The sequence below is a fragment of the Myotis myotis genome, unplaced genomic scaffold (assembly GCF_014108235.1).
Source record: "Myotis myotis isolate mMyoMyo1 unplaced genomic scaffold, mMyoMyo1.p scaffold_m19_p_19, whole genome shotgun sequence".
NCBI classification, from domain to species: Eukaryota; Metazoa; Chordata; class Mammalia; order Chiroptera; family Vespertilionidae; genus Myotis; species Myotis myotis.
Genome location: NW_023416323.1, coordinates 17,852,689 through 18,080,586, shown reverse-complemented (window position 1 = coordinate 18,080,586; position 227,898 = coordinate 17,852,689). Strand labels below are relative to the sequence as shown.

Genomic DNA, 227,898 nt, shown 5'->3' with positions numbered 1-227,898 from the left:
ATCTTGTTGGTTCACAGAATCCCCTGGGAAAACTTGGTGGCAAAATCCGTGGAACATAAAATTCACCATTTTAAAATGGACATTCAGTAGCATTCAGTACATTTGCAATGTTGTGCAACCACCACCACTATCCAGTTCCAAAACATCATCTTTCCCAGAGGAAACCCCATACCCGTAGCTATTCTCCTCGTCACCCCCTCCCCCAGCCCTAAGCAACCACAGGTATGCCTGTCCTCATAGATGGGCTCACACACTGTGTGGTCTTTTGTGTCTGGCTCCTTGGACTTAGCATAATGTTTTTAAACTGGTCCATCTGACAGGTGAGCAGACGCAGTGCAAATGGTTGCTGGGCAGGTTCACCCATGGCAGGGACCATTCCCGCCCCCTCAGGCTCCTCGTGCACAGGGCTTGTTCCTGTAAGAGCACAAGATGGACAAGTGCACGTACAGGGAAGGTCTCAGACCTGCGTGTCCCCGGCACTGGGTGGGGCTGAGGGGGTGCAGCACCTTCAAGCTCCTGCAGTCAGAGCCCCTCCTAACTTTCCAGGGAGAGAGTGGTTAGTGGTGAGTCCTGGGGCCCAACCTCACACCTGGCCCCTCTTGGTGCCCAGGGCCCCCACGGCCTATCTATGATTGCTATGGGTTGGTCGTTTTTTTGTGTGTGTTTAAGATACAATTGTTCACTAGGACAATGAGAGTACACGCCAGAAGAAAAGGTTCCCTGAAGCAGAGAGGTGGCGTGGCCCAGGCCCACAGCCTTCAAGTACATCTGTCACCAAGATCTACCATTGACAGGGGCTGACATAACTGAGCGCTGGTGTGCCAGCACGTGGCTGTAGCGTGGCACAGGGCCTGATCAGTGAAGGCCCACGAGCAGGAAGTGGCCGGGCTGGAACTGGACCCAGGGCCAGAGCCGCAGTCAACACCTGTGCCCGCACGGTAACATCCTCTCTAGAACACTCCTCCCAGGTGGGCCAGGTATCCCATGGCAACCTCCTGACAAGGCCTTTCTCCTTGGGCAGTGCTCCCATGACTCTACTCTGTCCCAAGACCCCCTGTCCAGCCATCCTCCCAATGTCACTGTCCCTAAAATGAGGCAGACACGGACGTCATGCAGATGCCAGCCGGAGGGACAGAGGTGGGCACTCAGGCTCTGTGCCAGTCCTGCCTGCACTGCTCACTGTGGATTCTGGAAGGTACTGATACCAGCTGTCGCTTCCTCTGTGAATGGCGCCAGTGATGCCTCCTCGCCCGTGTTGGCGTACGTGTACTGCACGCAGCGCAGTGAGTCTGGCTCCCAGCTCCTAGCAGTGCCGGACAGGGCAGGAGCCGCCTTCGTTTTGTTACACATCACACTGCTGCCCGTCCCAGGCACCCCTTCCTTTGCCCCAGGGCTTCAGGACTGCACAGAGCTGCTCTTTTCTCAAAGACCAACCAGCCTTTACGTGTTGCCACTGAACTTCACCCTGTGAGATTATCCCTCGTGCAGGTTCCCTTCTTGGAGCTGCAGTAACCACAGGTCCCTAAAAATCTTGGTATCGTAACAACTCTCTTCTGTTCTTGACTTAGCCTTACTGCCTGGGAGTCTGTGCTTGTCCTGACCTGTCCTCACCTGTTCCAACTACATGGCCCTACAAATATGCACCGAGACAAATACGCCATGAGTGTGCTCACTCCTGGGGTTTGACAGGACCACCTCATCTAAAGAGCAGGACCCGTCTCTGCTGTGAGCAAGTAGGGCAGTGAGCGGCCTCAGCTCAGGGAAGGGGGGAGGCAGGAGAGCCAGTCCCGAAGGCAAGTGACACATGTAGACATACACCTCGGGCAGGAACAGGGGGCACCCCGGGTCCAAGCACCATCATTTGGAGGTGAGGCATCCAAGTTCGAGAGAGACTGGTGAGCCGGAGGCTGCAGCCAGCAGGGACTACCAACTCAGTGCTGCATGGGGACTAGAACTTCAGTCCACAGTCACCCCGCTCTGGTGTTTGGATAACTGTACAACAGAGATGGAGAAGCTTTGCCTAGTTTACACAAAACTTTCTCTAATTTATCATTTGCCAACATTAAAACGGGAGGTTTCACAGATTTCAGGCTTCTCCAGGAAACTCAAGACGTGCTGTCCTTGAGACAGGGCCTGGCGCTCCAGCCTGTACCAGCCCTGCGACCTACTGCTTTACACTGGGGCCATGTCCTCACTCCCCGGTGGGACAAGGAAGGGCTGTGACCCTGGCTGTGGAGGGTAGGCAGGGGGACCAGAGGCTCCGTAGCAAATAGCGTGCAAGCCCTTGTTTTGACATGTGGGAGTGACACTCAGATCCGCAGCCCATCTCTAAGGGCAGCACGCTGTAGTCTTCAGGGTGCTTGGGATGGGAAAGCTTTGTGGGGCCCTCGGCAATTTCTCCAAAGCCTCAAACCAACAGCAGCCACAGAGTGCACTTAAAAGTGCAAGGTCACCAACATGACCTGCTAAGGAGAACCCATCACAGGAGCTGAGCCTGAATGGTTGCTCCCTCATCCCTGGGCCTTTTTCCCCCAGAATCTCAACAGCACCCTGATCCCACATGGCCTCTACCACCTCCTTTCCAGTCCATCTGTCCCCACCTGTGATGGGAAGGCTGATGTTCAGCCAGTCGACACACAGACTGGTCAGGCAGGGATTAAAAACAGGTTGCCTTAGACTGGTTTCTTAGAAATGACACCTAGTTGATAAAATGGACTTTATCAAAATGAAAAAAATTTTATGCCTCAAATGATACCATCAGGAAAGTGAACAAAACAGACAGAATGAGAGAAAAGATCTGCAGTCATGTGTCTTTGGTAAGAGACTTGTATCTAGAAAATATACAGAACTCTTACAAGTCACTAATAAAAGAGCAGCCCAATAAAAGAATGGGCAAAGGCTCTGAATAGACATTTCTCCAAAGAAGATATGCAAATGGCCAGGAAGCACATGAAAAGATGCTCAATATCATTAGTCTTTAGAAAAATGCCAATCAAAACCACAATGAGATACCACCTCACACACCAGGATGGCTAGAATAAAAAAGTTGGACAGTGACAAGTGTTGGTGAGGATGTGGAGAAACTGGAACCTTCACCCACTCTGGTGAAAATGTAAAAAGAGGCAGCCGCTTTGGAAACAGAGAGTTCGGCAATTCCTCAGAAACACAGACATAGGAGCTACATGATTTTACTCCATCTACCTAACAAAAATGAAAACTTACGTCCACACAAAAACTTGTACACAAATACTCAGAGAAAGTGTTCCTCACAATAGCCAAGAAGTGGAAACAACTCAAATGTCCATCAGCTGAGAAATGGATAAACAAAACGAGGTCTATCCATTCAATGGAATATTATTCTGCCATGAAAAGGAACAATGTATTGACTTGCTCTCATGAGTCTTGAAAACATGCTAAGTGAAAGAAGCCAGTCACAAAAGCTATATGTTGTATGGTTCCATTTATATGCAATGTTCAGAACAGGCAAGTCCATAGACAGCAAATTAGTGGTTGCCATGGGCTTTGGGGGAGGGAATAGAGGTTGACTGCTAACAGGGTTTTTTTTGGGAGTGATGAAAATATTCTAGAATAGTGGGGGTGATGGTTGCATGACCTTGTGGATATACTAAAAACTACTGAACTGTAAAAACTCCTTTAAAAGGGAGACTTTTATAGTACATGAGTTACATTCAACAAAAATTAACAGGCTAATATAGAACCCATTCCAGGCTATCATCCAAGAGAAATGGGACAGGAGAAAACAGAGCCCGTGACACAATCCCTTTTAGCTTCATACAGGTAATGCATATTTATTGAAAATTTTCTTCACCGACAATGGTGAAATCAAGACCCCAAATTACAAAACATGATGGCAGTTGAGACTTATAAAAATAAAGCGAAGGTCTATGTTTCACAGATCTGTGCAATTGCCTTCAAATCTCAGTCTGTCCTTTCATCAAAAAGGAGCTCACGGAATCTGTTATTCCTCATGATGGAATAGTAAAAAACTGCATTCCATTGGCAAAAAAAATAGCTTTGTTTCCAAATAGCACAAGTCTTTAAAGTGACTTTTTCCCAACAATAAATATAGAAAATAGCCATAATGCGCATATCTTAGCTTGGTCAGAGTTGTGTCGTTGTCTAACAGTATATCCTCCCTCTCGGGCTGGAGACCCCGGCCCGCCTTTGATGTCTTCCAAGTCTTTGGTGCAGCGGCTGGATGAAGTCCCCGTCCTGAGGGACCCTGGCCTGGGACACACGGAGAGGTACACGAGCCTCCGGCATCACAAGGGGAAGCCTGTGTAGAACAGCCTCTCGGACCCTTGCAGCCAAGACTAAGGCCCTGTAAGCAGGCAGCCCCTCGAGAAACGTCCCAGCTCCGCCTGCCCACCAAGACTGCCAGGAAAGGCTCTCTCTGGCTCTCACAGTCAGTAGTCTGACGTCATCACACAGACGGGGTCTTTGGTGGGTGAACCTGCTGCATGAGCTGTGGGCGCTTCACCCTGGGTTTCCTCCGCTTCGGCCTGCTTTTGGCCTTGTTGATTTGTACCACAAAGAAAGCCAGGACCACCATGGCTCCCAGGAAGGCAAAGACGGGAATGGTCTGGCCCACCTCCTGGTTGTAGCGGCCAGGCATGATCCCTGCAAGGGGACAGCAGTGAATGATCAGTAACACCACAACCTCTTCTCCCACGAGAGGCAGGCTCATCAGGAACAAATGCTAACTAATTTCATTAGCTGGGCTTGCAGGGCAAACATAATTTTTAAACCTTAGCTAAAGTAACCCAGGGCATTAACAGAGAATGAATCAAAGCAACCTGCAGGTGCGTTCTCAGATTGGCAGCTTCTAAGTGTGGGTGTGGGTGTGCGTGTGCATGCCTATGTCCGGGGGCGGGGCGGGTACAGTGAGGTCTGTGCTCACCTCAGACAGAGACCAGGACTGGCCTTTCTCCTGTCATAGGCACCCTACAGTAGGGTTGCCCAAAGCTGCTTTTTGTTCAAAAACAACAGAAGATGGATAAGTATGGATGCTGGGGAGGAGAGAGGGTGCTTCCTTCCTAGCTGAGTGGAAGGAAGAGAGAGGAGGCCAGGCAGGAAGTTAAGAATGGCTGGCTGTGCCCCAGCCTCCTGGGAAAGCCTTGCACAGATGGGACACGTGGTCAGAAACTAAGAGTGGCCACTGGAGAACCCTTGCTTTACAGTCAGAATGACTCTGTAACTCAGGAATGCTGGGGTTCAAAATGACTGTCTTCTGTGCATCCCAGGACCTGCAGGCAAGGCCCTCGGAGGCTTGGCATCACCACACAAAGCTCCCAGGGTTGAACTGAATGGGCTGTGGTGCCCCTTTCAGATCCCCAGAATTTCTGGCCAATTATGGAACCAGAAGAAACCCCGCTTGGGAGATGTAAACCCTTTCCAGAGTGAGAGTGCCGCCTGCTCACTGCTGAGTGACTTGGTACCAACTGTCCCAGGTAAGGGAGAACCTGTCCCAGACAGACCAGTCAGGCCAGTCAGGCCAAAGCCATTCTCTGTAGTGGGTACACTAGATGTCACTTAGGGTGAGGGGACAAAATCAGATCAGACCCAGTGAGGTCTGACCCAGGTGGGGTAGGGCAGAGAATTGGTGGAGACCTCTGGGCTGAGGGCTCAGGGGCCAGGGTGGCTATAGCTGCTGGCTTAGACAAAAAAACAGCTGATGACAGGCATCTCCTGCGGTATATTTTGTTTGTAGAACTTAAATAAGAATCTGCAAGTTACTCTGTTGGAAAAATTTAAAGTGTAATACTGAAGTGTATTAAAAGAAGTGTAATAAAAGAAATTCAAATCCGAAAATCCACGGTCGAGTTTTCCGAGAGAGAGGACAGTGTGGTGCTCTTAGGCCTGCTTATGGCCTTCCTGATTCATACCACCAGAGCTTTCAAGAAGGCAAAGATGGGAGCCATCCAGCCCACCGCGGGGAGGAAGAGCCTTTGAACCATTGCAGTGTGACTTAGCACAGTAAGGAAGCACCTGAGAACTGACCTCCAGGAATGTCCCAGGCACCACTTTCTCCGGGAGACAAGGGCCTCACTTGAGGGCGATTCGATCGAAAGTTGGGTAATACCACTTTGTCCAGGTCAATGGAGAGTAGCTTCTGATGTTTCCAAAGATTACTTCAGGAAAATGGATTAAAACAAAATAAAAATAAGCAACTGTACTCCCCCAGGAAGCTTACCCAATACCTAAGAAACAGAAAATTATTTAAAGAGAAATTTGAAATGATGTCCATCTACATCAACCTCAATGCAACTGCGTAACAGCTGTAGTGACAACTTCCAGGTTGAGACAGAAATGTCAAGATCAAGTCCACACCCATGAGGTTTTCATATCTGAGCAGGGAGCGTTTCTGCTGGGTTTATAACACTGCAGCCTGGGGAATTCAGAGCACTGGGAGGGGAAGCACCATGTTAACCTCTGAAAGGTGCTTGCAGGCGGCAGGAGCTCAACCAGGGCTTTGTGGCCACAGGCAGGACTACAGGCACCTGGGGGTCTCTGCCAGAGACACTGGAGGCGGGAGCTATTTTCAAGTGAATGCAAACCAACAGCAAAGGTGGCTACACTGGTGCTGGAGCCAGACTGTCTCTCCTTTCAAGGGCGCCATCATCAGGAGGGAGAGTAAGGCAGACACAGGAACCCAGGAGTTGAGAGAGGCGAATGGGGAGAGCACCTGCCTGGCCCCTGGAGGACAGTGAGGGAAGGAAACACGGGCTGTGAAATGTGTTGGATTCGTTACCGCAGCGCTACTATTAATTCTGAGATCAGAAGGACGTGTTCAGGCCAATACAACTTAGACCTGAAGAACAGAGAGGCCGACATGCTGCCAAGAGCAGTGGAGAGCTGGGGAGGACACCCAGATGTAAGAGCAAAGAGTGCAAACAGAAAAATGTGACGACTGTTCTGGCCAATGTGAGGGACAGAATTCAATATGCTCGCGAATTATGAATTCCTGCTTTTCTGCTTCTTATTCATTCCCTTACTTCGGCCAAGTAAAAGCAAAGATGTTCAGTTCTATCAGCAATCAAGGTGAGGTCAGCAGGAAGCTGCAGACACTAGGTCTGTGGAGAGGATTTCTGTATAGGAAAGAGATAAACTACTATCGTGTACTTCCTCCTGGGCGGCTGCCTGGAAAATGCCAATGAGTATTACAACCTTTCTACGTTGTGTGATTTAACTTTTCACTTCAGGCTCTATGAGTCTGAAAATTAAACTGACAGTGTTAAATTATAGAATCAATGACATTTAAGCTTTATGACTCTGTAGCTGAATATATATGGGACTGTATTTTAATTCTCATAGGTGACATCCTGTTCTGGAATTTAATTATCTGGTGATGGCACTTTATAGTTATGCAACTGTGGTAACAGTACATGACGGTACCATTGAGAATTTTACAGTGTTCTGATGCAGGGAGTTCCCAGTGGGTGTGACACTCATGTCACTGCTCTAAGAACCCCTATGCTCAGCAAAGACACTGAGAAAAAGAGCATATGTTTCAGAGACGGACCTGAAACGGGCACTCGGCACTGACGATGGACCCTGGGCCTTCCCAGGGCTCTGGGCGGCTGTCTGACATTATCCACCTCTCTTCAGAGACTCAATGCAGGTCTAGGTCTCTGAGGACTGAGACTAATATTCAACAAGACGTGAAATGTGAGCTAAAGGTGAAGCCTTGTGAGTGTGTGTGGAAGGAATTCCTGAGCGCGATGGTGAAAACCACATTCTAGGAGCTGCACATTATCGGCACCCTTGATGGGCCAGGTTGGCGTTGATGGACGGGCAGAGACCAAGGGTGTTGTTAACCGTTTCTCAGAGCCCTGACCAGCATCATGAAGAATAACTGGGTGTTGGGAACTTTAGCCGACAACGACTGTCCAATGAGGATGAATTGCTGATCACAGCTGGAATTAAAGTCTGGTCAGAAAGCTAGATAATGGTGCGTTATAAATAGATGACATGTAAAAATGGAATCTTTTCAGAATATTTTAAATGACGGGGTGCTAACTAAAATGGAAAAGTACTCAGTAATTACAGCTTCAGAAGGAAAACTGCTGATGGGAACACAAGGTGATGATGCTATCATGCCACTGTTTTCTATGGAGCATGTTTAACAAGGACAGATGGTCAGTGAGTGCTGAACCCAGTGCTGCTGCTCCTGACAGCAGGAGAGCAGAGGCGGCTCCGAGGCCTTGTGCAGGCCTCCTCCTTTTGGTAGCTTGGAGCACAGATGGTGGTCCTCTGTCCCCTGCCACATGCCCCCTAGCCACACTGACATCTGTATACACTGAGATCCAAGCAAAGTGGGCAGCCTGGTGGGTGAGAGAAGGCAGAAGCCTCCCTAGAGGGAGAAGCTGCCTGAAGGCTGTAGGGGAGCTCCAGCCGCCAATGTGCGTGCGGTGTGCTGCCTGTCAGGGGAAGGCGGTTTCTCACAGCACCACTCAAAGGAGAGGGAGGGGGAGACTACCCCATGTCCTGTGCCCGGGACATGGGCCCCCTTTTCACTGTGCCAGGATCCTCAGTCAGGAAAATCCCCGTTCTCCTTGACAGAGCAGGATACTGTCCATGGATAACTCAAACTGGCTTCCGAAAAGAAATGATGCAAATTAGAAGGTCAAGTTCGATAGTAAGATAGAGAAGCAGGCAGATCAATGTCTGTGCATCACACACAGAAGTGTACCCACATGACCCTGTTGTGGTAGGAGGTCACCTGTACCAGGCACAGGAGAAAGGCACAGACGCACATTCAGCCAAGCTACAACCAAGGACCGGATCTACCCCTAGCAGTCCCAGCCCCTTGGGCATGACAAAAGAAAGGACCCGTCTGTATTTCAGAATCAACATTGCAAAAAAGGAGGACTCAACCCCTGGACCCCAAACCCAGAGCTTCTGTTCAAGTTAAATCACTATTGGATCGCCGAAACCGGTTTGGCTCAGTGGATAGAGCGTCGGCTTGTGGACTGAAAGGTCCCAGGTTCGATTCCGGTCAAGGGCATGTACCTGGGTTGCGGGCACATCTCCAGTAGGAGATGTGCAGGAGGCAGCTGATCGATGTTTCTCTCTCATCGATGTTTCTAACTCTCTATCCCTCTCCCTTCCTCTCTGTAAAGAATCAATAAAATATATTTTAAAAAAAAAATCACTATTGGATCACAGCTTTTAGAGCAAGAATCAACCAAACCTAAGGAAATGCTAATTACCCAAAGTACTTCTTTATGCAGAATACCACCAGAGAGCACAATTCTAAAGGTCACTAATTTAAATAACCACCACAAAGCAACAAGCTAGAAGATTTGACAAAAATGCCAGTAAAATTCCATTCTCTTATTTTAATAAAGGTGATGAATCACAAACGCTGCAGAAGGGGTGGAAAAGCACAGGAAGACACTAACCTGGGAGCCGTCTCATTTAAAGGCTGTGGCTTGGCCCACGACAGGTGTGGGCAGGCGGGCAGAGCCCGAGGCTCCGGGCCCCCCAAACGGGCCTCCAGGACCTTGGAATACCGGTGCAGGTGGTTCCCTGGGCAGCGTCAACCGACAGCAGGAACCGATCGATGTTATGAAAGTGCCAGGGGAAAAATGAAGCTTCATTACTTATCTGTCTGCTTTCCTGCCAACGTGCCCACTGGGTGCTCTGTTAACCTGTCTTCCAGGTGCTTCAGAAGTAAGACCTGACTGGGCCACCGGTGATGTGTGCTCATTGCTGAAGGGGAGTAAACAGAACAGCCGTTCCCTTTAAAGTGGCCACGCGGTAGGCTTGCAGTGGCTGAGCAACCTTACTGACTGTAATTACATGTACCAGGCAAACTTGAGGAATCTAACTTACAGATACTCTTCATAGGAAATTCTTTCCCTTTTGAAGTATTTAATTTTCAGGCCAAAAAAATCTGCATCTTCAAAGTTCAGAACTACTTTTATCTGTGCTGTCCAATACTGTAGCTACTGGCTATATATGGCTATTGAGCAACTGAAATGGGGTGTTACATATTTACATAATACTGTGGTGTACTAGGCTAAAGTATTTTATTAAAGTGAATTTCACCTGTTTCCTTTTACCTTTTTAATGTGGCCACTGGGAAATTCAGAATTACGCCTGTGGCTCACACTGCACTTCTGTGGACAGCGCTGCGAGGATCACAACATTCGGGCCATGAGAGCATGCAGATCAGCCCTGCCTGCTGTACACCACGCGGGCGAGGCCGCAGGTCCCACAGAACCTTCTCTTCAGGCTCCACTGCATAACCACTGGTGGCCTCGAGCAGTTACTTGAATTCCCTCAGCTCCTGTTTCTTCATTGGTGAACTGGAAAGAATACTATCTATTTTCACAGGGTTCTGAGAGGACCCAGTGAGGGAATCTGTAAAGCACCCCAGGCCCGGTGCCTGCTACCTGGTGAGAGCTCAAAAACACTGGCTGTAGCCCGACTGGCGTGGCTCAGTGGTTGACCGTCAACCTATGAACCAGGAGGTCACAGTTTGATTCCTGGTTAGGACACAGGCCTGGGTTGTGGGCTCGATCCCCAGTGTGGGGCGTGTAGGAGGCAGCCGATCAATGATTCTCTCTCATCATTGGATATTCTCTCTCTCTCTCTCTCTCTCTCTCTCTCTCTCTCTCTCTCTCTCTCTCCTCCCTTCCTCTCTGAAATCAATAAAAAACAAAACAAAACAACAAAAAAAACGTTGGCTGTTCCTCCCTGGGGAGGAGCCAGGATCTTGGTCTGCAAGAGTGGGATGATAAACATCCACTTGGAGCACTGTGAGGACCTAGGAGTGAGCATGGGAAAGCACATGGCACCTGAGGCCCTCAGTCCATGGCCATTCAGTTCACAGGAAAATGACGCTGTCCCCAGGTTAGAGCCACTGGCCCCTATTCTGTCCACAGTTGCTAAGAAAAACAACCAGAGGCACCCCTGACTGGCTCCATTTTCTGGCAGGCATGACTATTTGCTGAAACAGCCTGAGCCAAGCTTCACCCAATCCCCCCACACCGAGCACCTGTCAGCCCACTCACCTTCCATCCTCTCTGGAGGGGTCGAGCCCACCCCGCTGGGAGGGCGCTGCCGGTTCCCAGAATGACTGAGGCTGGGAGGTGTCACCCCATACGACGTGTACTGAAGGAGCGCATCCAGGAGCCAAAAGCAGTCTGTGGGTTCAACAAGCATGCTGCTTAGGAATTAGATTTTTTAAAAATGAATTTCTACAGGAAAATAAAAGCCCTCAAAATGAGGGGGTAGGGAACGAGAGGGGAGAAGATTAGATCAGAATAAACCCTATACTTGAGAAACGTGCATTCTCCATGGTCAGCGCCAGCCACAGGGGACAGCAAGAAACATGACCTGGCCGTGGGCTTCACGCCTGCCCCAGGGCTCAGGCAGGGCAGCAACAATGGGCACTGGCTGGACAAACTATTAGAGCACCACTGGGCTCCGGGCCCCTCACGACCAGGCAGAACACAGCTCATTCAGGGATGGCGAGACCACCTGACACCTACTAAGAGAAGAACCACCCAGAGTTTGGGCTCCAGGCAAGAAGAGAGGGGAGTAAGGTGCTGAAACTTCTGTCAATGCCTGAAGGCTGTCCTGGGGAAGGACCCTGATTGTGAGGGCAGAGCCGGGACCACAGGGACGTGAGTTTAGAGACTGCACTCTGAGTCAGTGGGCCCAAACCACCAAGTTTAAAAGCAGAAAATGCTCAGTGATCCTGGGAGATACCACAGGGAGTCTAGGTGCTGGGCTGTGACCCATACTTCCATCCCAGAGCCATGTGGATGGCCTCTTTCTATCCGGAGACTGAGATACCGCTGTTGCTATTCCTGGGATCACCACTTCCACACCGAACTCCCCACAGCAACCACTCCAAATCCCATCAACACCAGCCTGACCAGACGAGACTCCTGAGATGACCCACCCAGGAAGCCCTTCTCCCACTGCCAGCGCTTCTGGTGGAGTGAGCAAAGCCCCGAGGGCCCTCTACGCTCCCTTCTGAAGTTTAAAGACCAGGACAGTTCTCCCAGGCACTGCAAATTTTAATGAAGAGTCATACTAGGAGATTTCAGGTCTTAGAAAAGATCTCTGTGGAAATAAAACATTAATCTTCTTTTAACTGTGACTCTAATCTTCACTTTTGATTTTAACAAGACCAATCTGATTCTAAGGATTTACATAAAATGCTAAGAATTTAGTCAACTTCAATTTTAAGTCAGAGTAGAAGTGCACCATACAACTCCAACTTCATGCCCTCGTGGCCTCATTCCTCCCGGCTAAGCCTGCTCACTGCTCACCAGTGTGACAGTGTAACTCCTCGCCCGCACCTCCGCCCAGTTCTTCAGTTAGAAAATTAGGCTTTAACCCCGGTTTTGTCACCATCCCACCAGGCAAAAAGATATAACATAGTCACCATTTCACTTCCTCCTTTACAAAAAGAGAAAAATAAACTGTGTTCAAGCTCGAAACCCCCAAATTTGGAGGATGCATAGAGAGATGCTGAAAAAGAGGAGGGTCACTAAGGATTATTCCCTGCCTCTCTGCCCTCAAACCCCATCCCCACTAATGAACCCAATGCTCCTCACTGGTGAAGACGCATAACAGCCAAAATGACCTGGTCTCGAGGAGAACCAAGTGCTGGCCCTCCAGGAAAAGTGGGTCCGATCGGAGAGGGGCACCTGCATGGCAGTGCCATTAACGTACAGACCCCAGAGGGGGAGCCGGCAGGGCAGACCAGGTAAGCCAACAAAGGGTCTCTCCACTGAACTCAGTGGTCTTGGCACCTGCTGGACCCAGGACCATGGACATGGAGGGGAAGGCAGTGGAGGCAGTAAATGAATGTCATTTTGCTTATTAAATGCACCCAGACTTATATACTTATTAAAATAGTCCAAGCAATCAAAGCAGCAGGAACTTCCCCAACTGCACCCGGCTCTCATGAGTAGGTTTCTGTTAATTTAGCAGCATCTCATCCGTGCTTTTCCAGGGACAAAGGAGAGAAAGGATTTGAATGTCAAAGTCATGAAGCACAATCTACTTTTCAGCCACACCACCAAATCTCACCCTTCTGTCGGTGACTGTCATCTAAGCAATTGGAGTCTCCGTACAAGACAATCCGGCCTCCGCCCTCAACTGGAATCTGATAAAGCCCCAAAATGGGGACGTTTTCAACAACTGCTGTTTCCTGTTTTAAAACCTCCAATCCTGAAACAACACAACAAAAACAGCAATGAAAAAATGTATTGAGGAATAAATTGTTTTCCAGTTGCCATTTAACTTGACATGTGACAAAGAAATCACTGCAAAACCCACTCTTCAATCACAGCAGTGCGAACTTACAGCATAGAAAAACAAGGCCTCAAGTGCCACTAATTTGGGTTTTAGCAAAATTCACTTATATGTGTATATATGCAGGATGTCCCCAAAAATGTATACACATTTTTGAATAATTATTAATTCCAATGAGCTAAATCTGAAAAGAAACAAACATTGGAATTAATAATTATTCAAAGTGTGTATACATTTTTGGGGATACCCTATATATCCATATCCATCCTCTTTCATTTTCACTTGAAATGGTGGTAATAGTATTTGCAATTTGAAAGGTTTCACTTTTCCCTTTTTATATTAAAAGCACAAACTTTCGTCCTGTCTTATCATGCCGAAAGGCTTATGTCCTTGGACCACATCCACTCGGGGCAGCTGGCCAGGCGGTTATAGATACATCTACAGACATTGTCAGATACTGATATCCAGTTTCATGTCTTACTATTGAAAGCTAGGACAAACATAACTAATTAAAAAATATATGCCCACAATATTTTAAATTTAGATTTAAGATATTTGTTATATTAATCCATAAATACAAATGTTCTAGAGCAGAGCCTTCTTATCTCCGTTTGTGCCAAACAGATGGCACAATTTACAATGTTTAATGAATCAAAAAGTCAAAAATGCATAAAATGCCACAGGCAGCAACTGACAGTGACATCATCGCATAATCTAGGAGTCTCTAGCCCTGAAGCAAACACGTTCCCTAGCACTAGATGACGCACATCTTCATCAAAAGCCAGTATTTACCATGTTGGTAACATTGAAAATGTCTGTGGCTATAAAAGCGCAGCATTTCCTGCTCTATGTGTAATTCCACTAGGAACTGAGTGGGAGACAGCAAGGTGTTCTTGGTGGAGAGGGAGACAGCACAATACAACAGATGAGACGGGGGGTGCCTACTGTGTGGCCTCTGGTTTTCACACAGTTTGTTTCTCACAATAAGATCCTTTGTGATCCAGCATAACCCAGATATTCAAATTTCTTTTGTGTCCAAAAGATCACTCAGCTTAAAGCCTGTGTGAAGATAAAAATCCCCTTAAAAAGAATTTCAAGGTAATTTTTATTTTCAGGCCACCAGAACCCCAAAATGAAGTACATACCCTTAAATCTACTTTTGATTCCTCTCCCAACAAAACAAGGCACTAGCAGCGGCCAAAAGACCACTGCTGTCACCCCTGTTTGACCCCTACCAGAAATGACATGGCTCTGTGAGAAGCTGATTTCAGAAAGAATCACTAACCCATGATAAATTGTGCCAAGTGACTGGGAGACATGATTATTTATGTGCTTAAAGTTAAAATATAACCCTATGAACACAGACCTATTGATTGACCTTGCCTGGATGAAGGGAAAAAGCCCTTCCAGGTAATACAAAAATGAACTTTACCTTGCAGTTGCAAATAAGATGAGAAATACTCCCTGCCTTCTCATCATTTTCAACTAATGAAACTGTTTCTAACTTCCAATTACAGAAAATGGCAAACTTTACAATGAAGGGGTTTTCCATTCTGGAATTTAAAAAAATATCAACTTGCATAAGAAAATGAATCCTTCGTGTAAATTTCCAGAAGCCTGTCCTGTTGGGCACAGAAGAGTCTCAAACTCTTGGCCGAGGTGAGAGAGACGGGAGCGTGGGGCTGCAGGAAGACTGCCCTACACCAGGGCAAGTGGATGGCTTCCCACCTTTGGGAAGATCAAGGCAGTCCAGGTTGTTCTGGCTCCTCTCTGCTCCCCAGGTATGCTCAGGGCACTAACACAGTGTCTCAGATACTACAGCGAGGGGAACTGCAGCATTTGCCTTCTTCAGTGATGCCTGGCTACAATTAAAGAAAAAAAACTGAACACCCCCCCACCCCCCGCAATGGGCAAGGAGACACCTGATTGATGGTGTTGCTCTTACATCAATCAGGGGCAAAGCAGACGTACAGTCCTTAGTTCATCCTTGCTTGATGTTTGTGTCGGTGGCCAGAGCTGCTTTATGCCTAAGGCACATAAAATTATAATTCCTAGGTCTTGGAGGGGAAAAGATCAGAAACAATGGTATCATAATAAGAACTTATTTATATTAACTGAGACTTAGGAGGGGGATGTAGTTTTAAAGTTTGTGGAGATGTTGTGATTATTCTAGTAACTTCTAGATAACAGTATATCGGTAATTCTAACACAACTCCATTAAGAGTGAAGATACCACCTAATAGCTTTTGTGGACATGAACATATGTCATTCTGCACATAAAACTGGATGCTATGAGAATAATAAATGGGTCACAACTGGTGTTCAGAAAATTGGGTGGGGGTCTAGTATGATAATATTGGAATTATTTCAGAGGGCAGTTACTGTGAATCATGTATTCTCAGGAGCCAGAATGTGTTCACATCCTGAGTCTCTGCCATTTAACTCTCACTGTGGCCTTAGATGCATTTACCCTGCCTGTTCTCGCCTGAAAAGTGAGTTTTAATGATAGTGCATATGAGTTGTTGGAAAAAAATAAAACATGAGAAGCACATAAAATGGGGCCTGGCACAGTGTAGCTAATATACATGAGCATTTACCTTTTTCTGGGTTCAGGAAAACAAACAAACAAACAAACAAACAAACAAAACTGAAAAGGAAGACCTTTTTCTCCTTCAAATTCTTAAGGGAATTGTAAGAGAAGACCCTGCAATTAATATTCTTTACCTTCACACAGTTAAAAACATCAAACATGGTCAACATTTTTCTAAATTTCAGTAATCTGGCAATCATGGGAACAGAACACTTTATAAATTGTAACACAAATTTTAAGCAACTTTAAAGGTAGTTTTAAAGAATATCTACAAATATTCAACAGCCCCTCTCCTAAGGGAAATTCAATTTATTTTGTAGTGGTCAGTATACACATATATCCAAATAATCAGCAAGAGGCTATTTTATATCTTTGCATCTCCCAGAGCCACTACCCAGAAGTCTTGCTTAAAGTAGTTACCACACAAAATAATAAATTATAAAAACAAAACAAAACTGCTAATGGGTATGTGGATTTCTCTTCGGGGTGATGAAAATATTCTGGAAGTAGATAGTGGTGATGAATGCACAACTGTGTGAATACACTAAAAATCACTGAATTGCACACTTTAAAAGGTTTAAGTTATATGCAATAAAACTATTAATTAAAATAAAAAGAGAAAGAAGGAAACCAAAGAGCATGTGAACAGCATTCCTTACCTTGGTCTTTAAAAGTGTGTGTTATCACTATGCCATCTTCTGGAAATTTAGCGATGCTGCACCCTGATGCATAATACACTAGAAAACAGTTGTTCAAAGTTATGAGAACATAGAAACATGGAACATTTTATCAACAGCTATTCATTTACCTAAAATGCATTCTTTAGACATTATATGTTTTCTAAAATTGTTTTTAATCTTAGGAGAGGAGCGGCTATTATTGCCTGGTCATACTTAAACTAAAAGGAATGACCTTAAAATTGAACTGAAAAACAAAATACTATTAATATAAAGTTTCTGAATAGATTTCAGAAGTCAGAGTTGTCATAGACTTGAAACAACTAAGTCAGGATGAGCAGAACAGTAACCATAGTGCTCAACATATTGTTCTAGCCCAGCTGGTGTACTTAGTGGTTGAGCATTGACCCATGAACCAGGAGGTCAAGGTTTGATTCCTGGTCAGGGCATGTGCCTAGGTTGTGGGCTTGATCCCCAGTGGGGTGCATGCAGGAGGCATCCGATCAATGATTCTCTCTCAACACTGATGTTTCTATCTCTCCTTCTCTCTGAAATAAATAAAAAACGTTAAAAAAAAAAAAAGATAATGTTCTAGAAACTAGCTCCCAAAACTAATCTATGGGGAAATGTCTTACATGAGATTTGCAAAGTTATGTCATAAACAGAATCGTATAAATAATCAGGAACCTATGAGGTATTCCCTATTTGGGAAAATACAGGATATAGAGCACCTTAAAGGTGGCACTAAAACTAGAGATGCTTGCATAAAATATTTTCATGTTGAACATTTGGGCAGAACTAGAGTAGCTAACACCCTGCTTTCCAGATGTCCTCTGGGAAGACACTTAAGCATTCTCTCCACAGAGCCTCCCTGCTTCAGGAATCACACCACCTCTCCGAAACGTAGGCTCTCCTAGAATAATATGCCCTATGAAAATACAAACACAGAACCTTACTGTCATGGCTCGCCAGGGTAAAATCCCCTTCGTACAGGCCATCGCTGAACCCCATATTCCAGACAGACAGAAGTTCATTCAGAGCTGGGATGTTGGCTCCCCCAGTGTCCGGCATCCACCACTGCCTGTGAAAGGACAAGGAGGCGCCAAGAAGGAAGGAACTGAAACACTGTACACACTTACTCTCCTCACAACAAAACTGAACTTGCCAGATCCAGCCCAGCCCCATGAGGCTGCAGCTGAAACTATGCTGGGTGTGAGCAATACTATTACATAAATGCTCCAGCCAGTGTGCAGAGGACATTTACTTCATAAAATGCAGTCCACATGACATAAAGGCACTGCACATAAAGCCCAGACCTCGAGGGGTTTGTGAAGGAAAAGAGATGAGAAGCTTATTAAGTTCATCACAGACTGAAGAAAAAAAAAATTCAAACTTTATTACAGGAATGACATATTCATAATACTTTGGGAATCTTTGATTAATAACTAACTTACAAGGTGTTTTAAAATAATAGGTGCTTTGGTGCATTTAAATTCGTACAGATTCAGTACCAGAGCAATAGAAGAATGGAAAAGAACTAAACAGAAATTTAAAGCTCAAGTATCTATGATCAACAAGGAACAACGAAGCCTTTAAATTAGTACCTGGAATCAATGAGCATTTTACTGACTTTACAAGCAGCTTTCAGGAACATTGCTACTATGTGAAGAGAAAGCTTTCTCTAACCAACTGTCTGAACCTGCCTCTGACATCTGAAAAGACCACGAATGGGCCAAAAGGCACTTTAAGTATTTGCTAAGTAGAACTTAATTCCCCAAAAGTAAAATTTCTTATCCAAATACAACTCCTATCAGTACCTCGTGTTTTCATCATAAAACTTGACTTTTCTCATAACAGACGTGTTGTACCAATCACTGAAGACAATGATCGAAAGGCCATTGTCCACGTCCCGCCGCAGTTTGGCAACCTCCTCGGGGAAGTACTCCTCTTCACTGTCCACCATGAGCAAAGTTCCTGAGGGACAAAATGCCAAGCTCTAAGAAATTTCACCTCTGGACGACAGGATGTCACTGTTTCAGAAACACAGTAGTTTACTGGCATCCATGCCGCAAGTTACTGGCTTCTAACATTTTGGTTTGCAGCCCCGAACCACTTTGGAAGAGGGCGAAAAAGAAAGGATCATGGCCCTGCGGTACACAGACACCAGCTAGCAGTGGCCTCTGTTTCATCTGTGACGTCCAACACAAAGGTATTTCCCTTACTGCAGAGGAAGCCAAATACAGTGCTAGAGCTTCTTTTAATTAAAAAATAAATAAAATAATAAAAGTGCATTCTGACAGCATCGCATTTTAGCTGAACGTGACCACCATCACCACTAAGTAGGAATGTGCACCGCTCTGCTTGGTGCCTCCACTGGGACCAGGAGACCCCACACATGCTCCCTTTGCTGGCCTCTCATTGAAACCATAATTTGCCTTTCAAACGTTTCACAAACACCCCACAGAGAGGAAAGAACACCTGGCTAAGCACCCCGTTGTTGCTCACCATATTGGTTAGCGTCAAAGCACGTGAAGGGGGAGCCGAGGACTTCAACAAAGTAGCCCATGCTTCTCAAGTGTTGGTACATGTCCCTGAAATTGGTGTGGATGTGGTCGCCATTCCTGAAAAACAGCAAGCCCCAGCACTAAAATGATCACTCTCTCCCTGTCATAAAGGTAGCCACAGGTTAATTCCTGAACCCCGTCGCCTCTGCAGGAGCACAGCTCCATCCCCAGCAGAAGTAATAGGAAATCGTGCTCAAGGCACAGGCATAAAGGGATAAAACAACAAGAAGAAATGCACTGCCCAGCCGGCGTAGCGCAGAGGTTGAGCATCAACCCAGGAACCAAGAGGCCGCTGGTTCGATTCCCAGTCAGGGCACGTGCCCAGGTTGGGGGCTTGATCCCCTCTGGGGGATGTGTAGGAGGCAGCTGATCAATGACGTTTCTCTCTCATCACTGATGTTCCTAACTCTCTCTCCCTCTCCCTTCCTCTCTGAAATTAATAAAAATATATTTAAAAAGAAATGCACTGAGGTATCACTTTAGCTGTGGCATACATGTGAATGGTCAGCAACCACCAGCATTTGACAAATTCGGCATGGGAACGCAGACATGCTGGGCCACGCCACACAGGGCAAATGAAAAGACGGTGACAAACAGTTAATCTTACATCACTACTACTGCTTACCTTTCCATCCTTCATCCTCCTCAATGTGCTCATTTTCCTACTGTGTACTCCGTCAGCTGCCTACCCAAATGCCCCAAGAAACACCCAGGGTCATTCTACCTCCCACCCTCCCTCCTCACAGCCTCTTCAGCAGGGCGGAACCCATGTGTTCCTCTCCAGGCCCAAGGCCATTGCCCTGGTCTATCAACTTCTCCTCATTTCTTTCTACTTGCCTCTGGTCTGAGCCCCTCCAATCTACCTTCCAGAGACATCTTTATAAAGAGCAGCACTGACCTTATGTGGGAACTATGCCAGATCCCCGGATTGTCAGGCCAATGGGCGCACAGAGGCCTTGTTATCAATACACCAGAATGGCCAAAGGCTGCTCTGGGCGTGTGCCTAAATGGGATGTTGAAGGGCTCTGAGACTGAGAATCCTAATCAGGCCAAGATACCATGAGCAGGTGCAAGGACACATGGTACACTGTGCCCTTCAGTAGCCATATGATTAATGTAACTATTTGCATGAAGCCTTCTTTGTCTAAATAGTGTAAAAGTAGGTTACCGACCAGCTAGTTGGCTGGAGTATGTGAAGAAGTCTGCTACAGAGAGCAGCTGGGCAGGGGAGACGGAAGCTGCTGAGCCAGAGAGCTTAGGTACTGCTACGATGCAAGGCAGTGGAGTCTAGGGCATCATGCGGCTGCTCAGATGCTAGCTGTGGGTACACAGAGTGATGCTACTTTATAGAAAAGATATGTATCAATCAGCTGGTGTCCGGCTGCCTTTTGCATAGACTTTGCTATGAGGACTGTCTTGTCTGATGGCTATGTGGCCATTGGCTCCTGCAATAAAGACTCATTCTTATACACTCACAACTTCTCATGGCTTCTCTGTCTGCCCCGCACTGGGACTTGACCTGTCTCTCTGACACTTGGCAAGCAGAGGTAAAGAAGGAACTTGAACTAAGTTCCCAACAGTTAGCACAGTGGGCAGGGTTCAAGGAAGAACCAGCCTGGCATAGTTGGGAAGAATTTAGAAGAATACATGGAACTCAAAGTCACTCGGAGCTCGTGCAGGCCTCTGGCTATGCTCTGATACCTTGTAAGTGTCTTCCTCAAATCTTTCAATCATTGTTGCTCACCATTTTCAGGGTCAGCCCAGCTATCCCGGAGGGGCTGTGAGGGAGCACGGCCTGGAGGCCTGAGGAGGACACATCAGGAAGTCTGGCACCTGAAGAAGTATGAATAGGCAGCTATGGGAGTTTTAAGCAAACCGTGATAGAATTTATGTTTTTAGGTGACCAGGGCTGCTGAGTGGGATTTAAGGGAGCAAGAATGGTAGCAGTCACTCCTCAGGAGGTGATGGATGGTGTCCAGGCGAGAGGATGACCTGAACAAGAGTGGGAGCAGAGGTGGCGGCCAGACAGGGCAGGAGCCAGGGCATGTCTGGAAAGAGGACTAACAGGATTTGCTGAATGATTCAACAGAAGGGGAAGAGAGCAATTAAGGATGAGTTCAAGGTTTTTTACTGCACAGCTGTGCAGGTCTGAAGGGAGATTCACAGGATGCCCTAAAGTCTGAGGGTCAAGGAAGTCAGGCTCAGAGGAGTGACGTCTGCTTCCCGCAGGGACAGCGACCTCTAGTCCTGCTGGGGAAGGGCTGGGGGGTGATGAGGGTCGCGTCTGGTGGCTGCTTACCAGTCCAAAGGGTCATTCTTCATTCTCAGATTATCCCTGGGGAAGTAGCCGGGCGGATAGCGGAGGTTGTGGTACTGGTCCCAGAGAACTCTCTTGCTTCGAGGAGGAGCAGGAATTATCTTCACCTTAATTGGGAGCTTCACTGTTGAAGTTTGTTCTGCACCATTTTTTGACTGAAAAAAATAAATTTAAAGTGCCCCTTTTGCTCAGAAGAAACTTTCAGGTTTGGGGGTTTATTTAACAAGTAGATTCTATTTATCATTTTAACCCTAACAATTTGAATACAAGAATTTCTAATAACAAATGTAGAAAGGAACCTTCATGTATCACAATTAATTCAAGACCTTGAGTTTGAGACTTAAAATTTAAATCACCTTGTTTCTGAAGCTACACAGGATTAACCCTATATTCCCTTTCAGAGAACACACATTTTCTATAATCATTCTGAGCTTGAAATTTGGCATGAAATAGTCCTATCTGCTGTTGCCCAGCAACAGAATTGAAGGCACCATCACTCATTATTGAGCGCTGCGGTACAGGCTCTGGAATCACTGATCATGGCCTTCAAGCCTAATCACACCAACTGTGCTTCCAATCTGAGCCCATCGGCACCGAGCCTGCGCCCCCTTCCTGGCAGGCGAAGGTGAAAGGTTAAGAAACACAAGCCCCTCTCTGCACGCACTTACTTCCACCTCTGCTGGGGAAGCTACGGTGATCATGACGTGCCCCTGCGCAATGCCTTCCCAGGACGCCGCTTTCTTGGTGACAGAAATGGAAATGGCCAGGTAGCCTGACCAAGGCCATAACACCGAAGAGTAAGAGAAAGCCACTTCGATGTTGTCTCCATTCTGCGGTAAATAGGGCTGCCAGTCAGGCTGTAGGAGAAAAACAAGCCAAGGCTAAGGTAAAGTGCTCAATTCCTAAGTTATCTACAGCAGTTTTTGAGAAATGCTTCATATTTTAAATAAGGCAAATGACATTTGTGTACAGACACTAAGCAACGTGTACCGAAGTCGCCCATGGGCTGCCTAGAACATCGTCCACGAGACATGAATAGAATCCATTATTTCTGACAGCCTCCAATTTTAAAGAGAATTTTCCCCCAACCTTAAAAAAAATAAGGGACACATATTTCTGTTAGATAAAAGTTGACGTACAGATGTAGTGAATTTAAATAAATTAAAACTCTCAGGTTGGAGGTTAGACCCTGATTAGTTGTATGCTTAAAGAATCACATCAGCCCTAGCTGGTTTAGCTCAGTGGATAGAGCGTCAGCCTCCGGACTGAAGGGTCCCGGGTTCAATTCCGGTCAAGGGCACATGCCCAGGTAGCAGACTTGATCCCCAGTAGGGGATGGGCAGGAGGCAGCCAATCAATGATTCTCTCTCATCATTGATGTTTCTTTCTCTCCCTCTCCCTTCCTCTCTGAAATCAATAAAAAAAACAACGTATTTTTAAAAAAGAATCACATTAAAGGAACCAAATAATAAAATGACATAGATGCAAACTGTCCCCAAATTCTGAAGCCAATGATTGGGGAGGTGGAAGTTTATGGGACTCCCAGAGGAAGAGCTGGCTTGCTGTCAGAATGTCTGCCCCTTTAGTCTCTTCCAGGTATGAGGAAAGTGAAAAGGGAAGCATGATAGAGACCATCTGGAAGAAACATAAATGAGCTCTAACATCCTAATATTTCAAAATTTCAAACTAACCTAAATTACTCATTTCCCTCACAAGCCAGATAGTAACAATACTCCCCAAATGAGTCAGCATATTAAAAAAAAGATCTGAAAAAGGAGAAAAATATTTATAGGGTACAGCATGCAAATAGTGAGGAAGGAAAGGAATTTTTAATAAATGCTTTTGAGATGACTGGTTAGCAATTGAGAAAATATTTAATTTTCATCTACCTCTTATATCACATATCAAATTAACACAGATTTAAAAGCTACACATTTGCCCTAACCGGTTTGGCTCAGTGGATAGAGCATCGGCCTGCGGACTCAAGGGTCCCAGGTTCGATTCCGGTCAAGGGCATTTACCTTGGTTACGAGCACATCCCCAGTGGGGAGTGTGCAGGAGGCAGCTGATCGATATTTCTCTCTCATTGATGTTTCTAACTCTCTATCCCTCTCCCTTCCTCTCTGTAAAAAATCAATAAAATATATTAAAAAAATAATAATAAAAAAATAAAAGCTACACATTTAACAAGGATTAAAGTCAGTAGAAAACAAAATTAAAATTTTTAATTATATCTGTGGAGACATGTTTCTAATGTTTGAAACAAAATAACAAAAGATCAAAATTCAACTGCATGGAAATGTGAAACATTTACAAAACTTCCATCCCAAAATAAAAACCACCACTCACATTAAAAAGAAAATTTAAACAATAATTTGTGTAACTTTTTGCATAAAATACAACAGTGGTTAATTTCTCTATGATATGAAGGTCTTCTTGCTCAAATGGATAGGGAAAACCTAAATTCCAGTACAAAAATGGGCCAAAGCAATAAAAAAGCTAATTCGCACAAGAAAAAATAGAATTAGCATTTTCCAGGTTTATTACCTGGAGATATTCACCTCACAAATTTAAAGTTAAAAGATGAACCACCTAGAAACAAACCAAATGTCCATTAAACAAAATGTGATCCATCCATACAATGGACTATTATTCAGCCATAAAAAGGAGTGATGCATTGATACATGCTGCCACACCAATGAACCTTAAAGGCATCATGCCAGGTGAAAGACCAGTCACAAAAGACCACATATTGTCAGATGCCATTTAAATAAACTATCTAGAATAGGTAAACCCAAAGAGACAGAAAGGGTATTAGTGGTTGCCAGGGGCCAGAGGGAAGGAGAATGGGGAGTTACTGCAAACAGATGTTTCTTTTTGGGGTGATAAAAATGTTTTAGAATTATATAGTAGTGATAACTGCATTACTACTTGTGAATACACTAAAAACTGAATTGCGCAATTTAAAAGGGTAAATTTTATACTATGCAAATTTTATCTCATTTAAAAAAAATCTCATGGAATTTTAAAAAAGTACCACCCGCTCTGACTGGTTTGGCTCAGTGGATAGAGCGTCGGCCTGTGGACTGAAAGGTCCCAGGTTCGATTCCGGTCAAGGGCATGTACCTTGGTTGCGGGCACATCTCCAGTAGGGGGTGTGCAGGAGGCAGCTGATCGATATTTCTCTCTCATCGATGTTTCTGACTCTCTATCTCTCTCCCTTCCTCTCTGTAAGAAATCAATAAAATATATTAAAAAAAAAAAAAGTACCACCCAGTGTGGACATGGTGGAGACAGCGCCCTCTACAGTCTGAGATGATGTAACTCCTCTTGGAAAGAATTTGGTAGTATGTACCAAGAGCCATAATAACGTCCATGCCCTCTGGATTCCAACCCAGGGAGTTTACATTAAGGAAATAATTCAGAAGAAAGGGAAATCACATATACAAAGACATTCAATGAAATGCTTATATTGGAAAACCACCTATTTTTTTGTTCATGCAAGGGGAAATAGTAAGCAAATTATGACTTCACAGTTCTATGCAGTATTAAACAGCCACTATAAAGTACATGGGTACCTATATGCATTTTTTAATGTTTTCAACATAATGAAAACTGAAAAAAAAAGGACTAAATTTTTGCCAAGTGCACAATGATAACAAAAAATATGTATTTCAGATAAAAGCTGGAAAAGAGTATTAAAAAAAAAAAATAGTGGCTATGACCACTATGCTGTGCACCTGAAACTATTACAAAATAATACTGAATGTAAATGGTAATTGAAAAACAAATAAACCAGCTGGTATGCAAAATTTTTAAAAATGCCTATGTTACTGTGCTGGGGCTGAAAGTTATTTATCTGTTCTCTTTCCCTATCCTTTACTGCTGTGATAATGTTTATGCAGTAAGTATAAAAAATGATAAAAACAAAATTCAAAAAAGACCATACTTTCTAGACCTTAAGGCCCATTCGTGCTCATTCTCACAAGTGAGCCTTTAATTATAGGTGGGAAATAAAGATAAAGGATCATATGTCGATTCAGAAGCTAAACTTAAGATGCCAAAGTAAAAAAATAGCAAATGGGTTTTACTAATTTATCCCTGACTTACGTATAGAAGACTTAGGGAAATGAATTACTGCTTCCAATGCCCTGGCCCTCGACAGGAGGAGAGAACCTTTCCTGTTTGATTTTCAGGAGAAAACGCTAAGGCACAAAGGTCTGGGCCAGGTCCAAGCTCACTACAAGCCAGAGAGCAATTTCACCTTGTCTACAATTCTTCCTGTGACACCCATGCCATTGAGGATCGTGACATTGACGATGGTCGGCATTCCTCCATAATAGATGGGCTGGGAGCAGTAGGGCCACATGTAGGGACACTCAGTCAGATCAATGTAGCTGGGGCTCAAGCTGAAACAAAGAATACGGTATTAGAGTAGGGCATGTTAGAAAACAACACTGAAGCGACACACTGTGTAGGAAGAGGCGACAAGGCCCTTAGAAAGGCCTCAGCAGGCATCTGGGAACTTGGCTTTGAAATGCTCCCTGCACTGAGCAGGCCTCTGGGCCAGCTTGCCCAGACTGTCTGCACAAACAACGGATGGAGCAGAACACTTTCTTCCTTCTGCAAGTCTGGAACTTCAGTGGCAGTGGCTGTGGCTGGCAGCCCTGGTGAATGCGTTGGACTCAGATTCTCACATCACTGGGGCAAAGATGAACTTTTAAATAAATGCAGCTGTGATAAATGGGTGGTCACTTGGCAAAAGATAAAATTAGATTCATACCTCACACCACACACAAGAATAAACACCAATGGATCACACCACACACAATGGATCAGGGAATCTCAAGTAAATAAAAGAAAGCAAACAAGTATTAAAAGAAAACCTGGGTGAATTCTCTTTCATCCCAGTGCAGAAAAAGGCTTCCTGTGACTCAAAATCCAAGGACAACAACAACAGACTAATAAAGTTGGCTATTTTAAAAAATAAAACTGCCTGGCAAAACACTTCACACAAAATCAAAAGACAATCGACAAACTGTAAAACATCTGCAAATATATATCACCAACAAATGGTTACTAACCTTAATGTATAAAAACCCCATAACAACTGAGGGATAAAACCTCCCAAGAAAAAAGGGGAAAGTGAACACATACTTAACAAGAAAAATATAAATATGGCTGTTAACTATAGACAAAAGAGTTCAAATTCACTCATAATTAGAGAAGACATGGAAATTACAACAATATTGAGAGACCATTTCTCACTGATCAGGTTGGCAGAAAGTAACCAGCATGACACACGTGCTGCTGAGGCTCTGGGGAAACAGGCGCTCATGCCTCGCTGTGGAATTCACACAGACACAACCCTCTGGAGGGGAATGAGTGACACCTCACAAAGCTCCTTGACCCAGCAATCCCACTTGCAGGCATTTTCTCCGAAAACACAACCTTCAACAAAGCTAAAATACTAGACACAAGGTTATTCAAAGCAATAACTTGTAACTGCAAAATACTGGGAACAATTTAAATGCCCAAATATAAATAAGTGGGTGAATAAACAATGGTATATCCACACTGTGCAGCTGTAAAAAGACAATCTCTATAAATTAATACAGAGCGATTTCCAGGCGCTGTTAAGTGACAAAAACAAAGTGCAAAAGAATATTTGTAGTAATGCTCTTCTTCCTGTAAGAAAGGGTGGGCAAAAGTAGGTTTATAGTTGTGAGTGTGCAAAACAGTCTATTCCTACATTATTTATTAACTAGAGGCCCGGTGCATGAAATTCGTGCATGGGGGTGGGGGTGGGGGTTGTCCCCTCAGCCCAGCCTGCACCCTCTCTAATCCGGGACCCCTCAGGGGACATCCCTCTCACAATCCTGGACCGCTGGCTCCTAATTGCTCACCTGACTTGTCAGCTTGGTTGCCCCTAACTGCCCCCACTTTTGGCCTGATCGCCCCTCACTGCCTCTGCATGCCGGCCTGATCACCCTTAACCCCTCTGCCTGCCTGCCTGCCTGCCTGCCTGATCACCCCTAACCCCTCTGCCTGCCTGCCTAAATGCCCCTAACCCCTTTGCCTGCCTGCCTGATCACCACCCCTAACCCCTCTGCCTGCCTGCCCACCCCTAACCTCTCTGCCTGCCTGCCTGATTGCCCCTAACCCCTCTGCCTGCCTGCCTGATTGCCCCTAACTGCTCTCCCCTGCCGGCCTGATCACCCCAAACTGCTCTCCCCTGCCAGCCTGATCGCTCCTAACTGCTCTCCCCTGCCGGCCTGATCGCCCCTAACCACCTCTGCCTCGGCCCCCGCCACTGTGGCTTTGTCCAGAAGACATCTGGTCTATCTGGTCTAATTAGCATATTACCCTTTTATTAGCATAGACTAGAGGCCCAGTGCACAAAAATTTGTGCACTCGGGGGGAGGGGGGGTCCCTCAGCCTGGCCTGTGCCCTCTCGCAGTCTGGGACCCCTCGGGAGATAACGACCTGCTGGCTTAGGCCTGCTCCCAGGTGGCAGAGGGCAGGCCTAATCCCTAGGTGCAGCCCCTGGTCGGACTCAGAGCAGGGCCGATTGGGGAATTGGGGCGCCGCCCCCTGTCATGCACAGAGCAGGGCGGATTGGGAGGTTGCGATGCCACCCTCAGTCACACTCAGGGTAGGGCCGATTTGGGGGTTGAGGCACCGACCCCTGTCACACTCAAAGCAGGGTCGATGGGGAGGTTGCGGCACCACCCCGTCACGCACAGAGCAGGGCCGATCAGGGGGTTGGGGAGCTCCCCCCTGTCACCCACAGAGCAGGGCCGATCAGGGGGTTGGGGAGCCACCACTGTCACACTCAGGGCAGGGCCGATGGGGAGGTTATGGCTCTACCCCATCACACACAGAGCAGGGCCCATGGGGTGGGGGGGTTGGGGCGCCGCACCCTGTCACACACAGAGCTGCAGGGCGATCAGGAGGTTGGGGAGCTCCCCCCTATCAGGCACAGAGCAGGGCCGATCAGGGGGTTGGGGCGCCTTCCCCTGTCAGGAACAGAGCAGGGCCAATAGGGAGGTTGTGGCCCCGCCCCCTGTCACACACAGAGCCGCAGGGCGATCAGGGGGTTTGGGCGCTGCCCCCTGTCATACTGATCCCAGTGCCGGGAGACCTCGCAGCTCCGCTGATCCCGGTGCTGGGAGGCATATTACCCTTTTACTATATAGAATACAGGCCTGGTGCACGGGTGGGGGCCGGCTGGTTTGCCCTGAAGGGTGTCCTGGATCAGGGTGGGGGTCCCCACTGGGGTGCCTGGCCAGCCTGGATGAGGGGATGATGGCTGTTTGCAGCTGGTCACACACCCTTCAGGGTGGGGGTCCCGACTGGGGTGCCTGGCCAGTCTGGGTGAGGGGCTGAGGGCTTTTTTCAGGCTGGGACTGAAGCTCCCAACCGCTCCTTTCTTTCTTTCTTTTTTTTTTATTCTGAGCCAGCTTTAGCTCTGAGGCTCCAGCTCTTAGGCCTCCGCTCCTGAAAGCAGGTATCTGGTTTGTTTTGGTTCTATAATCGAAACTTTGTATCAGCTCCAGGTCTGAGATCCCTGCTAGCTGAAAGCTGGTTTCTGGGGTTTTGTTTAGCTTCTATTTTTTGTAACTATGTTTCAAACTGCCAGCTCAGAGGCCTGCAACGGCAGGCGGGGAACGTTGGAGTCCTCCGTCACTGAAGCAAGCAAGCCTCATGTTAGTTTCAAGCTGCCTGGCTGCCGGCCCCCATCTTGGCTGACAGTTAATTTGCATATCTCGCTGATTAGCCAATGGGAAGGGTAGCGGTCATACACCAATTACCATGTTTCTCTTTTATTAGATAGGATGTTAACATTAGGGAGAGTTGGGTGAAGGATTTATGGATCCTCGTATACTATTATTGGAACTTTGTTGTAAATCTAAAATCATCTTAAAATAAAAAGTAACATTTCTTTACCAATAACACATAACCTCAAGCTAATCATGAAAAAGTATCAGATAAACTCACATTAAGAGACTGTCTATAAAATAAGTAACTGCACTCCCAAAGGAGTCAGAGTCATGAATGACCAAACTGTTAGAGGCCAGAGGAAACCAAGGAGACACGACCACTAAATGCAATGTGGGGTACAAAGAACACAAGAGAAAACCAGTGAACTGTGAACAAAGCCTGCAGGTTAATGACTGGACAGGATCAGTGCTCATTTGTTAGTTTTACTAGTTAAATTATGGTCATCTAAGATGTTGGCATTAGAGGAAGCTGAGCAAATAGTATATGAGAACTCTGTATACTATTTTTGCAAATTTCTATAAACCTATGATTATTTCAAAAAAAAGTTTTAATAGAAAACCATTATTTCAAACCATTCATATTAAAAATAACAGAACAGCCCTGGCTGGTGTTACAGTGGTTAGAGTGTTGGCCCACGCACCGAGAAGGGTTGCAGGTTTGCTCCCCAACCCTCGTCAGGGTGCATGCAGGAGACAACCAATCAATGTGTCTCTCTCACATCAATGTTTCTTCAATGTCTCTCTCTCTCTCCCTGCCACATTCTCTGAAAAAAAAATCCTCATACATCAAATACATATATATGTATACATATAATCAATCAATCAATCAATCAATCAATCAGAACATCAGGAAGTGGACAGCAGTTCAAGTTCTGCCAGCTGACACCGAGTAGAAGGGGCCGAGTGAAGCTCTCCATGGGCTCTAAGTGTTGTACGTGGTTCCAGTTTGGAGGCTAGCATTTAGTGTAGAGGGAAAAACACCCTCAGGACCTAGTGAGAAGAAAGGCCTATTCGAAAATTAAACATACTGACCTTGCCTGTGGTTTGTAACTGTTGAGGATTTGATAGGCTCTGAGGAGATCCAGCTTGCCATGGCCTTGCTCAAACATATTGACCCCAGGAAGTCTCCGGGCTGATGCAATCAGGGCCTGCTTCATACTGGCTGGATTCACCAGTTCACGTTTCTGGACTGTGCTGAGGGGGAAAATCATGTATTTTCTCATAAAAGAGTGAAAATCTGATTACTTCTAATTTGCAAATGTGCAAATGTGACCTCCAATCTTGTTCTGTCTATAATGAAAGTTTCTTTGGTAGGACCCATGCTAAGCTGAGGATACTGTGTGATCATTTCTGCAACAGACTTGGGAGTGACCAGTTATTAGTCTTCCACATGGCCTGTGAGAGCAGTGACTCATGAGGCTAGTACCTGTTTATACTAAATGGATCAGAAAAACATATTTTTCCTACTAAGTCAACCTTACAAATTATAGAAGGCAAGACTAGGTAAGAGGTAGTGGCTCCTCAGGGGAAGCCAGGAGGAAGAGGAAAGCTGGGAAAATTAAAGGAAAACATACAGGTCCTAGAAAGGGAAGTTAATGCTGGATGGGCAAGAAGCGCGGCAACTGAGGGAAGCCCACTGCCTCCATAGCGAGACCCTGCCTTTTTGTTTTGGAAGCCACTATGTGATGCATCACTCTGGAGGATAAAACCTGATAGGAACATGCAGACCGGAGACCACCTTGAGAGTTTCATCATCAGGATGCATCTGGACACACTGAAACTCAGCTCTATAGGCTAGAAACTTAGTGACACCTAAGAAGCATCAACCTCTTAAGAATGCTGGCACTAAGACATTCATTGTTGTACACCTATGTATTATATCACAAGTGAATTTTAACTTCTAAGTGTAGGTAAGCAAAAAAGAAAAACTTACTCTAGTTCCTAAATCTTTTTATATGGTGGTTGGTTTGGGAGTGTAAGCAGGTTTTTCTAACAGGTTTAGAGAGGAAATCTGACTTAATGAGAAGAGGACATAAAGTAGGACCGATTCTCAACAACAATAAAAGAACTGCTAAAAGCTAAGCTACAGGTCAACAACCTTCCCCTCTTCCTGCTGACAGAGCAAGACCAAAGGTTAGGCTCTCGTTCTTCACGGAGCACCGGAGGCCGGAGCACCAGGAGGCCGGAAGCTGAGGAAGCGCTTCCTTGTTGCTCAGTATCTGTTCTGAGCTATTAGTCAGGCCATAAAAAATATTCCTGAACTGTCACAGTGGCATTTTCATCTGCTGCAGGGAGATGAGGGAAGTGAAAGCCTTCCTTGACGCTGAAAATATCTGCACTCAGAGATGCCACTGGAAATGGAAAACACATCCTCCTCACCTCCCCACTCATTTGACAGGAGGGGGATTTGACAGACTGAACAGTGGAGCTCAGAACCACGTTCCTATTAACCATCATGGCAAGTGGGAGCCGTACGCTAATACTTTTTGTTTCATAATCAACAAGAGTAGAAACAAGAGCCCTAGCTAGCGAGTCCAGAAGCCCAAGGGAGCCAGGTAACTCCACAGTTGGCATGCCCTTCCCTCTTCTTTCACTGTATGTAACACGAGGGTGAGAAAAACAACTAGAAGAGAAAGAGAACATTTCCAACAGGCATGTGGTTACTTTCCAAGACTACTCTCACCAATGTCAACAATCTCAAGAATTTGGCTCTGAACTCTAAGGGAAGAATGGGAAAAGGAAGAAAGAGATAAAGACCTACTTTTATGAAGGTTATTAATAAAACACATCTCTAGCATTAGAAGCTAAAATCAACATAAATTTACTTGCTTTTAAAGAGAATTTTAAATATAAAAACATTTACTATCATTTGCCTGTTTTAATTTAATTTTAAAATTAACAGAGTATAACTTTGAAAACTGTAGAGTGTTGTGTTATTGCAACACAAAAGCTCAACTAAAACCTCACCTAGATAAAGTTGTTTCTTTGGAGGGGGCGGGGGTGAAGGTGGAGAGGTAAAATACAAAATAAGTACTAGCTCCTAAGACATCTTCTTATAATTTTGAGAGTAAGCGTATCCGACTAAGTCAGAGCACGTGAGCATCAATTCTAGTCAATTATCTTTGAGAACTTCCAGTTTCATTAACTACAAAATGAAGGGTCGATCATTAAGCTCCATTCCAACCATAGATGGGATTCAACAAGACAAAGAGAATGAGTCAATTACACAGAGAATCTTGTCTCTCCCAAAGGAGTGGTGACTGCCAGTCCCACTGCCTGGTTTGACAGCTCCTTAGCTAACAGAGAACATTAAAAAGTGAATCCCCCAGGAAATGGAGGATATGGCATGAAAATACTTTACTTTTTGATCCTTGCCTGATATACACACTTGTTTGGATACAACAAGTACAGATGTAGCACAAAAATGGTATAAAAGCAAACAAAATGGGGACACTGTACTTTCCTCTCAATTTTGCCATGAACCTAAAACTGCTCTTAAAAAAAAGTCTTCAAAAAACAAAAACAAAACCAGACCTCAAACATAAAAAAGTAACAGGCATTATGTCCTTATGTATTGCTTTACGGTTTAGCATTTACATAGTGTTCCTACATATATGCCCACTAACTCATAAGAATCCTCCCTCAAAGAATAAATCCTGACCTCTTTTGTGGAGATGAAGAAACAGATGGAGCAAGGTCACATGATATGCTCTAAAATTCTAAGTTGGTGGCAAGCAAGACTCAGCTGGTCTGCTGGCACCACCTTCTCTTTGCTAGGCAACACTCACCTTACTAGCAAGGTGACGGCGCCGGCAACCACCGGAGAAGCCACGCTGGTCCCGGAAAGGGCCCGACAGCCCCCTTTCATACCGGAGCCCCTCACTCCAGCACCATAGGTGACAATATCAGGTTTCACACGGCCATAGCCTCCTGGTAGCTCCTAGAAATAAAAGGAGGTTGATTTCTACCACAGCACACACACTGGCACACAGAACAGAAACAGGGTTACTTAAATGGAGTGTAACCTCAGTAAGATACTGGTTTTAGAATGAAATTCACTGCAATACAGAAAACAAGCTTAAATGATAATATAGAAAATACAATTATTTTTGGAGTATTTTATAATAACCAGGGTAATAGGAATGTCATAGAGCAATTACAAAGTGAATTTTTTTTTTTTTAATATATTTTATTGATTTTTTACAGAGAGGAAGGGAGAGAGATAGAGAGTTAGAAACATTGATGAGGGAGAAACATCGATCAGCTGCCTCCTGAACATCCCCCACTGGGGATGTGCCCGCAACCAAGGTACATGCCCTTGACCGGAATCGAACCTGGGACCCTTCAGTCCGCAGGCTGATGCTCCATCCACTGAGCCAAACCGGTTTCGGCTACAAAGTGAATTTTTAAAATTTTGTTAGCATGCAAAACTGGAAACTGAAAACTGATTTATCGCTAAATAACTTAAAAATTAGAAATATCTTAGAAAAATCAGACAATTAATACTAAAAATGAAGAAAAATTTTCTTTGTAAGAAAAATGTACATAATATAACTGAAGATTTTAATCTTCCACCAGAGGGGAAAGAAACAACCATTCAGAATGATAAATGTAACTGTATGAGTAACAGATAAGTTTTTAACGGAATACCCTGAAATTTCATGGAAATTGAGGCAAAATGAGAATTACCATAGGATCTTATATTCTGTAGAAAGAAGCAATCCAACTGAAGTGAAAATACCTTTCAGGGCGGTCAAACATAAATGGACTTGCATCCAGCTATGGGACCCTGTGTAAAGACACCTTCAACTACAGCCCTGTAAGTAAGTGTCTCAGGAACATTTCTAAGGGCATGGCAATGCATTATAATTGCATGAAAGCACTTCCGAGGGAGCCAGAAAGACATCAATTGGTGAAGGTGTTGTTTCCAAGTATTTAGCCATACAAAGAAAGTGCTGAGGGAGTATAGGTGAATGAATATGAAACATATCCCTGGGACTGACTATCTCAGGGTGGGCTCTACCCAACTGGCGACAACTGAACATCAAGGAGGCATCCAAGTGCACATGGCATGGACCCACTGTGGGGCCAACTGAAAATGGTGCCAGGAGAGGCGATGTTATAGAGGGAGAAGGCTATCCCATAGAGTGGCGCCAGGGCGGACAAGGCCACCATGTTCTCAGGAGGCTGCGAGTCTTTTCTGGGACTTCCCAAGACCTCAAAGCTTGGCACCCTTGAGTTAGAGCACCCAGAGTGATGTGACCCTGAAGACCCTGCGGGGCAGGCAAGAGTGCCTATCGCTGCCTGAGGGAGCATCTAACATTGACTCCACCGCTGTTCTGATGGGTAAAGGAGGACAAATTAGATGCATGATTAAACCCAGAGTAAATGAATTAATTAACTTGTTGGAGTTATTTCCATTTTGTCCAGCTAAATACAATTACTTCTGCGTTAGCAGAGTTGATATTAAATTCTTCTCACTGGCTTCTCTTGCTTCTTAAGGCCAAAAAAATCATCTCACCTAGCACCAAGGAAGACTGCTCACCTTCCTACTACTTAGGACAAGTGGGCATGAGTCCAGTTGACCTACAAAGTGAGTCACTCAGAAATAGGTAAAACTGAAGGGGAACCAGGAAACACCACTCAGAACCTGTCCCTGACTGTTCACTATAGTCAAGTGGCAGGCCAGATCAACAGGGCCAGATATCTTGTCCTCACAGCCGGCAAGTACCCACAGACCTGGCTATGCCATCCATGCACGTGAGGGTTGGGCTGACAAGCTTTTCTATCTGTGCACTTACAAATACACCCAAAGGCTCTGAGACAAACGGTTCCTTTAGGCACATGAAAAAAAGCCTACCCAGGTAGTCATTCCCCTTGAAGAGAAGCGGGCGATGTTATCCTCAAAGTCAATGCCACCTACTCCAATCACATCCATTTGATCAGCAGGGTTATTCAGAGTGCTAAATGGAGGCACAAAAACACAAGGAAAGAAAAATAATTTTAAGTGAATAATTCAAATAAAGGCAAACCCTCCCAGAAAAATCTAAGACGGTATTAGGCTCTTCTGTGTCAAGACACGCTGCTGGGATGGACTGCAGGTACTTACAGCTGTCCTGTAGAAGGCCAGGCTCACTGCCACCCTCACACTGACCACCCTTTCTTCCTTTTCCTCCCTGTCAACGTATCATACTTCGGTCCAAGACTTTCTTCTTTCTTCACTACCTCTGGCTTGAAGGAATCCCCCTTCTCTAACTTCACAAGATTTAACACTATGATAATTCATCACCTACTTATACATTCTCACATCCCTTTCAAATTGTTCCAAGAGCATTCATCCTGCCTCCCCAGTTAGATCCCACATTCCTCTGGGAAGGAGCTGTAATCACACATTTGCATCTGCCACGGTCAGGAAGTTAGTTTTCAACTGATCGTTTGCAGGGTATTCCCCTTTCCTCACTGGGAATTGTGGAAATGATAACCATTACTCCATAATCTTGAGCTCCTCAAAGGAAAGAAGCAGAGAAAAAACCATGTAATTCTTTTCCATACCTCAAGTGTACTAGATCTGCAAAGAAATTATAGTGAAATTGATAACGACAAAAATGTTTAAACTATAAAATCAAGATATAAATCAGGATGCAGCTAAACTATTTGAAAATATAAAACAACCATTTATGAAAATGCATTTCCGAGCTTTATCTATTTGGTAGTTCTGCTACCAAAAAAACAAACTCTGACAATTCAATAACCAAAACTGATTCCAGTGGCTTCACTGAAACTAGTAGCAAGATTTTAGAGCGTGTGCTTTTGACCAGTTATTTAAACCACACTGAATCAACCCTGGCACTGGCTTTTAGCCCACTGGCCAATGACATGCTATCAAGTGGTTGTTCAGAGGCACCAACAGTGATATTTTACTGTCTGATGCTAAAAATTTATAAATTTCTATGAAATCAAGGAGCAGAGCTTAGAAGTCACTGACAAAACTTCCCACTGTAGTTGATGCAAAAAAAGCCACCCTCTGACCCTCCCTATACCTGTCAATCCCTATAATACTTAGTGTGCTTTAAAGAAGGGGAAGCTGCAGCTGCAGACCCCTGCACCGTGAAGTTTAAGTGTCAAGGGTGCAGGACCCTGAGAGAGCTCACAGCAAGGGGACCTGGAGATGCGAGCATCATTTGCAGTGACTGGCAGCTCAATGCCTGCAATAAGTGACCCAGCAATTTGCGTACAATACCGTCATCGAACTACCCGATGCCCAAGCAGTAAGCCAGAACCGCACAAGCTGTGCCATCCTGCTTACATGCCATTCCCATCACTGCAAAGCAGCTGGCAGGTCCGGATCTGTGCAGCTCTACGGGCAGACACAAAGAACGACACGGTGCCCTCCTCTCCAGGGTTCTTCTCTAATACCCTGGAAACGAACAACTCTTTGATTACAAGCTACTGAGTGCGTGTGACTGCCCAGAGAAGCCACAGGATTTCAGAAGAGCGATTCGTGTATGGCGAAGCAGTCAGAATGGCATGTGGAGGAGCTGGGAGCCCACAGGTGTGAACAGAAGGAAGGCAAGCTAGGAAGGGCGGCAGCAGGAACAGGTGATGGAGACTGGAAAAAACATGGTCTCTAGGGAGACCCAGGAGGAGACTGGAGCTGAGGAAGGTGTACACACAGTAATGGAAAATAAAGCTGAGCCCACAACTTCAGGTGACAATGGCGAACTATGGCAGAGAGCCACAACGGGCCCACCACCTGTTCTTGTAAGTAAAGTTTTACTGCAACACAACCACAACCTTTCATTTACACATTCCAAGGCTGCCTTCACACTACAAGGGCCACACCACATGCCCACAAAGCCTAAGTATTAATTATCTGATCCTTTACAGAAAAAGTTTGGCGACTGCAGCCTAGAATGCTGAGGACCTTGAAAATCAAGAAGAAAAATTCTGATTTGATTAGGCAATAATCCACTGAAAAATCTGGAAAAAGAAAACTGCCATGAATTTTAACAGTAGAAACACACAAAAAAGGAAGAAAAAGAAGAGCCACTACGTACAGAGGCCCAGCATTTGTGGTACTTTCCCCATCTAATTTCATCCTCCATACCACCTACATGGGCGGGTGTCATGCCCTTCTGTGACAGGTGAGGAGTCTGAGGCTCAAAGACTGAAGGTCCCATAGCCTACGAGGGGCAGGTGGGACTAGTCTGGCTCACACCTGCACTCTTTCCACAACCCACGTCACCCATGCAGCAAGAGCTGGGGTGGGAACAGGCTGAAAGGCAGGAAGACCGGCTACGACCCCACTTCATAACCAATGACTCTGAACTGGTAAGGGCTGGCTTCGGGGGGAGACATCAGAAATGGGAGAAGGAGCAAAGTTGAGAAACATTTGAAAGGAAAAAAGAAAACTTGATGAGATTACTTAGAAATTAGTGTTTTCCATGGTAGAACTATAGTTATGCCACCTATGATTTAAATATTGCTGATGACACAGAAAAATCCAATATCCTGGACACTTTACAAGAAGATCACTGACTAAAGAACTACTGGGTCAGAAACATGACTGCCAATATGCATGGTTTTGGGCCTATAAAAACATTAATTTCACATATTCAGCCTAACCCTATGCCCTGAACCCCTTGCATAAGCTCAGCCAGTCCTCAAAGCCACCTGCTCTCCCAGCAGCTCTCCCAGGGATGTGGCTGCGAGGCAGTGAGTGAGTGTTTCTGAGGTCCAGGCACACATCCTCACTGTGTGCACCATAGACACACACGCATTCGGGAGGGAACACATTCATTCGTCTCTACTTCTACCAGGTTATGACACACTAAGGGCAGACACTGTATTTTCTTTGCCCTTTGTGGTGACCTCACTCTTTGTCACTGCACGGAACCACACACATCTTAGTACCCAATAAAAGAGGGTGACAAATCCTATTGCAAAAGAATTTCAGCACAAGAAATTATTTATATACATTACTGAGAGAATAAATATTGGAGCAGCAGATAAAAATAAGACTGGGATCTCTAAATCAAAGTTTTCTGCTTGTGATTCAGTGACTAATGTTCTGTGTCTCATGCTGCTTCGGTTCACCACGCCAGCACAGCACAAAGGGACGTTTCTGTGATACTGTTCTCTCTGCTTTCCCTATCTGATCCCTCTTGTCAACCTCAAGAGCACCACCAACTGTGTTTATTATGCTGTTTAAATGTTAGTTTTGTTTATTCCTTATCTTTCCTAGAGAGGCAGGCCTCTCATCTATCTACCTCCTCACCCCTGTGCCTCCTACAGAGTGGGTCTCCATAAATACTGCAAAATCCTTTCACTTTCTAACAGATTGACTTTCCTGATTTTGAAGAAAAAAATAAAATAAAAACATTAGGCCTCCAAGTTTCTATTTATAACAAAGTAAAAGAGAAATTAAACAGAAACAAGACTGGCCTTGAGTCGATAACTACTGAAGCAAGTAGTAGGAACCTGAGGGTCTTTATGCAGCCTGCTTTTTTGGTATGCTGAAATTTTCCATATGCAATTTTAGATAGTTATAAACAAGTATAAATACAAAAACAGACAGACAACAGTTTTTCAGTTATTTTGGGGGGAGGGAGGGCCACCTCTAAATTCATCCCTATTGGAGATACTTACCCATAAAGAGGCCCATCATTGCCGATAGCAGAAACCATGATTACGTTGTTAGCTGTTAATTCCCACACCTACAAAATTAGCAAGCATTTATTTACGAAAGAACACCACTTTTAAACAATCAATGGATAACTATCAAAAAATAACCACAACTTTGAAAATTAGTCCTAAGAAATGTACCACTGAAAATGTACCACTACATGGTACTAGTGACTAGACCCTTATAGGCATGAATGTGTTTGATAACTGGTATGTTAGCAAGAATAAAAGCCAGGACACAGGGCTACGCAGCACATGGACCAGACACTGGCTTTCCAGGCATGGTCAGAAAACATGAGTTATGTGTTTACAAGTACATGAGAAGGAGTCAACAAGACACCATGTCCTACTATCTAATGCAAGTCACTAACCCTCAAGTCATCACCCATCTGTCCTTACTAGGCAGGCACCTTGTGGGTGGCAAACCAGCAGCACAGGAGGGATGAAGCATTCAGAGTTGGGCTTGTGAAGGGAGCCATCACCAAGTGCAGTGATATGACCAACCTTGTCGACAAAGGGATGGTCCATGAAGTCAGGGCCGCCGATGCTGAGGTTGAGCACGTCGATCTTCTTTAAGATGGCGTAGTTGAAGGCATCCAGGAACCAGGATGTGTAGGACACCTGGATAATGTTAAGACAGTCTTTCAGGTGTTTCAGTGAAAGTGTCAAAGTGTACAACAGAGTTTTTAATTTTAAGGGTAAAGTATAAACTCTTAGCAGCATGAAGTATTAACTTAAATTGCAGAAATAAACCCCAAGAATAAATAATGTTCCGCAATGTAGACTTCTACATCCAGAAACTCTAAGACTTCATCAAGAGAGCATGTTCTGAGGGCACCTACCTCTCCAGGTCTAAGGTACAGCTTCTTACCTTCAAGTATACCTCCTGAGGCAAAATCCCAAACTTTTAACTGCCCCTCTTACAAAACGATTGATCCTAAGACACTTGTATTAAGTCAAGTTTATTAAACTGAATAATTTAATGTATTTGTCTAATAATCTTTATTGCTAAATAGGTTGAAGGATAAATGGCATCAATAGAAGTTATTTCATAGAACTATTTATCTGATGTTCAATTCCTCCTAGTTCCCTGACAGAAGTTAAATTACTTTGTGTATCACCATTTAGGTGTTCCTATAAAATACAAAATTAAACTTACAATAAAATGAGTGTAATAATTAAGTATCATGTTTTCTAAAGGCTTTTGAAAATAAGACTACATATTTGTATTTGCTTGAATATGCAAAAGAAATTCTAGGAGGAGGGGTATAAGAAATTAAGAAATCCTCACATGAGAGATGGGGAAGAAAGGGGCACCTGCTGGATGGGGACAGGGTTGGGAGAATTACCCTGCATTGCCTTTTACACAAATATATAAAACTATGTATCACCTAACAGAAATTAAACGTTAAAAATAAATACTAGAACCCTCTCCCTTTCCTAGAAATCGTTTCCAAATGAAGAGTAAGGGAAAAGGCTCGTAAGTCCACACTGCTCAACATGATGCCAAATGCTGGGCTACACAGGTGACCCTCAGGGTCACATCCAGTAGAGGTGAAAACATACAAATGTGATTATTCTCTCATGCAGAAAGTACTAGAAATGTGCCCAAGATGCGGTGGCACAGGAGCCGTAGGCAGGCCCAAAGGAGAGGAAGAAACGGGCAGTCAAGGAATCCCTATGCACAAGTACCCCGAAGCAGGGTCTTCAGGGTTCCAGTGAGGCCATGAAGGGGTGGTGCAGAAGGGCAAAGCCATCCAAAGGGACAGCAGAAAGACAGCATGGCTCATGTGGAACATCTGCAGCAGCTCAGCTTGCTGATGTGTGTACATTTAAACCAGCATGTATTTTCTAGTTTTAATTTTTTACCTTTTAATATCAATTCTTTACATTTCAGGGGTCCTCAACACTTACCTGGTTGTTGGTAAAGACCCTGAAAATATGAAGTTCGGCATCTGGAGCAAATCCCTGGCATTCCCTCATGCTGGCTATCACACCTGCCACAAAAGTGCCGTGGCCCAGCCCTGTTGCCCATAAAAAAAGAAAAGTCGAATAAAAAAGAAAGAATAAAGGGGAAAAAAGTCATAAAATTGCTGGTAACGTGTGCCAACATGCAACATTTCAAACCAATTCAAACAGGCTCATTCTCCAAGTCCTTGTGTAGAACCTCTGTCTCTCGGTACTGTCTTCCACTCAGAGGCCGCACCGTACCTGTCTCACTTCTGGATCTAGACAGTCCCGCTCTCTCCCCAACAGAAAGCTTCTCTGCCACCAGGCACCCCTCTCTCTCCTCAAATATCAACTCCCAACATCCTAAGACATTTAGAAAAGTTCCCACTAAATGGCAGTAACAACTTGAGTTTGTCTGAATAACTACTGCACACAAACTGTTTAATCACTGACACTCAGACAAAATACTTAACTGCTAAAATGGGGGGTGGGAGCCCTGCACGAAGCCTACGTGACCAGAAAAAGCCTCACGCATGCTCTCACCACTGTGTGGCCACCTACCATCGTCCAGCGTTCGCTCGTTGGTCCAGTTGGTTCTCTCCTTCACATTTTTGAAGTGGGGATGCTTCTCACTTAGGCCAGTGTCAAAAACAGCAACCCTTACGTTAGCACCTTATCCCAAAAAGAAAGCAAGCACAATCAGGTTTGAGAAATCATCATTTTGAATTTGTCTATAACACACATCCCTCCTTGTGACCCATGGAGAGCATGGCATGAAGGGCCAAAGTTGGCCTAGAGTGCACAAGGTAGGGTAGATGCACCAGGGGTCCTGGCTGGGGAACACCACCATCTGCTGCTAAACAAGACTTGAGGATAAACAAACAAATCTCGCTGGACACGCAACTGTCACCAGTGCTCAGGAATGAACCACCTCTCCCACTCCTCCTCCGATGATGGATTTCCCCTTGCGGTAATTCCCTCCAAGTGTGCATCCCCTCGTCTCTCTAGAGAGGCACTCACAAAGCACACACCTCTAGGAGCAGGGGAACTAGCCTGACTCTTGACAAGGACAGTGACTTATTCACTGCCGCTCATTCATGAGAACAAACTCTGCAGAGAGGAGCTGTGAACATGCAGGGGTAATCCTATTTCAAGAAAAAAACACGTTTTTATAATAATGAGTCTATTTCAGATACTAGCCAAAAGCCATCTGCACCAATGTGAAGTAATAGATGCTATCAAATCAAGAAATTCTAGAAAACATGTAGGAAAAAAAAAGGTAATTCTATTGTTTAACTGCTAACAGCTGTAATGAAAGCAATGTCTTTCTGGAATGAAAGTTGTGTTTATGTATCAATACTACCTTAAATGATCAGTTATCGTGAGATAACCATCAAAATGCATTACTTTTCAAAAAGGCACACATAAAATTGGAAACCATGTGGTTTGGGGAATAAAAAATGTGTTTCTGAAGATTAGAGAATTTGTCTTGTGAAGGAGTTTTCACCTTCAAAAGATAAAATCAAGCAAATATAATCATTTTAATAAAATGTCAGCCCACCAGGTATTAAAAGTTTAAGGGTCTCAGGCATTCTAAAAGGCAGGAGGCTGAGGAAATCAGAGGAGAGGTAAGGGTCTCCAAGTCTAAGAGATATGGGGAAAGACACCTAGCAAACTGTGATGTGCTGGGGGCTAGGGAAATGGGCTTACATTTAAAAGTTAGGGTCCAAACCTTCACATTAGTTGAAATAGAAATTTTCTGCCATGATGAATCAGTAAGAAAAAAAAATCTTGTTGGACATAAAGGATGTGAGTTTCTTTCATAGGATATGGTCATTATTATTGTTTCCTGTTCTGAAATAAATGATCAAGTGCAACCGCCAATTACTTAGCCATTCTGCACACGGGGCACCACACTGGAGTGATAAACTCATTTTCATGAAATTGTACAAATCATGAAAGGTAACTATCTTAAATCTCATCTCTTTCCCTGAGAGATTATAGAACTTAGCTGAACACCAGTCAGCTCTAACAGCGGGCAGTGTTGTGTTTGTTCACGGATCTATCATGAGAAAAGAAATGCTTCGCAATCTACTCCATCTAACCTCAGAAATGGTACAGAAAAATAAGACACACAAAGTGAATAGAATCAAACAATTATAAAAGTAACAGCAACAGATGCCCAGCACAACAGGAGTCAAAGATGAGGGGCAGCTCAACAAATAATGAGATGCATAGGTGCATGAGGCCACCTGGATTCTACGCTAGGCACTCGAGAGGGGGGCCTCCTGGACACCAGACCCTACCCTGCTTCCAGGTTCACGGCACACACCTGTATATCCCATCTGCCAAAGCACGTCTGCCTGCAGTGTCTGGGCAACCTGGCGTGGGATGGCTCTCAGCAACCGTCGACTCGAATGTCTTCCAGTAGCATGCCAGAACCCAGAGCCCAGGGAGAGACTGGCTCTTCGCAGGGGACGGGATGACTGCCACTTCTGGCTCCATCGGGTTTCATTACAGGGCACTGTGGGGTCAGCTAGAGCCAAGAAAGGAAATGACATACTTGTCAGAGAGAACAATCATTCTAAACAGCAATGATTACCTTCTGAAATCCTCTTTGAAGGAAAATGGGATTCTCTCCCTTTGCTAGAAGGGTTTTCTCAATGCAGTTATATTTATAGCCTCTTATTGGCCATCATTTGGTTCCCAAATAATTTTTTTACCTAAAATTTTCTAACCAATGTAAGGCAGAAAGATTGATAAAATAATCAATTTTTAAGCAATAAAGTTAATTGTGATACTAAAACTGAAGATTTTTCAACAGCAACTTGTTCTCGCTGAACCAGAAAAAGGGGGAAAGTTGAAGAGAACGGCCACTACTCAACTGTGAAGTTTTACAGCACTTGATTTCTGGGACAGGAAAAAGCCATGTTACCTCATTACACACATCTCTGGCCAAACATCAATAGGAACTTCTTCCATCTGTATATTTCTCGATATTGTCAGAATGCTTACCTACTGGAATGCTACCTTTCGAAAAGCAAAGAACTATGAAGGAGTCAGGCGCATTTCTGAGGGTGATGGAACTAAATCATATCTTGATTTTGTTGCTGGTACCTGACTGTACACAATCATCAAAACTTGCCAAATTGTTAACTAAGAAGCAGGGACTTTATTATCTGTAAATACTTAATTTTTTAATGCTATAATGAAGGAAAAAATGTACTTCAACCCAGTCTTCAGAAGAGCAAATCTATAATACTCCTGAAGTTCTGTTTCTAAAGCAAATTACTATCATTTTTATCCTGGTCTTACCAGGCTACACCCAAGAAAGTATAGGAGAACTGGAAAAATATATAGTTTTGTCAATCTCACTAAGTAATTATTTGCACAGTCCAACTGCAATTATTCTGTACTAAACTTCCTATGTTGATTCTGTTCTTTAAGTCAACAGCACAGGACAAAACTGGAGGTACTCACTGAAGAATAATATTTAGAACAAGGGAGGGGCCTGTTCTGTTTTATGTTAAGTACTGAATTCAGTCTGGCTTTACTCTTTGAGAGCAATTTAGAAAAACTGAAAAATATTCAAAGGAAAGCAATTCAAATGATGAGGGACTTGAAATCATGTCATATGAGTAAGTGTTGAAGGAACTGGAGATATTATCCTGGAGAGAGGCAATTCTCAAGAGGAGATACCATGAATCTCTTTAAAATACATCTTTTAAGTTCTATCTGGTGGAAAACAGGTTAGCTCTGTCTTAGGGCCCATGGGATAGAGCAGGGATGAGATCCAGAGTAAGACAGGTGTCAGCCTAAAATAAAGCAAAGCCTTCTAACAACAGAGCCACCGGAATAATTAACATTTAATGTATCCTTACAATACCTAAAACCTGCTGAGGTCTGTTCACATCCACTATTGCATTTCATCTTCATAAGAACCCTATGAGGTAGGTAGTATTATGTCCTACTTTTAGGATGAGAAAGGTTGAAACTTAAAGAAAAACTGGTCACTGCACAAAGTCACGCATAGCACTAAGAGAGTGGGCCCATGGGGAAGTGAATTTTCTCCTAAGTCAAGGATAGTCAAGAACAGTAATAGACAGCCACGGTGGAGAGGCTATAAAGAAGCCTAACCAACACATTCTATGATTACTGTGCTAAAAGTAGGCATTCCCATGTTTCCTAAAATATTCCGAAGCATGTTAAGATAAAAAAGAAACAACATACAATATTTAGCTAATTGTACAAGGTTTGATTTGTTTTTATCTTCCTGGATTGTTTTGAGGCTATTGCTTTTTAAAGAGAAAAAGCACCACAAACATCTGGACTAATAGAAAGAGCCCTGAGGAAGTCAGACACCTGAGACTGGGCTGTGGCTGGTCAGACTATGCAAATAAGTTAGCCTGCTCTCCCCTGTGCGTTTTTTTAAAACTCAGAGGCTCTCAGGCCTATTATATGACAAAGGAACAAAAGCAAAGTTTCATTTATTTTTCCTCCCAATGAAAGAAACAATATAGAACTAGACATTTGTTACTTCAGTTTATAACAGTTAGGAAAAACACACACCTTTCCTTTGCTAATACACACACTTTCAAAAATATTATGTAATAAACAGGCAATTAATCTTTGAGGATAAACTCTATCTTGACAAGCCCAAGTTGTAAAGGTGTAGGAAAGAATAAGCCCTCAAACTGAAAAGGAAATAACTGAATTATTTCCATCTTCACACCTGCACAACCTAGGACTGAAATAACCCAGCTGAGGCAGGATCGTGCATGGTCAGGAGGCTCTGAGAAAAACAAATGAAACCAAGGAAAATTTTGCGAGATACCATGAAAGAGATGAAAACATACTGACAGAAGCAACATGCAAGCAAGGAGGAGACTCAAAGGCAGGGGTCCTCAAACTACGGCCCGCGGGCCACATGCAAATACAAATATTGTATTTGTTCCCATTTTGTTTTTTTACTTCAAAATAAGATATGTGCAGTGTGCATAGGAATTTGTTCATAGTTTTTTTTTAAACTATAGTCCGGCCCTCCAACGGTCTGAGGGACAGTGAACTGGCCCCCTGTTTAAAAAGTTTAAGGATCCCTGCTCAAAAGCAGCAACTTTCATTTCAGAGTGTGAAGGGACATCTCGGCCTCAACGTGTGAAGACTGAGACAAAACCTAGGTGAAAATCACTCCCAACAGAAACAAAAATCACTATCATCCTCTATTGTAAACTGATTTTTTTCCCTACCAGAACAACATGAAAGCCTCTTTTTTGTTTTTTAAATTCCTGCCAAGAAAATGTTCACAATTGAGGAAACTGGATAAGATGACATGGGTGTGCACTGTACTATTTTTCAACTATTCTACCAGTTCAGTTTTCAAAATAAATTCAAGGGTGGGGTATGAGGGAGGTGGAGCACAACATGGGCGAATATGTACATTCTCTCTCTAAATCCAAGTGAAACAGAAATTGATACACATTAGCCTGGATCTCAGTACTCACGCTCTGTGTACTTGAGGGAACGAAAGACTTTCCGTTGGGGTGTTACCCGTTTGATGTTTGGATGATCTTCAAGTGTTAACAGCCCCGCTCTCTGTTTTTCTTTTATCTGAATCACCTCAAAATCACTAGGGTAGTCACTGGATGGATTATTTCGAGGAATAATTCTCCAATTGTTTATTTCACTGCTCTTCAGGGCACTTGAAATAAATGAATTTCTAGCTTTGGCTGTAAAGTATCCATTGAAAGCCACAATATATTCTGAAATCAATGACCACAAATAAAAATAAGAATTTATGTACATATATAACATAAGATTATATCTAATCTAAAATGTCCCTGGTAAAAGAAAACTTATATATTTTAAAACCCACAGTGAAAAGAGCAGTAAACAAAAAGACTGGTTTAAATGTTCTGGACAGCAGTTTCCAGAACTTTATATTAAAATAATGTGTATGAATCCCCTGATCACAGACTACATTACTCAAAATCAGATACCTGTGCTATCTTTTTAAAAAGCAAATACTAACAGAAGTTTGAATATACAGCAAAGAAATACATGTAAGTTTTTCAAACAAGCAAAAGGAGCCCAGAGAAGTGAAGGTTCAATTTTATTTTACTGAAAACAGTAACAAAATTTGGAGATTATATAAGACTATTTGCTAGTTATCACATCTGCTCACTTGTACTTCAGTACATTAAACATTTGGCACCTCCAAATTCCCAACCCTCACCAGCTACAATGGCATCTGTTCCATGGAATCAAGGTTTAGGAAAAGAATTCAGAACGTCAATTTCCTTGCTTCATATAAGCTAACTACATTGGGGAAAGAAACTTCAGCAGAGTGAATATAATACCCAAGTGTTATGCACTCACCCCACCTGAACTTTATTGTGCAAAGAGTGGGATTTTTTTTTCATAAAAGCTAATGTTTAAAGTAAGTTTGAAACAAAAAGCATAGAAGGAGTCCCTAACATTTAAAAGAATAGCATGCCTAGCTGGTGTGGCTCAGTGGTTTAGCAACAACCTATGAACCAGGAGCTCATGGTGTGATTCCTAGTCAGGGCACATGCCCAGGCTGCGGGCTCGATGCCCAGTGTGGGGCGTGGAGGAGGCAGCTGATCAATGATTCTCTCTCATTATTGATGTTTCTCTCTCTCTCTCCCTCTCCTTTCCTCTCTGAAATCAATAAAAAAAATATTAAAAAGAATATCATTACCAGATTCCACAACTGTTGAGGAGAATTCCACCTTCAACGTCAGGTGGGAACAGCCAGGACATGGGGCCTTTTCAAAAGATCTCTTTTCCAGTCTGTCACCCAGATGTTTCTTCCCACAGAGCAAAACCACTAGCAGAAGCAGCCAGATGTTGACAAGCTTCATGGTCATAAGTGAATATGGTCATAAAATCGCATAAATTCAAATCACACTTTTTTCTTCCTTGATTATAAGTTAATTTTTGTTTCAGCTAAAAGCTGAAACATTACTGATCAGCCATTTTACAGTCTTGTCCAATGTAAATAAAAGTTAAATTTCATGGCCTTTTGTGATTTGGCCTGAAAAGAGGCTTTCATTTCTTTCTTCGTTTCTTCTCCATCTTGGACATTAGGCTTCTGTCATTCTAGCCCAGACAACTGAGTCCTACACTCCATTGGCACCACAGAACCAAAGTCCAAGGGGATGAGCAATCACTCTGTGAGCCAATCTACAAAACAAAACAAGCATAGAGACATTAGTAGCACACTGACAGACTAGTTAGGATTTAGTTACAGGTGCAATTTAGATAAGAGGGTCAGAAAGATATCCCCATTATAAGGCAAGATAAATGTATGACACAATCACAAAACACATTATTTCACTTTTAGTTACTTCTCATCTCTTTCAATTTCAAAATAAGAAAGGATAAAATAAGTGAGGAAAATGAAGAAAATTAAGGATAAGAAATAACAACAGGAATATTAAGCATATTGGCCCTGATCATCCTGGCAACCAAAGAGAAGCGGAATCACAATACTTTGCTTATCATGTTTTATTTTGCTTCTTTTTAAGATTCTGTATTTTCCTATCATTTGCAACTCTTCAGGCATTTTCCCAATCAACACTTTAAATTCGCCATAAATTTCAGTAATTTCTCAGGCAAAAACTTGGTATACACCCTTACTTTCTAGTGTAAAATTAATATCTAAGAACAAACTAATTTTCATTCAAGTCATGTACTTAATATCTTCTTTGAGACACTGTGCTTTAAAAGTACTCAAGTTACACTTCTTCAAATTTTGAAATATTTTTCTGCTAATTCTATGAAAGGAGGATTGAAGGGTTTTTACTATCATTTAATTTATTTTACCTAATGCCTCAAATTAAAGAAATTTAACCTGCTAAATATGTTATAGAACCAGATTATCTCTTCATGAGAAGTAATATGAGAGGACAGTTTGTGAAGTAGGCTGTTGCCAAAGAAAATGTTATGTGAGTGATAAATTACATATACCTTTCAAAATATCTGAATGGTTAAAAAAAAAAAAAAAAAAAAGATCATTCTTCACAATGAAAAAAAGAGCAGCAGTAAAAAACAATGCTGGCTGTGGCACGCCCAGAAAAATCAGTTGCATCGATCACACCAGAAACATAAATAACCCAGCAAGGGGAAGACAGATGAATGAGACAAGACACGCCTTCTGTTGTCACTTGAAGACTTAGGACAAGGAGTTAGCTCCCTTTCAAGAGAGGTCTGTCAAGCTGTTAACCCATCTTCTATCAGACACTGTTGCTATTGAGTAACAAGGAGTTTGTAGTTTCTGGGACTATCCATATGTGCTTCTATAAACAGGAAAACACTGAGCAAGGGGCAAGAGTCTAAAGAATTTTGATAAGGTCAATAATTAGTACTTTCATTGCTGTAATAACAAATGATCCTGAAAAGTTCTATCTCTGAAACTAAAGACTAAGCTTGGTGACAAGGAGCTCATCAGACAGACATGAAACTTTAAAAGTTATTTCCATATCAACAGTTAGAACAACGAGTATACCAACCACGAGAACAAAGAAATTAAGAACAGACAAGAATAGAAAGACCAAAGAAAGAAACAGGGGATACCAAAAGCCACTCTAAAAAGTTTCATAGTAATATGCCTGGGAGTGAGCCCCAACTGTTTTTGTTTATATTAGACTAGTGGCCTGGTACACAGATTCATGCACATTGAAAGGAAATTAATTAGAAGAAATATTTTAATATCGCTACTCGCCCTTTCTCTATAATAGAAGTGTCAGAGATGAAAGAAAATTAGTAAAATGTATATGAAAATAATATATAAATTGATTAATAAACAACAACATGATATAACAAGGACATGATATAAACACAAAAACATGATATAAAAACCTTGATAAAAACAATGACTGATAAATTGATTAAACTTATTCTAGTATCTCCCTGTATACCACATTAAGAGTAAAAACACTTTCAGAGTGCTTGACTAATTTCCCTTCTGATGAAGTACTTACAACTTTAACATGCTCTTTGAACTCGAGAGAAAGCAACATATAACTGACCATGTCCAAAAACAGGTTCAGGTAGGAATATTCCTACTCTGTCTAGAGTTTGTCCTTGTGATTTATTAATAGTCATCGCAAATGCTAGCATCACGGAAAACTGTCTTTGAATTAATTTAAATGGGAGGCCAGTGTCAGATGGGGACACCAGTTTCTTTTGGCTTCCGATGTACGTTGTGCCTAGTTGGTCTTCAGACATATTCTGTCCACGCCACCACTTTCTTTCAGCTTCAGAATGTCAACAAAAACAACCAAATTCACAATCAACAATGATAGATCGAAACACATGCGTGCGGTTGGCGTGAGAGCTTTATATGTATTGTGCATGCGCAAGTCAACGTTTATTTTTAAATTGCTAGTGAGCGTCATATGTACTGGCCAGTTGGACGGACGGACGGATGGTCGGTCACTTAGCCTTTTATATATATAGCGATGGAGTATCACAGAATATAACTACATGGAGCATATGGTTCACCTAATTATAGTATTACTGGTCAAAGAAACTAAAGCTAATAATCATTGGTGATGAGTGTTCATGTCATATTAAATTACCTTATAGTTAAAAGATTTAAATGGATCTCTCACTTAAATAAACAAATCTGTTAAAACTCTTCTGCCTCAAGCTAAAGAATGTATGACATATTTGGGCTATATATAACACAAATATTAATTAGTGATACTAAAATCAAGTCTTAGACCTAACTGTGTCAGATGCACTGTTATTAAATCTGTTTCCCCCAAATTCAATGCAGCCTTATGCAGAAGAGATGGCTGATGTTCTCTTACAACTGAGGCAGGAGCCTGACTTTAAAAAATGTCTAAGGCAACGGTTTTCAACCTGTGGGTTGTGACCCCTTTGGCGGTCAAACGACCCTTTCACAGGGGTTGCCTAAGACCATCCTGCATATCAGATATTTACATTACCATTCATAACAGTAGCAGCATTACAGTTATGAAGTAGCAACGAAAATAATTTTATGGTTGGGTCACAACATGAGGAACAGTATTTAAAGGGCCAGAAGGTTGAGAACCACTGGCTAAGACAATCAGTTCTCTCCCAAATAGAAAACAAAACTTTTTAGGCTTTTGGAAAATAGGACATTGTAATAGCATAAGACATTCTACCTTAATTTACTAGTATTCAGTCAATCATACAAGTTTATAGAGTGTTAAGCAAGTTTAAGACACCGCCAGGTATTGCAGAATAAACAAGTATTGTTAGTAAGTGAAGGACACAGTCCTCCAGGTGTGACCCAGCAAATAGGCCAACCATAACCGCAAGCTAAACATGGCATAGGAAAGTCAAGTGTCAAAGCTGAAGCACACGGGGAGTGCCAGGGACACTGGATTGAGGTTCTTCCTGGTGTAGAGGAGGCTTCTGCTGATGAAGTGGATGGCAGCTGGCTCCGATGGAAGCTGAGCTGGTAGGGCTGGAAGTAGGGAAATAAGGAGGGGCAAGGGGCATCCTGAGCAGAGCTGCATCACAGGAGAGGAAAACACAGGCCACACACAGAATCAACAGGTCATCTGTGTGAGGGGGGAGGCAATGAGATGCCAGTCTGGAGAAGCTGGAAGATGAGGGGCAAGGACCTCAAGCAGGTATGAAGTCCGAGCCAGAACATCCAGCAAACAACTGGAAATATAGACCCTCTCCATCCAATGGGGGTGAACTGGCAAAGATAAACAGAGCCAGGTGGGACTGCTGAGCAATTTTGTTCACTCATCCAACTCATTTACTGAGCAACTCTGAGGAGCCGGGAACTGTTCCAGACAGTAGGAACAGAGCAGAAAACACAACAAACAGAAACATCTGACCTCATGGAGCTGACCTTCTATTGTAGGGAGATGGGCAATATACAAGATAATTAAAACATACAGTACTAAGCTAGTGATAAATACTGTACTATATTTTAAAGGAGAAAAAAGAAAGAAGGGGCTATGACAGTATGACATGTCAGGGGAGGGGCTGAACTTTTAGACAGAGTGCTCCAGAAACCTCTGAGCCACTGATGGAAGCGGGAAGCTCATCAAGCCCTGGGAGAAAGAGAACTGCAGGCACCGGGGAAAGCAAGTGCAAAGCCCGGGGGCAAGGAACATGCCCAACTTGTGTAAAGAAAGGCAAAGAGGCCAGTGTGGTTGGAGCAGTGAAGGAAGGGCACTCAGAAGATGAGACGATTTGACAGGCAGGCAGACTACAGAGGGCCTCGTGGGTCAGAGAAAGGCCTGTTTTCACCATGAATGGGAAGGGAACACATGATCAGAGCAGGAAAGTGACACAGGCAGGAGCAGGGAACCAACTGGCAGATGCCTGTAAAGATGGTTGCTTGGGCCAGGGTGGGGCAGGAGAGGTGATGAAGGTGGTCACATTACAGATGTGACAGCAAAGTTGACAGAATCTGCTGACAACCAGATGTGGCAGGTGTGCAAGTGAGGAGCTAAGGACAAGACCAAGGCCTCTTGCCCCTAACTGAACCTGAGATGGAGAAGGCTGCAGGAAAGCTGGTTTGGGAAACACTAGTAGGAGGTGAGTTCCGAACATGTGAAAATTTAGGAGCATTAGAGTTGAGGCCATGACTTAGGGCAGAAGGGAACAGGGAGGTAAAAAAAATTCAGTGAAAAAAACTTTCTATATGAAGAGTGGTCAAATGAAAGAGACCACTGGTTTAGTCACTGCCCCAAAGGGCCACACTAGTGAAGGCCAGCCTACTCTAGTCTCCAAACCCACCGGGCTGGAAGGAAGATAGCCTCAAGTAGAAAAACCTTATGGGATAAATGATATAATTGGGAATGACAGGGACAAAGATACACCTGTTTTGTTTGGATCTGGCTGACCTGCTTATGTATGTTAAAGGTGAACTAAAATCTGGGTTTTAAGAAGACACTCTCTTCAAAGAACTATAGATCATAAGTTATGAAAGATACCAAGGTTTCTATGGTCTCCCAATCCCAGAATAAGAGGGCTTCAAAATTTAAATATACTTTGAGGAAAACAAAAAACACCACCAGGGAGCAAGAGGCACTGGCACTAGGGTTGCAACACGGGCCACTTACAACCAACATCTGTGTCTTTGCCTGTTTGTTTTAAAGATGGCCAGTCCCCACTGACTCCTCTACTGGGCCTTTAAAAGCACAGACTGCACTTTCCCATATCTAAAGCACCTATTCACATGTGTCTATGATGGATCCTTCCTGGATCTCATATATAATGCAAACCTGGTGAGCACTCTCCCCAAGGCAGGCTCCAAATAAGGAGCAACAAGTATTAAGATAAGCACAGAGTATATAAACAGAGACACACACATATACACACATGGGGGGGGGGGAGACACTCTTTAAAAAAGACTTCTAACTTTTCCTTTTCTTCCCTTTCTGAATAATTCAGCTGAGGACAAGAAGGCTGGCACTGGTGGGAGTGCCACAGTGGCCCGGTGTGGGAAAATGGAGTCTAAGAGGATCAGAAAGGTGCGTGTGGCGGAGAGGCACCTGGTAAGGGTTGTCAGAGCCTGAATGGGGTGATGGCAACAACAAAAGGAAATTGATTTGACCAAATAAATATTTTACAGGTAGTGGGAGGCAGCTTTCTGTCAAAGAATGAAGTCACAAATATGAAAAGGAGTGAAACTTGAATGAACCATGCAGGATCAGACTAAAACTGGAAGCACTGGTCTGAACTCAAGGTCTTCAATATATAGACAGATGTAGAAACAAACATATGCAAATGTGTGTACACACACATACATTTCCTAGCTTTGTCTCCTGAAAGGACACTGGGGCAGTGACATCCCAATAGGAGAGAGCCTACCAAGTGCCCAGCACTGGTCTTCTAAACACCATCCTCACTAAAAGAAACCAGGCTCTCTGGAGGAGGACCTAGTACCAGACTAGGCGGGTTAAGAACGGATGAGTCTGGAACATTTTATTCTTGCAGAAAGGAAGAAAGTGCTCAAAGAATTATGGGGATGTGTCAATAGGATACAGAAGCCAGCTTGGGATAATCTGAGCATCAAAATAAATAATGAATGTAACAGATCCTAACCCACTGAGTAAAACAGGAAAACCCGAGTCCACAATGACATATATTAATAAAATAAATTGAAAATTTAAAGAATGGGATATTCAAATAAACTCGGAATGCCTCCCAACAAAACTGATTTACAAGGGAAAAAAGAGTAAGTTTATGTGGAGAAGCTTCATCAAGTTAACCAGCAATGGGACACAAGGAACAGGGGCCACTGAGCAGATGTGCTCAAGAGCCCTGTGGCCAAATATGCACAACCTCAATCAGAACCCACACCAAGGGACAGTCTTCAAAGTAACTGGCCTAGAATATTCATAAGTACCAAGGTAATGAAAGCCAAGGAATGGCTTAGATATGGCTCCAGATTGAAGGAAACTCAAGAAACATGACCCCTAACTACAACTCAAGACTCAGAAATGGGCCCCTTTGCTGTATGGACATTATTGGAACAAATAGCAAAATCTGAATGGGGCCTGCCTATGACTGGATAGCAGTGCTGTATCAAGACTAATTTCCTGCCCTGTCAGCTTGGCTCAGTGGTTAAGCGTCAACCCATGAACCAGAAGGTCACAGTTAGATTACTGGTCAGGGCACATACTGGGTTGTAGACTCGATCCCCAGTAGGAGGCAGTGGATGGATGATTCTCTCTTATCACTGATGTTTCTATCTCTCTTTCCCTCTCTCTTAAATGAATAAAAACATTTTAAAAAGACTAATTTCCTGATTTTGAAGGCTGTGTTATGATCATGTAAGGAGGTCCAAGCAATCGAAGGAAATGCCCACTGAAATATGTGGGGATAATGGGCACCAGGCCTGCAACTTACTTTCAAATGGTTCAAAGAGAAAAGGTTTTTTTTAATACTGTCCTTGGAACCTTTACATTGTTTACAAAATATGCAAAGAAGTAAGTTCTATATTTAGTCTCAGGTGCTAGAAATGCACTGAGAAGGGTGGAAGTACCGAATTTTAAAATGTGGGGAGTACACTTACAAACTTCTTATAAGTGCACTCCCCACATTTCTGGTTAGACTCACTGTGTGCATAACCAGACCATACACCATGTCAAAGAGATTAACACACACACATCAACCGTTACACTGAATGATATCCTAACAGATGGAATTGAGCTAGTCAAAGTGAAATTAAAAGTATTTCTCAATCTAAGGAATTGAGAGAACTCCTGAAAAGATCCATTATAAATTTCTGTTAAAGTTAACCTCAATGTTTCTATAATCCTATATAATAAAAGCCTAATATGCTAAGTGTTCAAATGTTCATTTGACCGTTTGACCAGTCACTATGACATGCACTGACCACCAGGGGGCAGATGCTCCGACTGGTAGGTTAGCTTGCTGCTGGGGTCCAGCGGGTCAGGACCGGGCGAGAGGAGCCCTGGGGCCCTTCTATGGTCCCTCCCCCACCCCCATTGTGCACCAGTGGGGTCCCTCAGCCTGGCCTGCGGAGGATTGTGCTGAAACTGGCTCTCCAACATCCCCTGAGGGGTCCAGGCTTGTGAGAGCTCACAGGCCAGGCCGAGGGACCCCACAGGAGCACAAATCCATGCACCGGGCCTCTAGTTTACATTATAAAACTCTAGTAACATTCTGACAGACATAAATTGAGACACTCAGTATAAAATATAATCATGTTTAAGAATTCAACCCAATAAAATGAGTACTCTCATATGTTGCTACTGAATGTAAAAAAAGTTCTTACCAACTTTTAGAATATCTTGCCAATGTGTATTTAAAAGCCTTGAAGATGAATGTAAAAAATACTGGTCTAATAAATCCAGTAATAACAATAAAAAGGAATACTTACTGAGCTTTTCTAAGTAATTTGCATGTATTAACTCATTTAATTCTCACAACAACCTGTTACTACCCTCATTCTCAGATGAGAAAACTGAGGCCCAAGGTAGCTCAAAAACTTGCCTAGAGTCTCATGGCCAGTGAGTGCGAAAGCAGGGCTGGGAACTAGGAATATCTGGCTTCAGAGCCCACACTCTTAAGAGGTAGGCTACACTGCTCTTCTAAAATCTCCCTTAGAAATTCATTCCCTGTATGTGTGAATCTGAAAGCATACAATGATTTATGTCCAAGGATTACAACTGGGGGAAATTAGAGACATCTAAAAGTATAATAGGGGACTAGCTAAATAATTATGGTTCATCCATATTATAGAACTAGAGGTCTGGTGCACGAAAATCATGCACAGGAAGGGGAGTGTGGGGGGGAAAGGTTCCCTCAGCCCGGCCTGCGCCCTCTCGCAGTCCGGGACCCCTCGGGGGATGTCCACCTGCCAACTTAGGCCCGATCCCCTCGTGAGCCACATGCAGCTCTTTGGCCCCTTGAGTGTGGCTCTTCCACAAAATACCACGTGGGGGTGCGCACGTACAGTGTGACTGACTTTGTAGCCCATGTGCAGAAGCTGGTATTTTGTGGACGAGCCACACTCAAGGGGCCAAAGAGCCACATGTGGCTCGCGAGCCACAGTTTGCCGACCACTGCCCTTGGGAATCGGGCCTAAGCTGGCAGTCAGACATCCCTCTTGCAGTCCAGGACCCCTAGCTCCTTACCACCCACCTACAGTGGAGGCGGGAGAGGCTCCCACCACACAGCTGCGCTGGCCAGCCATGAGCCCAGCTTCTGGCTGAGCGGCGCTCCCCCTGTGGGAGCGCACTGACTACCAGGGGGCAGCTCCTGCATTGAGCGTCTGCCCCATGGTGGTCAGTGTGCATCACAGTGACCAGTCATTCTGCCCTTCGGTCGATTTGCATATTAGGATTTTATTATATAGGATGTTATGCAGCAATTCCCAATTATGTTCCTTAATTATATTCCTTTGGAAAGCTGAATAATGATCCCCCAAAGATGTCCTTATCTTCATCCCCAGGACCTGTAAATGTTATTTTATATGACCAAAGGGAGTTTGCTGGTATAATGAAACAAAGAATCTTTAGATGGGGAGATGAACCTGGATTATCCAGGTGGGTCCAATGTAATTACAAGAGTCTTCATAAGAGGGAGGCAGGAGCTCTGAGCTGGCAGTAGATGTGATGATGAATGAGGCTGAAGTAATCAGAGGAAGAAGTTAGGAGCCAAGGAATGCAGGCGCCTCCAGAAACTGAAAAAGGGATGAAGCCCTGCTGACATCTTGACTTTATCCCAGTGAGACTGACTTAGAACTACTAACCTCCAGAACTGTAAGATACTAAATTTGCGTTGTTTTAAGACACTAAGTCGGTAGAAATTTGTTATAGCAGCAAAAGGAAACTAATATATTTTCCAAAGAATATGGGGAAATACTCATGAAACATTAAATAAAACAGCTCATGTACAATGTGATCCACACTTTAATTTTTATATACGTATCTATGTGCACAGGAAAAAAGAATATGGAAAAGGGTCTACCAAAGTGGTAACACAGGTTCTACATTTCAATGGTATGATACAGGTAGTTATTTTCTCCTTAAATTCTATTCATTCATATTTTTACAAAGAGAGTATGTTACACATTTATAATTAAATAAAACATATATTACTTACTGGCAAATACCTTATAAACCTCTTAAAGTAGAGGTTTATAAGGTAAATATTATCTAGAAAAGTATTTTCTGATAAGACAGTGGCACAAAGATTCAAAATATTTACATTTTAATTTTATATGTAATATGTAAAGCTTAAAAGGGATCTATCTCCTAGGAATTGTTTACTAAAAGCTGTGTCTCCCTCTTAAAGGAAAGCTAAGCTTTTAGCTAGTTCATTCTGAACGGGCTTACCATCTGTAGTATCACTTACTCGTAGGGTCTAATTAGGGCTGTTACTGGATCTACCAAGTGTATATTGGATTTAATATCTATCAGTTCTTTATATAGAAGACTTGGTTACCTTTCCATGCAAAGGTAAACTCTAAAAGATGGTATTTACATAATTATGGGCTTCCATAATTAAGTTATAATTATGCCTCTAATACAGGTATAATCAAAATATATTGGACATCAAACACTGAATGCAAACAAACCAGTTAAAATAATACATGCCAAGAATGAGACTTAATGATATATTTTAAAAGGGAGACAAAGTAGAGGAAATGCATTACTTGGACAAGCAATTGATCTTGCTGACAGCTAGCACTGCATGAAACTCTGAGATCCTTCTACTCTGCGTTAAAAAAGAATATGGCTAAGATTATAATTCTGGGTATAGGTAAAGTACATCTGAAATTATTTATTTACAAATAATTAAAAAACAATTCAGATGAGAGGAAATTACTTGTATCACCCAATAGTCATCTAAGTATGCAGATATACCTTGCTTTTTAATAAATCTTTACTGAAATAACTCCAGAGAAAATGGAATTATGTTTAGGCCACGAAAGGGTACCATTCAGTTCAATTAAAATGTAGCTGTAAAAATACCACTTTTGTAACTAACTGTATAGTTGGCTGTATTAGCATTGTTTAATAAGCTAGCATTTAAGTGATGCCAGACCATACTGTCTTTAAAAAGGTGTTTTTACACCTGGTTGAACTGGTTCCTCCTAGCACAGTCTGTCCATTGGTAAGGGGGAGAGGGGAAGAACACATAATTCAGCCCAGAGTCAATAGTGCCCAAGTTTAAAAATCCTGGTCTACCCCGTCTTTATTGCCTAGTCTTTCACACATGTTGCTCCCGTGTCCTATTCTCTTTATCCTTCATTCCTCTAGTACTGGCTAGCCGCATATGAGGCACCCCCAAACTCAGTACTTTCCTCATTTTACTTTAAACTCATTTCCTTAAACAAAAAGACATTGTCAAGATTAGTAAATCTAGCTAACAGATTTCTGCAGCACATCAAAACTGACGAGGAAAACAGAGAAGAAAAAATCAACTTAAGTGGCTCTTAACCACCTCCTCAGGCAAAACACTGTAAGAGACCAAGGTCCCCTACCCAAACACCAAATAAAGGTCTAGCTCTAGCTTCACATTCTTAATATTGCAAGTCACCAAGAGTTGGAGTTGTCAAGCCTTTCCAACAAAATATACCCAATGTCTCAACTCTCTCCTACTGCAAAGAGGTAGCTGCAAGTCCCCCCGCCCCCAAACCCTGCTTAAAGCACGAATGGGAGTCATGTGCAGTTCACCTAAGTCTTCAGCCCTCCTAGTTCTTGTTACTTGAATTATTTGTGCCACAAAAATAAAGAGGCAGCAGGCAAGAACGACCTACAACCAGAATGATAGAAAATGAAATAAAAAAACATGTGAATTTGAAGGGAATGCTAAACACCTCTTGACTGGAAGAGAACCCATAGGTGCCTCAAAGCTCTTCAAGCACTCAATTAGAATTTTTTTCATAGATACAAGCAACTCTTGATCAGATAACAGTTGCTTGGGGAATGCAATGGAGAGAACCAGTAGGCAGGAGTCACGCCCCCCCCCACCCCCATCCCCACACACCCCTTCCAATGAAGGCCTCTGGCCATGTGCATCATACACAGGAACATGAAATAAAATTTTATTTGCAAAAGGTGTTCTGTATGAATGAATAAACAAAATGTTTTATATCCATAAAAAAGAATATTACTGTGCCATAAAAAGGAATGGTGACACAAGCTACAATATGGATGAACCTTGAAAATACACTAAATTAAAGAAGCTGGACACAAGGTATGATACCACCTGAATCAATTAAATATTTGGAAAAGAAAAATCTAGAGCAGTAGTTCTAAACCTTCCTAATGCCGGGACCCTTTAATACAGTTCCTCATGTTGTGGTGACCCCCAACCATAAAATTATTTTCGTTGCTACTTCATAACTGTAATTTTGCTACTGTTATGAATCGTCATGTAAATATCTGATATGCAGGATGTATTTTCATTGCTACAAGTTGAACATAATTAAAGCATAGTGATTAATCACAAAAACAATATGTAATTATATATGTGTTTTCTGATGGTCTTAGGCGTTCGACCCCCAAAGGGGTCGCGACCCACAAGTTGAGAACCGCTGCTCTAGAGAAACAGAAAGATTAGTGGTGATCTGGGGCTCAAGTTAGAAATGAGTAGTGATCTTTTTGGGGTGATAGAAATGTCCTAAAAATGGACTGTGGTTATGATTACACAACTCAATATTTTATTTTTTTTAAAAAAAATCAATGAAAAAAATATCAATGAATCAGTACCTTAAAACTGGTGAATTTGGCAGCATGTAAATTTTACTTTAACAAAACTCTTACATTAAAAGATAAAAAATGTTTGGAAGAATCACTGTTCCCCAGGCCCCTCGTTTTTACACATTTACAGAATGAGACCTTTAAGTCAGAGAGCTACTTACTAGCACAGTTCAGACTGAACGACCAGAGGAAACTAAATGCTCCGGAGTTCAGCTCGGATCTTATATCACTCTATCTCACTTGGAAGTTTCTTAAGGTAAATGTAAGTATTGAACCTAATTTGCATACACAAACAGGCCAAGATTCTCAGTGGCTCTAACAAAAACAAGGGGTAAACACCTTAATAAAAATGATGTTGATCTGTAACAGTCACAGGAAGCACATCATGACAAGGCATGGCCAGACCTGAAGATCCGACAGGTCTGGAAGGCATCCTGGTTCCGAGTAAACCCACGAACCTCGGGGCCCCCCTGCCCAGAGCTTCTTACACTGCCCGTCTGAAAATCAGCGGAGCAGGGTGCACAGAGAGCGCGGCAAAGCTCTGCGGTCTCTGAAAACCTGACAGCGGAACCCTCTGGAGTATACCTAGCACTCCGGGGATGTCCGGAGGCTGAGGGTCAGAGCCCGGCATATTGTTTCCCTCCGTTAAAGCTTATTTCACATAAAGGAAATGAAATTGGGCCAGCTACCACACCGGGTAAACACGCAGAAAAGGCCGGGCAGGGACAACAGCCGTTTAAGTCCAGGCGGGGTCTGGCGAGCGGAGGGGGCTGCTCATTTCCTACCGCCAAGCACGCTGTGGAGCCGGTGCGTTTAAATGCCCGGCTGTACCGCACGCCCCAGGCCCGCGCCCCACAACCCGGGTCCTCTCCCCGCGGGTCCAGGGTCGCAGGGAGGCCCCAGCCACCGCCAGAGCATACCCCCATCCTCGGGGCCTCGGGCGCGAGGAGCACCTCAGCACGCGCCGACAGCCGCGCAGATCGGGAGATGCGGTGACTCGGGGAGCGGGCCTCCCGACGTACCTGCTGCTGCCTCACACTCGGGTCCGGAGGGCCCGGGATGACGGCTCCTCCGCGGCGAACACACCTCGAGTCTCCATTCGGGGCTGTTTACTCTCAACTCTCGCGAGAATACGCCATGGGACGGGGAGACCGACGGCAGAGAACACCCGCCCCGCCGGCTGTGCGTACCCTGCGTGAGGCCTGCGTGCGCACTCCGGACGCCGAGGGCCGCAGGGTCTGGGCCGGAAGACGAACGACAGTCTCGCGACGTTTGCGGCCCTGGGGAAAGGGGCGGGGCTGCAGGCCGTTGGTCTTGCTCTGCCCTAGTAGCGGCACCTGTGCTGGGATGCGCTGGGCTTTGGGGCCAGGACCTTAGGGAACAGGCACAGGCACGAAAGCAGCCACGCTGGCCCTTGTCCTGCGGTCAAACCTGACGGATCGGGCCCCGTGGCCAGCATTTGCTATAAACGCCTGAAGCTGTATCCAGCGCTCTCCTCCTGGGGCCTGTAGGTGTCCGGGTCCAGAGCCAGGCCCGGCGGCACCAACTCCGCAAACTCCCACCCGTTCACCGACATGGCAGCGGGCGGAGCGGTCACCCGTGAGTCAGTTACCTGTCTCCCTCCCACCCCGACAGGCGGAACCCCTGCCCCAAATCTTGTCTGCTCCACTCCGGGCTCCTTTCCGCCCTGCCTGGACCAATAATACCAAGTGTTACCCCCTTCAAAGAAACAAATATCAAAAGTTTGCCTCCCCCCACAAAATGCGTGGGTGATTTCAATACTGGGGATCACAGGCTGTTTTCTGTAGAAATGCTAAAGTGGCCCACACTTTGCTTGGGCACAATTGGGGAACAGAAAACATACGTTAGGTGATGCTAATGAAAAATGATGTGCTATGTAGTCAGATAAAACTGCTTATGTCTTGCTTGAACTTTCCACCGCAGCATGATAATGCTGCATAGGACCAAGATGACCAGAAATGTCACAGCACTTCATCTTCCCTTTAACAAACTCGTTTAATATAGGGGATACAGAACCACCTGCTAGCGTTGTGATCTTGGGCAAGTTGTACTTGTTCTTTATACCTGACCTTCCTACTCCCCCCACCCCCCAAAAAAGATATTAATACCTACCTCATAGGAGGGTTAAATAAAACAAAGCTGGAGTCATAACATGTCCAGTAAACAGTGGTGGTTACAGACCAATCCACACCTGGTGAAACAGTCCCCACCCCCCATTCCCCCGTTTTGAAATCCTCAAAGTTAAGCAGAACTCCCAGCTGCCATGATTAATGCACTTGATCTTAAACTTAACTCTTCTAATTTGGGGTAAATTGATTTTGGCCAGGGTTCTTTTAAGGGCCCTTTGTCACTGTACCATTGAATGCATAGCCCAAGTGTCAGGGGCTAAGGTAGGCTAGTGCATTGCAAACATCCTTGTCATGTGACAGTGAAGCCCAAAAACAGGGAAGTGAAGAATGCTGCCAGCTCCTTGGAACCCTGCAAACTGAAGGGGACTCGGACATGAGACAGATGGCTGAGAAATCCACCAAGAAAGGCGGAGAACCACAGCATCCTGGTCTCCCGGTTTTCCACCACTCCAGGTTCTAACGTCCTAAACCCATGCTTCATGTGTGTAATAAAGCACTCGAAATTCCGTGGAAGGCAAATCTTTATTTAAACTAAATGCTATTTTAGAGAATAACAGCTTAGCCAATACTGAGACAGACACACGGTGAGACTGGTCTTTGTTTCGGAGGGCACGCAATGTCAAAGACAGAGGACACCACCTAAACCCTCTGGTTCCCAAATGTGACAAGATTTTAAGTAACTTGAGGTTAAAACAAAACAAAAACACTCCTCAATAGAGCTGTCTCTCCTTGCTGTCTTCCTGTCCTCCCCACTCTTTCTTGAACTCACTACAATCTCCCTTTCATCCCCACCAATCGATCTCCATGTTGCCAAAGTCAGTGATTAAAACCAACCTTCATCTTACCTTATCAGAAGAATGAGATGAAGAAACCAACCTAATATTTTCAAAAGACATGCATATGTACAATTTCCTTGCCTAATTACCTGCTCTTATTGAATTGCATCCATAAATTAAGTTCATAAATTAAGTTTTTACAATTTTTAAGTAATTGTTTCTATAGGGAAAAAAATGTATCCCTCATTCCAGACAATCCATTCACAAATATATGGAGCAAAACCTCTTCCAAAGGAAGAAGCAACCACTTTCATTGTTAAATTTTCAGTTCACAGATTGTTTCAAAGGTTATTTCCCCCATTCTTAGTAAGAAAATCCATCTAGGTCCGGCCAGTATGGCTCAGTGGTAGAGTGCTGACCTAGGAACCAGGAGGTCATGATTCAATTCCTGGTTGGGACACATGCCTGGGTGGTGGGCTCAACCCCCAGTGTGGGGTGCAGGAGGCAGCTGATCAATGATTCTCTCTCATCATTGATGTTTTTATCTCTTGTCTCCCTCTCCCTTCCTCTCTGAAATAAATAAAAATATTTTTTTTTAAAAAGAAGAAAAAAAAAAAAGAAACCCCATCTACAGTGGTCCAATTATTACTCTAAAATGAGCTCTGGGAAAAAATGTTTTATGAAACATAAAACCTAAGGAAGATTCTTGGTTTTGATCTTTCACTAACTTTGAACCAATAAGCTTATTTACATACGTCCTGCCAAGCAAAGAATTTTTAAAACATCACTGACATGGTTTATTTATTCTCATCATGTAACAATGATTCAATATCTAATCTACAAATATAAGACGTTGCTGTACCACATAACACAGGTATAAATATGGTACTTTTTACATTACATTGCTGCTGCTTATTACATGTCAAAGTTCAGGTCAATGCGGCAGGACATCAAATTTTTTCTAGTCTTAATGACCATAATTGTTGGGTGAGGGAAAATGTCAAATGTAACCAAATAAAGGCTCTAAACTAACTCCATCAATACCTTTAGTTATGTAGTGCCATTAGTGTGTATGTTTTCACATCTGAATGTCTTCCTCTTATGTGATGAAGGCATGATCTATAAGTGGAAGAGCTTTTGAACTGAGTCCAAGTCACATCTGAAAATACTGAAGCAATGTCACTGGCAAAACTGTGAGTGTAACATGAAAGCATGCTTAGACCTACTCATAATGGAACATCATCTCAGGAAACAATTCCATAAAAGTCCTGATTTCAAAAATTTACTAGCTTCTGCATCAGTGTCCCAATATTAAACTCCAAATTTTTACTTTGCACACACTGTCATATCCATACAGTGATTTACAACTGTCAAGCACTACATATGTGGTCCTCAAAATGTTTGGCTTTATAGGACCTGAACCAAAAACATTTCACAGTAGCTTTCAATGCTAACCCATACTGTGGGGGGCTATGCATAATTATCTTCACACCAATAAAACTATTCACTATAATGCATAAAGTAATTACAGGAACCAAGAATGAGCTTCTAACTTATTTCAACAGATACAATACATATCACACACATTTGTCCAGATTTTAACTACTAATTTCATAAATACTTGATGTTTACACCAATAATGCTACTGGAATTAAATAATATTACATAGAAAAGTGTATGAAAACCAGATATAACAAGCTCTATGGGGCTAAATTTTAGTTATAAAATGGGTCATAGGCTAAGAAATCACTACTTATCCACAATAATTATAAATCAACAGATTACTGACAGTCAGTCATTACACATCCAAATCTAGGAATGAATTAATTCCATGGTAGGTTAAAAAAACAGATGGTGTAAGTAATATTATACTTGGCAAGCCAATAGCACAAAATTGGGTAAGATTGTTTAGTATAAAGAGAAATAATCTAGAACTTTAATACCCTGTAAGGTTCCACATTAAACCAGCTTAACAAAAAAAAAATTTTTTAGTAACTTACCCATAAAGTTACCCAGATACACACATCCATAAACATATGGTTCTCTAATGAAATATCAGTTAAAAGCAGCATTTTCATATACAGATAGACAACTAGAGCTACACAATATTAACACACACAGATTTCTACTGCTGATCATACCAGCCATCTTATAAAATAACACTTTTAAATAGTCTTTCCTGATGAACATTTGAAAACCAATACTATAATTCACCTACTGACATAATTAACCTTAAAAAAACCATCTGAAATTTTAAGAGGTCACAACTCATGTTATATTTCAGTACCAGATTGCTGTAACTCCTAGAACAACATAAACCACACAACTTTTGAACAATTTAGGGGGAAAAGCATTGAAATTTAAGTTTCCTCAATCAGTTCTTGTACCTCAGTCATTATTAACTCTGTGCCATTCATTTGGCCCTTGAGTGTTTCCACAACATTCTCTACAAGTATTATGTTTGCTTTGCAAATGATGAGCCAACAATATGCTAAGTCATCAGTAACAAAAGAAAATACAGAAGATAAATGTGTTCTTCCAAATGTCAGAATACTGTAGGTTCCCATGACTTGGCAAAGCGTCCCAAACCATCATCCAGTTTCAGGGTTTGCAGGATAAGGCCTCCTTACGTAAAGAACGATTGAGAATATTTGCTCCCCACACCCAGAGCCATTCAGGCATGTACTGTGCAAAAAGAAACTAAAAATGGAAGAGAAAAATGTTAAAAGATTAGAACCCAAAGCCACTGACACTGAAATGTACAGATCAGCATCTTATTTAATCCAACAAATATCACTGATCACTTTAAATACTAAAAAGGAAAAAGACTACAGGTGCTACTGTACTTAGCACCTTATTAGCATAAGTCCATATGTTAGACCTATAGGAATAGAAACATGATCACCACCCATCCATCCCCTTTCTCTAATAAGGAGGGACACACCTACATGCAATAATAGGATTCCATCATTACTTGATAAGAATAGTGTGTTAATTTGCTTAAGAATTATAAACTCCAGAAGGAAAAGCAGCTGTAATAGATAAACGTTAGTGCTATGTGAGCAAACAGGTTTGAGAGGCAGAATGGAGCCAAGTTAAATAAGAAAACTGAATAAAAAACACTAGGACCCTAGTACACTGTCTTGAGATGTGATGAGGATGGTTTGGGGATCCAGGGAGTCCAGCTGATGTTCTGCTACCAGGTTCTCAACCAGGCCCATTTTGCTCCCTCTCCCCCAAGGTTATAAGATTACTGGTTGTCACAACTGGAGTGGTGGTGCTACTGGCATCCAGTGGGCAGACGTCAAGGATGGGCTGAACATCCTATAACGCATAGGACAGCTCCACAACAATTATCCAACCCCAAATGCCAATAGTGCTGAGGTAGAGAAACCCTGCACTATAGTGGCACATTTGTCAGTATAGACGTTATACTGCGTGAAAGTTCTAACACTTTGCATATTAAGAAAGGGAAATGGGCAGACCCCCAGCAAGTGTTGAAATTCTAGTCTAAGTTACTCTGCAGCTCCAGGGAACCACACCAAATAAGGAGGGGGTCCCAGTGTGGTGAACTGCAGGAAGACAGTCGGGAACCACAGCTGCTCACAGCAGATTCCACAGAAGCTCCAAACCACCACCTCAGAGACAGGAGCCCAGTATTTGGCCTGGAGCCATGGGTAACTTTCTGGGGGAAGGACTAAGGTCTCTTTGGACTTCTTTAAACAGCTAGGATTTCATGGAGGGAAATGCTTGGATATTCCTCCTTGGAGCTGCTGTCCTAAAGTAAAAGATTCTGAATCCATGGAGATGAAAGAAGTCAACTTTTGGTCCCGGAGGAGGACCCAGTAAGTAGTGTCGCAAACACACAGGCACATGAGGCAGACTAGATAACTGGATCCCCCTTCAAAGTACATTTTTCTTCAATCTTTATTCAATGGAGAAAGAATCAGCATCTAAAAATCTGCTTGTGTTCAATGTCCATCCATGACCACTGTCTATTGCAGGGGACCAGCATCAAGGTGTTTTTCACAGTTTCCTAAGGTGCTGCACTTGGAGATGTCACTGGCTCATCTTGTCTAGCTCATCCCAATGAGGTTTTTAGCTTCCTGGGAAGCAGGTGGAAAGAGCTTGGTGGAGAGAGCTAATGGAAGAGAAGGGGAGAATTGCATCCCCTGGGTACTGACAGACAGACGAAAGGGGCTGACTCGTCGCCTATTTCGAGAACAACGGTCACAGGAAAGAATGCCAAGTCTCTGGCACTCCAAACTGCAGAGGAGGGCCACAGTGAAGAGGAGGGTGCGAGTGTGAGTGTGTCTACAAGAGAGAGGAGGGGTGGATTTCGGGTTCTGTAAGGCTTTGTGCATGCTCAGGACTCCTGACCACTCTGTCCAGGCCTAAGAGTGGAGCTGGTCCTCCTCTTACCGTTGTCAGCCTGGCTCCTGGACCCTCACCCACATCTCAATATGCAGCCCAAGGGGCTTCTCATTTCCACGGAGCTCCACCACTCCCTCCATGCCACGTGTTCTCTTCCCAACAGCAACACACAGCGTGTGTGTGAACAAAGACATCCAAAGTAGGTAGAAATTCAGAAAGGACCATGAGCCAGTCGGAGAGCTCAGATTCTCCCACTCTACTCCCCTTTCCCCGGCGCTTTCCTGTCACCTGGAACACAGTCTCCATGTTCATAGGCAAGAAACTCATTGCTCACGTTGTCAAATGAATTGTTTTTTCAGCCACACACATACCAGCATGTTTCTGGCCTTTATGTCAAGGATCACAAACAGAAAGCTATAAAGGAAAGGCCCTCCTTTTTCTGTCCGGCTTACTATGTGTTCCAAAGTTGACAATCGAATATTGCCTAATGCCACTTCCGGAAATAAGAAATGCTCCCAAACCAACATTAATAACTAGTGAACAATGAAAACAAATACATTTGACTCCTTTCTAGCTGTTTTTAAAGTCCAAATCATTTTTTTTAAGTTTTTGCTTGCAAATCTTTATTAAGACAACTAACATAATACACATAAGATGCAATTGCTACATTATATGAGAGAAAGCAAAGATGTCATGGTTGTGAGTCAGTTCTAACTGCTCCTGTTCAGAAATGCTGTTTCACAGGCATGTAAGGAAATGAAGACATGTGTAAGGAAGGCTGAGGCAGGGGTCAGGGGTGAGAAAACCTGCTCCCTAACCTCTGTGTAAGCCTGTCAAACATAACCTCTGTTCACACAAACTCAGAAATGTTCTCTGTGAAATTACCTTTGATGCCCTCTTTGAAGTGGCTTCAAGGTGGGTAACAGATGCACATGAATGTGCTGAGTGCTGCTAGAGAAAAGCCGCATAGCTGAAGGCACCATCGATTCTAAGGCCCGCCATCACTCAGGCCTCCTCTCTGCTCAGCCATCCACTGATGGGTCCCCAGGCACCTCACTCCCCTTTCTTCACAATTACTATTTCAAACCTCACTCTCTCAGCCTCGCACTCCCTCCACCTCACCCTCATCTCACAGGAGCCATCAGACCGGGTTTCTCAACTTCTAAGTGGACTCCCAGCCTCTCCTCTCTCCTCCTTCACTTTCTAGTTGTTTCCAAAATTCACATCACTTCCCCTCTACTTGTGCTTTCAGCCTTACTCCCCCACTTCCAGGAATCAACAGCTTTCTCGTCTCTACGCTCTTTCTTCTCCACTTACCCAATTCCTCCAGCATTAAATTACAGTCAAGTCACTGCTGATTTGCATAGATTAAATAGCAACCAGAATTCCTTCCTTTGGACCCAATCCACTGTCTGTAGAGCCTTATATCCCCTCCCCCCCAAAAATACATGTTTATTGATTTTAGAGAGAGGGCTAGAGAGATAGAAATATCAATAATGAGAATCATTGATTCGCCCCCTACTGGGCATCAAGCCCACAACCTGGGCATGTGCTCTGACTGGGAATTGATACAGTGACCTCTTGGTTCATAGGCTGACGATCAACCACTGAGCCACACCAGCCAGGCTACAGCCTTATAATCTTGAGCACACTGTCTCCATATCCCCATCTTCTCTATAGTCACCTACCCACTGTAATGCAGCTGCTCCCTAAAATGCCTCCAAAACTGCTTTCATCGAGGATTTCCAAGATTCTAAACCCAACAGACATATGTTGGTCCTTATGCTATGGGCCAGATGGCACCATGTGACACTGATGACTATGCCTTCCACCTGAAAACTATCTCTAACCCTCACATCCATATTCCACTCTCCTCCTCTCCTACTGACCTCACTGGCTGCCCTTCTCAGTCCACCTTCCCTGGAATGCTGGAGTTCCCTGAGTCTCTGACCAGGCCATCTTTTCTCCTCTACACACTCTCCTTGGATAGTATCACCAACCCCACAGCGTATCATCCAGCTAAACACTGATGACCAGTAAGCCTATAACTCCGTACAAACTCTCACCTGAGCTCCCGACCTATGCAGCTGCCGACTCCACTTCTAACTATTTCCCAGACCCTCCAAATCCAGCATGTGTAAAACTCGTATTGTTTCTCCAAAGCCTGACCTCTTCCTCTCATGCTACCTGAGTAAGTGGCACCACTGAGGTTCTGGAACCAAAAACCTGAGAATGTGTTTCTTCCTTTCCTTCAACCCCTCCTGTTCAATCTCTCGCCTATCTTGTCAAGAAATACAGTCAGCCCATCATTCTTATTTAATTAATAACATATAAGACTAACTGGAATAAACAGCACAAAACAAAACTTTTCACAGTATGTTTAGCATATCAAACTTCACACAGTAAATTTTTTATAAGCTAAAGACAGAAATTGAAACCTTGACAAAATTTAGATCTTTGCAATCTGAGAAAAATGGAGTCAGAGAAAATAATTATAAAAGCAAAGCCACACTCTAGCCGGTTTGGCTCAGTGGACAGAGCATTGACCTGAGGACTGAAGGGTCCCGGTTTCGATTCTGGTCAAGGTCACATGCCCAGGTTGCTGATTCGATCCCCGGTAGGGGGTGTGCAGGAGGCACCCGATCAATGATTCTCTCTCGTCACTGATGTTTCTCTCTCCTCTCACTTCCTCTCTGAAATCAATAAAAATATATTTTAAGAGAAAAAAAAAAAAGAAAAAGTCACGACAACAAAAGCTACCAGAGAAAACTGCTATGGACAAAACAGCTACTAATGAATCAAATATCTGTTGTAAAACTGAAAAAAAAAAATTTAATAATGTTGAAAATAATTTGAGTAAAATAAAAATGAAAGTAGAAAAAAGTGGAAAATTTTAAGTTTTCTATAGAAAACTATTCTAGGAATTAAATTAGCTTAATAGGATTTCTTGACAGAAAAATATATCTACATTCTCCAGAAAAGCCCATCAATGTGAATAAAGTATAACTGCAATTAAAATGTGAGTGTTTTATAAATGCAGTCAAAATACCTACTGCATCTAAACACCTTCTTTATTATATCTTCATTTCTCAGGAAACTTCATGGTCAGTGGCTTGGAAAATTATTTTAGGTTTCTCTGCTTTTCTCCAGTAATTAAGGACCTGGAAATAACCACTTAAAGAAAACTGTTTCTTATTAAAAAAAAAACTTATAGCCAAAACTTTTGAGAAAAGTACAAATTTACTCTTGATTTACTTATCTATTTATTTGGTCTTGGTAAAGCTGATAATCTTTATTAAAGAGTTCCCCAAATATCTGCTGATAATTTAAGAAAATTCTACATATTAAAGAAAAAAGAATTCTAAACTAGGGTACATCTATTTATTATGCCAGATAAAGAGACAGGTGTCTATTATAATAAATCATTATGAGTTCTCTAATACTTAGAATCAAATTTTCAAATATTTAACAAAGTTATTCTTTAAAATACTAAAGACCCAAATCTTTGTCATGCCTGAAGAATAAACTAAAAAAATAATAATTCTATGCTTCTTAAACAAATGAGTCCAAGAATATACTGAGATTACTGAGATGTGACAACTGTGTTACATGAAATAGACCTTTGTGACTTTGTCTTTTGATCATATTGCTGACTTAGAGGTACCCACTCAAGCATTACTAGAATGTTTGCATTTTTAAATTCTCATCTAAATTCTTAGTATTTTATATGGCTACCATCTACTTATATTAAAGGAGCACCTTTCATCTCTTAGGTGTCAAGTAGGTTAAACTTTTGAATGCTCTAAATAATCCCACGAAAGAAAATCTAGTGACTTAACCAGAACCATTAACAGTATCAGGTTTGGAGCCAGATCTTTGAGCATTAGGTCAACTGTCTTCAGGCGTGGGCCACTTCCTAAAAATAAACCCTTACTTTTTTTGCTGAGGAAGAAAAAAAGTGTCAGGTTTAAGAATCAGAATTAGCAATTCTCATCTTTCAGCCGGAGGCTTCAGTCAGATTCCCATGTATCATTTAGGAAGGTTTAGGATTGCATTAACCTAATTACAAAAGTGAAGGCATACTGTTACCTGGATAGAATGGGACCAATATCCTGTGGTCCTTTTCGAAATGCCAAGGGTAGAAACGGCATGATGTGCGTATACTTTTGGTGAAGGCACCAACCACGGGCACTTGTGCAGAAAACTGCCAGGGGCAGTCATGTGGGTAGCCACGCAGAATGGGATTAGACTCTGCACAAAGATTCCTTTAGAAGCATATTCATACTGTAATGCTCTGCTGAAGTGGTCTAAATAAGCCTGTTAAAAAGGAGCAGAGGGAAAGACTTTTAATTTTTTGGAACTTGGAAGAAAATTCAGGAGAAAATGAGGCTTGCTTATAATCATTTCAGGAAAAAAAAATACAGCATTAGCAAACATGAGTTGTTGACAAAGAGCTCAACAGATTGGGCCAAACCATTGTAATAAATGTCCTATTGCATTGAGATCTCATTTCCAATCAGGAATACATTACCTTCGAAGCAGAAAAGGCAGCCAGCTGGGGAGTTGGTTTGCAGCAGGAGCCAGAAGAGATAGTGACAACAGCGCCTTTCTTTCTCTCCACCATCCCCGGTAACACTATGTGGACCATCAAACTAGCCGCAGCAATGTTTACATTTATGATGTCCCAGAGTTTGTCCTCGGAGACCTGAGTAAAATACTGAGGGTAGGGATAAAACACGCCCACATTATTTACCAAGATGCCAATGTCTTTGTCTTTCAAGGCTTCTCGAATCGGGTCGTAGATCTCACGGCCGTTGCTGAAATCTGCCACTATAATATCGGTCTCCACTTTGTAGGTGTCAGCGATGTCTTCAGCAACCATCTGCAACTTCTCTCGGTTCCGACTAATCAGGATAATATTGAGGCCACGGCTTGCTAACTCTTCTGCGTAGGCTCTTCCAATCCCATCTGTTGCACCTACAATACAACCAGGAACAGTGAGCACACTCATTTCGTGGTGAGATCTTTAAAATATCCTATTTAGCATTTCTGCTTACTCAGAGAAAGACTCACACTAGAAGTAAAGCAAGTTCTAATACTGATCAGTCAAGAACAATGTCATAATATGAAAATGCATATTATGTATCAAACACTCTCCCAGACACCCTGACAGGTAGATGAAAAGTTATTTTCCATTCACCAAGTTGATGAGACACAGTAGGAAACTGTTTTCAAACATATATCTGGCTTGAATAAGTGCCAGGAAATGATAAATTACAATGATAGTTAAAACAAGAGAAATGATAAATTACAATGATATTTAAAACAAGGAAAGCTTTTCTGAACGTGGTGACAGTTTGTAAGGACAATTTCAAAACAAAGAGCAAAAAGGAAAGCAAGGAGTAGGAAGGTGGGGCTGGAGCAACACTGGGAATAAGAGAGAGCAGAATAAGGACAAAAATCAAAGGAAGATTCTTCCAAGGTGATGGCAGTAAGAAAATGCGAACATAATAAAAAATAATAAGTTTTTTTTTAAATCAGCAAGTTCCCATAAAATTTAATAACTCCTTGAATAATATACCCAACTTAAAACACAAACAGGAGATTTTAGATTAGACAAGGATTGAAATCCCATTTCTTACCACTCACGACTGCCCATCTTCCATACTGCTTGATCAGATCTGCTCTGCTCACCAGGCGAGGGACAAAGTGCAGCCTGATCAGGCTGTAAAAGTCACAGATGACGGTGATGCTTTTTCTGGCTGTATACCAGGCTCCCACCAAGGCTAGAGCTTCCACATAGCAATTACACGACCTGGCGATTTCCCTATACAAGAGGTAGAAGCTGTCAACGGCAGCCATGGCAGCCTGCAGGGAAGGGAAACAGAGGAGTTCTGTGCTTAGTAAGTTAAAGGAACATGCACAGTCTGAGTGAAGAAAAAGAGCTGAGGACATCAGGACTGAATAATTTTGCATTCAAATAACAGTAATAGTTCAAATCCATGTTGCCCATGGATCCAGGCAAGTTATGATCTCATTAACATTTGTAGTTTATAAGCTTCTTCTCTTCCAAGGAGATTAGTCAACACAACTACTAAGAGTTACCAAATTCCTACTAAAATTCAGGCACTGTGCTACATGTTGTGGATACAGAGATAAACACAATATGCTCTGTACCCTAAAAAAGCTTCAAGCTCAGTATGATGACATGCCCAGACTTTAACTCATATAACAGATGAGAAGGACATTTATTTCTTTGCTTTATTCATAATCAGCAGGTGCAGAGAGCCTACTGCCCATGTAGACACGAAGAAGAAGAAATAGAAGTAAAATTAAGACATGGCCTTGGCTGCAAAAAGTTTATAATCCAGGTGAGGCAAAACTAAGCTTTAATAAACTTTTACATAAATAATATCCAAAAATGTATATTTGAAAAGAAATACTCCCCAAACTTAAAGAAGTGGTTTTCTCAAATGAAAATGGCTGTAACGGATGGAGGAGTGCTTACTCCATCTTACCAGGTGAACTTGTATACCAGGTGAATTTGTATACCATTATCTTTGACCCTTTATGTTTGAGGAAAGAGAAGTCCAATATAACTCTTATAAGTATCCACATAGCAAACATTTATAGCACACCTACTATATTCCATGTACTGTGACAGATGCTAAGGACTCAAAGATGAGTTAAATAATTGTAGCTAGGAGAAGAGACAGACATTTAACAAAACAGTTTTAAATGCCGTATGAACTGGTGTACATATGCCTGCAATTGGAGACAACCTGAAGAGGTAGACAAAGGCAGGCATGACCAAGGTTGATGAACTTCATCCTATACTCGACCTGGGGAGCCACTGATCCAACTGCACTATCAATGAGGGACAAAATATCAAACAGACTAGAATAGACTACAATGAAATTACAGAGAACTCAGATATACACAAATACAAGAATACAGCATATACTAATACAAGATATATTAATATATCTATAATAATAAAAGCATAATATGCAAATTGACCAAACAGCCGTCTGGACATCCTTCCAGACAACCTTCCGGGCGAAGCCAGGGCTGCAGCCAAGGGATCCAGGCAGCTGCCCCAGCTGTGAGGGAGGGATCGAGGTAGCCACTGCGGCTGCGAAGGCCTACTCTTGCACAAATTTCCTCTATCGGGCCTCTAGTATTATATAAAAGAAAACTGATTTTAAGCCAGTTTAATCTGAGTTTAATCTCCTTTATAGAAATCCCATTGAAATAGAAAAAGCAAATCCTGAAACTAAGAAAATACCCAAAAATAGCAGCACAACTTGCCATAAGTATAAGGAAGAATGAGTGAATTCCCTCCCTTTTTATTACAATGTGAGCTCAACCCAAGTTCTCAACTAAGCAGGAGAAAATAACCACAAATAGAATGTGTTTATATAAGAACTAGAGGCCCAGTGCACAAAATTCGTGCACTTGGGGGAGGGGGTCCCTCAGCCAGAGTGCAAGAGGGCGCAGGCCAGGACAAGGGACCCCACCAGTGCATGATAGGGGCCGGGGATGGATGCAGGAGGTTGGCTAGCCAGGGAGGGACCAAGGAAGAGCTCTAGGGCATGTCTGGCCCATCTTGCTCAGTCCCCGATTGGCCGGACTCCAGCAGCAAGCTAACCTAGCGGTCGGAGCATCTGCCCCCTGGTGGTCAGTGCACGTCACAGCAAGGGGTTGAGCATCCTTAGCATATCATTAGCATATTACGCTTTGATTGGTTGAATGGCTGACCAGACAACCAGACACTAAGCATATCAGGCTTTTATTATATAGGATGACACTGTATTGTGATTAAAAGGCACATAAAATAGTTTAAAATTATTGAATATACCTTAGAACACATGTTGAATATTTACATTTCTAGTCCAAATTACAAACCAATAGAATATACAAAGGAAATATGACAGAAAACTGAAGAAATAGATAAGCAGGGGTTTCTTAAATGGCCCACAATAAGGATATAATCTCTTATCAAATAAAGAGATTTATTTGTCAAAACGAATCAAATACTAGGCCATGAATTGCAAAAATTAAATGCAAAAAAAATAATCACTTGTACGCAATAGTGCTTTTCAAACAAAATGTAATAAAATTAGAAATAATAAAGCTATGACAAAAAACTATATACTTGGAATATTAAATCTTTTCTTCTAAATAACAGGTGGGCATATATCTAAGATGTTAAAACAATGTTTCCAGTGAGAAATTAAATACCACATATCAAGATCGAATGGGTTACAACCAAAGCAATACGTGTGGGAAAGGTAATTGTACAAAGCGTATATAACAAGGTTCTAACTAAAAAGGAGGAGGTCTGATACACCTCATGCAATGACCTCATACTAATGGGAAACTGAATTTCTTCCCCCAAAATACAATTTATTTTTTCAAGAATTTGAAAGATGCCTGACTACAAAGAAGTTTCCCAATTTTTATGCTCTACTCATTAACAACTCCGACTTTCCTCTTACCTCCTCCTCCAGTTCTGGGCCTTCTGAAGGCTCAGTCTCTTCTTAAGGCCAATCTGCGAACAAAAACTAACACAAAACAAATTCCTTTCTTTTGCCCTCATAGCTCAGCAGGGAAAACTTTATATAAAACTAATATCAACGATTTTTAAAATTAAGGAAATGCAAAAATTCTTATGCCATGAATCCATGTGTGTGTATACAGAAAAATATTTCCTCATCTAAGAATAAGGAAGGCCAAAAGCGTCTGTCTGATGAAAGGCTCGGTTGGAATGGCAACCAGCTCCCGCACCGTGTTTCTTAAGGAACATTCATCAAATGGGACAAACCTGCTCAATAGCTTGCAGTGGTTCTCAACCTGTGGGTCGTGACCCCTTTGGGGGTCGAACGACTCTTTCACAGGGGTCGCTTAAGACCATCGGAAAACACATACATAATTACATATTGTTTTTGTGATTAATCACTATGCTTTAATTCTGTTCAATTTGTAACAATGAAATTGGGGGTCACCACAACATGAGGAACTGTATTAAAGGGTCGCGGCATTAGGAAGGTTGAGAACCACTGGCTTAGAGAGAGAGGGCGCTCTGCACAGACACCAGGAGCTCAGGACACAATATGCAGGAAGAGGCCAGCCGCCCAGGAAAGGAGGCAGACACGGCCGTCCTCTCTCCCTCTCCCCCTGGTGTCCACCTGGGCTTCCCCTGGGCCTTGTCTTTCCCTCTGCAAACCACCTTCCTGTGATCCACCTGCAGAGCACCTGAACTTCCACACAACTGCAGCCACCTGGCCTCTCTATTTCACATTCCTGGCAGAGAGTCTGGCTGGCCCGCCTGAGCTCAGGTATCCGGCACTTGGCTAATCAGCTGGCAGAGGTGGCAGGGAGGACGTGTCCTGCGGTATCTGGAAGAGCCCCTTCTAGCCTGTGAGTGGGGCAGGTGCTGTAAGAACGCGGAAATGAAAAGAAACTCTGGTACACCTTTCCCCTCTCCTTCCACCCCAGACACTGCGTTATAACCGTTCTGTTTGTGAACTACACCCAGGAGGCCGAGTTCCTCTAAGGCGGAGGCCAAATCTTACTCCTCTGTTTCTCCAGCACCTTCCACAGCCCCTGGCCCAGAGCAGGAGCTCAACACATGTTTATGGCATTAGACTTTACTACCCAGCCTCAGCTCAGCTCCCAGGCTGTTTTTCCATCTGGCTCTCCGTCTCCACACACCATCTTGTTCCCCAACTGTGGAGGGCACCACCAAACAAACTCCTCTGATCCTTACAGAAAGAAAAACCTCATGTGCAAAATCCACCAGGGACCCCCTGCTGAGGTCCAGCAGGAGAGACGCACGGAGTTGAGAACAGCAGTGTCAAGGGGCTTCAACCCCAGGTTGGCCCTGCTTCTCAACTCTACCTATTCGCATTATAGCGCCACCATAGACAAATACCTTAAACATCTATTATCATTGTTGTATTTTTTTAAAATCACAGAGAATCAGAGGGCTGACAGCATTCTAGGTCTGGTCTTCAGTCCTGAGGTACAGGAAGGCAACTTGATCATTCCCCAGAGCATAGCTCAAATTGGAAAGATCTGACTCACACCAACCAAATTCACAGAAGACCAATAAATTCAAACACCAACGTATTTATGAATAATAGACGATAGACGCCTAGACACACAATCACTGATCTATAGGAAAGTCTATGTGGAATCAAACTACCAGAACAACAATGAAGAAAACTACGTGTGGGGTGCTGAGGACCCGTCCAAGTAAGCCAGGAGTCCCTGCCGCCCTGTGTACACAGAATTCATTGAAAGATGAACAAAGTGATTCAATGACACGTGGCGAGGGTGCTGCTGAAGAAGGTGTAAGCCTCTCCTGGACAGAGAGGAGGCAAGGCCCGGCACTGTGAAAGATCCAGCCGGCCAGGAAACAGTGACAAGTTCAACGTGCTTATAGCACAGGATGTGCACCTGGGACTAGCAAGGGGGGTGGGAGGGGGACCAGATGGTGAAATGCCTCTACGCCAAATGGAAGTGTTTGGCCTTGCTCTTTGAGTAAGTCCCTTAGGCCAAAGGAAGGAGCTGCTTGGGTGTGCTGTGGAGTTTGCTGGCAGCAGTGGAGGGGCTGCAGTAGTGTGGGCAGGAAGTGAAGATGAGGCAAGGCTGGATTGAGAGCACGTGCCTTTGTGACTGACTCCTTGCTGCTCCTCAGACACACCATTTCCTACATTTGTTCACACCTTGATAGACCATAAATGGAAAATAACAGGAAATTATAAATTCCTTATATTCATACCCTCACTCTTCTTCCCCACCCTTAAGTACATGATGGAAAATAATGTCTTTTTAATAAAAGAAAAAATCAGGACTTCCCCCAAAGCCACTAAATTCCAGGAAAGCTCATGGAAACAGTTTTAAAGGAGTGTATGACACATTTAAGTCTAGAAGCCAATCAAGAAATGCACAGCTGCATTTAACTTGCTTTGGGGTTTGACTAGTTAATTTCTCTGTGGATAGGTATTTGTCTACAACTTTGAGAAATCTGTTACTTAGAAAGCAATACTAAATCACAGGAAAATTCTGGTCCCTTTACAACCTGCCTTAAAAGTTATTATAAAGCTTTGTTTTCTTATTTCTACAGAAAACTAAAACATCAAGTGAGAAACTGTAAAATATTAAGGAAAATAGTGAGCAGGAAAACAGTAATTCAGAATGGCCCCAAAACAGGAAAAGAAGGGCAATTCTGTTAGCTGTCAGGCATTTTTTACTTGGATAAGGCGATATTCACCAGGGTTAGTTCATCACACACTTAAGGGCCTCCAGGTAAACTATGGACTTTGGGTGATAATGTTGATTGTAGATGTTTATCTTTGGTAAAAAGGTGGCATTCTCACCCTAGCCTGTTTGGCTCAATGGTTGGAGCATCGGCCCATGGACTGAAGGGTCCGGGGTTTGATTACGGTTGGGGGCATGTACCTCGGTTGTAGGCTCGATCCCGTCCAGGGGTGTGCCAAAGGCAACTGGTCGATGTGTCTCTCTCACATGGATGTTTCTCTGTCTTTCCGTTACACTTTTGCAACTATAAAAGTGTCATGGGAAAATTATGGCCAAAACTCCAAGGAGTGAAGTCACCTCCTCAAAGCACAACTGCCGTGGCCTGTAACATTAGCCCGACCTACAGTTTAGCTGACTCAACTCAGCAATGAAAGGGCAATCGAATCCACTACAGGCACACCTTGGAGATATTGTGGGTTTGGGTCCACCATATGCCAGGAATGAAGAATTCTGGGAAAAGTGACCTGGCTGAGACACAGACATCGCCAGGCTATCCAAAGGAATGACACCTGGGGAGGATGGTAAAGGAACATAAGACAGATTGGCCAAAATGTTCCAAAGAAAATAAAGCAAGTATCATGGGAAGAAGACAAAGCAGCACCCGCAAGGTGTTGTGGTCCTCTGAATAACGGCCCTCAAGATGCCCAGTCTAATGCTCAAACCTCGTAAACAAGCCACCTTATGTAGCAAAGGGGACTCTGCAGGTGTGATTAAGTCAAGGATCTTGAGATGGGGAGATGATCCTGGATTATCTGTGTGGGTCTAATGTGATCACACTTATCCTTATTAAAAGGAGGAAGAACGGTTAGAGTCAGAGGAGATGTGACCAAAAGCAGAAGTCAGAGAGGCAGAGAGAGAAAGATTGATTTAAAGATGCTGGCTGCAGGATTTGAAGATGGAGAGAGGGGTCACAGGTCAAGGAATGCAGGCACCTCTAGAGCCTGGCAAAGGCAAGGAAATGATTCTTTGACGTTAGCCACATCAAAGTGACTTCAGACTTCTGACTCCAGAACTGTAAGAGAACAAATCTGTGTTGTTCTAAGCCACTAAGTGTGTGGTTATCTGTTACAGTGCCATACGATGGATGGATGGATGGACGAAAAGACGGATGGACGGTCAGTCTAATTTTTAGGAGCATAGAGACAAGCTGAAAATCCTGCAATACCCTTTAACGCAAAACCTTCAAGGGTATTCAGGAACCAGAAAGCAGCCTCGGAGATTCCTATGGTCTTCAATGACTCGGGTAGACCTGAGGTGGTCCTCGCCATGCTCATCAGCAGCCGGTACTGTAAAACTTTCCAGTAAGGCTGCAGGGCTTGGACTTTATTTTCATTAACATTTTGTATAGGAATCTTACTTCCTTCACACAGAGTCTGAATCTGCCTTGCTCTCAGCACTCAAATCCTATCAGTCCTTCTAAGAACAGCTCAAGTCCCCTTCCTTCTCCCCAGTTGAATCCTAGCACTCACTGACGAGCACCGATGACCCCCCAGGCCCTGAGGGTAAACCGGAGGCCCACACGTGTCTTTCCTTTCCTTCCTAGCTCCCCGCAGGAACCCCACCTCTGAGTGTCTTGTCTGTCTCACCCACACGGCACTTACCCCACTGCTCTGCATTCTACTTAACTTGTCTCTATCTTGGTTCCCCAACTAGAGTACAGGACTTTGGAGAACAGGAAATGTTAACTAAAATTAACTTTTCTGTAATTTAGAAAAATTGAAAAATACACACAAAAGTTGTAAAACATATTATGCACAGTTCAAAGAATAAAACAAAACTCCCATATAGTCATCCTACTTCACAAATAAAGCCAGTCTTAGAAGCCCCATCTGCTTCTGCCCTGATCATATATCCCCTCCCACCATCCTGGGGGGTGGGGATGGGGGTGGGGGGACCGACCACTTGCCTAAATTCCGACATAATCATTGCCAAGTTGTTGTTATTAATAGTTGTACTATTACCCCAGCACGGATTCGATTCTGAAATAATTGTATTCAGTTCTGCCTGGTTTTGAACTTTATATAAAGGAGTCACACTGCATGTATTCTTTGGAGACTTGTTTCTTTCACTCAGTATTGTTTTCAAGATTCATCCTGGGGTTGTTGGTTACCCTTTCACGGCCGCACACTATCTCACGGTACAAACACATTCTATTCATCTATCCATTCTATTGCTGTTGGGCATTTGGGTTGTTTCGCTGGTTTTTACTTTACAATTGTAAGCAGAGGTGCCATGGACATGTTTATGCACATCTCCTGAGCACATGTGTAAGTTTCTCGAAGAGATAAGCCTAAGAGTCAAATTGCTAGGCCATAAGCCATCCAGTATTCAAGGAGACACTGCCCAAGTGGCTGAACGTTCTGCACACCCACCAACAGCAAGTTCACACCGCCTCTTCCTCAAAGGCTGCAATGTCCAACAGTTCACCTTCTGCCCACAGGGTGTTGTGAAATGAGATCTCATATGGTCTTAATTTACATTTCCTGATTACTAACAAGGTTGACTGGCGTTCTTCTAGTGTTTATGTGCTATTTTCTCATCTATGAAATGCCTATTCCTTGCTTTTGCCTTATTTCTATTATGTTGTCTTTTTGTTTCAGAATTATAAGAATTCTTTCTATATTCTAGTTACCAGTTCTCTGTATGTTTTGTCTCTTTGTAGTGCATGCAATAAATGGAATGTCTTAATTTTAATGTTGTCAAATGTATCAGTCTTTTTTCTGTACTGTTTGTGCTTCTGTTTGACTTCAGAAATCCTGTCTTAGCCCCGGGTTATAAAGATATTTTCCTATATTATTTTCTAAATGCTTTCACAGTTTTGTTCTTCCGATTTAAGTCTGTAATCCTCCTGCAGCTTTGTGAAGGTGTGAAGCTGGGGTCAGACCCATCTTTAATATTCCTCCTCAGGACCTGGCATGGTGCTATTATACAATATTTAATAAATACTGCCTTACATTAAAAGCTCAAATTTCATTCTTGAGGAGAAAAAATCTTAAGAAGTTTCTCAAACTTTGTGTCAGCACTGTGACAAGTTATTGTTGGTGTATCATGACTTTTTGGAATTTCCTTACCTTCCTTTGCCAATTGTTAGTAGACCACTAAACTGAATTAATGGGAAGCTAAGTAGAAGCTGGGTTAAGTGCTCATTCAAGATCCAATACTCCTCAGTGTCAGGTTTCCGCTTGTGAAGTAGGAATTAAAATGATAGCAGCTATTCCTAGGTGTGTACCAAAGATACCTAAAAACTTATGCTCACACAAAACTTGCAGAGCCACGTTCACAGCAGCACTATTCACTGTAACTAAAAAGTGAAAACAACCCAAATGTCCATCAACAGATGAATGGCTAAAGGAAATGTGGTCTGTACACACAATGGATAAGAGAATGAAGGACTGACACATGCTACAACCTGGGCAAACCTTTCCAATATTATGCTGAGTGGAAGAAGCCAGACAGAAAAGGCCAAATACTACGATTCCATTTATATGAAATGTTCAGAACAGGCAAATCCACAGAGACAGAAAGCTTAGGGTTGCCAGGGGACAGTGAAGTGGAAAATAGGGAGTGCCCACTAATGGGGTGCAATTTCTTTGAGGGATGGGAATGTTCTAGAATTAAATAGTGGTGATGGTTGCACACTGAATATGCTTCTATGAAAAGTATACTTACTTTTAAATGGCTAAAATGGTAAATCTTACGCTATTAACTTTTATCTCAATTAAAAAACAATACCATGCCCCCCTAGACGATTATTGTAGAGATTAAAACCACAAACAACTGAAGACTCTCTGGATTTGAATCGGGGTTCCCAAGCTGGGTGTCTTGGGTGAAGGTGAAGTTACTTTACCTCTGAGCTTTTCTGACATCACCTATAAACATGGGATAATAGTTCCTGCCTAATATTATAACGAGAATTAAATAAGGTCATACACATAAACCACTTAGAACAGTGACGGAGACACAAGTGATCAATAAGCTTTAGCGATTAGCCACTATAATTAAGTGTTTAATGTTAGCTATTGGCTACTTGTGGTGCTCAGGGTTAAAACTGAGAGTGAGGCCTGGCCAGTGTGGCTCAGTGGTTGAGCATGGGCCTATGAACCAGGAGGTCCTGGCTGGATTCCTGGTCAGAGCTCATGCCCAGGTTGCGGGCTCGATTCTCAGTAGGAGCGTGCAGGAGGCAGCCGATCAATGCTTCTCACCACTGATGTTTCTTTCTTTCTCTCTCTCTCTCTCTTCCTCTCTGAAATCAATTAAAATAAATTATAAAAAAAACCTGAGAGCTGGCTTTATGCAAAAAGACTAAGTGCTTTATTCCTGTCGGCTCACTTTTTCTCTCATCAACCATATAAGGCAGTGTTATAATCACCCCCAGTTTACAGATGGGAAAACTGAAGCTTACAGAGGTAAAGAGACATACCAGGAGCTCTCAGCTAAGAATGGGGCGGTGGGGATTCAGATCAAGGTCTATGAAAGTCCAGAACCCTGGCTGGCTGGCGGCCCCACTGTGAGACCCCCAGGTGGGCATCCTGCTGGCATCACCAGGCTGCAGGGTTGGCTGGGCTGTGTCGGGGCTGCACGTTCCTTTGGGCAGGGGCAGCCTCACTGGTCTCCAGAACCCCACTCCCCAGCAGCAGTCAGGGTCCAGCAGGCCTGAGCAAAGGACCACCGCTCTGGAACTGGTGGTGGCCTTTCTTGGAGCGCTACCTTATTTTGAATTACTTCTCAGAACAAAGACCACAAATCCCACTCAAACCAAGTCCTTTGGTAATGAGAATAAAGAAGCACGTACAAAGGGGATGATTTTTCAGAGCTGCGTGGGGAGCAACCGTGTCACGGTCTGGGGGAGAGGGGGTGCCCAGCGCTTGAGGTGGGTGGGGCCCTAGATTTGCGTGGGGGTGGGAGGTGGGAGTGGGGGTGGAGGTGGGAAAGGACGGGCCCAGCAGAGAGGGACCTCTGGGGTGCAACGCCGGCGTGGAGTTGGGGAAGGGCGCTGTGGGGCTGAGGACACGGGTCTGGAGGCAGAGGTGCTGGGGCGAAGGTTTAAGGTCCGCGAGGGACGAAGGGGCCCGAGGTGCGGGCGACGCGCAAGAGCACGGGTCCCGGGGGGCGTGGTGGGGCGCGGAGGGAGAAGAGGGCCAAGGCCCCGCAGGCGTCCAGGGGCACTAGGCGGATCTGGGGTACGGACGCTAGCGCGGTGGTGGTGGGGGGGGGGGTTAGAGGGGGTTGCGGTACCTGCACAGGTGGCGCAGTCTCCGAGCCTCTCCCACCAGACCCGCGTGAACTCCGCCCCCGTCACAGCCGCCGCAGCTGCCGCCGGCCGCGCTCCCACGTGACCCGCGCCGGCGCCGGAGGGGCGGGGCAGAGCCGTCCGGAGGTCCGCCCTAGGCGTCCGGGTGCGCGGGTCCGTCCGAGTGCGCATGTGCAGCGGTTGCCGTGGAGACCAAGGAAGCGTTGGGCTGCCAACGACGCGGGCGCGAGTGCAGGTGGGGAAGGAAAGCCGGACCTCTCTGGTCCAGCTGGGGCCGTAGCGACCCGGCCAAACGGGGTGCCCATTGCTACGGGGTGTTCGGTGTTTCCGGAATAGACATGCACCCCGAGGTCTTGGAGCCCACGGCGGACGAGGAAGAGAAACAGGACTGCACGCAGGAACCGGGTGTGGTGCCTGGCGTGGAGGAGTCTGCGGGTGACCACGGGAACGCAGGCCAAGGGAGCCGCAAGGAAGGTGCTGACCGCCGCCCCAGGGAGGCGAGGGGGGCGACGGGCTGCGCCCAACACCACATACCTGATCTTCACAGCCAGCAATAACAATAATAATAATAATAGCGGCCCACACTTATTAAAGGATGCGCGCCAAGGGTTCGCTGCATTTGAGCCATACACCCGCCCTCTGCGATAGGCACTCCTCTCCCCATTTCATACAGATGAGGAAAACTGAGGTTATAGAACTTGCTTCAAACAGATTACCCTCAGCCAGAATAACAGAATAGACTCAGGCAACAATCTGACGCCAGAGCCCAAGACCTTACCCAACACACCATTCTCTCCCCACCTAACTTTTTTTGTTTTGAATGTATCCCTTCTTTGCTATCGCCATTTAAGATCAAAAGATGCCAGAGCAGGACATCTTAATTGAACTCACAGTGTCCATGCCAGTGCCTGACTCATGATAGAACGAGTGAACGAAGAGCTGACGGTTCTGGGGTTAGCAGGTGACTCCTTGCCAGTTTCCCAGAATGGGCATAGAAAACAGGCTTCAGCCTCTGCTCTCTCTTGGCTTGGGGCCCTAAGGAAAACCTGTTAGTGACTAGATAAAGAGACTACTTGATTTATGTTTCTTTTTTCCAATTAGCAATAATCGCGTCTCAGATAAACCTCATTGGCTACGATACTGCCACTGCACAAAGCTTGTTTCATTTTTTGAACCCAGTCAACAAATATATCTTGAGCATCAACTGTCCAGGCAAGCCCTATACAAGGAGCTGTTGGAAAGCCATGTTGCTCTATGGCAAGCAGCTCACACTCGGTTCAGATTGCAGCTCTGCAACTGGCCAGCTTTATGGCTCTTGGCCCAGATCTTAATCTCTCTGTGGAGCAGTCTCCTCATCTGCAAGCAGGGATATTATTACAGGGATAATTATAGAGTTTCTGTTATACAGTGGGCCATTAATAAGTCATAGCTCTTGTTATTAATATAATCAAGCAATTATGTATTCTTTATTTCACAAACCTTTATCTGGTGTTTTATTGTGGCTGAGCATTATATGCAGTGGGAAATGGGGAAGTGTGAGACCCAGTCCCATGCATGGAGAGAAGATCCTCATTCAATAGACTTCATAAACACACAGCGACCCTTAAGATTAAGTGTATTTGAATGGGCCAATTTTGATGAGCCTTTAAAAATATTAAGTGCCCATTTGAATGTGCTCATTTCCACTATTTTTGTTACTCTTTATGTTTTTTCTTTTGAGAACTTTTTAAAAAGAACAGAGAACATTATACCAGTACTCTGTTGTATTGGTATTACCACTCATGTATTACCACTAAGAACTGAAAATGATTAATATTTTTATCAATTCACTTGAAGTCTTTTTAAATTAAAAAAAAATAAAACATCTCCGATAGTTTTCTTTTTAAAAATATATTTTTATTGATTTCAGAGAGGAAGGGAGAGAAAGAGAAAGAGATAGAAACATCAATGATGAGAGAGAATCATTGATTGACTGCCTCCTGCACGCCTCATACTGGGGATTGAGCCCGAAACCCAGGTATATGCCCTGACTGGGAATCGAACCGGTGACCTCTTGGTTCCTGGGTCGATGCTCAACTGCTGAGCCACACCCAGCTGGGCTCAGACAATTTTCATTAAATCCATTGAGGTGACATTGTTTAATAAGATCATATAGGCTTCAAGTGAACAATTCTATAATACATGATCTATACATTGCATTGTGTGCCCACCACCCAAAGTCAAATCATCTTCTGTCATCATATATTTCAGATTGACATCCCCAGCCCCTAATCCTAGTCCCATTTCTTTCTCCCCTTCTCCAGAATTTTGTATGGATTCCTTAATTTAATCAATCTCTCTCTCTCTCTTTCTCTCTCTCTCTCTCTCTCTTTCTCTCTCTCTCGCTCTCTCTCTCTCTCCCCTCCCTCCCTCCCTCCCTGTACTGTGTGTGTGTGTGTGTGTGTGTGTGTGTGTAATGTTCTCAATGTATAGCATTGGTTTTGTGTTTTTAATTTTTTATATAGGTGGTATTCTGTGCTTATTATTAAACTTGGTTTTTTTTTCATTCCACAGATGTTTCTGAGAATTAAGCCATACTAGTGATATAACTAACTCCAGTGCATTCTTTGCAAGGCAGAATAGTAATCCATTGTTTTATTTTAACTAGTCCCTATGGATGGACATTTGCACTGTTAACAGTTTGGGGCTGTTACAAATAATGCAGAAATGAATATCTTTGTACATGTCTCCCTGTGCATCTGTACAAGAGCTTTTACCGAGGACCTACCTAGAAGCGAAAATTCCACAGCCCTTGAAGATTGTTATACATGTAATGAGTACTAGTGTTCCATACTATAAGCAGACAGTTATTACTGACGTTGAAATTGGGAGAACTTTTAAATACATTTCTTGATCTCCATAGACCCAATCTCTTAATTGTACAGAAATCAATGATCCTAAGGAAACATGTGACACATCTGACACATCCTACAAAAGTGAGCAGAAACAAAGCGGTGACAGCAGGTTGGACGGTTGCTTAGCACACCAAAGAAATGACAAGGAAGATCAAGGCCCCAGGTATGTGGGGGTGGTGCTGTCATTTACAGCACACAGTTACCAAGTAAGAGAGATGGTATAATCACCCCATTGTACAGGTAAGAAAATGAGGCTCAGCCCTGGTCCATGTTGCTCAGTGGTTAGAACGTTGACCCGTGCACTGAAGGGCCTCAGGTTTGATTCCTGGTCATGGGCACGTACCTGGGTTGCAGGTTTGATCCCTGGTCCCTGGGCGGGGTGCATGCGGGTGGTAACCAATTGATGTGTCTCTCTCACAGCGATTTCTCTCTCGCTGTAGCTCCTGCTCTCACTCTCTTCCTCCCTCACTCCCTACCTTCCTCCCTTCCTTCCACTCTCTCTAAAAAAAAAGAAAAAATCAATGGGAAAAAATATCCTTGGGTGAGGATTAGAAAAAGAAGAAAGAAAATGAGACTCGTGGCGATTAAATGCACAATGTCTGTAGTGCTGGAGACAGGATGGCCGGCCTCTGTGGCACAACTAACCACGATCTATCAAACTTTAATGCCAGACCTGGAGAGAGAAACATCAGTAGTTACGGATGACACGATATTAAAAGTATTTTTATTAGAGCACATGTTTCAACTTTTAAGAATGCTGAAAGTAATATTAGATGAGGCCTTGAAAGCTATACAAAAGAAAACCCCAAAGAACATAAAATAGCTATCAGGCATTCAGGATGTCGTGGATTTGGGGGAAGGAATGGATGTGATAAACAATTTTTGGAATATATTTCAGAGCTGAAAAACTCAAATAAATTGCTTGTTCGTGTTTCCCATTTAACAGAATGACTAAACACTTCCTGCAGAAACTCTGCAAGCAACACAAGCTGTATATCACCCCAGCGTTGAATGATACGCTGTATTTACACTTTAAAGGTGAGGCTCTGGGAGAGGCAGAGAGATGCTGGTGGCATAACAATTACTTGCAGGGATCATCTGGTGTTCTCAAATTACATTTCAGTAGAAATTTCAGAGAGTTCAGTGGAGATTTTTGGAAAAGCAATAATATTTCTTTGAAGAAAAAATCCTACCTTAGCGTTTATAAAGGGGCCACTGGTTCTATGGATACAAAGGAAACACATGGATATCTTCTAAGTTTTCCAAAGACTTAATAATTTTTCAAGCCGGAAGCTAGTTGTAAATGCTTTGGGTTTGGGAGAGATATGTTGTGCAGGATCGAAGACTGGCACAGAAAACAAAGGGTGAGGGTTGGGGGGTGCCTCTCAGAATGGAGACGTATAACTAGAGGCATCCCCAAGGGCTCAGGGCTGGTTCCAGTATCTTAATATAAACTTAACTTTGGGTTCAGAGACAGGGATATTCCTTGCATTGATCAAGAGTGATAACTCCCAGGCAGGGCTGAATTGGGGATGGCCCACCTGCCTCATCAGACCTCCGTGTTATTAAGTAAATGTGCTGAGGGCTTCCTGTGGGCCTGGCGTTGCTCAGTTCTAGAGACACACAGAGATGATAGGCAGAGGTGTCTTTGGTGTCCCGGGGGATGGTGCAGCCACTGTGAGGAGTGCTGGGCCAGGGAGGTTGACGGAGGCCCGTGCAGCACAAATGCCTTTACAGTTTGGAACAGCTCCCAGCTAGTTTCCTCGCCTCCACATTGTCCTCCTGCCCCAAAACTCTCTGCTTAGGGGGGCAGATCCCAGGGGACCAATATTTAAGAGGAAGGGCCAGCACCGGTTTGGCTCAGTGGATAGAGCGTCGGCCTGCGGACTGAAGGGTCCCAGGTTTGATTCCGGTCAAGGGCATGTACCTTGGTTGCGGGCACATCCCCAGTAGGGAGTGTGCAGGAGGCAGCTGGTCGATGTTTCTCTCTCATCGATGTTTCTAACTCTCTATCCCTCTCCCTTCCTCTCTGTAAAAAAATCAATAAAATATATTTAAAAATAAAAAAAAGAGGAGGGAAGAAGAAGGGGATCCAGTAGGTTAGACCAAGTAGAAGGAGTCAGAGAGGTAGAAAGTTGGGGAGAGATGTGCCCATGTTAACAACTTATCCCCAAACTTAGCAACTTCAATTCCTCATCTCACATGTTTCCGGGGGCCAGGAATCTGGGAATGACTTAGCTGGGCGGTTCTGGCTCACTCTCTCAGGAGGTTACACTCCAGCTGTCTACAGTTTGTTTTGCTAATCTTCAGTTTGGCTCATCAAACTGAAAAATGAATTAAAACAAGACCCACAGTTGGCACTAGCTTCAGGCTTAGCACATCCTGGTGCTCACAGTGAGTCTTCACGAGGTTCTCTCTCTCCTTTGCTTGGCCCTGCTTCCCTCTGACTCATTTCGGGCAAGTCATCCCTCACCTGCACCCACTCCCAGCCATGAAGGTGGCTGCTGCACTGCTCGGCTCCCCTTGCCAAGCCGGCCCCCTCCAACATAAAGACTGCCTTTTCCCAACGGAGCCAGCCACACTCCCCAGGATTCATCTATGTTGGCCCCATGTGTCTAAGCTTGACCGGCCCAGAATGAATCATCACGACTCTGAGAGTCAGGGGGTGGTGACAAAGAGGGACGTTCCCCAAAGCAAAGGAGCAGTACTGTCCCTAAAGGAAGGAGGTGTGGGTGCTAGGCAGGGAGGCACAAACAAGGGCGACTCCTGCGTCCCTTGTGTGCATGGAGGAGCTTAACGGCGAAACCCCCTTCTCGCTAGGTTTCGATCGCATCGAGAACTTGGAAGAGTACACGGGGCTGCGCTGTCTCTGGCTGGAGTCCAACGGAATACAGAAAATCGAGAACCTGGAGGCCCAGACCGAACTGCGTTGCCTCTTCTTGCAAGTGAACTTGCTTCATAAAATCGAGAACCTCGAACCCCTGCAGAAACTGGATGCCCTGAACCTCAGCAACAATTACATCAAGACCATTGAAAACCTCTGTGAGCACGCCCCACGCCGGGCCTTTCTCAATGCCATTATGTCCACCGCGTTCCCTGGGGGCGGTTCTAAAATGGTCTGCTCTGGGCAGGAAACCTTTTCGTGCCACCGTTGTTTACTTCTGCTGACCTCGCCTTCCAGCCTGTCTGCCAGCCCTGAACACGCTGCAGATAGCCCACAATCACCTGGAGACGGTGGAAGACGTCCGGCACCTGAAGGAGTGCCTGAAGCTCTGCGTCCTTGATCTTTCCCACAATCGGCTGAGTGACCCAGAGATCCTGAGCATCCTGGAGAGCATGCCTGATTTGGTAAAACACACAAACCTGGCACACGTTCATGTTCTTTAGATGTTAAATCTCTTCTCCTCTCCCTTCTTCCCTCCCTCCCTCCCCTTCTTCTCTCTCTCCTTTCACCCTCTTTTTTTTTTTTTTTTTTACTATTTTTATTGATTGATTTCAGAGAGGAAGGGAGAGGGAGAAAGAGATAGAAACATCAATGATGAGAGAAAATCATCGATCCGCTGCCTCCTGCACACCCCACACTGGGCATCGAGCCCACAACCAAGGCATGTGCCCAGGATGGAGCCAAGACCTCCTGGTTCATAGGTTGATCCTCAAACACTGAACCACGCTGGTCGGGCCACATTCTTTCCCTCTCTGTGTTTTTAGCCGGAGCATCTTAAACGCCAGAAGCTATGTCATTTCACCCACAAATATTTTAGTGTGTATCTCTAACAGATAAGGACTTTTTTTTTTTTTTTTAGCACAAAGTACTGTTATTATATCTAAAATAATGTAGTAACTACATTTAAAATGCAGACCATGTTCAGTTTTTCCCATTTGTCTCAAGAATGCATTTTGACCATTGAGTTGTTCAAATCCAAACCAGAACTATGCATCACGTTTGGATTATTTGTATCTCAAATCTCCCGATTTCTCACTGTTTCCCTTCCCTGTTTCCCCCACCCCCACCCCCACCCCCATTACTCTGTCAAAGAAACCAGGTCCTTCCCCTGGCATGGGCCACATTCTGGACTTGGTTGATTGCATCTCGTGGTGTTGTTTAACATGTACTGCTGTGCCCAGTATTTCTTGGAGAATGATAATGGAGCCAGAGGCGTCATCATATCCAGATTCAATATTTAACTTTGGGTGTGCTGTTGCATCGCATCATGGGGCATGTAATTTCTGATGGCTTCTCTTTTTGTAATTTTAATATTGAGTAATGGGTTCATGTATTGTCAGCCTGACCGAGCCATTATATAGTCCCCATTGTTCTTTCTCCTGATTATCTTAGCTGCCACTGATGGGCATTGCCTGGATGCTCTATTTCATCAGGAGTCACGTGATGGCCATTTTCTACTTATTCCTTCTGCCTTTATCATTAGCTGGAATGCTTCTACAAAGAAGAACCTTCCCTCATCAACTAGTGGTTCCCTAACACTGTACAGTTCATACAGAAAAGGAGGGAAAGTGTCTGCTTCTTTTTTATTTATTGACTGATTTTCAGAGAAGTGAGTCAGGAACCTGGCAACCATTAATGGTGACAATGAAGGGTTTTTCTTTTTCAGTATCCTTATGAACTCAGGGACTTACACATACAGCATTTGATATGATTTAACCCTGGCTATCATTTTCATTTTGGATGCTCAAATGGTCCCATCTTCCGGCCCATGACAACCTGACCAGGTAGCACCTGTGTCCTTTTGACTCAACCTCAGTGGCCTTTGATGGCTTCATTGCTTTTGGGGGTGTATGGGTTGCCATGTGTACGAGGAGAAATATTTAAAATAGCACCGGAAGGCCTCAAGCTCACTGCTTACTGCTGAGGGCATTGATAAGTCTGGAAAAAGGGAGTCAATTAAAAGAAAAATAGCTCAGGAATCATTACAGAGGAGACTGTTAAAAAGAACTAGTTTAGAATCACTAGCACATGGTGTTAATATGAAGCGGTATAACATTATAATATCTTTTTCTCGCTTAGCTGCCATGACAGATTATCGTGGACTTGGGGGCTTAAACAACTGAAATTTATTTTCTCATAATTTTAGAGGTTGGAAGTCCAAGATCAAGGTGTCAGCAGGGTTAGTTTCATTCTGAGGCCTCTCTCTTTGGTGTCTCCTCTCCTCTGTGTGTGTCTGTGTTCCAGTCTCCTCTTTTTATAAGGACACCAGTCGTATTGGATGAGGACCATCACTGTGGCCGCATTTCATCGTAATTGACCTCTTGAAAGGCCCTATCTCCAAATACAGTCACGTTCTAAGGTCCCGGGGGTTAGGACTTCAATATATGATGCCCATAAGAAAAGCAGTCTGCCTTATAGCGTGTGCTACGATTGGTGTAGAATACCTGCACCCCATGCAGCTAGAGCATACGGCGCCCACCACCCCAGCCCCACAAGGAGAGGTCGCTTGGAATATGACAAGAACGTGAAGGCAGTATGAGAATGAAGTTGGGGAAAGGCTAAACTAACTAGTCAGCAATGTATTTGCTTTCTCCAACAAAACCCACTTTAGCTGTGAAAAATATTTCATCAGTTTAAGCCATTTTAAATGTTCACTCACACGTCTCCTTACCTATTTGCCTTCTTTGAGTTTCATGGCGGAAGAGGAGGGGCCAGCCTTTAAGGATGGGGACGGCATGCTGTCACCGCACATCTTTCTCTTTCGTGGCCCCAACATGACCTCCAGGAGACCTGTAGGCCTGGCGAGCAAGGTCCTCGCGGTCAATCAGTGGGCACTTCCCATCCGGTCCCCTTATTCACTGCTCCTTACCTGTCTAGCTGCTGTGTACTTTTCTTAAAATGGGCCCTGGCTGGGAAGGAGAAAAACAGTCAATTAGACTGAGATCAATTTCAATCGAAGAGATTGTGTAAGCAAAGCTAATGTAATCACCGCTCTTGGAAAGGGGCTCAGGAAACGTTTTATAGGATTGTTCTGGAAGGACACCAAGACTGAGGATCTGAAGTTCGAGAAAAGAAAGGGCCGCCCATTCCGATGGCACAACAACAATGACACCCTCTGGCTTCGCTAATACAGTCAGCAGGACATGATGTTGGCACTTCCTTTTTGTTCATTCTTAGAGCACGGCCCATATACAATATTAAAACCACATCCATTTTTTAGCAATTAATTTGGTTCTGCGTGTTTGCTTACAGCGTGTCCTGAATTTGATGGGAAACCCAGTTATTAAGAACATCCCTAACTATCGAAGGACAGTCACTATTCGACTAAAACACTTAACATTCCTGGATGACAGACCAGTTTTTCCAAAGGACAGGTAAGGAGGAGAAAAGCCTGGTGATCACATGTGAATATGTAATAGTTACACATACTTATTAAACTTTTTAAAAATTCTGATTTTTGAGCATTTTCACCCATCATTAAATTCCTTGGGAATAGGTTTAATGGTTACATAATCATTTATAATAGAAAATTCTCTATTTTTGAGCCTTTATTCATAGGTTTTTAAAAAATAATCCTTTGATAAATATAGCACTGTATAAGTCTACATATAAGTTGCATATAAGTCTCTGGCCTCATTGCTGATTATTTCCTCAGGTTGGAATTCAAGGAGTTGTATTATTGGATCAAAGAATGTGGTCTGAGCCTTTTTAAAGGTGCTTATATTTTTAAAAAACTTTAAAAAATATATATTTATTGATTTCAGAGAGGAAGGGAGAAGGAGAGAGAGATAGACACATCAATGATGAGAGAGAATCATTGATTGGCTGCCTCCTGCACAACCCCTAATGGGGATTGAGCCCGCAACCCAAGCATGTGCCCTTGGCTGGAATCAAACCTGGGACCCTTCAGTCCACAGGCTGACACTCTATCCACTGAGCCAAGCCGGCCAGGGCAAAGGTGCTTATATTTTTTAACTAGAGGCCCGGTGCACGAAATTTGTGCATGGGTAGGGTCCCTAGCCCTGGCAGGCGATCAGGGCTGATTAGGTTCCCTGCCTCCTCACCTCCTCCTTCCATTGCCATCATGTGCCATCACTGTGCAGTTCCGCCCCCCCCCCAACTCCCCACCTCCTCCTTCCCACACCCCCTTAGTGCCCTGCCACTGCTACTGGTCACCCGCTATGTTTCACACCGCCCCCTGGTGGTCAGCACACATCATAGCAAGTGATTGAACTCCTGTTCTCCCTGTCGAACTCCTGTGGGGACACTTTGCATATTAGCCATATATATGTGTATATATATATATATATATATATATATATATATATATATATATATAGTTTTCTAGAAAGTTTGTAACAATTTATAGCATTACCAGACATTGCCATGTGAAGGAAATCTTTGCCAGGTGAATTGATGAGTGAAGATGGTGTCTCCTTTTAAATTTGTATGTTTAGATAACTGATGAGGTTGGTTACATTTACCATCTTGGTCAGACACTGATGTTGCCTCCTCTAGGAGTATTGCACTCATGGCTTCCTCCCAGTTTCCTTTGTTCTGGGAGGGATTTTTCTTATTAATTCATAAGAGCTCTTTTTATATGAAGAACAATAAATTCAGGACTGCCATGTAGATCGTCACCACTGTTATCTGTGCTTTTAACTGAGATCAGTTAAAAGTGAAAACAGGATATGAGACAAACCTTCACAGTGAGATCCATCCCCCTGTACAGTGCAGCACGACTCCAGTGCCGGAGTCAGACTCATCTGTGTTTGAGTCCTAAGGCCACCACTCACTAGCTGGTCCTGTTGGGCACTTGCTCTTCTCTCTGCCTGGGACACGCACCACAGGTGCTGGCAGGTGCCTGCTGACCTGTGATCTTATTAAAATCTCCCATGACCCACCACCCTGTCTAATAGCACATTTGCTCTGGGAGTCTCTTCCGCCTGGTTTCTTTCCTTAGGACGCAACAGCCTTTAACGTGCTGGTTCCCTTGTTAAGGGTCTATCTTTCCCCATACAAGGGCAGCTCTAGTAAATTCGCACAGTCACCACCACCACCACCACCACCACCACAATTGATTCCAGAATATTTTCACGCCCCTAAAAAGGAACCCTTATTCATTAGCAGTCACGCCCCATTCCCCGTCTCCCAGCTCTAGGCAATCACAAATCTACTTTCCATTCCTGTAGACTTGCCTATTCTGGACATTTCCTGTAAATGGAATCGTACACTGTGTGGCCTTTTTTGATTGGCTTTGTTCACATAGCCTAACGTTTTCAAGGTTCACCCACATGTAGCAGGTGTCATTCATTCATTCCAAAGTAGTATTGCAAGATAACATTCTGTGTGGATGTGCCACCGTGTACATACCCATCAGTCAATGGACATGTGGGTCGTTTCCAATTTTTGGCTCTTGTGACTAGTGCTGCTATGGATTTTTGTGTACAGGATTGTGCGGACATTTGTTTTCAACTCATTTGAGTAAACACGTGCTGGGTTATATGTAAACTGCGTGTAGCACCATGATTTCCAAACTGGCTTCCCAAGGGGCTGCCCCACCTTGCATTCCCACCAGCAGTGAATGAGAGCAGCTGTTGCTCCCATCCTCGCCAGCATTTGGTGCTGACAGTGTTTTGGGTTTTAGCTATTGTAATAGGTGTGTGGTGGTATCTCCTTTCAATTTGTATTTCTCTAATCTCATATGATATGGAACAGCTTTTCATATGCTTATTTGTCATCTATATATCTTTTTTTGGTGAGGTGTCCAGATCTTTAGGCCCGCCCCCCCTTTTTTTTAAGTTTCACAGTTTAATAGTTCTTTGTATGTTTTGGATACAAGTCATTATTCCATTATATTTCTTGCAAATATTTTCTCCCAGTCAGTGTTTTATCTTCTCTTTCTTTTAACCTTTGCCAATTGTTATTTATGTAGTGATTGATTTAAATCCTCTCCCAAGGTTATGTTTTTTTATTGATTTTACAGAGACAGGAAGGGAGGGAGGGGGAGGGGAAGGGGGAGGGGGGGAGAGAGAAAAAGAGAGAGAGCGAGAGAGAGACATCAATGTGAGAGAGAAACATCAATTGGTTGCCTCCCATATGTGCCCTGATTGGGAATCGAACCCACCACCTTTTGGTGCATGGGACAATGCTCCCACCAACTGAGCCACACCAACCAAGGCACATTTGCCCATTTTAAAATTGTGTTATCCTTGTATTAATGAGTTGTAAGTTTCTTTATATATTCTAGCTACAAGTCCCTATCCGGTATATGATTCGCAAATACCTTCTCATGTTCCGTGGGTGGTGGTTTCACTTTATTTGTGGTATTCTTTACATTACAAACATTTTAATGTTGATGGAGACCAACCTCTCTATGTTTTCTTTTGTCCATTGTGCTTTGGTGTCACATCTAGAAGGCTGGCAAACCATTCGACTTTGAAGATTAAAGTGTCCATATGTTAACTTCTGTCACATGTCCTACGTGGCTTTGGTTTGACTTTGGGGAAAATAAGCAAGTTTGGCGCGACAGTGTTCTGAATTTGCCCTGAACCTATGAAAATTCACACCTCACTGATTTCCGCTTCCTTTCCAATCCTCTAAACAGAGCTTGCGCAGAGGCCTGGGCTAGGGGCGGGTACGCGGCCGAGAAAGAGGAGAGGCAGCAGTGGGAGGACCAGGAACGGAAGAAGATCACGGACAGCATCGAAGCCTTGGCGAGGATCAAGCGGCGGGCTGAGGAGAGGAAGCGGCAGGTGGAGAGCCAAGGGAAAGGTATGCGTCCACACGGAGCTCTGCTTACGTTGGAAATCCATGCCGCACAACTCGCAGTCTTTCATCGCTGGGATTCGGGGCGGGGGGTGGGGGGGGGCGGGGGGTTTAGGCCATTTACCCACAGACCTGCTGATCCATCTGCACTTGCTCTCCCCCTCCTGCCTGGGGCGGTGAAAACCCCCAACATTCAGGTGCAGTTTCAAACCCCTTTTAGTGACTAAAACTCAATTTGTTAAACCAGCCCGTTTTCCAAATTAAATGATGTATTGGTTTTCTGTGACTGCCATAACGGATGACCACAAATTTAGGGCCCTACCCAACACAGATTTATTATCTTACCAGAGTTCCGAAAGTCTCAAGTCCGACATGGGTCTCAACGGGGCAAAAACCAAGGTGTCAGGGCAGAGCCCCTGCTGGAGGCTGCAGGGCGGCTCTGTTTCCTTGTCTTTTCCAGCTCCTGGAGCCGCCGGCATGGGCTGGCTCACGGCCCCTTGCTCCATCGTCACAGCCTCCTGTCTCTCTAGCTCTGACATTCCCGCCTCCCTCTTTTTAGGCTCCTCGTGATGACATTGGACCCGCCTGGGTAACTCTAGGATGGTCTCCCATCCCTAATCACATCTGCAAAGTCCCTTTTGCCCTGTGAGGTTACATAGTCTCAGATTCTAGGATTAGGACGTGGACCTCTTTGTGGGGCCATTATTATTCCGTCATAAATGCATAATATGACCTCATATCAAAACAATATGGTATTGTGCTTAATTTCTCCACCTGGTGTCATTAACAGCAGTAAAGTCAGCCAGCATATATACGGAGGCACAGTCCGTGCCCTTTATGCCTTGTTTCAATCAGAGGGTGATGGTCATCTTGATTTTTTAATTGTTATTAGATTTTTCATTGCTACTATTGCCCCTTTGAGTCCGACACTTTTCTGCACATAGAAAGGGCTCTCTGCCCACTGGGTGGGGGAGCATTTATAAATAAATGGGTTTCTGCACACCAACCTCAGGTGCGGCACACTCACTCATGCACGCGTGGAATGAGCACGCAGACAGGGTGCAGATCCCAGTGGAGGGAGAGGATATGATTCTGCCTCCGCCAAGGAGCCTCCAGTTTCCCTGGGGGGCACGGAGGAGTGCCAGCACCCAGGTCTGGAACGAAATTGTAAATTGGGAAATCACATAAGGTTAGCTGGGCTGGGGAAGGTCCTATCATGAAGGACCTGAAAACCAGCCTTAACATGGCAGGTGACAGGAAGTCACGGGCTATGAAGATGTCTGTCATGGAAGCCTTGTTAGGGCGTGAGCTTGGTGGCGGGGTTGTAGGATAAGTGCAGAGAGCTGCAGCCCCAGTGTTGGTCAGAGACCTCTGTGGAAATCACCTTTTTAAAAACGGAGTTGAAATTCACATAACATCAAATTAACCATTTAAAAAATTTTTATTGATTGATGAGAGAGAGAGAGAGAGAGAGAGAGAGAGAGAGAGAGAGAGATCCATTTATTGTTCCACTTATTTATGCATTTATTGGTTGATTCTTGTATGTGCCCTGACCGGAGATTGAACCTGCAACCTTGGCGTGTCAGGACAACACTCTTAACCAACTGAGTAATCCAGTCAGGGCCAAAATTAACCATTTAAAAAATGGCATTTAGTGCATTCACAATGTTGCACAAACAGCTCCTCTATCTAGTTCGAGAACATTTTCTTCACCGCAGAATAAAACCCTGAACCCATTAGAAGTGATTCCTACTCCCCGCTCCCCCAGCCCCTGACAACCACCAATCTTTCCAGGCATTTCATATACAGTGGGGCCTTGACTTACGAGTGTCCCGACTAACGAGTTTTTTGAGATACCAGCTCGGCCGATTTTTTGCATTGAGTTGATAGAGTAATTTGAGTTAACGAGCTCCTTAACGAGCTCGGTCTCGGAACGAATTAAACTCGTAAGTCAAGGCCCCACTGTACATGAAACCATACAGTATGTAGCCTTTTGCACCTGGCTTCTTTCACTGAGCAGGATGTTTCTGAGGTTCCTGCACATTGTGGCGTGATCAGTGCTACATTCCTTTTTATGGCTTCACCTTGACCATTCAATTCTGTCCGTTTTGAAGGGTGGCTGCACTGCCTCCCTGTGGCACAGATCGTTTCCCTCTGTGCTGGATGACTATGAAAGCTGCTAGACCTGTGAAAGATTCAGGACCACCCTATTCCTGGCGTGGCTGGGCCAGGCAGGCGTGGGAAATGTTCTTGGCCCCCACAGACTCTTTTCTAAGATGTTGGATCCTCTCCCTGCCTTGCCTTCACACTCGCTCCCATTTCAAGACTCTATCCACTCCCAGGTTTGGTGTAAACGAGCCCCCCTCTCTGTCCCACCCAACCTACTGCCCCTAGTCCAGGACTCAGAGCCCCCTGCCCACCACACCAAATGCCCCCGGCCAGCATTTGGTGGAGGTTTTTTTTTTTTTTTAAATATATTTTATTGATTTTTTACAGAGAGGAAGGGAGAGGGACAGAGAGCTAGAAACATCGATGAGAGAGAAACATCGATCAGCTGCCTCCTGCACATCTCCCACTGGGGATGTGCCCGCAACCCAGGCACATGCCCTTGACCGGAATTGAACCTGGGACCTCTCAGTCCGCAAGCCGACGCTCTATCCACTGAGCCAAACCGGCCTTGGCTGGTGGAGGTTTTTAATGAGTGAGTGAGTCCTGGCTGTGTCCCGGCCCAGCCCTTGCGCAAGCCTGCGGGATCCTGGGGATGGTGCTCAGAGCCCCTTAATGAGTAAGAGCCCCTTCCTTGGCCTATGCCCAGTAGAAAAGCAAGAGTCTCCATGTATGTTTCTAAATGGCATGTATTGTTTTTCACGTAATTACAAAGTGTGAGTACGCTACATGAAGAAAAGCACAGGAACAACAGAATCTCAGCAAGAATCACTCAGTACTTAGTGTGGGTAGTTCCTGGCTTTCCCCCAGGCATGTAACATATGTGCTTTATAAAAAATGGCATAATTATATTGCTTTCTGCCTACTCTTTTGAATTAGCATAATACATTTTCCATAAAATATATTTTCTCCTACAGTATGTTTTTTTTTTCTTTTCTCAACTTTTTATTTAGATTTATTTTTATTTTCAGAAAAGCTTAAAGAATAGTAAAATGAACAGCTATGTTGTATCTTTCGGTCAGATGGTTTTTAACATTTACACACACACACACACACACACACACACTTTTCTGTTCTGATGAACCAGTTGAAAGTAAAGGCAGCAAAGTGGCCCTTAAATCCATGTACTTCCGCGTGCATCTCCTAAGAACCTCCTGCACTATCTCCTTAATGGCTGTGTCCTGTTCCATTAGATGGCTGAGCTAAGTGATGTCTCTCACAGACACCCAGACTGTCTATTCAGCAATCATACAGAGGAATGAACACCCTTGCAGGCAGTTCTCTACTGGTCCCTGACGGTTCCCTGGGCTCACTCTCAGCAGTTCACTGCATGTCCCCAGGAGACGTGCAGACACCCTGTCCTCCCAGCACATTTCCCAGTTCACCTTTGGACTTCTTTTGTCCAGGGGAGGTGCCAGAGCCAGACAAGAATGAGAACGTGGATGTCAATGAGAAGGGGAAGGAAGAGCCTCATGAGGATGGAGAAAGGCAGCAGAAAATGGAGCTGTTTGTCAAGGAAAGCTTTGAGGCCAAGGATGAGCTCTTCCCAGAAAAGGCGAATGTGTTAGAGGAGCTGCCTGCAGATGTCAACACAGAGATTGAAGACCAGGACCCAGAAGGGGTGTTCCCAGCCGAGGCCCCCGAGCCAGCAACCCTTGGCGCTACCTGGGAAGGTAATGTTGTTATAGGCACCAGAAACACCAGAAAAGATGTTATCAGACGGCCCTGAGTCAAAGGGAGAGGGCTGTCCCCTCCTCCGTTCTTGTCATGCTCATGAGAAAGAATTCAAGAGAGTGACAGACAGCAGCACGGCAGTAAAGCAAGCTAATGTATTAATGAAGCAAAGCAAGCAAATGTATTAAAGAAGCAAGGCAAGAAAATTCATCAAAATACACCTGGCATAAAACACAGGTGGGCACTCAGCTAATCTGAGTGTAAACTTGGTGGGGGTTCAGGGGTTTTATACCCTTGTGTCGAAAGGTTTCAGGGTTCCTCTGCTGGATATCTTGGGCACAGACTAGATTTCAAGGTCCCCCTTTTACTTTGTTGTGACTTTTCCCAGAATTTATGAGAACACCTGGCAAGTCCTGAGACTGCTCACTTCTTCGTTCAGTGAGTGAGATAAGTGTCTCCCCCCCCCCCCGCCCCCCCCGCCCCCGCCCTTAGCAGTTCCAGAGTGATTTAAGCTATGTCTTCTCTGGTTAGGGAGGATAGGTATTAACCATTTATTCTCATGTCCTTAGTTGAGGATGATAAGGTCTTGCTGCAAGCTGGCTGCAAGCTGCCCAAACTGTTTGGCCTTGTTTAATTTTCTTGCCTCAGTTTCCCTGTTCCACTTGTCCAGGAATTTTCCTAGCTTCTTGCTATCCCATTACAATGTGACCAGAACAACCCAAATGCCAGCTCAGGGCAGCACTCCCAGAATCGCAGTCTCTGCGTCATGCATCTGTGGGATCAGAGCAGGTTTCCACTCTGGCTGCTGTTTCTATAAGATAAAGTACACACATTGTCTCGTTATCTACAGCAGTGCTGCTCATAGACACATAACAGGAGCCATGACTACAGTTTCTAGTAGTCACATTAGACAAAGTAAAAAGAAATGGACGAAACACTAACAATATAGCTTACTGAACCCATTATATCTAAGATACAGTAATTTAAACCAATATAAGATCATTTATGAGATACCTTACATTTGGGGAGCACTAGGTCTTCAAATCCAATATGTTTTTGACACTGACACAGCACATCGTAATTCAAATGCGAACTTTTCAACAGTTACAGTGAAAGGAAGTCCTACTAAAAGAAGGGAGTTGTTTTATACTGCTCCAGCTTTTAAATTTAATTAAAAGTAAAAACAAATAAAATGTAAAATACAGTTTCTCAGGAGTACTGGCCACATTTCAAGCACGCAGTAGCCATATGCTCTGGCTACATAGTGTGTGATGCAGGTCTAGGGAAAGGAACCCCTGGCAGGTTCTAGCCAAGATCCCCGGGTCCTTCCGACCAACAAATAAACCCAACACTCGTCTGGGATGCCACCCTATCGCTGTGGTGTCAGTAAGGGTGAGCCAGACCTGGAACTTGTCCAGGCCACAGGGCCTCGGGGGACGGGTCATTCTGTCCCCAGCCTGTGCAGTATTTGAGGTCTGTTTGGGGACTTTAGCTGGTCTGGCCCAGAATAGAAGTTCCCCCAAAGCAAAGCCCCCTACTGTCTGGGAGAGGTGTAGAAGAACTGCAGATTTAGGTGTTGTCATACACATGCTCCTGTCTCATCACGGCCTGGCCTGTGATTTTTCACAGTGAAACTGTGCCTAGCCTAGCAGCAGAGCGAAGCCAGCCTTGGCCTCAATGAACAAAGGATATATTTCAAAAGCAGTGGGTTAACTGCCGCATCTGTAATTGACAGCTGCTGTTAAGACAAACGCCAGTTCTATATTTATCCAGCATGCATGGGCACTCAGTCCAGGCCACAGCTTCACAGGCCGGCTTGGTTAGCCTTCTCAAAACCTGAGGAGCCAGGTGCTGTTATCATACCTGCATTTGTTGGAGCTGGAAACTGAGGCTCAGAGAGGTGAAATAACTTGCTCCAAGTTGCAAAGCAAGGAAATGGTGGCGCCATGTTGTGGGCCTGGGTCATCCACGGCAGCCGCCACGGAGCCCTCTGCCTGCTTCCTGGTTTCATCCTAACCTGGCGTCCCAAAGTGGCTCTTTGAATCAAGCTGGACATAGCTAGTGCTCAGGTGGACACCTTGGACCTGTGTGTAATGAGAAAGTTGGGCCATTATTCTTTAATGTAATAACCGAAACCATGAGATTGATGAGAAAGCAGAGAGCAGGGCCCAAGAATATAGCCTTAGGGAGCTTGAAAATTGGCCCCTGGAGGAGGAAGAGGAGCCCCACCTGGATTCCATGTTTATTCCCAGGCAATCTTGAGACCATGGAACAGGTCTCCCTAACCCTTGTGCAGTGGGCGGGGCGTGTGCCCTGAGGGACAGGCAGTCCAAGAGGGTGGTGGGTTCAGCCCTTTCAGACAGGGCTATGGAACTTGCCTCTCCAGCTTGCCTCTTCTCTAGCTCCCCAGGTGGCCTCTGATGCTATTGCCTTTCTCACTGCCCATCAATCACGCCTTTTCCAAGGTTCCTGTGTGTGTATTCTGCATTGCTTCCTGGCTGGCACTTCCATGTCATCGCGTCATCTCCAGGCTCCAGCAGGGGGCAGCTCTCTTCCTTTCCCTTCTCTTTCCTAGACATAACCCTCTCCTAATCTGGGGATTCTCACAGCTTCGGTCACAGGGGCTGGCCTTTCAGACCAAGGTTTTGTCTTTCCTCTGCTCTTGGAATCCACCTTGACCTTAGCCTTGTCGCTCTGACTGCTGCGTATTGTTGTTCCTTAGAATCAGCTCCCCAGATTGTGGCCACGGAGAACGCTTTGGGTACAGAGCCTGTTGGGCATGAAGATTTGGAAACCATCACGCTGAAGACTGAGGAGAAGCTCTTCATCGCTGTATGTAAATAGTTGCCTGTGGAGATAAGTATCTGTTTTACAGCCAGCGAAACAGGTGATCAGATACAAACCCTTTGAAATTCCCACTCCCCTAAGTGTGGTCCTTGGACTGGCAGGCTTAGCACCCCCTGGGAGCTGGTTAGAATGCAGACTCCCAGGCCCCACCCAGATCTACTGATTTGAATCTGCATTTTATTCTTTTAAATATATTTTATTGATTTTTTACAGAGAGGAAGGGAGAGAGAGAGCTAGAAACATCGATGAGAGAGAAACATCGATCAGCTGCCTCCTGCACATCTCCCACTGGGGATGTGCCCACAACCCAGATACATGCCCCTGACCGGAATCGAACCTGGGACCCTTCAATCCGCAGGCCGGACGCTCCATCCACTGAGCCAAACCGGTTTCGGCTGAATCTGCATTTTAAAAAGATCTCCCCCAGGGGGTTCACACATTGCACATTCAAGACTGAGAAGCGCTGGCCCAAATGATTTCCCTGGAACTACATCTACAAAACTCTTGATTTCCCCCCCCCCCCCAAAGAAGTTACACTGCTAGGCCGTTCAGTCCAGCTAGCCTTATACATAGTGGCTGAGAAAGTTACATTTATCATCAGAGCCTCTAAGCTCCTTGGACAGCTGCCCGGCAAGTGGCTGATGCCATCTTCCCTTCCAGCTTCCTGATGTGGCTGGTTGTCCAGTGTCCGATCCCCTGATGCCTGTTCGGTGAGGGGCAGCCTGACCTTCTGAATATCTCAGCCTCATGAACCCTCTCCTTCCTGAAGCTCTGCTTTGATAAGTCTCAAATGCTTTGGCCCAAGGAATGAGCACCATGAAAACGTCCACATTTTGTCACACCCCCCAGGAACGGGAGTGTGGTGGGGCAAGCAGTGAGGAGGCATTTCTCGAGCCTTTAGCCTCACACTTAGTGGGCAGCTGGTGCTCACTCTGCTCACCTGGAAGGACAGCCTGCTTCTCTGCCCATGAGTGAGCTTTAAGCCCCTGGCCACAACTTTGCCCCCTGCCCATTCTCTTGATACATTTCTAAACTGTGTTTCATTTCTAACTGCACAGTTGCATGTGGCTTAATAAGACAAACTGAGTGGGTTTCTAGTTTTCTGGGCCTATGTATACTAAGAAACAAAACTGGGTGATTAACCTCTAGCATGTGAGAACCAATTGTATACAAGGCAACTAATAGCTAACACTTATTATTCTTACCATTTATCTGGTACTGTTCTAAATACATCTTGTATTGATTGCTTTACCCTTCCAAAAACCCTGAGAGATAGGTACTATTCTCATCCCTATTGTTCAGATGAGGAAATTGAGGAACAGAGAGGTTAAGCAACCTGCCCATGGCTACACAGCTAGGCAACAGTAGAGGAGAATACCAACCCAGGCAGTCTGGCTCCAGAGTTCAGGAATGTAACACACGGTGCTGCCTGCCTCACATGCTGGAGCAGTTGCTAGAGATAAAGACACCGCAAACACAAAAGCTCTTCTAGTTTGGGGGAGGTCCAAAATATACTCATTTTACAGCACAGAGCCCTGAGGCTAATTTGTACATAGAAGGTGCACTTGGTTTGGGCTCCATCATGTCCTCCCAGATGACCTGGCTGTATCTCTACTGACAAAGCCAAGTGAAGAAAGATGTGGAAATTCTTCAAACATGCCACACCTTGCAAATCGCATTCATTGATCAGGTCCAAATACTTGAAGTAGCCACACGTGTGTGTTTTGTGAGCGTGCACGGGGCTGCCTGAGGGGTTGGCCATTCCCCACTGCCCCTCCATGCTTTGCTTGCACCTGCCCAGGTTCACTGCGCTGTGTGGCTGCACCTGCCTCACCTACCAGCGTTCAGAGTGTGTGCCCTCCTGGTGACACGGGCTCATTTGCTCTTTCAGGACCTACCCGACTTGGAAGATGTTGATACAGGCGAAACTCTGGAAGACAAGGACAAGGTTATAACACAGGTTTTCCCCAAATCAGCATAAGCCCACTTTCCCTTCCAGTCTTGCCATGTACAAAGCATATCACTTTAATTTGAAAGTAAGATGCTTTTTGTGCTTGAATCATTGCACACCTGCTATATTTTCACCTTTCAAAAGGAAATGCAGCTCTTGGCCGTTGCCCCCCTCACTCCCCTTCTTTAAGGTTTTATGATTAACCACTGGGGTTTTCTTAAACATATTTTATTACTGATCTTTAATAACTATGTGCTCCCTGACATTTTTCTGCTCTTCTGATGTACTTATATGTCCGTCTTATATAGCACGACTACAGCAATACAGAGAGAGTAGGAAAGGAGAAGCGGGGGGCGAGGGGGGGGGGGGGGAGCGGGGGGGGCGGGGGGAGTGTGTGAGGCACAATGGGGCGATCTCCCAATCTGACCTGACCCTCCTCCCTCCAGCATTACTGAGAGCCTGTGTGTGCCAGGCCCGGGCCCACAAGAGAGGAAAGGAAGGATAAGACAGAATTTGTGCAGGACCTTGTCACTGAGGAAGGGACCAGACATGAAACCACAGTTACCATGGGGCAAGACCTCCAGGGGGCTAAGTCTGGGTGGTGGGGTTAGGTGTGTCAGAGGCCAAGACTCAGAGATGAGCCCATTCAGGGCCCCGGCAGGGTGTGGGTGTAGCCAGAACAGAGTGAGCAGTGTGGAGACCCACCAGAGGGTGAGAAAGAAATGTGGACATGGTTGTAGAGCTCACCATGACTTGGGGGCTCAAAATAGCTGGCTAAGGGTGTCCATCCCGAGGCCCAACTTTCCAAGGGGCAGGGCTCTGCTCCCGTGGCCCTTTCCTGTATGTGGCAACCGAATATTTTGTGCTGGATGAAAGTGGAATTAGCACTGTGCATTTCAGAGTGATTCCAGTGACAGCAGAAATGTTCAAAGGCATCTTTTTTAAAAAAACAGATGTGCTTTCCAAAGATCACAACCATCTCGGGCTTGAGTGACGACAGTGATCCTGAGCTGGACGACACCTCCCTTGCGGTGCTGGAGAGCACGTCCACACACCCCCTTTCCAACATATTCGCAATCTCCAAGGACACCGCCAGGAAGGCTGAGGCGCCCTATACGCACATATTTAAAGCAGCAGCCGAGAGGGACTTGGAGACCCAAAGCGGGGACACCACGTGCCCACGCCCGCTGATTCAGGAGCTCGACGACGACGAGCCTTTGGACCAACCACCGACACCCCCAACCTGCAAAGGGGACGCCCCACCACCCCCTTCCAGTGAGGGGTACGATGACCTACCTTCGGCCTCTCCTCCAGGTAATGCTGTCCTACTCTCAAGGCATTCCCAGGCGGGTGGCATCTCCGGGCTACTTAGGGGCATGCAGGTCTTGGCAGTCAGGTTCAGCAGGTGTAGACGGGGCTGGGGAGCCTGCTTTCACCCCTTTCCTTGCCATCCCAATCCTCAGCCTTTCCAGACCAAGGCTTCTAAGGGAAGGGGGAGACCGGTGACACCACAGCTGCGAGTGTGGGGATGCAGGCCTGTGGCCCCTCCACGGTGAAGGTCCAGAATCGGGCAGGATGGGTGAGACAGTGCTGGGCGGGGAGGTTGTCCAGGCAGGGACAGTGGTGAGCAGCTGGCTGGGTGGGACAGATGAAGCCACAATCTGACATATTAGCCTGGCCTGGTGATGGGACCCGAGCCTGTGACCAGGGAGATGCAGCTGTGGGGTTGCTGGCTAGTGCTTACTGATCACAAGCAAACTGGTGGGTATGTATTCACCAACTGCAGTGGGAACACAAACCTAGACAATTCCTGCCCTTCCTCAACACACTCAAGGGCCAGGTTTCTCTCGGGACGCCTGCTTGCGTGGCTGACTCTAGGCCTGCCTGCGGGAAAAATGAGGGGGTGGCCATACTCCTTTCCCAGGAACACTGAGCCACCTTTCCTCTTAGGAAACAGCATTGAAAAGGAGGTGCAGTCTGAGACGCAGCCTGAGGAGCCCACAGTGCTTGAGGACCCCGCAGTGCGCGAGGCGGGAGCAGACCTGGAAGACATTGAATTTGGCTTGGACTGAACCCCCAGGAGGCCCCTCTGCCTTTGCACTAACAGGGAGCCAGCAGCGAGGTGCAGGTCACCCCCTGGGCCGGGCTCCCTTCCTTCTCCAATTCCCGAAAGTGCTCTGGGGCCTGGGCTGCGGCGTGTCCTGTCGCATGACTCATCCCTCCCATGCTCTCCCCCTGCAGTGTCGGGCAGCACTGTGTTCCTTGTTCTCAAAGCACAGCCCATTTCCCCCGTTACTTGTGGTATAAATTGTACAACCGTCAATGTCTCATTTGAACGTTATAAACATTTGAGTATTCCCGTGAGGTAATGTGTTGTCAAATTATTTAATATCTGTGCCAGTCACGTGAGCCATTTCATCAGACACCCTGAGATAAGGCCATTCCTCTCGCCACGTGTGATTGATCTGGAGCAGATCCGGCGTCCTGTGCAGTTTCAGGTGGGTGTTTTCCTCACCGGACAGCACCATCTCCCACCAGCTACAGAGCTTTGGGGAAATGAACTTTATGCATTAGACATCAAAAGCAACGTAAGTGCCCTAACCAGTTTGGCTCAGTGGAGAGAGCATCGGCCTGCGGATTGAAAGGTCCCAGGTTCGAGGCATGGTCAAGGGCCTGTACCTTGGTTGTGGGCACATCCCCAGTAGGAGGTGTGCAGGAGGCAGCTGATTGATGTTTCTAACTCTATCCCTCTCCCTTCCTCTCTGTAAAAAATCAGTAAAATATATTTTTAAAACAGCAACGTAAGTGAATACCTCCAAGTCCTAGAAACTATCATTCAAAACCATGCTCAGGCGACAAATTTATTCAATCCCTAAAGATGGGTCCAAAGTGTCTCCTCTAAAACATCAGCTCCTGGGAGAAACTGTACCACACACAACCGAGCCCACAGCAGCTGCCCACACCCACCGACCACCAGGCACCAGCAGCTCCTCAGTGTCTCGTTTCACTGTCCCGACCACGGCGAGGAGCTGACTAGGGGACACGGGACACAGCCTGCATGAGGTGGAGCCAAGGGCCTGACTAGAGTCCTCGCGTCAAGCACAGTGCTGCCTCCTGACGACAGACCCTCAGGACAGGACTGCTGGGGCTGCCAACTCGCCTCTGGAAGTATCTTCAGGAAAAGGAGAAACTACAGTTTTGTTGCTCCTATTCCTCCTACTTGGCTCCAAATCACGTTTGGACGCCTCCCATCACAGTGGCCCTCAGGACGCAGGTCTGTACCCTGAGACTGTTCCTTCTCCACTCCCTAAGTTCCAGCCATAGAAGGCACAGCTGGTCCGGGACCAGGGGCTCCCCAGAGGTGGGGGAGCAGCTTCCCGGGCCCTCAGAAGCCCATGCGCGGCTTCTTCCGGTGTGGCTGAGAGCCAGAGAGGACACGCACCTGCTGCCTGGAGGGGGTGGCCCAGATGCTGGAGGTCTGGGAGGAGGGCGCAGTGGCACCTTCCGGGGTGTCCCTGTGGGGTGGCAGCTCAGCTGTGCAGTCCCGGAGGGTCCGCTGTCTGGAGGGGGTGGCCCGGGTACTGGAGGTCTGGGAGAGGGACGCGGAGGCACTTTCTGGAGTGTTCCTTTGAAGAGGTAGCTTGGCCATATAGTCCCGAAGGGTCTGCTGCCGCTCTGAGGGGATACCCTGGGCCCACAGATCCTGGGTCAGCTCCTGGGAGGGCAAGGTCACTGGGGACCGAGGCCTTGACACAGGGGACGTCCAGTCTGGGCTGTGAGGGGGGCTGGTGGCACCTGAGAGGTCCAGGTGGCCGCTGAGCGAGGAGAAGGTATTGGACAGCTGCATCCGCCGCTTGTGCCGCTTCGGCTGCCTCCCGGGCCCCGAGGTCCTGTCCTGCTGCTGCTCCCACCAGGCAGCCATCGGGCCTTCCCAGGCTGCCTCCAATCGCTCACTGAGTTCATCCTTGGGGCCCGGCTCGGGCCCCGGCGGTGGCTCTGCTGTGGGAAGCGAGCCCAGGTCCCTCTGCTGCAGGAGCCGCCCTTGGGCCATGGCCGCCCGGAGACTCTCTGGCACTTTCCCTTCAACCTTCTGCTGCTCCTTGAAGCTCAGCAGACAGCGGTGGGAAAAGGTGGGTGCGGCCCACACAGGGGGAGCCGGTGGCACCTCCAGTAGGGCCTTCAGCCACCTGCGGCAGCAAGCAGTGGCCTGGGGGCTCCAGGAAGCCGTGGGGACATGGCAGTTGGGCCCGGAGTCAGTGGGAGGCCTGGGGTCTTCCCGGAGGTGGAGGCGCTGGTGGAAAACATCTCCAGCCGCTGAGAGTTGGAAGAGCGACAGGACTGGTGTGGAGGAAGAAGATAGGATGGTGGCGGCCAGACCTGAAGACAGAAATGACAGTGAGTCCAAGGCTGGCAGGGGTGCAGCCCCCCAAACTCACTCCCTCAGCCCAGCACACCTATGGTTGGCGCTTGTAGACGTTCCTGCAGCTGCCACTGACTCCTGGGCTCCAGCAGAGGGAATGCGGAGAGGGAGTCACTCCTGGAGGGGAGAGACTGGGGGTGCCCTGCCAGCCGGGGTGTGGAGGCCCCCTCCCCTGGAAGAAGGACAGGCAGCTGAGGTCCTGTCCAGGCTCCAGCCCTGCCCATCTTCCACGTGCCTCCTGCCCTCACTGGACCTCACCTGTGATGTGCAGCAGCTGCAGCTGCCCGCCCTGGCCTCCGAGGAGCAGCGGCCTCGCACAGCCAGGGCGGGGTGGAGGCAGCAGCTGGGCCAGCAGGGGAGCCGAGGGGAGGCTGTGGTCCCACTTCAGCACGGGCACCAACGGGAGGCGTTCATCCATCAGGTAGAGTGAGAACTGGAGGCCCGAGCAGAAACGAGACGGAAAGGACATAGAACTGAGATGGAGAAGAGGGTCTGATGTGGCCCCATGTGGCTCTCAGGATGAGTGCAAACCCCCAAGTGGTCATGCACTGTGCCTGGCCCTGACCACCTCTCCACCTTCATGTGCCCAGACCCACACAGGAGCATTTCCCAAGTGGGCAGCACCATCTTTCATCCTGATGGCACAGCTGGGAGAAGGGAGCTCAGGAGAGGTGTGGATAGAAACCCACCCAGCTTTCACTCAGCCTTCTCCTGACCTACCAGACCCTGGAACCTATGCTTGACACACCTACTAATGCCCTGTGTGTCTGTGTGTGTGGAGGAGGGCGGGGGGGGGGGGGGCACGTAGTGTGGTGGGGGCCAGACCCTCGGGAACCCTCAGACCTCCTTCCCTTTCCTGAGCACACGGGTAAGTGTCCAGTGTTGCAAAGACTGCTCTCCACTCCATGCCTTTCCTTCTCACCTGGCCCATCTCCACCAGCACCTCAAAGCCCTGCTCAGTTGTCACCCCCGGCAGGCTGTACCCACCCGCTAGTTAGCATGTTTCAGCCAGAGACTCATTAGGGTTTCGTGATTCTTATTTCACCTGCAGTTAGCTGTCCTAGGACCCTCTCTAGGGGCTGGCTGAGACAGTGCACAAGGGACAGGAGGGGGAAAGTGGCACTCACCTGGGTACAAATGAGATGGAGTGTGGGCTGCAGAGAACTAGGGACGCACTCCCCCAGGTACTGGGTTAGCAGGACACGTTCCCCTTTCTGGCATGATGCTTCTGCACCCACACGGAAAAGCAGCAAACCACAGCCTGGCGGGCCCTGGGGAGAAAGCCAGGTCAGCCCTCCCACAGTCAGAGGTTTGGGGCACCTCCAGTCTATTGGATTCCCTGGCCCTGCTGCTTTTCATGCCCTGGGAGGCCCCATGCTAGCCCCCACCCCATGGATCTGCCCTATCCCACTGCTGAGCCTGGGACAATCCCCCAGCCCTCACCTGAGTGTCGATAATTTTCACTCCAGTGCGGTCACCCACAGTCAGAACCCGAGGGTGGGCGGTGAAGTCTGCCCAACGCCAAGGAGACGGGTCCCGAAACACAAGGGTCTCAGGATCCTTGTAGATTTGCTGAAGCCTTGGGGAGACATGGGTGGGGAGATGAGCAGATGGGGTTGGGAGCAGATGTGGGGCAACCTGGCCCTGGGTCCAGGACATATTGTGTGCGAAGTATGGGTTGCAGTTCAGGGGGAGCTGTGTGTGGGGTGGAAGGTTTTTGGGGAACGGGACATTACCCGTCATGGGGTGTCCACAGACAGACGGCTCCTGAACGGCTGCAGACAACCAGCTCCCCGGGCAGGTGAGGGCTACAGGGCATAAGTGTGATTAGTGCTATGCCACCCCCTTCTCCCATGCCTATCTCTTTGCCAACCAGCCCAATTCAGCCCCTACCTGAGGTTGATCCCCGTGGCCCCCTTCTCAACCTTTAGCACCTGGAGCGGGGCTGGCCGCCCCTGCCTGCTGACCTTCCACAGGGCACAGTGGTAGTCAGAACGGACAGCCAGCAGAGCTGAGGAGGGATGGAGAGGGTCAGGGTCAGGCAGCAGGTCAGCGGGCAGGGAAGTAGCTAAGGGTCTTACATTCTCCCTGCACGGCGCAGGTCACCACCTGCCGGACAGGTCCCCGGAGCTGAATGTGGCCGGGGTTCCCAAGGGTCCGAGGGTCACTGCCTGGAGTCAGACGCACCTCTTGGAAATCTGGGCCTCACGCTAAGGATAAGTGCTATGAGCTTGGGTCACTGTAGGGCCCCCCAACTCCTTGCCCTTCCCCTGGACCATGCCAAGAGCGCCTCCTCCACTAGAGGGAGCTGGCTGGGATCCTGCCCAGCAAGAAAGGATACACAGCTTGTCCAAGGCACCTCCTGCAGGGTAGACCAGCTGCCTGATCCGGGGCGTCCTTCCGGGCAGCCAGGCCAGTGCGCCTCCGGTGAAAGCATCGTCTAGGAGCAGCTGCTCCCACCGCATCGCCAGCTCCTCATATAGCAGCTCTCCCAGGAGGTTCGACACTGACTTGCCCAGGATCGGGTCCCCGAGGATGGAGAACCGGCGCTGTCGGTGGCTGAAGTAAGCCCAGGGACACCTGGGGACAAGAGGATGGCAGGAGGATCAGGCTGTAGCAGCAATGAGGAGGACGGGGTACCATCCCCAGAGAAGTCAGGTGCAGTAGACACATTTTTAATCTAACCTAGAATTTCTTCCTATAGGAACCAACCCACCCTATTACCGTGCCCCGGCCACTCGAGTACTCCATCACCCCAGCAATAGTGATTGGCTCACAGATGGGCACGACAGCCAAGCCAACCAGCAACACCCTTCCTGGGACATCTAAGGGTGCCTCAGGAAAAGTCACTGGCTCTTTCCTTGGAATCATAAGCCATCTTGCTGCACTTGGAAACTGCCTAGGAATTAAGCCAGGCAGAGGCAAGTGGATGAGAAAATAAAGAGACAAAGCCCTGTTTCAAACATTATTTAAAACTTTGGACGCAGCCATGCCTGCAGCCCATGAATTTAAATTCCCATATCCCCTAAGGCTAGTGGAATTGGGAGTTTTGTATGAGTATCATGGCTCATGACTGCATAGGTTGGGGAGCAATTGTGATGGAGACTTGGATCCATCCATGTCTAGTACCTTCCACATCCCCACCACCAGCTAGGTCTACCCACCCCATCCTTTCTCACTAGCCACTTGCCCCCAGGGCTGGTGTCCACCGAGGTCCTCAAGTATCCTCTTCACACTGACCACTGTCTTCTTCTTAGAGTAGCTCTGCATGGAAAGGCCTTGTCAAGCTTGCACCTTAGGGCTCCCCCTGATGTGAGATGTGAAATGGGAGCCCCTCTCCTGGCCGACCAGGGTTACTCACCCGTGCTCCCTCCAGTTTGAAATTCTCCAGCATCAGCTTCCCCAGGGAGGCAAAGGCTATGTCACCATGGTCCCATAGGAACCGGCTGAACTGAGGGAGGAGAGGACACCAAGTCATTAAGCACAGCTCCAGCTACACAGCACTGTCCACTGTGGGGCCACTCACCTGTTCAGTAACGTCCAGCACAGCCTGGGGCTGTCTCCGGAACTTGGGAGCTCCCCGGAAAAGCAGATCCTGGGCAGTCAGGCCAGGGTCCCAGGGATCTGAGAGAAGAGTAAGGTTGGGGAAGGGGTCAGTCCTGGGGACTGGGAAGAGCCTAGAAGTGGGGCCACGTGTCCCAGGTGACTGGAGATACCCAAGGACCCTGGAGGTGGAGGGCATTAGCAGGGAGAGGGAAGGCCTCAGGGAGGAGGGAGGAATGGAGAACAGAAGCAACAGGGGAGCAGCTTGGGAGAGGGCCCCCAAGGACCAAAATCCTTACCTGGACCAGGAGGCAGCAAAGGAAGGGGTCCAGGGGTGTCCGGCTCCCAGAGCAGGCCCTTGGCCAAGTGCGGAACCCCATTCTGCGGAAATGCGACCATGACAACATAGCAGTGAGTGCACTCCCAGGACAGGCACTGTCGCCAGCACTTGTCTTTTATTAACACATCCAGTCCTCATAAAGAGCCTGCTGAGCTGGTACGATGGCCATCACCGCTTTACAGATGAAGAAATGGAGGCACAGGCCTTGTCCCAGGCCTTGCTGAGAGGGTGGCATCTGGCACAGCCTGACAGCCAGTAAAGAGAAGGGCTGGGTGTGAACCCAGAAAGCCTGACTACAGTCTGCCTTTGACCTCCAGGCTGCACTGGCTCTCAGAGGAGCTCCCTGCACCATTACTGGCTGACCTGAATCCTATCTGGTTCTCATTTCCACTCAGGACATCTCATGGACTTAGTTCGGACACCCGCAGGCCACCCCATTCCCCACTGCAGGGCTGGGGATGGCTCAGCTCAAATACACAGGGGATGGAAGAGTTGACAAGCCTTGACCAGGAATCAAACCGGCAACCTTTAGGTGCACGAGACGATGCCCAACCAACTGATCCACACTGGTCAGGGTGCCTAGTGGTTTTAATATAATACTTATTATCTGGCAATAGGATACCAGGTAATAAGTGCTATTATTTGACTTAAGCCCTTCCTCATCGAGAAAGTCTCACTGGACCCGCCCTAGGCCCCCACAATCCCTTAATTTTCATACCCACTTGCTTCTGCCTGGAGTGAGCCTTGGCCAGCCTGTCTCCAAGTAGCAGCCAGGTGGTTTAGGCTTCCAGGGAAAGAGCTGCTGTCCTGTCCTTCCTGTCCCAGAAGGTCTCCCTTCCCCTCCCTGCCTCATCCCCACTGTGCTGTCTCAGTGTATTTTTGGTTTCGCTCAAAGCTATTATCACACTTTGTAACGACTTTGTCCTGTGGACTGCTCACTTGTCTCTTCCCACTCAATCCAACCCTAAGTTCCACTGGGGCAGGGAGAACATCCGACTTATTCATGTTGGACTCCCAGGGCCTAATGGGGTATCTGGCACATTGTAGGGGCTGTTCAATGAGTATTTGTTGAGCAAAGAGGGGAAGGAGAGTCTGGGGAGAGAGGTAGGAAAGAGCAAGCCGACAGCTCCTGCTCAGTAAACCCTCTGCAGATGGCAGGTCATCCCATGGACCCCAGAGGAGGGGATTCTGGCTCAGCCTGAGTCTTGCTGACCACTCTATACTCCTGCCAACTGGTGTAAGTGCTAGAAAACAGGCCAAGTGAAGGCACCCACCCGGAGCCGCCAGGCTCTCCCGCCTCCTCACCTTGGAGTTCTGGGGCAGGGACTCTGGCAGAGTCAGGGCATCTCTCCAGCTGCACATGAAGGACGTATCAGGCACATCGCTCAGACCAAGGGGGCCGGTCATAAACAACGTGGGGCGGAGGGAGCTGGGGAAGTCCATCCTGGAAGACACTGGCCTTCTCAAAGGCCTGAATCTGACTGACGGCCTCCAGGGTTCCTGGGAGAGTGAGTGAAAAGGTTGCCAGTTTGATTCCTGGTCAAGGGCACATGCCTGGGTTGCGGGCTTAATCCCTGGTCGGGGGCATGCAGGAGGCAGCTCTCACATTATCGATGTTTCTCTCCCTCCCCCTTCCTCTCGTTAAAAATCAATAAACTATTCTTTAAAAAATAAAACCAACTAATCAACCATGAGGGAGGGGATGGCAATGGGCCAAGGGTGTGATTTTAGCCATGGTAGCTAGGAAAAGCCTTGTTAAGAGGGTGGCATTTGGCACAGCCTGCACAAAATGAGGGAGAGAACCTCAACTAGGAAGACGGTTCCTGGCAGAATAAATAGCAAGTGCAAAAGTCCTGGGGCAGGAAGTGTTTGAGAAATAACTAGGAGGCCATAGAATGAACAAGAAGAGTGGTAGGGGAGGAAGTCAGACAGGCGGTGAGAAGTCAACTTCTATCATTGCTGTCAGGTTTTATAATTACATATTTGTAGACTACTCATGCCCTATACGTACTCAATCTATACTCTTACTACTAACTCAAGTTCCCCAAAGCCAGGGACTGAGACTTATTTCTCTGTCAAACACAGTTCCTTCCAGAAAATGTACTATGTGTTGAATAAAAATAAACTTAGTCAAAGAGCTATGCTTAAATACAAAATGCTCTAGAAGTATAAGTAGCCACGTCATCCCTCTTTTTTAAATTAACATCTATATTAATAAAAGGGAAATATGCTTAGACCAGACGTCTTCTTCTGGACAAAGCCATGGTGGCGGGGGCCGAGGCAGAGGTGGTTAGGGGCGACCAGGCCGGCAGGGGGCAGTTAGGGGGTGGCCAGGCCGGCAGGGGGGCAGTTAGGGGCCAGCGGTCCTGGATTGTGAAAGGGATGTCCCTCGAGGGGTCCCAGATTGGAGACGGTGCAGGCCGGGCTGAGGGACCCCCTCCCCCATGCACGAATTTCGTGCACCGGGCCTCTAGTAAAAAATAATAGCAGTGCTCCCTTACTGACTACAAATATCTGCCAGACATGGCACTACATATTTTATTCTTGTATTTGCCCTATTTTGGAGTTCAGGAAACTGAGGCTCAGGAAAGAGCCACTTGCCTGAGGCCAACAGCTTGATCCCCCAACCGATTCGAAGTTCAGGTTCTGCATCACTACTCTCAGGTGCATCCAAAAGCAAACACTAGCCATGGGGTCTTAGTAAGGACAGACCTTTCCCCTTGCAACTGCCACTGCATTTTATCAGTTTATCCTGTAAGCTCTGTGCAACCATGTATCCATGTATCCTCATGACCATGCAAAATACCCGTCACAGTAAATACTTGTCAAATGAATGAATATGTCTCTCTGGCATGTCAGCCTCACTCTAATTGTGGCTTATATGTATCCTCTTATCTCTTCCACTCGACTGCAAGCTCTCTGAGGGCCAGAACCGTATCGGATTCATTCCTGAGTTACTGGAGCCTGGCTGCTGCTGTCATTCTCTTTTCCAAACCCAGAGCGCGCAGTGGCAGGAACCAAAGATGTGCTCAGTGAGTCCTTGTAAAAATAAAAAACACTGGCTTCCATAGGACTGACTGTACCAACCGCAAGTTAAGGAGCAACCAAGCCTCCGGGGGGATGGCTGCACCCCTGACAATCCAGCACACACACCAAGCCTCTAGCTCGTCTCTGGTTCCGGGCTCGTCACACCGCCCTCCTCTCGGTTCTCCCTCACCAGGCTTTTCACCTCGGGGCCTCTGCACACTCTCTCTCTGCTCCGAATGAGTGCCAGGCCCTTCCCACCCACCTACACAACCCTATTCACCCTTAGGTTTCAGGTCAGGAAGCCTCTCCCGGTTCCCCCAACCCTACCCTCCCGCAACCCTGCATGCTCCCCCCGGAACACGCTGGCTATGGGCAACTGCACATTTAAAGATGAGGCTGCTTGATTAAAAGCTGCTCCCACAGTCCCCATGGGAAAGGGACCTACTTAGCCCCAGCGCCTTGGCATCTGCTACCTGGCAGCAATCAGTACAAGTGAGCTGCGGGAACCAATCCAGGAATAAACGAACGAGAGGAGCAAGGGGCCTAACCGCTTCAAACAAGCCCAGGCGGTCGGAGGGCGTCGGGGAGCCCACGACTCAGAAAAGCCCCCGGACGAGGCAGCCTCGCTTCCCCACCTCACCGCGGCTCGCAGGTCCCTTCAGACTCCAAGGCCGCATCGCTGCCCCGCGGGACGCGGCAAAAACGGGGCCCGTCGCAGGGGATGGGTGAGGGGATCCGGACGGCCCCTCCTCTCACAGCCCTACTCGGCCGGGCCTCCCCACCCGCCTCTCCCCCTCCTCCTCCCCCTCCTCCTCCTCCAGGCCGGCGCTGTCTACCGGCTGCAGCCACGCTTTCCGCCTGTAGGGCGCAGAGCTGGAGGCTCATAACCCACCCTGCAGGAGTCGGCTGACTCGTCCCGAAGCCGCACCGCTCCCGGCGGCGGACCCGCGCGGAGGGACCGAGCTCTCCGGACCCCTCTCCCTGCCGTCCCGGCGGCGCGCGCACTCACGTGGCCCAGACCTCGCCGTGCTCGTCGGGGAAATGGGCTTCCACGTGACGCTCGCCCGAGCCTCGTGACACAAAGGAGCCCAAAAGCGGCACCGTTGCTCGGGCAACCTTCTCAGAATGAGTCTCACAGCAGCTCTGAATGGTCTTCCGGGCCGGGCCGGAAGCGCTCCCTTCGAGGCAGAAAGTCCCGCCTCCCAACCTGGCCCCACGAGCGCCCTAGAGCGCCACCTCCCGGGCGGAGGGGGAATGGCGTGCCGGCAGTGCCCTGGGCAGTAGAAATACCTAATCTTAAATCCCAATAGTGAAAGCCATTCCACCTCTGCTTAACTGACCTCCTCTTCCTCAGGATTCTTGTGAGTATTAAGTTAGTTCACTCAAAAAACACTAAGCACCTACTATGAGCCAGGCACTGGATTACTCCGTAGGAATCTTAATGATTGTCCTTATACCCTATGAAGCAGGCTTTAGGGAAGTCATTTGGAGTCAATGGAATAAGCTCAGTCTGCATCTCCATGGTTTTGGTGAAAATGTAGTGGAAGGATATTTAAACTTGTGACTAAAAATGTTTTTGACATATAGTTTTTCAAAAATTTGCAGGTATGTATACAAAAATATTGAAGGCTATTTTTATTAGTTTCCTTTTGCTTCTGTAACAAATTACCACAAGTTTAGTGGCTTAAAACAATACAGTACTGTACAGTTCTGGAGGTCAGAAGCCTGAAATGGGTCTCACTGGGCTAAAATCAAGGTGTCAGCATGGCTGTGTTCCTTGCTGGAGGCTCCAGGGTAGAATCTGTTCTTTTGCCTTTTCCAGCTTCTGCACGCTGCCTGCATTCCTTGGTTCATAGCCCCCATCCATCTTCAAAGCCAGCAATGGCCAGTTGAGGCTTTTTCATGATGCCATCTCTGATTTGGACTCTTATGTCTCCTTCTCCCCATTTAAGGACGCTGGTGATTACATTGGACCTACCCAGATAATTGAATAATTTCTTTCTCTTAAACTCAGCCTATTAGAAACCTTAATTCCATCTGCAAGCTTAATCCCCCCTTGCTATATAATATAACGTTTATAGGCTGTGGGGATCAGGCCCTGGACATCTTTGAGGAACCAGTATTTTGCTTACCATTCATATAAGATACCCATCCAGCTTCTGCACTGGGAGGCCCAATCCATTTCTTCCCTTTCTCCTTTTCTTTCTCTAAACAAGCTGTTATGTCTCCTTCTGTTACTTATATATACTTAACATGCAAAAGTGCACAAGTCTTAAGTATACAGCTCATTGAGTTTTTACATACATAATAAACCCACGTAACCACCACCCAGCTCAAGATAGAGAGCATTTCCACTACTACAGAAAATTCCCTGGGGCCATGCCCCAGTCAATAGCCCCTTCAAGAAGTGACCTCGATTCTGACTTTTATCACCATAGATTAATTTTGTTTCAAGAAATTAATATAAATACAATCATGCAGAAGTTATTCTTTTTTAGTCTGGCTTTTTTTTTTTTTTTCATTCAACATGCCAATGAGATTTACCCAAGTCTGGCATACAATGATATTTTGTTTCTTTTTTTTTTTTTTTTTAATTACTGCCATTGTATGAATATATTGCCATTCATTCAATTTCCCATTGGTGATGTTCCTGGGTTTGGAAACTGTTCAAATCTTTTTGGGTAGCCATTATTCCATTTCTGAATATCTGCTGTGCTGGTGTCCTATCTCCTAGGCCTAATTCTTCACTCTGAACCCCATCTCCAAACCAGAATTGTTCTTCCTGGTACCAATCTCTTCTGCCTCCAAGCTAGGAGCTTGAATCTACCCAGCCCCCCACCTCTGCTCTCCCCAAGTCATACATTCCTGGTTCCACCAGGAACTGTTTCTCATATGCCCCAGTAGCCACACGGCCACAATCCACAATTCTGTTAGCACTGTCAGTCCCAAAGGTAGCAATCCACAGTAACAATGAGACAAGTCTTACAGACTGTGAACCGAGTTATCGGTACTGTTTTCCCATTCACTGGGGCCTGTAAGACTCAGTTAAATTTTTGGCTCCTTTCAAGCAATGGTGTTGCAACATAGCAGGCCGTATGTAAATTGTCTTCATCCCTAATTGCACCTTATTTTTGTTATTTCTCCTTCACCCCTAATCCCTCATCTTAAAGGATTACTGCCTATGGCATTTTTATGAGCCAACTCAAAATCCCTTTTGCAGGGAAAAAGGGTAAGGTACCAAATGTTTAATTTTGGCCAGAGAACACTTAGGTACGGTTGGCTTTAGGAAGGCGTACAGTTCACAGTTTAAAAATGTAGATCCTAGCTCTAGCCAGTTTGGCTCAGTGGATAGAGCGTCAGCCTGCGGACTGAAGAGTCCTGGGTCTGATTGCCATCAAAGGCACATGCCCCGGTTGGTCGGGCTTGATCCCCATTGGGGGGCTTGTGGGAGGCAGCTGGTCTCTCTCCTTCTCCCTTCCTCTCTGAGATCAATAAAAATATATAAACATAAAATAAAAATGTACATTCTAAAGATGCCCCAGGACTGCTTCAGTTGAGAACACCTTCATTTATCTGACGAGGACCTCCAGGCTCAGCTAAGTGGCTCAGGACGGGCTGCTGTGATGGCTTTGGTTTCAGGACATTCTTGCACAGAAGCCAGGTGGACGCTGGACTGGGGAGTGGGGGCAGGTCCACCCCAGAGCACAGCGCCCCCAGACCCCGCCCCCAAGCTCTGCCCGGAAGTGGAACCCACCCAGGCCACGACTGTCCAGGAGACTGGCCACCCTATGGTTGGGAGCATTGTCCGCCTCAGCTCTGCGGGCTCCCATTGGCCAGCAGCAGGCGGCTGAGCTCGCCACGCACGCGCACTGCACGCTGCACCGCGTGCTCCCCAGGTGGGAGGCGCCTGGCTCGTGTAAAAGGGCACGAGCGGCACAGTCGGCCCGCTGTCCCCTCCGGTCCTCGCGTCCGGCCATGGCCTCCCCGGCCAGCACGGCACCAGGCGCCGATGATGGTGGCCGCAGGAAGCTCCGCCTGGCAGCTTCATTGCAGATCAGCCCCAGGCGCCCTTCCTCCAGCCGGGGCCAGGACTCCTGGGAGCCGCCGCCTGTCCCCGGCATGGAGGACCATGAGGGGGGTGGGCAGGCCCCTGCGGAGGTCGGTGGGCCCTTAGGGAGGGCCGGAGCCGGAGGACTGGGCACAGCTCAGGCCCCGGAAGACGCGGGGGGACAGATGGGAAGTTTCCCGAGGGTCTCTATCCCCCCTGCGGGGCTCGCTGGGGACTTAACGAAGGCGGCCAGACAGCTGGGCCTGCAGCTCAGAGACCTGCCGCCTGGCCAGGCCGTGGCCTTGCTCACACAGTACGCGGCCAACCTGGGAGTCTCCCTGATCTTCCGAGAGGACCAGACGGCAGGTGAGGCCCGGCGGCCTGGGAGGGCAGCAGGTCCCAGGGCAACTCCAGATGAAGCAAGGGGAACCTTGAGCGGGGCCTGAGCCTGGGACCTGAGACAGAACCCTGATCCCCACCCCCCCACCCTACCCCCTCCACCTTCCACCCCCCACCTTCACACACGGCTGTGAGCAGCATGGTGCGAGGACCACCAGCTACATTGAACATCTAACTGGCAGGTCTGGAGGTGATTTGAATATCCTGTTCTCTATAACACTGACACCTCATTTTTAATAACGATTGTGGCCAGACTTGTTTACTACTGTGCTGGCTGCTGTGTGCTGGTTTTCTGATGCCAGCCTTCCTTCTGCATCTCCCAGATGCATTCCTGATGCCCTTTTAAAGCAGGTGAATCTGAGGCTAGTGAGCAGTGCTGAGAGGGGGTTCTCCTTTAAAACAGCAGTCCTTTTGGGAAACAGCGAAGCAGCAAGTACCAGCAGCTACCATGAACTGACATAAGTTTATGCCCTTTAACCAAGTGATCCCAGTTCTAGGATTTTCGTGTCTCTTTTGTGTCATAAGTAACACCTGAAACGATAGTGTTTGCTAGTTGAAACTTTCCAACGTAGGAGAACTGGAGCCACGTGTCTGCGGAAAGGCAGCGGGTGCTCTGTGCTCAGGGCCATCATCCTGAGAGCAGCGCGGCCCTGGATTTGGGTCCTGGCACACGGCCTGCCCCTTGTAAAACGGGGTCTTACAGGCTTACTCAGAGGGGCTGGTGAGCATCCTCTGTGTGATGATGGCCCAGAACACAAAGGCACGCAGGAGTCGCAGCCTGTCTCCTGGGTGGCCACCCAGGGTGTCCGATGTCAGAGCTGCGGCTCAGGTGGGGTAGAGGTTGTGGCCCCCCCAGAAAGGGCCCCGGATAGACATGAAGTGCAGGGCACCACTTCACAGCCGCCTCCTTCCCTAGACCCCTGCTTCCCCTTCTCTGTGTGTGCGGAACTGGATGGGGTGGCCTGCCCCGTGGGCATTGCCAACAGCAAGAAGGAGGCCAAGCAGCAGGCAGCTCTCTCTGCCCTCAACTACATCCAGAGCCAGCTGGAGGGCCCAGGTAAGGGGTCAAGTAACCGGGTGACGGAGCCCCAGCTGGGGGTGGGGGCTGAAACCCTGTGTGCATGCGCATGTGTGTGGGTAAGCTGGGTTGCTGCGGAGGCCATCTGGGCATTAGGACCAGGCCAGTAGGGAGCTGGGGAGGGGCACATGAACTGATCCTTGCACTAATGTCCTTTGAGGCCTGCCCATCCTGGGGGCAGGGCCTGCTAGAGGGGCAGCCAGGAATTGGTTTCAGGAAGATGACCCCAACCAACAATGGAACCTCTTGGCTTCCTGAGGGACAAAGGAGAAGAGGGCGGACCCCGGCACCCATGGCGACCCATCCCCTTGTCTCTCTTCCAGAGTCCCCAAAGGCCCCCAGCAAGCCTTCAACACCCAGCGATCTGAGTGTAGGTAGGTGGGCCCCTGTTGACCTGACCCCTGTGGCGAGGGGAGGGGCACGGCCTGTGGGGCTCCCACCTCTGCCCTCTCCCCCATGTGCAGAGAACATCCTGACCCACGAGCAGCGCTGCGCAGCTGTGGTCAGCGCTGGCTTTGACCGCCTGGTGAATGAGACCTCACCATACTGGGCCTGTAAGGGGACTGTGGCTGCTGTCATCCTGGAGAAAGGTAGGGGTTGCCCTGCCACCCCCCGCCCCCTGCCACCTCAGGCCCCATGGGCTCTTGCCTTGCTTAGGCCCGACAGTCTCTGCTTTTTCCTTGCAGAGGTCCCGGGGGCCAGGAGCCACACCAAGGAGATCTACAAGCTGGTGGCACTGGGTACAGGCAGCAGCAGCTGCGCTGGCTGGTTGGAGTTCTCAGGCCGGCAGCTCCACGACTGCCATGGCCTGGTCATCGCCCGCCGGGCCCTGCTGAGGTGAAGGGTGGGCCAGGGGGACCCCTGGCAGAGGCCCCAATCAGGAGCGGCATCTCCCAGCTGCGCCTTTACCTGTCTCTTCCAGATTCTTGTATCGGCAGCTCTTGCTGGCGACAAAGGGTGGTCCCAAGGGCAGGGAGCAGTCTGTGCTGACCCCCCAGCCCGGGCCTGGGTTCCCCTTTGTCCTCAAGCCCCGGATCTTCATACACTTCTACATCAGCAATACCCCCAAGGGAGCTGCTCATGACATCTAGTATGTGGAGCCCCCGTGGGGTCCCTTGGGGTAATGGGTTGGGAAGGGCAGTGTTGGGTGGGGTCAGAAGAGCAGTCCTGACTCTAGTGTCCAATGTCCTGTTTCCTCCCCTGCCTCTGCAGCCTCCCCCCACCGCCAACGCCGCCGCCAGGGTCCTTTGAGAGCGGCCTGCTGCACAGCGCCCCCTTCCGCCTGCAGGCCCACATCCGAGGGGAGCTGAAGCCTGTGTGCTACATGTCCTCCACGGTCCGGGACACCCATGTGGGTTGCCTCTCAGCCAGCGACAAGCTGTCACGCTGGACCATGCTGGGGGTGGGTGGCGCCCTTTTGGCCCACTTCCTGCCTCCCCTCTATGCCACCAGCCTAGTCCTGGGTGAGGACCCTGAGGGGCCTGAGGGTGGAAGGTGGGCTCTGGGAGGGCTCTGAGAGAGGGTGGTGACTCAGACCTTGTCTGTCCTCCTGCTTCCACAGCTGACCCCTGTCATGACCCCCCCACTCTGAGCAGTGCCATCCATACCCGGCCCAACCTGGACAGGGTCTCGGGGTCATGCCTGCCACCTCCATATACCCGTTCCATGCTACACCTGTTTGCGGGCCCCCCTGTGGCTCCTTTGAACCCCACCTCCAACACCTGCCATGACCTGAGCCTCAACTGGAGCCTGGGGGACCCTGATATCGAGGTTGTGGATGTGACTACCGGACGTGTGAAAGCTGAGTGAGAAGGGCCTGTGGGGGGATGAAGAGGCCTGGTGGGGAGGGATCCCCATCCCCCTGCCGTGGGATAAGAGCACACATCTAGTTACAGGTTGGGTTCTAATCCCAACGCAGCCTCTTGCAGCAGTGTGACCATGTGGGGCTTCCGTCACCCACCCTGTGCCACCCCCTGACACCCCTGAGATTGTCATCACATGAACGATGGTGTGAGGGCCACGGTGCAGACCTGCTAGTTCAGTCCATCATTTCCCTCCTCTGACCTCACGTCCTTTCTCTGCACCTCCAGTGCTGTCCGTGGGCCTCCCTCCCGCCTCTGCAAGGCAGCCTTTCTCCGGGCCTTCCGCCAGGCTGCCCAAGCTCTCGGCAAGTCCCACCTCCTGGCCTTGAAGACCTATGAAGAGGCTAAGGTCAGCTCCTTCCCTTTCCTCCAGCCCTCTTTCTCCTGCACCCCTAGCAAGCACCCTCTCTCCACCCCTCTCATCTCCCACCCTAGGCTAGGCCCTACCAGGAAGCACGCCAGCAGCTGTCCCTCCTCCTGGAACAGCAGGGCCTGGGGGCTTGGCCGTCGAAGTCATTGGTGGGCAAATTCAGGAATTGAAACAGACTTCCGGTGGCGAGGTCCTGAGCTGAGCTGGACACCACTGGAGGAATGCTATTTCTGGGGGAGGGGGGTGGTTGGGGGAGAATGGTGGGTGCACAGCGTGAAGTTGGATTGGAGGGAGGGGCCTGCCTGGTATGGCGGAGCGGTGGGGACGGCTGCAGATTTGGGCTTGAATAAAGACGCTCTTTCTTGAATAAAGAAGCTGTTTCTGGTCCTCCCATGTGTTGTTGGCTGTTTTGGTAGGAGGGGTAGCCTGAGGTCCTTTTATTTGTGAAGAGAGAAGCCCATGGGATCCCCTCCTCACAGAACTGCTTTTTCGCTGCACCAGCCGTGGCTTGGGGAGGCTGAGGCTGTGCCGTGTTGGTCCAGACTGTTGGCAGAGGTGTGGGAGCATATCCTCTTCAGGTGTGATGGAGGCTGCACCCTCCCTCCCTTTCCCAGGGCTCCACCTGGGACAAGTGGCAGAGAAGGGCGGTGCCTACTCTTGGGTCCCCCTGCGTCTGATGGAGCCAGCCTCCTGGGTGTGAGCACCCGTGTTGAAGGGTGCTTGCATGGTGTGGGCATTAGTCCCCAGTCAGGAGGGGGCGCGGAGCCCTGGGCAGAGAGCAGCCCCAGTCCCTGCCCTTAAGGTCCTCTGGGTTTCTGCAAGTGGGTAGGGCCTGGAGCCCTGCGGTGTCCTGGAGTGAAGAGTGTCCCCCCCGATTCGTGTTTACTTGAAACCGGTATAAGTGAGCTGACTTAGAAACAAGGTTTTTGCAGGTGTAATTAGTTAAGATGAGGTCATACTGGATTAGGGTGGGCCCTGAATCCAATGACGGGGGCCCTTAGAAGAGGAGACCCACAGACACACGGACGGCCATGTGAAGAGGGAGGCAGAGATGGAAGTGATGCTGTTAAAAGCCAAGGAATGCCTGGAGACACAGGAAGCGGGGGCTGAGGCATGGAATGGCTTTTCCTCGGCACCAGACGTAACCAGCCCTTCCAGCACTTTGACTTCAGACTTCTGGCCTCCAGAGCTGTGGGAAAATAAATGTCTTGTTTGAAAGCACCCAGATTGCGGTACCTTGTATGGCAGCTCTGGGAAGCGAAGCCTCCCGCCAACTCTGTACGGTATCTGCATTTCACAGGTGAGGAAACGCACCCGACAGGTGGAGCTGCAGTTCCCGAGCAGGCATCTACTTCCAGCTCTCAGTCCCAGTCACTGCTGGGCTGCTGCTGGATTTGCTTCTGTGACCTTGGACAAAACTCCAGCCTCTTTTATAAAACGAGAACTGGATGCTGGTTCCTAAAGTTGCCTCCTAGCCTTGATGTCTCACTTTTGCTCTTTCCTGACCAGAGGTGGGAGATGCAGAGGGTGAGGAAGTGGCTGGTGGGAGGGCACGAGAGGGGAGTTCAAGCCGAGGAGCAAGACGGGTGTTGGGGAGTGTGCGTGTGCAAAGGCCTGGAGGAGGAGCAGAGGGAGGGAAGTTTGAACCAGAAGGGAGGGCCTCAAAAGCCAGGTGAGCACTGATTTTCTGTTTGAGCAAACAGCTATTTACTATTTACTGTTTAAAACAACTTCTAAGGCCAACCTTGAAATGATGTTTCTTGTGGTTATGTTTTTTGGGATGGAGAGGATTTTTAAAACTCCCAAGCCTATTGATTAGCTCATTTATTACACATTATTTTCCCCAGGAGATAATTTAAGTTGATTTACTTTTTGTGCTGCAAGGGTGACTACAACCTAATCTAGAAATATAACAGCCATTCAAACTGCACTTTTATGCAATGAGCCTTTTGATACTCATTAATCACCTAATCACTGGGTAAACAAGTTTTTCAAAATGACATAAACTCTGCTGTGTTCTGCCAAGGAAGTTATATTTGTCCCCACTTTGCATAAATCTGCCCGTCCGTTCCTTTCCTCCCCAGACAGTCCCCATTACACAAAATTCGCCCAGTTCCCTTGACTCAGCTTATTTCCTCCTGCAGAGTGATGAGGAGCAGTGCTTTTGACGTGGAGAGTCTGTGAGCGTCTCCTTGGCCTGATCCCCTCTGGGTGAAGTGTTGCCAACACTGGCATATTTAAATCAAGAGGAGATGCAACCTGGCTGGGCACGACTCAAATGCTGCTTCCTCCAGGGAGCCTGTGCCAACACTCCCCTGTTCTGTTCCCTGCAGCTCTGAGCCCTGGCGATCTCTCCTGGACCTTGGGCACCTGCTGCACCATGCAGTCCCTCACCCTCTGCATCTCCCACCTCTGGTCAGGAAAGAGCAAAAGTGAGACATTTGCAAAGTGCCAGAGTAAATATCTCCAGCTTGAAGTCTTTAACAGCCTCTGTTGCATGACTCTGCTCTTCCATTGCAGCCCAAAAGCTCCATAGGCAATATCCGCATGAATGGGCCTGGCTGTGTTTCAGTAAAACTTCCCTTACAACACAGGCTCCGGGCTGGATGTGGCTCACTAACCCTGCCTTCGGGCTTTGAGTATTCCTTGAGTCTGTATGCAACTTGCAGGAGGGAGAGCATAGAGGATCATGCAGGGGGTGTTTCCACATTCCCAGACCAGAACTTCGGCCCTGCCTCCCCTACCTGCAGGGAGACTGGAAGGGGAACCAGACGTTGGCAAATCCATTGCAACCTCAGAAGCCTGTTCAAATTCGGCTTCCACGTATGGTTACTCCCACTCTGCCCCCTTCCTCCTAGGACTTACCTGTTTATTTCCTTCTTGACTTATTTGTGGTCTGCCTTCATATCTCCCTCCTCCCATCCCCCTCACAGCAAAGGTGAGTTATGACCATCGCACATTCTCCATGTGACATCTAGAGCAGGCTGTCTGGGGCCGGGCCTGGCCCTGTGCAGCCTCAGCCAAGGTAGTTAGCATCTGTCTTGCTAACTACTGTCTCCTTGAGCTAGAACAAGGTCTGGCACATGGCAGGCACTTAAGAAATACTGCCCCAGAACCCAACAGCTGCCCCTCCTGACTTCTGACTTGGCGGTGGCGCTGGGATAGGAGACCCCTGACCCCTGACCCCTGCCACCCCTCATTCGGGGGATCCTCTCACCTCCTCCCACATCCCAAGGTCAGCCCAGCAGGCCTTGCGATTAGACCTGCCCCAATACACCAGAGAGGCCACAACATCACTTTTTTCTTTTTTTTTAAAATATATTTTATTGATTTTTTTTACAGAGAGGAAGGGAGAGGGATAGAGAGTTAGAAACATCGATGAGAGAGAAACATCGATCAGCTGTTCAGCTGCCTCCTGCACACTCCCTACTGGGCATGTGCCCGCAACCAAGGTACATGCCCTTGACCAGAATCAAACCTGGGACCCTTGAGTCCGCAGGCCGATGCTCTATCCACTGAGCCAAACCGGTCAGGGCCAACATCACTTCTTAATATTGTTTAATGTTCTCTTGGTGTCGGGGAGTGGGGGGGGGGGGGGGGGCGTTCCAGCAGATTAGTTAGGCAGGTGCCTGGTGAAACTGAACTTTCCAGGGGATCTTATTCCAAGCTGGTCATTGGCAGAGTACCAGGCAAGCCTTCGGAACAGCAAGATTGGCTAATTTTAGCTCAGGGCGCCCAAATTTGTTCCCTTTTCCTCGGCTCCATCCCCCTTACAGCAAAGGTGAATGACAGTCACACATTCTCCATGTGACATCTAGAGCAGGCTGCACTGAGGCAAGGCCTGGCTCTGTGCAGCCTCAGCCAAGGTTGCTTCAGACAACTGAGGAGCCACAGGGCCCGCGAGGCAGCCTGCGGTGTCCTTGGTTTCATTCTCTTTTTTTTAACCGACATTGTGTTCCTGGAGGTGCCCCTTGGGTAGGTGTCAAATGCTGGATGAGTCCTGGCTTTGCCACCCCTGGCTGTGTGACTTGCCACATTAAGTCCCCTCCCTGGGCCTCTGTGTCCACAACAGCAAAATGGGCAGATTGGGTCTGGTGACCCTAACGGCACGTTTAGCTGCTCTAAGAATCAATGAGGCAGGCATTCCGGAGCTGGCAGGGTCCCCTTCTGGTGGCAGGTGGAAAGAGGTCACCTGCTCTGAGTCTCAGGGACTAGCTCACCTACGAGGCAGACACTCTCTTCTCACAGAGGCAGCCTGAGGTGATCTGCGCACACCTGGCCTTCAGTCAGGCTCTGTCTGGCCTGCACAGGAGCAGAAGTTGATTGTGTTTCTTATTTGAATACCAGCTCTCCCTCCCTTTCTCGCTCTCCATTCCCTGCCAGAATCTCCTGGGGTTACCTCCTAAATAAAGGGCTCATCTGTCGTTGGAGAAAGCATGGTGTCCCCGGTTGTGATACCCAGAGAGGGACACGACCTCACGAATGCAGCGCCTGTCCGGGAATGCGTAGCCTCGATCCAAGCACGAGGAGACATGGAGCAATTCTATACAAAGGAGGGTGTCTATGCGTCCAAAATCTCAACGTCATCTACGTCAAAGAAAGGCTGGGGATGGGTTTAGATCACAGGAGACTAAAGAGACAGGACAAGTAAATGCAGTATCCGACCCTACGCTGGACCCTGTCCTACGGGAAAAGGCTAGCGAGGATATTATTAGATAAGCTGACACAATTGGAACAGACGGTAAATTAGATTAAACTATTGCATCCAAGTTAAATGTGCTGACGTGGATGACTGCACTTGTTTTACAAGAGAATCTCCTGAGGATCGGGCTTTCCTGGGCTCTCCGTCTTATAATGAAGGGCCTGGTTCACTTCAGAGCTTCCTATCCTTTCATTTTGAGGGGGAATCATGCATTCCTTTGAGAATCGATGAAATCTCTGGACACTGCACTTTGAGACAACGTAACATACACATTCTTTGTTGCGGGCCATCTCCAGAGGTCACAGAACCTCACGGGAACTCTCAGCTAAGAAGCCTGGGGCGGGTGTCTGTGGATAGGCCTTCAGTTACCATGTCCTAACGTTCTGAAAGCAAAGGGCATGACGCAGTCAACTTACTCTCACGTGGTCCAGAAAAGCATGCCCTGCATGTATAATAAAAAATAGAGAGCAAATGATAAAGCAAATGAGGCAACATGTTTCAAAAAGATGTGTATTCAAGTGTTCTTTGTACTATTTTTGTTCTTGCAACGTTTTTGTGTGTGTGAGTTTAACATCTTTTTCCAAATAAGATGTTAAAAAATCACTTGCCTGCCTGGCCAGTGTGGGTCCATGGTTGAGTGTCAAGTTATGAACTAGGTCACAGTTCAATTCCTTGTCAGGGCACATGCCCCGGGTTGCAGGCTGGATCCCAGTAGGGGGCGTGCAGGAGGCAGCCCATCAATGATTCTCTCTCATCATTGATGTTTCTGTCCCTCTCTCCCTCTTTCTTCCTCTCTGAAATCAATAAAAATATTTTTTGAAAATCACTTGCCTGGTACCTAAATATCATTCAATAAGTGGTGCCCATTATTAGCATTTCAATATGAGGATGAGGAGGCAGGGAGTTTAATGGTGAGAAGGGCAGGCAGCTGAAGCAGGAACAGCCATGCAACCAGGTGCTGAGGGGCATGGGGTCAGGGTGGGGTGAGGGGCTCAGGTGGGGTGGGTAGCAACATGGCAGGCAGCTGTTTTACAGAGATGTCAGCGAGCTATTTAAAGTTCAACGACTCACTGATTTTTGCTAAGGGAGCAATTCTATGGACATTGGTGGCCATGGTCTGTTTTTCCTGACCTTTCTCCTTGTTCTTACCTGCCCCTCCATGGTATAAAATGTTGCAATGAACTGTACTTCCCAGAATCATAGACTGTCCATGCTGAGAGGGCCTTTAACCACCATCTCATCCACCCTTTTCATGGGATCAATTTCCAGGTCCACCATTATACAATGAAGGAAGGGTGAGAGTTGGTACCCAAGATACCCCAAGACAACCCTATCTACTCTGCTCAGGAAAGCATAGCAGAGTGTTGTTATAATCTTGTCTTGACTATTTTCTTTGAGGGTTTGGGTACAGTGTCATAGGAGCCTCAGAGCTGCAGCATGATATACTACAAAGAGTGTCCCGCTGGGAACCAGGAGACTTGGCCTAACTCAGTGGTCGGCAAACTGCGGCTCGCGAGCCACATGTGGCTCTTTGGCCCCTTGAGTGTGGCTCTTCCACAAAATACCAACTTCTGTGCATGGGCCACAAAGTTTCAGTCGCACTGTACGTGCGTGCCCGCATGTGGTATTTTGTGGAAGAGCCACACTCAAGGGGCCAAAGAGCCACATGTGGCTTGCGAGTCGCAGTTTGCCAACCATGGGCCTAACTAAATGAACTGGCTAAGTGGCCTTGGGCAGGTGGCTTTTTCTCTCTGAGCCTTTGTCTCTCCATCTTAAAATGTAAGAGGTGATCTACTTAAGAACTTTTTTATTCTTTTTGTGGGATCATGGATTCCTTTGAGGATCTGACTAAATCAATGGACCCTATTTCAAAGCTGTGCACTTTGAAATGCATAATCTCCAGAGGTCCACGGATCCTCTCATGGAAACTCTCTGCTCAGAATGTCTTCTGACAGGACTTCCAGTTACCAATTTCTCAAGTCCCTAAAGCCGTCAAAATAGAGTCAGTGGGTAGAGCCCCCTTGCATTGCATTGAAGAATTAACCCATCCATTCCCAAGTCACTCTTTAGGCTCAACTCTGGCCAGAGAGATGTTGAAAAAACATTTTAAAGTTATCTCTTAGAGATGTATCAATGCAACATGAAAATGGCTTGAAGTAAAGGCCATCTGCTCTTTGCCTACAGCTGGCAAATTTCTCCCTTTGGTTACAGTCACACCCATTGGCCTCAGATAAAAGAAGGCCTTCTGGGAATTACAAGACTCCTTCCAGCCAATAGGGGTAAAGAAACTGCCTAGCAACTCGCTTGTCATCCCTACGACATCCAATCAGCATGAAGGAAAGCCTGCTCCAGGAGGCTAGACTAGCCCCCAGAACATTACTGGGAGAAAAAACAGACCATTTAATTAAGCCCCACATATAAGCAATTGATTCCAATTTTCCACTTCTGATTTAGTAAATAATGTCCACTGGGTGTGTAAACTATAGAACCTCGTAATGTTGGTGATGAGCTCACCTATTTTTCTTTCAGTCCCTGCACATTTTTGTTAAGATACCTGATATGAAAAAAAAATGCCTGGTACGTGGCACAGAGGAAAATGGAGATGCCTGGTGGAAGCCAGTCCCAGTGATAGGCAGAGCTGGAACGGGAAGTAGCCAAGTCGCTCATGGGAGGTGCCATTGAGATCTCTCCCAGGTGTGCTTTGCTGGGAAACAATAGATTAGATGCCAGGATTTTCATCACCGTGTTCCATGAATAACTCACAGGAGGTGGGCCCTCTCATCTCACCCGAATTACTCAATTGTTCTCTGTTCCAAACCGGTTTTCCCACATCCCATCCGATCATCATCATCCACTTCTGCAGTCCACTCACATCACTTCTTCCTTCTGCATTTCCAACATCTCCTTTCCACTTACCCAAACTTCCAAATCCCCTGCCATTTCCAACATCTCCTTTCCATTTACCCAAACGTCCAAATCCCCTGCACAGCACCCACAGCCCACCCCACCTTCCCAGCTTTGTCTCCCAAACATCCCTCCAAACTCAACCCTTCCTGTGTCTCTGTGAAGAACCTCCGTGAGCCCAATGCTAAGAATTCATTGCTCTTTCCTCTCTGGTCTCACTCAGCGTGCACTGCTTTTATCTCGAATGACTTGGTCCTACATCTGCCTCCTAACTGCAAGTAAAGGGCCAAATTTGTTAGAGAATGAATGGATAAATAAATAGATACATTTAAATATAAGCCGAGGATGCCTGTCCTCTGGCATCAAGGGCTTGGCCCAGGGGGCGGTGAGGGGCAGATCCTAAGGCTGCCCTTGTTTCCACGCCGTGTCCCTGGTGGCTTAGCAGAGGGTGGAAAGCCTAGGTCCCCACAGTGCTGGGGGAACCAGCAGCAGGAACAGACCTCTCAAGGGACAATGCAGAGCCCCACAAGAGTTCGCCTTCAAGGCCAAGGACTGGATAGTTGGAGAATGTCCCACCAGAAGTCCAGTTGGCCAAGGAGGTCCTGCTGTGCTGGCAAGTGGGACTCCTGCCCAGGTCCCAGGCAACCCAGGAAGTATGGCAGGCTGCAGCCACGGTGCCATTTAACACGGAGAACGCAGAAAGGCCAGTCTGTCCTCTTGGATAAGAGCTTCCAGAGCCGGGGGAAGGTGGCTACACCAGGAAACCATTGGTAGCCGTGAGCAGAAGAACTGTTTGCAGTGACTGGACCCTCCACTCCAGTTCCTGGCGCTGGGGTGGCCAGGAAAGAGGGTCTTTGGGGATGGATGGACGGGACTCTGTAGGCTCAGTTCACAGGAGTCTGGACCCCATCGTGGGATGCTGGAGACTGCTGGGAAGGAAATGAGAATGGAGACTGACTTAACCTAGCAACACTAGGTGTGCTGAGGGAGGGGCAGCGAGAGGAGAAAAGACAAGACCTGGATAAGGTCAGTCTGGATTGTGGTGGCCCGGAGGCTCAGGAATCACAACCACCCCAATTTTGGCCTTGAGCCCCTCTTAGCTTCAGGAGCTGCCCCCGAGCTCTGCAAACGTACCACCATATGGTCGATGGCTGCTGTTCTCCAGCCCATGCCAGCCGAGGCCCATGGAAGGAAGTCCTGGATTGAGGTCCTGGCCTGTTCATGGGGGTTTTGAGCTAAATGTATTTGATGGGAGTGTTGGGTCCCTCCAGGATCAGGTCGTCCACATCACTCAGGAGCTCGCGCTCACTGGCTGTGGCGGCATTTTGCAGGTGGCGGAGGCGGGCCTGGAGCTGCTCTTGCTCCTTCTTGAGCTCCAGGTAGGAGTGCGAGAAGGTGTGGAAGATGGACGTGGCTGGGAAGGCCATGATGAGGATCCCACTCAGGATGCTGCTGAGGGCCACCACCTGGCCGGGCACGCTGCGCGGGACCATGTCTCCGTAGCCCACCGTCGTCATGGAGATGATGGCCCACCAGTAGGAGGCCGGGATGCTGGTGAACTCCAGGACCCGCCCGGACTCGTTCTCGGCCACGTAGACCAGAGGGGAGAAGAGGGTGATGGCCACACAGAGGAAGAGGAGGAGCAGGCCGAACTCGCGCGTGCAGCGGCGCACGGTGAGGCCCAGCGTCTGCAGCCCCAGCGAGTGGCGCGCCAGGCGCATCACGTAGAGGATGCGCAGCGCCCGCAGCACGCGCAGCAGCAGCCCCACCTTCTCCAGGTAGAAGCTCCCGCCAGGCCGCTCGTCGTCCTCCTGGGGCTCCTCGGACACCACCAGGGACACGTAGTAGGGCGAGAGGGCCAGGATGTCGATGATGTTCAAGGGCCCTTGGAAGAACCGGCACTTGTTGCGGGCCTGGACAAAGCGCAGGCAGAACTCCAGGGAAAACCACGCCACGCAGATGGTCTCCACGATGAAGATGTAGTAGCACTTCTGAGAGCACTCGCCCTGGAGAGGCGACAGAACGCAGGGTAGAGCGCGGCAACAGCGCGGGAAATGGGGGAAGTGACCATGCCGAAGGGCGACGCCATATGTCTGTATGGACAGCAATAGCCATAGAGGTATATGGAATATTGATACAGATACCGATTCCACATATAGATTCTACATATTAAATATACTCTATGTAGTCTATATGTACTATATACTCTCTCTTTATTCTTCGTTCTTGTTGTTAATTCTCACCCAAAGGTTTTCCACTGCTTTTTTAGAGAGAGTGGAAGAGAGAGGGAAAGACAGAGAGAAATATCAATGTGAGAGAAACGCATTGATTGGTTACCTCCTAAACGAGCCTGACCAGGGCCTGGGCCGGGGAGGAGCCTGCAACTGAGGTGCATGCCCTTGACTGGAATCGAACCCAGGAGACTTCAGTCCGCAGGTCGATGCTCTATCCACTGAGCAAAAGTATCTGTGTATCTCAGTTGAGCTGTGCTGTAGACTCTTAGTTGTCCACCAAAGCCCCCTTTTTACACAGTTATCAAGTTGTGGCTGGGTGTGTGGCTGCTCGGCTGGATCAGAGTCTATCTTTCCAATCCCCCTTGCAGCTGGGTGTTGCCACAGAACTAAGCCCCCACCTGTGGAGTGTGAACAGAAGTGAGGCATGCCACCTCTGGTTCCTGAACTTAAGATGTTGGTGTGAATTCCTGCACACGCTTTCTGCCTGTGAGCCAGGACAACCCATTTGGCCCTGCAACCCAGCTTGGAACCAGTAGATTGGACCAATGCCCCAGGGAGGATGGAGCACCAGGGCTGGCAAAAAAAAATCTGGGTCTCCTAATGAGAGCTGCCCACTCACCTTGATCCCTCTCTGTGAGAGAAATCAACTTCTATTCTGTTTAAAGCCATTCTATCTTGGGGCCTCTTTGTTATAGCAGCCAACCTTCACCTTTCTCTGTATAAGCCCCTCTTATGCACCAGACATGTGCACAATGCTGTCACTTAAGCCCCACAGTGATGCTGTGAGCAGGCAGCACAACCTTATTTTATGGCCCAGGACATGGTTCTGAGCAGGGAAATGACTCACTTACATAGTAGATTGTCTCTCAGCCCCTACACTCTATTTTGTAACTCCTTTGCCTGCCATCCCTCATTCATTCATCCAACAATAATGTCTAAAGGGTTCACCTTGTGCCAGGCCCTGAGCTAGTCTCTTGGTGGGGTAAAGTACTAGGGAAGCAGATGTTGTTTCTGGAGGGTTGGGGCTATGGGGCAGAGAGGGCTCCCACATCCCTAGAATGGCCCTGGTGACATGGATTGCAACTGTTCACACAATTGTCTAGGAGATCCCAGCTAGGTGGGGGCTGTTGTGGATTCATTGTTGTGCCATTCACACTCCCTACCTCTGGCTTCTAACAGAGTCCCACCAGCCCCTCTGCTACTCAAAGTGTGGTCCTCCAACCAGAAACATCCCCTCCCCTGGGAGCTCGTTAGAAACACAGAATCTTGGGCCCGTCTCCATCCCTGAGGAGTCAGAATCTGCATTTTAACAAGACCCCGAAGTGATTTGTATGCACATTAAATTTGGTCCCGCTCAGTGGTTCCTAACCTGGGCTGCAGAGCAGAATACCTGGGGAGCTTTGAAAAGAATCCTGACGTCTGGGCTGGGACCTCAGAGATTCTGTAATTGGTCTAGGTTTGAGCCTGAGCAGTAGAATTTTCCAGTAGCCCCACAGACGATTCTAATGTGAAGCCAGAGTTGAGAGCCTGACTCTAAATTATATATATTTCTGATGGATGAGTAAATGAATGACAAAGCCAGCTGCCTGAATGGAAAAGCAAAATGTTGACAACCATAGTTTTCTTTGGATTAAAAAGCTCTGAAGTGGAAAAAGAAATTATTTCCAGTGCTTGGGCCCACAGGAATACTAAATTGAAATGTCCTTTATGTCTGGCCGCTGGAGAAAGAAAAACAGGCTGGTCTGTTCTGATCTTTGTCTGCCTGTCCAAGGCTCGGCAACTTTCTCTTGACTTGTGTCTGGTCTACTGAAGGGGTGGGAGGTGGTGGGAATGCTGTTGAGGGTGTGGGATCCAGAGTGTCTGTGACCAGGTTCAAATCCCTCACTTCCGCTTACTCCGGCGTGTCATATAGTCCCTCTGGACTTGCAGTTCTCTGCCCCAGGAGTTGTGATGAATGGAAATGAAGCGTGTAAAGCAGGTAGCAGGCTGTGGCACCTGCAGACACACGATACTATCTTTGTGAGATGAGTGACTGGGCGCAGACATAGCCTGCCTGGTCAGTTGAAGGTAACCATATCCTCCTCCTGTTGCTGGATTCTGCGGGAACCTGAGGACATTCTCAAACATATTGGGAGGTCTTTGCCATGACTGCCCAGTTTCTTTAGGATCCTAGAGGGCACAGGAGTTGAGGATCCTGATTCATCAATCCTACTACAAATTTGCTGTGTGACCAAACAGCAGTCACTGCCCCTCTCTGTGCTCCAGTTTCCAATGAAGAGGTTGGAACAGAATCAGTATTTACCAAAGCTGAATTAGAACGCCCTGCATCAGAATCCCCAGGGTGCTTGTTACAAATGCAGGTTCTTAGGGCCCCATCACAAAAGCAAAACCCTGGGTTGGGGTCCAGGAAGCTGAATTTCGGCAAAACCCGCTGTTGACTCAGAGGCACCTGGATGTTTTTCAGACTCTGGGCCAGATTCTCCCTACAAGGCCTCTTCCGTCGCTGACAGTCTGGGATTTTTCCTTCTGGCTTAAGAGCCCGCGGCAGCTGGCAATAACTAAATGTTCCAGGCCAGTGACCCAAAGCTCAGGAAGGTGACTCTGAGAAGGCTCCGTGGGTCCTCTCTCTGCCCCCGGTGCTGGCGTTTGGCTATTCAGGGCACGCACCAGCCACTTCCTCCCTGCGGCCTGGCCCTGCCGTGCTGGCCACCTCCCCGCACTGCAGCAAGCGCTCGCTCTGCCCAGTCACCCCCTGCATTGCGCTCTGCTCTGCATCCTTAAACCAACCTTCCAGCCCTGGTCCCAGAGAAACGCCCAGTTAGCAGCCAGCGGAGGGGCAGCAGGGATTTGTGAGGCTCCAGCTCAGGAAATTATTCCCAGGCTGGTCAATATTTGAAGAAAAAATAGACAGAAAGGAAATAAAATGTTACTTTTTCTTTCTGAGGAAGTTTCCATTGTGGTTTTTATTTTTACAATAAATATTTAATTGATTTTTAGAAAGGGAGAGTGGGAGAGGGAGAGAGAGAGAAACGTCGATGTGAGAGCAAAACATCAATCGGCTGCCTCCGGGGATCGAGCCCGAAACCCAGGCATATGCCCTGACCAGGAATGGACCTGGCAACCATTCAGTGTCTGGGACGACACCCAACCAGCGGAGCCACACCGGCCAGGGCTCTGGCTGTCTTTCGGAGGTGAGGCGAACAACTCATTCTGGATTGCCCAGAACTTTCTGGATTTGAGCGCGGAAAGTCCCAGGTCACCAGAACCCCCTCAGTCCTGGGCAAACCAAAATGGCTGGTCACCCTCTTGGAGGGTCTTGCCACCAGCAGGAGTGAGGTGTGCTCTGAAGGAGAACGTGAGTGAAGGAGAACGTGAGTCGGCCTGAGAAGGCTGGAGGTGTGAGCGATGCAACCACGGGGGCGAATCTCACAGACAGGATGTAGGGCAAGACAAGCCAGATGTATGTCTCCATTTACGTGAAGTTCAAGGACAGGCAGAACTCATCTAGGGCGGGCAACATCACCCAAACAGTAGCTGCCTCTGGGTGGGTAGCGATTGACTGTGAAGGAACATGAGAGAATTTTCTGGGGGTGATGGGGCCATTCAATTGTTAAGCTGTACAGCTAAATACATTGTGCTTTTTAATGCATATATATTTTACTTATAAAACTGTAAAATAATAACATGAATGATAGTAAGCAACTGGGAGTAGGGAGGGGATGGAGAGAAAAAGAACAAGAGTGGCGATGTGTTGCTGGTCAGTGTGGCTCAGTGGTTGAACATCAACTTATGAACCAGGAGGTCAGTTAGATTCCCAGCCAGGGCATATGCCCAGGTTGCAGGCACGGTCCCCAGTAGTGGGTGTGCAGAGGCAGCCAATCAATGATTCTCTCTCATCATTGATGTTTCTCTCTTTCCCTTTCCCTTCCTCTCTCTGAAATCAATCAAAACATTTTTTTTTTAAAGAAAAGAATGGCAGATGTGGACAATTGTGGAAGCTGAGTTATGGATACTTGGGTGCATTATATTATTCTGTTTACTTTGCAAATGCCTAAAATTTCCCATCATGAAAAGTTTTAAAAAACCCAAACTGGGTCAGAAATCAAAACTACAATGAGACACTTACCACTCCACACTTGGTAGGATGGCTAGGATTCTAAAGACAAAATATAACAAGTATTGGAGAGGATGGAGAAAGTAGAACCCCAAACATTGCTGGTGGGAATGTAAAATGGTACGGCTGCTGTGGAAAACAGATTGGTGTTTCCTCAAAAGGTTAAGCATGCATTTGCTATCTGGCCCAGCCATTCCACTCCTAGGTATATACTGGGAGGAACTGAAAAGAGGCATCCACACCAAAACTTGTACCTGAACATCCATAGCAGCATTATCCATAACAACCCCAAAGTGGAAACAACCTAAAGGCCCGTCAACAAAAGAATGAATAAACAACATTTGGTGTAATTCATGCAACGGAATATTATTCAGCCATAAAAAAGGACGAAGTGCTGATCATGCTTTAACCTGGAGGAACCTTGAAACCCTCATGCTCAGTGTAAGAAGCCAGACACAAAAGGCCAGATATTGGTTGTATGGTTCTATTCATAGGAAATGTCCAGAAAAGGCAAATCCATGGCGACAGAAAGTATGTTCATGGTTGCCGGGGCCTGGAGGGTGGGAGGGCAGGGAATAGCTGGTTGCCTGCAGAGATCCTTTTTGGGGTGATGAAAATGTCCTGAAATGAGATAGTGATGATGATTGCACAACTGTATACTAAAACCCACTGATTGCACTTGAAAGGGATGACTATTATAGGATGTGAATTTAATTTAATAAAAAAGAAACCAGGGTCAGTCCTGGGTGAGGAGGCAGTAGGCAGGGGTCCTTCGGCCTTGCCCTGATTTCTTGGCTCCAGAGCCGAACTGCGCTGAAGGACTCCGGGGTCAGAGGGTGGGCAGGGTTTTCTGAGGGCAAAGCCACTGTCCCTGAGGCCCATCTGGGCAGGCTGCCCGGCAGACTGCCACAGGATCAGTGAGGGCCAGTTCTAGAAGTTCCATCTGGGAGGGACTCAGCTGAATTCTTGACCTTGTAGCTTTCCCCTCGCCCTCTGCCTCTCACGGCGGTGCCTGCCAGCTCCCCTGGGGAGCATGGCCCGATTCAGGCAGTTCCCACCTCCTCTTTAGCTCAGTGCTGGTCCCACAGCTCCATCCACAGCTCAGACCTCCCTCCCTCCTGCCTGTGATCACCACCCCCCTTTTGCCTCTGGCCCCCGGGCCTCAAGTCTGGGCTGATTCCTCGGACACTTTCCTGGGCCCGGCTGTGCTGATTCATTCCTCTCCCTGGCTTCCCCCTTCCTCTTTGCCATCTCTTGCCTCCTTTACAAGCCTTCCAGAACACTCTTCTTACTCTCCCTTTGCCTCAAGCCAAAACCCCCCTCCCCAGGTCCTCCCCATCCCCTGTATTCCCTCCTCCCAGCTGCCCCCACTCCCCAGCCCTGGGAAGGGGCTCTGGGAGTGCGGGGAGCTAAGCAGATGGGGACTGGGGACTGGGCACCCGAGGGGAGAGCATGAGTAGGCAGGAGCAGCAGCAAGAACTACAGACTCAGGAAAGGTGGGCCCCGTCCAGGAAACGGAGACACTCAACAGGGAGAAGACAGAGAGCAGCAGCTGTTATGGAGCTGGGGAGGAGAAGCAGGCTCCAGCGCGAGGCTTTTTATTAAAAGGCGGGAGGTAGGCATTGCAGCCCCAAAGTTGAGCTGCACCCACAGGAGGAGGGCACTGGCCGTATTCCCAATGGAACTGGCAGGCATCGCTGTGAGAGACAGAGGGGGAGGGGGAGGCTCCAAGGTCACGAACTGGGCCCAGAATCCCTCCCAGAAGGAACCTCTAGAACCGGCCCTCGCTGACCCTGCAGCAGTCTCGCAGCTGCCCTTGGGAACGTGGCCAGATTCGGCCACTTCTCACTCCTCTTCAGCTCAGTGCTGGTCCCACAGCTCCACCAGCAGCTCAGGCCTCCCTCCCTCCCTCCTTCTGCCTGTGATCCCCCCCCCCCCCACCCCCCGTGCCTCTGGGCAGCCTGCTGCAGGTTCACTGGGTCCCCAGTAGTTCCACCTGGCCTTTTAAAACATCTCTGTGCCTCCTTCCCCAGCCCTGCACCTTAGCAAGAGGCCTGAGCCACAGCACAGGATGTGAGGGCCAGTGAGAAGCAGAGCCCCCCCCGGCCGCACCCTAAGCCCCACCTGGGATCTGGGACCCAGGGCACTGAGCACAGCTGCGATCCGGTGTGTGCACCAAGCAAACCTCAGGGACAGGAGCGGAATCCAAGGTGGGAGGAGGAATGAGCAAAGGCTGCCAGGCAGGTAGAGAGAGCAGGTGTGTCCCCAGCACACTGTGTCCCCAGCACAGAGTGGGCCCTCAGGGAAGATCTACGATTGCATGAAGGATGACGACGGCCACTGGAAACAGAAGATATTTGAGTCAACTGGCCGCTGACTTTGCCGCCACCCTCTGGGCTCCATGGAGCTGGGAGAGAAGTTGATGAGCAGGTGGAAGGGGTGTGAGCTGAGTCCCAAACGGTGGGCAAAAACAGTGGGGTTCGCTCTGTGCCAGCACAGGATAAATAGGATAGTCCAATCCCACCACCACCCTCTGGTAGGTGTTACTGTTAGCCACTCTGATAGGTGAGGAAACAGAGGGACTCATCCAAGGGCAGAGCCAGGGCGCGGCCGAGCTGGGATGTGAACCCAGGACTAGCAACAGAGACCCGGCTCCTTCGCATGATGAGGTCCTCTCTGTCTGCAGCTGTTGGGATGTCTCAGCAACAGCAAAGAGGAAGAAAGAGGTCGAAAGAGGAGGAACGAGTGTTCGGCTGCAGCTGACAGTGGCCTTCAGCTCCCCCAGAGGGAGGGAAAGTGCTCTGACCAGCAGACTGCCCCGTGTCGAGGGCCGAGGCCACGTGGAAGGGCGCTCAGTGAATGGCAGAGTTGACCGTCTTTGCAGAGGTCATGGGCAGAGGGAAGGAAAGAACCTGGGAAGCTGCAGCATTCATCACCAAATGGAAGGACAAGCAAACCGTGACGTAGCAGTGAAGTATTATTCAGCTACAAAAAGGAGTGAGGTACTGACATGCTACATGTTATGCTAAGGGAATGAAGCCAGAGACAAAAGGCCACAAATTACATGATTCTGTGTAAATGAAATGTCTGGAATAGGGAAATCCATGGAGACAGAAAGCAGATTAGTGGTTGCCAAGGGCTGGGGTGTGGTGGGGGTGCGGTAGAGGGCTGGGGACTACAGGCAGAGCGGCCCAGCGTTGGAAGCCGGTTTTAGAGCCAAGTGGAGGTGATGCAAGTCCAGTTCTGCCACATACTGTGACCTCAAGAAAGTGACCAAACTTCCCTGAACCTCAGTTTCCTCATCTGTAAAATGGGGGCAGCCATGTATCCACTTTCCAAAGCTGCCGCAAGGACTCAGTTTGTTCTGTTAAACGCCAGCCTCATGAGGGGTGACTAATAAGCATCGTTCTTTCATCCCTTCAGAGATGAGCTCCCGGGGGAACCCAGCAAGGTCTGAATGCTTCCAGAGGTGCTTAGGCACTTGGCTTGGTCCTTTCCGTCTATACTGCCTCCTCCCTCCTCCATTTGCAATTTGGGGCACAGACCTTTTACCCCAACTGCTCAGTTGTCTCTAAGGCAGCGGTTCTCAACCTGTGGGTCGCGACCCCTTTGGCGGTCGAACGACCCTTTCACAGGGGTCGCCTAAGACCATCCTGCATATCAGATATTTACATTACGATTCATAACAGTAGCAACATTACAGTTCTTAAGTAGCAACGAAAATAATTTTATGGTTGGGTCACAACATGAGGAACTGTATTTAAAGGGCCAGAAGGTTGAGAACCACTGCTCTAAGGGATGTTGCTGGGAGAAGTTAAAAGAGAAGGGAAAAGGAAGACTGCTTTCTTCGGGTGTCTCTAACTCTCCATCCAACCCAGCGTTATACTTTTCGAGCCTGATGGGGGGCGGTTCTGTGGGTCATAGCCAGGTGGCATTCATTCATCTGAGCGGGCGGTACTGGGGCCCCTGGGAGCCGCTGGGGCCCCGTGCCTCCCTGCACAGCCTGTCCCCAGGAGCGGCCTGCCAGCATGGCCAGCACCGGCAGTCGGTTCACTGAATTGCTGCGTTCAGACTGACATCCTTGGGGGCAAAAATGAAAAACCAGGATCGTGTGGCAGGGAGAGAACATCATCTTTTTATGTAAATGTAGGAACCTAAGAGCCCTGTCCTCAGCGTTCTGGCTCTCTGAATTGTTGTTATCAAAACAGGGAAACAGGCACACTTATTTTGAGGGCCGCACCTCCCAGCCTCTCCTGGGGTAGCACATAGAAAGGTGGCTCCCAAGGTGACACCCTCTTACCGGGAGCAGAAATGGCAGCCTGATCGCTCAGCGTGGGCTTGGGGCTGCCTGGTTCTGCGGCCTCTCGCCCACCTCTCATTTGATTTTCCGAGTTTCCATTAAACTCAGCTTGGGTTCATAGCCTGGGTAATTTTCAAAGCAGCAGGCTTTGAAAAGACCTTGTCCCCCTGCACTGTCTAAATCCTGGCCCCTGCACCCGTTAAGAGGAACAGGCTGGTGGAAATCCTGGGCCCCTCTTCAGCTACTGGGATCAAGGGCACCCTCTGGGAATGGGGGACAAAGGCCAGTTATCTTGTACTAATTTTCTCACTGCAGTGTCCACGTGTAAATATTTCTGCGAACGGGCAGGATCTTAAATCACATGATATCGTGCTGAAGAATGAAAAAATGCCTACGATTGGGGGGAAGGGGAGCTGTTAGAAAGTCGAACGTTTTGGTTGGTTTTCTTTAGGACTAAACATGTATAAGTTGGATAAGATACATTTTATTAAACAAATAATTGCTGAGAGCCTACTCTGTGTGAGGGACCGGCTAGTTCTCCATCTAAGTCTTTTCTATCGGGAAAGTTCTCTGATCCTACCATATTGCCGTGGAATATATCTTTAAGGGAAGGGAACTTACACTGACTAACAATAGTTATGAGTCATATATAGGCTGCACTGTCTATGTATGTGTTTCCTTTATGGGCTCCCTCCATCTACTATCATGTAAGCTCTGTAAGTTAGGGTGATGGGGAGCCATGGAGGAGTATAGAGCTGGGCGGGAGCAACATTTTAAATTAGGAATCAACCCAGGTCTCAGTCTGAAGCTCTCCAATACCTTCCCAACAACATGTCAGATTCTTATCTCATTTCTCAGACCATCTGACCCCCTGGGGGGCTTGGAATCCCCATAGCTCCTGGAAAGAGAGTGCAGGAGTAGGTAAGAACATTTTTTTTTTGCTCTGGCCTCCTGGGGCAGACACAAAAGTTAGCTCGTCTCCCAGTTCCCCACTCAGTAAGAATGACTCTCGCTCGGGCGTGAAGTAAGAAGCAGGAAAACTGAGGGCCGAGTATCTCTACCGCCATTGGCATATTTACTCTGCAGCTTTGAGCCAGCTAAGTGCCCCGTGCCTCAGCTTTTTCACCTGAAAATGCAGTTGGGATGCCCACGGAATGATGGCTCAAGGAGGCAGGCGTGTGTGGCGTGGCATAGTGCATGGCACAGAATAGCTGCTCAGTAAATCCATGAGAGCCTTGAATGTGTAAAACTTCACAGCAACGTTACCCATTTTATGGAGAAGGAACCTGAGGCTGAGAGAAATGAAGCAGTTTGCTAGTGATCACAGAGTCAGGAGCCGTGAGAACAGGGGTGGCTTTGCAGGGCCACCCCATGACTTCGTGGCCCAAGGTACTTTGGCCGTCGTGGGCCTCTTCCTCCAAAAAATACATTAAAGATTCTCCTTTACAACCGCGCTGGCCTAAAAATGAATATGCCCATGATAATATTCATTTTCCCCTTATTTTCAGAGACATTACAAAGCTTTCACGAGCCCTAAGTCTCGTGGGCCCCTGGGCACGGTGCCTGAAGGAGAAACGGACCCCGCTCAGAAGCCACTCACCTTGTCCTCCTCGGCCCTCATGTCGGGCATGGTGCTGACACACAGGCTGACCGCTGTGGTGGCCACGAAGAGGATGGACAGACAAGCAAAGACCTTCCCGGGCAGCCCCGACTGCGGGTTCTCCACCATCTCCCGCAGCCAGCTCATGCAGAGCCCGCAGCGCGAGGTGTCCACGGCCGGGCCGCAGGCCTCCTGCTCGCGCTGCAGGGACTCCTCCCTGCGCAGCTCAGCCAGCTCCTCCAGCTTCTTCAGCAGCTTCCGCAGGCAGCACTTCTCCAGGTGCGCCTCCTCGATGCCCCAGTAGGTCAGCTCCTCCTGGAAGGACAGCACGCACATCTCCCGCAGGAGGGCCAGCTTGCCGGCCGCCAGGAAGCTCACGATCATCCCGAAGGCGCTGGGGCTCCTGTCGAAGAAGAACTCCTGGTTGTCCTCGTCGTAGTCGTCGCAGAGCTGCGCGATCTCCTCCTGGTTCCGGCAGAACTTCAGCTTGCTCAGGCGGCTCAGGGGAAACTCGTCCAGCGTGCTCCAGGGGAGCACGTACCTCCTGCCCCCGACGTTCACCAGGATCTCCTTCTTCAGGTCGGCCGTCGGGGAGGCGTCCAGCGCGCCCACCTTCCGGGCCCTGCAGTAGTAAAGGCCCTTGATGGACGGCGGCTCCACGGAGCCAGGCAAGAGCTGACTCAAAGGGCTGCAGGAGCTGGAGTGATGGTGTTGGGGCTGCAGGCCCCTGACTCTGGAAGTGATGGGCATCGCTGTAGATGTCCTGGCGCCCAGAGGGGCAAGAACAAAAAAGCGAGAGAAATTAGTCAGGAGGCAGAGCCCTAGTTGTTACAGACATTTTCTCATGCTTACTTTCCTGCCACGGTGTCTGCATTTCTCATTCTTTTCATCTTCCATCTAACACCGGCTTATTGGGTTCACTTGGGATCTTTTAGTGCACAAAAGGAGACAATGCCATTCCTTCCTGGGGAAGCATATATTTATCTCTCAGAAAAATCTCCCTGGAAGACACATTACACCGACTGGGACTTGTCCTGAGCTGGACAAGTCAGAACTGTGCCACTTCTAGGCTGTGTGCTCCCGGGCAGGCGCCTTAACCTCTCTGATCTTAGCACCGTTCATTCCATGACAAAACTTGTATCAACCTTGCAAGGTACAGTGGGTAAAAATAGAGCTGAAGTGTGTAAGAGGTTCTCAAGTTCACTGCCAGGTTCTGACCCCTCATGGACTGCCACCACAGGTGGACTACTCAGCCACTCTAAGCCCTTGGCTTCCTCCATGCAGCCAGGGGAGTTTGAGTGCCCACCTCAGGGGGCATGATGAGGGTTGCATGCAGTAACATACAGAAAGTGTATATTAAGAACAGTTCTAAGACCAACTAAAGGACTTGTATGCATGCATATAAGCATAACCAATGGACATAAGACACTGGGGGATAGGGGAGGCTAGGGGACTGTCTAGGGCGGGGGGATAAAATGAACACATATGTAATACCCTTTGTAATACTTTAAGCAATAAAAAAACACACAAAAAAACAGTTCTAGATGCTTCTGACAAGCCAGGCACCTTGCACATGCTTCCCTATATGAACTCATCTCAACAACCCCATGACGTCAGCATTAATGTTTCCATTTTACATATGAAGAAACAGAGGCACAGAGGGTGTGGGAGAGGGAATGTGACCACGGTTAACGTTGCATCTGACTCTCAGGAGAAGCTCTACAATGTCGCCTTATCCCTCTCGTCTGCCTTCTCATTTGGAGGCCTGTACACTCCATGATGGTGCTCCTCCATGTATGTTGGGTGCTTGTCTCAGCTACTCTTGTCGTGTGACCTTGAGCCAGTTACTCCCCCTCTCTGGGCCTCGGTCTTGTCATCTGCAAAATGAGGGGGCCCCTAATGCGCTCTCCACTTCAGACCTACGTGGGGCACCTGATTTAGAACAGAGTTTTAGATTTAGCCCACGCCTTTGTAAAATCACCCCCATCATCATGATTCTCAGCATCCTGCAACCATTCCCTACGTGTTTCATTGCATCTATAGCCTTACATTCCAGGATGCACTCCAATCAAGAGAAACACTCGGCCGCTGAATGGAAATAAAAGTTCCTCTCCATTTCAGAGCCAGTTGGATGCCGGCAGGCAGCGAAGAGTTGAATCACAGCCTATGCACTTCACACGTGCTCCCCACACCACATGAGGTTACTCTGCATGCATTACTTCCTTCACAACATACGGCCAGAGGAAGACGAGCAGCCTGCAGAGAGAAGAGCATTCTGAAACCCGGGGAGCCCTTCCCAAGCCGTTTCCTTTTCCTGTTGCAAAAACCAGGACCCAGAGAGCTGAGGTGACTCACCCAAGGTCACACGACGAATCGAAACCCAACCCAGGACTCTGTCTCTCAACCGGGGGCTCTTTCCAGAACCCCCCAAAACTGCACTGTCTGCATTCACGGCACAACCCCAACTTTGCAATCCCCTGCCCCCCGAAGCAGCCGGCACACAGAGCTCCTTCCAGAACAGGGGAAAGGTGGTCACTCGAGCAGCACTTTGGCCAAGGATGTGTCAATGTCCCGTCAACGCCCACCCCTGCAGCAAACAATAACTTCTTCCCCCAAAGTTTAACTCACCCTCCTGTCTCAGGGAGCCGGCTCCCAGCTGTTTCTCTGTCCAGCAAGAGTAGCCCATGTCTCGATGTCCCGGGAAGAGACAGGCTCGGGATGGAAATGAAGGGAAAGAAAAGAAAATCCCAAACACGGCAGTTTCTGGCAGAGTTAGTTTCCAATCTTCTTCCCTTGTCTCTTCCAGAAACCCGAAGTCCGTTCATTCTGCATCTTTCTCTCCGGCAGCTGCAGAACAACCCTGGGGGCGTGGGGTGGGGGTTTTAAGAGGACACAGAAGCCCCTCTCCCCAGGAGAGGTAAAAGTCTGAGGGGTTCATGCTGTGGGGGAGCTGGTCCAGCTGTCCTGCTTCAGCTGCGGGCTCTGCACTCCGGGTCCCACCGGACAGCCAGTGTGGTCCTGCAAGGGGTGGGGGTGGAGAATGGGAAGGGCTTAGAATAATCTCTCCATCAGCCAGGCAGCAGGCTGGAGCAGCAGCAGCCGCTGCTCTGCCAACCGCCTGGAAAGCTAGGAGAGCTGTCCTCCCGCCCCTCCAAGGAGGAGCATAACTCGGAAGAAGCAGAGGACAACTTGGGGCAAAGGCATCTGCGGCTACCTGTCCCTGGCACCTGGAGGCTCCTTGCGGGGGGAGGGGGCGGGGGGTGCCGATGATGGGCAGGTGCTCAGCTAGAAGCTGCAGGGGGAACTTTTTGCGGCTTTGACCCAGCCCAGGTCTGGGACCGGTTCAGAGAAGCCCAGCCTCCCACCGCTGGGAGTTCAGGAGGATGTACGATGGGCCAGGAAGAGGTGTGAGCCTGGAATCACATACACCTGTATCCCTGGCTCCAATGTGAATGGCTGGGTGACTTTGGGCAGGTGACTTAATGCCTCTGAGCCTCATTTTCTTGTTTGCAAAAAGTATGAGAATGAGAGGGGTTTGGGGAGGGTCGCCACAGAAGCACGGAGCAGGCCCCTCTGTGAGTTTGGCTGGTGTGGTCGTGGTAGGGAGGAAGAGGAATGGTTTCTAGGGTCTGGGCCCTAGCCTCGGCTCTGCACCACTTTGCTGTGTGTCCTTGGTCAGTCACTGTCCTTTTCTGGGCCTCAGTTTTCTCACTGGTCAAGTGAGGACAGTCAAAGAAGTGATGGATGAAATTGCAAAACCATCTTCTCATGTAGGTGCTCAATGTACATTGGCTCCTCTTAATTTTCTTAAGAGGTTCTGAGGCCCAGACTCTTGGCTTCCAAAGGTAAGTTATCATGATTAGCTTTGCTTTGCTGACAGGGTCTGGAGGCCTAGGGAAAAGGCCTGCTCAAGGTCACCTTGCTGGTTGGAATCTGTACTTAAAGAGACTTTGAGTTCTGATGCAAGGATCTGGGAGGAAATTCTGAGCTTGAGCCTTCCACAGTCTCCTGGAGAGGGTAATAGGAGCTGCCGGCCTCAGTGGGCAACCTGTGACCTGGGATATGGGGACAAATCCACACATGATCAGAGAAGCTGATCGAATAGAGGTGGTCTTGGGCAGAGGTTCCTTGAAACCTGAGGGTTCTGCAACAATCCTATCTGATAAAGAAGGAATATGCTAATTGACCCTCACACTGTTGCAAAGATGGTGGCACCCACAGCCAATAAGGAGGGAATATGCTAATTGACTGCCACGCCCTCAAAGAAGGTGGTGCCCACAGCCATGAGATGGTGGTGCCCAGTCCCCTCAGCCCCACCGGGGTAGCAGGCACAGGGCAAGGCCAAGCCCGCCCCTGGCCTTGCCCCACACCTGCCTCCGGAGTCCCCCAGTCCCCTCATCCCCCCCCAGCTGCCCAGGGCCAGCCCGAGACACAGAAAAGCCTCAGATGGTGGCTGCCCAGCTGCCCAGCTGCCCAGGGCTGCCCGAGGCTCAGGTAACCAGGGCCGGCCGAGGCTTGTGCTGCCGGTGGTGGCAGCAGCAGACGTGTGATGGGGGTGTCGCCTTCCCCTGATCGCCGGGTCGCCTCCCGCCCCTGAGGGCTCCGAGACTATGAGAGGAGACAGGCCGGGCTGAGGGATGCCACTCCAGTGCATGAATTTTCATGCATCGGACCTCTAGTGATTGAAGAACTGGAATGGAGGATGACAAAAGGGAGGAAACAGGGATGAGACTCCCTGCCTCACTATGTCGGCTCCACTCTGATCAGTTTCCCATAGTAGGTCCATCAGTGTAACCCAAATACTAGTAAATGCTGTGGCCCAGGCTCCACACTCAGCCCCTTCACAGACCTCAGGGCACCTGTTAGTAAGGGAGCCGCTATCTCTCCTTCCCCTGACTCCCCAATTTTCTCAGACCCCACAGCTGTTAAAACATTGACCAGACTCCAAAATGATCTTTCCAGCTCATGCTGTTCCCCACCCGTCTCTGTCCTCCACCTTTCTCAGCTCTTTATTGTTTATCTCGACTTACCCTCTGGCTAAATCGCCTCCAACCTGTCCCCCTGCTCTTTGGATCTGGAGTGCATGGGCTCAAATCAAGAATTTACCACTTCCCGGCTGGGTGACCTTCAGCAAATTTCTTAACCTTTCTGTGTCTCAATTCCCTCATTTGTGAAATGAAGATGATAGAATGTACCTATTGATTTGTTATGAGTATTGACCATTTAAATCAATTTGTATTTATAAGGTGCTTAGAAGAGTGTCTGGGATGAAGCAAGTCCCGATTAATTGCTTGCTGTTATTATGAATATTCATTATAACAAATGTAAGTCACACAAGAAAGATTTTGTTTGAAGAAAGGAGTTTGCTGTTTTTTTTTAAAAAAAGTGTTTTAAGCCCCTGATAAACTCACAGAGGAACTGAGACCCAGAGGAGGGTGAAGAATTGTTTGAGCTCTCATGGCCAGTCAATGGCAGGGCCAGGCTCAGGCAGGACTCACAGTCCAGTGGTCTTTCCCCAGCCCCAGTGCCTTCTATTAGCTCTGTCACTTTGCCCAGTTGTAGTACCTGGTGTCTAGACCCATCGGCCCCTGACCCAAGCGTTCACTGAGTCCTTCCACAGGGTTTGGTAAAGTTCCAGTCACCTGTAAGCATAAGGCCACTGCCTTCTTGTGCTCCTCCCTTTGGTCTGCACTTGACCTCATCTAACCAGGAAAGGAGCCCAGCCTCGGGCCCTTTCCAGCATCCTGGGAGCCCGGGATACAGGCCAGCCCGGCCAGCCCAGCCTTGCTTTCTTCTGAAGGACTGTTGCTTGCCATGCATTCCTGATAAAGGGCTGGGCCACAGTGACCACGTATGCGTTTCCGAAGGCTGCTGTAACAACACCCACGCATGTATCATATTGCAGTTCTGGAGGGCAGGAGTCCAAAATGGGTCTTACGGGGCTAAGTGTTTTAAAGGCTGCGTTCTTCTTACGGAGGCTCTAGTGCAGAACCCATTTCCAGCTCTTAGGGGCATTCACATTCTTTGGCTTGTGGCTGCATTACTCTAACTTCTGCTTCTGTCCCCACCTCCTTCTCTGACCCCCTTGCCTCTCTCTTATAAGAACCCTTGTGATTACATTGAGCCCCTGGATAACCCAGGATAATCTCTGAATTGCAAAATCCTTAATTTAATCACATCTGCAAAGTTCCTTTGCGATGTCAGTGATATTTCTAGGTCCCAGAGATGAAGATTTGGACATTTTTTTTTTTTAGCCTAGTGAGATCCATTTTAGTCTCCAGAACTGTAAAATAATAACTTTGTGCTGTTTTAAGCTAGTGTGTGATATTTATTATGGCAGCAATACAAGTTATGACTGGGTGTGGGGCAGGCAGGTCACACATCAACCATCAGAGATGCTTGCAATTTGTTGAGGAGAAGGTCCTGCCTTGCCTATATAGTCAGGCCTCCCAACACCTGCTCCTAGAAGTTGGGATCCGTCCACGCGTCCAGCAAACATTTATTGCGCATCCACTGGCTGTGGCTGTTGCTCACTGGCTGTGTGACCTTGGGCAAGTCGCCCTTCCTCCGTTTGCCTCAGGAACAATGGGGGTAATGATAGTCCTATTATAAGGGGTAAATGAGTTACTGCATGGAAAGCACTGATGTCAGTGCCTGGCACCTGGTGAATGCTCAATTAGAAGTTACTATTTTAAAAAATAAAATAGAATAAATTACTATTTTCATCATTACTGTCATTTATTATTATAGGAGCTCAAGTCTCCTGGTAACAGAGATGAGAAGAGCTGGAGTAGGTCCCAGGCTGCCGTGAGTGAGTAGAGGAGGCAGTAAATGATGGTGTGCTGTTAAATGACAACAGTTGGCTTTCTCGGGGGAAAAAAGTCCTGATTACAGTGTTTGCCAATTACTGTGGTGTAAATACTCCTACCACAACCAGTTTTGTGCTAACAACATAACATCCCTGAATGATGAGCAGGGAAGAGATGCCAATGATTGGCTCTTGCAAGCCTGTGCCAGGCACCTGCATATATTACTGCACACTACGGAGGCCAGGGCAACGCTCCCCAAGGCAGGACCCTGGGTAAACCCTGGTGTGTGAGTAGTGGGTACGTGAAGCAAGGAGCAGAGATGCAGATGGGAATAAAAAATGATGGGCTTCTCTACCTTGCTAAGAACTGTGGACTTTACACTGGTCTGGGAGAGCCACTGGTGATTAAAGCTGTAGTTCTCCACCCTGGAACCTTCTAGCATCACCCTGGGAGCTTTTTTTTAAAAAAAAAACCTCTAATGACTGGGCCGCATTTAGATAAATGAAATTAGATTTGGGGTTTGGGGACCCACACATAGGATTGCTTTGAAATTTCCCCAGGTGATTCTAACATGCAGCCGAGATTGGCAATGGGTGTTTGGAGTCAGGAGTGACGTGACCAGGTATGCATTTTCCAGAGCTCACTTTAGCTCATTCAGACATTGCTGGAGGCAGTGGCAGTTGGCACAACCCTTTCAAAGGGCCATTTGGCACTATTGATCCACATATGATATGATATGCAGATGCCCCTGGTCACAATCACGTCTAGGAATTTATCCTGCAGACATGCGTGTGCGTGTGCATAGACATACTAGTATGTATAAAGATATTAATTGCAGCATTGTTTGTGGTAGCAGCAGATTGGAAATGACTGAAATATGGTTGAATAAAGGCTGTTCGTAAAGGCGATAGAAAACTGCAGCTGTTAAGAAGGAGAGGGAGTCTGTACATACTGATGCAGAAGGGCCAGCAAGATGCATGAAGTGCAAGGTGCGGAGCAGATCACACCAAATGAGCTGGTTTGTGTAAAAATAGACGGGAGGTATGTGTGTGTGTGTGTGTGGGGGGGCGGTGCATAAAATATTCATTTCTGGAAAATGTGTAAAAAACTAGACACTATGGCTCCCTCTGGGGAGGGAAACTGAGGAGTTTGGGAAGGGGTAAAAGGGAGAGGGAAATTTCCTTTTCTCTATCATTTTATATTGTTTAATTAAAAAAAACTGGGGCATGTATTGATTCAAAACTTTTTAAAAGTTAAATTAAAAGGCATTCTGGTGCCAGTGCAGAGGAGGAGCCAGCCTTGAAGGGAGAGATGATTTATCAGACCTGGCTGAAGGTGATATGGGCGTGGAGAAGGCAGTGGTTTGGGGGGTGCTGGGGAGGATGGGAATGAAGTCGAATAGACAGAAGGAATCACATGGAAGGTCTAGACAAGCGATTCTCAACCTGTGGGTCGCGACCCCTTTGGCTGTTGAACGACCCTTTCCCAGGGGTCGCCTAAGACCATCCTGCATATCAGATATTTACATTATGATTCATAACAGTAGCAACATTACAGTTATGAAGTAGCAACGAAAATAATTCTATGGTTGGGTCACAACATGAGGGACTGTATGTAAAGGGCCAGAAGGTTGAGAACCGCTGTGCTAGACAAACAGCGTTGGTGGACCCTGCCCTGCCTTTAGTGTTTCAGACTTAACCACATCCCTTCAGGGAGATTTGGTTAGCGGCCAAGGCCACAGACTCCACGGGAATGACCTGACCACAGTCCTTGGGCCCCTGGGGTCATTTAACATGAACTCATTGGGGAAACCGAGGCAGCTCAGTAATTTTTATTATGGATTGAAAGTAAAAGCACACTTGGATCACTTACCACCGAGAGTCTTAAAGTCAAGGTGCCTCCAGGAGCCAGGCAGATGATGCAAAGTAGACTGGTGGGGGTTGTGGCAAAATGGGGAACCCAAACCCCTGACTCACAAAGGTGGAATGTGGGTCCAATGTTGTGGCCTCTTTACATTTTGAAAAAAGAGCTGTGCTCCTGTTTTTATGCTAAATCTCTCAAATTCTAAACGCTGCCAGCTAACTCAGAAATTTATAAAGCACCATAGGGCTGAACATGTGCATATTTGATGACCCAGCAATTCCGCTCCTAGAAATGTGCACACATATGCACCAGAAGGCACAGTCAGAAGGCTGGCCATAGCACTGTTTCCTAACAGCCACATATTGGAATGGTAAACAAATTGCGTACCTTCACACAATGGAATATTATTCAGCAGTGAGAATACATACACTACAACCATTGGCAACAACATAGAAGAATCTCATAATCATGTTGAGTGAAAGAAGCCAGATATAAAAGGGCAGATAGGTGATTCCATTGATGTACAACTCAAAAGCAGGCAAAACTAATCTATAGAGATAAAAGGCAGGAAAAACGATGATTTTGGGGGGTGCACAGTGAGTTCTGGGGCTGGTTGTGTTGTCTGATCTATTTCATGTGGAGGCTGACTACCCAGTGTGCTGAATTTGTGGAAGTGACATGTACTTTAGTATGTGTGTTGTATTTAAAACTTTAAAGCGGTTTTTATTGTGCTGTTTTAAGCAATGAATGCCATGGAGGTCCAAATAAGATGGATCCGAGGTCCGGATTCAGTCTTGGGCTCCCAGTTATGATAAGTTAACCCAGCGAATGGCTTTGGAGTGGCCAGGCTTTCAAAGCTGCTCCAGTCTGGAGCCTCCATTTTTTATTTTTTTTTATTTTTGTGTGTGTCAGATACCACTGAAGCCTGAAGTTACACTCAGCGCTGTGTCTCTACCTGGACCGTGGCCCCCTCTTTCCTCCCGCACTCCCTCTTGGAAGCCCGAGGACAGAGGCAGGTCAGAGGTGAAGCTTTGCCCTACCATCTCCCATTTCCTTTCTACCTTCCTTTTCTGGGGGAGAAGATGGTTGGATCACTCACAGGTGCTTCAGCTTTCGGATAAAAAATACGCTCAATATGTAATTATCCCCCGTGAAAGAGGCAAGTCCTTCTGAAAGCGAGTCTGTTCCCGGGGCAGCTCGCAGAGGCTGTGAGCTGTCAGGGCCGCCGCCGCTGCCAAGGGGGGCCGTGTGTGTGAACGGCTGGCAGCCGAGCTCTGGAAGCGGCGTCCCTTTATTGGAGGAGGGGTCACCTTCCAAGGAGACCAGCATTTTATATGCCGATGGGGGATGACAGAGTGGAACACACACTGGGGTCTCAGCTGCCCCCACCCCCAAGGTGCCTGTAGCTTTTTAGTCTGACTTTTAAAAAAATATATTTTTATTGAAACATCAATCGGCTGCCTCCTGCATGCCCCCTACTGGGGATCGAGCCCCGAAACCCTTGACTGAGAATCAACCCGGCAACCTTTTGGTGCAGGAGACGATGCTCAAACAACTGAACCACACCAGCCAGAGCTATCATACAGTTTTTTAAACAAGAAGAAAAATGACAAGATCAGTAAGATGAATATCTCTGTTCACTGCCTAGGCTCATAATTACTAGCATTTTGTCATATTGACTTTATACATGAATATACATATTTTTTTCTGAAACATATCAGTAAACTGCAGACACTGACAATTCTTCAGCAAGGACATCCAGGAAAACAAATATAATTCTCTATATAACCACAAAACCATTATCACATATAATATAATTAACAATAATTCCCTAATATCCTCTAATACCCAGCCCATAATAAAATTTTCCTGTCTCCAAAATGTCTTTTAAAGTTGTTTTTCAAAAAACCAAGGTCCAAATAAGGACGACATAGGACAGTAATGGCGAACCTTTTGAACTTGGCGTGCCAGCATTTTGAACTTAACTCTGGTGCCGGTCACATATAGAAATTTTTTGATATTTGCAACCATAGTAAAACAAAGACTTATATGTTTGATATTTATTTTATATATTTAAATGCCATTTAACAAAGAAAAATCAACCAACAAAATGTGTTTTTAAAATGTCTTTATTGATTAAGGTATTACATATGTGTCCTCATCCCCCCATCACTCCCCCCCCAACCCTCCCCCCTACTCATGCCCTTACCCCCTGTTGTCTGTGTCCATTGGTTAGGCTTATATGCATGCCATCATGGACATAGGACATTTGGTGACTATGTTTCTTTACTCTCCAACAGCTCTCTGCCGCCGCCCAGCACCTTCTCTCTGCACCTCCACTCCATGGCACTGACTTACAAAGCGATCAGGGCAGCTGTCTTACAGACCGTCCTCCTTCTAGATGTATCCCGTTGTTCCCAGGCCCCCCTCTCTCCCCTCTATTTCTGGAAATTAGGTCTAAAGTATTGAATGCACTCAAATTAAACAGTCTGGACAAGGTTGCTTCTTAGTGGGGGTGCTGGGGGCTCACGATGCTTGGTTGTGCTCAGGGTAGGACACTGAGATGCATGCTGGGTTATGGTGGCCACAGCAGGTGTCGTGTTAAGCAGGGGTGAGGAACCTTTTTTCTGCCAAGGGCCATTTGGATATTTATAACATCACTCGAGGGCCATACAAAATTATCAACTTCGAAACTAGCCTGCCAAATTTGGTCAAACATTTTATTAAAGATCAACCAAAGGACTTGTATGCATGCATATAAGCCTAACCAATGGACACAGACAACAGGGGGTAAGGGCATGAGTAGGGGGGAGGGTTGGGGAGGGAGTGATGGGGGGATGAGGACACATATGTAATACCTTAATCAATAAAGACATTTTAAAAACACATTTAATTAACTCACCCCTAACGCCTTGGGAGGTTCAGACCAAATGATTTCTTGGGCCTTACACAGCCCCTCGGGCTGGACTTTCCCCATCACTTCCCAATTAGCAAGTATGAGTAGGAGTTTGAGCAGCACAACACGGACAAAGGCACTGGGGACTAAGCGGAGCGCAGGGGTGAGAGCTGAAGTGTCCAGGCTGGGGCACATCTGGTCAGTAAGGGAAGGCTATGGTGACCCCAAGATTTCTGGCTCATGTGGCAGAGCAGAGAGAGGGCAGTAGCCTAAATGGAAAGCAAGGGGGGAGGAGAGGTTTGGGGAAAGAGGGTGCCACCCGCGGCAGGTATTTGGGACTCTGAGTCTGGAGCCCAGAGAAGAGCTCACGCGTGAGTCTCTTTATTATTTTTCACTGAATTTAATGGGGTGACGCTGGTTCATATAATTATGTAGGTTTCAGGTGTACCGTATGTCCTTGCAATGCCACGCTGCTGCCCTGACTCACAGGCCTGCCCGGGAGTTATTTATATCCAGGTCTCTAAGGAGTTGTGCTTTTGTGCGATTCATTTGACTCTTCATTAGGGCCCGGATTCTGAAGTGAGCATGTTGCCTTGCAAATTCGTGGCTGGTGCAGACGAATAGAATGTCTGGGAGGAAAGACACGGTATAGTTTTGCTGCCCTGCAGAGCACTCACCAGGTTTGTGCCTCCCCCAGTGATCTTACCCGGCTCCCTTTGGTGCCTGTAAACACGGGGTCCTCAGGGCTTCTCGGACCAGCTTCCCCATCCTGTCGGCTCCCTCATTAGGGAGCACACAGTAGGTTTTCACCTGTGTTCATCCCATATTGGAAGCAAGGCCTTTTGTAAAACTTTGAAAATTGTATTTTGATGCCTTATCCAAGCTAAACATGCCCCCTAGAGACCCAGGCAGGGAAGTCAGTGGTACTGTCGGTATCTTTGGGGGATTTTTTGTTTCAAGATTCATGCTGTGTCTCCAACCCCTGAGCTCAGCTCAAAGCCTGTTAAGGTCAGTCCCCATTCCCAGGAACCAAATTCTGTTCCAGGAATCTGTTGCTATGAAACAAACCATCCCGAACTTAGTGGCATAAAATAAGGACCACTTATTATGAATGGAAAAAAAGAAGACTCGTGGACTCTGTGGGACAGGAATTTGAGCAGGGGACAGCGAGGAGCGTGTGTGGCCGCTCCGTGATGTCCGGGGTCTCTGCTGGAAGACCCAGAAGCTGGGTGGCCACTTCCAAGATGGTCTCTTCAGTCACTCAGTCACTGTCCGGCACCTTGGCAGGAATGGTGGGAGGCTGGGCTCAATGGGCCAGTTGGCCAGAGCGCCTCTAGCTGGCCCCTCCAGCATGGTGGCCTGAGCAGGTGGGTGGACTTAGAACACAGTGCCCATGTGGGAGTTGGGTGGTCCTTTATGACTCAGCCTCAGAAGCCACCTGGCGTCCCTTCTGCTGCCCGCCATTGGTCAAAGCAGTCAGAGGCCTGCCTGTGATACTCAAAGCGGGGAGACACAGCCCCACCTCTCAGTGGGAAGTGTCAGAGAGTTTGGGGTCACGTTAAGCTGCAACTACTCCTTTGCCATTCCCTTCCTCTTTGGCCATTTCTGATGATTTATAACAACCCACATCTTTTTAAAAAACATATATTTTTAATGATTTCAGAGAGGAAGGGAGAGGGAGAGAGAGATAGAAACATCAATGATGAGAGAGAATCATCGATTGGCTGCCTCCTGCACACCCCCCACTGGGGATCGAGCCCACAGCCCGAGCATGTGCCCTTGACTGGATCGGACCTGGGACCCTCCAGTCCACAGGCCAACAGTCTATCCACTGAGCCAAACCAGCTAGGGCAACAACCCATATCTTAAAAACCATGAGGTTTTGTCAGAACCAGGGGAAGAGCAGACCTTCAAATTCAATCTTTGCCTCCAGTTCCAACCATCATCTTTGGGATTTTCATCCAGTCATCATATCTTCTTTTTCTTGGTTCCTCCACTCTTGGGGGTGGAGCTTCCAATAGCATATGCCCAGGGAATAAACACAACAGGAAGTATGCCTGTTGACGTGAGAGAATGTTCGTGCTATATTTGGTCAGTGAAGAAAGCAAAGGAAAAACAGCAGGGAGGGATATCTGTGAAGGGGCTAAGGGGTTGCCCCTGAATGGAAGGTCTGAGACCTGAGTTCTATTTTGTTGTTGTATGTATATCTTTTTTCTCTTTTATATACAAAGCTCAGGTATCATGTGGAGATTAAGCTTGGAGGCTCTGGAGTCAGTCAGAGATGTCAGTTCTTTCAGTGTCTAGCTTTGTAATCTTGGCCTCTCTGAAACTCAGTTTCCTCATCTGTAAAATGGGGCTAATAATAGGCCAATAGTACCCACCTCAAAAATAGGATTGTTGTAAGGATTAAATAAAACAATGCATGTAAGACACTTAGCATAGTATTCAACATAAAGCAAGCAGTCAAGGTTAGGGGTTAGTCTTAGTGGTATTATTAATAACGTTAAAAAATTATTGTTTCTAATATTCTGATAATAGCATCGAGAGAGAGAGAGAGAGAGAGAGAGAGAGAAAGAGAGAGAGAGAGAGAGAGAGAGAGAGAGATCAGGAATATAAACCCAGTTTTATTGCTAGAAAAATCTCATAATTTGCTTTCACACCTTTTAAAAGCTGTTTGTTCCAGATATGTTCTGCCTTTATGAAAGTTTTGAAAATCTAGGGCAGTGATTTCCTTAGAGGGGAGCGAGAAGGTCACCAGGAAAGTGTGCTGTCCTATAGATCTCCAGTCTTCTAGTGTAAGCATTTAATCAGGCGAGACTGAGAAGCAAAAAGCAATAGAATAATTGACCTGATTTTTTTTTAATGCAGAAGCTTCGTCCTCTGCTGGAACTCAAAAACATTCGTTATCCTAAAAGAAAATGTGTGACTTGTTTTGCTGTCAGCAGAACTTTTGTTTTTGGTGCTCAACACCTTTCTAGCTAAAAAAATAGGAAGGGCAGACAGGACTGTCCACTGTGTATTTAGAGCAATGCGGATGAGGGAACAGTGGAGAAGTGGGGCGATGGCCTTGTCATCGCAGCCAGAGTGAAGGCCCAGGAGCTGGCAGCGCTGTGTCGTGGGGGCAGGGCTGCCCTGGGCTGAGGTGGGCTCCAATCTCACTCGGCTGCAGGGTGTAAGGTGGGGCCAGAGCGGGAAGTTTGTCAGTTATGCTCCTGACATAAAGGCTGGCATGGGATGGGCAGACAGGAAGCATTGGACGGATGGATAAATAGGGGAATTGTATGGAACGGGAGACACTTTCCTGACCTCCGATCTCCTGGGGACTGTGCTGGAAGCTATGACCAGAACCCCAAGGAAAGGACACAATGTGTTCACTTTTTTGCATTCGATGGAGGGCTTACCTGGGCAATGGCCAGACTATTTATCAATGACTTACCATCTCTCACTTGGGGTGAGAGAACATAAGATTTGCTTTTTTTCCAAATAATTTCCCCCATTTTCTAAATCTCCTACAGTGAACATGTGTTGTTTTCATTTATTTGTATGAAATGTATGTCTATGTAAAAAGATTCCAAATGCGCACTCTCCTCAACACAGAATTGCCGTTTCCATCTAGTCATGCATATTGTTCAACATCTTTCATAGTAAATGCTTGAGGGCTTGCTGTATTCTTTTCATCAGGACCTCAGTTAGCCCTCCCGACAACTGAGATGGGGGCTCTTATATTGTCTCCCCCCCTCTTCCTATTGTCTTTTTACAGATGAGGAAACAGAAGCTCAGAGAGGTTAATCAACTTGTCCAAGGTCACACAGCAGTGAGGGAAGGGTGTGGGTCAAACACCCGAGTCCATGCCTTAAACACTCTCCTGTACATCTTTGTAAATATAATGTAACAAAATTAATTTGAAAATATATTTCTGTGATCTATACGGTGAATTTAGTTTTCTTTTTTTTTAATGAGCAAAGGTGCAGAGGACCTAACAACTTCTGTTTCCTGTGGCTGAAAAGATGGCAGAAGTGAGACCACTGGCCCAGAGGGGCCTTCTGAAACCTGCTGGGAATCAGGCTTTTTTTTAAAAAAAAGAGGGCAAGATTTCTTTGTTTTGCTTTATTCGTTAACCCTCACCCAAGGGGACCTGGGCTTTTATGGTCACCATGGAAAACACAGGCCTGGTGGATCAGAAGGATTCCCGTGCAGAATATATGCTAAGTATGGAAATAAACATACTGTGGGCTTTGGGGGAGGGATGGCCTTCTCTCCCTGGCACACCAGGCTGCCCTTTGTCACCGTGAGGCCCATGTCAGAGTAACGCTCCAGGCCCTCCTTTGCCCGTTTGCCGTATCAGCCCCGGTGCACTTGGTGGCCCCTAAACAAAGCACATGTCACAGAGTGTCCTTGGGCAGGGCTCTCACTGTGGCAACGCAAGTGGTGAAGAAAGGATAGTAACCTCTAGCGAGGTGTGCACGCCGCCCGCTTGGCCACGACCCTGCTGGCCTGGCTGAGTTCTGCTCCAACTGCTCAAGTGTGAGAGGAGGCTAAAGGCACGTCCTTAAGTCTCAGACCCCAGTGCCCAGCCTGCCCTGCCTTTGTCATTAGGAACTTCTTTCCAGAGGGTCACAATCATGCTGATACCTACGGGCTCTATTCTTCAAGCTGTGAGGGCAGAATCTAATTTCTCTGTAGCCGGAGTTTAATTGCTTTCTGTTGTACCACCTTACTCTGACTGCAGGTGTAGCGGTCTTTGAAGATTAAAATATGAAAAGAAATTAATTATTTAAAGAAAGGCATTTGAACTTGAGACAGAATAAATGTAGATTAAAATCCAGGAGGTCCAAATTGTTAGGTACTGGTGGCATGGTCTTCACTCTAGGAAAGGCTAATAGCAAAGCCTAACACGTTCTAACTTACAAACGCGCACCATGTGTTTCACGCTTACTTGATTGGGCAGGTCTCTGATACGGGTGTATCACTCTAATCTCACAGATAAGGACACCAAGGCCCAGAGAGGTTGAGTGCCTAGCCCAGGGACACACAGCTTCAAAAAAAAACAGAGCAGGAATGAGCCCAAGTTCAAAGTCTATGACTTTTAAGTCCACTATTCCTCTGGGTCTGGTTCGATAGAATTGATATATTTGTTCATGTAGAAAGAGTTCCATGAGGCTCTCTGTGACTCTGGTTTGTTCTATTAACAATGTCATGATTTGAGGCTGAGAAACAACCATTTGCAAATGTATTTAGAAAGAAAAATAAGCCCATTGTGTCAATGGGGATACTTAAGCTATCAGAAATTACACAGAACATTCATTATTGCTTTGGGCAGCGTGCGGGCTATTCGTTATTGAATCCATTGATGATGACAGCACTATAACGAGGCAATTGAATAGGTTTCCACAGCCTGATTCTGATCCTTGTGTATGCGGAGAAGCCAGATTTCCATTTGAGGGCGATATCATCAAGCCTGATTGTCTTCCCAGCTCACAGTTATTAAACGCCTGGGGTTGATGTAATTTTAGAGGATGAGATGGTAAGTGTCGCTTAATGGGTAGAGTTTGCAATTGTGGTTAAGCACAGGGTAATTGGAGAGACCCCAGCTCAGCCTCCTCCAAGCGGAGTGACTTTCGGCATAACGTCTCTCTTCTTGCTCCGGCACCTTGTCATCCCAGCGGGAAAAGAGTAGTGTCTCCAACGTAGCAGTGTGGTTGGTATGGTCTGCTGGGTGCCTCCTGGGTTCCTAACAAGCAATCAGTAAAGCATCCACTGACAGTACTATTGCAAAGAGTAGTGGCTTGGGTGGACGTGTGCATTTTAAGGCCATGAGAATGGCTAGAAAGAAGAAATGGGACCAGAGACCTCATTTCTTGTTTCAATGCATCTCTTTGATGACTTGGAAATCCTGGGTAAGTTGTTTAATTTCTTTGAGACTCAGTTTCCCCATCTATAAAACAGGCTTAACCTAGATTATCTGTAAACTTCTCATTTGAATAAGCAGCAACTTTCAACCTTTTCCATCTCATGGCACATATAAACTAAACACTAAAATTCTGCGGCACACCAACAGTATTTTTTTTTTTTTTTTTTTTTTGCCAATTTGAAAAAAACAACAACAACAGGTCTAATTTTGATTCATTCACACTGGATGGCTATTGTTGTATTGGCTGTTGTCATATTTTTTGTTTGACATTCTAAGGGAAAAGAGGTCAGTGCCCCTGACTAAATAGGCAGGTATTGCATGTTTTAAAGATTCTTGTGGCCACCGGGTGAAAATCGCTGCTATGAGACATTCTTAGAGTCTGTCATTCTTTTTCCATCTCACACAGATGGCAAAACCTCACCGGTGGGGAAGGCACTGGTTGGCTGGGTGGGAATGGAAAGCAATAGGGATTGGTGGGGATTGTGATGAACTGAGCTGCGTTTGAAGGGGTCCCCAGTACTCAGGAATGGCTGGTAACTGCTCCACACGGCCAGCTTTCCCTGTATCTTCAGGAGGAGCTGGAAATATAGATTTTCATACGTTGCCATTTTAAAATGTTAGCAGCTAATATAAATATATATTAGAGAAATATGCTAATTAACTGGGACACCTTAACGGGTCGACCGGACAGGAGACAGCGTCGGGGGGTGGGGTGGCAGGGGCTTCCACGTGCCTGCGCTGAGGGAGGGCCTGACCAGCAGTGGCCACAGCTGCTTCAAGGGCTGGAGAAGGAGGGAGGGCCGGACCGGAGGGTGGGCGGCGCTGTGCGATTTCGAATCGTGCGCTGGGCTCCTAGTTAAAAATAAAATTGCCTGAGTGTCAGATTCAGACATGGTCTGCTTTTGTGGCCTCTGAACCAGCCATATCGACAGGTCAGCATCACTCCCGGGTGAGTTCACCCTGAGGACTGGGTGAACATTGTTTTATTTTAACATTTCCTTTTAACACTAAGATCCATATCCTAGTAGTTTTGATAGCACCAAGGAGGAGATGGCAAAAGTCCCTATTCTGAAAGTGATTTTATATGTTTTTATAGCTCCCTGTGCTCAACTAGTTAATCACATCATCCTGCAGGGCCCTCGGCCAGGCAACTGAAAGGCCCTGCTGCCCCTAAATCTTTCTCAGACACCTGAACCCCACCATTTGGGCTGGAGGCTCCACCCTCCTGGGACCAAGGCATAAAATGTACCATTTTAACCACTTTAAGTGTACAGCTTTGTAGCACTAAGTACATTAACATCATTGCGCTACCGTCACCCTCATCCATTTCCAGACTTTTTTCACTTGTAAGACGGAAACTCTGTCCCCATTAAGTAACTTCTCATTTCTCCCTCCTCCCAGCCCCTGGCAATCGCCATTCCATTTTCTGTCTCTATGAATTTGACCAGCCTAAGTATCTCATGTGAGTGGAATCATACAGTATTTGTCTTTTCGTGACTGACTTATTTCACTTAGCTCCATGCCCTCAAGTTTATTTGTGTTGCAGCACGTGTTCGAATTTCCTTCCTTTTTAAGGCTGAATAGCGGTCTATCATGTGTATAGACCACATTGTATTTATCCATTCATTCATCAATGGACAGTCGGATTGCTTCTACCCTTGAGGCTATTGTAAATAAGCTGCTATGAACATGGGCATGTAAATATCAGTTTGTGTTCTTGCTTTTAGTTCTCTTGGTATATACCCAGAGGTGGAATTGTTGGGACATATGGTAATTCTATTTTGAATTTTTGAGGAATATCCATACTGTTTTCCATAGCAGCTTCAACATTTTCACCTTATTTCTAGCAATGCACAAGGTTCCAATTTTTCTGATTGGTCCCATCTTCGCCAATACCTGTTACTTTCTGTTTTTTGCTTTTGTAATGCGTGTAATGGGGTTTTTTTAGGACTCAAATAAGGCGAAGAGGGAGATAACATAAGGGACGTGCAATATATGAAGGAGTCCTTGAGAGGAAGCGGTGTAAGCCACTCCGTCACACACAGCTGCGCTGTCCAATAAATGCAACTAAAATTCCACTTCCTCTATTGCACCAGCGAATTACAAGTGCTCAGTAGCCACATGCCGTGGCAGGTGGCTGCCATATTGAACAGTGCAGATCTAGAACATTCCATCATGACAAAGGGTTGCATAAGACAATGCTGCTAGGGAGTTTACAAAATGCATGCACACAAATGTATCTCACTTTGATATCTGAGACTCCAATGTTGGCCCTAGAGGCCTAGAGGGCACAGTGAATTGATTTGTCGTTCAGCCTCTGGGTGGCAGAATTGAAAGCAGAGTTCCCCAGATTCCTGGGCCAGTGTCCCATCCCATGTTCCCTTCCTCTCACCACAGGTACATAAGGAACATGAAGGGCAGGTGGTGGGTGGGAGTGGATGGTGGGAATTGATTATAAAGGGTTCCAGCTCACAGCATTCCCCAGAATTCCCTTTAAAGATGAGTCGTGTGTTTATTTCCTGTGCGCTCTGCTAATATTTCTTGCCTTGTGGTTTATTAAAAGTAATGGGCCAGATGCTCTAAGGGTTATCTCACCCTCGTTGCCTGGTGGCTGACAGCCTTTGGCTTTAATCAAGTTCCTGACTGCAGCAGGCCCAGGAGCTTCCATGACCTCATATAGCCAATTCTTTCTTCTTCCACAATAATACAGTATAATGTCAGCTGGGCACATGGCCACTCAGAATAAAGACTCCATTTCCCAGCCTCTCATGCAGCTAGCTGTGGCCGTGTGACCAAGCTCCAGCCAAGGGATGTTAGTGGATGGTCATCTATTTTAAGAGATGACTGGCAGGCATGTGCCCTCTACCTTCCCTTTCTTCCTTATCCCTTCCTTCATATTGTTGTCTGCCGCTGCCTCTGGAACCCTGAGCCCAAGGTCAAATGTTAGGGATGAAGACATGGAGCAAAGCCACCATGTAGCTCTGAACTGCTAATGTTTGGCTTTTTATGTGAAAGTAAACCAAGCTGCTGTCTAATTTAAGTCAATGTTATTTGGGGTCATTGTTACTTGCGGGCAAACCCAAGCCTAGCTGATAAGCCAGGTGCTGACAGTGGCTAACTCTATGTCAGGCCCTCTCTATAAACCATTGACCCTCAGAACAACCTTCATCAATTAGAGGTTCTCAACTGGGAATGATTTTGCCTCCCAAGGGATATAGGCAATGTCTGGAGACATTTTTGATGGTCCTGACCAAGGGGAGTGTGTGTGTGTGTGTGTGTGTGTGTGTGTGTGTGTGTGTGTATGTGCTACTGATATCTAGTAGGTCAAGGCCAGGGATGCTGCTAAACATCCTACAATGCACAGGACAGCCTCCACAACCAAAATTATCTGATTCCAAATGTCAGTAGTATTGAGGTTGCAAAGCTGGTTTTTGTTTTGTTACAAATAAGAAAATTGAAGTCAAAGGGCATGCCACTTGCCTGAGGTGACACAGCGTATAAGTGGGAGTCAGGACTCGCACCCAGGTAGTGTCAGTATGGAGGTGGGGTTGGTGGGCACATTAGCCGAGGCATGGGAGGCATTCAACATGCCCCCCAAACACCCTGCAGGTTCCCACCTCATCTCCAGGAGTCCAGCAGCTCCTGGCTCTGCCTCTTACCATAAGAGTGACCTTGAGGCTGGTCTCCTCCCCGTTGGGCGCTCCAGTTTCTTCCACTGTACGAATGGGGGGTGGTAAAGCCCACATGCCTGTGGTGAGCTCAGCGCAGCACAGCACTGACCCGTCAGGTCCCAGAGGAGCCTGCTGTCCAGACTGAACCCTTTAGTTGCCAAACCATGGGGAATGGCAGGGAGAGCTCATGGAGGCTGGGAGGCTGGGTGGGGGGCCCTTGGAGGGGCCGTGGGGGAGGGACTGTATGCTCATTGGTGTGGAAAGACTTCAATGCGTCAACAAGCTGCATGGCTTTTCTGATACACATCGGCCACCTTTCAGCGTGAGTAGATGTAGAGATTGCTCAGGTCTGGAGGGAACTGGGCCTCCTTCGGAAGAAGGACGCTGAAGAGCTAGTCTCCCTTAACGTCCAAGTTACCCCACCCACTTTTATCCAGTGGGTTTAAAGAAATTAAAACACACACACACCGTTCAGATGAAAGGCTAAAGGTGGGAGGTGATGCCTAATGAGCCCCACCTAAGACCGGGAGCTTTGCCGTAGCTCTCATCTCATTCCCACAGCTGTCCTGGGAGGAAGCTTATCATTTGCCCCCATTTTACAGATGAGGAAACGAAGCCCCAGAGAGACTTGGGACTGCTTTCAGCGCTTTGCAGCGGGAAGTGAATTCAGGAGTTTGTTTACACACGGGTGGAGGGAGAGAGCTGGCCTTAGGGAGCATTTGGCTCACTAATATTGCTCTGTGGGCCTCAGCACCTAAAGTCCACCTGGGCGGAGACAGACCCGTTGCATTTGTTTCCCGCTGACTTGCACCTGGACTCCAGGGCCCTGCCTCCCCATTTGTATTCCCTGGCTGGGTCCCTGTGCTGCGCCAGCACGGCCAAGGGTGAACCTGAGTGGGGGCGGCTGAAAGGCTTAGAAAAGACAGACAAGAGAATGAAAGCTGGGTCTCGGTGGGATGCTGCTTCTCTGAGAGACAGCGACAACACCTGCAAGCCGTGTCTTTATTTTATAGCAGATTCCGAGAGGCAAAGTAAGGGCGTGACCAAGATGTTTACAACATTCTTGTGGGTTTCAATCCTACTCAACTACACGCACCTGAACTCTATCAAGTCCACATCACTCAGGCACGTGGGGCCACATGTTCGGACCATAGGTTCAAGCTTACAACTAGAGCTGTTGGCTATAATTGTGCTGGGAGGGCCCTGCCCTCCAAGCTGGGACTTGCACGTGGCCATGAGAGGACTGTGCCCTCACATCAGTCCAAGGCTTGAACCTGTCCAAACACTGTAGCCGCTCCCCACAGGTCCCTAAGTCAGCGCTAGCCCCAGGTCTTTGTGCCCCTCCTCCACACTCCCAGGCAGGGCTGAGCTGCTGCTGGATTAGGGAGGTGCTGATGATTTGATATCTCAACCTAAGGATTTAATTGATCCCCCAGCTCAGTTGGAAAAATTTCCTCCCTCTAATAGCTGTTTTATCTTTCAGCCCCTGGCACCGCTTGAATTATACTTAGGTCTCCTCAGAGGCCTCAAAGGAGAGAGAATTAAAAAAAAAAAAAAAAAAGTCAAGACATCAGGACCAGGATGCGTTTCCTTCCTGACCATTTGGAAGGCAATTGCTTGTTATGGCCTCGAATCATCAGCTTTCACCTGGAGACGGGCAGGTGCCCTCTGAGACGACTGGAAATGAACCATGAGGCGCCCAGAAGCTTAATCTTCTCAATGGTCATAAACCTGGGTTTATGGGATATTACACCCTCCAGCCTCCTATTTCTCCTCTCAGGCCATTGGGCCCCTCAGTGAAAATGGTGCCCTGGGCCAATTCACACCTCCACAGCGTGGTTAATGGAGCACGAGACCATTTCACAGCTTACCTAGGAGAAAGCTAGCCGTTGGCAGGACACCACTAGCGGGGCGCAGGGCTTTGTGCGTTTCAGAAGCTCACAGGGTGAAAGCTATTTTATTTTTTTTACTTTTAATATAAACCGCTTTCATAAAATAAAAGACTTTTTTACAGTTTGCTTTTAATTTGAAATATAATTTTTAAAACTTGACCTTCGTAAAACTGGAAAACCGTTAAATCAGAACAACATATGACTCAAAGACAGTTTCAAGAGGGAGCGCATTCGTCCAGCTGTTCCGTAACCGGTGTGGCATCACAGAGCCCAGCCATCCGAACGCAGCTTCTCAGGGTTTGGACGAACACAACCGGCCTTGACATTTCCTGGGTTGATGTTACAACTTCGCCATGTGAATTCCAGGAGAAGAAACCGTCAGTGCTAAGCAAATGGTCCTTTTTCACAGTCCGTGTTTACCAACGCAAAGGGCTTTGGTGAAAGGGGCGGGGCCCAGGGAGATAGGTCTGATCAGAAACAAGATCAGCTGCAGTGATAACTCACGTCTACGGGGCACTCCGAGGCCAGCCTCCTGCTTCCCAGGCCTTATTTCCCCTGATCCTCCGCACAGCCCAAAGCGAGAGGGACTATTGTTGCCCCATTGTACAGATGAGGACACTGAGGTTTGGAGGGTCCAACAACTTGCCCACGAATATGCACTCTGCCATGACGTTGCTCTGCGACCTTCCTTAGTGGAGTTCCTATATGGCTGTAAAACATAGTGGCCAGATTGGGACTTGGACCGCTCCCAGGTAGAATATAGCTGCAGGCGTGTATTCAGTTGGCCCTTGCAGTGCTGTCTACCCACCAACCCTTGTCACAAGCTCCAGACTAGGCTCTACCTTTGAGAGGTGAAGAAAGGATTTGGGATTTTATTCTGAGGGTAGCAGAGGCCCACAGGGGCAGAGGCCTGCTAGAACCAGGTTCATGCTCAACTGAGCTCTGGCTGGCCAGGGTGGGGGTGAGTGGAAGGAGCAAGGATGGGGTTGGGGCAGTGAGTAGAAGGGCCTTTTGCCTCATTCCTGGTAGTAAGAAAGGGTGGTAGAGGGGCCTGGGAGGCTTGATGCTGCAGGAGCAGAAGCTCTTGACACTTGGCATTTGATGAGGTATGAAGGCTGAGGGAGAGGGCACCTCCTGGATTCCTCCCAGGTCTCTGGTCTGGTGATGGGGTGGATCCTTTAAGGACATGGATGACATGGAAGGGCCAGCTTCGGGCAGGATGTGATGATGGCTCCAGTTGTGAGGATACTGTCTCTGAGGGACCAGTGGAACGTCCATGCCGTGACAACTGAGCTTCCAGAGTGAGGGACATTCCCTAAATGGAGAGAAGGTATAAGAGTGTGCTAGGGCTAGAGAACTGCACGTATGGAGGCCTGGAGGCCTCGGAGAGCAGGATCTGTACTAGAATAGGGAGGAACTTCATATGATGGCAACACAGGGCGTTTACGTGACAGAGGAAGGATGAGAATTGAGGCTGGTGAGTTAGTTGGGGGCCAGGATGGGAAGGACTTTGAGTGGCCTGGAATTTGCACCTTTTCTGTGAGCCACAAATTGCTCCCTGAGAGTTTTAAACAGATAAGTGATGTGAGCAAGTCCTTTTTTCAGAGGAAGACCAGGGCACAGAGCGACCCCACTGGTGGTGGGAGACGTTAATGCTAACGCTTTGACCTGGGATTACCAAGCCCTGGGATAAAGCCGCTAAGTCAATATCAGGGTGTGGGGAGCCGGCATCAGGTGGGGAGTTCATTAAATATAGATATTTGATGGCGAGTTAAGAAGATTATGGGGTCTGGGTCCCAGGATTAGAGGCACAAACAGCCTGTTGATTTCTGTCACTTGGCAACAAAAGTCCTCGTCAGAAAGATGTAGAGCAGCCAGGCCCCCTCAAACACAGATGGGAAGAGTTTAACATCAGCAGTGTCTATCCAGCTTAACCTGGGAGCCACTTCTTGAGCATTCTTACATCTGCCCTTCCTCCCTTCCATCTACTCATTCTCCACTCACCCATCCATTCATCTTCTGTCTTTCCTTCCATTTCCATCCTCCCATCCACCCTCCTCCCATCCACCCTTCTTCCATCCACTCATCCTTCCATCAACCCTCCTTCCATCCATCTATTCTTCCATCCACCCATCCATCCATCCTTCCATCCAACCGTAAACATTTGAATACCTGCTGTATTGCAGGTTCTGTCTTAGCACTTGGGGAGACATCATTGCATAAGATAGGAAAGGTCTCTTCTCTCGTGCAGGTGACCTTCTTGAGCAGGAGACAGGCAATAAGGTAAATAAGAAAATATGAGTGATAGGTGCCTCAGAGAGAATTAAAATAGGGCCATGGAGTGGCCGGGTGGCTGCTTTAGCTAGAGCAATTGGAACGCCTCTCTCTCTGAGGAAGTGACATTTTGAGCTGAAACATAAATGATAAGGGGACAGACATGCAAACATTTTTTTTTTTTTTTTTTGCATTGAAAGAAGAGCATTCTAGGCGGAGGGAATAACAAGTGAAAAAGGTTTTGTACAGAAATGAGTTTGGTGTGTTTGAGGGGCAGCAAGACCAGTGGGGCTGGGAAGAGGGAGGGAGGGAGAGAGCAGTGGGTAATGAGCTGGAGGAGGGTGGAGCCAGGACTGAGGGCCTTGTAGGGCCAGGTAGGAAATACACAACGTGAGTACCAGTGGGGGAAAGTGAAGTGCTCTGACTATATGAGCGTCTCCAAGCCCACCTCGTTCCCAGCCCCACCTTTTCTTCCTCAGTTGTGTATTATTTTCCTATTGTTGCTGTAACAAATTACACACATGAAGTAGCTTAAAACAACATAAATTTATTATCTTAAACATAAATTTATAACCTGAGAAGGGTCTCACTGGGCTAAAATCAGGGTGTCAGCTGGACTGGGTTCCTTTCGGAGGCTCTAGTGGGGAATCTGTTTGTCTTTTTGGGTTTCTAGTGGTCACCCACATTCTTTGGTTCATGCTCCTTCCTCCACCTTCAAAGCCAGCAGCAGAGTCAATCTCCCCCCCCCCCCCTCTCTCTCTCTCCTTTTACTGTCACATCTCCTAACGCTGACCCTCCTGCCTTTCTCTTATAAGGACGCTTATGATGACATTGGGTCACCCAGGTAATCCAGAATAACCTTCCCATCTCAAGATCTTTAACTGAATCGCATCTGCAAAGCCCCTTTTGCCATGTAAGGGACATATCCACAGGTTCTGGGGATCAGGGTGTGGACAACTTTCGGGGCCATTATTCTGCCGACCACAGTTGGACTCCCATCCCGGTCCTCCCTGCCTTCTGCCTCCCCCTTCCACGGGAGCGGTTCCTGCTGACACACCGCGGGCTGCAGAGCGCCCTCAGCCTCGGCTTCCCAGAGCCTGACCCAGAACTGCTTCTTTCTAGGGGGCTTTCCCAGTCTCTGTTTTTTCATTTGCAAAATGTAACTAATGGCCCTAACTGGTTTGGCTCAGTGGATAGAGCGTCGACCTGTGAACTCAAGGGTACCAGGTTAGATTCCAGTCAAGGGCACATACCCAGTAGGGAGATGTGCAGGAGGCAGCTGATCGATGTTTCTCTCTCATCGATGTTTCTAACTCTCTACCCCTCTCCCTTCCTCTCTGTAAAAAATCAATGAAATATATATTCTTAAAAATGGAGCTAATGCAGGAGCTGGCCTCACAGAGTCATCGGCTGTGAGGGTTAAACGAGACACTATAAGGTTAAACACCCTGTACTCCATAGTGGTCTGTGAATAGCAGAGTGCCAGGTAAATGCTCCTGTAATTCTTGACTCGCTCCTGCCCGGCCCCCCTCCCACCCCAGACCAGAATTGCCTCATGGTCAGCAACCATGTCTTCTTGTATTCATTCATTAGTTTATTATTTCAGTCTATCCCACCCCCTCCCATTCATTTGTTATATCTCATTCACTCATTCCGTTCCATTCCATTTGCTCATTCTAGTTAATGCATTCTATTCTATCATCCCGTTCACTTATTTATTCATACCAGTCCACTTTGCTTTACTTATTCATCCCATTCCGTGTCATCTCATTCACTCCCTGTATTGCACTTTTTCAGATGTTTATTTCAGTCCATCTTCTTATTGAATTATTTTCAGCTCTTACTGTTTGCCGGTGGTGTGCCAGGCACTGGTCCTCAAACTGGGTTGTTGTGGGGTTGCATCCCTGGCATTTAGAGCAGAAGGTGGCACCTGGCCCACCTGTTCTGGTGTGTGTGCAGGTGTACATATGTGTGCATGTGTGTGGGTAGGCGACGTTGCTCTCCCAGGACCAGGAGTCATGCTGGCCTTCCCCCACTCGTTCTTGCTTTCTGCCACGTCAGGGGCAGCTGAGTGTTGATGAGGCAGGAGACTGGGTAAGATGGCCAGCCCACAAGGGGATCTGATTCTAGACCTTGACCTGCCTAGAGCTGAATAAATGTGAATAACCGAACTGCCTCAGAACAAAGAATTTTGCAAAATCTTAGAAAACAGTTTTTGTAGGTTAAGCAGTTCTACTGCAATCCCTTTTCAATACCGAAGAGTTGCTTTATTATTTCATATACATAACGGATGTCATTTGTATAAAAATGGAACCCCTAGGAGAGAAAAAGTGGGGGGGAAGGGGGAGGAGATTCATGATGCTGCTCCCAGAGAAAATCAATATTGATATATTAGTGTGTATTCTTCCACACTTTTCTATGCACACATACATAAAATACACATTTTTTGCAAAAATTGAAATATGCTACACATTTGGCTGTAGACTTTATTTCTTAGCAATATGTTACCAACATTTGCCCCAAGTCAGTAGAGTTATACACCGTTTCAATAGGGGCATGGTATGCCGGAGCCCACGTCTATCTGACTCTTCAATCAATTCCTTGCACTTGGACATGTGCGCCCTCCCCCGTGTCTTGTTATACGCGATGGGGGGATGGGCCTCCTTGTCAGTTCATCTTTCCCTGGAGTCGTCTTTGTTGTTACTTTGCTTAACAAATCAAATCAGATTAAAGCCAGACCAGCTGTAATCAAATTAGGACAAATTTCATTTTAATAAAGTAGCAAATGAGCAAAGCCATCTAGCTTGAAAGTAGACAGTTACTCTTCCTTGAGTTAATGAACTTCTTTCCTCAGCAGCAGCTGGCAATTTCCAGCAGGGGGCCTCATGAGCCAGCCCTACATCTGCCCTTGACATGGGCACTGCCTTCACAATGAATGGTCCTTCCAGTCCCCACTGGATATTCCCTAGTGTTCTGGGTGTCTGTTGGCAACCTCAATTCAGATAAATCTCCCCCCTTTCCTCCCTCCTCTCTTTCTTTACCTGCCCTTTGATACGGCAGGAAGTGAGGCTCAGAGAGTTTAAACACTTGTGCCCGGGGGGAGGGGGGGGGGCATTTCTGGGACATGGCAGAGCTGGGATTTGAACCCAGGGCCATGTTCTGAGTAATATGTGATCACGTAGGCAAACTAGAAACTATAGGTGAGTAAACATGAAATTCACCCTAATTCTACCATCCAGAGAAAGCAACCATGGGCATTTGTGATAGGAGATCCAAGGATTTAAATGTGGTCTGTTATTCATCCGGGCTTGGAGCCTGCTTCCTGCCCATTGAATATGTCACCGGTTGTCCTGTCTGGCGTAGCTGGGTGCCCTCTAACACCACAACTCTCCAGCTCGCTCTCTATCAGTTTGCATTTAATTAATATGCTTTCCATATTGCTATTTTGGTTGAAAGAAAAGGGACACCAGTCTCTGGGAGGAAGAGTCATTCCCAGAAGACAAAGGCCTGAGTTGCCTGGGAGGCAAGGAGGGACAAGCCTGGTGTGTGGTCCCTTTGAGCCTCAAACTTAACTTTCTCTCTAAGAGAACCCTGAATTAGATATGAGCGTGGAGTTTGCACAGCACTGGGCTAGGTTTCATAGCAGAATGTCCTGGTGGATATTGTACACGGTGCAGTTAAGAAACTGTTTCTCGTTTCTTATGTGATTCTTGCAACCAGTCAAGATGGTGCTCACCCCAGGGCCTTTGCACCTGCTGTGCCCCCTGCCTAGAATATGCCTTGACCTTCTCTCTCTGCACAAGCGATTCCTTTTCATCACTCCAGGCTTGACTAGGGAGTCATGTAGTCAGAGAGGACTTCCCTGTCCACCACCCTACACCATTCATTCTCACTGCTCACCACCGTTTTACTTTCTTCATACACCACTACTTTGGGATTATCTTGTTCATTCGTTCATTTCTTGTTTGTGGTGGGGCATTCCCCACGCCCCCATTAGAATTGCAAGCTCTCCACATTACAGGCCTAGGAGAACGCCCAGCATGTAGTAGTAGGTGCTCGGTAAATATCTGCTTGCAAATGAATAGAAGACTTTCTGCCATCACTTTGGGTTCTACCAGCTTTTGATCTGGTTAGAGGAGGGGAAGAGGAGGAAGGGAAGGGAGAACATGTAGAAGTTACCTTGCGCGTGCTCATGTGTGTGTTGGGGGACGGGGGGGTTGGGGAGAAGGTTGAATTGTTTTGCAATGACTACCTGTCTGGTCCTGGGCCTGTCTGCCCCTAGATCACCTCCTCTCCCATTCTGCAAGACATTACCAAGAGACTGACTCCCACAGACAGCACATTCCCAGCTCTTGGTGACCCCGGATCCTGAACCTGAAAAACAGCAGCCTCTCTCTGTGTCCCCACCACCTTGGGGCTGGGGCAGCTGCTTCTTGCTATTATGAACCTCTGGGTCATCTCATGGTCCCTTGCCTGGTTTCCCAGCCTTTCTGTAGCCTGTATCAACACTTCCCTGCTTTAATCCCCTCTGTTTTAAAGATCCATCATTGTGTCCATGGTCCCTTCTGATACAAATCCTGTGCCTTTGTAATAAGAAACATAAATAAATGTTAGAGGAGTATTTGGGGGCTGATGCTTGAGGGATAGATGAAGAGGAGAGTAGGCCAGGGGCCTGGGCGGCGGGCTGTCGCCTTCCTGACCCGCCCACCAGGGCTGTGGCGCTGTGTGCCCGCACCCTGTGATTTACGGCGGGACAGCTTGTGTTTGCCAAGTGATGGGTTTCTGTGCACCGCGCACTGCACAGTGAGGCCAAGGACTCTTTCTCTCCCTCTTTTCTCAACTCTTGCCAAGGGAACGTGTTCTTGGAGGACCTGCCGGGAAGGGCAGCCGGGAGCTCAGAGTGCCCTGCTGTCCCCGTGGACCACTCTGGCGCAGTGGCTGCTGGCTTCGCTGTCCGCCAGGAAGGAAGAAGGAAGGGCTCCAGTGGGATTATCCTGTGGGTTGGCAAGGCTTTCCCCACTGTCCAGTGGAACCCAGGCAGGCTCCCCGTCTCTCTGGGGCGGGCTCTTGGCCCTGGGGGGCTGCCTGCTCTTAGGCGATGACGGATGTTTGCAGAGAATGGTGGCTCAGCTCAGCTGAGGCAACCCCCCTGCCAGGCAGCACCATCATACCCTACACCCCGCGCCCCCCTCCCCCCCACGCGCCGGGAAGCAGGCCAGCCAAGTGCCGCCGCAGACCTGGGTTCACATCCCGGTCCGGCCAATTGGGATCAAGCCAGTGTCTTCACCTCTCGGCCTCAGTTTGCTCTTCTGTTAGTGGAGTCATTGCAGTAGCTGCCTCAAAGGGCTGGTCTGAGGCTTCAGGAGAGACCTCTGTAAAATGCCTGTGCAAAGTGTGGGTCTAGCGGGTGCTCAGGAAATGTGAGTCTCCCCACCATCTTTCCCCTTTGGCCTCTGGTTTCATAGGCGTTCGCTAGCCAGGCTGGACGGACTTGTGGTGTGTAGGCAGGATGTGGTTGGTGGTCAGTAACAAAAAGCTCCAGCTTGTGGCTTAACCCTAAGGGAGATGCGCTGTCCTATGTACCAAGAAGCCCAGAGATCGGATGGCTCTCACTCAGCAATGTCACCAAGGACTCGGGTTTTATTTTCCACGCTGCCATTTCACTGGTGGCCGCACTCCCCTCCTGACTCTCTTCATGGTGGCAAATGGCTGCTGCCGACCCTGGCACCCCATCCTGATGCTCAGAGGGACCATCACTTCCCAGCCTGTCTCTCAGGAGCGAGGACCACTTTCCCAGAAGCACCTCACCTGGCCTCCCCTCACACTTCACTGGTTCAGATCAGATGACAGACCCATTTTTGAACCAATCACCAGTGAGGAGGGGGCGGGATACATGATTGGCTTGTCAATCACTGGGTGGCTAGAGCTGTGGGGGAATCAGCCACCCTCATCACTCTGATGGCTCTTTGAAATCCTGTTCCCACCACCCTTTGCTCCAATCCTCCCCTCTCCTCTGGATGCAGCGAGAGCCTTCTTTCTCCCCCTCCAGACTCTAGTCCAGCAGGGATTGGGGGCAGTCAGTGGCCCTGCCCAGAAAGTTCTGCCCTCCCCCCCTCCCCCTGCCTTGTTGGGCTTCTTCTCATCTCTGAGATTAGTTGTCACTCACTGGTCACACTCTCCCTAAAAGGGGTTCTCCTCCAACATGAATAAAAAAAGAAAAGAAAAGAAAATGAAAGAAGGGAAAGAACTCAGACACATGTGAAATGCCAGGATGGGCAAACCCATAGAGACAAAAAGTAGAGGCGAGGTGTCGGGGGCACAAGGGGAGAAGGGAATGGAGAGGGATTGACAGTGAGTATGGGGTTTCCCTTGGGGATGATGAAAATGTTCTGGAACTTGACACAGGTGGTGCCCGCACAGCACTGTGAATGTAGTAAATGCCACTGAACTGCACATTTTCAAATGGTTAGTTTTATGTGAATTTTAGCTCAATAAAAATAAAGTAGAAAAAAATTAAAGGTGAGGAGAAACAGACTTGAATTTTGACCGCCACGACTCCTGCTTAGCTGCTTCTTTTGGCAGATTGCTGGGCCCTCAGACCTCTCCATCATTCCTCCCTGCCTCTGAGGTCCAGATGATGCCTCACAGTCAACCTCATGGGGGTCAATGTCAGGCAATCGAGGGAGATGCTGACGAGGGCTCCACAAAGCCTCACAGGGAAAACCACCCAAGACGTCATTTGCCTAGAATGTCATTTAAAAACACACAAACAGCCCGACTGGCATGACTCAGTGGTTGAGCGTTGACCTATGAACCAGGAGTTTGGATTCCCAGTCAGGGCACATGCCCGGGTTGCGGGCTCGATCCCCAGTGGGGGATGTGCAGGAGGCAGCTGATCAATGATTCTCTCTCATCATTGATGTTTCTCTTTCTCCCTCTTCCTTCCTCTCTGAAATCAATAAAAATATATTTTAAAAACAAGTAAATAAATAAAAATAAAAAGCACACATACAAAAACAAACCTCTGACTCCAGAAAAGTTGGGTGTGAGAACATTCCCCTCCACTGATGTCTGCCTGGGAGGTGAGCTGGGGATTTCACAATCTTTCCCCAGAGGGATGTCTTCACGTTGCAGGGGAGTAAGCGTTTCCCACACTCCTCATCGAGTGTTTTCCTGGAACACCGGGATCACAGAAGGCCCTGTGATGGTGGGGTGGGGGTGACGGGGGTCCTGGGCCTGGCACAGGTTCCATACACAGTGGGACCTGGACAACATGGGAGAGAGATCCCCCACTCTGTCACAAAGGGGATGGTTGGGGACTGGGGGTGGGGGTGGGGGGGTTAGACAGACCAAAAGAAAAAAAAAGGTAAATTGTGCTAAGTGCTGTCACCGAAGTCTGAGAACATGATTATGTTTTTGAGGTTCATCTGTGCTGTGGCGTGAAGTACTTTTCATTCCCTTTTATAGCTAATTCTATGACACGGCTCTAAGAACCTGCTGCTTCATTTTTCCACATCCTCGCAATTAAAATGGTTAATTTTATGTTCTGTTTCTTCATTTTCTTTCTTTTTAAAAATTCTAGCCACGTGAGCATGTGGAAGGTGCGCTCTCACTGCGGTTTTAATCTGCATTTCCCTAACAACCATGATGTGGCGCGTCGTCTCACATTATTGGCTTCTTCTGTATGTCGTCCTGGGAGGAATGCCTACTCAAGTCCTTTGCTCATTTTTAAAATGGGTTCTTTGTCCTTTTGCTATTGAGGTGCAGGAATTCTCTATATATTCTGCTCTTTACTTTTCATGCCTCTGTGCCAGTGGTTCTCAACCTTCTGGCCCTTCAAATACAGTTCCTCATGTTGTGACCCAACCATAAAATTATTTTCATTGCTACTTCATAACTGTCATGTTGCTACTGTTATGAATCGTCATGTAAATATCTGATATGCAGGATGGTCTTAGGCGACCCCTGTGAAAGGGTCGTTCGACCGCCAAAGGGGTCGCGACCCACAGGTTGAGAACCGCTGCTCTGTGTTGATATAATGCAAACTGAAAATGCGGCAAGAAACTTTGAGCTGCTCTGTACCCAAGTCCCCCCGCGGTTACATTTGCCCCATCTGCGTATCGCCTGCTCTGTTTGAACGACAGTCTCTCCAATTACAACACGTGCAGCGCACTGGGTTGTTCGGGGGATGCTGGCGACACTGAGGATAAGTCACACTTGCCCAGTGTGAGCGCAGTAACCCTGCGAGCAAGGGGCTGCTGTGGCCTCCGCTTTGCCGAGGGGCAGCAGAGGCCGTGGGAAGACAGCGTAAGGGGAATGGACCCGGGACTCCCGAGCCCCTGACCTCGGGTTCACGCTTCCTGCCGGAGTTTATTACAGTCTGGTGTGTTTTTTGTGACGTTAAACATTCAGAAAAGGGCATGGGACAGATTCGGACAGTTTAACAATAACTGTCAGCCAACATCCCGACTCCTCCCTGTTTTACTGTGGGAGCCCAGCTTCCTGACCTCAGTGCAGGACTCTCGAGGGCAGGGGGCGGTTTTGCCCCCTCACGAGCGGACATTTGGAAATGTCTGGCATTTTTGGTCGTCACACTGGTGAGGTAGGAGTGTGGGATAATACTTCAGGCATCTATTGGGTACCAGGGGTCCTCAAACTACGGCCCGCGGGCCACATGCAAATACAAATATTGTATTTGTTCCCGTTTTGTTTTTTTACTTCAAAATAAGATATGTGCAGTGTGCATAGGAATTTGTCCATAGTTTTTTTTTTAAACTGTAGTCCAGCCCTCCAACGGTCTGAGGGGCAGTGAACTGGCCCCCTGTTTAAAAAGTTTGAGGACCTCTGGTAGACACTACGGATGTCGCTAAACATCCTACCGTTCACAGGGCAGCCCCATGACAGAGGTTGATCCAGCCCCAGATATCCAGGGGCCGGAGGGAAGACTTGGGTACAGCGTGCTGGCAGAAAGGAGGGGGGGGGGTTCCCCAGCACCTAGGATGCTGTCTAGCACAGGTGTGGCCGTGGGATAACAACACCACAGGGGCAGGTGCTGCTGCAGGTGCTCCCATCGGTTCAACCAGGTCAGGGGACTTGGTGCCAGGCAGCGGGTGACTCAGGGATCACTGGCTGGCATTAGGAAGGTCTAGCAAAGTCACCGGGGCAGGAGCTGTGGTGGGCGTGCAGGAGCAGCCAGTTAGCCACACAACGACAGTCCCTGAGCTCCTGCTATGTTTCAGGTGCCTGGTAGACGAGAAAGAAAAAACAGAATCAACAGACACAGTCCTGCCCTTAGAATGCTTCCCTTCATCGGGAGAGTCAGGCACTGTAAGAAAGGAGTGTCGCTCCGACAGTAGGTTGCAGGTTGCGTGTGTCCTATAAGCAGAGTCCCTGGGGCCACGAAGGCCTGACCTCAGGGCACAGAGTTGGTCTGGAGGACAGGGAACACTCCTGGGAGGGAGAGGCTGCTATGCAAAGTGCTGAGGTCCCAGAAAACCTCAGTGTATTGTTCTTGGATTCCCAAAGAAATAACCCACAGGACTGGCTGTGAACGCCATGGGTTTTTAGGATTTACACGCGCACCGGTGGGGGCCAACCGGTGAAGTTGAATCGCTAAGTCCCATCCGGCCTGCGGACGGCCGCACCAAGGCGGCTGGCTGGTGCCATTGTTTCGCTGCCACCCAGACGTTCCAAACACAAGGTTTTATAGAGAACAGAAAACAGATAAACAGGGCGTGCAGGGGGAGGGGGGTGTGAGGAAGCTCTGTGAGGCCAAAATGCTGTTTTCTTGACTGAGGAGCTGGCCAGCCTCCCAAGGCCTCACAGTCCGCTTAGTGATGGCTGTCAGTATATTTCCCACAGGGTGGGAGGGGGGGTTGGAGCGTGGGAAGGGGCCCATGTTCTCATTTACCACACAGGGGCTGACTGTTTTGCTGAGAGTTAAGATGTGAGGTAGCCTTAACAGGTTCACTCAGAAAAACAGGGAAGAGTGTCTGGGAGAGGGAACAGCATATGCAAAGGCCCCATGGAGGAGGGTGCATGGTGAGTATGTACACGGGCAGGCGGGTCCAGCATGCTGCCCCAGGGAGAGCGAGAGGGAGCTGGAGGGACCTGAGGCCAGGAGAAGGGTTGTGGGGGAAGGGGTCAGGAGAGAGGCCAAATTTGTCAGAGCTCCTTAGAATCAGCTGGGGAACTTTGGCAACGACCACAGGGTAACGTCATTGATCTGACTTCTGATTCATTTCATCTGAGCATCGGTCCTGGCACAGGCGTTGCTCACAGTCCTGCCAGTGCAGCCCAGTTGACTAGTGCTGGGCTGACCTGCAAGGCCTGTAGGTTGCACATTTTTACCTTTGTCTCAACAGGCCCAAGTGAGGTTATCAGCTTCGGAGGTGGAACAGGGAGGGGTTCCACAATCAGATTTGCTGTGGGAGGAAAAACAAAAATGAGTGGCCTAGTTGCAAGCCCTACTTTGGAGGTGGGTCCGAATCCTGGAGAGAAAAAAACAAGAGAAGCCCATTCAAGTCCTGGCCCAGCTGCTGTCTGCTGACAGGGCGGGGCCTCAGCTGGGAGAAGAGCCACGTAACCTTCAAACCTGACCTTTCCACCCTGGAGGTCAGTCAGGTTGGTCAGAGCTGAGACGTCAGTTTCCCAGGCCTTTGGCCTGGGCTGGTCAGGGCAGGAGCAGGCCTGCAGGCTCACTGGGGTTGTAACTGGGAATCAGAGAGAGAAGACACTGTGTGGAGGGAGGCCAGTGATTGGATGACGGGGTGAAGGGAGGCCAGTGATTGGATGACGGGGTGAATTGAGGTCAGAGTCTGGCTTTCCAAGAACAAGGCGACCCGGAGACATCTGTTTTCATGCACGGCCTGGAGCAGAGCGGGGCTGCGGTTCTGAAGGCTGATTGTGCAACGCGAGGGCCTTTCCCACCAGCCTTTCCTGCTCCTCCAGAGGACACAGGAAGGAGGGAACTGCAGAGAACGGCACCTCCCAAGTGCCCAGAAGGCTTATCTATCCGTCTAGTCAATCCCTCCCGCCCAGCTTACTGGCTCAGAGAGTGCAAAGGCTTGCCTAAAGTCACACAGCAGTCCTGGGCCCAGAGCTGTCTTCTCCCACAGGCACAGCAGGCCCAGTGCCCAGGGCCCACAAGACTTGTAGGGGCTCCGGAAAGTGTTTTTATTTCTCTTAAAATAAGAAGAAAAAACATAATTCAGCTTGTTTTATCACCAGAAAGGAGACTTGGCCCTTAGCGGGTCTGCCTAGGGCCCGTGGTGGTGTGTGGGTTCCTCATGCAGGAAAAACTTTCACAGTGCAAGTCCAGGTGATTTGAGAGTCCGATTATTAGAGCGTAACAAGGAAGTGGACAGTGGAACAAGGAAGGGCTTAGGATAGAACAGTGGTCGGCAAACTGCGGCTCGCGAGCCACATGCGGCTCTTTGGCCCCTTGAGTGTGGCTCTTCCACAAAATACCAACTTCTGCGCATGGGCCACGAAGTTTCAATCACACTGTACGTGCGCGCCCGCACGTGGTAGAAGAGCCACACTCAAGGGGCCAAAGAGCCGCATGTGGCTCGCGAGCCGCAGTTTGCCGACCACTGGGAAGCAACAGGAGAGAGCCTGGGCAGGGCTGCTTGGGCTCACTGAGAAATAAAAATACAGTAACAGAAGTGAGCCACGGAGGAGGAAAGTCAGAGAAAAGGGGGCCTTGGAGACGGGGTCAGGGGTGAGCCTGCTGCCCAGCGCTCCCCTGGTTGCAAGTCTTGTGGGGCCCTCGGAGTTTAGGAGACGCATGCCTGTGGGGGCAGAGAGGGGGCGGGAAAGGCTCAGGCTGCTCCCTGGAGGGAGATGGAGCACAGGTCCTTTGTTGCCTTTTGGTGAGGGGTTTTAAAGGCTGGGAACTTGGGGGAAATTTCAATAGAATATTCCTCAGGTGTCCTGGGCGTGTCCTTTCAGGGTCCTGGGCTCCACTGACTGTCAGTGCCAGGGCAGGGAGTCATGTTAGTAAGTTGCCATTTGGTTTTGCTGCTTTTCTGAGCCTGGAGCTGAACTACAACTGAGGCCTCGATGACATGCCTGGGAGGAAAGAAAGTCAGGAGGTCCAAGCCTCTCGAGCAGAGATATGCCAGCGGGGGAAAGGCCACCCTGCGGGGCAGGTCCATTGCTGGGCACCGGGGCTTCCCGCCCTGCAGACCCTCTGTCTGTGGCTGTAAACTGTTCAGCCGTCTGTCTCAGTTTCCTCATTCCACTTGCCGAGGAATTTTCCTGGCTTCTTACTATTCTGCCTGTCTTACTTTTTAAAAAAATTGATTTCAGAGAGGAAGGGAGAGGGAGAGGGAGAGAGAGAAACATCAATGATAAGAAAGAATTGTTGATGGGCTGCCTCCTGCACGCCCCCTATTAGGGATCGAGCCCACAACCGGGGCATGTGCCCTGACCAGGAATCGAACCGTGACCTCCTGGTTCAGCAGTAGACGCTCAACCACTGAACCACACTGGCCAGGCTTAATTTTGTCTTTTTATCGGTGAACTATAATCGACCCTTTAAAAATATTGTGTAATATTTTGTAATGGAGGAAGGAGTCCAGGCCGGCAGAAGTGCCGAGGGCCTGTAAGAAGAAGTGGCTCAGTTTGGATGGTGGTGCTACCGAGCCACTTGAGTAAGACCCATATCTAGGGTTAGCGGGCCCGCCTCCCTCACACTCCCCCACAGCGGGGTGTCCCACTGTGTCCTTGTTGGAACTCAGCTGCCCTGTGGGCTCATGGTGTGATGACTTTGAGCACAGGCTCTGAAGACGGAGGCCTGGGTTTGAATCCCAGCTCTGCCAATTATCAGCTATGCAGTTGGGCAGGTGTTCATCTCTCTGACCCTCAGTTTCCCTGTCTGTGGAATAGGGTAATAAGAGTATCTACCTAACAGAGTTGTGATAGGTTAGATAAGTGAATATTTTTAAAGCACTCAAACCTGTGCCTGGCACCGAAAAAGTGCCATCTGAATATTTATGAAACACGTTTGAGGCCCCGTCAGTGCAGAGGCTGGGCCTGGTTTTGCTCTCTGGTATCTCCAGGCCTTGCACACAGTAGGCATTCAAATGTTGGAATGAACGAATACATGCGTGTCCTCTGGTCCTCCTTTTGTCTGTATGTTTCTTTCTGCTGGAAGTCATTCACACCTGAGTGTGAAGTATGAGTCGATGCCACCCTGCCCCTTTCCTAGAGCACCATGGGAGAAAATGATTCGCCTTCCTGGGGAAGGAGCATAAAACCTTAGCGGTCAGGTGGGGAGTTTTATCAGGAGTGGAGGGGCAGGCTTTATTCCCAGGACCTGTAACTGAGCCATGTCCTCTGTTCCATGGAGTGAAGCCCTAAGCATTGTGCCCTTCATGTTTTTCAAGGAGACATTTCCTCCCCATTTCAGAGGGCGAGACCCTTGGGCAGGCAGCAGCTGTCAGACCCCAGCAGGCAGGCCTCACCAGCAGGCCCCCAGGGCGGAGGAGATGAAAGGCCTCGCCAGCCCCAGGCTTTCCCAGAGGAAACCTCGCCCACAGGTCTGCAGGAAGCCACATTCACGGGAGGACAGCCCACTAAGCTTGGGATCAAGCCCAGGTCACCAGAGCTCAGATAAAAGGGACCTCTGCTCCTGGGAACATGTGGTTCTGAGGCCTGGCAGGAACCTGGGAGGAGCTGCTGGCCCTGAAGCTTGGCCCTGAAATCATGCTGGGCCCCAGGCCGGGGCTGCCCACTTGGCCCCTGCTGGGAACCCAGGCTGGCTGTCTGACCCGATCCCACTGGTCCCTGATCAGAGGAAAGTGGCTGCGTTCCCCGGTAAATTGGTAAATTTGTTCAGGGGAGTCCTGGGGTGTTCATGTCTCCTCTCAGAGCTTTCTCATTTTCCACATAAAACCTGTAGTGCTGCTGTGTTCCTGGAGAAGTCACCCTTGCTGTCCTCAGAACTTGGAAGGCTCATTTTTATAAGTTAATGTTTGCAAGAAATTAACTGATGGGTCACTGCTTGGCACCTGGGTCCGTGTGGTCCAAATACTGCTGCAGAACTGACATCTCAATTGAAGAACATTTATTGGGCACCTACTGTATTCCACGCCCTGTGCCATGCCATGCACCGAGGAAAGCCAGTGCATCTAGTCAGTGATTACTGAGTGCTGATGCGGGCCAGGCCCTGTGGAAGGCGCAGGGGTGCAGGCGATAAGGCACAGATACTTGACCTTGTAGAGCCAACCCCCCACTCCGGGGTGCATGAGCTTCCTACTGCCACTGTCACACATGACCACACACTAGTGCCCCCAGTGAAAGAACTGAGAGGCAGTGGCCGAAGAGGATGTCCCAGCATCGCAGACAGTAGCTGAGCGGGACCTGGCCCAGGTGCATCTAAGGCTGGAGCTTGGGTCCCTTCCACTTCCCCGGTGGTGTGTCGTGGTGGTCAGACGGGGCTGGGGGTGAGCCCCAGCTCTGCTATCTGCCTGACCTCAGGCAAGTATTAGACCGCTGCCTCCCATCTGTGACTCGGGCATCAAAACAGTACCTGTCTTGGGGTTGCTGTGAACAGGGGATGGAATATAAGGCTTGTGAAATATTGATCCCTGTATAGAACACACACGCGCTGACATGACGGCGCACTGGGGATGTATGTGGAACGCTTCACACGCAGTTTCACTGAATTCTCCCAAGAAACACACAGTCACTGTTCACATGCCCACATCGGAGAGGAGGACCCCCGGGTTCAAGGGCATGAGTCATCAGCCAGCCCCCATTCCGAAATGTCTTCCAAAGAAGCTTCTCTGGGCAGACAGAGTTTGTCAGCCCAGCTCAACGTTTGGATGAGGTAGCAGCTGGAATCCCCACCCATCCTACTGGGCTGCTTTCTCTGTGTGCCCCCCCGCCCCCCCCCGGCCCCCCCCTCCCCCGCCCCAGCCCTCTCGACTCTGAGCCAGCATACCACCTCTGGGAGAGACCGCCCCAGACGGCAAGGAAGTGCTCATATTCCAGAGTGACAGCGCCACTCCCAGCCACGTCTCCAAGCCAGTCAGTGGGGGGTGAGGGGGGGGAGTGTGCCTCCTCCTGCTGCTGGCTAGCTGACCACTGCCATCTGAACTGCCTGGTTGGAGTCTCTGGGGCCAGATGTTATAGGGCAAGCTAAAAATAACCAGGCGGCAGGCCACCCCTGGGGGGTGGGGCTGGGGGTGGAGGCATGTGCTGGGCGTGGACAAATGATCGGAGGGGGAGCTAAGAGAGTCTGGCAGGCCATGCACACTCCTGCTCCCCATTTAACGGGCCCACCTGGCAAGGGGGCCCTCTTCTCTGAACATCTGGAAAGAAACCCCTCCACCAGCTGCAGGATGGGCAGCAGCAGAAGGAAGGTCATCTGGGTCCTGTGCTCATTGCTGCTGCTCCTTGAAGCCAGTTCTGCCAAGAACGTTTGGAAACGGGCATTGCATGCGAGGCTGGCTGAGAAACCCCACGTAAGTGCCTGGATGGGGAGACCGGGAGGAGATGGGCCATCCCCAGACGCTGTTGGTTCTGTAAGCGCTCCCCCAAACACAGGCAGGGCAGGTGTCTTTCTTCATCAAAGTCGGGCGGTGGGCAGATGGAACTCACGTCTTCAAAAGGCCCCTTGCCTGGCAGCAAAGACGCAAAGAGAACATCAAAAGTGCGCAAGGGGCCTGTGTGTGCTTTTGCCTAATGAGTATCCTTTCTCCTGACAAGCAGCCCCGGGGTCCAAGGACTTAAAGCTGAGCGCTGTCTCTCAGCAAGCAATAACCAAAGTTGTATGCAATGTACGCATGCGTTCACGCAGGTATTTACTCATTCAGTAAACGTTTACTGGAAACTGCTCTGGGCCAGGCACTGTGGGGGGTCCAGTGGGTACAAGACAGCAATACCAGCTCCCACCCTTCAGGGCAGCATAGGCAAGTGGGGGAGGCAGTCAGGTGACAGGTGATGGCAGAACAAAGGGATGGCATGGCATAACAAGTGACAAGAAGCATGTGCCCTGGAGCCAGGTGTCTGGGTTTGAACTCGGGCTCTGCTGCGCACCAGCTGTGTGACGTCAGGCAGATTGTTTGGCCTCTCTGAGCACCAATGATGTCATCTGCTCATTTAAAAAAGACAGAATGATACGTTTCTTTCAACAAACCTGTTTGCTCACCACTGTTTACCAGGCACTGTCCTTGGCTGTGGGGATACAGACATCAGATCCCTGTCTTCAGGAATCCATGTTACAGTAGGAGAGGCAGAAATGAGTGAGAAATAAAAGGAAAACATAGTGAGTTTGGTGACAAGTGCTGAGGGGAAATAGAAAGCAGGAAGGAGAGAGGGTGGGATGGGGAGGAAGGTGCATTTTTAGATCCTCCCCACCCCAAAGCACAGAAGCATAGAAGCGTCAAGGAGATACACCAGCACCCAGCATATGTGTGAGCATCAAATGACTCAATATGCATAAAGTGCTTACGTAGCACATAGCAAGTGGTCAGTGCATGTGGGTGACATTTAATTAAATAATGGTGGAATCAGTTGATGCTTGCCTCCCCAGGTGGAATATAGGTTCCTCAGGGTACAGTCTAATTCTGTCTCATTTAGTATAGTTCCTGATGCCTTGCCAGGTGGCTGTCATTAAGTTGGTGCCCAATACATTCTTGTGGGAAATTATGGGCAAATACAATGGAAGCACAGGAGAACTTATACAGCTCTGCCTCAGGAGAGTCAGGGAGAATTTTCCAGGGTTGAGGGCATTCAATCTGGGGCTTTGAAGGATGAATAGGAGTTTGCCAGGTAGAGACATGGGAGAAAGGCTGTTTAATGAACCAGGTACTATGGGGTGTACTAAACTATATTGAGGCTAATCTCAGCCTCCAGGGCTTACATTCTATAGGCCATGCAGGAGGTCACTGGGAGTGGGGGAAAAAAGTAGTAGTGGCTGAAATGATGATAGGTGTTTGGAAGAAGAAAAGCTCATGTGAGATGGTATAGTCACAGAAGGCTTCCTGGAGGAGGTGAGACCCTGGCCAGATCTTGAAGAATTATTAAGAATTTGGAGAGCTTGGCTGGTGTGGCTCAGCGGTTGAGCATCGACCTATGAACCAGGAGGTCATGATTCGATTCCTGGTCAGGGCACGTGCCCAAGTTGCAAGCTCAATTCCCAATGTGGAGCATGCAGGGGGCAGCCAATCAATGATTCTCTCTCATCATTGATGTTTCTATCTCTCCCTTTTTCCCTTCCTCTCTGAAATCAATAAAAATATATTTTTTTAAAAAAGAATTTGGAGAAAGGAAAAACAAAAAAGTTGAGAAAGGCCATTCCTAGAAGAAGAGCTAATGTGGGCTGAGGGTTGGGGGCAGAACTGGTGTCTCAGAGCCCTGAGGGGGGTCCTTCCTATAGGAGAGGGCTGTGTGTGGAAGGAGGGAGAGGGACCCTCTCGGGTCTTACTGCTCCATGCTTTTTGCTGGCCTAAAGGATGATTGCATCGTCCTAGGTATTAGCACTTGGTACCACAGAAAGATTTCTGATGCTTCACCTGGTCTTATCTCCACCTAGTTGTGGGGTGTCCTAGGAGCAGACATCTCACGGGGAGGAACGGCAAGTCTGGGGGTGTTGAGGATGATGTACTCAGGGGATGGAGTAGTCTCTTTAAAAACACAGGCCTGGCCCTGGCCAGCTGGTTCAGTTGGCTGGAGCATCATCCTGTACACCAAAAGGTTGCGGGTTCGATTCCCAACCAGGGCACCTAGGCTGCGGGTTTGATCCCCGGTTGGGGTGTATACGAGAGGCAACCAATTGATGTTTCTCTCTTACATCGATTCTCCCCCCCCCTCCCCCCCACCGCCTTTCTATCTCTCTAAAAATCAGTTTTAAAAAACCCCACACAGGCCTGGGTGGGCCTCAGAAACTGAGTCAGTTGCTTCTAGTCACCATTTGTCAGGAGCAAGCACTGAAGTGTGCCCCTCGCTGGGCTGGAAGGCTCCCTGGTGAGCACCAGCACCAGCACCAGCACCAGCACCAGCACCAGCACCAGCACCAGCACCCTCCCCGGCGCCCAGTGCTGAGGCAGGAGAGGTTCCTACAAGAACTGCCTCAGAGCAAGCCCCTGGGGAACGACAGCCTGTTGGCTTGTGGCTCAGAGGATAGGGAGGCTGGAAAGGGTCCCGGCCCAGGAATTCATCTCAGCAGCATCTCTAACTGGCTGTGCAGCCTTGGGCTACTCACTGCCCCTCTCTGAGCCTCAGGCCGTTGCCCGGGAAATGAAGGCAGAGGACCAAATGGCTTCCAGGCCCCTTTTCATTCTGGTTCTAACTCCCAAGCAAAGGTTCAGTAAGGAAGTTAAAGGTCCTAGGAAGCAGACCCCACACACTCAGAGACAGGACTTTCCCATGTGGCCCCGCTGCTCCCACCCCAAGCTCAGTCAGACCTTCAGCCTTGAGGGCAAGTCAAGGTGGGGCGAGGCCAGGGTCCAGCAGCACGCTGAAGCCAGGTTGGACCCACTTGGAGAGTTAAACAGGGCCCTTACTAAAGAGTAAATCCTGTGATTTAAATTGTAAAAAGGAAGGAAGCCCTCATTAGAAATGGATCGCTCCCTACGTATTCCACTACCTCTCACTACTCCCTCTGCTCTCAAGATTGCTTATGTCGATGGTATCCGTATGGGGGAAACAGTAGATATTGAGGAACTATTGCTTCTCCTCATTCCGCACCCTCCGTAGGTGGCTAGAAGCCTGCCTCGCTGGGAGTCTCAGCCCACGGACACCGGCAAAGGCTGCACCTGAGAGCTGGTTGTTGACGCTGACCAACCGCTGGCCGTCTGCCCCCTGCCGCAGGCACCCTCTCTCACCTTCTCAAAGCCCGTCCCTTGGCAGAGTGGGCAACGGGCCCAAGGAGTTTCCTGAACACTGTGTACGTTACAGCCCGGGGCTCAGTGCCAGAAGGGACGGCGTGCCTTCATTTCCCACAGGACCCCTAGGGAGGCCTGTGAGGAGGAGGCTTCTCCTCCCTGGGCCTCAGTTTCCTCCCCTGCAGCACTGGAGCGCCTGCTGTGCAGTCCAACGAGAAGACGACGGAGAGCCTTGAGCTCCGTGCCTGGCAAAGAGCCACCCTCTCCACATCTGCACTATTCAAAACAAAACAAAACAAAACAAAACAAAACAAAACAAAACGCAGAACCAAATGTTTATGAGGCTAGATAAGACAGAGTGGAATGTTTGTAAGTAGCCTAGTGGCCTTTTCTGGGAGCTCAGGGTCAGTCGTGGGGAGCTGGTATTTGGGGCTTCTTTCCTGGCATTTAATGAACCTCATAAGAACAGTTCTTTCCTGACCATTTCCCGTGCGTCAGGCCAAGCGCTGGCCATGCATTAACTTGCAGGATTCTCTCAATGCATCTACCAGGTGGGGCCCGTTGCCACTGCCATGTCAGCCCGCGGACCGGCTGGCCCGATGATCCCAGCATGTGGTTGTGCTGTGGGTCTGTTTTGTCCCTACGCTCCCATCCAGGGCAGCGGCAAGTAGCTGTGCAGTCTGCACCCTGCCCAGTGGAGGGGATCGTGAGGGGCTGCAGCAGCCAGGAGCAAGGGGGACCCCTTTGTCATGCATCCTGCTCCCAGGGCGCCCTTTGTGCTTGTCCACCCGGAGCTGCAAAGCGGTTTAGGGTGGGTGGTCACATCCTAGGCGGGCGTCTTCCCTGAACTGGGGCTGTCTATTGCCCTTTTGCATCCACAATAACAGCCTTTGGTGATGAGCACAAAAGCCCTGCAGGACCTGGCAGCCCGCGCGTGTCCCTCAGGCTCCCCGAGTTGGTCCTTCTCTCCCTTGTGGCTCGGTTTAGTTTTCATGCACCGCTTTGGCAGATGACCAAGAAAAGCAATTAGTTTGCTTCATCCGTGGTGTTTTGCTTGGTGTTTGACACTTGTCCTGGAGCCGAGGCACATGAAGGCAAGAACAGCATCATCGGGTTCAGCTCAGCTCTCCCTGTTCCCAGCCCCGTGCCTGGCACGTCGTTGGCCTGGGAACTATGACGTTACCATTAAAGGAATGAATAAATTACGTGAAAACCTTCCAGAACAGGATGGAAGGGATGGAAAGTTCTAAAAGACGTCCAGGTGCATGCACAGCAGGGCTCAGGGGCACCAAAGGGATTGGTCGAGTGTGCAGCCTAACTCTCAGCTGCATGAGCTGGGCTTGTCCCCGGTGTGAGGCCCTAGTTTTGGGGCACCTCTCCCAGGAAGTCCCTGTAGCCATGCACCAAACCCTGCTCCCAGAGCCCAGTGCTGAGGTCCCAGGGCATCCGGAAATGGCATTTGCCAGTGCACACGGAACCCTATGTCCTCTGTTCTAGGGAGAGACATATTTTTAGATCTTTGACGTCCAAATTCCTAAGGAAGAGTGAATAATGCTTAGAGGAACATTGGCCTTCTTCCTGTACCACACAAACGAGTCCTGGGGTGCACTTTTATTGGCCCGGACCGTTAAGTTGCCGGAACATTCCAAAGAAAGGGAAAGCTCTTGCGAATGGAATGGATGGGGTGGGGACTCGGGTAAGTTGGGAGGGGTCTGGAGATTGGATTCTTTCTCCTTAAATGGAAATGGCTTCAAATTTTTTCCTGATTACAAAAATGATGTTTATTGTAAAGAAATACAGACAGACTGTCCTAAATAAGTAAAAATAATTTAAACTCTCCCTCTGACATAAGCTCTGTTGACATTTTAGGGTGTGTTTGCCTAGACTTTAATGAAGCCGTGATACTCCACACACACATTTTTTTTTCTTAATAGGATTTTACTCGTATTGTGTTTTAGAGATTTTCATTAGGATAAGATTCACATAACCATTTTAAAATGAATAATTCACTGGCATTGAGGACAGTCACTACCTCTATCTAGTTCCAAGACATTTCCATCACCCCAAAAGGAGATCCCAGGCCCGTTAAGCAGTCACTCCCCACTCTCCTGGCAACCACCCATCTGCTTTCTGTCTCTCTGCATTTGTCTGTCTGAGACATTTCGTATAAGGGGAATCATGTAGTGCATGGAATTGTGTCTGGCTTATTCGTACTGTTTTGTACCTTGTGTTTGTCATTGAACATAGATGGTGTGTGTGTTAATATGGTAGATCTGTGTCCCCTTTTCCAAGGCTTCTACGGTGTTCCGAGGTCCAGATGTGCCATTATCTATGTATCCAGCCTCCTTTGGCTGGACATCCGGGAATCAGACTTAGCCTAGCAGAACTGGGCTTCCTACCAACGCAGCCAGAACTGACATTTCCCGAAACTACTTGCCTAATAGCAGCAGAATGGCTTTGCACATCTAGAGGCCTCCAAGCCCATCTCCCCAGGGAGGGGAAAGTGGCCACCAGGCCATTGACCTTACGAGAGTCATTCATATCCGAGGAAGGCAGGCAGCACTGGAAGCGCCCGCTGGAAATGTGTGCCGCAGCTGCTTGATAATAGACCTGCTATCCAGTCCCTTAGCGGGAATGGAAATAACAGATCAAGATCCCAGGTTCCTCTGGGGTTTTCATGAAGGATGTGGTCAGCCATTTGACCGGAGGGGTTTGACCTGCCATTATTTTATTCAGACTCAGTGGCAGTGGAGGCGTGGGCGGGCTGGGGCTGCAGAGAGTGTAGGTACCTGGGACACAGGTGGGAACAAAACCAAGTCCTGTATAAGGGGAGAAAAACAAGAAACTGATGAGTCTGTCAAACACAGTGCTCCCATGGTGACCAGGGGTTTGGAGCTGCTTAAAGGCCAGGGCCAGGCGGGTATCTTGGGTGAGAGGCCCGGCCCAGGCAAAGGCCCGGCTGTGAACTGGGCTTATCGTGTGCCAGGGGCCTCACGGAGGCCAGGGCACTGGACAGGAATGAGCAAGGGCAGAGTGGTGGGAGGGAGGACAGAGACGTGGAAGGGTTGGGGGCAGCTCAGGTCTGATCGTTAGCCCAAGGACTTTGGCCTTTAGCCCTTCAACACCCGCCCTCCCCTGTGGGCTGGGAAGCCATTGACCGGTGATCTATTTATTTCTTTGATAAAAGTCCATTCTTTCTCAGAACTCCAGGGGACATCCTTTGTTTAGGACCATCTTTGAATATCACCTTGCAGAACATGAAATATTTTCCCAAGCATTTCATCCTTTAATCTGGGCCCCTTGGGGAAATCAGTCCTTTATCGCCCACCGCCATCTGTTGTCTCCAAGGCACCATCTAAATAACTCGGGGAGATTTGACTTCTAAGGAGCTTATCTCTTTTGTTCTCTCCAAATTCTGTGAAACCTTTGAACTTTCCTCTGAGAGCAGTGGCACATCTAAAATTGATCTCTCCCACACCCCTCTGTTGGGGGTGCCATTAGGGGAGTACTTGCCTGGCAGGTGTCGAAAGTGGGTGAAAAGTATTTCATTTCTTATTCCCAGTTTCCGTTAAGTTTCATAAATGAGGCTTGATATAAAAACAGGCTACGTGGAAAAACCCACCGGCTGGTCCAGACCAGGCACGGGCACTCCCATCACCCTCGGAAGGAGGCCGGGGCAGCTGTCACATTCGATTAGGATTTAAAAGGCGGGAACCCGACATGAGTCCAATGTCGTTAATTCTGAAGAAAATGAATTAAGAGCTAATGGTGTAGGATTATGCCCGATGCTTGCAGCTTGGAAATTATTCACAATGACACTGGGAATTCGGGGGCCTGGGCTGAGCAGGGCACAGGGAAAAGGCTGAACCAGGAGACAGCAGTTCCATGCTCCCATCTTCCCTTTGTTTTGGGGAAGAACCACCAATCTCCTGAAGCCTTCCATTCCTTACCTGCACATGTTGGCTTTGTGCTCTTTTTTACTTTTCACAAAGTTGATAACCTATATTAGGAAGAAAAGATGAATTCTCTGGGTGAAGCTGGGGTGGGGACCAGAGACCCACCCTGTCCAGGCTCTTTGGAGAGTGGAAGGAGGTCGGGGAGGGGGGGGGGGGAGGGCGGGGGGGGGGGCGGGGTGGCGGTGAGGGGTCCTGGGAGGAAGTTTGAAAAACACTAGACCTTGTAATTACACCCATTCCAAAATGAGCCTGCTGGGGACCTATTCTCGGTGGCCTGACGCCCTCTACAGGACATTAGGAGTAGCGCATGGAGTTTGCCGCCACCGCAATAGCTGTGTGGGAAGGATGTTTCCGTATCCTTGACCTTCTGTCTTTGTAGTTGAGATCAGAAGGCATATGCCATTTTGTATCTTGTCTGCTCTCTCCTTTTTTTTCCACTAACATATCATAAGTGTTTTTCCTGTCATTAAAAATTCTTCGTATGTACTTCTAAATGTTTAATTGTCTTCTTTAAATTGAAAACTATAACGGGCATGGCAAAACTCTTTTGCACTAGCTATATACATAATAAAATAGTGAGCAATGAGGAGAAATCTCTCCTGGCTTCAGAACCTAATTCTTCTCTCCAAAGGCAATCCTTGCTAACAGTTTCTTGTGTATTCTTGTATATCCTTCCAAAAAAATATTCCAGGCCTATCTATATATATAAAAAGCTAATATGCAAAGTGTCCCCTCGGGAGTTCAACCGGGAGACCGGGAGTTCGATTGCTCTCTATGATGTGTGCTGACCACCAGGGGGCGGCACGGAACCAAGGAAGGCCTTGGCCAGCAGCCAGAAGGCCCTGATCGACCCTGATCACCGGCCAGGCCTAGTGTGCAACGGGCCTCTAGTACAAATATATACATATTGCATGTGTGCATATGTATATTTGAAAACAGTTAGGATGCATAGCAAACAAACTGTTCTTTACCTTAATTTCTTCACGAACCATAATGTCTTGGTGATCGTTCATAAGCAGGTTAGAGGTAGGTTTTGATGGCTACATACTACTCCAGTCTGCAGACAGGCATTATTTACTTGGACAGCACAGGGGGTGGGATTTTGAAATATGTGTGCAGGGGAACGAATGGATTTATAAATAGGAATTGAGATGACAGGAGCAGTTTTGGATAGGCCAGTGGGCAGGGCAAGCTAGTGTGTTTCTTCTCAATGAACCTGTTCTATATCTAACTGTGTGTGTGTGTGTGTGTGTGTGTGTGTGTGTGTGTGTAGGGATGTATAAGATCTGCCCTCCACACACCCCACTTTCAAATCCAGAAGCAGGACAGTGTTCCTGGTATGGATGGGGTCAGAGAGGCCCAGGGTGAATTGCCTGGTGTGACAAACTCCCCCAACCTCCCCTCTAGCATGCTTCTTTTACTAGTCACATGCCTGCATGTCCTATATGTTAAGTACTGTGTCTCATTGACTTATTGAAACATAATACCAAAAGGCCAAAGAATCGTGCGGCCAACTCCACAAATCACCACCAAGTGAACCAGCAAGAAGCAAGGGCCAGCCTCCAGGGACCCCCGTGCTCTCCCAGTCACCAACCACAAAGTGGCCACTGTCCTAACTTCCAGAAGGACGTTGGTAAGGTCGTTCGGCTGCCCGGTCTAATTAGCATATTACGCTTCTATTGTTATAGATGTATAAAGTGTATGTGATGTATATGTGTATATATATTAGGATCGATGCCTAACATACAAACTGCTCACATTCGTTTATCCTTTTTGCTGTTGATGGGCTTGCCCTCATCTCCGTTGGGGGGCAATTACAAAGAGACACATCTGTTAATCCTCAGAGCAACCCGCCCAGGCTGCTTCTGCTGGGTTTACAGGAAGACTCAGAAGTTCAGAGAGGCCCAGCGACTTGCCCACTGCGCACAGCTCCAAGCAGCCCTGGGCAACATTGACACTGCCCTCTCCCCGCAGGCCGAGGAAGCGGACAGCCCCCGGCAGCCCCGCGCGGACCGCTGCCCGCCGCCCCCGCGCTCGCTGCCCCCTGGAGCCTGCGAGGTGGAGCCCTGCCAAGCCGACTCCCAGTGCCGGCAGCGCCAGCGCTGCTGCTACAACGGCTGCGCCTACGCCTGCCTGGAGGCCATGCCGCCCCCTCCCGGTAGGCGCTCCCGGGCTGGGGAAGTGGGGTGGCGGCGGGTGGGCAAGGGAGGGGGCGGGGGACCCAGGTGAACTGCCCCGCCACGCCCTGCGCAGAGGCCTGGGCTGGGAGGATCGCAGGGGGGCGGGCCCATCTGTGAAACGGGAAGACTGAGGCTCAGGGAGCCAGCTCCAAGCTGCCCTCAGGGAGCTCCAGCCCAGGAAACGCGCTCCAGGGGAAATGACCCCTCCTGTGAGGATGGGGGAGATTTCTCATTAGGGCCGCATGTGCCCATAGGTGGCAAGGGGGCCTCCAGTTCTCCACGGACCCCCCAGGTTCTTTCACTCACGATGCCTGGCCCTGGGGGCATTTGAGACGGAGATCTGGGACTTCAGCCGTCCAGGTGGGGTGTGCCCACAGAGGCAGGGGATGCATGCTCCCGGGTTCAAATTCACGGGTTAGCTGGGGGCCTCCTTAGACCCTCCCCGCCCCCGCCCACCCCCCCGCCCCCAAACACACATAGAACGAGACTGAAATGAGAAAGTGCAGCTTATGGCACGAGCCTGATCATTCGGAAGCGCTCGGGCCCCAGCAGGGCTAGGAGCAGGTCAGCCGTAACATGTGTAATCTTAAGCAGAATCCCGTTGGGAGAAACAGTTCCCAGAGATTCATCTTTGAAAGGAAGGAGTTTCAGATCCTTCTGGGGAGGAGGTTTAGGACAGGATGGGAGGGAGCCCGTGGGGAACACTGAGGGGGTGAGGGATGGACAGCTACCTCCCTCTGGATGGAGAAAAAGTGTCCCTAATTGGTTATGGAGGCAGTAAAGTCTCCACTGTCAGCTCTGCTAGGACTGCACCTGAGGGTGCCATGGGCTTTAACAACTGAAAGTGGCTCAGAGTTAGCCCCAACCTCTCCTCCCAAGGCCAAGGCAAGAGCGACCACGGCTTTTTTTTTTTTTCCTTTGGAGTGAGATCACAGCCCTTAAAGATGCTCATAATTACAGACTGAGCACTGCCTCTTGTTCAGAGACTGGGCAGGCACTCAGGACCAGGAGGCTCCTAAAGGCCCTTTATAAGAAAGACGACATGGCGCCCCCTCCTGGTAGAAGAAAGCACATAAGGTGCTTCCCTCCAGGTGTGCAAGTAAAAAAAGGTGCCCCTTCCCTTGGATGGCCACAGGGCACAGGGATTCCAGCCTCACTGCCGTCCAGGCCAGCTGCTGCTAGCAGTGCACCAGCCGTACAGCTGTCCCTGACATTCCTGGCGGCCTTCACATGCATCGTCTCGTTTTATGCTCACACAGTCCCAGGAGGTGCAGAGACTGTTGTCAGCCCTATTTTACAGCCGAAGACACTGAAACTCAGAGCAGCCGAACCACCTGCAGAGGTCATACAGCGGACAGAGCTAGAGTTTCAGCCAGTCTTCTGTGAGGTGCCCACTGCCCTAGGCCCCGAGGGCAGGGTTGTGGGGCCCCTGCTTCAGTACCTGGGCCCATATACAGGGCCCCTCACTGCCTGAAACATCCCAATCCCAGACACCCACACGGCTCACTTCCTCCTCTCCTTCAGATCCTTGTCCAGAGGTGGCCACTTTCTCGGGGAAGATTCCCCTCTCTGCATGGCAATCCCTCCTCCAGCCTTCCCTTCCCCTCTTTACCCGCTTCACTTTTCTTTATAGTCCACCCCGAATATTGTGTTTTGTTTGTGTGTTCATTGCCTGTTTCCATCACTTAAAGGTCAGCCCCACAAGGAGAATTTGGTCTATTTTATTCACTGCGATATCCCTACCATCTGGGCCCCGAACAGTTATTCAATGAATCAATGATTCATAAAATAATAAAATGACTAGTTTTCACTGGCCAGCAGAAAGAGACATTAGTTAGTCATAATAACAGTGGGAATGCTATTTAACACAAGGTTTCTCCCCCTTGGCACTCTTGGGGGTTAGATCATTCTACTCGAGGTTGTGTTGGGGGGCTGACCTGGGCATTGTAGGATATTGAGCAGCATTCCTGGCCTCTATCCATTAGAGGCCAGTACTACCCCCACTCCACATTGTGACAACGAAAAATATCTCCAGACTTTGCTAAACGTTCCGTGGAGAACAAAATTGCTTCGAACTGAGAACCATGATCTAACAGGAGCAGATGACTTGCAGTGCACCAGGCCCTATTCTAAGCAGCTTACACACTTCAGTGCATTCCCCGGGGGTGGGAGAGACTATTTTCAAAAGCGAATCTTGAGATAAGGGCTGGGGTACAGGGAGTTTATGTAGCAGGTGACCCCAGGAAGTTCCCGTGAAGGAGCAGAGAGGTGAGCCTGTGGGCCTCCAGGCCTTTAGGAGTCTGCAAATGGAGGGCAGGCCTTAACCAAGTTTCAGTTTCCCAAAAAGTATAGCAAAATGTGTACACTTCCCTGCTGCTCAGAAACCTTTGACCAATGCAGAGGAGCATACAAATAGTAAGTATTGATATATTTCCTATTGGTAAAAGATGGCATCGAAAACATTTGCTAGTGTGTGGTGGGAAGCAGAAGGGTAAAACCAGAGGATTAGAAATAGCGGCTGTGGAACGTCGTCATGCCACCCCTCTAGTTTGGAAATTGCAAATTATTGGTTTGTTCCCCCTGCTGTTTCCATTGCCACGCTGTGAGGTGAGCCAGCATTTTTACCAATACCCATCTATGTACTTCCAAAGGCGCTAGACAGCACATGAACCTCTTTAATTTTGTCATATTTCTGACCCAGAGGAAAGCAGAGGTCAAAAGCAAGTGTAACCTCAGACCAATTTCATTTGATCTCCAAAGTGTTTTAAAATTTTTTAATTACTAGCTGCCAAACATTTAAAAACCGGAAGATTTATATGAGTTAGATTTACAGCTTAAAACAAAAATCAGCTCTGGAAACACTGGGAATGGCTGGCCGAAGCTGACCAACAGCTGCCCCACGGAGGCAGAAACACTCTCAGGTTTGCCATATCTGTTTGTCTGACCGAGCCTGATGTTCTCCTTTATATTATCTATCTGCCTCCGGGAGGTATTTGGGCTTTCAACCCCTGCTTTGGATTTTTGAAGACCTTCCAGTCTACTAAGTGGGTCACTCTTTTGGTTAAAAATGTACCGGTACAAGCTGTGCTGCTATAACAAAAAGACCCATAAACTCAGGGCCCAACCTATGAGGCGTTTACTTCTCCCTCAGTTAATAGGCCAGAGGTAGACAGATGGTTCATGGCAGCCAGGTGGCTCTGATCCAGTCATCCAAGGACCCAGGTTCCCTCCGTCTTGTTGCTCCACAAGATCAAAGTGGCTCCCAGCCTGTGGGGAGAGGGGGAGGGAGACAAAGGGGAGAAAACAGGTGTTGATGCAAGAGCAAGACCAGAAGTTACTAGTACATCATCACTTCTGCTCACATTCCATTGGCCAGAACTCAGTCACAGGGCCACACCTAGTTGCAAGAGAGGCTGGGAAATGTAGTCTCCAGCTTGGCCACACAGTGGCCAGCCAAAACTCAAAGTTCTGGTACTCAAAGGAAAGGGCAGTGTGTGCTGGAGAACCACCATTGTTTCTCCCCCAGAGGCGGGGGCATTTCTCAGCTGCCTGAGGAGGGCCTCAGTTTAACCATGTATTACTTTGTTAGTTGTAGATTGGCTGGTCGAGCCGAAACCTCGATGGCTTGGTGGCAACGGCTGGCTCCTGGATGGCCCTGAGGAGGTGTTACAAGGTACCGACAGGATCAAGCCCAGACCTGACGTCATAGCCAGGATCCCCCTTCTCAAGTCACCAGAATTCTGATAACAGAGGCTGCCTCTGCTCTAGCAGGCTGCCTGCCCCTAAATACTCAGACCTCTTGGAGCCTCCCCGACCCCAACACCAGGGGGAGGGTGGGGCTTGGCTAGGCCCTCAGCATCCCCAGGACAGTATAGAGCAGCGGTTCTCAACCTGTGGGTCGCGACCCCTTTGGGGGTCGAACGACCCTTTCACAGGGGTCGCCTAACACCATCCTGCATATCAGATATTTACATTACGATTCATAACAGTAGCAACATTACAGTTATGAAGTAGCAACGAAAATAATTTTATGGTTGGGTCACAACATGAGGAACTGTATTTAAAGGGCCAGAAGGTTGAGAACCACTGGTATAGAGTTTGACTCTCCCTGGGAATGGGGTTGACTCTCCCTGGGAATGGGGTCTCCTTCCTGGTGGAGAATTGAGAGGGAGGGTGCTTGGGGCAGGTTTACAGATCCCTAAAAGCCCAATAAGGGGCTTGCTGCCTCCTGATGATGGGTGGAGAGCAGTTTCCAAAAAGAACCACGTGCAGGCCCAGGGCCTAGAGAACTGTAGGGTTCAAGGGTGTACCTTCATGGATGTCATGTGCGTGAGATTCTGCACACTTCTGTGTGTGTCACTGCATCCATGAGAGTATACAGCTGTGACAGAAACTGGGTGTGTATGTCTGAATATTTGTGTATCTGTGTTCATGCAAATGTGTGTAACTATACATGTGAATGTGTGTGTGTGCAGGATTTGTGTGCATGTGAACATGTGTGTGGGTGGCTGTATGTGTAGTGTATATATGTGTGTTAGGACTTGTGGGGGTGGTGAAAATGTGTGTGTGATGTGTGAGTGTGTGTGTGTATGTTTCAGGATTTTTGTGTGAATATGTGTGTACACATGTGACTATAAGCATGAGCATATGTGTTTCAGAGTGTGTGAGTGAACATATGTTTGCACAGCACTATGCATCCGAGGGCATGTTTGGGATCACGTGACTTTGAACTGCTCCCTGTGTGTGTATGTGTGCATGTGTGCACATGTGCATATGTTCATATGTTCATATGACACTGTGAGTGAGACCCAAGGCTCAGCCTGGAACCTGGGGGCACAGTCGAGAGGTGGCCCCTCTGGATAATGTGTTCACTGCGCTCACTGCCTCCATGGAGGGGCAGCCCCTGAGACCCTGGCATGTGTCCTTCCCACAGCGGAGACCTGCAGCACCACAGAGGACGGGGCGGAGCCACTCCTCTGTCCCTCGGGCTACGAGTGTCACATCCTGAGCCCGGGTGACATGGCCAAGGGCATCCCCAACCGCGGGCAGTGCGTCAAGCAGGGCCCAGCAGGTGAGTGTGGGTGCCCAAGCCCCGCCCCCACCTCACCCTCCTATAACCCCCACATGTGGGAGCCTGGCTAAGGGCTCTTTCTGTCCTACCACCCTGATCCTCCTTTCAAATCTTCCATCCTTTGCCCCAAGCCAGCCCTGCCGCCTCCTAGCTGGGTGACCTTGGGGTCAAGTGCTTCAGTCTCTGAGCCTCGGGTTCCTTGTCTGTAAAATGGGGCCACTTCATACTATCATGAGGGTTCATTTAAATCCTACATAAAAGCCTCAGTAAACGTCTGATATTTTATATCCACCTGTGTGTCTATGTTTTGAATTATCTGAGAACCCTTAATTTCTGCTAGGACCATTCAATGTGGCTTAATTAGTCTGTTTTGGGGAGGAAGGCAGTAAATAAAGTGGTGAGGAGTATGAATAGCATCACTTTAGTTTGCATAATTTTCCCAAGAGCGGAAGGACTGGATGGTGGTACCTAAAACCCACGTGTGCCTCAGGCAAGACGTAAGGTTGAGAGGTTTGGTGTGGATTGGCAAGAAATGTGTGGCAAGCGAAGAATCTGGAACTTCAGGGAGATGTAGGGCAGCTAATCAAAGGAGAGCTCATTGGAGCTTCAAGTCCACATACTCCAGGCCCACATCCCCACTTCTGCCCTCTGAGTCAAGATCAAGGATAACTACAGTGACCCTACTGGCCAAAAAAACACATCAGAGTGCATGGTCGGCCAAAGCTTTCCCCCCTGCCATTTGAGAAATTTATTTCTCTCAAGTGTTTCAAGAAAGACATACACATTCAATCAATTGCACATTTAGCATCATTATAGCTGCAAATAAGAAAATTATGAGACATTAGAACTGTTCTGAGAATCCTGATCACTGGAATTCTGAGCTTTGAAACAAATTGAACCGATGAGGCATAATTGTGATTTCTCCAACATTCCACTTGCTTTTTGGGTTACTGGCAGGTTCTGCAGCCAGACAGCCTGGGATTCCAGTGGCCACCGGCCCCTCACTGCTGTGTGTCCCAAATAGTAGAACCTTCCCAGGCCCCATTTTCCCTATCTGTAAAATGGGCTTTAAGAGTTAAGCGGCCATGCCTCTTGCTTCAAAGCACAGAACAGCATCTGTAAACGCCAAAATCAAACCTTAGGAAGATGAGGCATGTGGCCCACCAAATGCAAAACCCCGAGGGCAGGCCAGCCTGCAGGAACACGCTGGAGTACGAGAGAAGCAGCCTTTGTCAAGAGGAGCTGCGGGGTGAGTCAGGAGTCCTTTGGACTGTAATGTCATTTTTCGTAACTGGAAAGGCCTGGAACTACTCCCCCTCTATCATCCCCTGATCTTGCTCATTTAGTTACATGAAAGCCACTTCAAGGCCACAGATAAGCAGAGAGACCGATGAAATGATGCCTGCTGTTGATGGAGTGCCTCAGAGACACTGCCTTTACGCTTTATCGCAAGCCTGCAGAAGGAGTATAACCAGAAGGCAGGGTCAGGTATGCTTAGAGGGCAGGCTCAGAGCCACTGAAATGGGTTCGAACCCTACAGCTTTCTTCCCTGGTGACCTTGGGCAGGAACCTAACATTTCCTAGCCTCAGTTTTTCCATCTGTAAAAGGAGCTAGTGATGGTCATGATGGTAATTGCTTCATGGGGTAGTGACAGGCTAGAACGAGAGAGCACCTGAAAGGCCCTTAGAGCAGCGCCTGACACATAGTAGGTCTTCAAGGAACGTATGCCGCTATCTCTCCGTCTTACGGAAAAGGGAGGACAAGTTCAAGACCTTGCCCAGACAGTGCATACAGCTAACAAGGAGCAGAGAGGGAATGTGGAGCCTGTTCACCTGCTCCAAAGCCCGTGGTGTGTGTGTGTGTGTGTGTGTGTGTGTGTGTGTGTGTGTGTGTGTGTCCTCCCCTCCACAGGAAGATCTGAGCCTTGCAGATAGGAATGCAAATGAAATTTCTACCGTTGGCCCCAGGGGGATTGTCACTTAACCAGAATTGTTGGTACTTCTTGGGAGTTTGAAACCACCCTGAATTCCAACAACTTTCCTTGGAGCAAAGGTCTCAGAGGGGAGAGGGGCGCTGTTGAAGCAGACTGATCAAGGAAGAAGCCTTTTATTTTATTTTTTTAAAACTACATATTTTAGACTAACAGAAAGTGAGAAAAATAGTACCTTGGACCCCCTGACAGTGACTGGCCGACTGTGCCATGAGCAGGCATGACCGGCCAGAACTCATCCCAAGGAGCGGGAGGAGCAGGAATGTTTCAGAGCGCCTCGGGCCTGGAAAAGGTCCTAGGCCCTGGCTGATTGCAGATAAGCTCTCCACCCCAGCATGTGGGTTGCCCCCCTTGGCCCCTGTTGCCTGTACAATAGCTGTCAGTGCTGGTCCCAAACACCCAAATGGTGACCATAGCACAAAAGGAAACAAAATGTCCAGCTAGGCATAAGGTGATTTTTTAATTGAGATAAAATCTATAAATATATAAAGAGCCAGGGGCAGTCACATCCGAAACAACTGAATGGACGCCCAAACAAGCTGAGTGGGGTGACAAGGCCGGCAGGGGGGTTAGTGAGGGACGACCAAACGACTGAGCACCACGCTGTGTGGTGCGACCAGGCCAGCAGGGGGGCATTTGGGGGTGACTAGGCCTGCAGGGGGGCCAGTGAGGGGCGACCAGGCTGGCATGGGGGCAGTTGGGGGCAACCAGGCCAGCGGACGGGGGCCAGTAAGGGGTGACCATGCTGGCAGGGGCAGCAGTTAGGGGCAACCAGGCCGGTGGGGGGCAGTTTGGGGTGACCAGGTTGGCAGGGGGGGGCAGTTGGAGGTGACCAGGCAGGCAGGCAGGTGAGCAGTTAGGAGCCAGTAGTCCTGGATTGTGAGAGGGATGTCTGACTGCCAGTTTAGGCCCAGGATTGGGCCTAAACCAGCAGTTGGATATTTCCTGAGGGGTCCCGGATTGGAGAGAGTGCAGGCTGGGCTGAGGGTCCCCCCCTCCACCCCCCACACAAATTTCATGCACTGGGCCTCTAGTTAGCATATAACATGGTATGAGTTTCAGGTGCATAAATGTGATCTGTTAGTGTTGCAGCTGTCAGACATGGCTGAGCTGCTGCAGGGGAGACGTGAGCTGCCCAATATTGGCATTGGCATGTGAAATATTGTATTCTGACCAGGTGTCCACTCTCCCCCAAATGTTTTCCTGCTGTGGGGACTGAGGGAAGAGGTGGGGTTAATGGCACTCAACAGGGAGAAGCCATTTGAGACATAGGAAATTGCCAAAAGTTGACAACTTTTTAACACACAAAAATGGCAATTTCATATGGTTCCTCCTAATATTTGCATATATGTGTTGTAAATGAAATTATTTCTTTTCATCCTCACAATAACTGAAGAGGTAGTGATTTTATGCCCATTTCCAGGTGAGAAAACTGAGGCTCAGAGAGGATTGGTGAAGCAGTTAAGTGAAGATTCATTCTCGAGTTACTTTGTCATTTGCAGTAATGACATTTGAGTCTCTTTTGAAAGGACTAAAACAATACCATTTACTCCCCATGTGAACATATTTTGTAATGACACTTGCTAAACAATATGCTGAAATTTTGCTTCCAGTTCATCAATGGGATCAGGACCCCTTTATACTGAAAAAATAATGAGGATCCCCCAGAGCACTTCTCTGTGTGACTGTGATATTTCCCATATTGGAAACTAAAGCTGGGACACTAAAAACATTTATGTATTAATTCATTAAAATAACAATGATAAATTCATTATGTAGTAAACAGAAGTAACATTTTTTTTAAAAAATTAACATTTTTTTCAACAGAAAAAAACACCAATGAGAGGAATGGTATGGTTCTACATTTTTATGATTCTGTATATGAAGTAAGAAGGCTGGATTCTCACATCTGCTTCTGCATTGGATCAGCTGCAATACCAAAGCCATGTAGCCTCTGGCTAAGTCTACTGTGCACTCTCGATAGAATGAGAATGAAAAACACAAGCAATTCTTTAGAATTCACATGAAAGTAGTTTGGGCCGGATAAAATTCCTGAAAGGCGTTTAATCCTCTCACTTGTTTTCCAGAAGAGCCACTCCGAAGACAGACAGTTCACAAAAAATATCCAGGTAAGAGAAGAAACCATTTTTGCTTTACAGAGTCCTAAAAAGGACAATGATCATTCTTGGGTGGAGAAGAAAAATAAAGGCCCAGGGACTCTCAGGAGAACTATAGTCTGAAGCTGCTGAGAAGGGAAGTGGCCATACCCTCCCCAGGTGCTCTTATGCCATCAGATGACACTCTGGGGTTGAGGGGGTGGGATGCCAAGATATGTCTGTTCTGAAAGTCTCTCCAACCTGGGCAGTCCTCCAGGTGGCATCTGACATGGACAGGAGCCATTTCAGGCTACAGGCTGGAGGGTGGAGGAGCCGCTAGACTGGTTGGTGACTGAGAGGGACTGGGGCAGCAGCTCAGGGATGTCTCATAGAAGACAAAATAGAAGCTAGGATTGGCAAACAACTTAAAAGACCTGTTGTCTGATGGGGGAGGGGGCGTGGAGGAGGTATGAGTTGAGAGGCATTCATAGCTAATGTGGTTTCATGGTAAACATCAAACATCAGAACCTGGGATTGGAGAGTCTTTCATTCACAGAATTGGAAAATGTGGCTGACACCATCATTCCATTCAATTATCCATTGCTCCATCCATCCAATAATTCAATCATCTATCCATTCATCATCCATTTAATAATTTATTCAATCATGCATCCATCTATCTTTATCCATCCATCCATCTTTTCATCCAATAATTGATATAATAATTCCACGCATCTATCATATCATGATTAAGCATTTATCAAGCATTCTCTGCTTATTCATTCTTTATTCTATTCTTCATTTTGTGCTGGAAGTTGGGTTACATCTGTGAACATGGCAGACCAGCCAGTCCCTGCCATCATGCAGCTAATGTCAAACAGGAAATTCAAACAATAAGCCAAGTGGGTTTTTAGTAATAACAGGTGTGAAAATCTTGAGGTTGGAAGCAACTAAGCCATCAGTGCAGCTGGAGTGTCTAAATGAGGGGGAGAGTGGCAGCAGATGAGGCCAGAATTGCGGGCGGGGCCAGGACACACAGGTGGTGGGGCCTGGCGAGGGAAGGGGAGAGACTGCAGGGGGGGACTGTGTACCTCGTTTGTGGGAAAAGGGGAGACAGGGCCAGGCTGATGTATTTGGACTTAACTTAGCAGTGAGTGGTGAGCCTTTGAGCGGGAATCGACATGCCTGTTCCGACAGAGCCCTGTTCTTTTGCAGAGGGTGACACCAAGAACGTGGCGGAACATGGAAAAGGACAGCAGAGGCACGTTCAATAAAGCAGTGGCGGGGTGAGTGGGAGTCGATGGCAGGAAGGGGGGTGCGGGTGGTTGTGCAGCCAGGTATCCGAGGTGGCTTCCACCACAGAGTGGACCGGTGGGAGGGTGAGAGTGGGGCTTCACCTGAGGGTAGAATTGTAAACCCCCTTATAATTTCAAAGCGAACAGATGAGAACTTTTTGTGTTGTTAGAGTGGGCGTTTCTATACCTTCTAGACCAGGGGTTCTCAACCTGTGGGTTGCGACCCCTTTGGGGGTCGAACGACCCTTTCACAGGGGTCGCCTAAGACCATCGGAAAACACATATATAATTACATATTGTTTTTGTGATTAATCACTATGCTTTAATTATGCTCAATTTGTAACAATGAAAATACATCCTGCATATCAGAGATATTTACATGACGATTCATAACAGTAGCAAAATTACAGTTATGAAGTAGCAACGAAAATAATTTTATGGTTGGGGGTCACCACAACATGAGGAACTGTATTAAAGGGTCGCGGCATCAGGAAGGTTGAGAACCACTGCTCTAGACCTACATCCAAAGACTCAACTAGGTTGTAACTTGCCTTTCCATCCCCTTTCCAGTCCTTTGCCTTAATGCATCCATGAACAGGCAGACAAATCCTCCATTGTCCCATGACATCTGTCCCTCCCTCTGTCACACGATTCTTTCGAGGGCCAGCTCTCTGATAGGCAGGTACCAGGCACTCAGGTGCTCAACAGTCACACACGGCACCTGCAGTGGGCTGGGAGCTGTGGGGGTGACGCAGTGAAGAGAGCAGAGTTCCTGCTGTCATGGGGTGTACATCTCCTATGTCCTTTAGTAGGACACTAAACGAGTCAACAAGCAAGTCAGCAAGAAAGTGACAGGCTGCAATGAGTAGTGTGAAGGAAGCAGACAGGCGATGTGGTGCAGAGTAGCCGAGCCTGGGCTGGGAGCTGCTTCAGACGGGGTCAGGGGTCACGGAAAGCTGGGGGTGGAGCTGACATCTGAGCCAAGATGAGGAGGTGCTGCCATAGGAAGACCTGGAGAACGGGCACCCAGGCAAAAAGACCCGGAAGAAGAAACGTCCTGATGCGGGAAAGATCTTGGCTTAGAGCAGCGATTTACAACATTTTCACCTCAGGGCACACATATACTCATCACTAAAATTCCGTGGCACACCAAAAATATATTATGTTTTTGCCGATCTGACAAAGAAAAACACACACCAGGTGTAATTTTGATTCATTCACCCCTGATGGTCATTGTTGTGTTGGCTGTAATCATTTAAAAATATATATATGTTTTACTGATTTTTAGAGAGAAAGGAAAGGAGAGGGAGAGAGAGAAGCATTGATGAGAGGGAATCATTGATCGGCTGCCTCCTGCACAGCCCCCACTGGGGATCGAGCCCACAACCCGGGCATGTGCCCTGATCAGGAATCGAACTGGCGGCCTCTTGGTTCATAGGTTAGTGCTCAACCACTGAGCCACACCGGCTGGGCTGTAGTCATTATTTTATTTGACAATCTAAGGGAAAAGTGGTCAGGGCCTGGGCCTAAACAGTTAGGTATTGCATGTTTTAAAAATTCTTCTGGCCCCCAGAGTGCCACAGCATAGTGGTTAGAAATCCCTGGCTTAGAGGAGCCACGGGGAAGCACCAGGTGGGAACAGAATGGTGCTGGGGAGGCCGGCCCCGGAGGAGGTTATGGTTAGGCACAGGCTCTGCTCTCAGGCACAGGTGAACAAGGGTTACGGGATCCCAGCAACTGGAGGCGTCTTAGCGGGTAAAACCTAAATACCCTCCATCCCCTGTGAAAGCTCAATGTCGACACATGGCCAACAAAAGCCCTTGGAAGCGGGCGGTTCCCCAGGATGTCCTTGAATGGCATCAGGTTTCAGATTCCAAAACGTTCAGGTGTGAGACCTCCTGGGACATCTCGAGCCAGTGGGGACTGACAAAGCAGGTCTATTACCTGCTGATGACAGGAGCAGTCCTTGCGGCGGGTCTGACCTACTGTGGACTGTGAGCCTTAAACGTGCACGTGCCAGGGGTCCGGGGGGAAGAACAGACCGTGAGAGGCAGCTTGGATGGCTTTTAGGAGCCAACAGACGTGGCTTTATGTTCTTGCTCTGCTACCACATGACCTAGGCAATGACTCAAACTCTCCAGCCACAGTTTCCTCATCTATAAAACGGGAATGATGGGAGGGAGGTGTTAGGAACTAAGTAAGGTGGTACCTGCAGGGACATCACAGTGAGTTAAGAATTTAGTCTCAGCAGAGACTGGCACCTTCCTGGTGTCCGGTGGGGAAGGAGGAAGAGGATGACACAGATTTGTGACCCCTGTATTGCCTAAGCAATGGCTCATATTCCTTTCTTCTTTGCTTCCCTTTCAGCTAATTTGAAAGAACATTCCTCACTTTCTGTAAGCCTTGGACACAGTGGTATAAGAATGCTTTGACCCTCAGAGGTCATGCCCAGCTCAGCAGAGCACAGCCCCAGAGATACCGAGAGACAGGACACCCGGCTCTCATCCCCAGTGCCCTCCCTGGCTGGGTGACGGTGGGAGCCGCTGACCAGCGCCGGGTCCTGTTCTGTCATCTTGGAAATACAGCTCCACAGATGCTACCGGGGAAGCAGGCACTGCCTTGTGAGCACGTGCGAAGCTCCTTCTAAGTCAGAGTTCCGTGTCGTGTAATTTACAGCCTTAGCCCAGGCCTGACTCTGGTGGGCACGCACTCAGCCCTCCAGAGTCTCAGAATATAGCCCTGTTCTCCAAGTACATTCGCTCATCATAAAATGAAGATGAACTTACCTATTCATGCGTGATTCATAGCTTACCCACCGGATGGTCTTAAATCGGACCAGGCTGAAGCCACTGGCTCCGGGGGGTGAGAGGGAGGGGGGGTGTTGCTGGGGAGTCAGCTCAGCCCTGCTTTCCGGCCACATGTGGGCTGTTTTAGTTAAGATCCCTATGAATTGGATCCTGGGAGGAGGATTTGGTGAAAGTGACATATTATGGAAGTTTCTGGGCAAAACAGGCGGCAGGTGGAGAAGTGGGACAGGAGGGAAGAAGGTCAGACGAGGTGAGGTGTCAAGGTGCTGCAGGGGGTAACTCTGGTGCCAACCCCGGGGGTCCTAGCGGCAGCCTGAGCCCCACCAGGCCAGCTCCGGGGCAGGAACCCGTGTGGTCACGCAGAGGCCCTGCTCTTGGGATAACGAATTCTTAGCGATTGTTGAGCCAGAGGCCTACATGTTCATTCTGCAAGCGAGCCGTGGAATCTGCCCCTCGGGGAAAGAGGTGCCGAGTATGTATCAGGCTCCCAGCACCTCCATGATGGGGCAGGGATGTCAATTCCAAGGGCAGCCCCCCTCCTGTGCACACAGGGGCCCACAGGGGCATGGGCAGAGCCCGGAGGGCATCTGTTACACAATTCAAATCTCGACGGTGTCTGCACAAAAAAAATGGACACATATGCTCATAGGTTTGTGGGGGAACTGATTCAATTCAGCCCATAACCTGCTTCAAAAACAGATTGTGGAGATTGGTATTAATGAATTGTTTGGCAGGCTTCAACTTTTTAATTCCAAATGTGGAGGCAACACCTGAGTACCCATATTTTAAAAACAAGCCACTGTCCTGTCCCCTGTCCCCCTGCACGTCCCCACCCGTGCACACAATACACACTCTCTTAGAAAACAGTCCAAGTCCCGCTTAAAGTGGAGATTGATGGCCTTGGTGTGTGTGTCATTTCTGAGCATCAGTGCATTTAAAGAATTCTTACTGTTTTCGCGTGTAGAACATGAGGGAGAAACAGCCGAGTGACTCGTGTAAACGGTGCATGAAGTGGGCATCCGTCACACGGCCTGGGGAGGCCTGGACCTTCACGTTGATGGAAAAGAAGGACCACTTTGCCCAAGAATGTCCAGTCAGGAGACATTTCAGAGAACGAGGTTATGTCTGTTCACTCCGGGCACAAGCCTCAGAGTGGAACGTATTCACACACTTCCTGGGGGCAAGCCAGGGGCCACCGCTCGGTGACCCATGAAATGCCCAGTCTCCCACATGTCCTGAGGGGGGATCTCACTGGTCTGGAAGGGACCTGGGGCGGGGGTGGCTGTAGCTCCTGGCAGAGAGAGGGGTCTACAGGAACAGGGCTCACCAGGGCTGAGGACCGTGGGTTTAAGGGACTGTCCGCTCAGGGCTGGCCACACACGGTGGACGCAAACAATTACAGCCAGCAGAGACCTGAGTGTCAGAAATCTGAAAGGACTCGTCCAAAGTCACACAGCCAGTAAGGGCCGGGGCCTGGAATCCGGGCCTGTCCTACCCACAGCTCAGACTCCGGAGGCCCAGCTGCTCTGCTAGTTCTGGCCTATCGAGCGCATCCCTCCAGCCCCCGAGGCCCAGAGGGGGGCTGTTCGTGTGTGGTCCCACACAGGGCGCTGGGGACAGGGCTGAGCTCATCCCCACTTAGGGGCTGCCCATCAGATGGGGCGGAGCAAGCACAGACGGGTCAGTCTGGGTTCCAATCCTGAGCCAGCTGCTTACCTTCTCTGACCCTCGGTTTCCTCCTCTGTGAAATGGGTGTGAAAAGAGTGGCTGCCTTTCAGAGTTGCTGGGGAGGATTGTGTGAGATGATGGATGGGTGGTAAGTGCTCGATGGGCATGGTGATCATTCCTTATTATTATTATCTTGGCGCAAATTACAGGAAGAAAAAACACTTTTTGGGGGAGCCATTACTTGTCAAAGTCAGATGATGTCTCCTACTCGGCTCAGCCACCTGTATTCTTTTCTTTTTAAAAACTGGTTTTAAAAAACATTTTATTTGAAACAATGGAACATTGATGAGACAGGCAAGGAAATGAACAGGGAGTCCGTCCCCCAAGGTGACACCTTGCGCAACCACAGGGCAGTATCACACCCGGAAGCTGGCACCGGTACCGTCCCAGAGCGTGTTCGCTTTCCTCCGTCCCACAGAGGGAGCTGAGGGGTGAAGCAATTCTCCGAGGCCGCCAGCGTGGAGCTGGCAGAGCAGGCCACTGGCACGCCAGGGCCCCATCTCCCATTGTCTCATGAACTGCAGGAGGCGGGTCCCACTGCTCCCAATCCCCAGTCTGGAGTTTTCTTTCTTGCCACACGAGACCTCCCATATTGAAGAGACAGAAGAAGCCGCGGCCACCACCTCTGAGGCCGTCTGAGGACTGTGTCCCAGCCGTAGTGGGCGGGGGCCCAGCCTTTGAGGGGGCGTAGTCCCCCCTAACAGGGCCCAGGAGCAGGGACACCAGGAAGACGGGAAATAGTGGACAGGCCCCTGGGCTGTTTGGCCCTGCCTCGGAGACAAAGGGCTTCTCTGAGGCCACTGAAAAGTGACTGGCCCCCCAGGCACTTGGCTAAAGGCAGGCCCTGCCTGGGGCCTCCCCCACAGAAGCAGCTTTTCTATAGGAAGGAACAATGACACAGCCTCTCTGTTCCTTGGGTAAAGGGACAATTACAGTCTTTCCTGGGGCCATTTTCATCTGAGCTGCCAGGATGAACTAACTGCCTGATCCCAAGTCTTTTTCTAGAACATTCCCACACAGGTCAGCAAGGTAGTCTAAAGGGAAAGGGCGAAGATGAAAGTGCAGGATAAATCCTATCTTATAACCCCAGGGAAGGTCCCTTGCTTCCACCGGGGAGGAGGTGAATAGGTCCTGGGTGGGAGGTGCCCAGCCCCCAAACAGATTCCTCCCTGCAGGCATCTGTCTGCCTGAAGTCCCACCCTCCTGTGTCAGCTGGGCTGAGTGTTGAGGCTGCTGGATTGTGGACTCCTTTCCCCTGGAAGCACTGCTGTCGTCTAAGCTACTGGAGACAAAGATACCTGCTTTCCAGAGGAGACACACAGTGTGTGGGCTATCACAGGCACCCTGGGAAGTGCTAGGGTAAAGCCATTCATGGGCCCTGGGCACCTAGTCAGGGTGAGAAGTCAGGGAGGGCTTCTCAGGGGAGGCGCTGTCTGAGCTGAGTTTCTGAGCGTGAGTTTCCCAGTGGCTGCCATACAAATGACCATAACCTGGGTGGTTTAAAACAAGAGGAACGAACTTACTCTCCCACAGCTCTGGAGGCCAGAGGTCCAAAATCAAGGTGTCACCAGGGTTAGCTCCTTCTGAGGGCTCTGGGGGAGAATCTGTCCATGCCTCTGTCCCAGCTCCCAGGTGGCTACCAGCAACCCATGGCATTGCTTGGTTTGTAGATGCATCACTCCAATTTCCACCACCATCTTCCCACGGCCTTTCCCTCTGTGTCTGTGTTCCAAATTCCCCTCTCCTTGCTTTTATAGGGATACTTATAGTTGGATTTAGGGCCCATCCTAAATCCAGGATGATCTCACCTCAAGATCCTTAACTGAGACACATCTGCAAAGACCCAACTTCCAAATAAGGTCACACTCACAGGTTCTGGGCTCTGAGATTTAGGATGTGGACATACCCTTTGGGAGACACCAATCAATCCACAACAGGGAGCCAGTTAGCTAAGTTAGATGGTGTGAGAAGAGGAAGGGCATCCCAGGCAGAGGGCACAGTATGTGCAAAGGCACAGACCAGAGAAGTTCAAGGGACTACATGCAAGTAGTTGAGCATGGCTGGACAAAGGGGCCACTCTGGGAGTAGGGACATAGAGGGTAGAAAGTTAAGCAGGTGCCAGCCAACTCATATCTTGAGTTTGAACTTGACCCTAAAACCAATATGGAAACACTGAATCGTTTGCCTGGGTTGTTATCTGGTTCTCCCCACATCCCCGAGAGGCCAGTATTGTGACCCAGATCAAGACTCTCAGGCTCAGAGAGGTAACTCTTTGCCCAAGAGCAGACCATTAGGAAAATGGCAGAGGCAGGATGTGAACCAAGGCCACTTCTAACTTCTTAGTGGACAGATGAATGCAGCAGGGTTTTGTGTGCCTGAGGAAGATAGGAAATGGTATCTCTAGGAAGGAGGGAGGGGACATTCTTGGAATCTTGCTGAGACCATGTGCCAGCTCACTGCCCCATCTGAGTATGGCTCCCTAATGCTGGGCCTGGGAGTCCCAGTTGGTGCTCTGAGAACCACCTCCAAAGTTGATTGGTCCAGAAACAGACACCTGCCTCAAGCTAGGCCAATCAGAATCCCCGCTCCCCCAGGAATGTGCTAAGGACCTTTTTGACTTGAGAAACTAACGTGATAGGAGACTAGGACACCCTTCAAGTCCTGCTCTGACTCTTATTTCAAACGTGTGGTTTCAGGCAGTTTCTTGAAACCTCAGTGCTTCGGTTTCTTTCTCTGGAATTTGGAATGATGAAAACAGCTACCAAGGCCACCATGGGGTGACATGAAATCCTGGTGGTGAAGCCTTGTGCCTAAGCTGCAAGGGTGGGGAACGTTCGGCCCGAGGGCTGTATAAGGCCTGAAAAATCATTTGGTCTGGGGTGAGTTAATTAAATGTTTGACCAAATATAGCAGGCTAATTTTTAAATTGGTAATTTTGTATGGCCTGTGAATGATGTTATAAACATCCAAATGGCCCCTGGCAGGAAAACGCCCCCCCCCTCCCCCAATAAGACCTGGCACACAGGAAGTGCTGGGCAGACATTAGCAGGCTCTGCTGGTTGAATGAACAGAAGTGATGGACTCAAACTGTGTGGAGGCTACTTCCTGCTGTGTATATGAAGAAGGAGGAGGAGGAGGGAAAGGAGGAGGAGGAGCGGAGGAGAAAGAGTGAGAAGAAGAGAGAAAGAGAGAGGGGGAAAGAGAGAGAGAGAGAGAGAGAGAGAGAGAGAGAGAGAGAGAGAGAGAGAAGCCACTGGGGCTCTTGACAGCCTTCCAGGACTTACTTCTAATTGATAAGAGACTTGGCTGCCCTCCTTACACTGAAGTTCAAGGAAACAACTTCATGGTCCCCAGTCACCAGCGCCCCTGACTTCGGCTTAGGCAAACATAAATGAGTTTCTGTTAGCTGTAATCAAAACCAAGCAAAAAACACCTTGATCGGGACAGTCTGGCAACCGCCTTTGAACTGGATGCCAGGGTTCCTGCCCCAGACTTGATTACCAGGTAAACAGATGCCCAACAGGTCTAAGCCACAGTGCTTGGCGTCCAGCGGAGCTCCTCAGCCGCCATCCTGCCCATGACTGCCCGGAGGCCTCACGCTCAGGGCACACACATGACCTATCTGCTCCACATTCCACACCAACCCTCCTGCTGCCAGACAGGCAGGCTCCTGGCTTGTTCCACTCTCAACCCAGGAACCCGTTGAGCAGGTGCCTTGAGATGAGTGAGTCGCCTGCCCATTAGGCGCTGCCCTGGCCAGGCCTGAGCTGGAGAATGCGGAGAGCGGAATAAATGGCAGCAATTACAAGTTCATGAGTTATGTGCCAGGGTGGGTGCTACAGGTCTAACACCACTGTCCCCTCAACAATGGAAAGATGCCATCATCTGCTCAATAGCAGAAAGAACTGAGGCTCAAATAGTGCAACTTCTGGCTCATGTTCATGTAGTTACGAGGTGAGGGAGCCAGAGCTTTCTTATCTACACAAAATAAATAAGGTTGATTATTAACACTTGCAAATATAAACTAGGTATAGGAAGTGGTATAACCTTTTTGGACTCAATAGCCAACGACCGTTGTTTCATTATACCCTCATATTTTAAAGTAAGACCCAGACATGACATACATCACCTGTGATTGCTTCAGAATGCATCTCTGCCAGAGGAGGATTAATATTTTTTTAACGCGATGGTAAGTTATCACAGGACCACCTGGATGAGAAGAATCACGTTGGAACCGCCACACTGTGTCCTGGGAGGGAGCCAAGAGCCAAGTCCTATTCTTCCAGGGTGGACAGTGGTTCCCAAAGTGGGGTCCCCGGACCACCAGCATCAGTATCAGCACCACTGTTAACACTTGTTAGAAATGCAGGTTCCCTGGACCACCCCAGCTCTACTGAATCAGAAACTCTGAGGTTGGGCCCAGTGATCTGTGTTTTAACACCCCTCCCCCCCAGAGATCCTGCTGCTCGCTCAAGCTCAGGGCTTACTGTCCTAGAGAAAGACAGTCGGCCTAGGAGTGGTTCCATTCCCTACGTTAAGTCGATTTATTTATGCAGGTTCTGGCTCCTTCCCCAAAGGATGTGGAGGACTGGTCTTAAGTGGTACAGACATTAGCAGGCTCTCCTGGCTAGAAGCGCCTAGTCTGGAGCCCCACGGTCAGTGGGTGGGAACTGGCTCCTTCTCTCATGTCCTAGGTGACCCTGAACCAAAGGCTCCTCACCCATGACATGTGCAGCTGATAGCACCTGCCTCCGACGCTGGCCTTAAGGTGGAAACTGGTTAAGGTATACAAAGCACTTAAAATGCTTCCTGGTACATATCAGGTGTTAGGAAAGAACCAGCTCTTCTTACCAAAGCAGGGATAGCAGGGCCAAGCTAGTGGCTTAATCCACATGCTGTCGTAGGACTCCTGAGAGTAAGCTCCAGGACGTCACCAGGGGCCTGATTCTAAAGGGTGGGCCTCCTGAGGGAGAGAGGGAAGGAGGTTTGGGGGCTGCTGGGAAGAGCAGGGAGCCCCCCACCCAGACTAGGTGGGGAGGCTGCAAGGCAGTGACCTGGCAAGAGTTGGTGAGGGAGGAGCTTGTGGTAGCCCAGGGCTCCCCAAGTCCCAGAAAGGGGACAAGGGGGCCTCTGAGCTGCAAGAGCTGCGGTGCCTCAGGGAGCCTCAAGAAAGTTTTTGCCCAGCCGGTGTTGCTCAGTGGTTGAGCGTTGACCTGTGAACCAGGAGGTCACAGTTCAATTCCCGGTCAGGGCACCTGCCCGGGTTGCAGGTGCTATCCCCAGTGTGGGGCATGCAGGAGGCAGCCGATCAATTATTCTCTCTCATCGTGGATGTTTCTATCTCTCTCTCCCTCTCCCTTCCTCTCTGAAGTCAATAAAAACATATTAAAAATAAAAAAAGGAAGTCCTTGTTCCCTGGGGCCCACAGGGAGACAAGGGGTGGAGGAGCTGGACACCGGAAGGCCAGGAGGCTGGGGCTGGGCTCTGAGCTAACATCGATGAGACTTGCCCCAGGTTTGCTTGTCGCCAAGGCTGGGGAAACACGAGAACTCTAACAGGGAGATAGAAATCTTGTTTCATTTACCTCTGAGCATGTGAGAGAAGCTCATAGGATTTACACCTTTGAAAGGGCAGAGATGCCAATCAAATAGCAGATCAGGAGCAAGCTTTGAAGTGGATGACCAGCCATCCACGTGTAGACATTGTGGAGGTTTGTGGTGTGAACTCACCATGAATTTCATTTAAAAAAACCACTCATATTAGCTAGTGCTACCCCTATAAAGGCCTAGAGTGGTTCTCAACCTTCTGGCCCTTTAAGTACAGGTTCTCATGTTGTGACCCAACCATAAAATTATTTTTGTTGCTACTTCATAACTGTAATGTTGCTACTGTTATGAATCATAATGTAAATATCTGATATGCAGGATGGTCTTAGGCGACCCCTGTGAAAGGGTCGTTTGACCGCCAAAGGGGTCGCGACCTACAGGTTGAGAACCGCTGGCCTAGACAAAGCGGTTACTTTTGGAGCTTAATACACAGGTGTGGTCTTAAAATGCCATTTCCCCTTTTTAAAAATTTAAAAGCAGGGTTTCTTGGAGAAATAGCTGATTCTGATACCGTTGTAATTAACTAGTTATTAATAACAGGAAAGAAGCAAAGGGAAGGCCAGGTATTATAGGCATGTTCCCTGCAAATCAGGGGGGAGAGGAGGAGGGAGCCACATAGGAAAGACAGACGCCTGCCCAGTAAAGTGGGGGTGACATAGGGAAGACCCTTGCCTGTCAATCACACCAGGGACAGAGATGTTGGCCAGAATGGGCGTGGCCACTGCAAGGGCCCATAACTCCCAAAACAGAGAAGTTCACTCCTTGCTCTTGTGTTCTTGGGACTCTTGGGACCGTTGTGCGGGGCATGCTCCCTTGGTTCTCTTGCGCTCACCCCCATGGCCCACGGCCAGCAGACCCCTTACACGATGGACTGACAGACTCAACGAGCCTGGTGCTGGCTGGACCCTGCTCCAACATGGAACGGAAGCTCTGGGCACTGACTCTGCTTTTCGCTGTCCTGAAACCCCAGCTACATTCTCCTATGAGTGGACGAAGGCAAATGAGACTTTGGAAACCCAGGGGTGTAATTCCATGGAAATAAAGCTTTCGACTATATCTCGTCCTTCCTTGGGGCTCTCCCGTGAGGCATGCTCCCCTCCGTTCACAATTCCAGGACGGGACCTGTATAAGATGAGGCCGGAATATTTTATTTTCCTTAATGGCCAGGGCGCTGCCTAAGGAAGACTCCTAGGATGTTGTCCAAAGGGCTCAGAGCAGCTGGAGGAGACTCCACTGGCCAAAGACGTGACAGCAGAGCGTCGGTAAGGATGGCGTTGTGAGAAATTGAAACCCATCTATGTTTAAATTCACGAGTTCACAAAAATGGTTTTTTAAAGCAGTGGGTCTCTTTCAGAGGATGGTAAGGAAGCAGTTAGTTATCTTGAAAACTGGTAAAGGGAAGGATCGAGCAGCGATTCCGCCTTTCCTGGACCAACTGGTAACAAATTGTAGATGAGGAAAAGCCATCTCTGTATTCCAACTAATAAGTGAAAAGGAAATGATAGAATTAGAAATCGCAATTTGCCATCCCTAGTGAATCAGTGGCTCTGGACACTGAGTGGCCACGGGCACTAACATCACAAAGAGAGACCAGCAGACATTAGCAGCCTCTGACGGAAGGACACAGGGTTGGGGGGTGGAAATGGGCCTGAGCCCCACCCAGCCTCGGGGCCCACTGCGGGTTTGCAGGGAATTCCAAGGACAGAGAAACATGCAGAAGTGTACTTGGCGCCTGAATCAGCAAAATCCAGGCCGCAGGGAACGCTGCAGGTCAGAGGGCGGGGTTTCTCAACAGATAAACTGTAAGGGAGGAAATGGATGGTGTGGTCAGCAGAAGAATGGCCCCCAAACTATCCGCGTCCCAATCCCCAGAATCTGTGACTGTGTGCCCTGACATGGCAAAAGGGACTCGGTAGATATGACTGAGGTAAGGACGTTGAGGTGGGAGATGATCCTGGATTATCCCGGTGAGTCCAATGTCATCACAAGGTCCTTGTAAGAGGGAGACAGGTGGGCTGGAGGCAGGCGGGTTTTGAAGATGGAGGAAGTGTCCTGACCCCAGGAATGCGGGCGGCTTCTAAGAGCTGGAAAAGAGAGGGGAATGGGTTCTCCCTGGAGCCTCCGAAGGATGCAGCCCTGCGGACACCTTGGCTTGAGTCCAGTAAGACTGTTTCAGACATCTGGCCCCCAGAATTGTAAGAGAATCATGTGGTTTTTTTAATTTTTTGAAAAAAAGTATTGATTTTAGAGAGAGAGGGGGAGGAAGAGAGGCATCAATTTATTTATGAATTCATTGATAGATTCTTACATGTGTCCTGACCGGGGATCGAACCTGAAACCTGGGTGTATGGGGACGAAGCTCCAACCAACTGAGCTGCCCGGCCAGGGCCACTCTGAAGTGAGCAAGTTTATGGTCATCTGTTACAGCAGCCCTAGGGAAATAATACAGATGGGAAACCTGTAGTCTAGAGGACTTTAAGGACACATCAAGTTAACAAGGCAGGCAAGGCAGGACTGGAGCGGCCAGTGAGCTAGCGATGAGCATAGGATCATAAACCTCAGGAGAAGGGGCGCATTGGAGGGAGGGGGAGGGGGGGACCAGGGGAAGGTGGCCGTTCCATCTTCGTTCCAGCTGGTGGTTTCAAGGGGTTCACACCTGATAACGGTTCACTAAGCTGTACTTTGTTTTGTGTGGTTCTCTGAGGCTGATTTATTTTGCATTTAACAAGGTGAGAGTAATAACAATTGCAAGGACAGTTCGTGGTGTAGAACAGGGCCTCATTCCTGGCAGCTGTAGAAGGTGGAACATTTTCCTCCTGATCTTGCTGAGGTGTGCTTCGCCAGCAGCACAGGAAATGGCACAGGGAGGACAGAAAGACAGGTCTGCAGAGCTCCTAACGTATGCAAAGGAGCGGGCAGAGCAGACTTACCAACAACCGGAATATGGATGTGAAAGTGCAACATCAACCTCAGTGTGGTAAACGCTTGGTGTCCCGGCCCCTGACCTCAGCCTTCTCTCCTGCAAAAAGCTGCTTCCTGAGTCCACCTGGCCCCCTGCCGGAGCATCTTTCCTTTCCAGTGGCAGGAGCCTGCTCAGCCCAGACAGGGTGGGCCAAGTGGAAGCGCTGCAGAGCTGACACCTGGAGAGGGATGGAGGCCGGTGGGTCAACACTCCAGCTGCCTCTCTCCTCAGCAAGACTGAGCTCTGGGTGTCCATCCTGGTAACGGGCTCCATGCCCCTTTATGGGTTCCCTCCCTTCCTGGCTTCATTCCCCCGCCCCCCACCCGCTGCCAGTTTCCTGTAGTCGCCCATGAAAACCACTTGCATTCAAATCTTTTCAGAGTTTGCTTCTGGGGGACCCCTAAGCAAGACACTAAGAAAATGTGTAATGAGGCGGGAGGCAATGGTTCGTCTAAACATGGGTTGGAGAGAGTACCTGTGCTAGTTTACCTGCAGCTTCTACCACCCCCCTCGCCCACCCCCTAGCTCCTCACATAATCTCTGGCACATAAAAGGCACTTGATAATGGGGGTGTAAAGATAGGTGGGTGGCCGGGGACCATGTCCCACCTCCCCTGAGGGAAGCTGAGAAGGACAGATCATCTCCCTCCCTCCCCTGGCTTAGTCTTGGCAAACCTGATGTCCTGCTGAGGCAGGACAGTAAGAAGCTAGGGAAATTCCTTGACAAGTGGGATGGGGACACTGAGGCAGATCGCTGAACGAACTGGCCAAGTAATTTAGCTTCACCTCATTTAAGCTCGTGTCAGTCCACCCTTAACAGCCTGGAGGTGGCCATTCTTCTTCTGTTCTCCCTTGTGAGAAGAGAGGCTCAGGCAGCGGGGCGGTCTGTGGAGGACGCCCCGAAGTCAGTGGTAGAGTGAGAGCTGGCCCAGAGTGGATTCCCCCCCAGAGTCTATGCCAGTCCTGTCTACTGAAATCCTTCCCAGTGTCCCCAGGTCCTCTTCGCTGCCTGGCTTGGCCCAAAGACCCATGGAAGCCGGTGAAGCTCCAGGCTCCGACGAACAGTGCTCAGGTCTGGGGCTCACATGTGGGTACCAAAGACCACCTCCCCCGCCTCAGCAGGTCTCAGCAATGACAGCCCCCATAGGCAGCACAGCTGCCAGTCCATCTGCAGGCTTTGTAGGGTTTCCAAAAGGGCGCCCATCCTCTGCCATGAGCACCTGCAGGTATGTGATTGGTGCCCCCAGACCCCTGCCCAAGCCCACCTAGCAGCCCTGTGGGCTCCATCAGGGCAAGGTCATCCTCAGGTAACCTTCGTGACCACCCGCAAGCTGTGTGTAAGTGTTCCCCTTTCAGAGAGATAAGAGAGGCCCAGGCTGCGGGGGTGCGATACGTGGTTCAAGGTCCCAAAGAAGTGGAGCCTGGGAGCCTGGGCCACCTCTGGGTGTTTCCTCCAGAGCCCAGGCGACAGCACACGTCCTCCTTTCGGCCCAGCCAAGGGCCTCAGATGTTATGCAACTGCTCCTCTCCTAGTGCGCCTCCGCCCGTCTCCCCGCCGCTCTCTCTGTTCTGTTTAGATCCCGATGTGTATCATTCCCTGCAGACTGACACGTGCTTTGTTTCGCCCCCGCCGGGTCCTGCAGGCAGAAACATTGCGACACTCGCCACGTGTTTGCTCCTTCTCCACTGGACCTAGAGTTCTTGCAGAGCAGGGACCACGTCCAAGTCCTTTCCCTCTCACATCTAGCGTGGTGCAGGCACATAGTAGGTCCCCGGCACTGGATGACTGAAGTGGGGAATGACCAAATGGATGGGGTTGAGTCGGCCTTCCTAAAGAGGCCGAGAGCTTCTGCACAGGGGCCTGAGAATCTCCTTGGCCCATGGGCTCTGACCCTGGCAACTGGGTGGTCACAACAGAACCGTGAGTGAATGAATGTGTCCCTCTGGGGAGGCAGTGCAGCCTGGTGGGTAGGGGTGCAGGTTCTGGAATCTGACTCCAGGGACACAACTTCTGGCTCTCCCTCTTCTCTTAGCTGTGTGGCTGTGGTCCAGTTACTCAACCATTCTGTGCCTCCAATTCTGTCCTGGGCCGGGTTCCCCAGAAGCAGACCCTGAGATAAGACTCAAGGGCAAGGATGTCTTTTGTTAAGGACGTCCTTCCAGCAGCAACTAGAAGGAAGCGAAGGGAATAGGAGAGGCAAGGGTGTGGTTTCAGGTCAGGTGCCAGCTCGGCCTGGCCAGCAGGGAGCTCTGGAGGGTGAGCTTGACCTGCGTTGTCCCTCCTGGGGGCCAGAAGCTGGGCTTCTGCCTTGGGCTTGCCAGCCATGGTCAAGGGAAGTCCTGGGGATGAGAACATGTCCAGGCACTTTGGTCTTGGGCACTGCCAGGTCTGGCCTCCAAAGACCCACGGGTGTTGGATTTTAGAAGGGGGACCACCCCCCCCACACACACAAGAAGAGGTCCCGGGGGACCTGGGCGGAGGACCACATACATTCCCTCTTCAGCGAAACAGGGGCACTGACCGTGAACATGGCACGTGGCTGAAGTGAGGGCAGAAATCTAGTTATGTAAGGAAGGTAGAGCTCGCCGCCAAGTCAGCAGTATTGTGTGCTAGTATTGTTATCACCTGTGGCAAGCAACCTCTCTCCTCTCTGCCGGCTCTCAATAAATATTTGTTGAATGAATAGACCAGCTTTCCTACTGGTTTAACTGGGTTCTCGGTTCCCACCCACGCTGGTTATCAGATGTCTCTTTGTTTCCAGGCTACACGGTACAAATGGCGGGAGACCCACAGCCAGGAGGAAGCTATTACAGTGGCAGCATCTAGTCCTGCCCTCCCCCCCTCCCCACCAGGCCCCCATCTTCCCAGAGGAGCCTGATGTACTTTAAGATGGCCGTTGCCCTGGGCGTGCCTCCCTTCAGTTTCACTGTGGCCAAGACACTCAGTTGCCTCTAGCTATGGCTCTCTTATTCGTTTATCAATTTGCCTGCTATGTGCCAGGCACTCTTCTAGGTGTTGGGGATAAAGCAGGAAAGGGGTGGGGGGCGGTGACAGTCCAGTAGGGGGCTCTGACGGTACCCATAAACACATGGGTGAAGTCAGTGAATAAAAGCTATGGAGAAAAATTAATCAGGGTAGGGGAATGTAAGGTGGCAGAGAAACACTGTTTCTTTTACTTTTTAAGCTTTTTTATTTTGCATAGTTAATAGATTCACAGAAAGCAGCACAGATGGTACAGAGAGGCCCTGTGCAGCCCTCGCTCAGGTTCCCCCATGGTTCCGTCTTGCGTTTCTCGGTGCCTTATCGAAGCCGGGGGGACTGATGGGCACAGAGCGGGTGTGGTTTCTGGCATGTGGTTGCTTGTAGAGATTCATGCAAGCACCACCTCCACCAAGATACAGAACTGCCCCATCGCCCATAGATAGCTCTCCTCACTGCCTTCACAGCACAGCCGCCCTCCTCCCCACACCAGCCCTAACCTCTGCCGAGCAATAGTCTGCTCTCCGGCTCTATACTGTTGTCACGTCAAGAACGTCAGACAGTGGAATCATACAACGTGTGACCTTTTCAGATTTGCTTGTGTTCTTCATCAGATTCTCAAAGTCCCCACACAGGTGTACACTCTCTCTCCTCCCCTCCCTTTCTTACTCCCCAAAACTTTAGGGTGTGCTTTCAAAAAGGGACATTCCCTTACATAACTAGAGTCCCATGATCAAAACCAGAGAATTCATATTAATACACGGTGGGACAAAAGTAGGTTTATAGTTGGGAGTCTGCAAAACAGTTTATTCTTGTACTAGAAGCCCAGTGCACAAAATTCATGCACAGGTAGGGTCCCTAGGCCTTGCTGGCAATCAGGACCAATAGGGGCCTTACTTCCCCCAGCTGTCAGCCGGGACCTTTCTTCATTCCGCGCCGCCCCCTGGTGGTCAGTGCACATCATAGCGAGCAGTCAAACTCCCGATTGGTGGAACTCCTAAGGGGACAATTTGCATATTAGCCTTTTATTATATAGGAGGATTATTGATTAGTTATTGTATTATTTTCCATACAAACAACTGTAAACCAACTTTTGCCCACCCCTGTATAATACTATTATCTACAGACCTTACCCAAACTCACCAGTTGTCCCACTAATGTTCTTTAGGGCAAAAGATAAAGATATTTTTTCTGGGCCCAGGATCACAGGTTGCATTTCATTGGTATGACTCTTTAGTCTCTTTTAATCTGGAACATTCCTTGATTTCCCTAATGATGACATTTTTGAAGCGCACAGCCTGTTTAGTTCTCAGAAGCCCCCAGGGTGGATGTGCTGCTTCCTGGTGATGAGATCTGTAAGCCCTTTGCCAGGAACACCCAGCAGTGATACCGTTCTTGGCCCATCTCTCTGAGCCACACGGGCTCATTCGCCACTTCACTGGTCACGGAAGGGCCTCCTTGGTTAATGTGGGGTCTGCCACGCTTCTCCACTGGAAAGCGACCGTGTTCCCTTTGTCATTAATAAGTTCGTGGGACACACGACTATGTTAATAAACTTTCATCTGCTTTATAAAAACAAATTTAACAGAATTTTTTATTGAAGCAAAATTTGCCTACAGAAAAGTACACCCAGTACAAGTTCCACTCGGTGAACGAGTACAGAGTGTGCGCCCAGCAGGGCGGCACACGGCTGTGCTTTAATCCGTGGGAAGGGAAGGCTTCCCTGGGGAGGGACACTGACGTCCAGGCCTGGAGGGATGGGGGTTGGGCCCTGCCAGTTGCTGGGGGGAGAACAGTCCGGTGGAGGGGGCGGGGGAGGGGGGGGGCGCGCTGGACCAAGCTCAGTTGTTTGGCAAACAGCCCAGAGACTGGTGGGGTGGGGCTGGGGCAGGAGGAGTGGAGTTGACAGATGGGGCCAGATAACAGGGGACCCTGTGGGCCAGTATGAGGAGTCTGGCTTTATGAAACGGGCTCCCAGTTCCCAGGGTGCAATCCTAGGAAACAAAAGTAGCAGAGGGGGGAAGTGAGACAGGTGAAATAAAGGGTGTGTTCTCCCAATGGTCACCTCTGTGGGCGACTGGGTCCTGATCCTTTGGGAGGGTGCTGGGACAGGGTGTAGACAATGCCTCGGGCTATTAACTCCATGTCTGGCCCCTGGCGCCAAAATAAAACCCTCCAAGCAAAAAGCCACAGGAGGCACCCTTCCCTTTGAGGTGAGCGTGGACGGATGGGAGGTGTCCAGTGGCGTCAGCTGTGGGAAGCACGGAGGGCTATGAGCTTGCTCATGCTTCATGGAGGATTGACGGCAGGGGGAGCCAGGAGGGTGGGGGAGACCCCCACCTCTTTCTTCCTCGGTTTGAAGGGATTCCAAGCCCCTTCAGAAGACCTCAGCCCCAGAGAGAGGAGTCTGGAAATGGCTTCACCAAACCCGGGAACAGAAAGTCACGCCCCATCCATCAGCTCCATCCCCAGAACTAACCCGCCCCTTCGGGCACAAGCCAACCTGGGAGCCGTTGGGCTCCAGCAGCTTTCAGAGAGGGTAACTAGGAACTTTAGTATTTATTATATTAAAAAGCCAGCAGAAATCGTACATTCAGCTTCCTGGTTCACTGAAGTAGTAACTCATTCATTCTCCATTCAACAAATCTGTATTCAGTGCCTCCTTTTAAAGTATATCTCTGTTGAGATAAAATTTACCATGTTTGACCATTTTTGAAGTGTGCAACTCAGAGGGTTTTACTATATTCACGAGGTCCTGCCACCATCCCCTCTAATTCCAGAACATTGTCATTACCTCCCCCCTCTCCCCCACCCCCCAAAAAATCCATACCTCCAAGTTCCTCCCTCCCCCAGGCCCTGGCAACCACTAAGCTGCTTTCTGTCTTTATGGATGTGCCTAGTCTGGACATTTCATATGCAGGGAATCATACAACATGTGGCCTTTTGTATCTAGTGTCTTTACTTAGCATGATGCTTCCAAGGTTCATCCATGTTGCAGCATGATCAGCACTTCAGTTTTATTCCACCACATGGATGGGCCACACCGTTTATTCACTGCTGATAGCCATCTGAGCTGTTTGTCTCCAGCACCTTTGTTTAAACTTGTGAATGTAATAAAGGGCCAAGACTTTGTGGAAACCACAGGGATGGTGGGGATCCCTTTGCAGGACATCTCACTCGGTCCAAGGATCAGGAGGGGCCTCTCAGGAGAAGGGACAATTCAGATAAAACCTGACGAGTGAGCAGGATTTATGAGGGAAAAGAGTTTGGGTGAGGGGACCCTATGGAGGAATGCAGGCAGAGGGGACAGCTCAAGCAAAGGGGGAGGGGAGAGCGCTTGCACTGGGGGGTGGGGGGAGGGTGGACCAAGAAGGGGTTTGGCATGGCTGGAGTGGCATGTGGGGAGGGAGCCGGGGCCAGGGCTTGGCGGCTCTGGCTTGTTTGAGACTGGACTTTCCTCATAGCACCGTTCACTCTACTAGTGTCCTGGGGCTGGGGCAGCAGTGACCACACTTGTTGGCTTAAATCTATTCTCTCCCAGTTCTGGAGGACAAAAGTCTGAAATTAAGGTGTCAGCAGGGCCACCCTCCCTCTCAAGACTCCAGGGGAGGATCCTTCCTTACCTCTCCCAGCTCCTGGTGGCCTCAGGGGTCCTTGGCTTATGGCTTCATCCCTCCAATTTCTGCCTCCATCTTCACATGGCCTTCTCCCTATGTGGGTGTGTCTCCTCTTCCGACTCTTATAAGGACACCAGTCATTGCACATAGGGCCCAACCAGTTAATCTAAGATGATCATCTCAAGATCCTTAATGTAATTATATCTTCAAAGGTTGTCCTTCCAAATAAAGTTGCATTTCCAGTTTCTGAGGATGAGAACGTGAGCACATGCTTTTGGGGGGCCATTGCTCAACCCACTACATTCACTGCCCGGCATTGCCCTACATATTGACTTGTTTGCAGCCTGTGGCAGCCACTAGGAAATAAGACACAAGCGTGCAGAATAAAGTCTGTTGCGTTCAGGGGTCTGTCTCCAATGCCACAGGGCAGGTGCTTAAGAATATTTGCTGAGTGAACGCAAGGGCTTACCTCCTTAAACTGCAAATTTTTATCAATGAAATCATTATATTATTCCCTGTGTGCCAATTAAAAACAAATAGAGCCCGGCCGGTGTGGCTCAGTGGTTGAGTGTCGACTTATGAACCAGGAGGTCATAGTTTAATTCCTGGTCAGGGCATATTCCTGGGTTTCGGACTCCGATCCCCAGTGTGGGGCATGCAGGAGGCAGTCAATCAATGATTCTCTCTCATCATTGATGTTTCTATCTCTCTCTCCCTTCCCCTCTGAAATCAATAAAAAATATATTAAAAAAATAAAAAAACAAACAGAATTGAGGGTTTATGTAAAAAGACATAACTTCATACTAAGTCCTAAAATTAAAAACATATATGCAAGCAAAATATGCCCTTTGTATTATACCCCTTCTTAAAAGGATGCCTTCAAATGCCAACCTTATAATTTGTGAGGTTTATTATAAATTTCAGGTGTGTCAGGATTGCATCAGGGCTTCCCAACAGGTGTACTTTGGGAGATGATTTATGGGAAGGGAAATGACACCATTTTCCTGTAGAGAGCGAATGGGAGCTAGAGAGCATGACCTCATTGCTCAAGGTGCCCAGAGCAGATAATCAAGAAAGACTGCTTTTGGCTGAGTCCCGCCCTTGACTCAGCGCTGGCCAAGACATCAGGATCCCTCTGAGCTGCAAACCTCAGGAAGTTTCCCAGAAAGCTCTCTTGTTTGAGTTGATTCATTCAGCATAGACTCTACAATTCTGCAGTTTGAAGACAGGAAAAAAAACTCTTGGAGGAAAAATATCTTGAAGTCAGTGGTGATGACCACAGGACTTAAACAAAATGACAGCTCAGAAGGGATGTTGAAAACAAATATAAATAGCAGGTGTAATTCCGGGGGAAAAGTGGAGAACACGCAACAAAAAGACTAACAAATAATAATAATTTGGGGTAATGACATCAAATTACTAAAAATAGAAAAAGAAACACAAGTTAGAAAAAGAAGAAAATCACAAACCAATTCCTTTAAATCTGTAAGAGGAATTCAAAAGAGATGCTATAAATATTTGCCTCCATTTCTGAAATGCTTCAGATAGTTCCTGGTAAAAATTTTCAATGGAATGCTTATCCTGAAATCAAAGTAAAAGATGACAGTAAATTGCATCATATGCCTTAAAAAGCATAGGAATAAAATATAAATGAGGATGATAGAAGTCAATTTAATGGTACAACTATAGCAAGGAAGACACAATACGTATCTCTTTTATAAGCAAATGATCTCAAATTAAAAACAAATTTCAATAATCTGCTGTTTATGAGAGACGTGGCCAATAAACATTTTTGTCTACCATGCCAGACACCGAGGGGACACACATTGAGGAAGAGTCCCTGCTCTCACAGAGCTTACAGTCTGGTGGAAAATGAAACGAGACAGCCAAAAAAAGACCAAGTATAGATCACACAAATTTAAGCCACAGGGAAGAAACAGTGGCAATTTTAACTCTGCGAAGTAGAATTTAAGGAATCTATTGTAATGGGTTGCAGGTGATATTAAACAGTTACAAGAGTGACAACAAACAGGTAAATCATACGCACTAACCAACAAAGAAGCACAACAAAAGAAGCAAACACTCAGGCAGACAAAAGAAAAAATGGACAGGAAAGCAATTAGGCTGGGAAGTGTTAAACTCTTCATTATCTTCCTGTGTCAGATCGAATAGTCCAAAAACAAAAAAAGGACATACAATATAACTAAAAAGTAAGAATGAATAGCTACAGAACTAATTTATAAAAGAGTGCAGCTTACCAATACCCTTACGAAGAATATACCAACTTTTCTCATGCCATTGAATACTTATAAAATAGTGCATACAAACCAGACACAAAGTCTCAATAAATTAAGAAAATCTAGTAGACATGTGTGCAGGCTACCTTTTCTGATCACAATGCAACAAGAACAAAAAATTTAAATAAACTTAAGCCTAAGGGTACCCATTCAGCTGCTTCCAGTCACATAGCAAATCTCTTTAAGTGCTTTCTCTGTGGTCTACTCCAGTGGTCACCAACCTTTCTGACCTCACGGACCACCAGTGGTCTGCGGACCACCGGTTGGCGACCGCTGGTCTATTCCGTATTTTTCTCCATTCCAACAGGTCCAGGTGTCTCACAATATCCACTACCCAGAGTTTTCCTCCTGAAAACCCTGGGCACTATCCAACTTGATCCATGAATTCCCGCCTGACATCTCTGAGTGGGAGCAGAGGCCATGGTGATGGGATCCAAGAAGCCGGGCTTTCAGGAGAAAAGCGTTTGACCAACATGTCACTCCCTGGAGGTATGGCACCACCTGAAGAAAGGATACCTGATAGCTCTCTTGGGGAAGCATGACGTTCTATGCCAACAAGACATTTTTCTTCCCTGGATCCAACACTATCTTAGTATAATCGAATTCAGTTGGAAAGAACCTGAGGAATAACTAAGCCAAGTTCCCATGAATCTTTTATATTAATAATGGAATTTCCCGAGGACCTACTAATGTCAGACCCAACTAGCTACTCTACCTACGCAAACGTTGGCTCAGACCCATAAACACAGGGATGTGAAGGAGGTTCCGATATCCCCCTTGGCTCCTGCAGACCCTCTCCTCCCTTTCTCTTTGGGTTTTTTGGTCCAGGAGGCTGCATCCCTGGCTTCTTTTCAGAGTCATTTCCCTCTACTACGTTCTCAGCTCCACACAGACACCTCCTCCAAGTAACTGCTTTCTCCTCTTTCCTTCCAGGCCGTGGATGGTAGCAGTTTTTCACGGCTGCTAACCTTGGGAAATTGCAGAATCCCTCTGGTTTCTCTGCGCC

At 48.0% G+C, this 227,898-nt stretch overlaps 7 protein-coding genes, 1 long non-coding RNA gene and 2 pseudogenes across 27 annotated transcripts; 4 read left to right on the top strand and 6 right to left on the bottom strand.

Annotated features, from left to right (window-relative positions):
- Positions 1 to 3,782: 3,782 nt before the first annotated feature.
- Positions 3,783 to 61,296, bottom strand: MBTPS1 (membrane bound transcription factor peptidase, site 1). Of its 7 annotated transcripts, none has more exons than XM_036346992.1 (23): positions 61,114 to 61,295; positions 47,587 to 48,071; positions 46,370 to 46,627; positions 43,201 to 43,404; positions 41,430 to 41,540; positions 40,833 to 40,942; positions 39,423 to 39,539; positions 38,883 to 38,950; positions 35,095 to 35,197; positions 33,023 to 33,174; positions 30,267 to 30,428; positions 25,715 to 25,859; positions 22,119 to 22,307; positions 21,433 to 21,605; positions 19,075 to 19,190; positions 18,387 to 18,543; positions 17,526 to 17,650; positions 16,552 to 16,629; positions 13,078 to 13,218; positions 11,043 to 11,174; positions 9,426 to 9,552; positions 6,022 to 6,152; positions 3,783 to 4,641 (listed from the first exon to the last, which is right to left on the bottom strand). In XM_036346992.1, the coding sequence occupies exons 2-23, from the start codon at positions 47,753 to 47,755 to the stop codon at positions 4,445 to 4,447; spliced, it is 3,165 nt and encodes a 1,054-aa protein (XP_036202885.1). In that variant the 5' UTR covers positions 47,756 to 48,071; positions 61,114 to 61,295; the 3' UTR covers positions 3,783 to 4,444. The 7 variants fall into 7 exon arrangements, 3 of the variants coding, with proteins under 3 accessions (XP_036202885.1, XP_036202887.1, XP_036202888.1); XR_004973725.1 differs by lacking the exon at positions 3,783 to 4,641 and adding an exon at positions 10,089 to 10,157 and having other exon boundaries at positions 6,130 to 6,152; positions 9,426 to 9,735; positions 61,114 to 61,296; XM_036346994.1 differs by lacking the exon at positions 13,078 to 13,218 and having other exon boundaries at positions 61,114 to 61,296.
- LOC118674877 lies at positions 15,199 to 15,342 on the top strand (annotated as a pseudogene).
- A 2,243-nt stretch (positions 61,297 to 63,539) lies between the features above and the next one.
- On the bottom strand, positions 63,540 to 84,064 carry HSDL1 (hydroxysteroid dehydrogenase like 1). Its single transcript, XM_036346996.1, has 5 exons — positions 83,955 to 84,064; positions 73,034 to 73,259; positions 71,923 to 72,368; positions 71,481 to 71,708; positions 63,540 to 65,717 (listed from the first exon to the last, which is right to left on the bottom strand). Exons 2-5 carry the CDS (start codon positions 73,251 to 73,253, stop codon positions 65,619 to 65,621), a joined length of 993 nt encoding a protein of 330 aa, XP_036202889.1. The 5' UTR covers positions 73,254 to 73,259; positions 83,955 to 84,064; the 3' UTR covers positions 63,540 to 65,618.
- On the top strand, positions 79,800 to 107,624 carry DNAAF1 (dynein axonemal assembly factor 1). The gene is given in 15 exon segments (XM_036346811.1): positions 79,800 to 79,834; positions 79,916 to 80,020; positions 84,021 to 84,265; positions 84,268 to 84,444; positions 86,895 to 87,027; positions 87,811 to 87,902; positions 89,685 to 89,906; positions 90,046 to 90,212; positions 93,061 to 93,182; positions 96,416 to 96,582; positions 100,149 to 100,415; positions 103,139 to 103,248; positions 105,155 to 105,211; positions 106,168 to 106,528; positions 107,165 to 107,624. Coding segments are annotated over 15 exon segments (2,382 nt in total). The 3' UTR covers positions 107,287 to 107,624.
- Positions 85,044 to 85,128, bottom strand: LOC118674890 (annotated as a pseudogene).
- A 420-nt stretch (positions 107,625 to 108,044) lies between the features above and the next one.
- Positions 108,045 to 117,696, bottom strand: TAF1C (TATA-box binding protein associated factor, RNA polymerase I subunit C). 6 transcript variants are annotated; one of them, XM_036346461.1, is made up of 15 exons: positions 117,554 to 117,696; positions 114,823 to 115,017; positions 113,477 to 113,558; positions 113,161 to 113,258; positions 112,996 to 113,085; positions 112,825 to 112,898; positions 111,976 to 112,214; positions 111,716 to 111,832; positions 111,528 to 111,645; positions 111,371 to 111,442; positions 111,078 to 111,213; positions 110,762 to 110,905; positions 109,893 to 110,067; positions 109,669 to 109,806; positions 108,045 to 109,591 (listed from the first exon to the last, which is right to left on the bottom strand). In XM_036346461.1, the coding sequence occupies exons 2-15, from the start codon at positions 114,958 to 114,960 to the stop codon at positions 108,600 to 108,602; spliced, it is 2,613 nt and encodes an 870-aa protein (XP_036202354.1). In that variant the 5' UTR covers positions 114,961 to 115,017; positions 117,554 to 117,696; the 3' UTR covers positions 108,045 to 108,599. The 6 variants fall into 6 exon arrangements, with proteins under 6 accessions (XP_036202354.1, XP_036202355.1, XP_036202356.1 ...); XM_036346462.1 differs by lacking the exon at positions 117,554 to 117,696 and having other exon boundaries at positions 113,477 to 113,762; positions 114,823 to 114,961; XM_036346463.1 differs by lacking the exons at positions 113,477 to 113,558; positions 114,823 to 115,017; positions 117,554 to 117,696 and having other exon boundaries at positions 112,996 to 113,080.
- Positions 117,697 to 120,519: 2,823 nt separating this feature from the next.
- ADAD2 (adenosine deaminase domain containing 2) lies at positions 120,520 to 124,471 on the top strand. Its single transcript, XM_036345301.1, has 10 exons — positions 120,520 to 120,958; positions 121,908 to 122,048; positions 122,393 to 122,443; positions 122,534 to 122,659; positions 122,756 to 122,906; positions 122,992 to 123,159; positions 123,282 to 123,532; positions 123,631 to 123,874; positions 124,160 to 124,280; positions 124,367 to 124,471. Exons 1-10 carry the CDS (start codon positions 120,520 to 120,522, stop codon positions 124,469 to 124,471), a joined length of 1,797 nt encoding a protein of 598 aa, XP_036201194.1.
- Positions 124,472 to 133,142: 8,671 nt separating this feature from the next.
- KCNG4 (potassium voltage-gated channel modifier subfamily G member 4) lies at positions 133,143 to 144,911 on the bottom strand. The gene is made up of 2 exons (XM_036346746.1): positions 144,156 to 144,911; positions 133,143 to 133,913 (listed from the first exon to the last, which is right to left on the bottom strand). The coding sequence occupies exons 1-2, from the start codon at positions 144,903 to 144,905 to the stop codon at positions 133,143 to 133,145; spliced, it is 1,521 nt and encodes a 506-aa protein (XP_036202639.1). The 5' UTR covers positions 144,906 to 144,911.
- A 39,650-nt stretch (positions 144,912 to 184,561) lies between these two features.
- On the top strand, positions 184,562 to 207,681 carry WFDC1 (WAP four-disulfide core domain 1). Of its 9 annotated transcripts, none has more exons than XM_036346476.1 (8): positions 184,567 to 184,944; positions 194,238 to 194,421; positions 195,703 to 195,825; positions 198,033 to 198,116; positions 199,377 to 199,514; positions 203,596 to 203,634; positions 204,817 to 204,862; positions 207,264 to 207,681. In XM_036346476.1, the coding sequence occupies exons 1-8, from the start codon at positions 184,693 to 184,695 to the stop codon at positions 207,265 to 207,267; spliced, it is 870 nt and encodes a 289-aa protein (XP_036202369.1). In that variant the 5' UTR covers positions 184,567 to 184,692; the 3' UTR covers positions 207,268 to 207,681. The 9 variants fall into 9 exon arrangements, with proteins under 9 accessions (XP_036202365.1, XP_036202369.1, XP_036202373.1 ...); XM_036346474.1 differs by having other exon boundaries at positions 184,572 to 184,944; positions 204,817 to 204,887; XM_036346475.1 differs by having other exon boundaries at positions 184,577 to 184,944; positions 203,593 to 203,634.
- A 14,072-nt stretch (positions 207,682 to 221,753) lies between these two features.
- Positions 221,754 to 225,197, bottom strand: LOC118673975. The gene is made up of 2 exons (XR_004973545.1): positions 224,602 to 225,197; positions 221,754 to 221,975 (listed from the first exon to the last, which is right to left on the bottom strand). It is a non-coding gene; the product is annotated as an uncharacterized LOC118673975 (long non-coding RNA).
- Between the last annotated feature and the right edge of the window lie 2,701 nt (positions 225,198 to 227,898).

What these genes read in the sequence shown, in the direction of transcription:
- ADAD2 (XM_036345301.1), top strand. Translation starts at nt 120,520, where the DNA reads ATGGCCTCCCCGGCCAGCACGGCACCAGGCGCCGATGATGGTGGCCGC. An exon ending in CCGAGAGGACCAGACGGCAG is followed by an intron (nt 120,959 to 121,907) that starts GTGAGGCCCGGC and finishes CTCCTTCCCTAG; the next exon opens with ACCCCTGCTTCCCCTTCTCT. An exon ending in TGCTGTCATCCTGGAGAAAG is followed by an intron (nt 122,660 to 122,755) that starts GTAGGGGTTGCC and finishes TTTTCCTTGCAG; the next exon opens with AGGTCCCGGGGGCCAGGAGC.
- WFDC1 (XM_036346472.1), top strand. Translation starts at nt 184,693, where the DNA reads ATGATCGGAGGGGGAGCTAAGAGAGTCTGGCAGGCCATGCACACTCCT. An exon ending in GGCCATGCCGCCCCCTCCCG is followed by an intron (nt 194,422 to 195,702) that starts GTAGGCGCTCCC and finishes ATGCTCACACAG; the next exon opens with TCCCAGGAGGTGCAGAGACT. An exon ending in CGTCAAGCAGGGCCCAGCAG is followed by an intron (nt 199,515 to 203,332) that starts GTGAGTGTGGGT and finishes TTTTTTCAACAG; the next exon opens with AAAAAAACACCAATGAGAGG.
- MBTPS1 (XM_036346992.1), bottom strand. Translation starts at nt 47,755, where the DNA reads ATGACCATGAAGCTTGTCAACATCTGGCTGCTTCTGCTAGTGGTTTTG. An exon ending in CAAGGGGAATGACTACCTGG is followed by an intron (nt 33,175 to 35,094) that starts GTAGGCTTTTTT and finishes TTTTATTTCTAG; the next exon opens with GAGCTACCAGGAGGCTATGG. An exon ending in ACACACTTTTAAAGACCAAG is followed by an intron (nt 13,219 to 16,551) that starts GTAAGGAATGCT and finishes GTGTTGTTTCAG; the next exon opens with GATTGGAGGTTTTAAAACAG.
- TAF1C (XM_036346461.1), bottom strand. Translation starts at nt 114,960, where the DNA reads ATGGACTTCCCCAGCTCCCTCCGCCCCACGTTGTTTATGACCGGCCCC. An exon ending in TTTGCTGCCTCCTGGTCCAG is followed by an intron (nt 113,259 to 113,476) that starts GTAAGGATTTTG and finishes CTCTTCTCTCAG; the next exon opens with ATCCCTGGGACCCTGGCCTG. An exon ending in TCAAACTGGAGGGAGCACGG is followed by an intron (nt 112,899 to 112,995) that starts GTGAGTAACCCT and finishes CTTTCCATGCAG; the next exon opens with AGCTACTCTAAGAAGAAGAC.
- HSDL1 (XM_036346996.1), bottom strand. Translation starts at nt 73,253, where the DNA reads ATGGCTGCCGTTGACAGCTTCTACCTCTTGTATAGGGAAATCGCCAGG. An exon ending in AAGATGGGCAGTCGTGAGTG is followed by an intron (nt 72,369 to 73,033) that starts GTAAGAAATGGG and finishes GTTGTATTGTAG; the next exon opens with GTGCAACAGATGGGATTGGA. An exon ending in CTGCCTTTTCTGCTTCGAAG is followed by an intron (nt 71,709 to 71,922) that starts GTAATGTATTCC and finishes CCTTTTTAACAG; the next exon opens with GCTTATTTAGACCACTTCAG.
- KCNG4 (XM_036346746.1), bottom strand. Translation starts at nt 144,905, where the DNA reads ATGCCCATCACTTCCAGAGTCAGGGGCCTGCAGCCCCAACACCATCAC. An exon ending in TGAGGGCCGAGGAGGACAAG is followed by an intron (nt 133,914 to 144,155) that starts GTGAGTGGCTTC and finishes TCGCCTCTCCAG; the next exon opens with GGCGAGTGCTCTCAGAAGTG.